The sequence below is a fragment of the Aquila chrysaetos genome, chromosome 2 (genome assembly GCF_900496995.4).
Source record: "Aquila chrysaetos chrysaetos chromosome 2, bAquChr1.4, whole genome shotgun sequence".
Taxonomy (NCBI): domain Eukaryota; kingdom Metazoa; phylum Chordata; class Aves; order Accipitriformes; family Accipitridae; genus Aquila; species Aquila chrysaetos.
Window position 1 is genome coordinate 45,588,549 of NC_044005.1, and position 234,134 is coordinate 45,822,682.

The 234,134-nt window shown below is 37.5% G+C and overlaps 1 protein-coding gene and 1 long non-coding RNA gene across 6 annotated transcripts; both read left to right on the top strand.

The window, feature by feature from the left end:
- The first annotated feature begins 12,066 nt into the window (after positions 1-12,066).
- On the top strand, positions 12,067-39,310 carry LOC115334701. The gene is made up of 4 exons (XR_003921224.2): positions 12,067-12,385; positions 32,280-32,467; positions 35,614-35,723; positions 39,097-39,310. It is a non-coding gene; the product is annotated as an uncharacterized LOC115334701 (long non-coding RNA).
- Positions 39,311-40,379: 1,069 nt separating this feature from the next.
- On the top strand, positions 40,380-177,704 carry FUT8 (fucosyltransferase 8). 5 transcript variants are annotated; one of them, XM_029999176.2, is made up of 13 exons: positions 40,380-40,622; positions 64,801-64,881; positions 91,091-91,181; positions 103,399-103,514; positions 106,089-106,514; positions 116,472-116,587; positions 116,736-116,901; positions 123,890-124,004; positions 132,692-132,929; positions 155,781-156,027; positions 157,273-157,449; positions 164,537-164,687; positions 169,156-177,704. In XM_029999176.2, the coding sequence occupies exons 5-13, from the start codon at positions 106,312-106,314 to the stop codon at positions 169,471-169,473; spliced, it is 1,731 nt and encodes a 576-aa protein (XP_029855036.1). In that variant the 5' UTR covers positions 40,380-40,622; positions 64,801-64,881; positions 91,091-91,181; positions 103,399-103,514; positions 106,089-106,311; the 3' UTR covers positions 169,474-177,704. The 5 variants fall into 5 exon arrangements, with proteins under 5 accessions (XP_029855036.1, XP_029855068.1, XP_029855022.1 ...); XM_029999208.2 differs by lacking the exon at positions 103,399-103,514 and adding an exon at positions 113,985-114,101; XM_029999162.2 differs by lacking the exon at positions 103,399-103,514.
- Positions 177,705-234,134: the final 56,430 nt, after the last annotated feature.

Here is a 234,134-nt window from a genome sequence, read left to right on the forward strand (position 1 = left end):
CTTTTAATAACAGCTCCAGCTCTTGAATGAACTTTGTATCCACATTCCGTCCTTGCATATCAGCTCCCCCAGAAATGTGTTTTAATCAAAGCCTCTTCTCAAAAAAAAAAAAAAAAAAAAAAAAAAATTGGTCAATTTTCTTCCAAAGATAATTGCCTACATGTAGGCTGTAAAATGTCACATTACCATACAAAGACCCTTTAAGAAAACACTAAGCCCTGTTGGAAGCACATTCTGTTAAGGAATTCAGCTGTCTTCTGTATTTAATAACATTTAAACCTGGTTCTGGGAGTCTGAAAATGCTTTAGCAGTGCCCAACTTGTAAGCCCTATTTTGAGATGGAAACACAACACCCTTGGCAGGAGTACTTTGTCCCTGCTTTGCAGCTGAAAAGCCTGAGATATGGTGAAGTTAAATGGCTTGGTCAAAGAGCTGTGACAGCGCTGGGCAGACAGATTTGGGATACTGCCTGCAAATTCTGTGGTTTTATTGAAAAGACATTCTTTCCTGCTGATTTCTCAGTGTTTCTCTGTCTTTCTAGAAGGACTCTGCATGGAAATAAACTATTCTTTTCAAGTTCATTCATTCCCGCCACTGGGCACTACCCGCTGCCAGAACGTTCCTGGTCACATAATTATCCCCACAACTGCGGGCAGTGTGTTGCAGAGGATTACGCAGCAGGAGCAGATGAACCGCTAAACAGATCCTGTTTTCCTATAGATGGTATCAGAAAGGAAGAAGGACAAGGGGTAGAACAGGGGAACATCATGGAAAGAGGCATAGCTGCTCCGGAGCTCAAATGTCTTCCACTGGTTTTGAGCTGATGGCTGCAGTGCTGTAGATGCAGCTTGGAATTGGAATTCACTCTCCAGAGCTGTAAATGAACATTAATTAGAGCTCCTTTGCAATAAAATGGGATCTTCTCATCCATTTTAAAACTGGATGAATCAAACCCCAGAAAAAGGAATGAAGAAAATAATCCTTTCTTTGGCAGACATATAGGCAGGATGTTAATTAATAGGGCTTGTAATTTTTATGATTCTTTGACAGTGTCCTTCAAACCCCTGCAGGATTAATCAGTAAAAGGCCTGTAGTCCTATTGCTTGGGAGTCTTACAGAATAGTTTTACTGGGTATGCAGTAGCCAGGAGGAAATGTCCAGACGTGAATACTTCATCAGCAACACATGAATAATGCACTCTTGGTTTTGATTCTGCCTCTGAGTTTTCAATCTGAGGTCAATATTTTTCAAGTCAGAAACTAACATTAAGCAACCTACATTCATATTTTGAGAAGTCTGCTGCATGGAAATCTTGCTACTTTTATGTAGAAGCCCTTCACATAGATTTAAAGACCGACACTAGGTACCTAGGTTTTGTTATTATTGGCACAAATAATTTTTTCCCCACGGTCCACTCAGATTAATGATGACATTACTTGAATAACTGCCATTTGGCCGTATTTAGGGTTGGAGAAATAACCTGCTACACTGACTCAGACAACTCAAGGGCTTCTAGGCATTAGGGGCTTCCCCTCTTGAAGATGACTCTCCTTGAATGAATAAACAACCCACCAGGAAAATTAGTAACCCACGTGCTGTGTGAGGTCCCCTTTAATAAGCTTCTAAGGGTATATACATAATCCTCATCAGACTATGATGCAGAGAGCCCCAGTTCATAACAACAACTGTACTAACCCTGGAACTGGAAGTGGTCTGGGTCTGTGCCCCGCCTAACAAAACCTGCTAAGGTGAAAAAACCAAACCTGTGAGGTTCCCCAGTTCCAGGGAGACCTCTCTGCAAACATATGAGGAAAACTTAATATTCCAGACACAGTCGTGCCAGAGCTCTGTCTTGTAGGGCAAGTGGTGTGGAGTGACCCAGGAGGAGCTGTGGAAGGAAAATGGAAATTTCTCAACTCACGTGTGCATCTGTGTGTGAGAGGGGGAAGAAGTGACGTCTTTGTCCATTGGGTGTACCTCAGCCAGGATACATCTACACCACCCTCAAACTAGTGACATGTTCAGAGTTGCATCCCAGCTAGGTTTAAACTGCCTTATTTTGCCATTGGTCCAGTGCAGCACAGAGCCCAGCATAAGCTCATTTTCTTCAGCTCCTTAGCTGGGTTTTGCTCCCATTCTGACCTCCACTCTGTGAGATCAATATTGCACACTGTATCCAGCATAGCTAATTTTAAACCTGGACATATCTAAGTGCTGTACAGTAGTCAGTGGGATGGCTGTATACTCAGCGTGGCAAGAGTACCTTCCTGTTGTCACTCGTCATGCTCAAATCTTTCCGTGAGAACAGAATCTGCCACAAACAGGAGGCAACCACAGGCCTGTTGTGGTTCATTAAGAACAACGAGCCCTGCCGTGCCCACATCCCATCTGATGTGTTGCTGTTTTATTCTTGTTTCCTGTCTTGTTTCCCTCTTTACGATACCTGGTGTGGGATACAGCTGAAACCTTTGGTGCACAAGGTCAGTACTGTAAGATGCCTAGCACAGTTTGGGGCATGATCAGATACTGTGCTTGAGCTAAGCCCTTCTTACAGTAAGAAGATCTTCTTCTGATCCCTGTTTGTCTGATCCCAGCAGTGTGAAGGTTGATCTACGTAAGAAATCTTTCCGCTGCGAAATACTGTATTTCAAAAGTGAATTACACCTGAAAATGACGGGCCAGATTTTCAGTCCCCAACAAGATCCCTTTGAACAAGAGTAGTGACACTGAAGTCCTCTCCACACCAGCCTCACAGCCAGCTGTGGTTCCTGTGCCATCATTGCTTGAATAAGCACATTAGACTTAATTTCTGATTGCTGCCTTTGGCTTGAGGAACATATTGACGATAGTAGTGGGGGGAGGTAGGACACAATGCGGTCTAGAAGTCCGAGGTTAGAAGAATGGTTTGAAAGGAGTCTGTGGACAGAGTGCCCTGAAGATTTTTGAACAGGAGCTGACCACTGCTCATTCCAGGATTAAAAGCTAGAAAGGACATTATCTGCCTTTGATTACCCTGCCAAAGTGAAAGCTCATGCACTCAGCCAGAGCCTTTAATTTCAGAACCAGATCCTATTTTGTGCAGAATGGCACCTGCAGAGTGAATAGTTTGGCTAAAATGGTAGAGACTCTCATTGCCTGTACTTGGCTATAAATGTATCAGCAACTAGAGCCAGGTTATTTCCTAAATGGTATTTTCCTATTATGGGATTTAAAGGGCCTAGTGGGTAGAAGTGATTGTTTAAAAAATGATTCTGATAGAGGATAGCTCATTGTTTCATATGCTGTAAAAACTTCAGGTTGAATGAAAACTGGCATCTGCTACCAATGAAACAAACCCACAAACCCTTTCTTCAGATCTCTTTCTCTCTAATAGAAGCCAGTGTATTCTTTTGTGTACAGCATTTCTGCAGTGAGATAATTCCTAGTTGTTTCCCTTTCTTTGGATCTGGACCGAGAGCAGAGATGAAGGTACCGGACTAAGTTATACTAAAAGAGAGGGAAAATCCCTCAAAGGTGGTGGTAAAGATGAAGGAGATAGAATAAGTCTTTCGCCATAAAGGATTGTGCTTATTCTCAAAATGTTGCCCTAGTGTCTTCTACAAACTAGATTCAGCAATGAATGGGAATAGCAACCTGAGATAACAGTACTTTCAGAAACAGTGTACCTGTTACATTGCTATCAGGGAGCTCCAAAAGAGTTCGGACTTTTGTTACAGTAAATGCTGGAGTTGGTTTTGCCTTGACATACAGTTTAAATGAACATGGAAATCTTGGTCTCACTTTACAGGCGGAGATCACTCAGACGTACATAAAGATGAATGCAGATATAATCACTCTTCGTGTAATAGTACCAGCCATTTAAAGACTCCAAAAAGATGATGGTGTGGGAAGCTATTTTCTGAGAACTTCCCTCTTCTCTGCCTCCTCACAGACTGGCAGACAGCATATATACTAATATTTTACTTTGCAAGAATTAGTGCTTTTAAAAAAATAAAGCAGATGGCAACATCCACTGTGTTTATGAAGTGCAGTTTGCAGAGACTACAGTTCCCAGTATGTGGTATCACATAGATGTTCAAGTGGAGGATCCTTAGAGTATAACAGAGCAGGAACAGCCACATACACCACACATTAAGCACTTTTTCAGTAACCCCAATGCAAGCTTACAAATTGGTTTCCAAACTACTATGTGAGATCTAAATATTCTGTGTGCCAATAGCCTGATGTACTAGTAAAGCAGAATTCCCTTCTGTCCTGTCCTGTCCCTGAGCTGTTCTGACAGCTTAGCAGTTAAGGCCCATATCTAAATAGGGTTTATATAATATAAGGTAGAAATAACAAAATTTATTTTGCTAGAAATAACAGAATAAATCTAGGACTCCAACAGGAAGTCTAAAAGAAACACCTGATGGAGAAAGGTTTTCAGCCAAACAGATTTGCTAAGAGTTTCTATTTGCACACAGCTTTCATTGAGGGGAAAAAAACAAATGGCTGAACATTTTTTCAAGCAATAAAATGGATTTAGAAGGTTATTTTCAGTCCCTGGATTTGTCTGTCAAACTTGATGGTACCTGCACTATGGAAAAGAGCAAGAAGGGAGGTCACCATGCCTCACAGAAGGTGTAGGCTGATGGAGAGCTCAGCCTCCAGGGGAGAATGTGGGCATGAAGCATGTGCTAATTTAGGGAGTTGTGGTTTGATATTGTGCTGAGACAAAGCAAAATACTCTGCTTCAGCTTCCTGTTTTTGAACCTAAGATTTCACTTTGGGAACACTGAAATGTTTAATATTTTCATCCTTAAGGAAAAAAAAAGCAGGAATATTCTTAGTCTGGCAATTCTGAAAGTCCCAATTCTCCATGAAAAAAAACCCAAACTCCAGTATGTTTGTAGAAAATTATCCGAAGAGGAAACAATGTTCTGTCCAACCTTTATTCCAGCAGGAGACTGTTATGCTAGCTTTTGTTCAAGTGAGTAAGAGATGAGCTAAAGGTCTTTCAACCTTCAGAAAGTGTTTCTGCAACTTGGACAAAAGCACTGTGGGGAAACCTCTAGGACTAATAGGCAGGTCTTAGAAAAAAGTCTGGCAACTTTGCATCCCATTGCCCTCCCCACCCCGCAAAAAAAAATAAAAAAGGAAAAAGTAAAAGGGAAAAGGAGGCCTGTAATCAGGTTTTCTCTGCATGGGATGAAATCTTGTAGACACTGATGGAGCACCAGCATAGTAACCCAAACCCAGTGGGGCTGTTTTTCTCAGAACAAACCTTTCAGAGAGCTATTATTTCCATTTGAGAATATCGTGCTCTGGCAATGAAATCTTCGTGTGTTTTATGCGTTCTGCTGTTTGTCAGTGAAAGTGCTTTATCCCACGTTTGTCACCCGGCAGGACTCAGGCCCAGCTCTCCTCTAAGTGGCTCATGCTATCGCCTTTCAGTCTGCGACTGACAAACTCACCATCCTGTCAGCATTGTGGGTATGCCGAAGTATTAAAAGCTCTTTCTTGTTCCATCAAAGGAAGAATTAACCTTTTGATCTGCTTTGCAGCATTCTGAACCCTGGGCTGTTTGTTTCATGTTAATGAAATTCAATCTTTGTGCAACAGCAGAGGCTTCTTAAGTCTTACAATTCTTCAGCAGAGGCTGCGAATGGAAACCTGATCTCACAAGTATGGTCTGGAGCCTTGCTGTCAAGGTCATTCAGCCTTTCCTGAAAAGAAAGGAACAGCAGGAAAAAGAATATAAACCATTTTCTATTTTATTTTTGACCTTTTATTGGTTAGAAGGGATTTTTTCCTCCTCATCTCTAATATTAGGTCTACAGCAGTCCTATAAACAGCCTCTTGTCAAACAATTGTCTCAAAGCAGTCCTGTGAAAAGGTGTTCTATTCTCAGCCCTGCATTGGAGAATAGCTGGGAGGTCTGTGCTGAATTAGTTATATTAGAGATTATTCTAGAAATTTCTAAGCTGCGTATGAATTTGGTTCAGCTCTGTATATCAAGAATGTGTGTAGAATAGGATTGCTGCTAGCTTTCTTGAAGGATACTGGTGGATGGTCTTTAGACCAAGGGTTGAGGATGACACAGTGGAAGAGTGATAATGACACTAGATTCCTCCACTGATCATTAAAATAGTAGAGCTGGGCAGGAAAGATGCTGGCACACTCCACTTGGTAGTGCAGGGTTGTTTTCTAAAGCATAGTTTGCAGTCTTATGCCATGTAATATGACATATGAGGAAAAGACACTGGCTGCTGTTTGCAGCAATTTTCCACAGCCATTTTACTTGTTTGGATCCCTTGCGCGGGAGACGTGCAATTTCCATGATGTCAGAGCATGTGTCTCATTGCTTGAAGCAGATCAGTTCTTTGCTTAGGTGGGGAATGCACTACACTTGCAGGATGGTGATCTCATAAACCTTTTTGATTCCTTTTTTATTTTTGATAGGCTGTACAGTAGGCAACTTGCAGTTTATGCACTCATAAATCCTCGTGCTTGTAATAAAACTGTTGAAACGAAGCTTTCACAAGATATGGCTCAGATAATCCCAGAAGAATTTGGAAGCTTTTTTGGAACTTCCTTTGGCTGTCAGACTGGTGCAGACAGGTAGCTTAGTGTGCATGCGTGTGAGAGGGAGAGAGAGAAAGAGAGGGACAGAGTTTTTAATATGATTCTAGGTATCACCTTGTTCTAGACAGGCTGGCAATGCCGAGAGATTATCTTTCATCCCAGTATATTGGCACTTGCAGTTCAGGCTCCGAGCACAAATACAGGGGCACAGCAGACAACAAAATTCTTTGAATAGCAGCAAGACAAAAATAGGATTGTTTCTGTGTCTACATGAACAAGCAGCAAGACTCAGTCTCTGCCTTACAATTTAAAATGTAATAAATTGTACGAAGTTGGGTATGACTGTCATATTACCCCTCGTGTACAGACGGATGTTGAGGCCGCAAGGAGGGAAAGGGACTTGCTCAAGATGATACAGCAGTTCTTCAGCAGAGGCTGGGAGTGGAAACCTGATCTCACAAATATGGTTTGGAGTCTTAATGTCAAGGTCATTTGGCCTCGTCTGAACAGAAAGAAACGGCAGAAAAGAGAACATACACTATTTCCCATTTAATTTTGAACTGTTTATTGGACAGAACTGCGTTTTTTTACCTTACCATTAATACTGCTCTTTCAGCAGTGCTTTGAAACACAAAATACTTCAAGACATGGAAACTGTCTGAAATTGATAAATATTTTCTTGCCTAGTCCCACACTGTATCACTATTTTTTTTCCTTCTTCTTTGTTTCTTTCAGTGTGAAGAGAGACATTTGAAAGCTGGTATCGATGCTTAATTTGTAGACTGTAAAAGCAGGAGATGTTTGGAAGGTTACCTTGATACTGTGTGGGACTGTGTTACTCCCAGTGCAGTTCATTCTCGTATAGAAAACTAAACTCCAAATGTGCAGAGGATACCAATTACTTGTTTCACTGATGACAAGATTTTGCAGCCATACTAACAGCACGGCATTTAGCATTCATAGACCAGAGCTGCAGAGCAGAGGTGCCTCACCTGTTTTAATTCCTCTTCATGCCACTGGGAAGCAAATTTGCAGGTAGAGAGGCTGGACATGGTACAAAGGGCTTCCACTCGTCTCTGCTCTCATTCCAACCCAGGTCTGGACTTCTGCCTCTCTTGACTCAAAGAAGGCAAGACCACAGCTGGGAAAGGTTAGTTCTAAAGTGAGAATTTCAACAAAAATTAGCAAAAGTTTCTGTCAAATGTGCTTTCTAATGACACAAATTAGAGCCCTCTTTCTCCTGGCACATGTGTAGCTTTTTGGCCAGGGTGTGTTTGCTTCCTTATTTTCATCTAACATCTCCATTTCTTAAATAATTATAGAACTTTTACTGTCTTGACTAGTACTAGCTACTTTGAAAACATATATACAGCTGCAATTTACACCTGCAAACCTTGGAATAAGTAAAGATGTGCCTCTGAACAGTTTTACCCATGTGATAATGTAGTCCTAAATTAATCTGAGTAGCGAAGGTGCTGAAGGAAGTTGGTTTTGATCTGCCCCACTAAACTAATTTTTCTTCGCATCTCTTTGCATGTTAACTGTCTATTGGCCCTCTGTACATTGAAGCAGTTGAGTAGGAAAAAGAAACAGAGAAACCAAGAAAAGAATGCTTTGGCTGAGAAATTAAAAGAAGAAGTTTTCAAAATAAAAAGTATATATTTTTAGCCATTTGCATTAAAACATTTCCGTTGTAGTTACTGTGGCAGGCATTAAGACAATTTTCTACAAGATTGAGAATACATAACTGTATATTGAGTGTAGCCATCCTCTGTTTTCAAATTATATGAATACTACTGTAACTTGGTATGAATATTTAACCTTTTCTATTAGCTTTCTGAGACCTTTCTCGTGGAGTTATTTGCTAGTATGGAGGAGGTGAAAATGCTTTGGAAGAGAAGAAGTATAGGAGATCAGAGAAGGAGGACAACCAATTCAATTATTTTTCCTTTGGAATGTTCTTTGCTTATTTTTGTTTCACGTGATTATACTATCTGTATCAAAGCTTCTCCACAAGCTTAGTATTTCTGCTGTGTCATCTTTTCTTTTCAAGGTATACCACCACTTTTGTCTGTTTTGGAGCATTTGCTTGGCACTATTCTCACATAATATGTCAACTCTTCCATTATTAGATACTGTACTAATAATTTTTTCCAGCAATATATAGTGGGAGCTGTTGCCTGTGTCCATGGTTTTAAGATTGCTTTTTTTTCCTACAAAGAGCAACCACAAGAGTAGCTTCCTCATGCCCATCTTAAATCTTCTAAATGGACCAAATCCCAATACACATGTCTATAAGTCCTGTTCAAGTTCTGTCTCTAGCAATTTTTTATTGCTTTCAAGATGGATTTTCAAAATATTTTTACCATCTAGTGTTCCCATATTGTATGTACGAAGGAAAACCAGAATGTTTTGCATTTCATATAGACATCTGGAGCAATATTATGTATTTTGTGAGATAACGATGCAGAAATACACGTACTGTAAACTCGATAGTACTGAATCCTGTGTGACGGTTTGGGAGCAAGTGTTTATCATCTCCATGATCTTATCTCAGTCTTTTGCTGTTATTTCATATTTACAGTCTAGACTAAATAACTTAATAGTTTTTATGCAGTTTGTCTTTTAAAACCAGCTATGAATCATATATTCTAGACATAATCTTGATCATGGAAACTTCAGCCTTTGCATTATACTTTCTAATGAAGCTAGCCTAGTTTGTTTCTTGTCTGGAAATATTATAAATAATGTAAGCAAACAGCATACATTTATATTGAACGTTCCCCTTTCTCTTTCCCTTGCCTTTCCCCTTCCTCCTGGTAAGAAATCATCTATTTACTACAGTTTCTTTCAATCAAGATATGAAAGTATTTTTATTTTCCTTCTGATTAAGATACATTTCTGAGATCTGATCTTTTTTTTTTTACTCAATAGCTTGTCTCTTCTGTGACCAATTAGTAAATACAGTTTCAATTACCAGGTGATATTTCATAGGTGCCAGAATTTTGGAGGAAAAGTCTTGTAATTGCTATAATGAGAATTAGTTTGCCATTTTATGATCCAGTCATAATTGCCTCTTAATGCCTCATCCCACAGAGGATCTGATACATGTGACCCTAACATACTGTTTGAAATATGCTACCACTGGGTTTTGCATCCTATCCCCTCTCCTTTTACGTGTTCTAGGTTACTGTGTTTTATTCTTGGCCATTGGAATCTTTCTGAAAAATTTCTTTTTACTTTTTGGCTTGGTTGGTTTGTTTTGACCAGAGAGGGGCAAGAAGTTCATTATAAAGTTGCTGGATTTTACCAGATAATTCCACTTGCTTGAGCTACCACACATGGTTCTAATGAATGGCTTAATATTTGATTTTTCTTCACTATAAACAATGAACTGAGGCTGAAATATTTCATTTTATTATCGACTACATTCAGCGAGTTTTCACTCTTTTTTAAGTGTTTCATGGACCTGAGATTAGACTACTGTAATACACACTTGCTGAGGGTTTTTTGTTCAACTATTACTTACAACCTTTTAAGAATGATTTCTGTGCTCATTGTGCTTATTTCATAATTTTATTCAGTATCTCTGAATTTTAATGATAATGGTTTGGTAACCAAATTAAACCATGGAGACAATAAGGGTCATTTTTATCTTGTTCTCCCGTACAATAATTTTTGTTTAGGTTTTCAGCTTTTTTCACCTCCAGGATAAGCCAGACAATTTTTACAGATAATTTTGATCCTCATTTGAAAATGTCTCCTGAAATAATTTTTCCAAAATATGAAGCATTTAGCATTGATAGCTAAACTGTTAAAGTTTTCTTCTTCTTCATACTCTAGGTGTGCTGTTCCATATGGAGAAATCCTCTTTTATATTAACCAAAGAGCTTCTTTCTTTTATAAAGCCTTTTGGGTGCTGTTTCACCCGTATAAGTATCATTATCTGCAATCCTCAATAGCAGCCTTTTAGACTCTCTCATTTACATTAAAGAAGGAGGTCTGTAAGACTCTGGAGTTTAAAAAATCCATGTTTGGTTTAAGTTTTTAAATTGCACCTTTGTGACAAGTTGATGATCAGCCAAAAAGTGAAGCGTTCTTACAACCAGGGAGCTGACTATATCTCGAACATTTTACAGCATTTACCAGCATATCCATTTGTTCAAGAGTCTCCTCTGTTTCCAGCAATTTCATTGTCTTGCTGAGGTCACCTAGTACCTCCTTCATTATATTAGAATCAGGACATTTTGAAATCTCTTTCAAACTAGCTCTTGCAGCATAACAAACCTTCTTGATTTGCTTGTTCACTAGAGTTTATTTCCTAAAATGCCCTAGAGGCGTGAATAGCCTTGCTTTTTTAATATACCATTTTTGCCTTTAAGGTATAGTGTGGGTGGCTGGAGACATTTGTTTGAAATCACTCAAACTCAAAACTTCTGTGACTTCTTCCCCACTTACAGAGTCTTTCTTTGCCAAATAGGTGAGCTGTCTGGGATTTGCCTGATATCAGTGTTTTTTATGCTATTTTTTCATTCTTAACCTCTTGGAATAAGTCTGTATCATTCTGTAGTCATCTTGCATTTTTATGAGACCCATAGCGAGGTACTGGGAGGTCTTCAGACAGAATCCCTCCCCCAACTACAGAAATAAAAGGGGACAAGATCAAGAAAAGTAATACATAACACTGGTATATGTGAGGTTAAAATTAAGCCCTACTGTTTACCGGAGAAATTATTGAGCTTTCTTGCATACTGACAATGAAATAAGTTTTGTGAATCTTTATGTATGATACAGTGGTGAAGCTTTATTTAAGTAGAATTTGTGAGCACCGACAGGGAAAAAAAATTCTTTATGAGCAGGAAGCACTCGAGTTCGTTGGTATCTGGCATTTTGGAACAAATATCTGGTTAATCACAATTGACAAAGACCATCAAAAGTATCCAGAAGGCTGAAATGAAAATATTTAGCATTAATCAGTAATCACTGTAGTGGTAATTAAACATGATTCTGTCTTCAAGTGACAGTTAAATGGATATGTGGCAAAAGCTATCCATGATTTTCTTTTTATTATCTTCTCTATGCCTATTTAGGACAGCTTATATGAATGAAGAATTTGCTTTTCTTAACTAAGTATGATTTCAAATGAGAACTGCAAGCTGCTTTGTTACGCAGCTGTGGGCTTGTCAGTCAGTTACTGTCAGATTTCTTTGGGAAGTTCAGACATGAAGCACATTAAGCTTCTAGTAAAGACCAAATCTGGGTAATCGGTTTGGGTAAATCAGTGGAGCTCATTTGACTTCAGTTAAAAATCTTGCTGTCTAGGTCTGATTTTCAGCAACGCCCTTGTATTTACATATTTAAAACCTGGGAGTTGCAGAATCCTACTTTATCATGATAGTAGCATTTTTTCCCTGTTAAATGCAAAATAGTGGAGAATTATGTCCCAGCTTCCGGTCAAATTTGGAAAATGGGAACAGCAGTGGGAGACAGCTTTTAAATATATTACAAAGTAAAATAACTATAACGCACTCTTCATTTATTTTTCATCACCTTCCTTGTATGTGTGAATAGTCACACTGAGGCACAACTATATTTAATCCTTGTTTAAGTCAGCTTCTGTCAACATAAGCTGCAGAGCAAAGCCGAGACAGTAAAACCTCACCCAGGAGTGGAAGAGATTGTAGCATGAATTCCACCAACTCCCCACCTTTCAGGGCACAAAACCAAGCCCCGTGCCGCAGTGCCTGGGACGTGACCAGGAGGGCATTCCTCAGCGGGCTTTTGGTTCATAAGACGATGTCCTCTCCCGGCAGAAAGTCAGGTAACAAAGCAACCTCTCACTCTTGTGACGGCAAAACCCTGTGGATGACCGAGGGCACTGTTGACAGAAGGAAGCGTGACTCATATTTCAGCTTCAGGAAACTGGAATACCAACAGAATGACTCTGGAGTTGTATTACTGCTTTTCCTACCACAGCAAAGACTCAAAGTGTCAGGAACTGTCAGTCCGTCTAGGTCTTAGTAACGTTTTCATCTTCGAACACTGGTAAAAGTAATAGAGGTGTTATGAACTGGAAGTCAGTTAATTCTTGACCCAAATAAGTAAATGATAATTTATGTTGGTATGGAAGCAGTATATAGATTCTCAATCTGATGGACAGTTATTGTGAGATATATAAAGAATAATTGACTGTCTTTAATTTGTGGCTTTGTTCTTCATGTTCTCCTACGTGAAATAACATGGAAAACAATTACCTGCTGAATGAGAAATTAGCAAAAAGAAAATGACATAGGTTTGCGAGAGATGTTTGAATTGATGGTCTAATGCTGCTGCATTTATACAGAGCCTCTCACAAATCCTGACCGATGTCATTAAGTTACAACATAGTGGAACATTATACAATGCTATTTTAAATTTTGTAAAGCCCCAGCCTAGCAGTGCCGTAGCTGAGAATAAAACCTCAGGACATACAGGACATCCAGTCATTTTTTTCCACAGACTTCCTGTAGAAAAGACCCCTTCAGCTCTGTTTGTGACTCTCTTTCTAGTTTCCTCTTCTCATAGTGAGGATAATGTTTTCCCTAGCTGGTGAAAATGCTACTTAGTGTATTAACAGTTTTGAGGACACAGAATGGTGACTGTTATTATGCTAATATTACTTTGCATCATCTTACTCTTTTATTTTTCAGATAGGTGAGTTTGTCTATTGCAAGACTCTCCCAAAATGCTTAAAGGCAAGAATGCCTCTATGCCCTTATGCAATTTCACCATTGTTTCTGTAAAGGTCATTACATTAAATAGAAGCTGCATTTATGAAGGCAAGAGAACCTGCCTAAAAATGATAAAAGAGCAGCCACACACACAGCCTTTGGTAACTCTGTCATCCAGCAAATTAGTTCCTTGACCTGTTGGGATTACTTCAGTATATTTTCGCCTTGGAGTGAGGCTCGGTTTAAACCATAAACTAGTTTTGTCAGCGTAGTTACTCAAAATGTAGAAAAATTCAGAGAGACATATCCCAGTCAAAGAAGCAGGGCTACTGAAAACCTTAATAGTGATACACTTCTCTGTAAGGGACAAGGATGTCAGTTCTACTCAGCTGCTGCTAAGGCTGCTGAGGTTGTGATTGTCTTCCCTGAAAATAGCCCAAGGCTTAAAACCACCGGGCTCCCCTGCTCCTTGTTCATACGGCTCTCCAGGTAGTCCAGGAGTCCGCAGGACTGCGTATCTCTGGTCTGCCCTGTGAGACTGCTGTGAAACCTGGGACCCTGACCCATGGCTTCAGGCTTTTCAGGCTATGTCAAGCTCTGGCACAGCTTGCTGCTTCCATACCTGTGAATCTGGGAGCGCTGAGGCCACTCGAACACCTCCAGGAGTCCAGGCATCGATCGGTGCACATCTGTAGAGCCTAAAATGCTTACAAGCAACTATTCAGGGATCAACGAATGATAATTTTTCCATTTAAATGTTGTTTTGTAAAGAAAATTCTGCCCTGCTCAAGGGCCAGTCAGTCAGACTGCCAGTGTTAGGAGCCTGAGTTGTCCCATGCTGGAAACAGTGCCTAGAGCTCAGATATGTCTGGAGCTTGTTTGCTTTTCTGATATCCCACACCGACCAGGTATTAAGGAGCAGGATGACGGACACAAGTAGGCAGGAGTAGGTCTCCTGAATCCCATCTTGTCTGCCACATGTCCTGACATTTAGACCTTGCTTACTGTTTGGTCAGCCTGTGTGCACTTTTTAGAGAAGATATGAAGACTGCATCTCTGTTCCAGCTGGAAGGGATACCAAATTTGGAAATCTTCTTCCAAAGAGAACACTAATATTGTTAGACTTCTGGAATTCCAGTATATTGTTTACCACCTCAGAAGTGTAACTACTTCATGCCTCAGTTTACCTCCCGTGCAGGTCTTCTGCCTCTGAGATGGGTGCTAATGGGAGCACGGAGGCATACTTCAAATGGCACAGAGCAGACCTGCTACAGAACCGAGGGCTGGGAGCTTCACAATCTTCAGAGAAGTGTCTGTATGTAGTAGACGTTCCCCAGTACCTGGATTTGAACCTGGCATGAGACAAGAGCTGCTACTGATCATTTGCCTTTAAGAGGCAAAAATGCTGTTGAGCTTCTAGTTACATGCCTAACTTCTAAGTTTGGAACAGCGGATTTCAATACAACTAGAAGGCTGAATGGGGATTTCTCCACTGCCATCCAGGATGTGACACCTCACATAAGGATCTGTGAAGTAAAATAGCAGAGAAGGCTATAGAAGTATGGAATTGGCCAGAAAGTGTAATTAAAATAGCTTGGCAGAAAAAAGTTTCAGAAGAACATTCTTTGTGAACTTACAAATTTCAGTAAATACTCCTCAGGAAAATTGAATAAAATGAAAACAACTTTTGAATAAGTTCCTTTCAGAATTTTGACATTTCACTTAGCATAGGATGTTTTTACTTTAATACTTTTGTTGTTTCCTAGACTTTAACTACTAGTGAACATTTTATGTTACTACCACCATGTGCCATGATCTGGTAAAAGGGCTGTATTTATTTCAAAAATAATGAATTGAGGTTGCTACTTCGTAATGGTTGAAATATTTTATCTGCTTTCTAGATCAGAGTATCTTCTGTTTACATCATAATGAAAGTAGCAATAAAAATAGACAGCACTTTGATCTAGAAAAAGTACTTGTTCCAACGAGTAAGAACTTACAGTTCTTACAGATTTTTAAAACTAAGGAGTATCTGTGCTTCTTCAGGAAACTTTTCCTGACTTCCTTTAGAATTAAACTGTTAAATAAATATAATATTTTTCTAGCACAGCATCATGTCAATGAGACAAAGGTTAGGAAGAATTTTACACCAGTACAAATGCTGCTTTTGCAGCTCATCTCAGCATTTCTGCAGGAGGCAGAGAGCAGGGAGATGAAACGCCAGTGTCTTTTCCTGATCAGATGCATGTGACCAAAGCCCAGGAATCTTGTGCTTTGACAACCTGCCTGCTGTTGTGAGAGCCCCAGCGTGCTACATGGCTGACTCGAACTGTACTGCCCGGCTTTCCCCAGCCCCTCGGTGGGCTTGTGGAGGGGTGGGGGTCCTTTCTGTTTATGAACGAGCACAACCCAGCCAACCAGTGCATTGGGTAAAAAAAAGCTTTCTTCTAAGGCTGCTGCAGAGTGCAGCAGGCCAGGAGATGCTTGCCCCGTGCTACTGGACTCCAGTACTGGAAAGAGAGTGAGAGGGCTGAACTGGGTAGGAAGGAGAAAGGGAGGACAGATTCCTGAACTGTCCCAACCTGGGGTAAGAGGCAAATGTTACGGTTGTTTTGATGGAGGAGAAAGCCATTCTTGAAGCACCAGCTAGCTGAAATGCAAACCAAGCCTCTTGTACGATTCTGGGAAAGAGAATAATATCGCTAAGGAGAAACTTTTCTTTAAAGAGATTCATGGCTTCTGACAATGATGGCTATCAAAGAATGATGAGGGGAACTTGTGTGGAGCTGAATATGCGACCCAACTAAGCAGAAGAATCACAGAAAGTGCTGATAGAGAAGATATGTGCAAGATTAAAAGTAAACACTGCTTTTTTTCTGAGCAATTTTTGCCAACTACTGGGAGTGGCTCCCTATCTCTGCTGCAAAATATTTCAGTACATTCTCGACTGCTTCATTTTCTTCAGCAGGTTAGATTACTTGAGGGCATATATTTGTCTTGGTATATGATTATGCAATGCATTTTCTAGTGGCTAGAAACCAGAAGTAGTATCAAGATCACATTTGGTAACCACGGAAAGAAGATGGCAAGGTTTATAGGTATATCTTTCACCTGCAGAATTATCTCATGCAGATCAACATAGAAGAACAATAATGACGAAGTCTGGAGAGAAGCTTGTACCATTGCTGTCGCAGGTCTGTGGTTACATGGAAGATCTCAGCCTCAGCAACCACCAACTGTCACCACCATCCTGTCTACCATTACACAATGCATCTTTTCTTTTGTTCAGACCAGCATGAGCAAGGTGCTTTTTGCAGAATTGTGTGTGCTATTTGTAGGTAAAGGGCTTCTACAGTTTAATCTATTTATAGAAAATACAGTTAATGTCATCTCGAAAACAAGGAGAAAAGCAATATAGACAGTAGCAGGTGTGACACTAATATATTATATTTAGCAATTGCATTCTCTTCTAATGTGCTGTTTATTAAATGTCATGCTTGCACACAATTACTTTTTTTGCTACTGGCTTGTGCGGTCATCTATTCCCTGTTTAATTTTGCAGACTTTCTTCAGGGAGCTTAACCCAGTTTATCCAAATGTCCATACTCCTAGCTGTATTTAGTTGGGGTTTTTATATTGTTCCACCTCCATTTCCTGCACAGCTGTGCGTGCTTCTTGCAGATGAAAGATCTGTACAGTCCTATCTATTTATTGATTACAAGATTCACACTGCTTGGGAACAGGAAGAAAAACAGCAGAGTCAGTGGCAGGTGGAACACTTTTGTCCAATTACAGTTGAAAAGTCTTTGTCATTAGTCCAGTTATACCCATCGCATCTCTCTTTCTCTTACAGCATTCTGAACTGACCTGCCAGTACCGCTTCCTTGGAAAGTTACCCCATCCAAGGCTGTGTACTGAACAAGATTGTCAAGACTGTATTGAGCACTGTGTGTTTCTCTGAGCTATCTAACCGCTGGTAAATACTGTTTTTTTCTATGTTAAATACCTGTCTTCTATAGGTATGAAATCCAGAGCTGCAGATTCATTACTAGAATTGACCGTGAGACCCACGAGAGAAAGCACAAGGGGTTATTTCAGCAAATGAGCTCTTTCAGATGGCCCTTTCTGAGCCAGGGACTGTACTCTTGGTCGTTACTTCTGTTTTGTCATAGAACAGAAACTTGCTATAAAACCCTTGTCCCAAAGCTCATCTATATATAACACTATACACATAAATAATATAGGGAAAATGTTTATGTCTAGAAGAATGATTATATCTTATAGATACCTAAAATGTGAGAGAATAATGGTAGGCACTAGATGGTACTAGTAAAGATAAACTTACAGTTACATAGTACTCACAGTTAAGGGTTGAATATTTTTTTCCGTATTTTCCATTTTGTGCTTACATCCTAAAAACAGATAAAGAAACCCATTTTTTCTTGTAATAGAAATATTTCTTTCTAAACTACAACATGTGACATGATAAGATGAGATTTTAAACTTGGTCTATGTCAGAAAGATACTGAAAGAACAGTTAAGACAACAGCAAGGAGAGATTGTGTTGAAAGCAGCTAACTTCTTTCTGATAAGTAACAAGGAGAAGAGCTCCTGCCAGGTTGTCACTACAAGAAACAATCCCTATGATCTTAAACAGTTTTCAACATCTGTGTTTCAGCGGTGGCTGACAGAGAAGCAAATCTGGTTTTTATCGTCCTCATGCAGGCTGCTGTAACGTCACTGTGGCTAACCTCTGATTGTGTCAAGGACAGGACTTTCCAGTAACCTCGGGACAGAGAAACATGACAGAGAAAGCCGAGCAACAGGATACTATAAATAGGGAGAGGGAGGACAAGTAAGCTGAAGAAAGCTTTTGGAAGAAAAGTAACTCTTTTTCACTTTGCGTTGTCTTTTCATGTTCAGAAAGTTTGGTTTTTAACGAAGCTGTGTCCAAACAAAGAAGGATTATTTTTCTCCTCCATGCTGTTTCCACCCATAGGCATTTTCTGACCTATGTATACATTAAAATTATTGGCACTGCCTCTCAGAGTATAGAAGTCTGTTTCCCATTTACAGATGGTGAAATGGAAGTGCAGTAAATTGTAGGTTGGCATTTTCAAAACTTCTCTTGAATTGAGGAACAAATATTCACTCACTAAACATCAGTGATGAATGTTTGCAGCTTATTGACTCCACTTGTAGTTGTGTCTGTTCTGCACTTTTGCTGATATGGCTCAGAGTTAGGCAGAGGGTCTCTTCCCCTTTAGATGAACTTCATTTCAGAAGACTCAAGTCATGGCAGAAAGATTTTATGTCCATTATCAAATCAGTGATACGTGCGGGAGGATGATGCACAAATTGCCAAGTGCAAAAACCTTTTAACGATTCAACATGACTAGGAAATCTATGATCCTGCAAGTAGCAAGTTTATGTGGCAAGCAAAGTTGGCCAAATCTTAGAAATACAGATACATTTTATTCAGACCGGGAAAGACACCATTTTCTGATGTTTCCTGTAAGCTGGAATTTCTGTTGAAAAGATAGTCTGCAAATACCAGCACGTGGGATTTCTGAAATGAAGTATGATCCCTGGCAGCTGCTGGCTGAAACTGGTATGGTGTTCATCGCGCTCAGTGCTGCCCACCTCCTGAACAGCAGCTGTGCCTTTCACGATCGTGTTAATTTTGCTCAGTGCCTGCTCCCTTCCCAGGTCTGGATCGCCGGGATGGGTCTGCCCTCTGGGCTACCCTGTGGTTTCAGAGTTTCTAGGCCCCTGAGCCAGCTGGCTCCCTTGCTTGCAGGGGCTGGATGCCTGGCGTTCCCCCGAAATCCCGCCCCACGATTCATCAAAGATGCCGATGAATCTGCTCTGGTGAAGCCATGTCTTGTTGGAGAGTTCACAACCAGCTTTGACTGGTACAATGATTAATCGATACTCCCAGAGACCCTGATGCACAGACACATCATTATCTTTAGTTCCCTTGCTGTATAATTACCAGACATAACTCAATATATCTCTCATGAACAAAGCATTTACCAGTTATGCTCCACCTGCCCCTTTGGCAGCGACCACAACACAGCACACTTGAGCCGGCCTGCCAGCCCCTTCCAGCCTTCCTCCTCAAGCCCTGGCACACAGTTGCAAGGCAGAAGTGATCTAATGCCCATTACTCAGTTTTCTTCACACAGTTCATCCTTATGTCAGCTTATCCTTTCCCCATATCCACGTCTCTGTCCTTGGCCGCCTGTGCCCGCTGCCTTCTGTCCCTTCAGTCAGGTGGCACTACTGTATTTCCCACTGCTGCATATGCTCACTTTTCTTCTCATCTCATTATCTCCTCCTTCAGTTTACTGAGCTCTCTCCTGCCTTCAAACCTCTTTTTCCGTATTGCCTGTCACTGGGGAGCCACAGCTTCCTCTTCCCCTTCCTTCTTCAGAACCTGCCAGCCACAGGCTTTTCACATCCTATCCCTTCCTCTCCTGCTTTTTCAATAAATCGCTCTCTTCTGCCTTCCTCCCAGTTCTCTTTCTATTAAATGCTGTCTCAATATATCTTACCTCCTCTTTCACCGTTTGTCCTGAAGCCATGACAAAGTCGGCTTTCTCTTTGTCTTGCCTCATTCATCTCCTTTCCACTCAATAACCACAGCTCTTCTTCCTCTGGGATTTGTTCCACCCAATTTGTCTTGTTTCTTAAGGCTTATTTGATTCAGCTATGTGTATGTTTATGTGAGCATCTAAATCTAATGACCCATTTTTGAACCCATCGGTAAGCTGAAACCTCGGCGATAACAGAGTGAAGGTCTTAAAAATATCAGCTTCCTGCAGTTTTCATGAAAACTGGGGACTGTGTGAAGAAGAAAGGTCTGCACTTGCCTTTACTGCTGGAAAGGCTGCAGCATGTGCTCCCTCCAGTGAATGCACAATTATTAATTATTATTAACGCTCAACACCAGGAAAAACTTTGGTCAGAGTTCACATTTTGCTGGACAACAGAAAATGAAATCACAAGACACAAATTTGTAAGAAGCCAGACATCAAAAATTCTATTGCTCACAGAACTGCTCATTTTTCACTCTTTCACGTGACCTAATAGTCAGCATTTCATTATTTAACTTTGAGGACTGCCTTTCTTTTTTATTTCAAATTTACTTTTATCTTGGTTGACTTCCTTAATCAAACTGTCTCCTACAAATTTTCAGTCACTCACGTTTCTGGTTTGACCTCCATTTGTGAACCCATTCTTTCTGCATCTTGACTTCATCTTCAAGGTATCACTCTTCATGTCTCCAAATTCTCCTTTATATAACATCTTCTCCCTTAACGTTTCTTCATTTTCTCTTGTTTTCTCTCTGAGCACTCTTCTTATGAATGTTAGTTCTTTAGTTTTGTAGCTGCTGGTGACTGCCATTGTCCCTGAGCACTCTCCTTATAATCTGGCCCTCTGTAATAGAGAAAATTGCCTTTTACATGCAGAACTGAAAAAAAAAAGACAAAAAAAAAAGACTTGATTTTTCTAGAAGGGAAGGGAAGAATATAGTATCTTCCTGAAACTTCATTAAATTAATTCATAGCCACAGTGAAAATTCAGCTGCCCTTTTATCAGCCTTGATAAATTTTCATATAAATGTTCACATTTCTGTCACATACACAAGAAATCTTTCTCTTGTTACAGGTTGAGATGCAAATCTATTTCTGAGCCATATAAAGTTATTCTGCACTAGAGTTCATGGAATGAAAAGGCTGTATGGCATACAAGTCACACAAATCTTATTTTGCATATTTTATTCTCAATGACCTTTCATTAGTAGCTAATATTTAAAAAAATTAGTGGGCAATGATGTTGGGACCTTCTGAGCAGAAGAATATCAACACCTGGCATGGAAATACTTCTAGTAAAAGACAACAAGAACAGAAATGAAAAAAAAAAAAAAAAAAAGGCAGGATAAATTGTTCTTTCACCCTAGACTTTCAGCTGAATTGTTTCAGAAATACCAACAATGAATTAAAGTCAGCGTTTCAGAAGCAAGATCTTAAATCACATACTCGCAGAGAGAATTTCTTACATCCCTAAATAAAAATATAACTGATGCAAGAAATCAAGGATAGAAGTCTTTTATAATTGAGTGACAGATAATGAGAGGCAGCAGAGAAGAAAAGTGCTCTCTAGCAGGCCTGATTATGAGGGATGCTCCTCATTTTCAATCCAGGAGCATATAGAGCGATTTCTCCAGCACAGTTTTCAATCACTGTATTTCATAAATCCCAGAGACCACACACAACTGCCTGCATAGGAGTAAAATTAAGATCCTGTACTAAGTGAGAATTTGATTTTGCCCTGAGCAATTTCTGCAGAAAATTTTGTTAGTAATTTTCAGCCTGTGAAGTATTACAGGTATAGCACTACAAAAGACAGCTTCATTTCCACAACCAGTAACCGCTCCTAAGTGACAGTAGGTACAGCTCCCAGTTTCAGACCTAAACCGAGCAAAAAGAAATGAAGCAAATAGGAGTAAGGAAGTTGCAGCTTACTTGTGTACTTTCCGAACAGATCATATCACAGTCTCACACTAACATGAGATAAATGGGCACATCATACTTGACGGGCAATAACCTCAGTTCTGACCAATAGGTGGAGAGTTTTGAAATACGATTTTTGTTACTTGGATTTCAGTCTTTATGTCGTGCCTAGGCTAGAACAAGAAAGCTTCTCAAAAAATGTTATTTAACGTATGTGTCAAAAGCTATTGTGCAGATAGCAGTTTATGCTTTAAATTTGTAATAGCTGGCTGCCTTGTAGTGTACTACTGTTCATGTAATTGCCATCAAACTTTAGTGTTTTGGTCGAATAGTTACTTGCTGTTAAGTCGCAATCTGCTTCTTATGCGTTGCTTGTAGGGAACTATGAAATTATCAGTCTATGATAAAATAGCTTATGGAAGTGGATTGCAGTGGAGGCGAATAGTAATGGTTATATAATTGCAGTGAAGTCTAGAGAGCTTCATCAGGTCACTATTTTTCTAGAGACTGTACAGACGAGTAGTTAAAAAGTGCCTACTTCAGTTACAAGAAACATTAACTATATGAAACATGCAGGAGAAAGGAAAAGCAATTATGGGTACATTTAAACATAGTTTAAAAAAAAAAAAAGTCTACCTATTTTGCCAATGAGAATCTTCCAAATATGAACATTTCAAATGAAATCCACCAGACATTACAGACAGCCTGAATCAGCTACTGGGAGAAGTGTAAATTGCTTCATATCATCTCAATAGCATTGATTTTGTAGCTCCGTTATCACAGTGTTCATTCTTTCATCCAGATCATTTTAGCGAAAACACTTTAGAAGCACACTTGCCCTATTACCTTAAATTCTTAGGTCCCCAAAACCTTCCTTGCCCCTGGATTAAATGCCAAACCTTCCCTCACTTGATTTATTTTGCTTTTCTTCACTTGTCTGTTTGCTGTTGCTTCCAATTTGCTAGCATTTCTTTTTAAATATGTGGGATTGTATTCAGTAAAAGGTCTCCAGGAAATCAAGTGAAATGTGACCACTTAGGTGGAATATTTTCCCCCAGATCTTCAGTAGCAGAAAATAAAAGCAGTGTAAAACTCTGCCATTATCTCATTAAAATCTGTTTCTGCTTTCAGCTTATAACCTCACTAAATTAGCATTAGAGGAACAGACCTTTATGTTAAATTCATTGCAGAGTTGTGCCAGCAGGACTAGTTGCATTTTAGTGGTCCCTCATTGCCTGTTTGCACAAAATTGTAGCAAACCCCTGAACAGTAAATTAAAATGGAACACAACCTTTTTATATTGAACTTAGAGTAGTTGAAAGCTTAAGCTTCTGTAGAACTCTATTATTATTGCATAAAGCACGTTTTCCAGATTTAAAATTCTGAATGATTGATTAATTAAAAACACTTGCAGTAATTAACATGCATGCTAGAGGAAGCCAGAAATTATTTATACAAAATTGCTTATGGTTTATTTTAGTGTACATACAAGAAAACTTGATATACTCACTCTCTTCCAGGACTTCCGACTCCACGAACTAACGCTGTCTGGGTGCCTGATTTTAAATTAATCCCTGCAGTAGGTTTTTCTCTTACAGGTAGCTTTGTCTCTTCAAGTTCTGCCTTGCGTGTATTTCATCTCTCCTCTTTGTGACCCAGCAGTTTGTGACCCCATTCTCCTCTTGCTTACTACTACCTTTGGCAGCGAGCCCTTCTTTGTCTTCTTCACACGTTAACGTATTAATATAATATAATACATTAAGACACCGTAGGAAAGATAATCTCTGTCAAATAACTATTGCTACAAACTATAGTGTAACCCAGGTTGTTGAAAGATGTTACCAAATGTGCCAATGGCACTTAACAGTATTTAAGCCACAGTATTTTGCCCTCATCTCTTTGCATGCCATGTACTTCTTTCACAACAAGGGTTCTCTGGGCCATAATCCTTCAAAGGGCCATAATAAGATGAAGTGTCTACACGTAATTGAGGACTACGCATTGTGAAAAGGATATGTAAAAAAATCAGTTTTATAGCACTGCGTCCCTGTCAGCTCCTGTTTTACCTGACAGTCCGAGCAAGAGCAAAGGTTACCCAAGCTCATTTAAACAGTAAAAATACAGTGCTGGTTTACACAGAGTCTTTTAACAAAATATGCTCTGTAAAAATGATTTTATTTGACCACTAACCTGCAAATGGACACTGACTGGAAGGTAAAATGACTGAAATGGCTTTAATTTTTTTATAATTATAAATAAGATTATGGTCCATATCGGCTTGTACCAGAAGAAGGGCAAATATTTTAATTCACATTTTGGTTTGTTCTTGCTTGTGTCTGGACTGTTCAGGAACATGCGATTGTATGGGGACCAGGCAGATCACTGAACACGTTTCAGTATCATCACAACCTCTCTTTGTGTCATCTCCATTTTGAGCTGATCAGTTGATTTTGATGATACCTGCAAGACACACCGTAGAGTCTGTTCAGAGTGCATTTGTGTCTGAGCACACATGCTGAATGGAGACTGTCCATCTCATAAAACTGGCAGAAGGCAGATCCTGAGTCTGCAGCTCCCCTGAAAACTCACCCAGAGTTGCAGAGGCAAGTTCTCCCACAAAGATTAACTTCGTGGATCTGGCCTTGCTACCTAGTCCTAGTGATGTAAATTCAGTGTGGTGCTGTTGCTAGGTGTTCTTGTTATTCTTCTCCCCAGATTACCAACTAAGGAACCACTGTGTTTGTGCATGGATATGCTACTTGTGGAAGAATGGTCTATGGAAGACAAGCTCAATGACTTACAATTAATAGTTGCACATGTATTTCAAAGAAAAATGCTTCTTCTTTATATGCAGAATTTCCTCTTAAGATTACTTCTGCCCAATGCCTCATATAGGCAACTACAATCATTTCTGTGCGTGAAGGTGGAAAGACTTTATGTGACTAAAGATGATTTTTAGGCAATAGAGATAAGGTTTTTAGCAGTTGGAAAGGAGAGATCATGATGTGTCTCACAGTGTCTGTCATTTATTTATAACTTTGGAAAAGTCTAAGTTGTCAGGTATAAGATACTGAGACATTAGTTTTTTCCTGCATGTGGAAATAGACCATAATAGTTATTGCAAGCTGGCTAGCACGCTTTGAATTTATCTCCTTCTTTATTGTGCACTGATTACTCCTTGTGGACAAGCCCATTAGTCTCCGTTAGTGTGTTTACGGTTTCCCCGGAACATTCTGCACTGGGACTTGTGATGATGAAGCCACCTCACTTTACAAGTGAAGCAACTTGAAAAATCAGTCCCAGTGCTTTTAAAAATAACAACCCAACCCCAAACTTTCCTAGAATAATTATTTATTCCTCCCCACTCTTTTCTCCTAGCAGCACGTGAAGATGATTTTACACCACACCACCATCTAAGTTTTTGTCAATGTTTGCGTAATTGCATAACTCAGTCATGAATAACATAACCAAGATAAACTCAAGGTGATGACACCTTTTAATACTGAATGGTTATGTATTCTGTGTATCATATAAAGTATGATTAAATCTTCTGGGTTATGTAGAAATCAGTTAGCCAGACTGTAAAGTTGTGAGACAACTAGGCTAGGTATTTGCTGGTATTTCAAATTGGCAGTCGAAGGTAATTTAGTTGATTAAAAAACTAGCATTTCCAAGTTTTGCAATGCTGTGATTGTGAGGGGTGATTCAGCAACAAATTGAAAAATGGGTTTATTTTGTAGTGTGTTGCTCTAGAATAGGTAGGGAGAGGTGGTTAAGCTTAATATTACATGGAGGGGAGGAGGTAAGACTTAATTTACTCTGAAATGCAATCCTGATGTTTTTCTTTCACCTAAGAACTTGTATTGGGTGTACTGGATCAGACGAAAGGCCCAGCTAGCCCAGTGCTCCCTGTCCAGCGCTGGCCATACAGAGATGCCAAGGCAAGCAGGAACGATCCTTCCCCCGAACGCATTCCTGTCCTCCAGCTGTTTTCAGCTCTGGCACTCCTTGGGCTGGATGTGGTTTTGAGGTGTTTAGTAACCCTTAGAAGACTTCTCCTTGAGCTCACGTGAGCTTTATTATCTTCGGTGTCTTTGTGGCAAGAAGTTGCACATGTCCCACCACCTGTCACGTGAAGAACCACCTTTCTTCTTTGCTTTGAACCAGGCTGCTGCCAGCTTCTTTCTCAGACCTAAGAGTCCTAGCTAACTTAAATCACTCTCTGAATGGAAATCTTCCTTACACCCTTCAACATTACTGCTAAATTAGACCCTTTTGCCCTTTGTCCTGGGTTTGGCTGGGATGGAGTTAATTTTCACAGGAAGCTGGGACGGGGCACAGCCAGGACAGCTGACCCGAACTAGCCAAGGGGATATTCCATACCATATGACATCATGCTCAGTATATAACTGGGGAGCAGGCTGGGGGGGTTGGGGAATGGTAGCTTGGGAACGGGCTGAGCATTGGGTTCTGGGTGGTGAGAAATTGCCTTGTGCATCACTCACTTTATATATCCTTTTATTAGTATTATTGTTCCTATTGGTTCTTATCTCCTTCTGTTGTCCCAGTAAGCTGTTGTCCTTATCTCAGCCCATCAGCTTCTCCTTTTTTTTTTTTTCTCTCCCCCTTTTCCCATCCAATTCTCCTCCCCATCCCAGTGGGGCAGGGCCGGGGGAAGGAGGGAGTGAGTGGCTGCGTGGTGCTTTATAGCCAGTTGGGCTGAAACCACAACACCCTTTGATAATAGAAATTATTTAGTAGCTTTTTGAACAGTTAACCCCACAACTTTTATTGCATGGAAACATTTAATTTCTGTATATTCCTGTATACTCCTGTATACCTGTCTGTCAGATTCCGAACTGGTACAAATCTGTTAGTCTGCTGATCTCAAAGAAGCTTTATCTGTTTAGACCAACTGAAGCTGTGATCCAGGATTTGTCTTTCCGTTTATTGCCGGTGATGTAAATTTAATAGGTGTTCAAAGAGTTTTACAACCTTTGTAGCCTATCTCAAAAATAATCAATGATTTAAATGTTCAGAATGTTTAAATGCTCTCTACAGAATTAAATGGTAAAGAGAAGTTTGTAAAACAAAGCAGAGCTGTGTTTTTTCCTTTTTGAATTTAGGCCTACTTCCCAGTTGAATTTGGTCCGATACTACTGCTTTGGTGAGAATTGGGATTATGAAACCGTATATGCCCTAGAAGTGCCTTATATAGCTTATTCAGTGGATAGTATGAGAACACTGAATATTTCAGTAGTGAATACTTCAATGCGAGTATGGCTAGGGTGGACAAGTAGCCTCTATAAATGAAAAGTCCTTTAAATTGTGCACATTTAGGAGGAACAGTCAGTAGCATTCAAAGTAAATGTGAACTTTTATGAACTGAAACAAAGAAAGATTGTAAAATAAGCAAAGTGAAGCTAACTAAATGCTTTATACAAGAAGTCTGTGGAAGAAACAGGAAAAGGTGAAGGCACAGCCTGCCTTTTTAACTACACTGTTAAAAATCAACATGCAAATTATTTATGCAGGAGTCAAAACTAAACCAAGCAAAATACCTCAGAGCTGGGAAGCATTCCACTCGTGCAAGACTTGTTACATCATGCCTTAAAACTGCCAGCAGAGCTGCAGGGAATATTAGCATTGCAGTCAATGTTGCAATAAGCCAAGCATCAGCTAATGAACCAACACATGGAGCACGTAGCTGGGCTTACTTTGCTTTGTAGGGTTGGTCACACTCTTATTGCATGCATTCAGTACATAAATATTAACTCTGATCTATATGTGTGCACTCGTTCAATAGTTTGATGAGTCATCTGAGGCAATCATGCAATAAAAAGTTTGTTTACAAATTCCGAGCAAGATAGCATTTAACAGGAAGCAAGTCACATAGCTGACTTTTATGTTCAAACCTGCCACATGACAAACTATATTTCACATTTAAGATATTAATCAACTCTATTATTCCTGGTTGCCTCTTGAGTCAAATTTTGTGCCTTTATGACAGTGGATTTTAGCTTCTTTTTGGCCTGGTAAACTTCGGGCAGAAGGCGGCAGCCCGAAGATTTTGCTGACATACTGTAGTTTCCTCTCCTGCAGAGATCCAGTTTCAACCAGCTGATTTTGTTAAATAAATGAAATTAAGGGTTGATCAGGGATATAGACTCTCATACTTTACTAATTAAGTGCCTTTAATTACTGAAAATTGAATGGAGACACTTGCTGTGGGAAGCAGGTTGTTTGGTAACTGCTAGTTGCAGAACCTTCTCAGGCTTTTCTATAGAGTATCTGGTGTACAATTCCTGTGCTCCTTAGAAATATGAAATATATTTCTGTGTTGCAGAAGCGGAACATGTATGTTTCTTTATAATAGCTCTATTAGTCTCAGCTTACAGGAAGCCGTAGACCCTTCAGCACTGTTTTCAGCAGACACAAGGAATGCCGAGAGGCTACGGCAAGTGACAGCACAGGCAGAGCACTACATGCTGGACGACACACTTCCAAAATAGTTGCACTACTTCTGTGCTGTTTCATAGTGCCAGCTTTGGAGATCAGTGCCTATGCTGCAGTCCACTAGTTACTTAAACAATCAGCTGATTTATCAAATAATATTACTTTCTACCAGCTTCCCTCAATTCTGCATGGGCACAAGGTTCTAAACTATTTGTCATTCACACCCCTCAGTGTGGATTCTGGGCCATATCTTCCTCTTGATGTCACGGAATAGGACCAATTCTTTATGAAAGTACTGCCAATAGCATACCATTAGCTGGAAGTAAGCTGGGTAGCCTCCTGCAATGAACTGCCTTCTGTGCTACCTGATCTTTTAATTTATGAAACCTTATTTTAATGGCGTATGGTGTGCCAGGCAAAAACAGTTGCATGGAGCTCAGCGCCATTCACATTTATATGAACACTGGGATTATACTTACATTACTGTGCATCCACATTGCTGCCATTTTCCTTAAGAAAGCTGGTAGCCAGGGAGTTTTCCCTTGGTGTGCACACAGCAGCATTTTGGGAAGTGTAGCCTTGTATTCTCTTTCCACTTCTAAACCAACTCAGTAGTACCTGAGGTCTATTATGCGACAACATCTGTGTAACAGCTAATATTTTCAACTGTTCTCCCTGCAGGATACCAGAGCATTTTCCAAAATAATATACAAGTGTCATTTACTGAGCACTGTATGAGGCTTATTAAATAAGTAACATCTGAATGTTACAGCTGAGTAAATATTCCACCCATTCAATAAAACCTAGCCACAGCCTACATAAGGTGGGTCTCAGTAAGAGTTGAAGAGAGCTGGCATTACTAGAGAATATAAAATCTACTGAAATGAAATTTGAACCAATAGGTCTGCTAACAGCCAGAAAGAGCCCGCAGGAACAGGGTGTGTGATGAAATCTTATGATAAAAAAAGCAACCCACCTGTGTTCACTGAAGGTTTGAACTTTAAAACAAAAAACTTCAATGCATTTAACCCCCCCCAAGATACCAATGAAAGAACAAGTTTGTCGTGCCAACAGAGAAATAAAACTTTGCAATAACTTCTGACAAAAACCCAGTGTCCAATATTATTTAAAAAGAAACTATAGCGTCAGTACTTGTTACATCCCATTGCTGTCCTCTGAGAGCCACCATCTACCTAATGATCTCAGAGCTCTTTTGCTAATGTTGGCTCACTGCCTTTAAGAGAGTTGATATCTTGCCATTCTGCAGATGAGAGTGGGAAAGGTAATGATGAACAGACTAATAAGGCTGATTAAAGTTCACACAACAAATTGACAGCAGGGGTGATTGATAGGAGAAAAATCTTCAGTCCAGTTCATCTACTGTAGCTGTATTCATCTACATTTGTAAGGTATAGCTAACACTGTGTTTATCCTGCCAGGGTAATATACACAAAACGTGTCAGGTTTTGTGCAGCTGCCCTGCCAGAGGTATGGGTTAATCTGGCCCAGCTACACTTCCATAGCATAGCATTGTGCACTTGTTCTTCAGAGTAATGAAGTTGAATTTTACCATTTACTTTGCACAAAATTTCAACAGTAGTCAAAAAATTAATTTAAAATCTGGACAGAATAAGTTGGAGAAGAGTGGATTGGAAAAAAGTGTCAAGACAGGGAATCCAGATCAGTTTTACAGTGCTAGTGGAGCTGATAGGCACTGCAGCTGAAGGGAGCAGTTGGTGTTACTGAAAGACAGATTGCATGATTATCCCACAAAACGAGCAAAAGCCACTTCACATGTTTATCTTTCAGCCACTTCACATATTTCTCTTACTTGTGGGAAGGAAACTACCTACACTTAGAGTAACAAAATAGCATCGTGGTTTCTCTCCGCTAGCCAGCAATAATCATTTCTGGCAACAGTAATTATTTGGTTCATCTCAGTGGACATTTTGAAACATTTAAAACTATTACAGTAGAGATTTAAAAAGTTCTTTTACATGTGCATGTTCTGATTAAGAATATTTAGAAAGTTGTCTGTTTGTGGCAACAGCCCTACCATTTCAAGAGGTGAAGTGGTCAAAGGTTTTGTATACATTTTTATAGCTGTATTTATGTTGAGAGAGTGAGGTATGGTCGCCACACAGAACTCAGAGGAAGTCATTGGCAGATGAGACATGACCTGCGTCATTTGTTTAGGTGGGAACAGAAGCTGCTTCGCTCTTCCTGGTCGTGCAGAATATAATGTCAGTCCAACGGGCATACGCATTTCTTTCCAAGAGGTGTTGTTGGTCACCTTCTAGGACTCTGCCTCTAGCAAATACTCCTTAGCTGCTTATGCCTCCAAATCTTGTTCTGGTTTTGACTGATTGTTACGTTTGCACTATGTAGAAATACAGGTATATGTACTTCATAACAATACAATTTATTATTTAATTCTCTAATTGCATTATTATTTTATCTGTGTAAAGTTTTGTGTTACACAACTGTGAAAGAGAGAATAAAAAAGTAAAGCTTATAATAATTATTACAGGTTTGAAGCGTCCTGGGTAGTGACTATCCTTTATGGAGTGGCTATAGAGGAACACTGGAATGATTAAAACCTGCTATATAAATCCTGCTGCTCCAAGATCTGTGTTGCCATTAACATGCTTTTGACTTCTCAGTGGTTAAGCTGTACCTACATGTGTCAGTTCCCACCAGTTCCCTCTCATGGCACTCCTATTTCTGTTTATCACATATGAACTTGGCTGTAGGATCAAGAGGAAGTAGAAACATCAAAAGGAAATAATAATTTGTTTTAAAATATGTTTGTAAAAGATTATGTAAACTTTTCATCCTTGATGTCTCCAATGACAGAGGAGCTAAGCTGTCTTCAACCCTTCCCTGGAGGCAACTCTTAGAGTTCAAACAAATAGCAAGTCTCATTTGAACATGATGTAAATATATACCAGCTAGACCGTGTAAGTTTGGTTTGCTGCACTAACCATGATAGAGGGTACTGTAAAATATGTTGCCCCTTATCAGCAGTTCTGTGGCCATCCTGCAAAGGCAAATTCAGTTAGGTGGAATTGGTAAAGAATTTTGGTTTACATTTGCTAATATAAAACTAGATAGATTATATATGTGTTTCTAGTTCAGGCTATCTACCACCTGCAGTGTACAAGGGAAGAGAAGAGTACAAAAAAAGGTTCACCCATTTTGAGTCCTTGTGAGGTAGGAATCCTCACATACTGCATGTTTTTGGGCATAACTCTCAAATTAATAAAGTACTTCTCCCTAGATTCCCTGTACAAATGAAAATTTTGCACTACCATTTTAGATAAAATGAATTTTATTCTCATACGTGCACCAGCTTCATATCCAAATTTTACTTCAGAATTGAAAAAAGCTTGCATACAGTAGATAGATAGCTTATTATTAGTAAAAATAGAACACTACTACAGTAGTCAAACATAGATTTGCTTAGAAAGGAAAAATTAGTCTTTTAGCCCTCTTTCAGCAATGGTCAAATCAGTAACTGCCTTTGGTGGTAGCCCAGTTCTAAACTGGACAGTGCTCTGCTGCTTTTCATGTTGCTAAAAGGCATTGTAGCAAGTTAGCCTAATCTGGTATAACGGGCAGAAGAGAAAGCCACTTTAAACAATGGTTAAATACTTTATCTAAGAACTATCAGATTTTCAAAAATAGTAACTGTACGTTACCAATGTTGAAAAAAAAAATCTGGTTGATTGTCAGAGATGCTATGAGGTCATCACTTGAATATTAATTCAAGTAAAGGTGAAGGGTTAGTGATGAAAGTCAGTTTCAATGCATATTACGCAACATAACATTTTTCAAAATTACTAGAGAAGTCTGAATAATTTGGCTTTTCTAACTATATTGGATCTTATTTTCCTTCTTTAAGGTCAGAAGTAATTGATTATCATCAGAACCCAGAGAAAATGAAGAAAGGAGATAGCCAGTTCCGAAACCTGGTAAGAGTGCAGTGTCTCCGAGCGTTACTGACAAAAGCTTTGTTTCTCCCCACTAGCTGACAGTTTCCTGGTTACAGTGGGACGCCAAGGGAGCTGCCACCAAGTGAGAATGCTGGATGTTAGAAGCAAAACCTTGAACAACCTTGGCATTTGGCGGAGAACCAATACAGACTGGCATGCCAGAGTTGCGTGCTCATAACAGCCCTTCGTTCCCAATAGCCCTTCATTCCCGGAAAACAGCCTGGTATGTTTTGAACCAGCTGGAGTTTTTTTTTTCCAGGGATCATGGAGTTTAATAAGCAAGAAAAAAAGTCCTGAGTACAGCTATCATTGTAGCAAGACCTATTTCCAGAGCTGCAAGTAGATGTTTTACCTCAATTGTAGGAGAAGGGCTTGTTCTAGTTCCTGCTGGTGGAAGTGAAGGTTGTATTTCTTTTCTGGTAGATACTTTATGACTGTGGGGAGGTTATTTTATTTTATGAGATACAAAGTCATGCTTTATACTTGTTTGTTAGCCACAGTCAGTCTTTGCTTTGTGCTGATGCTGCTGGAAACAGGAATGAAATTCAACTGAAGGCCTTGCATATAACTTTTAAATTTCCAGGTAGGATACAGTATCTGGTTTATTTGGCACTTGCTAGGAGGTAGATCCTTTTTCTTAAAGTACTTGCTAATGGAAGGAAAAACTGGTCATTCAAGTTACATGTGGGACGTGTGATTTGAGAATGGGCTGATAAGTAAATGGTACTGATAAATTGATTTTGCTTGCTTATTAGCTGTTTTTCCGTTTGTGCCACACAATAACAATGATATGCCCTTGGGACACTTAGGGACTATTTCAACTGTAGCTAAATTCACAGAAATTAGTCAAAAGCAAAATAAAATAATTAAGCTTAATGAAAGCTTAATTGAATAAAATGTGTTTGCCTTGTCTGGTTTTGGTTTACAGAAGTATTTATGTCCAGAACTGAGCAGAGTTTCATGTGACGTGCTGGGCTGGTGCTACAGACTGTCTTTCTCTGGCAGATCTTTTACTAGCTGATCATCCTTTGAAAGTGTGTGCATAAACCATTTGCAAAGACAATGCTGAGAAAGAGGACAGCTGGGGTCATTATCTGAAAAAGCGATAGTATTCTCGCTATAAGCCACAGATAAAGTGTTCCACATTTCTATTTCAGGCTGTAAACCAGACCAGGCTGTTCTTGAGTGTAAGTTTACCTTCACAGGAAATCCATTGTTTGGAAAGCTAATGGAGCCACCACACCCCTGTGCGCGCACAGATGGGGCTCTCCGATAAGTTCTTGTTCTCCAACAGACACAAATACCTAGAAATTATCTGATAATGCTATTGTTAAAGTTCTGATATTGAAAATCCTACACAAAATGATAAATTTATTTACATGAATTTATTGGGGTAGGGAACTTGATCTGAGCGAGGAAGCAAGATTAGCAAGTAGGAATTATAATGTCCAGACCAATGCAAAGATAAATCATTAATCTGGAATAAATTACTGGAAGTTAGCAAGAATCCCAAGTCCAAGGGCCAAGTTCTTCTTAAAGAAAAAGAGTGACCAGTAGCTCTATTTATTTGCTTGTGGGTGTATACAAACCAAAAACTACTCTAAAGAAATGTTGTTGCACAGTCAAGCATTCAATAATAATCACCACTTTCCCCTTCCCTCTTGTGGTAGAAATAGGAGCTGAATAAAGCTAGAAAAGTCTCACGTAAAAATATGTTGATGATGAACAAGCACATCTCCTACATAGAGGGGAATAGTGTCCAGAAGAGAGAATTAATACAGCTTTAATTTACTCTGCAAATAATGTAGATGCCAGAACTCTTTTGAGTGTCATGCATTCAGTTATTGTAAAAGAAATCTGAGCGAGGAAACCTTGAAATATTGTAGCAATTAACATCTTAGTAATACCACATTAACATATTTAGATGTTTGTAATCACTACTCAGCTCTAGAAATGCTGCCTCTCCTAGTCTTTTACAGTGGAAAAATGATGAGTGTGTCTGTCTGTAAGGATGTGTTAGCTTTTCCAGGAGTAAGAGATGCATGGAGACAATCTGAAACATGAGAGAGAAGTCTTCCTTCTTTTAGTCTCTATATACACCTAGACCAGAGTTTCAGATTAGGTCCTACTGAAATAGTAGATCATATGCAATACATTTAGCGTCTTTGGGAAATTTGGTTGGAAAACATAGTTGCAAAACTCAATTTGTTTATATGACAGTTCTGTGGGTATGAAAAATCTGATTTTTCAAGTAATGTACTCCCCTTGCTCCTTATACAAATAGCCTGGCTAAATACAAGTAGGTTTTTAGAGGAAAAGCTAAAGGCACATTCTCATCACCAGCATAATCCTGACAAATTTGAAACTCTTACTCCAAAACTTAAGGCACTTGAACGAAAAGGGATGGAGCTTTGTAAATGCTGGTCCAAGTGGCTGACAGTTTATGAAATCAAGTATTTCTGCTATAAGCAACTGAAATGGGATCTTAAAGTGGGATGCGCTGGGCCAACTTCAGGCAGCAGTATCTACAGCGCAGCTAGCCCAGCTTATAATGCAAGTTGCATTGTTGGATTTTAATCTTGAACAGCTTTTACTGTGCATAGTTTTGGATGATCCAAAGCACACTTTTTGGATAATTTGTATTTTACTTACTCATCTGCAGGGACAAAAGATTGTCTTTACAAAGCTGTGCTACTTGTGGCTCAATTTTAAAAAGTATACATGGAGAAGATCCTTTTGTCTTTGCATTTACAGTACTGTCTTTCCAATATTACAAAGGCATCGTCTCTGTTCTGCTGACATGCACAGATTGCTGCTGTGATAGTGAAGCCGTCCCTGCTTCATTCACCCAGAAGAGATACCACTGTGCAGCAATGTTTTCCACATAACCACAGGCATCTCTGACGTTTTTTGAACATCCACAACGTGATTTTTCTGATTGCGTGACCTGCCCAGCTCATTTTAATAGTGTTTGCACTTCGCTCCTTTTGACCGTTAAGTCTTTGCTTGCTATAAAACCAGTGTGTGGACAGAAACAAAATGGCATGCCACATCAAACCCTGTCAGAATTCAAAGTCAAGAGTTGTAAAAGTGGAAGTGTCAAGAAAGAATGAGTTTACACTGATTTATATAAACACTTTATTCAAATGCTTTGGATACACATAAACAGTCCTTGTGCAATATTTGTTATGGTTTCACCTGCTTTAAGCTGGAAACTGAAAGTGTTTTGATAAATGGGACAGAAAAGTTTGTTGAGTTGCTCTGCAGCTGCAAGTACTTCTGTATGTTATGCTGAAGCGCTATCTTACATCTTGTGACAGCAATACGTCTCAGTAATTCAAAATTTTTTTTTTTTTTTTTTTTTCACAGAGGAGGTACCATTACCTTGTGCTGCACTTACAGTGACTGGCTGTACCTGCTGGCGTTTCCTGGAAAATGAAAAATACATGTTTTGGTGATATTCTTTAATGGACACAGATGTAAGTCTTAGTTAAAATGTTTTAAAAAGTTTCTTATAACTTCACTAACTCGTGTTTTTTTCAATTATTTGAAATTCTGTTTTACCTGAAGCTGAGGCTTAACAAGTGCAAGATCAGATTTCAAACCAGTGGAAAAAGCAGGAAAAATTCTGAGGGCTCGAAAAGAAATATTTGATGGACACTTTAAAACATTCTTTAGAATTTAAGAAATTTGGTTTTATATTAAATGATTGATAATATTAATAGGCATTTAAAAAAAAAAGTTGTCTTTAACATTGGCAGTTTCTGTAATCTCCCTGCTGATCGTGGGTTGATTTTCCTTTAAGCCTAGTGACATGTTTTCTTTAATTCTTATGTTCTGTTTGCATTTCTGCAGATAAAAGCATACAGCTTTCCTGACCGGTACAGTGTCTGGGTACTCGTAACAAGTTGACTTTTAAATGGAGGATAAATGAACTGATTTAGATGTCTATATTCTTTCCCAACTCATCCTCCTCCCCAATATATAGTCTTTATTTAAAAGGGACAAAGGCTTAACACCCTCCCACGCCAGTCCCATTTTTTCAAATGTAATTTCTACATTTGTTTCTTAAATATACTGGATCTAAAGCTGTTCCTACCCATGCCTTATTCCTACTTTATATGAGAAAACAAAGCTTGGATAAATTATGCTAGAAACTGTATTATTCTTTGTAGCTAGCACAGAAGAAAATGCCTGTAACCCCCTCCTGTTCTGATTTTGGTTTTAGTGGTACTTGAATTCTACTGTTTTATAGTGGTCTGCAGTAGATAATATAGAATAGCTGCTGTGAAGTAAGCCAGTTTGCACCCCCGAGCTGCATATGGAGGAATTCAGATGAGTGTGTGGTTTAACTCTGGTGTCACCTGTAGAACTGGACATCTTTGTAAGTGAAGTATTTGCAAGGTATAGTTACACTGCAAGAAATAAAAAGTGTTCAGAAAACCCAAGGTGACCAAAACCCCAAATTGATGCTTAATAAAAATCCCCAAATCAATTCCATAAGTATTTTTTAAAATGCTTTCCAGCTCTGGTGATTCTTCCTTTCAAGCTTACTTCCATTACTATGATAGCTAAAAACTGAATTTGCTTCTAAATTTTTTGAGGGCGTCATACAACTCAAAGGGGTAAGGATTTAAGAAGTTAGGTATTTTTATAGGAGTTGGTGGTATCCATTAAGGCTGCTTTATGACACTGGGGTTTGGAGCTAGTGAAGAGCAGGAGACAGCTAACATTGCATAAAGAAAAAGTTCACAAAAGTAGAATTTTGTTTCCTGTGAGAGTTAAATGTAGACTCCAGTATGTGTTCAAGTATTTGGGGGGCAAAGTTAAAATATCTTTACATTTCATTTTAACTCAAGTTGCTACTCAGAGTAACTTCTGAGACAGGTGGCAGGATGTCTCATCAAAGTGAAACTAGAGTTGCCCTGCTGAGATTCCACCTGCTATGTAAAAGTGCTACCACCTTCTTGCCAAATGGAAAGAATTACCTGACTCCAGCAGATTTTGAGTCTGTATCAGTTAAAAGCAATTCATTAGGGTTGTGAGATTAAGCACTAGAAAACGTACACTGGACAACTAGAACTAGAAGCCTCCACCTTAAAACTGCAGAATTGTTTAACATAATTTGTTTCCTAATCATGGGAGTGAAAAAGTGTTCCATGTTCTAGTGTAAATTTCCCTTCTCAAGCATTTCATAGCATCCACAAAACAAGGCTCTGACCCTTTGTCACCTGATGAAAAAGTTGTTGTTGGGACTCACAAGTGAGGTTCTACACCTAATGAGCTTTTTGTGGTAAAAAAAAATTTAGCTACTGGCCTTTTAGTCTGGTTTGGGAAATGTACTTCTAAATGTACATACCTGCTGCATTTAGCATTTGTAAAAAGTTAGCGCTCTATAAGAGCACTTCCCTCAGTAGCTTTTCATCTCTCCCACTAGGCATTTAATTTTCTTTCTCCCATTATGTCATGGCTTAGCACTGCTCAGGTCACCAATTCCTCAAAATAAAAATGAGGCTGGTAGCAGTAGCTGCTATAGCACGATTAGAACTAGAATACAAATAAAAATAACTCATAACTGTACAAGTTATGTGCAGATTGATCACATCTCATCCACCGGTTTCTCCAGTGGGTACTGGGTAAATCCTAGTACTATATCATTTTCTTTGATTTAAGATAATATGCCTATAGCACAGAATATCATGGACTTGAAAGCAAATAAACCAGCTGTAGTATCCTCATTGCATTAAGCAATCACTTGAAATGCATTTAATTTCACACCATAGTACAACTGAAATCACCACAAGCATATTAATGAAATAACCCATTTATTTTAGCCCTGATTTTTGTCCAGTTTTGTCAGAACTATTTGCATTGGAAGTACGCTAATATCTTGTGGGTTAGTAGCCAGATTTATGTCTATAAAACCGTATTTTCCCACTAGACAGGGAAGACCTATCAGAAGAAGCTCTTCAGTTTTCAGATGTCTCCCCGGACAATTTTATTTTCTTTCAGAATCCTTCTTTCGGTGAGGTTGTCCAAGCAAATGCAGCATGCAGTTAAATGTGTCATTTGGAAAGCTGTGCCTTAGTTTCTGGATCATCTTGATGCAGCTTAGAATCATGGAATGGTTTGGGTTGGAAGGGACCTTTAAAGGTGATCTAGTCCAACCCCACTGCCAGGAGCAGGGACATCTTCAACTAGACCAGGTTGCTCAGAGCCCCGTCCAACCTGATCTTGAATGTTTCCAGCGATGGGGGCTTCCTTCCCTTACCTGCACTGCATGCGCTTTTGGCCTTTTTGCATATGTTTAGACTTTTCAAATGTTTTTGATTTGTGGCACTGTTTTTTGGTTTTGGGGTTTTTTTTCTTCCCATGAAAGGATGGTAGGATAGCAAGTTTAAAGTTATTAATGATAGTTTAGTTTTTCTTACCTTTTTCTTATGCATGCCTTAGAGATAGTTCACTAGTGGATTTCTATCACAAATGGACGACATCTCTAAGCTCTTCTGAAACAACTGTTTTGTTCTTTTACCTGTATAAACATTGTACCTAACCCAATGGGTTTTGGAACCCAAATCCTTGACTAACTCTGTAGGCATGATCACGGTATAATTGTTAGTAGTTATAATAATAACAACTGTCACAGTAATAGGGGCTAGCAGCAGCAACTCAATACTTGACAGCCATTGGCAATCTGATTATAATTTCAATTTCTAAACTAATCTCTAGTGTTGTCAGTTAGGAATTAAAACCTTAGGGAAAACCGATATATTCATTATTTTTGCATTTCCAGATCTCTCTGGAAGGTTGCTATGGGCACAGAATATCATAATTCTTCTTTCTGTCCCCTAGACAATGCTTGCAGCAGCTGTGCCCCAAGCTCCATGTTAGCAGGCAGCTGACCCATAACGTATGAAGTCAAAAGAGAAAAACCAAGAGACGCTTCCATAGACCTTATAAGGACATTTGCGAACGTTTACTGGTTCTGGGAAGACAAAAAAAAAAAAAAAAAAAAAGAAGAGGTGCTTGTGGAACAAGCTGGAGAAGACAAGTGCGAACAAATACATGACAGAGCACCGATATGCAGGAACAGCTCCTCTGAGACTGGGAGGGAGTGTAAGAAGGATGTGATAGTTACAAAAAAATCCATCGCTACCAGCTCTAGCTTTTACATAAATCATAGGATACCGAAATGTACTCCTACTGCGGTTCCCCCTCCACATGCTACCTTCCCTTCTCTGCCATTTCATCTCCCAAGAACACCGAAACATTCCCAGTGCACCGTACAAACTTTGCAAACGTGTACCGCTTTCCCATGTGAATGCTTAGGAAGTCACAGCTGCGTTAAAGGCCCTGAAATCCTGCATCTACCCGAGTTCACGTGTGTTTAGGGGCGTTTTCGGGAAGCGTTTTGATAAGCCACAAAAGCAGAACAAGTCACACGGACTCGTCAGGGGTGCTGGGACAGAGCAGGCCTCCCCCGAGTCCTGGCAGACGCAGCGCGCTTCTTTTCCTCTCTCAGGACAAAATCTTGTGAGATTTCTGTCCTCTGTACGGATCGTTACATTAAAAAAAAACCCCCAAACATCAAACCAACCACGCTGAGCTCCTTCCTGGGGCGAGATGCAACAGCATCGCGGGCGGGGATCTGCCTGTTGCAGCCAGCAGACCCAGCGAGGCGGGGGGGGGGCTCCGGCCAGCTGCCTGGTCAACTCCTCCGCCCCTCTGCCAGCACCCACCGGCAGCCTGCGGCCGACCCTGCCCGCCGGCCCGGCCCGGCCCGGCCCGGCCCCGACCGCTCCCGCCCGCCGGTTGAAGACCGGGGGTACGCAGCAGATAGGCGGGCGGATTGGGGGGGGGGGTAAAGGGGGAAACGTCTGTCCCCCGACGCGCATGCGCGCCGCGCCCTCCAGCGCTCCGTGACGAGAGCGCTCTGGCAGCATCGGCAGCCCGGCTCGCGCGCTCCGATAGGCCGCCTTAACCCCGGTAGGCGCGCGCCCGCGGCGGAGCTCTTCCCTAGTGCGCTCGCGGGGCGGCGTTGGGGGGGGGGAGATGCGTGCGCGCGCGCGCCGTCGGTTGCTCTCGCCGCGCGCCTGCCCCTCGCTGTCAGCGGCTGCGCTCGCTCGCGCGCGGCTCCCCGCCCGCGGCGCGCGCTCGCTCGCTCGCTCGCTCCCTCCTTCCACCAGCGTCTCGCGCTCCGTCTCCTCAGTCCGCCGGCGGCTCCGTTAAGCGGCGGCGGCGGGTTCCTGCTTCCGTCTCCTCACCGCGCTGTCGTTCCCCCCCCCCCCCCCCCCTCCTCCTCGCCGCCCCTCCGCTCGCCCCGGCGTCTCCCCGCGCCCGGCACCCACGGCGACGGCAGCGCGGGCCCCGGCATTCGGGTAAGGGGATGCGGGGGCCGAGCGGAGAGCCGCGGCGGCGGGGAAACGGGTACCGAGCGGAGACCGGGGCTGCTCCAGCCGGCGCTCCCCATCCCTCCCCCGGGCCTGGCGCCGCCGCTGTTGCGACTCCGGCGCTGCTCAGCAACCGCCGCCGCCGGGGTGGTGGTGGTGGCGGCGGCGGGGAGGGGGCCGGTCCCCCGCCGTGCAGCCGGGGTCCCCGTGGGCTCCCTCACCTGAGGGGCGCTGGTGGGGCCTGACGCCGCCGGAGAGCGCGGCGGGGGCCCCGCGCCCGGCGGGGGAAGGGGAGGCCGGGGCTTGGCGGGCGGCTGGGGCATCACCGTCGGCGGCGGGGCCGGGCCGAGCCCGGGAGGGAGGGTGCGTGCGTGCGAGCCCCGGGCGGCGGCGTTGCCCCGGGGAGCGGCGCGGGCAGCCCGGGTTCCCGCGGCGGGGAGCGCGGCCGCCGCCGCCGCCGCCGTCCCGTGCGCCGCGGCCGGAGGGCGCGGGGGGCGGCCTCCAACTTTCCTTGTCCCGGGAACTGCGGCCGCCCGAGGGGACGCCTGGTTTGGGCAGAGAGAAACAGACGGGAAACGTGGGCTTTACGGACGGACCTTATGCTCCAGGGCCGCCTGGTAGCTCGAGGAAGTGGTTGTCTTAACCGGGGTGCAGAGCCATCGGTTGTTGCCCGGGGCTTTTCCCACGGCGACCTTTACCGTGTTTCGGTACGGTTAACTGCTTTGGTCTTGGATTCTGTTACTGATAAGGTTCCGGCGATTTTTCCTCTAGCCAAGTTTGTGCTTAACGTGCGCTCAGGTCTTTCACACGTGTGTGCGAGTGCGTACCCGCTGTGTTCTAGGTGCTCTCCAAAGACCAGGCTCTGACCCTCTGCTTTCAGAAGCTCGTGATTGAGGGTACGAGAATAGGTAGAGACTATAATGCCGTGGTGCGGGTTGTACCAAAAAGCCTATGGGCATAGACGTCAGCTGAAAAATTGCTTGTGGAAAGACTGTAGGTTCCTCGGGGCAGTACCAGTACTGTGCTTGTGTCCTCAATGCACACCTGGTACACTGTGATCCACATGCTGTGTGTACCTGGATGTGGAAAACAACCGTGTGTTCAGGACATTCTTTGCTTTGTCTGTGATCTTGTATTAGCACTTAGCGCCTTTTGTGTGTGTGTGTGTTTATATTGAAACATACGCGTCTGCTGAAACGTGTATGTTTCAGTATACACATGTACATTTATACGCCTATATGTATACGTACTCCCTCTACTCCAACATGCAGTATTTTAATGTCTAGGCGTTAAAGTTAATGGAGTAAATACTTAAGAAGGAGTGTTTAAGCATGGAAAGGTTTTTGATTTTACTGAATTCTTCTTTTCTCTAAGTCATTCTCCGCTGTAAATTGTCAAAAACTTTAGAAAAGTCTGAACTGCAAAAGCAAATAAATGGCCAACATTGCCTGGGGTGCTGCTGCTGCTGCTTGGGGTGGTTTTACAGAAGGCTCTGTTACAATTCCTTCCATTATTAAAGAAACCTAGTTATTAGGAGTTGGAGACTATGCTTTGATGTATTTCCAGTAACGTCTGTTTCTCTGGTTATTACTGGTATGCTTACTGCCAAATTTTTATTGATACTTTGTAAGGGTTTCATATGTTTATGTACCTTAAACTGGCAAACTAGCATATTGCAAAGTTTGCGTATTTTCCCAACAATGCATAATGAGACAACCTTTTTTTTCAGTGTTGAAAGTATAATTAATTATTCATATTTTCTGAGCAAGGAGTTCAGTAACGAGGGAAGGGTAGGAATCAACCTGGAGTGTTGAATCATGCAAATTCAATCTTTTAGTGATGTAGCTGCCAGGACATTTGACAACTGGGAAATACAGAGGGCCAGATTGGAAGTTGTAGCTTGCCTTCTCTTTTACTCTAGTGTCTTCATTTGTTTAAAATTTTGGCCGTTTCGTTGGCTGAGCAACTGAAAAGATATTAGTTGTAGCTAATATTGGAACAAGAAAAAAACATTAGCTATACTTGCTGGAGTAGAAATGGAGCCAATTCACCTGAAGTGAATTAGTAAAGGTAGTACTAAATCACATAGGGGCTTCCTTTTGTTTTGACAAACAGAGGCTTGGTTGTATAATGGAATGTTTATATATTACCAATATTGCAGACCATTCATAGGATTAATCTGAAAAATTGTATTGTTGGTCCATTCCCGTCTCTCTGTAGCTGTATAGAATTGCTGCTTTATCTGTCAGATCTCTTCTAAACCAAATGATTTTCCTTGTCTTGGAATTTACGTACAGTAAAAAAATAATAAACAATAATTTTACATATACCTTACCTGATCAGTCTGTTCATTGGCATTTAAGGGGGTAAAGATGAAGAAGATTTGGACCTGAGTATTTAAATCCTTGTTGCAGAGTCAGAATTTAAAATAAAAATTACTATAATCTTAGGCTGGTCTGGAGGGGGAGCTAGCGTCAAAGCAAAATGTGACAATTTTTTTCTAGACTCATTCAAAAGCTTGCTGTTTGGTCATAGAATATGCTTCTAATACAATAAGGAAAACAAATGTAGATGATGCATGCTATGTGTGATTGCATTAATATGTATCTCTTTTATATGATGAATATAATCTGCAAGTGAAGTGATATTTGTGTTTTTTAGGGAAATAATGCCTATGTTTTGTTATTATGCAACAAAAACTATCTTCAAAGAACTTTGAAGTTGCACGATCAAGCTGTCATAAATCATGAAATGCCAGAATTGGGGATTCTTGTAAGAACTATAGTTTGGCCTGTAAATGTAAGGTTAAATGTTAACACTTTCCCCTACAATGTTTCTTTCAGTATATAGCATAGAATGGCATAGATTGTGTTTGGTGAGCAATATTGAATCTTTTTCCTTGGTATTGAATAATGTGTGGCCTTACTATTTGTTATGTGCTGTTCATGCTGTACCTTCTTAACTTCCTCTTTTGCTGTTTCATTACCTTCAGTATCTAGTGCCTGCATGTTTCACTAGTAGTATTTTCACAGACATCTCTGGAGATGTGTTATGTGTCCCTTCATGTTGAAATATCCAATGTAGGGCCTTTATGATATGATTTTTCAAAATAATCTATCAGTCTTTTAATGATTTGCATGTTCTACAATGTTTTCTCATAAAGGTCTGTCTCCCTATGTAATTTACTAACAATAACCTGGCTTTTCCTCTCTCTCTCTCTCTCTCTCTCTCTCTCTCTCTCTCTCTCTCTCTCTTTTTTAAAAATAGATCGCTTAACAGGGATCCATGAATGCATATGCTAGAAAAGACCTCACTGATTGATTTGTAGTATGGTGTCTGTTGATTTAGACTGCAAGGATAAATACTTATATCTGCTGCAATGTTAACCCCAAGACAGTAAGTCCAAAATTTTGATGAAGAGTGGATTGCCCATTGAAAGTTTTGGTTTCTTTTTTTTTTTTTTTTTTTTTTTTTTTTTTTTTTAATGATTTGCTTGCAAGGAACAAGAAGAAAATCAAATTATCCCAGACAATATTAATTCCCTCTCTTTTTCTGCAATACCTATCTTATTAACAGCACACTTGCCACCATTTGCAGTGCATATGGCAAGGTCCTTACATAATATAGTGTAATTATTTAGATTTTTTTTAACATCTTGTTCAGTAATACAGCAAGAGTACCTTGCACACAAGGGCACAGAGAACAAGATCAAATAATCTTTAATTTTTGTGATGTGACTATAATTTTTTTTTTTTTTTTTTTCAAACCAAGCATCACGTTTTTGGTACTCATCTCTTTAAAAAAAAAAAAAAATTCTTTGCACATAAACAAAATTTTCAACATGCTAGATTAAAAAAGGCAGCAACTCTGATGGACAGGAGGAAACCTTTTATCATATGGGATTGCATTATAGCATATAAGCCTTTAGAAAGGCTGAAATTTGTATATTTTGCCATGAGACTTCTGCCACTTGAGCTAGCAGAGAATGTGATACTATTAATTTGTAATTCATCTGTGGTCCAACTGATATGGTCTGTGAATGGTTTACTGAGATTTTTAAGTGTTTCAAAGTAGTGAGAAACTCTGGAGTCTTGGGTTCTGTTTTAGGCTCTGGGAATGAGCATGTTCTGGTGGATGCTGTTTTTTCTGCCTATTCCTTCTGTGATATCTACTTAAATATCTTCCCAAAAAATCCCTATTGGGACATCTGTCCCAATCTTCTTTGCCCTATTCTGAAATTTTTATCACAATCCTATTTTCCCCATGTAAACAGTTTGTTTCTTGCTAAAGGGCTTCTTACCTGAGATCCAGAACTGTTGTGCAGGGAGATTCTAAGTAATAAATTGTTTATCCGAGTGTTCTTTCACTGTTTGAATCCTGTCCAGCTGTTCACACTCCTGTCTGCTGATCTCTGGCTTCTGTCCACTCTCCTCAGCTTCACATCCAGTTCTCTATCATGGCTAGGATCTGTCCTCTCTCTGTTCTGCGTTTCCATTGGCTCCTGTTCTGTCTTCTGAAGTTTTCCAACTTCAGTGTTGTACTTCATTCTGGTCTTCCTGCCTAGCTGGTCTCTTATCTGAATTTGTTTTTTCCTTTCCTACCAGCCTTCTCACCCCTCTCAGACTTGGTCTGTATCCCAAATTCAAGGTTCTGTTCACCATGTCAACTCTATCAGCTTTTTCCCACATTGCACTTCTTTCTTCCGTCAAGTCCTATTGGTCCCCCTCTTTTCCATCTCTTTGTTCATGTGGGTAGCTCACCTTTTCATGCTTGCTGGGTCCAGCAAGATATCACTGAGAAGCAATTTAGATGCCAGTGGTCTATCCTGATACTCAGGAAAACAAGCAGGCCTATCAAGGGATGAGCTTGGCTTAACAGGGAACTCTTGTCTGAGCTCCAGTGATAAAAATGGGATATACAAACAGTGGAAGCTGGGACAGGCTACAAAGGAGAAATTTAGAAACATTGTCCAGTTATGTGGGGATGACATCAAGAGAGCCAGTGCTTACCTAGAGATGACACTTTCAAGGGAGGTTAAGGGCAACAAGAAGAGTTTCTTCTAGTACGTTAGTAGTAAAAAGTTGGACAAGTAAAATATGGGCTTCTTTCTGAATGTGATTTAGTGACAGTGGACACGGATAAGGCTGAGGTACGCAATGCTCTCTTTTCCTTAGTGAGTCTTCACCAACAAAGTCTCCCAGGCCTCTGTGCTTAGTGGCAGGGTTTGAGGAGAGTAGCTACCAGCAGTGGATGAGGATTGAGTCGGGGATTATTGAGAGAACTCGAATTGTACAAGTCCATGTGGCCAAACGGACTGTGTCTAAGGATGTTGATAGGGCTGGCCAGAGTCACAGTGAGGTTGCGACCCATCATCTTTGAAACATCTTGGATATCAGGAGAGCTTCCCAATGACTGGAGAAACGCATAAGTTGCACCCTTCAAAAAAGGCTGAAATACAGTCCAAGGAGCTACAAAGCTGGCTGGCTTCCTTTTCGTCCCGGGGAAAATAAGGGTGTGGGTGTTCTTGGAACACGTTTCTGGGCACAAGAAGAAGGAAGCGATTGGGAACAATCAGCATGGATTTATCAAAGGTAAATCATGCATGACTAGCCTGATTGCCTTCTATGGTAAAATGGCCGAATTTTTAAATGAGGGAGGAGCAGTGGATTTCTTTTACCTTGACTTTAGCAAGGCTTTCAGCAATGTCTCCAACGATATTCTTGTATCCAGATTTGGACATGACAGTCTGAGTGGATCGAGAACTAGACGACTAAAAGACTGGTTGGATGGACTCAGAAAGTAGTGGTTAATGTGTCGTATAGGGAGGTTGGTAACAAGTGGGGTACTGCAGGGATTCATCCTGAGAAGGTGATAGAGGTGCTTTTGTGCTTGCAGAAGACACCAAACTGGGGGGAATAGTTGATATGCATGAGGACAGGGCTGCCATTCAGAAGGACTTCAGCACTGTGAACACAAGGCCCACCTAGAACCTTATGAAATTCAAGGGCAAATGCAAAGTCCTGCACCTGGGAAGAAAGAGCACCTTACAGTGATACAGGCTGGGGACTGACTTGCTGGGAAGCAGCTCTGCTGGAGAAACCTGGGATCCTGGTGGACAGCACTGACCATGGGCCAGCAGCAGCATGCCCTTGCAGAAAAGATGGGCAACAATGTCCTGGGCTCTATTAACAGGAGCATAGCCAGTAGATGGAGGGAAGTGGTTATCTCTTTCTGCTTGGTGCTCATTAGACTGCATCTAGAGTACTGCACTCGGTTTTTGGACCCTCAATACAGGAAAAACATTGATAAACAGAAGTTAATTTGGTGGAGGGCTAACAAGTCGGTTAGGGAGCTGGAGCACTTGCCCTGTGAGGAGAGGGTGAGAGAGCTGGGTTTGTTCAGCTGGCAAAGACGTGGCTTCAGGGAGATCTGACAACAACCTGCTGGTGTTTTTGAGGAGATCACTGAGAAGATGGAGTCAGGCTCTTTGTTGAGGCATGTGGTGGCAGGACAGGAAGCAGTGGTCATAAATTGAAACAAAGAAGGTTCAGATTGGATACAAGGAAAAACTTTCTCTCCATGAGTGTAGTCGAGCTGTGGAAGAGGTTTACTGGAGAAACTGTGTAGCTTCTGTTTAGAGGTTTTCAAGACCCAAATGGATAAAGCTGAGCAACCTGTTCTGATCTGATAGTTGACTTTGAGCAGGAGGTTGGACTAGGGACATCTGGAGGTCCCTTCCAACCTGTATTATCCTATGAGTCTAAAACTGTGGATGCTTACCTCCCAGAAGCCTTATACTGGAATGCAGTCAGTACAGACAGAATGAGTAGGTGACTCATATATAACATATCAAAACAAAATCAATAACAGTAACGTTACAGTGAGCTTGACAGAAGTATCATTTGTGTGTCAGGATATGCATTTTGCTGTCTCTTAGGAAGATGCATGTGGAACTTAAAGCATGCAAGTGATTAAACTTTTTAAAGAAAAAATAGCCTTTTGTAATGGGGCAAAAGTGTATTTTTCTGTAGCTTTCCTTGGAAAGGGGAAAAAATATGTTTTGCATACAATGAAAACATTGAAGTAGCTTAGCTTTGACATGGACACCTGGCACAGAATGGGTCATCTTGGAAAGCCTTTGGCAACTTAAAAGAAACTGAAACATGAATCTTCTACAAGGAAGTATCTGGCAGCCTTAAAAATAGGTGATCTTTCTGGGTCATTTGTCATGATATGTATGTAAATTCATATTATGTAGCTCATAATGCATCACTTCAAGGTGGTGATTTTCTGACTGTTAAATCAGTTGCAATCAATTCTGATTTTTTTTTTCCTCCCAAATATATGATATGCTAGCTCCCTCACATGATTATTGCTTCTTCCTGTTGTTTTCTCCTCTCCCTCCCTCCCTCCCTCTCCACATTTTCAGAGTGGGAATGGGGAACAAATAAAGGAGGAGAAGCAGTCCTAAGATACGAGGAGGCCAGTAACTGTTTTGGAAGACTTTTGGCTACAGGTCTTCAAATCAGAAGAGTTGCCTGTAGCAAAGAGCTACTGTAAAATGACAGGCTGGTGTTTTTTTTTTTTTTTTTTTTAAAATTTGTTTTTTTAATTTTTGTTACTGAAGTATGAGATGCTACATGAGGAAATCTTTGAATGACCCTTTTCTGAGGTTTTTGCTCCTTTATTTGTATTTACTAACCTGTGGTCTTTAGGGATCCTCCCTAAGACAAATGGTGATTTCTGTAGCAAAGCATAGTTTCCAGTGAATCAACCATTTTACTTAGTTCCTTCAAATATTAGATATTAATAAAGCATAATTTACATAATTTATTTTCAGGTATAATACATTCAAAATAAAATGAAACACTTCAGGTGTTGGTCATTCTAGAATTTGGTGAAGTTTGTGCTGCTACAGTTGCTTTATGGTACCAATATTAATTCTGAATGTGAATGCTTTTTAGGAGTCTGCTTTCATTATGTGTTTGCTTCATAACCTTATAGTGGTAAGGTGAATAATTTTCTGTAATATTAGAGAGTTTCTTTTGTGAGACAGTTAATAGCAATGAATATCACCATGACATTATTAATTCTGCAAGGTAAAGACTTTTTAGAAGCTTGTGGAACATTGCTGTGAATATCTTACGGAAGTTAATTCTGACTTGCTGTGTGTTAAACTCTTCTTCAAAGCTTTGCTCATACAAAAGGTTTTGTAAAAGAACAGTAAGAATTCTGTTTCAACAACCTCCCAATGGTCATCTTTAGTTTATTAAATTACTTATGTTGAACTTCCCCATAGTTTGGTTAGAACTTGCACAGTGTCATAATAATTTTTTATGGTAAGTCTGATTTGTATGGGTACAAATACATTTGTCAAGCTTTTTGGAGGTTTTTTAAATTTTTTTTGGAGGTGTTTATGTGCATATATGTAATAAATATTAACACAAGTATTTATCTGACATGCTGTTTATTGAACAGTTCATAAAACTTTTTTTTTAAAAGGAATTCTTTAAATTATTAGTGCATTCAATTACATAAATTTCTTCTTTAAACTCTTTGTCTATAAGGAGATTTCTGTTGACCAAGTGACTCATTTCAAAATGTGAGCTTTCAGATTGCCTGGAACCTATGTCTTTAGGTCTGTGCCTCTATTTATGATGATAAAATATGTAATATACCTGAAACATGTATACAGGTTTCTGATATGCTGTACTTAGCTGACATCTTGTATCTTTTTGGGTCTTTGCAAAACAACTTCCTCTGACAATCAGTATGGATATTCACACATTAGATGATTGCATGCTTGAGACTGAACAGCTTCTGCTGTTGCAGTGTATGTAGTGGATTGATGGTGTCTCTTCTCTCTCTCCTGTTTTTCTCTCACTCCAGTATGGACTGAGCACGATGTTCTATGGTATGGAATATCCCTTTGGCTAGTTTGGGTCAGCTGTCCTGGCTGTGCTCCCTCCCAGCTTGTTGTATACCTGCTTGCTGGCAGAGCATGGGAAACTAAAAAAATCCTTAACTTTGGATAAGTGCTACTTAGCGACAACTGAAACATCAGTGTGTTATCAACATTATTCTCACACTAAATCCAAAACACACTGTACCAGCTACTAAGAAGAAAATTAACTCTGTCCCAGCCAAAACCAGGACAGTTGTATAAGACCATCATGGCAGGGCACATTATGTCTTTAGTTTCTCTCAGTGGTCTAGGCAAGCATTTGTTCCTTATTTAGGGCAAGGTTTGAATTCACAGAAGAAAAAAAAAATTAAAAATATATTAATTGTTTCCCCTACTTAATGGTTTTGTTTCACTGAGACACCTTTGTGATATTGAGCCATGCTTTGGTATGCTTAGATAGTCTCTGCACTTCTTTTTTCTGTGCTCTGGGTTTCTTAGCTTTTTAAAAGGTTTGGAAAGACTTGCTCACAGATTATAATCTTCTGGATGTATGTCTTCACATTTCTGTTCATTAAGTAAGTCTCTGTTTCACAGTTCTGTTGGGGTTGTTTTTTTTTTTTTTTTTTTTAAACAGTACAATGTCTTACTTTTTGATCTGTCCATTGCTTGGGGTGTTTCCAAGTTATAGCAGTTGGGACAGTATGAATTACACCTTTTTCCTGATGTGGCCCACTGTTAAGGTCACAATGGCATTGAAGGATGTTCTCCTTGAGTTGTTCTTCATTGCAGATGCCTATTTAACACTCTGGATTTTGGGTTGAACTGCTAGACATTCTCTCTGCAACTTTTGTTGTCTTTTAACTTCAGTGAGGTGGTGCTGGACTAGGTATCAATACTCTTAAGTTTGCCCTACCATGCTGTAAAGATGTATGGCAATTTGGGTAGTATGTCAGCTTACATTACACCCTATGACAACATCTTCAAACTCTGCAGATGTGAGTGTGCTTTGTGTACTTTCTAGGGAGCAGGAGATGCTATCCCTTGGCAGGTTGTTGATGGCTTCTTCTGATGTAATTTTTTCCCTTCAGTGGTAGCAGGACCCTTGGAATGCGTGTGAGAAAGCTCTTTTATCCTTCTCCACTTGATTACAATGGATAGTGCTCTTGCAGGATGAGGGATTCAGTATAACCTAGAGCAAAGAAATGGTGATCTCTCGAGGGGCTAGACATACATATAAGATACAGAGAGTTCAGCATAATTTAAAATGCTTGTTTCCTTTTCCTGTGCAACATATTGCAGTGTCATGCGTAGGTAATGATAGATAATAACTGCAGATTCTGTGTCTACAGAAGTGCTGAGAGAACTTTGTCTCTACTCAGTTGATTGCTCTTCAGACCTCTCTATGTGTGTGCACAAAATCACTTGCTTGCAGTTTATCCTCAGGCACGGTGAAGACACATCTCTGGTATACCTCTGGTTGCTTCAAGCTATTGGGCTAACAATAGGAAATATCCCGAGTATGGAAATCTGACAGTAAGGTCATAAAACCATGTCTTGAGATGTAACAGGATAAGCTGGTATCTCTCAGCCAGAGATGTTTTGATCCTAGACTCTCCACAGAATGAATTCAAGATACTATTTTACAGAACATTGATTTTTGCTTACTTCCAAGTCCACTGCTTCCTGAAGTCCTACAGGAGATAAGATCCTGCTCTTCCTGCTTTGCAGAAACAGTTACAATTTTGTGGCCAGCTATACTATCAGTTAGGACTTCCAGGACTCTGCCTTTCATGGCACATTTTCTTATGTAGATTGTGAGTACATCTATTTCAACTGTATCAATCTCAGGTTCAGTATTTGAAAGCTATGACTGTTTAGGGTGGGCTTGCTCATTCTTCACAAGTATAGAAAGGGAACTGTCAGACTTGTATGCCTGCCTAAGTGGATTAGTTAGCTGGATGCATGTCTCTAGTGTTGGTCCGTTCACAGTTACAGTTGATTCTCTGCTGAAACAAACTCAAACAATTTTTTTTTTTTTTTTTTTCCTGTGGCAGTTTTTCTCATTGGTCTTACTTTGAGGGTTTGTCTGTGCTCTCTCACTCTACAATTCTGATATTTAAGCAGGGAACACTCATGCCATTTTTCCCAGAAAATGCTCCATGTTATGGGGATACCTGAGTCCACTGCCCTTTTATAAAGGCATTTTTTGTGGTTTGGCAACCTGCCATCTTTCTTTCCTTATGCAAGTTATTTTCTTGGCTGTATCTAGACAGTATGTGCAGAGTCGACCATTGTGAGCCACTCTCAATAATCTTCAAATGATCATGGCAATTGGGAGAAGTGCCTAAGGACTGGAGGAAAGGCAGTGTCACTCCTATCTTCAAGAAGGGCAAGAAGGAGGACACAGGGAACTACAGGCTGGTCAGCTCACCTTCATCCTAGGGAACGTGATAGAACAACCAATCCTGGAAACCATTTCCAGGCACATGAAGGACAAGAAAGTAATCAGGAGTGGTCAGCATGGATTCACCAAGGGGAAGTCATGCTTGACCAACCTGATGAGTTTCTATGATGAAATGACTGGCTTGGTAGACAAAGGGAGAGCAGTGGATATTGTCTACCTAGACTTCAGTAAGTCTTTTGACACTGTCTCCCGCAAAATCCTTGTAGAGAAACTGATGAAGTATAGGCTGGATGAGCAGATAGTGAGATGGCTGAAAACTGGCTTGATGGCTGGGCCCAGAGGGTGGCGATCAGTGGCATGAAGTTTAGTTGGAGGCCAGTAACCAGCGGTGTACCCCAGGGGTCAATACTGGGTCCAGTCCTGTTTAACATCTTCATTAATGAGTTGGATGATGGGGATAGAGATAGATAGCTGATGACACAAAACTGGGAGGAGTGGCTAATATGCTAGAGGGTTATGCTGTTATTCAGAGACCTCAACAGGCTGGAGAAATGGGCTGACAGGAACCTCATGAAGTTCAGCAAGGGGAAATGCCAAGTCCTGCACCTGGGGAGGAACAACCCCAATTGCTGGGCATGGGACTGGCTGGAAAGCAGCTTTACAGAAAAGGACCTGGGGGTTCTCGTGGACACCAAGTTGAACATGAGCCATCAATGTGCCCTTGCAACTAAAAAAGCTAACAGTATCCTGGCCTGCACTGGGAGGAGTGTTGCCAGCATTTTGAGGGAGGTGATCCTTCCCATCTGCTCAGCACCATTGTGGCCACGCCTGGAGTACTGTGTCCAGTTCTGGGCTCTTTCGTGCAAGACAGACATGAACATATGGGAGGGAGTCCAGCAAAGAGCCACAAAGGTGATGAAGGAGCTGGAGCATCTCTCCTACGAGGAAAGACTGAGAACTGGGGACTGTTTAGCCTGGAAAAGAGAAAGCTCAGGAGAATCTGATCAATGTATATAAGTACCTGAAGGAAGGTACTGGAGTCAGGGTGAGGTAAGAGACAGACAGTGCAGCGTACTTTCTGGATCTCAGTAAGAAAGGCCTGACAACAAATGGCTTAATAAGATAACTGCTTTAATAAGGCAGACAAAGAAGAGAAATATAGATAGCTAGTAAATCTTACATCTCTCTAGGTGCTGGGCACCCCACATTTATGCAGCACCAGATGGAGCCCGGATGGATCTTCCCCTGGTGCACTGTGCAGAGCAGAGCAGATTCTGTCTGTGGAGAGAAGCTCTTCCTTCTGGTCATTTGAGCTATGATGTAATTCACTCACAAGAAAACAACTCTATTCTTAAAGGATGTTCTTGTGAGAAATTCTTGCTGCACTTTTAGATAAAGGCAAGACCATGCAGGTGGCGTAATCACCAGTACCAAGGGGGAACTGCTTGCAGGCTCTTCTGTTACAATTAGCTGGCTGAGTTTAACTTGCGGCCAGTGTCCACTCAGGTTAACTGTTACGTGGATCACTAACTCCTAAATGTTCAACTGTCTCTTGGTCAGGATCAATACAGGAGGGTACAAAGAGGGCAGAGCCAGACTCTTTTCAGTAGGCCCCAGTGGCAGGACAAGAGGCAATGGGCACAAACTGAAGCACAGGCGGTTCTGTCTCAACATAGGGAAATGCTTTTTTTACTGTGAGGGTGAATGAGCACTAGCACAGGTTGTCCAGACAGGCTGTAGAATCACCATCTTTGAGACACTCAAAAGCTGTCTGGAGACACTCAAAAGCCATCTGGACATGTTCCTGGTCAACTGGCTCTAGGTGGCCCTGCTTGAGCAGGGGGTTGGACAAGATGACCTCCAGAGGTCCCTTCCAACCTCACCCATTCTGTGTTTCATTGCAGTGTTGTGATTTGATGTTTGTTTTCTCAAGGGAGGATGTTCTTCTTTTGGCATTGAACACTTTTGCCTGTAGTTGAGACTGGATTCCAAAAAGAGAGTTGTGCCAAAACCAATATTGAGACTACTCATCTCGTGAGCATGCAGGTCACTAGAGTTTGAGCTGTGTATGGGTCTTAATTGTAAAATGGCTTCCCAGGTCTGAGTTATACTTTCTACAAGCATTTTGTTATTTATTGCATAAGCACTAGGAATAATTCTATATTTAATTGAATGGTCTGATATGCATCAACTTCTTTTCATTGTCCTGTCTTTCATTGTCATAGTCTTTCTTTCATCTTTTCATTGTCATAGTCTTTCTTTTTTAATTTACAGAAAGAGTCTGAGGATGTATAATGTTCTTCACCTTATGTCAGATGCAGAATGGAAAGCAGTAGATCTGACAAAGGGTTAAATGAGTTATGAAGACAGAGGGAGCACAAAACTATTAGTTGAAATGTCTGAGGCATGTAATTGCTCAAGGTCTGAATGTATAACAGAATTCTTGAGTATTGGTTGGCAATTTTTGCAATTACGGTTAGCTCTTGTTGAAATAACGTTTGATAAATACGTTAACATGTAATAGGACTTAACTTTCCCATGCTTTTGTCATCAATTGTAATAACTGTAAAGGAATTTTTACGCTAGGTTAGACCTATTGGCTATAGCCAAGTGAATCGTTCAAGCGCTAGTGACAGCTTTGCAAAAAGTAGGGAACTGGTAGGTAGCAGTACAGTATTTCTACTGGGATGATGTCAACTTGTTCAGGTAAGTAGAATGATTGAAATTAATTTTTTAAATGAGGGTGTCTCATTAATTTACCTGAAGACATAATTGCAGTGTTTTCTGTATTTTTACTTGAGAAAGTTGTTTATTTTTTGAGGAAGTTTTAACTGAATTCTCAGGTTAAGTGCCTGAGGGTTTATGCTGAATTGTTGAAATTAACTTGCACTGAGTACTTAAGGATGCTATTCTTTCTGGACAGCAATTTACGCAACTCAATATTTTGAGTTTCACCTGTCATTAAGATACCCTTTTATCCAACTTTTTATGTCAAGTTGACATCAGTTGTCATTTGGAAAAGATTAAATATAAATCCTTTTTATCTGCAGCTTTTGTTGATGTGATGTGTATTTTTTTTTACACCCCCCCCCCCGCCCCAACTGATCTTTGATAGGTCCTTTAATATAATGTAAAATTTACTGGTTTCTTAACTTTGGGGATCCCTTCTGTAGTACTTTCACCTGGCAGATTCCAGGTTTGCTCTTGGTTGAATAACATCCTGCTTTCTTAGGTAGAGCCACCCTCTCCTTAAAGTAGAAATTTGTGAAAGAATTATGTATTTTAGAAGACAAGCATAAAATTGGCTATGATACAATGTAGTAATGATTTTCAAGTATTGTCAAGTCATGCCATGTTGGTTAAGGCATCTGTATGATATTTTGAATGTTTTGCTACAGATTGTTTAGGAAAATAAATGATTAATCTTGATGGCTTTTTGTTTTTATAGATTTATATGACCACTTTTTTATGTTTCTAAAAATCTAAGCTAGTAGGTGGAGATATGGTTTAGTGTCCCATCAGAAATGTTAACCAAGGTATCAATTGCATCGTTATTTTTGAAAATAAATGTAAAAAATAGTAAGCGGAATTTTATCTTGTTAATTTCAGAGTACTATCTGAAAAGTCCATACAGATTCTGAACAGCCTTCCTCTGACTTTCTTAATATTTATATAGCTAATGTAACACAGAAACACTTTTTCACAGTCTTTAAAGGTCTATTTAAATAAATTTTCTCATGATACTGATGTGTTGCAATATCCTCACACTGTGTTAGACAGCAAAGGTGCATCCTGGGAGTTCATGAAGATTATGATTTCCTGCTGAGAAGTTAGTAAATAGTGGGTGTAATTCAGTGGCACCTGCAACTCAAACATACTTAGCCAGTACAGTTTTTCATTTATTTTGAGGGGGTTTCCGTTGATCTGACTTCTAGGACAGCAAAGAACTGCTTGTGTACTTAATGTTTCTCTGTGCCATTTCTGTTATTCAAGTGCTTCTCAAAGTCATAAACAGGAAATCTTTAGATTGATAACCTTTGTTAGTGGCTTTTCTCCTGAAGTCTCTTAGAAATGTGTAGTATTGTTGTTGCTTAAACTTCTTACCTTCCCTGGCAGATGCAACCACAAGATTGATTATTTTGTTATCTGACTTAGACATATCTTATCAAAAGAGGTGATAGCTTTAACTGTGCTTCTTGAAATCATAAGTGCTTTGGAATAGAAGCATATGGAATGCTCCTTTGGACAGTTCTTTTCTTGGCTGTTGCTTGAAAATGTTGCATCAATGTGGTGTTTATTGACTGCCATCACTTGGTGTTGAAGGGTATCTAGAGCTCCGAGCCCTTAGATTATGACATTTTTTATTCAGATGTTAGGTCAAATGTGATTATCGAGAAAAAAGTGTTATGAACTGTGGATTCTCATCTGAGAATTCTTCAGCTGTGTTTGGATGTGCTGTGTGAAGACTTACTATTATTTTGAAGGTGGATAGTCCTAGGTGTGCACAGTTAGTATGTACTAGCATTAAAAAACACCCCAAATACAGTGTGACAGTATTTAAGAATAATCAGTGTAAATACTTTTTGTGGTGTATTAATAGCACATATATCAGTGTGAAACGTTTCTGCTGGAATGTGGTAAACCAAAATGGAATATTGTCCTTTGAACTGTGATTTCTAATGGCATTTATACTATTGCAGGGGCCTGTCTTCCCTAAGCTGCACTTATTATGTTTGTGTAATTAGTGAGAGTTACTCGGTCAGCATATGTAGTGTGTGGAGAAAAGATGTTTGGAAGGAAGAGTCATCAGTTCTTGGGGATGCAGTTTAAGCCTCAACAAAACATTTTGTGTCTCAGTTCTCTTCTATCTTGCTCTTTTTTAGCTTGAGACTTTCTATTTTCTGATGGAGATGTATGAAGTGACAAGTTTGTCCTTCTTTATCCAGTAGGCTCTCTAATGAGTTCAATGATGGACAGCACTGATGTCAAACTGTATCTCTGTAAAACTATGCGTATAGTGAAAGCTACTGCAAAATGTGGTTTTGCATCAGGCTTAAGGTTACATCTCAATGTTTTTTAACATTGTCTCAACTTTTTTTCTTTCATGCTTTCCAGAGTTCTTCCATATACTGCCTTTTCCTTTCCTACTGTCCTCTTGCTGGGATCAGGATTTAGCAGAAAACCCAAATTCACAGTTCTATATCCCTTGGTGTTTGAGTACCGCCTTGTCATCTTTGCATGGTGTCCGTCAGCACCTCTTGACTGCTGTGGGAAAGGGTGATCTAAGTGAAGCTGTTGTTGCGAAGGAAAATGGAAGTGGTGCTTGGTATAATTTATGAAGTTCTTTGCTCTATGAAAACTAGCTTATAGATACAGTATAGATTGTACATATCCATATTATATAGATATACATATATACAGAACTATATAATTACACCAGATTATATCTAATACTGGTCACATAGGGTAGTTTATACCACAGTCATAGGATGGTGTAGGGAAACCTGAATTACTACCAATATATACTTGTCTTGGGAATGAATGAAGAACTCTGTTGTGGAGCCTTTAACCCACAGTAAATTCACTGCAGTGAGTCTGTTTGCTTTCTTTCATACATTATAGATTGAAAGACATAAAAAGATGAAATTCAGCTTAATTAAACTCAACATATAACTTTAAAAATATTTGCTTTTTATCCCTAAGTAGGGAAGACACATATAATTTTCTAAAAATTTCCTTCATAAATTAATCATCAGAGGAATAAGAGAGGAATGCAGGATTGCCTAATGGATAATAAAAGTGGGAGATAGGAAAATAACAGAACCATTTCAGGAGGAACCTTTGTGCATACATTTAGCAATAGTCTCTTAATATCACACTATTTTAGTCTGTTTGTGGTGAAGCACACTCAAGGAAAAGATGTGTCAAAAAATTATTCAAATATGAGCAACTTAAAAGACTTGAAACCTCTCTGAAATGAAATGGACCATAGTATTAGTACATGTTTTTTCCCTAACATTTAAGATTTACAAAGCTCGGTGTGTAGTATCGAGCAATAGTTTCAAAGGCATTTTCTGGTGTACTGAAATATATAAATTGCGTATTTCTTTGTGTAATACTCACGCTGATGGAATTGTATTCAATACAAATTTTCAGCTTCCTTCATTATCAGGCACCATCAGCCACCTAACAGACAAATTTTAAAAAGGTGTTTCAGATTTTTCTTATTGAAAATCCCTGACCACTTCTTTGATATTAATTGCTAGAATCTCGGCTTTGATAGTCATCTTGACCTTTGTTTGAAGATCTGCCTTTGATTAGCCTGTGTCTGATAAACATGAAGCTGCAGCGCTGTCTCGCCTCAAGGGAAGCAGTGTTGTGTCTTCCTTTTTTCTCAGCTTCCTGGATGCTGAATGCTGCTTGCATCTGTTCATAGCCTTCCTGCGGAGCAGCAATGGCAGCAGTATGAAATTGATATCATCTTTGAAATCTGCACAGCTGCTGGTATGGTTCTGAATCACAGCAGTGAAGTTGACCACAGTCTTTTTAATGTCACCTTACTGCTCTTTGACCAATCAGTTAATAGAAGCAGAGTCACTCAAGCTGTTTGACAATAGACTTAAATAAAAATAAAATGCTATGATTTTTATTTGGTTCTTGTTTGAAAAATTTAAAATGAAAGATGAAATTGTGTATGAATTCCTATTATAATTTCCACAGCAGTATCAAACTGTCTTCTCAATGTGGGCAGGTTTGAAGAACTTACCTTTTTAAGAAGGAAGAAAAAAAAGAGAGGAAAGAACAGGGTAGGTATCTGAGGCACAATAGAAGATGCTGTTTGTTTCTTTTAATCTGCTACTACATGGATTGTTTCCATCCATACATAAAGGTTTCTTAGGAATTCTATTGGTGTTGGTATTTCTCTTGTGTGTTCACTTCTCTTTCAATATAAATTGCTCTGACTCTAAAAGACTGAGTAATGGTATTTGTAGGGGTAGCTGGTATTTGTAGTGAGTAGCAAGGTGTATAATTTTTAAAAAACTTTATCTCCTTTATATCTGAAGTTTGATAGACTGAATTAAATCCCACAGTTGAAAATAATCCCTCATAATTAATAGCAAGGCCCTCTAGCTTTTTTTATATAAATAAGAAATAGAAATAAAATAGATTTTTTTTTTTTTTTTTTTTTTTTTTGCTTATAGCCATGTTCCTTCTTCTTGTGTTTTCAACATCAGTATTGTTTTTCAGTGACATGCATGGTACTGTCTTTTTCCTTCTGTGAAGCTTGCTGATTTAGATCTTACATTTTTTTGCTGGGACTGTCAAACATTGTATTCATAGCCTTGTCTTTTGATAGGATAGGCTTTCTCTTTTGAACTAATTACTGTAACCCATAACAAATAATCATGAGGCTGTACTGCATAAACAACTTCCTTCCTCAAATTCAAACACAGGTTTGTTTCTTACTGAGTTTCTTGACCTTATTTCAAGAGAACAGGTTTTGTCAGCATTTCAGGCTTTATTTCTTCTTCATGTTGTCTGTATTCTCACTTAATAACTTTCTTAATTGGGCTTTCCTGACAGGTTTTTTCAGTCTTTCCTTTCAGTAGCCTGTATTTGGAGAGAGCATTCTCTCTGTGTAGTTTCCTTGCCTCCAAATTTCCTCATTCTTTTGGTTAAATTTCTGAAGATGGTTACTACTTTCCCCTTTTCTTAGTTTTGTGTACTCTTCTAGACTTTATCTACACTTATTTTTTGTTTCCTTAAGCTGGCTTGATTTCAAATCCCTTTTGGCTGCATCAACACTAAGAAAGTGGCCAATTGTCTGGTATTGAGGACAGCTGGCATGGATTGAGATTTGTCCTTTCTGTTAATCTCTTAGCCTTCAAAACAGGTAGCTGCATGTGCAGTACTGTTTGGAAGTTTTCCTGGCCATGTGATAACCTTCAGACTGTTCCCAGAGGTTGGAAGAGTGCAGCTGGCCTTTATCAAAAGTATTTCAGGGCTTGTTCTAACATGCTGATTTGTATTTCGGTGTCTGGGAAAGTTTCAGATGTTAGTATATTGATGTAACCTTTCAGGTTAACTTTCATAAAGCCAATAGTCAAGCCAGTTACCAGTTAGAGGTTAACTCGGTTATATCTATGATCTGCTTCCTGAAAGGCCTGTCCAGTAAGTCATTAAGTCTTGTGCTTTGAATGATTCTGCTAGCTGTCTAGAAAAAAAACCCAAAACAACAAAACAAAAGAACCAAAAAGAAGCAAACAACCTCTCTCAACAGTCCCTCCAAACCCTCATCCACTTAAATTTTCTTGTTTGGTAATTTATAGGAGATCTACACTTTCCTTCTCACTGTAAGTTTCTCATTTTAATGTTATGTGGAGTGTTTGGCTTCTGTTGCATTCTGGATCTCAGACCAGGTATACCAAGTAGACCAAGTATTCCACCTTTTCTTCCCTATGACCCTTTAACTAACCATGCTTGCCACTCATCGCTTTGGAGCTGAGATCTAGATTGCCATTCATAAGTCTTGTTATTTTATTAAAGAGGACAGTCTTTGCCTTTAATTTGCTCACTGGTGATATGAATGACAGCAGATTTTTAGCTTGTCAGGCTGGGAAGCACAGATGGCACTTCACATGGCTGAGAAGAAGTGGGACTCTGGGGAAAAGAAACATAGCATATGTTTTCCTGGGTTTGAGAGAGCTAAGAGAGGTCCAGTGATTGCAGTGTTTTCCCAAATTTTCCCCAAATTTGCACTATGCATGCAAGTGTGTAATGTATTAGCAGTGACACTGTAGCATAGATGAAACTTTGTAAAGTGAAAAATGTAGGGCTGGGGACACTGAACAACAGTGACCTGTATTCTGGGAATATTGGGATGTGTCAGCTAGTAGGGTCACATATTTTTTAAATAAAAGGGAAAAATTAGTCAAGTGGTTGGACCAATGTGTCTTGAAGGAGGGGAGCAGGAAAGAACTTGAGAACTGCACAGTGTCACATTGGTTTATTACATTTTGGGTGACCTACCTCCTAGCAAGTGAATAGGTTAAAAATGTGTTTATATTTGGGATGTTTTTAAAAACTCAATTCTTAATTTGGCCCTTTAATATGTCCATGAAAGAAATCAGGGGATTATGTACTAGTCTGTGTACTATATCAGTTTTGTTGACTGTTCTTGATTTATGCCTTGAGAAAACATTATGTGTGAAAATTTCAATATCATGAAGGGACTTTATACCTTATAGCAACTGTTTTATATTTCCTTCTGGTAAGGATAAACACTTAATGATACTGAATTTTGCTCCTAATTATTATTTGTGCCATTAAAAATGGTGTACTCTTAGAACAATCTCAAAGTGGCAAAGTTTTGTCTGATAGGGAAAAACAAGTGTAAGGAAATCTCTGTCTTTTAGGCTTGTTTTGAGGAATTTTGAAGAATAATGCTTCCAAATCTGTATCTTGTTTGATTAAAATAGAATTTCATTGAAGAATTGTATGTCCTTCTCAAACCTGTGGTAGTCAAAGCTTGTTTGAAGGGGAACCTTCTCTACAAAATTGAACTGCAGAAAGAATCCTGTGCACTTCACTGCAAAACAGCTAATTCCCGAGAGCCTTTCTTCTGCATGCAGTAGAAGCTAGGTGATTTGGCTTTGGTCCTTGCATATTATGAATTGTGTATATTCCAGCTTTTCTTTAGCTCTTAGCAGTAAGGAATCTTAAACTGAAAAAAAAAAAAAATATTAAGAAAAAAGATATATAAAATATGTATAGATAATCTTACATATATATCTATCTTTTTTAATATATGTATTAAAAAGATTATTTTTCCCTCTCTTCCACTGGGATGTTCTTTCTTTTCATATTTGTTTAAGGAAACTTGCTTAGTATCAGCAACTAACAATGATATCAAATAAAGGGATTGATGGGTATAAGAGAAATGTTAGTTTTTTAGCTAAATAACTGTTTCTCCATTAGAAAACCACATTCTCTCTTATCTTAAGACTGGAAAATATAAATAGATTAATTTTTCTAAAAATGAAAGGTAGTGACTAGTCCACGTTCACCCAGCAATTCAAAGTCAGAATTGGGCATACATCTAAAATTTCCAATCTGCAAGGTCACTTCATGACCTTTATCTCCAAAAAGATCTCTGCAAGAGGGGCAGATTTATCTGGAAGGCACCACTGTTTAATTAATCTAGTGATATTTGTAAATACTGTTGAGGTGATTGAACAACAAATGCAAAGATTTTTTTTTAAATAGTTGTAGTTTTTATATTATAGGTAGAATTCTGTTTTCAGGGATATATTAGTGATATTAGGCTGGAAAATTGTAAGCTTTTTGGTAGTTTTAAAGTTTTGAATGACTTGGAGTAGGTTGACTATTTTTTTCCACAGTTCCATAAAAAGATGCTGGAATAGACAGTCACTTTACATTAGTTGTGATGATCTTAAAACAAGGGGCTTTATTTCTTTCCTCTTAGTAATAGATTTATGGATGGAAAAAAAAAAAAATTGCTGGTCTCCTGCATCTTGATTTCAGTACAGCATTTGTTACTTTTTTGTGAGTTACTCTGAGCAAACTATGGGCTACAAGAATATATTCTAAACTGAGTGCATAGTTGGTTGCAAAACAGTAATTGGAACTCAGATTAAAATTTCATTGTCATACGGGTAGAATCTGTTAAGTGGAGCTACAAACGACTTGACCAGGCTAGACTGGACTGTTTTATGTTAAACCAACTTAACGTTTCACTGTTTTGTAATTTTACTTTTTTTTTTAATTATTCATGTTGTGGACAAATTTTCCTGGAGGAGAGGTGTAAACTACATTGGAACTTTGTTTTTTTTCCCCTCCACTTTGTCAAGAACTGTTAAATAGCTACTTCACTCCGATGGTACGTTAGTGTGGGAAAAAAAGACCCAAATATTCATGCTTTCTTTTTATTGTTCTGTGTGTGTTTTTATATGTTTTAGGATACCATATTTTAAAATTCTGGGGAGCTTTTTGTAGGGCATGGTGAATTGCCTAGCCTTGTAGGACTCTGGCCTTTTGGTACTGCCTGTAATTCTGTGGCTCACAGATAAATCAACTTCTAAATTTAGTGGTAGTTTTTTTTCATTATATGAAATGTAAACATTTCCACTTCACGTTTACTATGAGCCAATCTGTCTAAATCTGTTTTTTCATATATATGGCTCACATAATATGCTACCTTCTACCTGTTATTGGGGTTGCAAATATGGACTTGTAAGAAGATACAGCATAATGTTTCATAGAAAATTAAAAGTAACCATCATTCTAGACTGTGCTCTAATGGGTTCACTGTAAGGCTAGCTCTTGGAACAGGGGGGCTCCATATTCATTTTTGCTTGGCTTCCTGACTTACCTTCAGCTGGTAGTTTCACCTCTTTTTGTGGAACAGGTAGTGTAACTGATTTGATAAGAGGTACAATAAAAGAACTAGTTTAGTTTTTCTGGAAAGCTAAAACTCTGATGGTACTTTTTATACATGGGGTAACAGTGTTGTATTTTTTTGTTTGGATTTCTGAGATCCTTTATCACAGGAAAAGCTATATCCTTTTTATTTAGTGTCGCCTTAGCTTCAGTATACCCAAACTATCAATCTCAAATGAAAATGAAAATAGGCTATCTCACTCTTTCCCTCAGGCGTTCCATTTTTGAAAGTTCATGGGCTCTGACCTTGTAGGTGCTGATTATTTTAAATAATTTATTACATGAAAAAGAAAATACAGAATTCAGGGGGTTTTTATTTTTATCACTGTTGCTGCTTTTGAGATTTTTAGAGTTGCCAGTTCACCTTGTTCATTTAACAGTACAGCTGCTGAAGCTTCTCTTCGAAATATAAAGTCACTTAATTTTCATTCAAAAATAAGATTAATTTGGCAGAATTCTCACTGCAGTAAAAGACAATTATCTGAAGCATTTATCATTTTCTCTTCACTCCTATTCCTGGTACTATTGTTGCTTTAATTGGTTTCCTATTTATTTTTCTTCCCCAGTTTTATCCCTTTCCTTGAAGTCAGGTTCACAAATTAGCTTTTCAACATCCAATTTATTGCTGTTTCAGAGTCTGATATGTGCAGCTTTTGATTGCTTTTCTGTTAAATGGCCAAGAATCAACACTTAGTTCAGTAGTATACAGCCATTCAGAATTAGTGAGACCACTGTTATAAAATGATGTAGTAACTCCATGCCTTGATAATCCAAAAGTAAGAATTTGTTTAAAGCAATCTACTATGTCATATATGGTCTACTGTGTATGTTATGTTATGTACAAAAACATAAATAAACAAGTGGTACAAACTAAGTTAATTTGCTTACATCTGTTTTAAAGGTAGAGCCTATTCTTTTCCATGTGGCAACTATTTCAGTTTCAGGAGTTTACTATTTTAATTTTTGGCATCTGGTTTTAGGATCTTGATCCCATAATTTTTCTCAGTGTTTTTTTTTTTCCTAGAGCCTGGCTATATATATCCCAAGAATGAATCCACTGCTTTTTTCCCCCCTTGTTTTCTTAATTCATTTTCACAGATGACTTGAGGGTCTATACTTAACCTTTGTTGGTTTTTTTGGCAATGAAGCAGAGAGTTTCTATTTTTTTCAACCTCAGTATAAATAGAGGTTGTTCATATGTATAAATGTCTGTTTTCGTAAGAGTTTTGCTACAAGAAATCTGATCACAAATCACATAAAATTCTGAGCAATATTTCTAATAAGAGCATTTGCATGCATCTCTCGAATGCTGCATTTAATAGTCAAAGGATGAAAACATGGATAAAGATAAAAAAAGGATAAAAACTAATGATCTTCTTTTCCTCTTCTACTTTCAGAGAATTACCTAGGCTTCAAAATGAAAGTGAGGAAGAAGAGTCCCCAAAAGTGTTAATTTGAAAAATAATTATTGCTGGTAGGTAAGTACTTCTCTTCCTCTGTGATGTTGCCTCCACTGGGACAAAAACTAGGTGTAAAGAATCTAGATGAAGACTTGTGCTACTTAAACAGCAACTGAAAACTGCTCTTCTGTTGATAAATCCTTGTCAGCTGGAAGAAGCAAATTTTGCAAAAGAGAGGTCAGGTCCTTTGCTTTTATGTCACATCACTGAGAAAATTGGGTCAATCAGACACTCGTTTCACCTTTCTTTTCTCCTTACACCCATTATTTTCCCTTCTCCTCTTTGCCTCTCACCTCTAAAAAGAGAAGTTCTTGGATAGATACATTATGTACCTTCTGTCTTATGTACAAAGCCCTTCTTCTTTGGCAGTATTTTTGGGCCCTTTCATCTGTATCGCAGATATTACATGTATTGCTCAGAGACAAGCAGTACTTCTGTAGAAGTTGGGCACAGGCCCTATTCCATGAAGTTTCTCTGAGAGCTGTAACTAAGCAAGCTGTTGTGGCTTTAATGTGTGCTCTGGGATATCCTAGATCCAGTGCTAGATTTTCTCAAATGGTGATGAGTATTGAAAACTTAATACTACAGATTCTTATGTTTTTGAAGGTCTATCCAAGTACCATAATACTAATTTAAATAAATGTATCATAAAAGATAAATCTTAGAAGAATAGTAACTCTATTCTTTTTGAGAAGTTGATTAAAGAATGAAGTGAACTTCACTGAAATGTGAATTCAGGTGTGAACCTGGAGACCAAGCAAGTTGTGATGTTGTTCTTTTTTGATGCAACTGTAGAAAAGACTGTTATGATCAGTATTGTTAATTACGGTAAAGGTAAGAAGGTTGTGAAAGTTATAGAAACTTTCACAGTTGAACAAATTAGACTAACAGCTCAAACAAATTTGTTGCAGATGAGATGCTTTCACTGTTCACCCAACTTCAGTAATGGTTGTCAAGCTGAAGACATCTGAAGTACTCTTAATTTATTATTTATTTATACAGTTTTAACTCTTGAAGTACTTTGTTAGCTTAAGAATTTAATGAATGGTTTAAAAAAAAAAAGGAAAAAAAGAAAATGTGGGATTTAAAATGATGTTCTGAGGACCTCATGGCCAGGACAGAACAAAGAATATGGTGGTAGCTTTCCAAGCATCCTGTTTCCAGTTGGGTTTCTTGAAACTGGGTTATCTGTTGTAACTGCTTACTGTTGCTGAAAGGGGTTGTTTCCATTTCCTGAACCCTGCTCTTCTCCATATCTGACCTCTGCTGAAACTGATTAACTGATTTATCTTGCAAACCCAGCAAAAAGGTGGCTAGTTTTGTTTCTTGGTTTGTCGGTTGGATCAGCTCAGATAAGCATTCAGAAAGTGTTAAAGGAAGAAATGAGACTCTGGAGGCAGGAGCAAAGAGTGCGGGGGCATAACCTGTCCCTTTAGGCAGCAGCCAGTCAGTGGATCTGTCCAGCAGTTTGTGGTAACGCTGTGTTAAAAGTTGTTGGACTGGAAATGGATGATTTGACTTTAGAGAAGAACAGGTGTGGCTTCTGTGAGAGCTTTAGACTAGAACTGGCTAATCTCACCACATCCCTTCCAGCCATTGCTGTTGGCAGGAGTGACCTGTCGATACTGAATAGAAACAATGACTCAGAGGGAAAAAATCTTAGCAGAGGACTAGAAAATCTGTAATAGTCTTTCCCTGCCCCAGCCCAGCCCCATGTGAATATCTGCGTGCTCCAGGCCCTGGAGATGAAGGAAGAGTACATATGAAGAATTTGTATGACTTGTCCAAACCTCACTTCTTATCAGAATTGGGTGGTCCCTTGTACATGGTGTTACATAATACAGCAATTTGTCTGTATGTTAGTTTACAGTTTTGTAAATGAAAAATTTTTTTTGGTTTATCTGTGAGCCTGGATGCATGCATATATGCTTGCTTATACTTAGTTTTTATACTTCATTTTGTACTGTGTTCACCCTACCTTGATTTGTCTGTACACTGTGGCGATGGTTGCATCTTTCGTGAGATGCAGTCCTTCTTTTAGCAAGGACGAAGCGCAGTGGTTGAGAACTACATGCAACCTCTTTTTGCCTTTTCTGTCCAATTTGTGTGGGAGGATAATTAAGAGGATTTGTGCAGGTCTATAAACTGCAGTGTCTGGAGCACTAGTTAAGCCAGTGGTTTTGTGTGCATTGCTCAACTACTAAGGGAGATTGAGCAGTGGAGGAAGGCTGATTAGAGCTCAGTAGCTAGGTAAGATCTAGTTAGTGCTGGTAGGTTGAGGCAAGTAACTAAGTAATAGAGCGAAGGCGATACCGTTCCCATATTACTTGCTTATGCAATCTGTGGATTGTGTTGGGTTCCTGCTTCCTGTCAGATTGCGTAACAAACTGCATTTGGAACTATTTTCTGCTATCAGAGTCTGGGTGGGAAAAACTGTATTTAATCCATCTACCTATTTAATATTTTTTCTTGGTGTTTCTCACATGTAAAAACGTTCCCATGGTAGTCTTTCCCTTTTTTTTTCCCCCATCATATTTCACGCTTGGTCTAATCCTTTCCATCTATGAACTGTGGTTTTGTAGTTTATTAAAAAAGGAAGATCAACTAGGCATTTTTTATTACATTCTAAAACACTTTCTTATCCTTTCTAGGACATACTGTAAGTTAGATTTATCTGTGATAGGCTTTTGAAGATAAACTAATCTCTGCAAAAAGCCTTTGAGTTGTAAGGTTTATTGTAGGGGCACCTGAAATCTTGGATAGATATTTTTTATTTCTACATATCTAAATAGATCAACATATGATTCCTGATGGAAAAGGAAAGTATCTTTTCAGAAGGGTATGTTGCTGATCTAGCCCTGCCCTTTTTATCAGGATCAAAGGTGGACCATCCCTCTGTGTTTCTGGAGTATCTACTGTCTGTCTTGCTTACTATTTCCCCCCTCACCTGAGGATCAGCAAAGTCTGTTTCTTGTTCTAACATTCGTCTTCCATTCACTGTTTTATTCTGGTAGTCATTTAGCTTGGATTCTTGTTTGAAAGATGGCTTATTGCTTGGCTGGCTCTCTGAAATATATTCCTTATTAAAAGTGCGTTCTATGTAAGTCAGTTATGATGCAGCAGTCCAAACAACAGTCTTTCAAACCTCTCAAGAAAAGAGGTTACTAATGTATCCATTGACTTGCATGTTTACTGCAGTGAAAAATGATAGAAGGCTGAGAGACTGCAGAGAATTTGGAAGATGGGATTAGAATTTAACATGAACCAACAAATTAGAATGATCTGGGAAAAATGGGATACAAGCCATTAAGGGCAAGTTTAAAATACTGCTTTTAAATTAAAGAAAAATAAAATAGGCAAGTACAGAATAAGGAATGGCTGAGAGTTCTGAAGAAAAAGATTGCGAGTTAAGAGCTGACCTTAAGTCAACAGTATCATGCACAAAAAAAGTTCTGAAAATTTAACATCATACCAGGATAAATAAATGGAAGCACTGTCATAAAACACTGCGTAAATCCCTCTGCTCAGCTTAGGTTAGAAGTGGAGTCAACAATCTCATTGTGTCTGGTTTTGCGCCATGCACTTAATACATGCAAACAAATCAAAATTACCTTGCCAAATTGGAGAGTCCAGAAGGCAAAGTACCGATGATCAGAACACTGGATCCAAGACGTATGAGGAGAGGTTGAAAAAATCGAGGCTGATTTAATACAGAGAGTAAGTGCTGCTGTTCTAGGTCTTTTGGAACACTACAAAATCTAATAAGCTTACATTTTTATCGGTGCAGATTAATGCAGTGTGTCTTGTGAAGCACTGCAATAGACTGGGAAGAGCATATGGCTGTCTTTGAAATTTCATAAAAAGTAGTAAGACACATGAGCATGTGTGATCTCATCTTAGAGGAGAGGGGTGGTCTAATAACCTTCTGATAACCTTATTATATTTTATGATTTAATGTCTAGTTTCTAGCCATTTTTTTTTCTCAATTGGCTATCTCTTTATGAGTGGAGCATGGGGAGAACAGCTTTTTGCAAAAGATGCCCAGAAGCACCATAGAATCTCTTTCTGCATATTACAGTAAGTTTTGTATTTTGAAATTTTTTTTAGCTTAAATATTTTCTTCCAATGGACCAATTAACTTCTGATCTTGAATGCATCTAATTTTAAACTTAAATAGTCCAAATCTAAAACATTGACTGTAAATTTGGCAGAATTAGAGATGGTAACCTCGTAGAAATTATTTGGCTATAAATTAGTAATATTTTTATAGTGCCTCACAAATCAAATTTCAAGTATAATTGATAATCTATACCATTTTAAATGTCTTAAACTGTTACATTAAACTAAAACTACTTGTTGACTAATTGTTTAAGAAGACAAGATCAGAGGAAATAGCCAGACAAGAAGTCTATTTTGTCTGGAATATGTTTCCTGCTTCACAAGTTCCTGCAGTTAAATAGGTGAGGAACTATGTCACAGGGTTTTTGTGGTTTTTTTTTAATATGAAATACAGAGAGTTGGTATAGCCAATTCTCATGAAATTATCTGGGTGTTATGAATTTTTACCTAATATTATCATTTTGGATAAAATGATAGACTGGGGGTGTTACTCTTGCCCACTTTTTGTTGTTTATTAGAAGAAATTGTAGATAAAATGGTAGACTGGGGGCGTTAGTCTTGCCCAGTTTTTGTTGTTTATTAGAAGAAATTGTAGTTGTCATGGAGAGAAGAACAGGATGTGGATAAATGCCAAGGCTACATCTACAAAATAGAAATATTCTGCAGTTGTTTTGGCTTTGCCTTTTTTTTTTTAATGATGTAATCATACTACACTGATAATTCAGTACTTTTTTTGTGTCTGTCTTTGATTTATGTTAAATGGTGGCTAATAAACACTTCAGAAATTGATAGAACCTGTTACCATAGGATAATCTTAATTTAATTTTTGTTGCACTTCAGTCTTGGGTTTTTTTTTTTTTTTTTTACCTCTTGTTTTTAAACAAATGTAGAAATAACCCAAGTCTAAAGGGAATGAGAATAATTGGATGCCTTGCTAGTATGTAGAAAACAATAGATCAAGACATAGGTTAATTATAGGGTGATTCACTTGAAATTGTTCCTGATGAATACTGTCCTTTAATCAGATGGATTTTTCCTAAAGATATTTGTTGTAACTCATGTTAACTGTATTAAAATTACGGTTAATGAACCCAAAAAAACTGTCAGCAAACAGGGAACTTTCAAACCCTAAGGAAGGTTCCCTTAAGGCTGCATGGCAGGGGGTTCTTGGTCATTGTCTTTGCTGGCTCTTGGGGAGATATATTGCTCCTAATCAATCTCTAAAAGTTGTAGTTTTAAAGTTACAGTAATTTTAATGATACAAAGTGATCACTAACTGTTAAATTGCTTGGCAACTTGAACTTACTTGAGGAACTTGTATTTGGATAGAGCCAAATGCGTGATCCCAGGTCTAGAGACTAATATTGTAGATTGCACTTACGGGTTAGAGATAGTATTTTTGAATAAAACAACCAGCAGCAGAGATGGAGGGGAGGTGGTATTACTGCTGTGTACAATATTAATGGACTATGGTGGGTATATTACAGCTAGGTTGGAGGTCTAGTCTTCAGAAATAATCTTAGGAAGCAGGAAGGGGTTTAGAAAAGAGCTATAAGAATCATTCAGATCCTGGGAAAGTGTATCGCATTCTAGAGTTTTAAGAAGCCTATTCTATTGAGGTGTTACTTGAGAAGTTTTGAAGATTTGTACTTTAATCCTATATGAAAGGGCATTGGTAAGAGCTGAGAACAGACATGTTTGGTAACTAACTGGTTGAGCAATTTATCTGGAAATCATTCATTCTCTCTCATTTAATGTGTTTGCATCACATGGATGGCTTTAGTAAAATATATGCATGACCTTGGACAAAGTGTGTGGTTCTGATGCAAAAAAACAGGAAAAAGTTTCAACGAACATTGGATTTCAGTGATCAATTTATGGGTTGTCAGATTATGCTGGAGACAGTATTAATAAAGTCTGTATAAACAAATTCCCCCCCCCCCCCCCGCTGAAGGCTTTTTGAATTAACCCTAGCAATACTTAGTTCAACAAAAATTTCAGAAAGCATTGTGATTACTGCGATTAGCCTTCGTTTGTACTATATAAAAATAGGCTTGTAAGTGGCTGAACTTAAATAGGCTTTTTATTAAAAACCTCTTTGTGATATGGCCATGATTTTAAAAACAATTTATTGAAATAGGAAGAATGTAGATTTGTAGCAAAGCCCACAATTCAACAGTTTGCTTGTAGGAATAACACTTGCTTATGGAAGTGTTGTGGTTTAAACCCAGCCAGCAACTAAGCAGCACGCAGCTGCACGCTCACTCCCTTCCCCCCACCCAGTGGGTTGGGGGAGAGAATTGGGAAGAAAAAAAAGGTAAAACTCATGGGTTGAGATAAGAACAGTTTAGTAGAACAGAAAGGAAGAAACTAATAATGATAATAATAATAATAAAATTACAATAATAATAAAAGGATTTGAATATACAAAACAAGTGATGCACAAGGCAATTGCTCAGCACTCGCTGAGCACTAAATGCCCATTTAGTTCCCAAGCAGCGATCTCCCCCAGGCCAACTCCCCCCAGTTTATATGCTGGGCATGACATCACATGGTATGGAATATTCCTTTGGCCAGTTGGGGTTAGCTGTTCTGGCTGTGTCCCCTCCCAACTCCTTGTGCCCTGGGCATGAGAAGCTGAAAAATCTGTGACTTAGTCTAAAAATTACTTAGCAACAACTGAAAACATCAATGTGTTATCAACATTCTTCTCATACTGAACCCAAAACATAACACTATACCAGCTACTAGAAAGAAAATTAACTCTATCCCAGCTGAAACCAGGACAGGTAGCTTTGCATGTCTCAGTTTCAAAATTCAGCTTTTGCTGATAAAGCCAACTCTAGTATTTAAACAAAATTGTTTTGTAAATGAAAAAAGTCTCCTGCTAACATTGTTTCACTCTGTAGATGCCACATTCCCTGTCTTGTGAAATAATCTTTCATTGATGTTCCTCACAGTGTGTTTTGTCAGCAATTGGCTACAATTTCAGTTGCCTAATGGTTACTGTGATTGGAATCAAGATGTTGTCTTTAAAATTAACCAATGTGTTTTAAGTAACTTTTTTCATGCTGTAGTCTGTGTAATGTAAACTGCATGGATCTTTTCAGTGGGTGTGAATTGTAGAATCATGCTGGTTGGAAGGGATTTCCATTTAGTCCAGCCCCTCAATAGCAGCTTCTGTTAGAGCAGCTTGCTCAAGTCTGGCTTTGTATATCTTCAAGAATGGAGATTCCACATCACCTGAGACCTACTTTGGTGTTTGACAATCCTCATAAGTTGTGTTTTTTTTTTTTTTTTTTTTTTTTTTGTTTTGTTTTTAATTGAGCTGGAATTTACTGTCTTCCAAATTGTGTCTGTTGCCTCTTGTCCTTCCACTGGGCAGAAAAAATGTGCAACCCCATCTGCTGAGTACTTGCAGGAATACCTCTGTGTATATCATAGTTATACAAGAAGGGAACCAAGAAAGGGATGAAAGGTTGGGTGGTAAGGTAGCTTCTACCAGAAGAGGAAAAGAGAATAACTAAAATGCCGGTGCTGCTGTTCATGGTTTTGACTTTCTGATGCAGTTTCATGCTATCTCTGTTTGGAATACATTAGGAACATTATTACCAGAAAGTGGATTTCTTTCAATACTCAGAAAAGGGTACCATAGTAACATCTGTGAAAATTAATTCACTGAAAGGGGACGTACCAGGGGATACAGACTCTTAGAGAAAGCAAGGAGACTTTGGATACCAACATGAGGCCTGACGAATGGGTGAAGTGAGTTCAGGGAGGTAGCTTCTATTTATTGTTTCTATGTTCTTGTGGAAGCTTGACATTTTCCCTCCCCTCCTTGGCAACATCTTCTGTTTGTAGCACTGAGTACGTGATAAGAAAAGGAAAGGAAAGAACTAGCTCTCAAAACTTCTTAAAAACCTAGTTGGCCATAAAAAGCCCATGAAATTAAATAAGCTATTGTGTTCTGGCAACCAGGTAGAATTTCTGGTTATGTATTACCAAATCAATTAATTGCAAACAAAAATATGTCACAACCAAGGGCATAAAAATAAAATACATTGGAGATCTGAAATACTCTTTGAAAGCAAGATAATAATTAGTTGGACAAACTGACTGATTTTTAAGCCAGATTTAGGTGGTGAACTAGAAATATGAATGGTACAAAAGGCATTTCTTCCCCCCCCCCTTTTTTTTTTTCCCCCCTTCTTGTGCTGTTTCAGAAAAGTTTTGAGCAGATGCCTTGTCTGTGCCGTAGAATCATAGAATCATTGAGGTTGGAAAAGATCCTTGAGGTCATTGAGTCCAACTGTTAATGTAACACTGCCAAGTCCACCACTAAACCATGTCCCTAAGTGCCCTGTCTACATGTCTTTCAAATACTTCCAGGGATGGTGACTCAACCACTTCCCTGGACAGCCTGTTCCAATGCTTGATAACACTTTTGGTGAAGAATTTTTTCCTAATAACCAATCTAAATCTCCCCTGGCACAACTTGAGGCAGTTTCCTCTTGTCCTATCCTTGTTGCTTGGGAGAAGAGACCGACACCCACCTCACTACAACCTCCTTTCAGGTAGTTGTAGAGAGTGATAAGGTCTCTCCTCAGCCTCCTTTTCTCCAGGCTGAACAACCCCAGTTCCTTCAGCTTCTCCTCATAAGACTTGAGCTCTAGACCCTTCAACAGCTTCCTTGCTCCTCTTTGGATGTGCTCCAGCACCTCAACATCTTCCTTGTAGTGAGGGGCCCAAAACTGAACACAGTATTTGAGGTATGGTCTCACTGGTGCCAAGTACAATGCTTGCCATGATTGCCTTCAGTATCATACACTAGCCATAATCACCACTGCCGCTACGATTTTTGCCATTTTTAGTGCACTGTTTCTACATTTGTATCTTCAGCTACTCAACAGTTCATGCTGCAGCCTTTTGGTATCTGTAAGCTATGACAAATGGTATACAGTTTTCTTGAGGGTGCTAACAAACCACTCCTGAAACAAACTGATCTAATTTGGAGTGATTCTTGTAGGAAAAATGTAATGGTACTTGTGTTCTTCCCCCCACTCCTCCTTGTTTAATGTGAACTAAATAAATCTGCTTTCCGTCAGTGGCCTTTGGTTGAGGTATCAGATACCTGAAAGACTGACTTTGATTAGGAGAAGGGAAGACATAGCTTAGGAAATGATTTTCCGAGCTTCTCTGGTGGTAAAAAGGCTACTTGGCAAGCAGAGATGGGAGGCATGATGTATTAGAGGCAGTGCCACAAAACTATTTAGAAGAACGTCCACATTAGATGGAAAAATGATAGAAGGATTGCCATCAGCTTTGCAAACAGAACTGAGACCTCATTTTATTGCTCAGGGAACAAACATGTTAGAGTATTACAGAGGAATCCCAGTTCATTTGTCAGTACCATACTCCCCTCTGCTTACAAGTTATCCGCATACCCTTACCAAAGTCAGCATGTTACTGGTAACATTTTTGTCACAACTAGTATGTAAAATACAATGTGTAACAGTAACAGGAATATTAAATTCTGTGAAATCCATCCTTGCATCAAGGCATTACCAGCTCCTTTTCAGCCAATCAAATGCGCATTCAAGGGTCATGTTGCATCTCCTTATGCAGTAGTTGTATCACTCCTTTCTCCTCTTTAGACCCGTGTAGAATTTCACCTGTCAGGCTAAAAGTAGAGTCCTTCAGGGTGAGTATTGGCATTGCAGTTCTGCCACTGAATATGTGCCTTTCCAGGAAAAATGCTGATGTTTTCACAAATTCCTATTTTTAAAAGACTGCTTTTTGCACCTTCCTGCCCAACCGTGTTAATATTGATGGTATTTTTTTTTAGCCATACAAAAGTACTCCTTTCCGTTCTATACTTAAGATTGGCTTAGGAAGGCAGAACTGCTATATGTCTCTTTCCTCTTGATTGATCACATTTTAGAAATTCCATTGTCTTAAAATGATCTTTTTCCTGCACATTACAGTTGCAGTGCTGTGTAGGAGGTCGTTTTTAGTGGCTCTTTATATGTGATGATAGCTATTTACTTTATATTTCCCTTCAAGTAGATCATCTAGTGACTGATGGTAGTCTGAGATTGCAAACTTCCAGAGGGCAATCATTCCATTTTGCCCCATTGTCAAATGACTTTGATTTTATTGTCAGTGGTGTTACGTGGCAGTCATGTTTGGCATGAATGTAATCTGAAGGGTGCGAAGAGATTGCTGATTGTCCTATAACTGTAACAGTGAATGATCTTACAGCTAGGTGCTTTTTTTCACAGACCCAAAAGCACCACTCAGCACTGTGCAGCTGGTCAATCAATGCTTGCAGCAGTTGGTGATTTTTGTGCACCATCTGTATCATGCATTCTTTCTTCTTGATTATCTTGTCTTCATTTCAGTGTGATTTGGTAGTTATTGAAGTCAAACAAATATGGAAAAATGATGTATGCTATTGTTATATGTGCCTAACACTCATCTGAGAAGAATTCATGTTTCTTCTGGAGGGTGGCAGAATGAAAACTGGTGTGGTGAGCCACAGGTATTTTAAAAAGGGGACAGTAAAAAGCCACAAATGGAGTTGTGGGAAGTGGACTCCGAGTTTTCATAATTCCCTGAATGCTGTCATTGGCATCCCACAGAGCACTGTAGAACAATCCATTAACCATATCTTAGGCAGTGATAAAGAAGGCTCTGGAATGTCAACTGTATTGTGCACTTTTCTGTGGTTACAAGATTTTGTGACCAGGAGCCAGAATATTTACAAAACCAAGTGAAAATATGCTGTGATGTGCCACTATTAGCAGCAATATGACAACTGATGCTTTCTGGAATAAAACTTTTTCTAGTGTAGCAATAGAGTTAGAATAGGTTCTTAAGTTATTTTGCTCAAAATATTTTATGATGTTTGTATTTTTCTGTTACTAAACCATTTCTATTTTAAATTAACATCCAGATTAAAGATGCTTATGCTAATTTTGTCCCACTGCTTCCATTCAAACAATCATCTAGTTGTTTTCAGTCTGCTGATCTCCATGTTTTCTTACTGTTTTATAATGTTGTTTCCTGTTTTTCCCGGGATATTCCAGAAAACTAATTTGCATATACCTGGAATCTGTTTTTCAATTCATAATTCTTGCTATTGACTAATAGATAATTCTTAAAATGTGTTATGATATGAAATTATTTGTATGATGAACCTGAATTACTAAGCTCTGTTAGAGGGGAAAAGTTACTTAGTGCTGATACTTCTGAAGTTATTTTGCAAAAACTGAAAATCAAACATACATTCTACGTCAGTGCTTCACGATATACTTGAAATGGTGCATTTCTGAAAACTGCTTCTGTTCTGAAGCGTACGCTTTAAGTCAAAAGTAATGGCATTTACATGTACTCTGAACGTACTACTAAATCACAACTGTTCAATTGATCCCTAGATTTTTCAGCTAGCAGCTTGTATTTAGTTTTGGCTGTTCAGTACAAAAGCAGTATTCTGGGGAATGTTGCTAGGATGTGACCAGTGTGAATTAATCTCTGAGTTTGGGAGCATTTTACAGCAACATATATTAGAGTGGATTATTATTTTGATGCCTCACTAGAGCAGGGAGCATAGCACAAAGCAAGGTCAAGAAAAAGGAAAACTCCAGCTCTCTTCAGAAAATCAGTGGAAAGCAGTTCATGCATTCTAATGGCTTCATAGAGTATCTTAATAACATACACTCTCCACCCCTCACTCTACTTTTATTTCTTCCATGTGCCTTTTTAAAGCAATGATCTTTCAGGCTTGAACTCTGCAAATCCCTCAAATTTGGCAGTACTTGAGGGTTTTCCCCATTTGCCCTATATCAAAAGATTGCTTATTGCCTGCATTTCATTTATTCCTTTGCATTAATTTTTTCATAATCTAGTAATGGTTGTAAACATACCATCTGGAGATGGAGTTGATGGGAGAGAGCGTGAGATCTTTTTCTAGGGCCAAATACAAGCAGTAGGTTTTGTGTGATTTCTTAAAATCTATGTATTTTCTCCAGCTCTGTATGTACTGAGACTCAAAACAGGCTGTAAAGAAGCATTGGAAGAATTAATTTAACTGATAATTTGATACAGAAAATAGTCAGAACTTTGTTGCAATTTAGTACTTCCATACATGTATGCTTCTTCCAAATCTCCTTTTCCTGTAGACACTCACTAAGTCATTGCCAGCTACTTCTGTTAGTGTCTTGTATTTCAACAGGATCTTAATCTCTGCCATTTCTTTAGTGACCTTAAAAGCATGTTATGTGCCCATATGCTCACAGGAAAGGTGTTGTGTGGTGGTTTTTTTGTTTGTTTGTTTTAAACTTATATTCTTTTTAGCAGGCATAGTATAAACAAATGCTTTTTCCTGTTTTCTTTTTTGTACGCACCTACAGTATTTTTTCTGAAATGCAATTTATTCTGTTACTCTGCTTAGTGCTGTGACTTCTTTTGATTTCAGTCTAATTCTTGGCCTGTTAGGATGAGCAATCAAGTGTTTCTTTCATCTCGAGAGATTGTTGTGTTTATGAATTGATTATATTTCTTCAGCAGCTAGATTACTCAGTGTGACTGCTTGTTCAGAGTTCTTCGAGGCAAGAAGAATTTTGCCTTTTTTTTCCGCCTGTTCATCTGGACCAGTTCATGTTAAATTGTGGAGAGGGTTCTAGGTTTTTCTGTTGTGTGTGTGGGTTTGTGTTTTGTTGGTTTTGGTTTTTTTCCTTTGTTTTGTTTGTTTGCTATTTTTTAATCTTTCCCCATCTGTCATTTAATTATACAAGATTAAGGAATGAACTACAAAAATACATTTTTCCTAAGCAAGCAGGGAAGACAAGTAATTTTATACCAAGCTAAGAACCACATAATTGCTAAAATTTTATTTTATTTTATTTTTTAATATCAAATATGAGAATTATTTTGGGACCATTTTGGTAGAACTGGTTGCAGTGCAAAGTGTATGGGGGAACCTAAAGTTTTTCTTTATTGTCAGAATAAGTTGATTCCCCACCCCCTTCATTTTATTATTGATAATGGTCTCCTGAACATTTTGAAATGATCTTTGTTTCTAGAATCAGAACTATGAATATGTAAAGAATGTTTTGATGGTTTGTGATTGTAATGATTTATTGGGCTTCATGCCTTTTTATTTATATTCTAACGTTCAGCAGTTTTGATCTATAATATGCTTTTTTGTCAAGCAGAGAAAGTCTGAGAGAATGGGTCAGGAGAGAAAAGAAAGCATAACTTAAAACAGTAAAATGCTCCAAACCAATAAGCAAGCAAATTAACAACAACAAAAAAACACCTAAGAAAAAAGCTTATGCCAAAATGTCCCAAAAGCCTGTATTGCATGTGGGAAAGCTTCCTCAACAGAATCGTGAAGTGATGACCCACACTGCTCCCTGGTAATGTGCTTCTTTCATAGGATATAGCTTTATCTTCGTTGGCTATAGTTCTATACTAGGACCAAATCCTGTTCATATGTGTATATATAGCACTGACTTTGTTGTGTAACTATTGCTTATATTGGTCTCTGTACCAGAAAAATAGAAGGTGGTGTATTTAATAGAACCTTATTTTACAAGAATTCCAAAGCTGGTCTTTGAGGCAAAAGATCTGTAAGTTTAACTTCTGTACCAAGCAAATCTGGAGAAACTGTGAAAAAAGAGTTATTGGATATGCGTTTAATTGTGGTATATTGAAGAAGAGCCAATGTAGAGGTGACCTGATCAATAAACTATAAACTGCCTGTTTTTGGCAAGGGTCTTCAACAATCACTTTTAGAAAAATGAAAGTCATCTGGGAAAAGAGAAACAGTCTTTTTGTGAATTTGTAACTCCATAAGGGAATAGAAAGAGAGGAATATATGGTTATTTTTCATAGTAGAAAGTGTAATGCAAGGATTCATCTTATCCTGCTCAAGGAACTGTGCTGGGTCATGCATAGTTCATCATAAGAATAAATTATCTGGAAAGCAGAGTCTCTTGAATTTTTCTGAATAGAATTTTTATAGGAAACTTTAGCATTATATTTGGTTCTAAATAATCTTGACATAATGTTTACATTTTAAGTGTCATTTTTTTGTGCACTTCCCTAACATAGATTGGGAGTGAAGAAAGTTAGAAATGAGTATATATTGAGATTTGGGAAGAGGTCTTCCTGTGGACAGGTAATGAATAAAACAAAAAATCTGAATGGTACTAAATGAACCTGTGCATGTAGCATTTCATGAGGATATGGCTATTTGTGTTACTCAGTGCAGTATGTGGAAGCCTTTTGGAATACTGTGTGAAAAGACTAAAAAAACTATTTTACACTTCATAAACATAAAGCTGAATTTGGTAGTAAAGAAGTTCTTGCAACACCACACACTACCCCCCCTCCTTGCTCTCTATTTGATGGATATTGTTTTATATGCACTTAAATAGCAACCAGCAAACTTTCCAGTTTAGTTCAATTTGTTCTGGTTCAGGTTTAAATGTCAAAATACCACTTCAGGTTCATTTCTGGTTCAAGGAAAACTAAGATTTTTAGGTGAGTTTTTAAATGGAGTTAAATTCAACTCACTGCATTAAAGGTATTATTCAAAACAATAGCCTTGAATGTTCCCATTTTCTTGCTGTGACCTTAATATGCATTGCTTAAGAAAAAGAACGGTAAAGCATCATTTTGTCTGGCAGTTGTTGCTGTTTATTGCACATATAACTTCTTTTTGTAATATGAATAATCTAATAATATTTTTTAAAGTCTGTTCTGGCTTTTGACAACACAAATGTTTTTACACTTATGCATAACTGAGTTTCTTTAAAAACTTATTATTATTTAGTAATCTGAAGCAAATGAAAACATTCGTTCGTATATCTGGTTGTCAGTACAGCATTACTTTTGCTAGCATAAGGAATACCTTTTGCAATTTGGAAAATGGTAACAGATCCATTAAAAGCAAATCAGGACAGTGTGGTGTTTTTTTTTTTTTTTTTTTTTTTTTTTTTTTTTTTTTTTTTAAATACTGGAGTTGAATTTTTCATCACCCAGTGCAATTTTAGACTTCCGTCTACCATTGTTGCTATAAAAAGCAAGGTATACTGGAATATTTAAAATATGTATTCCATCGCATGTGTTTTTTTTAAATTTTAACTTCTTGTGTATGACTGAAAAAAATAAAGATCCCCAAACTCAAGTTTTTTTGGGTTAATGAGAACTGGATCTGAAATCTTTTATTTCTCTCTGGAGGCACCTATGCAAATCACAGTGAGATAAGCTTAGTGTATGTAATTTCTCTTCCATCCATTGTTGCATAGAGTTTTCCCTAGTGAAATCTTACGAATTCTATTAATAAATATTTATTTATAAATCATTATATTTATATTATATTTATAAATCATTTCTAAATGATTCTGTATAAAAGTTTGAAGTACTGTTTCTTGCATGTATCAATTAAAGAACTTTTTTGTAATGTTATATATATTTCTGTGAAATAACAAGTGACAGTTTGCAATCATAAATTATATGCCCATCACTTCCTTTTCTCCAAAGGAAAACAAAAATACTCTGCCAAATATCTGGCATTTGAACATAAGTTTCAGAAAATCATTAGCTAATAAAAATACCATGGGCTACTACAGTAGTAGAATGTCGTGATATTGCATGAATTTCTTTGTACATGCCTGGTTACATTTCTCTTTGCTCTCCTGCCTTCAGTGTTGCTGTCTTTAATATCTTGTATATTGATTGCAGCTGACACTTTGGGTATGTATGGATGCTCCTGTGAATGCCACTTGCAGGATGAGGATCTAAGTTAGGGGTGCAAAGCGGGAACAATAAGTCCTTTGAGTACAGGAGGACTGAATTATACCAGCAGCAGCATGTGACACCCTGTGAGCACATTTTTATTTATTACACTGTTTTGAAAAGTGCAGTCTGCCTATGCTTTAAATAGTAAATGTACACATGAAATGGTGATTTGTAAATTAAAATATGAACACAAAGTGTTCATGTGCACAGAGTTCATTAGGATATAAAAATCACAGAAAAATAAGTATACCTCCTGTAAGTCAGGAGGCCAGCTAATCCCTCCTTCCTGCTCAAACATGGCATCAATTTGTATGTATGCTTATTTTATTATGATGAACAGAAGTATTTGATTAATCTGCAAGGGACTGCATGCCTGCAGAAAGGACATTTTATAGCTGACCATAAGAACTGTTTAGGAAGAAATAACGATGTTTCAAGCATTCAGTGTATATTAGAATGTCAGTATTTTTTCTGTAGTACTTATTGTTCTCAGATTGCTTCTGTGTTTCAAAGGATGTAATTTTTTGGGAAACTGTATTGGTTGGAAACAAACAATTACCAAGTTTTCGTTGATCTTTTTTTCTGAATAGCCTGCTTTTTGGAGCACTTAACTGTGTTTGTCCTAATAATGCCATATTATTTCACAGAAGAGCATAGTAATTACTGCATTTACAAAACTAATTATTGAGATTTTTCAATCAATTTGCTATGAGAAACGGCTAGCTCTCTGATTAGAACAAAGTTATCAAACAAAATCTGCTTTCTGATAGTTTGTTTCCTGTAAGCCCTGATACTTATAAATAAGCCATTTTATAAACTACAGGTAAAAAGTTATATTTTGTTGTTTTATTTTACCATCCAAACAACTTTCATAACATTTCTTCTGTAGAAATGCTTAGACTGTATGCTATCCCCTCATCTTTCTCTGGTTTCACATGACTGGTCACACATTGTGGCTTCTTTCTATGGTTTGCTGCTGCTCTTCATAAAAAGAAGAGTGTGAGAGAAAGTAGTCTTAAAAGTAAAATTTATTTTCTCTACTAACTATTAGCATTGACACAGGAAGACTTAGTTTTGCAAAAGGCGGCCCTAAATTCTCCAGCAGTGTGGGTTTGTTGTATGTCTGCAGAATTCCACTCAAGCTGCCTACTTCCAAACGCATATACGTGCACTATATATCATTCCAGCCAACTCCCTTATAATTACTTTTGAAATTGTTACAACAAAAATAGTTTCCCTAACTTTGGTGCTTTGGAAGTTCATGATCATTATATTTGGTATCTTGAAGACTCTAAGAACTGTATCAAAGCTCTATCAGAATGGGCTGAATTCTGTGGCAGTGTTGATTTACTGTATTTTGTTGAAATTTCCTTCACTTTTGTTCTTCATTTATCTGAATAGATTTTCAGCAATGACCATGGCTACATAAGATCCAGACAGAAACAGTTGGTTGTAAAATTAATTCGATCTGAGCTTTTGTCTGAAAAGCTTTCCTGTCCTTCTTAAATGTCAGTAGCAGTTATCTGTGGAAGAAGTGCGAGCAAGGGGCCATGGTCCTTCTAGCTTACTTTTTTGAGCTTCCAGAACCTGCATTGTTCTAAGACAGATGCAGTATAATATCCATTTTCTAGCAAGAATATTTAAGTCTATTTTTTAACATATCCAATTTTTGTAAACTCAAACACATTTTAATTACAGTAAATTTCACAATTTAATAGTGCCTTCTGAAAATCCAAATATGTGACATCAACCAGGTCTCCTCCAATTTCATGCTAATTTAATTGTTCATAAAACTTCATCACCTTCTGAGGCACGACTTCCCTCACAAAACCAGTGCTGATTATTTCCCGCTATCTGGTGTTTATCCATGTGCCTACTATTTCTGATGTATATTGTAGTTTCCTCTTATTCACCTGATGTGGAAGTGATATTTACTGATACTCCTTAGGTCGTCCTTAAAGCCTTTTTGAAAAACTGATGGTCATATCCTATCGCCTTGTTATGGAACCTTAAGTGATAAGATACCATGAAACTCTTAATGGTTTTGTGTTACTTACTTGAGTTCTGTTAGAACAGGTATGTGGACACAGTTTTCGCAGTTTGGTCCTGATGATTTGTTATTGGTCATTTTACCGACATTTCAAGCTGCAAGAATTCTTCTGTCGTTGTCTTTGTGAAGAAAGATTTCAATGTAGGGATCAATTTAAGTTCATTCCTAGTAACTGCTAATGCATGTACTTCATTTAGCTTTCCTGCTGTGGTCCTGTATTTAAATTGTGCTGTTACAACTCAAATGTAATTTGGACCTGCAGAATCTCTGTCAAGTCTTTTAGTTGCATTGTGCTTTTAAAAAGTTTTGCTATAGCTTTTATGCATGTAAGAATTTGCTTCTCAAAAATTTTGTAGCCTACCAGTTTAGTATCTTCCAATTAAGCTTCATCATTACCTCTCTGCTTGGTTTATCTGTGTCACAGGGAGCAAAAACTGGGTCATTATAATCTTTTATAAAGCACCTTAAGTTGTACTTGGAAGACTTCTTTTCTGCTACTTCCTGCATTGTCTCTGGGAGTAGGTGTGGACTTGAAGTCACCAGCTCCTTCCCAGAGTTTTCTAAAAGACTGTCTAGTTTTCTTACAAAATCCTCTGTCTTTGCATTCAGCAGTCATGTCACCATAGAGCCTTCGCTAGCGTTAAACAGCTTGTTACCTTATAGGGGTGATATTTTAATGCCTCACTGTTATAACTTGCCGCCTTCTGTCCTTTAGAATCCCTGTTGTCAAAAAGTTAATCTCCATGTAAGAATGATGTTAATATCATTTACTATCAGATTTATGGGACCATTTCTGTCTCAAAATTTTCTTTATTCTCATTGCCCCTTGACTTATGAGCCTGGAGGTGGAGTTGCTCAAGGTCTTTAAAAGTCTGTTCAGTGTACTTCTCTGTTTAAAATCTTCTGATTTTTAGCAAAACCAACTTCAAAAAAACCAGTGCTTCACTTCTGAAAACCTCAAGGTAGATAATCATGTATGTATTGTTTAGGGCATTAGGGGGAAGCCCCTGCCCTCCACTTAGCTTCTGCTGCCATTTGTTTTGATTGTAAGGTTGTAATTTTCAAATGGGGGTAGTAGACTGATTTTATTGTTTTCTTGATTCATTGTTGCTTTTTGATTTTGTGAATAACTTAAGGAATAGAGATGCAGATCCTTTATCTTCCTCCCTTCCTGTGGAGCTGAACTCTAATGCCATCCAGACTCCCCTTTACCTCTGTAGGTTATACTGTCCAGAGACTCGCTTCGCTGAAACAAGAACCCATCAGACTGGCACTAGTTTTATTACCCGTGGCTGGGCCTTAGCGAGACTCTTCCACAAAAGAGTTCCTGGAGCTGGTGACTCGTGCAGGAGGTTGCTCAGGACCATGGAGAGCTCTTTCAAATACCAGCGTGGGGAATAAGGGGCCTCTTTTATTTTTTTCTTGATACGGTTGCTAAAATTAGACTGAACTATTCGGAAATAAAGGAAGTTGAAGGGAAGGGCTAAAAAAACCCACCCTACACTGAAAGTAGGAACAAGAAGATAATATCTGGTATAAAAGAGAGTAGATGGAAAAAGCCTAACTTGCAAGTTCAAGAAATTGTGGGGTACTACTGGAGGACTGCTAAACATAGGAGCAGCTGGCTATGATATAGTCAGTCACATCCTTATTACAAAGTGTTCACCACAAAGGACAATACTGCTTTTCACCCAAATGATGAGTCTATATGCAATGATTCTATGAATTTAATGGCTTTCTTTGTGGATAGTATTGTAAATGTGCCTAGGAAACAGTAAGAAAAACATGATTGTAGGTTTTTCCTAGTGCTTTACTTTTTTAAAAAGGATATTTCAAACCCTGTATTATATTTCTTATTAGCAATCTGAAATACTTGAATGGGATTTCACTAGAATTACATGTGAGAAAATATCCAAATTTATCTTTGTCGTGGTTTAACCCCAGCCAGCAACTAAGCACCATGCAGCCACTCACTCACTCCCCCCCCCACCCAGTGGGATGGGGGAGAAAATCGGGAAAAAGAAACAAAACCCATGGGTTGAGATAAGAACAGTTTAATAGAACAGAAAAGAAGAAACTAATAATGATAATGATAACACTAATAAAATGACAACAGCAATAATGAAAGGATTGGAATGTACAAATGATGCGCAGTGCAATTGCTCACCACCTGCCGACCGGCACCCAGCTAGTCCCCGAGCGGTGATTCCCCACCCCCACTTCCCAGTTCCTATACTGGATGGGACGTCATGCGGTATGGAATACCCTGTTGGCCAGTTTGGGTCAGGTGCCCTGGCTGTGTCCTGTGCCAACTTCTTGTGCCCCTCCAGCTTTCTCGCCGGCTGGGCATGAGAAGCTGAAAAATCCTTGACATTAATCTAAACACTACTAGCAGCAACTGGAAACATCAGTGTTATCAACATTCTTCACATACTGAACTCAAAACATAGCACTGTACCAGCTACTAGGAAGACAGTTAACTCTATCCCAGCTGAAACTAGGACAATCTGTTAAGGCCTTTTTTACTATAAAGTATTCATATTGTTTTAATAATTACAGACTTTATATGAAAAATTAATTGGTCTTATTTTTAGAATGTTTAGTTTATAAAAGAAAATATTCATTGTTAAAAAAAGATTCAACAACTTTCTTTTGTTTCAGTTGACAAAGTTATATATACACATACACAGCGAGACACACACAAACCCCCCATCTTGTATATTAAAGAAAATAGCTTACTAGTTAAGGCTGATAGTTTCTAACACTTCCCATGGTTTGACAGCAAATTTATGAATTAGTGATAGTTATGTTATAAATAAAAATGGGAATTCTGATTAACAGTGTAATCTTAATACTTGACATAAAAGGAGTTAAATAAAAAGCTAATACCTTCAAAAGTGTTTTAAACTCAGTGAGTTTTAAACTCATCTGTCATTTTCCCTTAATAATATGTCACACCAGTTTTGAGAGGAAAAGCTGTTGGCAGCTTTATGTGAGGGTTTGACTTGCAAATTTCACAGTCCTGTTTTATTCATAGCCTTACTATTGTACAAAGTACTTTGAGTTTTTTCAGTTCCTTCACTTTTATTTAAAAGAATAGATCTTAGATCAGCAGTGTGCTTGAGCCATGGTGATGGTGAAGATCAGATACAGGAAGCAATCAAGTTTTGGTGGCATGGAGCTCTATGAAAGCTGTAAGCCAGTGTAAATTAGACAGCATGAACCTATATGCTAATGCACATAAATTGCTTCCCATACTTGAATTAGCTCATTAGATCTCTTTATTGTGCTTTGTAGTATGTAAAGTTCTGTGTCCTAAAGTAAGGTTTTTTTGGTTTTGTTTTTTTTTTTTTTTATATCTATGAAAATAGTGTTTAAAAGAAAATTGGAGTGCCAAGGGGAATTTTTACAGCTTAAGATACACATATTGTGGCACAGTGGAATTAAACTTAAGGCAAATACTTCTTAATCCTATGGCAATATTAGTATTTACAATCTCGAGTAAAATTTGTCTTGTTCTAATAAAAGCACTGTAGAAAACACAGTTCAATTTAAATTAGAAAATGGTAATACAAAGCAAGTCTGATTATTTTGATAATGATCACTTCAGACATTCTTTCCCTGATGTGGCCCACTCAAAACTGTATTCAGGCATTTCTGTTACTGGGTTGTCAAGTCACCCAGTCTCCAAGCCTCCCATGTGTAACAAGGAGGGCTTTTAGCTCAGTTCTGTGACTCCTTTTTTCCAACTTCTGAATACTGTGTAGCACTGACTATGCTTTGAGTTTGCAAAACCTCCTGGTTGCAAGTAGCTCTCCAGTTTTCTTATGGCTGCCAAGTGTCATGCATTTTTGCATAACTATTACAAACTCAGCAGCCCTCTCATCTGCCTGTTTTTCATCCTGATTTATAAACACCCAGCTGAGTTGTGAACAGGCTGATGTTAAATTTCTTGGTTATTAGATTTTGCATATTGCTTTGATGCCAGCCAAAAGAAGAAAGATCTTACCGCTGATCTTGCTTCTGATGTTTGCAGCCATTAAGGAATGACATGGGGAAGCTGGTGGAAAAGAAGGTTTAGTGGAGAGCTTTGGCACCAACAAGAATAGAAAGATCAAATATTAGCTAAAGGTTGTCCATCTGTTTTGCCCACTCTGTTCCTTCCCCAAGGTATCTAGATTATGTTACCGATAAGAAGCTACACTTCCCTCAAGCAGAAGAGGCAGTTGTACTTTGGTCCCAGAAAAGCACCAAAGCAGAAAGCAAAACATTTGTATGTCTGATTCTGATAAATTTGGATTCTAACACAAAACTATGGTACAAAGTAACATCTTGGGGGTGGGAGGGGAACATCTCATTACTTTGGGAATTTCTTGCCTGTGGAACCACGTGCAGTATGAAAGATGTTACCTTACTGATGTGTATTCTAAGTGATGTTAGAAAATTAGCTTTCTTTTTCAAGCTTCTAATGAGAAGTTCAGCTTGATTTGAAGAGAAATGTCTGATTAAGATTTGGAGAGCATTAGCTTATTTTTACAATCAGACTTTTTGTGGCTTTTGGAGAAAAAAAAAACAAAAGTTGGGCTGCTGTGGCTAAAAGGTTGTCTGAAAGATTAGCGGGATAAGTAAGCATGTTTGAATACATTTTAACTAGGTCATGCTAGAGTGCCTTGGGGTCCATTCTTCTAGAGGAGTGATGGCAAATCTGTAGCTTACATGCAGTTTAAATGCAACTCCCATTTTAGAATCACATCATGTGACCAGTAGTGGGGTCATGCTGACACAGGGGCTGTTGGTTAACAGAAAACCCCAGCTACTGGAAGAAGTCAGCCAGCAGCAGTCAAGTTCAGCAGGATGTTCCACCAAGTCCTGTTCAAGCACTTCATCTTTTCAGGATATATGCAGTACTATGTGGCTATTGTCCATGTTAAGATTTTGGTATGCAGCTTGATGGGCTAAGAAGATTGGCCTTCTTTATTCTAGAGGTTTACTGATCTCCAGAAGTATTTCACAGAATTAGGGGTATTAAGTTCTGTACTCTATTAAGAACATAGCAAGTTCTAAGTTATGTTAAGAAAGGGATGGGCCGTTTCTGTTTATCAACTCTCATCTACTAATGCAGGGCAGAAAACCCAATTCTTTTCAACCTCTTGATTGAACTACTATATATTTTTTTGTAAAGCATTTTTGATGCTTCTATTTAAAGGGAATGAGCGACTGAGAATCCATTACCTCATTAAATCATCTGTTTCAATGGCTGATTCCTTTTAGCTGTTATACACTTACAGGTTTAGGAACTCTTTCGCCTTCCTCATGAGCTGAATTTATCTAGGTTAAACTCCTAATCCCTGGATTTTGTTATGCCTTTGTTTGCAAGTGTAAGAAGCAATTCAATGTCAGAAATCCTTTCTTTTTTTAACACAAGTCATGTCCTGCTAACTTCTATAGTCTGTTCTTATACTATATTGCTTCCATAGATTCTCACTCTTCCTATTTTCGTTTGGAATGAGGTTTCTGCAAGGGCTATCAGCAGATTATTAACTTATTACTCTGGAGGAAGATCATAGAATTGATGTTTGAATTTTTATTAGTTCATTCTTGACTGTGGCTATATTAGATTAGGGTTGTATGGAGTCCATACAGTATGTAAACAAGAATAAATAAAACTTCGCTTTTATATAATTGTCCTGTTAATTTTCTAACATAATTTTTATCTAACAAAGACATTTGGTTAGTTCAGATAAGACAAAAGGTAACTTCTTACTTTGCTATGTTTCTGGTTAATATATTGTTATGTATGTATAATGTTAAAAAGGACTGTAAAACTGAAGACTGCTTTATCCATTGCTTATTAAAATGAGTCCATGTATATAATTTCCATGGAGGAGTGTATTGTTTCTGCAATTGACTCTTTTATCTTTCTAAAAGAAAAATCACCAGTTACTTTTTGTCTTAAGTGTTTGACAGAGAATTTTGCATATGTTTGACAAGTAAGCTGCTCTTTTCTTTTCAAGGTACAATTCCCTCTTTTGTTTAAAATTGCATCAATTGTAAAAAAATTTAGAAATTATCTTTTTTCAAGCTTTAAAATGTAATGTTACAAAAATAGTAAACACTTTTATTTATTACTGTATCTAAAACAAAGGAGTGCTTAATATTTTCAATCAGTAATTGTTTTTATTGTTGATGTAAGTCTTTTATCTAGTTTAAAAAAGTTCTTACTTCTGACTAGTTCTTAACTCCTGTTAAACTGTTTCAAGGTCAGTCTTCTGTGTATACCTTCAGTTTAAAAACCCCAAGTGCTGTGGGTGGGTATGGATCTCTCTGAACCACTGCCATTGTGATAACTGAACCACTAGGTGTTTATATAGCATAATTTTGAGAATGTTTAGTCTGTGATATTAAAATTACTTAAATTGTTGTTTTGGTTTTTTTGTTATTTGTTTTTTTTTCCTGATCTCTGACCAGAAGCTATATAGTTGAAGTAGTATTAGTAGTAATACTTAACTTTGTTCTCCATTGATTTTGGGGTTGTTTTCATAGAAAAAAAATTAATAACTACAGGTGTATGGGACACTGAGTTGGCCATAATTTTGATGTGGTTCTGCCTAGGCTTTTTCCTTATAATTTGCTCCTCAAAGGAGACCAAATGTTTTTCAATTTAAAAAAGTGCCAAGTTTTATTAGAATAACGGTTAAGATCGTTAACATTTTAAGTATTGCAAACTCATTGAATAGGGAAGAGAGAAGAAAAGTAAATTTTTTTTTTTAACAACGTTTTCCCTGCCCATATTGTCATTGTGAATATACTCTTGCTTCCACTTGGTTACAGTTAATTCAGTGACTTTAAGCTGTGAACTGCACAGTGCCTTCTGATCTGCTGGAGGTTTTTCCTATCAGGTATAAGGTCACGTAGCCTGCTCCCTGCTCCTTACTGCAATTTCTTTGCTTGGGCTGCAAGCTCCTGTACTGGCATTTTCTTGACTGCCATGCTGTCCAGTTTCTTGAACCTCCCAGACCTGAGCATAGTCAGGAGATCTCCAAGGAATGCAGATTGTCTCTCTTTCTCTGGGAGGCCCTACCTGACCCAGTCATCTTAAGCATTAAAATGATTGTGAGCAAGCAACCAGAATGCTTCCTGCTCCACTAATACTGTCTGTCAGAATGAATGGAGGGCACTTCTAAAAAGTATGAAGCTATATACATCTAAAGGTATTACTAGAATTCACAAAAGGCAAGGCTTGGAACAATATGTAAGTTGTCTCTAATAAATACTAAAATGAACAAAGAATAATTTTGTTATGAGAGCTGAATTATGTTTTTACGTTATGAAGAGAGCTTATGTTTTTTTGCAAGATAGCAGAAATTTTCTTGAAATTTTGGCAGTTGTATTCTTATGCTGTGGCATTCTTTTAAAGAGCTGTTCAATTTATTTGTATTTTGTTTTCTCCATATTTCCAGATTTGTGATTTCTCCAGTTGCATTAAGTGATTATTCTAGTGACTTTTAATATTTTGATTAAAAGAATATTCCGTTTATTTGCAAGGTTTCCTTAACATATTTATACTTTTCATAAACCATAACATACATGAAAGAATATACATGAATACCCTTCTATTAATTTTATAAAAAATAAGGTTCAAAATAATATTCCCCATCCTTGATTTTTTTTTTCAATTTCAAAGTTTTGACTGGTATTTTGAACAGGGAGTAATGCTTAGAGATGGGGAAACAATTATTTGACAAACCTGCTAAATGGCTGAATTACTTTAATTGATTATGCAGATTTATATCTTTCTTTCAAAATTTATAACATCTTTCAGCTGCAAATTTGATAGTATCAGTAAATACTAATGAATTGAACTTCAAACATCATTTTGGGGTTGGCAAATATTAACAGGGGAAACTGGGGCCTGGTGAGACTGCCTTGTACAAGTTACTCACTAAATCAATACAGAACCTAAAATATTTTTTATTTAATTCTTTGATTGCTTGATCACATTGTATCTGATCTAGGTATAACGAAAGATGATAGTTAAAAATATTCTGATTAAGTAAGTAATTTATCTTTGTGGAAAATCCATAATTAGTTAAATAAAAAGTAGAAAATGTGATATTTTAAGGTGAAGAATTAGGTTCTTTCTCAGTGTTATGATACAAGGGCAAATCCAAAGGAAGGTGTTCTTATAGAATATGAAACACTTTTGTTTGAATGTGAAACTAAAGGGACCTTCTTTTTTCTTTTAATCAGTTAATTTCACTGGCTGCTGGACTAGTGGAATTACTTGTTAACCTCCAAGCCCATGATGCAGTTGTGTTTATTTCCTGCTGTCATGGAGACGGTAAGCTGTTTTTCAGATGTGTTATGAACTTATGATATTTTAAAATTTACTGCTGTTTATGTGAAACATAATATACATTGTACACTTGCATGTTATGCATTTTAGATTTGTTTTTTTCCACACTAAAAGCTGTAAAAAATGCTGATTAAATTAAATTCTTGAGGAGTTCTGTTATTTCATGGAATCACAGAATAGCTGACTTTAGAAAGTATCTTTGGAGATCTTCTTGTTCAACCCCACTGCTCAAAGCATGTTCAACTGGAGCAGGTTGCTCAGGTCTGTGTCCAGTCTCCAGGGATGGAGACTTCACTAACTTGCCCAGCCTGTTCCAGTGTGTGACCACCCTCACAGTAAAAGTATAGGCTTAGGCTTAAATGGCATTTCGTGTTTTAGTTTCTGCCCATTGAATAGAATAGAATATTTCAGTTGAAGGGTTGTACAATGATCGTTTAGTCCAACTGCCTGACCAGTTGAGGGCTGACCAAAAGTTAAAGCATGGTATTAAGGGCACTGTCCAAATGCCCCTTAAACACTGACAAGCCTGGGGCATTGACCACCTCTCTAGGAAGCCTGTTCCAGGGTTTGACCACCCTCTCAGTAAAGAAATGTTTCCTAATGTCCAATCTAAACCTCCCCTGGTGCAGCTTTGAACCATTCCCACGCGTCATATCACTGGATACCAGGGAGAAGAGATCAGCACCTCCCTCTCCACTTCCCCTCCTCAGGAAGCTGTAGAGAGCAATGAGGTCACCCCTCAGCCTCCTTTCCTCCAAACTAGACAAGCCCAAAGTCCTCAGCCGCTCCTCACAGGACATTCCTTCCAGCCCTTTCAGCAGCTTTGTTGCCCTCCTCTGGACGCATTCAAGGACCTTCACATCCTTCTTAAGTTGTGGCGCCCAGAACTGCACACAGTACTCAAGGTGAGGCTGCACCAACACTGAATACAGCGGGATAACCGCCTCTTTTGACCGGCTGGTTATGCCGTGTTTGGTGCACCCCAGGATGGGGTTTGCCCTCTTGGCTGCCAGGGCACACTGCTCACTCGTATTGAGCCTGCTGTCGACCTGCACCCCCACACCCCTTTCTGCAGGGCTGTTCTCCAGCTCCTCCTCTCCCAGTTTATACTTGTGCCTGGTGTTACTCTGCCCTAGGTGCAGAATCCAGCATTTCCACTGGTTAAATTTCCTCCCATTAATCATTGCCCAATGTTCCTAATCTATCTAGATCCCTCTGCAAGGCCTCTTGTCCCTCAAGAAAGTCAACAGCACCTCCCAGTTTGGTATCATCAGCAAACTTGCTAATGGTGCATTCAAGTCCTGCATCCAGATTGTGGATAAATATATGGAACAGAAGTGGCCCTAGAATTGAACCCTGAGGAACACCGCTGGTGATCGGTCACCAGCCGGGTGTAGTCCTGTTCACTACAACACTTTGAGCTCTGCCCTTCAGCCAGTTCTTCAGTCAGCACACCATGAACCTGCTCATCCCACAGTTGGACAACTTGTCCAGAAGGACGCTGTGAAGGGACAGTATCAAAAGCCTTACTAAAATGCAGAAAAACTACATCCACCACCTTCCCTTCATCCACTAGGTGGGTGACCTTACCATAGAAGGATATCAACTCAGTTAAACAGGACTTTCCTTTTGTGAACCCATGTTGACTGTGCCTGATGATTGCATTATTCTTTAAAAGCCTTTCAATAGTACCCAGTATAATCTCCATAATTTTTCCAGGAACTGAGGTTAGACTAACAGGTCTGTAGTTCCCTGGGTCTTCCCTCATGCCCTTCCTGTAAATTGGAATAACACTGGCTAGCTTCTAGTTAGCAGGGACCTCCCCAGACTCCCAAGACCTTTGGCAGATGATCGAGAGGGGTCCTGCTGTAACATCCGCTAGCTCCTTCAGTACTCTGTTGTCTCTATTAATTGCCTCTTGAACTGTCACTGGGCACCACTGACAAGAGTCTTGGTCTATCTTCCTTACTTACCCCCATCAGGTATTTTTATATATTGATACAGGATGTATAGGATATATATCCTGCCTGAACTTTCTCTTCTGGCTGAACAATCCCAGCTCTCTCAACCTCACCTTGCATGGCACATTCTCCAATCCCATAATCATCTTTGTCACCCTTTGCTTCACTTGCTCCAGTATGACCGTGTGATGTGCTAAATATGAAGATCTTCATCCATTGTGACATGTTGTATAAAATAAGCTATCATGGGAACTTTTAATAGTCAGCTATTTATTTGATCATGAAGAACAAATAGCTAGCAATTGTCTTGTAGTCTTATTTTTCCAGATATCCTTTTGAATCAATCTTCTCTCTCTTTTTACTTTATAAAATATTTCAAATCAAGTATTTGTATTTGTTATGAACAGATTTTTTTTGGGGGGGGGAGGAAACATTTGCAGTAACATCTCCTGATTGAATGATGTGAAACTTCCTAAGCTTTTTCTTTATGGAGGGATATTTAGATCTGTGGTAGATAAAAATCCAGAAAGGTTTTAAGATTTCGTTTTAAACTTACATTAACAGTGATGGGCTGATGGACTGTGTCAGTAATTAAGGTCACTACACAAGATGCTATATAAATACTAAAGTGAAAAGAGAGTTCATGTCTTAAGGAAGGGCAATCTAGGTAACAACCAAAGGGATACACAGAAGAGAATGAGGAGATACTAAGCATTTTTAACACAGTAATATTTAGTCACAGTCCCTGAAACATTGATTTCTAGTTGCTGTGACAGAACTTTGAAGGGGAATAAGATAGGTAGAAAGATTTAGTCAGTTTGGTGTCAGCTGAAGAAAATCTCGTAGGTATTTGTAGAAGACTACTTGTGGTCAGTGCAGGACAGGAGAAATAATAAAGAATATGTCCCTGTCAATGTTAGTAAATTCTTAAAGAAGCTAGATAATGAGTAGTTCAGTGAAGAACCTTAAATATCACAAAATGATCTTGCTTGTGGCATGGGGAGCTAGAACCTCACAGGGAACCTACAGAAGTGTTCAAAGACCTGAGGTTATAAAGATATAATATAAAACCAGGAGTATATATTTATTGGTTTCTGTCAAGTGCAAATGAGAGTACCAAAGAGAAAAAAAACATTAATCTGAATGCAGTTGAATGAAGACCTAGATAATGTTTACTGTTTTGAACAGCAAGGAGGTAATGTAGGGGAATATAATAAAGTATAAAGTAATATTAGAAATTCTGTTAGGGTGAAAGATTTAAGACCCTGTTCAGTAATGGCACCAAGAGTATTATTCTGGATAACAACTCAGGTATTTGTGGTAGTTAGAGATAACTGATGGAGGAGGAGGCTTATAGGAAAGAAAAGAAGTGCATACATTCCTTAGTTACTTTCCTACAGGATTCTGATTGAACTTAGACTTGTAAGCAAGACGGGAAATTACACTTACTGTTCTCTCAGCTTCAGTTTTTCTGCTATACACCTTCTTAAGAACTTCAAAAAGCAGTAGCAACCTTGGTTTGGCGATTTCTGTCATGTCTTCACTCATCATCAGTCATTTTAGGGAATTTATTGCTGCTACTTGGCTTGCAAATACAGCAACTCTGGAGCTGTCAATCAGCTCTCAGTTTATAATCTACGTGTGTTCATCTTTTCTTGTTGACTTTATTTTGGTTGCATCAGTAATCACTACCTACGACTGTAGGATAAAATTAGATATACAGAGCAACTACCTCTGTTTGAAGCTGCAAACAAGCTGTAAGTATTGAATTCCTAAAAGAAGAAGAAATTTGGCACAACAAGATTGCTTACTGGACATTCTCTTTCTTCCTCTGCCTTCCTTTCTGAAGGTGTTTTCATTTCTGTTGTGGTTTAAGCCCAGCCAGCAGCAAAGCACCATGTGGCTGTTTGCTCACTCCTCCCCCCACGGTGGGATGGGGAGGAGAAAATACAATGAAAAGCTCATGGGTCAAGACAAGGAGACGGAGGGATCGCTCAGCAGTTACAGTCACAGGCAAAAACCAGACTCAACTTGGGGAGAAGAAAACAAAATCAATTTAATTTGTTACCATTCAAATCAAAACAGGATATTGAGAAGTAAAACCAAATCTTAAGATACCTTCCCCCCACCTGTCCCTTCTTCCCGGGCTCAACTCCACTCCTGGTTTCTCTACCTCCTCCCCCCCAGCAGCACAGGGGGATGGGGAATGGGGGTTGTGGTCAGTTCATCACACATTGTTTCTGCCGCTCCTTCCTCCTCAGGGGGAGGACTCCTCACTCTTCCTCTGCTCCACCGTGGTGTCCCTCCCATGGGAGACAGTCCTTCATGAACTTCTCCAACATGAGTCCTTCCCATGGGCTGCAGCTCTTCATGAACTGTTCCAGCATGGGTCCCTTTCACAGAGTCATGTCCATCTTCGGGCACATCCACCTGCTCTGGCATGGCGTCCTCCCTGGGCTGCAGGTGGATATCTGCTCCACTGTGGACCTCCATGGGCTGCAGGGGGACAGCCTGCCTCACCATGGTCTTCCCCATGGGCTGCAGGGGAATCTAGTCCAGCACCTGGAGCACCTCCTCCCCCTCCTTCTTCACTGACCTGGGGGTCTGCAGGGTTGTTTCTCTCACATTCCAATCTTCTCTGGGCTGCAGGTTTCCTCTTCTTAAATCTGTTCTCCCAGAGGCGCTACCACCATCGCTGATGGGCTCAGCCTTGGCCAGAGGCGGGTCCAACGTGGAGCCGGGGAAGCCTCTAGCAGCTTCTCACAGAAGCCACCCCTGTAGCCCCTCCCTGCTACCAAAGCCCTGCCACACAACCCCAAAACAATTTCAAAATTCTGCAATGTTGTTTTCAGCTCTAAAATTTTATGCAGTTAAATTGAAAAAAGTCTCTGTGTTGGTCAGCTGAGCATTTTAGGATACACACTAGAAACTCAGAAATAATACCAAGATCCTTTAAGGTTAATTTTTCCTCTGCTTTGAATTTCTTGTCTGTATTAAAATATGTATTCTGCTAATGCTTCTAAATGAATCTTAAGACAACTCTTCTCAAGTTGAATAATCTTGCTTTTTAGACTCTAGCTTTAATTCCTCAACTTGTGTTAATTTACCTGTAAGCTGAGAAGTCATCAAGCTTCCACACTCAGTGGCAGAATCTCTTTAACCAACTTTCAGGAGGGATAAATCACATTGCATCTGTCTCCTAAGTTTGTTCTTGTTGGTTATGAGTTTGGTTTTGAACCAAATGAAATGAGTGGGCCTGTAGCTTTCACATAGTTAAGGAAGTCCCTCAGTACCACCTCTTGCTGCCAGGGAGTTTTCTGTGGTGAAGATCCGAAATTACAGTATTTGAAGGCTTCAGTATTGAATAAATCTCTACTTGCAATGAAATTGCAAAGGGTGGTGAACTCCATTAAGAAAATGTTTAATTTGAGAATAATCTGCTGATTGTATCACATGAGCAGATCATATTTATTTATGTAAAATTTTAAGGGAGTATGTGAAGAGAAAATCACCCAAATTGGTCGGAGGAATCCATACAGATATAAAGTTAGGTTTTTAAAAAACAGTAGTAAAGATGGAAGTGTGGATGTCGGAGTAAATAGTAAGCAAGTCTCATGATTATGTTTACTTACGTCCTGTGATACATGTGAATAGAAGTTAAGAAGAAAAAAGAAGTAAATTTACAGAATAATTAAGTATACACGTGGAATACTATGAAATTTGTGTGCTTGTTCCAGAAAAAGCAGGGAATGGATAGTTTTTATGCATAGAAAAATAAATTTACGTAACTGAAACGGTGAACTTGAACAGAAAACTAGAGGAACTTCTTTTTGGATACTTTTAAAATCCAAACATTAATACATGTTCTGTGAATGGGTTTCTGTTCTCTGGTTGAAAAAATAATATATAATTTGTATATTAATAAAGGTAACAAAAAACCTTATGGGTGAATGAAATGCTTTCTAAATTGTTTCCAGTCAATATTCTAAAAAGTTTGGAACTAAATTGGATAAAGTCTCTTGGGTTTAGTATAAACGAATGCTGGAATTAGAAATAATTACCAGCCCTGGCTTGATCGCATCAGTATGCAAAGCATGGGGACAAATTTTGAAAGAAATGACAACTAACAAAGTAGAGTTAGATGAAGATGGAAAATGAGATAAATGCAACGCAAGTTTGCCAAAGATTGTTTGATCTGGATTATTCTAGGTTTACTTATTAACTGTTTCAATGAGGGAAAGTAAATTTCCTAATGAAACATAGTTTGGAAGAAACTGTGTATCTGGACTTCCTTTCAGCATTTTCTTGGCACAGAGAAAATTATATATTGAGTTAGAGAAAATGTGGATGAAAATAGAATCATTCATTGGAAAAGGAAGTAGCTGAAGGGATGAAGTGACAGTGACTTCTGCTGCAAGGAAGAGTATTAGGCTGGAGGAGAGACACTATTAGTGGAGTGGATTACATCTATTATTCATCTTGGGTGTTTTCAGTAGTGACAACATCACAGATAATAGATTATAATGAAATTTAGGTCACAAAGAAGAGTGTTATGATGGGGGGTCAGAAAAATGTGCAAGAAGAATTTTTTACTTGGGGTACTGGAGTGGTAGAATGGGATAAAGTATAGTAACACAAAGTTAAAAGGATTAAAAATAAGAATTTCTGTATATAAGATGGGAGCTTATAATTTTGAAGAGATATAGATGCAAAAAGATTTGGAGGTATTATGTCCTTGCAAAATGGTTGCTGACTGGCAGAGTGATGTGGCCATGAAAAAGACAAATCCTGTCCTAGGATATATCACAGAAAGCAGGTCCAAGAGAAAAAAGCAAGTATTGGTTTCATACAGGTTAGCATTACTTAGAGTAGCATGCTTTCCTAAGAAGATAATTTTTGTTAGTGAAATCTTAAAAATACTGATTTAACTTACTTAAGTTTACTATAAAGTGAAACTAATGATGTGAAGGTTCAATCTAAGTTGCATGTACAGTGAGCGTAACATTCTTTTTGACTGTTTCACATTTAGTGATAAGTCATTGTGATAGCCCTTAACAGTGGAGTGAATTTCATGTTTCGTACTGTGAAAAAAGAATTGTAGATGATGTACTTGCCATTAAATATAATGCTGTATATGTTAGCTATAGTGATGTATGAGTTTTGCTTCATGAGTAATTTTTTTTCTTTTCGACTTAAGGTACACTTATTTTTTTTGAGTGAGTGTAGGTCAGTAGGTGGTTGAGCCAAAAGTAGACTTGCTTAGCTTGCTTTGAACTGAATCTAAAATAACTTGAAACTGTACATTGCCAAGAAAAAGCTTGATGCTATTCTGGGGCCGTAATTCCGAATAGGAAGCAAAAATACACAAGGAGAATATCTCTACTTCATCACTGAAGTTGTTAATGAAAGTATGTTGGGAGTACTAAGTTAATAAGGATCTTATTTAAGTCATGGAAGATGTCCTTTCATTTGAAATGATGGTATTGGACTGTTCAAATTTCTAATTTGTTAAGTACCTTTTAAAGCTTTAAAATAACCAGAACGCCTTATGAGGGCAAGATGAGGAAAGATGGTATGTATTTATTTTTTCATTGATTAATCATTTTTGCTATAGCAAAGTAACTTTGACATGGATGCACGTTATTTCTCCTGGTGATGTTGGAGCTACACTTGAGTCTTTTATTATCATTTTAATTAAGTTAATGTTCTCTTTACTGTTTACTTTAGTCATTTTGTAAACACTGCATTGCATTGCATTGAAGCAGTGGTTTTTAACCAAATCTTCCCTGTTAATTCAACAACAAAACCTTTTTATATGCTTACAATCAACTGTGGCTTACATGTGCAGTATGCACAATTTGATTTCCTGATTAAGGCATTGAAGCAGGCCCTTATTTTTATGTAAATATTCTGTCTTCTCTTTAATGGAGTCTAAATAAATTTGTGACACTAACCACATTTTCTGTGCTATGCATTTAGCAGTAAATAAATTTTAATTTGACTTCTTTTCTCACAATATTATTTTCCATTCAACTGATGCATTAAAGATTGTGTATTCCTAATGATTTATAATAGCAAGTACTTATTAGAACTTTTTTGCTTCATTAAATAATACTGTGTATTTTGTATTGACTTTTTATAATAGAGCTACAGGATTAAATTAAACCTGAAAAACAGCTTACTGTAGGTGATACTTTGCTTTCAACTTAGCATTTGCTTTTAACATTACTTTGTTCTTATTCTACAAAACTTTTTCCTGATATTGGTTTGATTTCTTTAGTAACTGAAACAGGAGTTTGTAATAAGGAATGACAGAAAACTCCTAATTTAAATACAAAAAGCCTTGATGTTAATTACCACCAATATCTATTTGGTTTTCATTCTTTTGAGAAGATTTCATAGCTGTCTGTAGTCTCTTCATCTTCAGTCTCCTATGGAACCAAGAGACCCTTCCCATTCATACATGGAAGATTTTCCACCATTTATGTAAGTCCAGACTGCTTTATTTCGTGACAGCTAAAAGCTGTGGCTTTACAAGCCTACATTCAAGTATCCCTGGAGGTTACCAATTTCGCTGTGGCTTCTCCAGCCCCACGCTGATACTGGCATTAAAGCTTATTTTGCCACTATACTGTTGTATGCTGCTGCTTCTACTGAGCTTCCTCTTTCAGTCCATGCCTAGCACCTACATTAGTGCTGTGACTAGGATTTCTGTGGATAGTAGCTGAGTTCTTATGAATGGGAGATGATTTCCCTGAGAGATCAGACTGAAACCCTCTTAACTGGGTGTAGTGATGGAATTTAAAAAGAAAATTAGCTTGAAAGATTGCTGTAGAGACAATTCCAAGAGCTGTTGGGGAGAATAGAGGAATACATTCTTTTTCACCCCAAACACCCGGCGTAAGCCCTTTTAAAGATTTAAAGAGGTATCTTATTACATTATTTTAGAAGGTGTTATTATAAGAATGTAGTCAACCATTCTTGGGATCCCCTAGAAAGGAGACAAGAACTAATGTAAAATTGCAGGGAAGAAAATGCAAATTAGCTAATTATCAATGTTCTTTGTTTTGATGTGCTTATGCACTGGAAAATGCAAGGGTAAGCGTAAATCCGATCAAACGTTAGGCAAGAAATCACGGTAAATCTCAGGGGATAACTAGTAAATTAAAATACATGGCTTCCTCTGGTAAAATAAATGTAACATAGTATTCTTAGATAAAGGATCTTCACTACGTAACAATGTAATTTAATAATAACGCTAATCATTGTTATTTAGATTTTTCCTGTTTCCTGCTTAATAAAATATATTTATTGGTACTGCTCTCCCACACCTTTTAAGTTTGGTGGGCTCTTATTTTGATATTCATTATCTGATGATGGTAATGACAATGTATGTTATGATTCATCTCAGGTTTGTATTACTGGGTTTGTGGGCTGCTGCTGAGTTTTCTCTAACTTCAGGCTCATACTTCCAGTCTTGGCAGTCCTGAGCTTAGTTTACAGTATGAAAACTCATAAACAGCTATATAAAATTAAAGAAGGATAAATATTGACATTACATCTTGACTTTGTCAGGCAGATATCTGTGGTATACATCTGCCTGTGAAGGTCTTTCAGAAACGTGGTACAAGCTGTAGAAATTGAACAGTTTTAAAAATGTGATAATTTTTACTTTTTGTTTCCTTATTTGTTCTTTTATTTCTGCTAGTCTTTTATTTATTATAATTTAATTTATTTAAAGGTCTTGTATGAACTCTAAAATATTGAAATACTTTGACATTTTGCATTCCCAGAACAGTATGAAATGGAAGAAAGGATGTAAAAAGTACATTACAGTACAAAGCCAATAGTTAAGAGTAGTTAGAACTCATGTATAATTAGATACACCACATATGAGATACAGGCTATTTAATGTTGGTTCAAAATGTTCTTCCAATTTATTCAGATAGTTTGGCATCTTTATTTTATATTTAACTGTACTGTGACCTAACTTATAAAAAGAACAATGATATCATCAGAGATTCATAGGAATCAGATAAAACATGCTATCTTTTGCATATTATATAAAATGTTTAAGAGAGTTTCAGAACTCTATGTTCTTTAAAATGTTAAGTCTATTCATTGTTTTAGACATAATTTTATTTATTTTCAGGAATTAAAAACCAGTTTACTATTAAAGTGTCAGTACTTTAAAATCACTTGTATAAAAGCAATGTGAAGGTGCTACAAGAACAATGTACTTCAAAATAACTACTGTACACCATGAATTGCTTGAGATGTACAGTGATGTAAATAAAAATGGTGTTAGTTATTTTCCCCCTGTATACAGTTGCAAATTTTATAAGCTCTTGAGAGCCAGAGCTACTTGACCAATCTTATCCTCAGAACCACAGACAAGTACTTCACAAAGCAATCATTCTGTTTTCATCCTCAGAAAGATTGTCTGATATTTCTACTGTCCGCATTTCTGTTTATCCTTTTAAACCAAACACTCAAGCAGTTACTTTTTTACTAATAATGAGTTCTAAAATTTGTTTTTATAAAGTAATGTAGGATAGTTAGTCCTTTTAAAATGTGGTCTTTTTGTGTTTGATAACACAAAACCTTTAGTAATGTTTGAAATATTGTTTGTTTAACATTTTAAATATGTAAAAGTATTCACACCATATCAGATCAAAGGCTTATCTAGACTGATGTATCTCCAAGACTGGCTTGTAGTGGATGTCTAGGGATAACTGCAAGAACCAGGATACTATGGTGATACTACCCTGGTATATTCTCTAGTTTCCAACAATATGGGACTTGGGATTCTAACAGTATTGGGTGGTATCTTTGTGGGTAGCCTTTGATGAATTTTAATCTTCCTTGAAATGGTCTAATGGCCTTTGAAATGTAACCTTTTAACACCTACAGTGTTTGAACAAAATGAGTTTCAGACTGGAATTGCACATTTTGAGAAATACCTTCTTTTGTTTTGAATCTATTCAAACCAGAAAGTTTTACTTGTTATCCCCTTGTACTAGAAGTAACAACAATTATAACCTGTTTACTTTCTTATACCATTAATGTTTTTTATAGATTTGCCATATTAATTCCTGAGTTGTCCTTTCTACTAATCCATTTAGCCACTCATAGTTACTGAAGGCCATTCTCTCTCTGTCTGCTCATTTTTGTAACCCTTTTCTGTATCATTTCTATTTCTACCATATCTTTTTGAGTTGGTTCAATCAGAATGATATGAAGTAATCAAAGCCCTGACATAGTGTTTTTATGCGATGACATAATGGTAATGATTTCTGTTGGGGTTTATTTTGGGGATTCTTGGGTTTGTGTTTATGTTTGTGGGTTTTTTTGTTGTGTCGGTTGGTTTTGTTTGTTTGTTTGTTTTTAAAACCTGTGAGGATTTGGTTGCTTTTTGTCCAATGCTGAGCTGACATTTTATAGAATTACCTATCACAGCTAAAGTCCATTCCTGATGGATAATGATTCAAAGGTCATCTATACACAACTTTACACACTGATATAAACTGGTTTTTCATCTTTCATTTTATTTCTTCATCAGACATTGTCTTGATGTCCTTCAGTTCATTGCTATCAGCTTTTGTACTATATGTGCAGACTTTGTTACCTCACTTTTCACCTTGTTTTCCAAATAATTTATGAATATATTAAACTGTATAAACTCTACCATGAGTCCCAGTGAGGTCCCTGACCATTCTTTCCCCTTAAACTGATTGCCTAGTCTTGCTGTTAGTTTCTTCTCTTTTAATGGGGTGGTGACTCACATGATGAACTTTCTTCTTCCATGCGGCTTAGTTTCTTTGAAACATTTTGAGGACCTTGTTGAATGCCATTTAGAAATGCATGTTGACTACATCAACTGCGTAACAATTAGAACTGGTTCTCTCTTGCCTGAGTGTTTGTTTACATCTTCAAAAGAACTTTAATAAATTTATGAGGCACAATTTAAATTTCCAAAAGCCATGTTAGTACTTTTTTACTTTGATTAGATTAATCCTTATGTCTGCAGTTTTATTTCATCTTCTTATTATTTCTGCCAGTTTGTCTGACATGGATATAATTTTTTTCTGGCCTGTAGTTTCAGGGAACCCTGCTGTAGCCCATACAAAGATTTCAGTTCACTGTTTTCATTTTCCATTCCTTTGCTACAAGGTGATTATAAGTGACAGGTTACATAATACTGTTAATAATTAAACTATTGCATTCTTTAACTTCTTTAGAACTGTTGGAAGAATACCATCTATTCCTGACGACTTGTTATATTAATTTTGTGGATTTGTTTGATAGCCTGTTCTACTAACACTGTTGAGACAGACCAACACTTCCTCTTATAAAGGTTCCTGATTTGTGAGTCTACTTAAGCTCCTGTGTTATGAAAAACAGGTTGAAAAAAAGAAAGTCAATATTTTCCTTGCAAAGTACTCTAAACAACTCTTAGATACTCTCATCATTTGTTGACCTTGGTGTGTATAGTAAGCTATCTACTTTGGATAAAAGGTTTAGTATTAATTTTTATGTCTTTAACGCACCAGAATTTACAGTCTTACCTATTTAATCATTTGATCATGCTTGTACCTTTTTAAAAGGATACTTTCTTTGCTATTTATAATAGTCACCTTTACCTGCTGTTTTAATTAAGACCACGATATCTTTCCAGGTGGCACGGAGTCCACTTCTCTTTTAAAATAGTTCCTCTTCTTGAAATTAATCATAGCTGTAGTGATTTTTTTTTTTTTATTTTTTTTTACTATGTTGCTCCTAGACGGAGATCATATCTGAGTATACTATGCAGACTGTTACAAAGTGGTCCTCCAGCAGAAACTTTCTGATCTAAGTTCTGCAAACTGCTTATGATTAAGTCAAGAGTTTTTCATATTACCTTTTCTCTTAAGCAGTAATTTTATGATGTCTGTAGCATCTGTTTATTCTCATCACAATTCCCAGCATAATGTGTTTACCCAATCAGCAGAGGAATATATGAAGTCTCATATTATTTTTTCTTTCTTCTGCCTTCACAGACTTTGTGATTTCACTTAGTGTGTTGCAGCCACAGTCAACCATTTTCTGGGTGATCGGTAGTATAGATATAAGAATACACCTTTCCACTTAAACCTAAAACGTCGGTCCATCAGGGTTTTATCTTAATCATTCCTGCAAGTAACTAGGCTTGCTTTGCTTATAGCAACAATCGTCTGTGGGTTGGGCATGGCCTATTCTGTTTCATATAATGTGGGTTCTTTTTACTTGTGCTGTGATCTGTAAAGAGTGTTGAAGAAACCACTATCTTCCTGAAGGCAGTCCCATGCTTTTGCCAAGCTAAAGCAGAAGCTCTATAAACCTTTCTTAGAGATCTGTAGAAAATGGCATTCTCCTAGTAGAATTCCTTAGTGGAATTTTTCTGCCTCTTTCAAAAATATATAAACAAAAACTCTTCTGCAAGATAACTAGAGAAATTTTTCAGCATTTATAATACTATGTTAGAATTTTTTATCTGGAAGTGCATGCTCCAGGCATATCTCCATGCCTAGGTGAGCTTGGAAGTTATTGCGAATTGGGAAGTCTTTTCCCTAAACTTGAAATTAGTTGGAACAGAATAAAAAAAACTAAATGAAATGAAAAAGAAGTTAAGGTGGAAGAAGGATTAAGCAGAGAAGAATGAGTTGGGAGAAGGTGGGTGTGGATAGCATCTGAGAGGAAATATGGTAAATTTACAGATTTGAGAATTGGAAATATAGGTTATTTTGGAAATTGAGTATAAATGGCATATATGTGCCTTCTACAAAAGAAGAAGTAGAAATGTTACGTTGCAGAGAAAGAGGAAAAGAGGTGAGAAGTACTTAAGAAGGTTTTGGACATGCTGATTGGTTAAATCTTAAAATCTGTTCTAGATAGAATAAGTAGATTCTTACACTCGTTGAATGATGTTTTGCCAAGTAGAAAATGGGTTGAGGTGATTTTGCATTTTTTTTTTTTAAATGATGCAGTCTTTTTAGATGAAAGAAGGTATTACCTTTGGAGCATTTTTTTGCTTTTTTATAGTTTTAGTAATAACACTTGTGAAAATGGGTTTGATAGTTTTAAAGCAGAATAAAAATGTTTCTAAAAATTAGGTTTACTCACAAATGTGCGAGTATAGCAGTGCCACATAAGTCTACTTGAAATCCCCCTCCTTTCTACCTCTTAAATGTTCAGTGTTCTTACCTGTTTTAGCAAGTACAGTGGAATGGTAAAGAGAGAAGTTGTGTTGTCTTGCAATTTTAAGCAAGAAGTAAAATTTTGGGTTTAATTTTAGATGGGCATTTCAGAGGCCACTATAAATTTGAGAGTAAGATATACAGTGGATTGTTTGTTTAGAAATTATTGCTTACACTCTTTGCAGTGCTTGCAAGTTGCTTAATTGGTATTACAGCTGCTTCTAGGCCAATCTACTTGCAAATAGTAGAATATATTGTTAGAATGCAGATAACTCTCTGTAACAGGGTGGGAGCCATAATAAAAATGGCAAAGAGAGTTCATAAAAGTGAAAAAATGAAGATGAATTTGTAATTGAATAAAAGCTCTTTGTTGATAGTAAAGGAGACTATTGGTTACCACAGAATGATTTTTGAACTATTTTAATATGTGACATGAAACATGAATTGGTAAATATTTCTCTTATAAAAAGTAGCATTTCTTCTGGCCATTTCAAACCCAGAATTAATGGCATATTCTTTATGTGGTTCATTCTTGAACTCAGCATATTTTTTGTGGAAAGTTAAAAGCTTTTTTCTTTTTCTTCTTGACAGAAAGTAGTAATATTGTCTATTGTCATTCCTCAATGTTAATGACAATACATTTGGCTTAATTGCAATACGATATATTTTTATATATCAGAATTATAATTTCAGATCTTTTTTTATTCTTTTCACAGAATATAAACGAAGAATGATGTGATATTAATGCTTTCTATGTACAGCTCCAAAAGGATCTTCTCTAAGGAGTTGGAGTAAGATAAACAGTGAGAATAACTTTTCTCCGGTACAATGTGGTGAAGCAGAGGAACTGAAATTGTGCACTTTTGTACAGGCTAAGGACTTAAAATGTTTGTTATTTTGTGAGCAGAAGCAGTTCTGGAGTGAATTGAACTTCTGAAAATGCGGCCATGGACTGGTTCCTGGCGTTGGATTATGCTCATCCTCTTTGCTTGGGGAACTTTACTCTTTTATATTGGTGGACACCTGGTACGAGACAGTGAGCACCCAGATCACTCTAGTCGTGAATTATCCAAGATACTTGCTAAACTTGAACGTTTAAAGCAGCAAAATGAAGACTTAAGGCGGATGGCAGAATCTCTCAGGTAGGATCTAAAAGTAATTAAAACTTTTCAGAAAATGGTTGAAATATGAAATATCAGAAATTAAATTGAAAGGTTTGTTTGTGTTTTGTTTTGGTTGTTGGTTTTTTTTTTTGTAAAATCATGTTTAACATTTAAAAGTATAGGTAAGTGTTTTAATCGGTGCTATAACTAACTGAAAATATATTGCAAATCCTTTAAACAAATAATGTACATTTACCAATTAGTACATTTGGTCTAATATAGTAATTATTTAACAGCCATTATTTAATGGTGTCCAAGTGTTACTGTCACAATAACAGAGTTCTGCAGGTGATTAACTCCTCCAATGCTAATTTCAAACAAGTGCAGTTATTACGATGTTCAAACCAGTTAGAACAGCTAGTGACTTTTCTACACTTCTGCAGGCAGTAACTGGAGGAGCTCATTTTAGAAGTGCTGAAAACATCTGTACAGCTTGTGGAAGATAAACATGGACTTGCTGAAGATGAGCTGTAGTAGAGTGCTACATTATATAAATTCTTTTAACTAAGTTTTTTTCCTTGCCTTGCTGCTAAACTTGTAGCAATACTTGTAAAATGGTAGGATCATCTCCCTTCTTATTTGTTACATTATAGATGGGTACAAGTACAATTTAAAGTGTTCTCATTTACGTTTTTAGACAGACAGCTTTTAACATAGACTTCTGGTATTTCCTTTCCTAAGAACTTGCAAGGGAGAACTTCTTAGGCAGGATGTGCACCAGAGTCAACTTGGACCTAAGTTTGTGGACAGCACCACACACAACCCAGAAGTCCTGATGGGTCGTGGGGACAAGTGCAGAGGCTTCATATGTTGTAAGAAGCTAGAGAAGAGCAAAGCTCCATACAACATTTTACAGAATGGGAGGGTGATGTTTATTTTTAAAATCTCTAAGTGAGCTGAATTCACTTACTGTCTCTTTCACAACTACATACTCACATGCACCAGGGCATGTGTGTAGTAGTGGTCTGGCCAGTATCACCTGTGTAGAACATGGAGAGCAAGGGGTACTGAGTCTTCTTCATGTCTTTTGGGCGGTTCTTGCTTGGCAATGAGAAACTGATTTTGGACTTGCCTTTTGATACCCTTTAGGAGCAGATGCCATTTTGGATCTTCTACCTTGCTATTTTGGTTCATAAATCATAGGAAAAATTACGGAATTGCACAAATCTCTGTTTTCCTTATTAGGGTGTTTTATGGTTCTAGTCCTGCTCTTGTTACCTTATCTTTAAGTCAGTTTGTTTCTTCCCTTTATTTTAATGAAATTACACATAGGTACTCTGTAGCAGTGAAATGAATACCTTTCCTCTTAACCTTGTTCTGATGTTTCTTCTGGCGCATTCTCTCTCTTTCATACATAGCCAGGGGTATTTGGTCTGGTGGCTGGGTTGACTTCCCTGCCTTACTGAAATCTCTTTTCACTGCACTCTGTTCCTGCTTTCTGGAATGCACTGTAGATAATGGCTGCATGCTAACGAGGCTTCTTAGCTTAGCAAAACAGATGTCTTCATTTTGAATGTATCAGCCCTGAAGAAGTACCTTGGTATTCATGTGGTGCTGCGCAGAGGTGGAGAAATGCTGCTGACCAAAGTGCCCTCTACACTAAGCATAGATAATCTTCACCTTGAGTAATATGGCCATAAATGGCCGAGAGGTCTGTGGTTCTCCATGCTCAATTTCTTAATGTATGATAACAACTGCATTGGCAAAAAGTTTGATATATTTTTGTTGACAAAATGGTGTAATGTAGAGTATGCTGCTATGAAGAAACTTAAGCAAGATCCTATATTTGAATAAAATACAATATCTTTAAATTCCTTTAATATTAGACAATAATAGTCAACCTTAGGGTTTCTTGCCTCAGTGGGGGAAATATTTGGACTTGATTGTGAAGATTACCACCCTCCATGCTTTTAGCCCCCCATGTTTGGCTGACTTGAATAAATGGTGATGTGATGTATTGGACAGTCATTGAAATATAACCACTTCAAATTACGCAGTGACTAGAAGAGAGTAAATGTTCTTGATTTTACTTATGACAGGGTACTCTCTTCCTCTCAAGGAGGCGGCAATAGGGACAGGAGATGCATAGATACAGGCTAAGCTATATTTTAGGCAGTGATGATTTTTCTAAACACCTTTCTCTGTTTCCCTAACCTATCTATATTCAGATAAATATTACCTTTTCAGTGGCCAAGTGTTAAATAATAGCTTATAGTGTTGATAATTTCCCATGATTTATAGAAATAAAAACATTAGTTTAGTTCTAATGTAAACATGTTAGAATAGAACATTCCAACATTCCTTCTCTATGCTTCAGTTAATTGAAACAGCAAGTTTCTAGAATTAGATTAGGTGATCCAAAACTCTCTTAACTGGACTCTGTTCAGCTTCTTTTTTATGGATATGTTGCTGAAAAATATTTCTGAGACCTTTCTTCAAAGTGGTTGTATGTAACCACAGGAGAATCTGAAACTCTTGCATGAGAAAGCCTAAAATGACTTTAAATGCCAATTTGATCAGCAACATATCTCCAGGTTCAGTAGTCAGTGCTGGCCAGAAATGAGCCAGCTTGGGACTGGAAGATATTCAGGCATAGTTTTTTGCTGGAAGTGATCTGAGATTGGTGAAGTACTAGACTTTGAAGGAAGTGATGTATCACAACGTAGAGCCTTTTCATTATTTTTATTGAGCAAAATCCATGATACTCTTTTTATAGAAACTTCACAAGTAGGTTTGAGAAATATCCTGGTCAACCTGCATCATTAAGCTATTAAATCATAAATGTGATACGGAATTTCAGTATCTCATTTTTTTGTTTGCCAGACAGAACAAGTGATGTTACAAATAATTGTTAGCTTTAAAATCTTCTCATTTACAGTTTTATAGCAATATGGCTATTTAAAATGAGGCATTAGTCAATAGTCCATGGATTTAGTATCTGTGTCCTGGAAGAGATCACTGCTGCTATGAACATATATTAAAGAAACAAAACATTTCTTAACTTCAGAAATTGAAATAGAATTAGACAGAAAAGATTACTTTTGCTCCAGTTAACATCTTACAGTGAAGACATAATTTGTTTTAGGCTTTACTGATCAAAGGCAGAAAGGCTGGAGCTATTATTTGAATATTATTTAATTGCTGGAAATTTTGTCTAATTACTGATACTGGCTGTGAAATCTGAGTGGTTAAGATGGCAATCTTTACATCAGTGTAGCTTGTAAAGGGAAACCTTCTTGCCAAGTTGGATTTTGTTACACTGAGATAAAAACTTGTTTTTGCTGCCCTTCTCCACTAAGATTTTGTATCTAGAGAACTAGAGGGGGTTTTTATTTCAACAGAAAAGCAGCACACTTTTTGCAGTGAAGATACACAATGTATTATGGCAACAGGGTTAAGCTAATGCATGAAGACAAGCATATTTCAATAATAACTCTAACTTAAGGTTACTTTGGGAGGAGTTTAAACAAGATGAGAGTGCCTACCTGGAAAATTTTAACAATAAACAGGTGCCTGATTAACTGCACTAGTTCAAGTATTCTGACATAATTAGATAAAACTTTTGGATGGTAAAAAGCTCCAAGTTAACAGAATTTATCTTAGTGGGAAAAGAAGCTTTGTGAATGGTAGAAAATTACCATAATATGTGGCTGTGCCATTAATAATAGCTAGTTAGGACAGGGAGGGAGGGACAGAAAGCAGGTATGGTTACAAGAATTCAGTAATTTAATAAAAGTATAAGTTGTTGTAAAAATTCCCTTTTTGAAATTAGAGAAAACTGGTATTTAATGTTTAATTACATTGGGACCTTAGTTATATGGTAAAATACATTTCAATACAATACATTTAAATCGCCTAGCTTTTCCCATTTTAATGGGTTCCTGTGACTTCTCTGACTTTCTTCTCACCTGATAAAAGTGTCAGTCCTCTGGGATGGTTGAAAATAGGAGCTGTTTAGTTTCATCTAGCCATCCATGAATGCCAGCATACAGTGACAACAAGTGATCTTTCCACTCCGAGATTTTGAATGCTCTTTTGCTGCCAATTTATGTAGCAGCTCCTCATCCCCAAAGACAACAACAACAATAAAAAAAGAAAACCAAAAACATGCCTTATGAAACATACCTTATGTGCATACAAAATCAACTCTTCAAAAGTTGAGAAATGTTGTATCTGTGACAAAGCTTTATAAAATCTTGCTTAGCCCTTTTTTGCTCTATGATACTTAAATCATATTTGATCTTGTGATTTTTCCCCTGGTTGCTTCTTTTCACACAGAATGCATGAGGACTAGAATTAAGGTTTTAGGGCAGTAAGAGGTCTGGTTGGTTGGTTGGGTTTTTTTTGTTTTTTCCCCCAACATTTGTATGTTTGATTTCACAAACTACATCATGTTCTTCTGATTTTTATTTTTTTTTTAATATTTGTAATTTATTACCCATATTGGTTAAGGATAGTTCATATTTTTCTAAGGCTTTTTGATGAGGTTATTTTGAGATACTTTTTTTTAATATGTACCTTTGCAATAGTGCAAGTTGGAAGAGTCACATCTTTTTGAAAATTGCCTGAAATAAAAATATTCCTTTAGGAACTGAGTACACTTTTGTGGTGCACTTCTGATGACTTGAAATGACTTCAGGCACCACTTAGTGTTTACAGTGCATTTGAAAAGCCTTGGGTGAGAAGTTACTGTAGTTTTTCTTTTGCCAATATAATGCTTTGTGAAAACCTTACTTGTGGGCTATGAAGAGGCACAGATGTGTATTAGTGATGTGGAAGATAAATGGAATTACAGGTGTTTTGTATTGCCTGAGTTTTAGAAATTATGTGCGTGAATATTGTGGTATAATGAGATTTGGAGAGTTACCATAGTCTTTACATGTTTATAAACAATATTGTGTGAGCAAATCTGTTTTCATTTTAGAATCAGCCTAGATCCCATTAGTACAAAATAGTAATAAAGCTAATTTTTTTAATAGATTGTTATTTTACTATTCTATACCCAGTAGAATTGGAGGAGCCCTTTCAAGAACACTTATTACAGAAGTTGTAGATCTCACAGCAAAAAGGGAAGTCTTTACTATAATTTTTGTACTTGATAGGGAATAATAATCAGATCAAAGTATTACTTAACATTGTTTCATTGTTTGCCTGTAACGTAGTTCTACCTGAAAATTTTATTTACTAGTATGATTACGATACGACTGCTGAAGGCTGTCACTGTTGCGTCTAGGTGATATAAGGCTTTTAGAAGGAGGAGAGCTTATACTACTTTTGTAATGTCCGATTTTCTTAAATGGAAATCGGAAAAGTTGTGTGTATGCCTTCACTGTGTGCTAGACATCCTTTTTTCCAATACGTGAAAGGTTCATAGTATTCATGTGCTTCTTTGTGTCTTGCTGGGTGATACTCAAATTTTTATCTTCTATGGTGTATTAGTGCTATCGTCTCCTGGAAGGTAAACCTAGCAGTATAGGAGCCAGTAATTTCAGAGTTCTCTTCAGGGAAGTAGAGAATCTTTTCAAATATATTTATATTGTGTTCATATTACTAATACATCACATTATGTTTATATTTACTTCCTAAAGTCTACTAAATATTACATTTTGTAGAACCTGCAGGTCTTTTATTAAACTCATTAACCTGTTTCTTAATCTGAATAGGATCATGTGTTATAAAGTAGAACAGGGCTGGAAAAGGGCAAAATGTAATCAAACAAATAAAACCAAACACCAGTATTTCTAGACATTATTCTCATAGTTCTGAGTGTAGCTTCGGAAAGACGAGGTAAGATTATAATTTTGGAAGAGCACTATAGTTGCTTTAATGTAGTTGGCACTGAGGCTGGTATAGAATCCAAACTCAGGATCAATTATCATAAGCAAATCTATTAAAGTACTTCAGTCAATTACTTAGGGCAGTTGTTGGGCCCAATAAGGCTGTAGTAAGCATTGAAAGGGACTTAGATACAAGAATAGCTTTGGGTTGATAAAAATTTAAATATTATTTTAAAGTACTGTTTTCTATTACATGTATTTAAAGTGTCTCAAGTTTGAAGCTGTGGGTATTGCACAGGCCAATGTGTGAGGGAGGAAAATCATGGAACTATATGGTATGCATCTCTGCGCTCTGTATTGGTTTTTGTGCAATTCTGAATTAAGGGAAGGGACACATCTTCAGTGGGTATAGATCAGCACCGATCAGAGCTGTGCTGACTTAAATTGATAAGGGATGCTGCTCACTCTTTATTTGCAGGTAACATTGAGTGTTTTCTTTCATTTTTATATACTGAGGAGGTTTTATCTTAGAAGGGTGAAGTGACAACTTATATTCTTGTTGTTTGTTTGTGTGTGTTAGTGGTCATTAATAATTAAACATTGTTTTCTTCTTGGGGAAAAAAAAAGTGAAAGAAGAGAAGCCAATCAATCATAATGTGGCTTTAGTTAGTTATATACATTGCAGCTCCATAGAAAGAACTTGGAAAGATATAAATGAAAGAATGAGAAAATATTTGACTGTGAACTTGTGAAATCTTATGTTTTTCCTTTTGCTGATGAATTAGTGTAACCTTTTAAATACCTTGGAAATAGGAAAAGGTTAGAATGTTTTTTATAATTTATTTTTTGTTTTAAAATATTTCTACAATTATTTTACACAGTATGGCAGTTCTTCCAGCGAAATTGAACATCACTACAATTAATTTTTGAGAGGTTCTTTTTGCCTTCAGAGATTCAGATTAGAGATTGCTGCTTTGCCATTGCCCCTCTATGTTACCTGAAGGTTATAAAAAAGTGGCCTCAGTGATACGGATGATGTACACAGAATTCTTTTTTCTGTCTTTAAGTGTAGCTAGATTACTAAACAAAGGGCAAAGCAGAAAGTGGTTATCTCTACAACATAATCTTTTTTGATGTTTAAAGTTATACAGTAATATCTTTATTTGATATGAGTTCATTATGGAAAAGATAATTCATATTAGTACAAAATGATAGGAAACAGTATGTAAAAATCACACCTTCTAAGTATTGAGAAAAATAATTAAATCAAAACCACTATTTGGTGTATTATCATGGCTGCCCATGTAAGTGGATTACAATTTTATTTTGTATTTATAACTTAATTTACAATGTCATCATAGCAATAAGTGGAGGGTATTCCATGCTAGATGCTTACTGACATGTTCTTTTATTGTTGATTAGAATCGTAATAGTTTAGATAAACTTACTTTAAACTCACTTCTCAAATTTTAAGGAGCAAGTCACTTGTCAGGACTTATTTTGGTATGAAAATTTATGTATATGTTTTTCAACAGGCATTCTTATTCATAAGTATGCGTTATTCCTAGGATATTCTGCACTAGAAGTTACCTACATAGATGATGCCATGAGTATAGATAAGGATTTTAATTCAAACACTTCTCCCTCAAATGTTGCCTTATCTCCAACTCAGTTGATGTACTTGTAGAGGGCAGTAACAAGCAAGCTGTGCTGGTTGCAGAGAAGAACCTTTTCCTTAATTTTGAGACTGGATGAAAGTGAGGAAGACAGCAGTTCCAAGTCTGATGAGGTAACAGATGTAGAGACAAAACTGCAAAAAGAATAACTTATTTTAGTTTTATCCTAAAATGATGTAATTTTTGAAAGTTCAAACACCTAGTTTAGGAGAGTGGCCCCCACTCCCATCCTAGCTCCTTTTGTCTAACAACCTAAGTATAGTAAACGTTTTTATTGCAATATGCCAAAGCAAGTTGAATGTTAAATGGCATGTACTTTTCTTTTTTAAAATCTTAATTGTATCAAATGGTCAGAATTATTGTGCTTCTTTCATATCATCCACAACCATCCTTCTGTAGGATTCTGTAATTGCTACTTTAACAGACTTTCCTTGTGTTCAGAGGATGTGTGTGCTGTCTGAATATTTCTTATGGTAATGAATTTGTATCCTTTTACCTTAGTGTTCTTCACAAATTCTACCTTTAGGGAATGTGACTTAAGCAAGATAAGCCATTCCATTTTTCTTGGTAATTTTGTGGTTAGTTGTCCTGTCACAATCCACATTGTGCTACCAAGTTGGCACATCACAAATATATTTCAACCTTGTGGTTTTAAACTAGTGCAAGACCTTAAATGTGTTTCAATATGCTTTTTTTAAAGGTTTGTTTTTATTGTCTTGTACATGGCAATACAGTATTGTATCTCAACATGGTATCATACTGTACATTCATACAGAGGGAGTATATTTAGGGAGTGCACATGTTTAAGATTAGAATATTTTCCTCAATTTTGTCATGCTTCTTCCCTCAGTGCATAAAAAAGCAGATATATGACCAGTTATTGATAATTCCTTTTTATTTACCATGGTAGCTTTAAAACACAAATAAATATTTTGCAATAATTTAATTATCCCTAATTTTCTTTCAATAGGGAGCTTTAAGAGTGCAGAATTTTTTACTACATTTCTGTCAGGCTTCGTAGCTTCCTCTTCCACCTCTCCCACTGCCTTCTGAAAAAAGGGGCTTAAATGCTATGCTTTGTGTGATATACCTTTCTGATGCTCACATTAGGTATTTACTCCCTTCAAATGTTCCAGTGAAAAAGGACTTTTCGTCAGTTCCTAAATTTTTATTGGTATTTAATTATCCAGATCTGAGAGACATTAAAGTTAATGACATCTCACTAGGATCTTTACAATGCTGTCATTTTTGATTTAGGGTGAAGATACTCCCTCTAACCACTATTTTCTCTATGCTAGAGGCATCTTTTGTCTGGCAAGGGGTCTTCCCGTATGGTGCCTTGAAACTCTGTGTATGTGTGTGTGGAGAGAATATCCCTTTCTTCTTATGCTCATACTCTGTTACAAATGAAGAATCATCTTTATGTTCTGCAAGAATTCTGTATTCTTTACAGTTTTCAAGACTTTTCATTACACATGTGCTTCCTCTTTTCCTTTTCAGGGTCAGCTCTTACAAAAGTCTTATAAAAGGTGGAATAATTTTTAACCCTTGGATCTACCAGAAGTGTCATTTCTCTCGAGATGAAAGGGGTTTTTATTTTCCCTGCTTTAAATTTTAATTTGTGAGGTGAATAGACGATCCATAAAATTTCTATACTGTAATAATTTCAGTTTATTAATATGTGGATTCAAGCTGAAATGATGTTCAAACCTCAGTAATAGCCTCATGGCTGATTTATGGCTTATAGATTTCAGGATACATATTTCAGTGCTTCTCCTGTGCTCACATACCAGAAATTTCACAAATGGATGTTACAGTTGCTGGTGATGTTTTAGGTGACCAGCAGTTTAGAATACCAGAGTTGTCATAAAAAAAATTATCACGATGGTACACTTAAGAAGCTAGGATCTTGTTCTGAGTCCAGAAAATACACTGAAATCTTCTTGTGCCAATATGTAGGAAGACTTGACTTAAAAGTGAAGTTCCAGTGCTGGAGTTCTTTTCCTCTAAGGATATATGGCCAGCATTCAAGTCTAGAATGTATTTCCTGTGTGAATATAAAAAGTAGCCAGAACTTGAGTCTTGTGAAGGCACATCCCTTGATTAGGCTTTGCTTGTGTGCCAGTCAGTCCAACAAATGGTCTGAGTTAAGCTGCTGCAAATAATATTTTCACAAGTAGAGCTGAGGACTGCTCTTGTCAGTGAGTGGAGGTCTTGTAAACAGCACAGTTTAACACCAGGTTGAATTTGTGTGCTGCAGCTATGTTATGAACTGTTTTTCTCCTATGGGATTGAGGTTTTAAATTCTCTATTTATGTTAATATGTTTAATTTCTTCTGGTTTTAAGAAAATGCCAAAAAGGCTGATAAGAAAAACAGTATGGAACAAAAATGGCAGGAGAGCTGAACTGTTAATGCAAATAATTTATCAAATAACAATTACATTTTATAAATAATATAATTTCTTTATTTTCTATATCCTAGGATACCAGATGGTCCCATTGATCAAGGACCAGCTGCAGGAAAGGTACATGCTTTAGAGGAGCAACTTTTAAAGGCCAAAGAACAGATAGAAAACTATAAGAAGCGGACAGGAGATGGTTGGTAGATAAGTTTTCTTTTACTTCTGAAACAAGTTTTGGTATTCCTTATCACAAATGTATCGATTTCATAACAAATAATTCAGCTACAAGTGCTGATGCTTTTATGCTTTTTTTTTTTTTTTTTTTTTTTTTTTTTTCTTAATAGGAGGCCTTGGAAAAGACCATGAAATATTGAGGAGGAGGATTGAAAATGGGGCTAAGGAACTTTGGTTTTTCCTCCAGAGTGAACTGAAGAAGTTGAAAAATCTAGAAGGAGGTGAACTGCAAAGACGCATTGATGAATTTCTGTCTGATTTGGGTCATCAGGAAAGGTACTTGTATTAGTCGATTCTGCATATGTGTTGTAAGGATTATGGATTGATTTAACTAAACTACTGATATACTTCTTAAAAATCTCTTAGGCTAAATTACTGGTATGTGGGCTAAAATATCATGTCTGAAGCATGAACATGAAATTATTACTTGTATTTCATGGGACAAAGTATATATCCAGTTTATGTCACTATAGCTTAGAGTATGACCCTTTAACTTGATATATTTTCATTTTTGTAATCAGAAGACCTGGGTCCTGGCTGCCAGTTGTTGCTTTCCAGTTACATCTGTCTATATATGCTTATATCTGCATATTTGTACATATAACAAAACCATTAAAAAAAACCTTAAAAATATTTATTTTAGGTATCTGATTGTGCCTTTCATAAATACTAGAATATAAGTTACATTGATCGTTGGGATATTATATAATTGGAATTACTTTAAAATTGGGTAATATCTTAATTTCAGGACTAATTCTCATTCTGAAAAGTCACTTATTTTTGTAATTAGAATTTAACAGAATATTTCAGATAGAAATTACCTTTAATTACACTGTCATTATTACGTTGTTCAAAGATGTGTTGGAATTATATTTTCAGTTGTTGTTGGTCTTCTGGCCTCCCCATTGTTGAAGTACTTCTTGTATTATACTAAAACGTTCTGTATGAGTTTTGCTCATGCTGAACAAAATTAATCCAGGAAGTGTTAAAAATTCAGTAAAATCTGTCTGTAAGCCTATTATATTTATAACTCTGTTCCCAACAGGACTGCAATGGCAATTTGTGTCTCATTAGTAAACAGTCATAAGAAAATAGTTGAATTAACTAAATATACCACCTTAAACAAGTATCTCTTTTCCAAAAAAAGCTGTGATCTGCTTGTGTGAACATCAGTAGTAAAGCATGAGCCTTCAAAATACTATAGTAAAAGGAAAAAAATAGTAAGAATTTTCAATTATTTGGAAATAATGTAAACACTATTTAGAACAGTTTAAAAATAATATGAATTTGATTATTAATGTGGGCAAATAATATAGTCCATTAAATTTTGTAATTTAATATTCCACAATTCCAAAACCCAGTTTGTCACAGATTGATGGAGTTTAAAGAGAGAAGGGACCATTCAATTATCAAGAGATATTATCTATATAAAATAAGCTATTACATTTCATCCAATTATTTCTCTGCTGAGTGCAATTATGTATGTTTGACTGAAATAAAAGTAGAGCTTGGCTGAAGCAGAATTTTCCAAAAGACTTGAGATCTTCAGTTTAACAGTCAACTGACAGAGAAGCTGCCACTTCCCTGGACAGTTTCGTTTCAATAGTTACCTCCACCCAGAAATATTTGCTCTCCAGAGAACTTATTTCTATTTGGGTTTCTTGGACTTAAGGTCATTGATTCCTGATGTACCTTTTAAACTATCTGTTCCAAAACTGGAGCAAGTAGTCTCATGCCGGACTTACTGATGTCCGTCATGAGAACAAAATCACTTGTGTACACATTTACTGCTCTGTTTGTATAGCCAGGATCACATCAGGCAGTTGCCACAGTGGAACCTTGAATAATGTTGTATGTTTGATGCCAGAAAGTTTTTATGTCCCTGCCTCCCAGGATGAATCCTTTTCTTATTCCTTTCCTTCCTACACCAATAACTATTAATTCATTAGGCCCAACTTGCAAGTTTCTGTATTTCTGACAGCCTTATCTTCACATCTCTCGGTACTTCAGGATGAGGTGAAACCCATACTAGAAACGCATACTTGTTTGCATTGAATAATAAAAGTCTTCCTCACAGGCCTCTGGAAGTTGAGATGAATGCCACTGTGGAAGTCCAAAACCACTGTGGTACTCGAGACGTTTGTATATGATGCAAGCAATCACAGTTGCTGTCTTTTTTTTCTGTATTTAGGAATTTTCTTGTTGAATAAAAGTATTCTTTAGACTAACACAGTGGTTATCAAAAGCAGAATGTCCTGGAGTCTGTTGAGTCTTAGTAGTAGATCTGTGTAGACCTTCCTGGTGGTGAGGTCCCCAAAGAAGACTAAAAGTCATTTAAGCTAAAACCAAACAGCCAGAAACTAGGTTTTATTAAAATAAAATGTAGAAATTTTTTTTTTTGCGATATGGAAATTCAAAGCAATTGCATAAAAGAAAATAGATACAAAAATGTTTCTACAATATTCAGCCTGTGTTCCCGGTGTATTTACAACATTGGCTTCAGGCAATAGAATTATCTTGCATTGCAGAATGCTCTTCTTGGTTGCCTCTAGTCCTGAGGAAGTTCGTTCTTTTCCCTTTGAGGTCAGGCTGTCTGCTTCTTTCCCTTTAATCTTTCAGTCTTGCTGCGTGACTTGCAGGAAAACTCCCAGCTCCTTGTGGGCACATCCTTTGGCCTGTGATGCACTGCTGTCTCTGGGGTGTTCTTTTCCCTTAGGATACACAGCAGCTCCTCAGGGAAGGAGCGGTCTCTTTTTCCCTCCACATGGTCCATCTGGTCTCTTCTCCTGAAAGGAACATAACATAAGTTTAGAATGAACAAATCAGATGCTCTCGTTCACTCTGAGAATCATAACTTTTTGGTGGGTTGTTTTGTTGTTGCCTTTTTTTTTTTTTTTTTTTTTTAAGTACATGCATACTTGTTGATCTTTTTAAGGGATTTAACAAGTTGCTGAATGCCCTTTTGTTGACGGTGATGTCTTAAAAAATTGTTACCTATGTATCTTAGATAAACGGAACACTGCATGTGAAGCTGGTATTACTTGTTTTTATGTATATATATACATAAACATATATATCTTAGATATTTAAATATATATTATAATCTAATATTTGGATTAGAAAGATTAGTGTTAATTATAAGTACTTAAAGAAGTTTGTAATGCCCTCCTTATGTGGGAAAGCACATAAAGGTGTGGGTAGTGATCAAATGATGTAGTAACTATGTAAGGAAAGTGGCTAGTATTTTTTTTTTTTTGTTTGTGAGGAAAGCCTGTTGTGTCATAGGGGAGACTTCTGGATAAGTAGCATTAGAGTTCTTTGTTAATCTTGGTGCTGTTATGCAAATGGTCTACTAGTAATATGATAGTGCTTCTCTTGTTGGATGCCTTAATCACTATTTCTTGGCTGTGTCCTAGGGGTTGTGTAGATTTTCTCCCAGAGAGTGTTGGTCTTAGCAGATGTTTTTGTCCAGTATTTCACTACTGATTCTGTTTAAGAAACAATGTAGCCCGATGCAGATTTTCTTGCATTACAGACTATGTAACTGTATTCTTGTAGTTGCACTAGGGAAGAGGGTTGTTGAGAGTAACTTCATCTTAACAGTGGAAAGACTATTTAATATAGAGTTAACAAAAAAGAACAGATTAGTCCTCTAGTTGGCATGATTGTTTTCTATGTTGGCATTACGTTGTTTGCAAAGTGACTGTTACCGACTTAGTTTCATTCCTTCTCCTCCTGGAGAACAGCTGTCATCAGGGCTTTTGTGATTGCTGGCCAAGGTTTGATACATAGTGTTTGGGCATATTTTCACATTATTTCCCTTGAATTTGGTGGAACATATCACAATTTTTTCTTTGAGTTTTTATTCGTTGATGCAAAGTTTCTAGGAGCATTAAATGCAATTTTGTCATGTGGCTGGAATAAATGTCTAGACTGATCTTTAAAAATGTGTTAAAAATGCCCACCCTCCCCACTTTGTTTGTGACAATAAAATGCAGATGAAATATATAGCCAGATTCTATACTCCATTCTGCTTTCCAGGAGCAAAATGCTTTTAAGAGCAACTCTGAGATTTAATTTATGATATGAAACAAAAATAACAACAACAAATTGATATTGTTAGTTCATAACACAATGAAAGACCAAGTTTGACTTACTAAATATCTGCAATGCCACTGTCTGAAATTCTTTCAGCCATTTTACCACCCGCAATAGGCTCTAATAATCCTGTGCAGGCTCATCTTTTGTCTGCACTTAGCTATCTTGGGCTCATGGATTACCAGCCCATCTACTTTTTAGCTCTCCACATGGAGCCTGACTCTGGTCTTTGGTATTAGTCTGTGTCTCTTCTAAATCTGTATTAGTAAGCCATCGTGATGGTCTGTCACACTCAAAAGAACCTAGCAGATGTAAACCTAAAAAATGCACATTTCCCAGCAGTAGCAATCAAAGAAATGTCTCTGTGACTGAAAGTGTGTTAAAATTACACTACCCTATAATCATTTCTGTGTGATAACACCTGTGAATTTTTCAGTTCCTGGTTTCCTTCAGAGTTTTATAAGAGTAAATTTTTTTTAAAAGAGATTGTGGATGCTATCCGAAAACTCTTGCATGAATTCATAACATTGCCCACAAATTATTTGATATTCTTTATGGTTTGTACAGAGCAAAGCTGCCTTTCCCTAAAGTGTTGAGTCACTGAGGCTGTGTAAGGACTCTCTCATCATTCCTCTTACCTCAAAAATCATGGAAAATAATTGTATTTAATCTGTAAGGCCGATTATTTAAACTTACCTACTGCCTTTGCTTTGTCATGATCACCATGGCCAATAATATAAAAAATAAAATTTGGACAACACTTTTTTTTCCTTAGAAATAGGAAAAACTACTTAACTGCTGAGAGGGAAAATGTTTTTTTTTAATTGATAGGCCTTGTATTTTCAGTTATTTTATGCCAATATTTAATAGAAATATATTTGTATAAAGTAAAAGGAGAGCATACTGATTACTTACATCATAAGTACAGAAAAGACTTTTTTAAGGCCAGTGAAAGAGAGCATTTGAAAATTGTTTAAAATGTGGCTGTGGTTGCGCAGCTGCTTTTAATGATAGTAGAGGATTTTTTTTTAAATATTTAGACCTAAAATTCATAGTTTTTCTTTAAACATCCAACATGATTGCATCCTGATTGGGAAGAAAAAATATATTTAAACTCCCAAGAAAATGCATGGGTTTCCTTTTTTAATTTGTCTACTAGCCTGTAATGCTTTCTATAAATTGGAAAACACTGCTTTAAGAGGAACAGACTCTTTATCTGTTATTTGTATATAATCCATTGTATTAGATCTACTGCATCATTAATTCTGTTCTAATTGTCCCTAAACTGTGTTTGCATGTTACTTTGAGTATTATGTGTATTTAATAGCTAGTGATTTGACACTAGTTACCTGATGATACTTTCAACTGTTTTAATTTTTGTACAAAGCCAGAGTAGAGTGTTTCAAGCTCAGTGACCTTGTAAAAGAAAATCCAGCTGATATAGTTTGAGAATGTAAATATGGTACTTCCAATTGATTGACAGAAGGTGAACATTACTGCTGCTGAACAATTTGGGTATAATGTTTAATACAGCAACAGTAGATGATACAGTAAGTCAGTGTCATTGTTATCCTGTGTAGAAGTATCGGTATGAAAACCAGAATGAGTGCATGAGAATGGAAAGATACAGATCCATAAATTCAGTTATTAGTGAGAGAAAGTTGTCTGATAACTCTGCTGGTAGATAGCTCTGTCCCAATTAGATTTATCTCAATATTTACCACTTGAAATACTGCGTCATTGGAAATAGTTGCCCAATACGGATACCGTCATCTGCCCCTCTCCCACTTGCTAAGCTTATTTACAAGGGATAGCCTTAGCTAACTAGGTTTGTGGTTCCAGTACTAACAAGTGCTGCCAACAATGGTGTCTTGTATTACTTCGCTGACAAGACCACCTCAAAGGTTGTTAGGAAATATGCTTGTCTTCCTCTCACACGCTTTTTTGTCACCTCCCAAATTTCTCTGCCTTTGTTCTGTTGCATTTCTTCCTAGTGATCAAACTTGTGGCTTATCAAGATTTTCAGGCAATAAATTGCAACATCTGAAGTTCAGATGAAAGAATTAAGAAAAGTGGTTCAAACTTGAAACTTTAATATTGTTATGGAGAAATGTTTAGCAACTTTAAATATTCTCAGTCTATAAAGCCAACTCTGAAACTATTGGTTCTGAATTGGGCTACCTGTTACTTGTAAAATAGCCATTAATGTTTTTACAAATATTTTCAATAGTTTGCCTCTAGTTTTGTATTTCTTCCCAAGAGGCACAGATATAAAAAAATCTTTTCCTGGATGGTACTGCTTGGGCTGTTTTTCACAAAATTCCTGGCTAATCTTAGCAAATAAATGTCATATACCATTTTTCTTCTCGTGACAAGAAGTTCTTTATCCTCTTATTTGGGCACTGAAATGTGATAACTCTAAGAGGATCTCTAGTGTATTAGATAACCTCAATTTAATATTTGATACTTCCTCAAAATTCATGTTTTGTATTCTAGACTTGTAATATGGTTGCGAGTCTGTTTTGAAGTTTTAAGTTTAAAATTTTTTTTCCATTTGAATATTAGTAGCATGCAGTCGTTCCAAGCAGGCAGAACACTTACCTTCTTCCAGAGTCAGAAGGAGCTCCGTGGTATAGAAAATACTGTTTACTAAGCCTTGTAATAATATTCTATAGTTAGTCTTCACTAATAAAAATAGGATTACTGCTGTACCTGTGCTAAAGACATTTGTAATATTATATTCTATACAAGCATAGTAAGACGATTGTAGGAGGCAAAGTAACAATGCATTATAATAGAAGCTACTGTAGGAATCACTATTGCATTTTCATGTGGGGCCACTGGATAATGTATCTAGCATGGAACTATTCTTTCTTTTTAGTTTCCTTTAGCACATACCAGAAACAAATGCTTTATAGAGTTTTTCTAACCCATCTCCTGTTTAATACTATAATTACTCATGGGTATGGAACATATGTTAAATGGAGGACATTCTTTCTTGGCTGCTGTTTGGATTGTGGCGTAGGAGGTGGCATGAAGAAACTGTTTTTGAGGCTATAATTGAAATATCTGTTTAATTTGTCTTTGGTTTCATCTAATCTTCCAATTTAGTAATGTTAAGATTGTTTCCCATTTTTTTAAGGTTGTTTTCTATTGTTGTTTACAGGTCGATAATGACCGACTTGTACTACCTCAGTCAAACAGATGGAGCAGGAGATTGGCGAGAAAAAGAGGCCAAAGATCTAACAGATTTGGTACAGAGGAGAATAACTTATCTACAGGTAAGAGGGTAGAGCTTTTAAATCAAGGTAAACTTTTTAAAAATCCATGTATATATAGAGCTTAGCTATACCCTTGTAATAGAATAATTACATGACAGTTTTAAGTGTTTGTGTATGAATGAATTACAAAAGAAATTAGAATGCTTGTTTCAAACGTTATTTTATATGTATATGGAGTGATAGTATTTCAAGGAAATCTTTGGGGTTTTGGGTTTTCATTGTAGCTTGTTTTGGGCTGGTTGGTTTGTTTGTTTGTGGTTTTTTTTGGATCTGTGTTTTTCACTGGACTGTACTTACCTGTTTGGACTCTTTGTTTTATTATAGAAGATAAGTCTCTGGTTTCTATTTTTGATTCTTTAGAGTATCAGAATGCATACATATGTTTGCACAGTGTTAAAAATAAAAATATGACAGTCCTTGTATGAAACTTCTGAACAAGCAGCCCACTTTCAAAAATTTGAGTGTGCAAAATTGAAGTGCTTGTATAGTATATTGTCCAGCCCTAGACTGCTTCAACAGATGTGTGAGGCTTTTCATAGATGCTCATATTTGTGAGTGCATAAAGCCTTTTTAATACATGTGCTTGTGTGTGTCTATAAAATTTAAACAAAACTTGATGTGAGGGTTTGGGGACCTTTATTCACGTATGAATGCATGCAGCTATTCATAGAGTGATCAAAAAGATATTTGATGTAGTCTGTTTTATTTGTACTTGGTTTGTTTTTCCTTGTGTGTGTGCACCTCACCACTCTGTATTGTGTGGTCACCCTTAATGTGTGATCTTTTCTCTATATAAATGGCTAAATTAGTTTCTCAGATTTTCATTATTTCACATTTCACAGTTCAGCTATTGGAACCTTCTCTTCTGTGACCAAGCTATGTATTTGTTGCTTGTTAAATAAAAAAGACACACTTCCATTGAAAAAACTCCCTGTAAATTATGCAGGAGACATCACTTTATTGTCTTCTTTCAACTCCTTCTTGAGAACTGTTGCTCATTCTTTCATTTTCGATGTCACTGTTTGGCAATGGTATACTGTAACTACTTTTCAGGATGATAAATATGGCCTTTCTCTACCTTTTTCTCTTCTTTCACCGTATCCATTTGTTGTCTTATCTAAGCATGTGTATGTCTCTGGAGAGTGATTGTCTTCCTATTGTATGTTTTACAGTGTTCAGGGCCTTAGTTCAAGACTAGGACCTCCAAGTATGTACAATGAGTAACAAAAGTAAAAGGAGTTTAGGAGAACAGAAGCTCAAAATCGAAGCATTAAATAAATGCTTACATTGTTTTCTAGTGAATTTGAAATTAATTTACTTACTGAGCAAAGAGCTGGGAGCCCAATTAGCTCCTCCTAAAATTTATTTAGATGTGTATAATCTATGATAAAGGGCTTTTCTCTCTATAGAGGTAATTTATTCTCATTTAAAAATAAATGTAGAAACAATATTAAGAATGAAACCAGTGCCAAGTCACAATACATACAGAATCCAAATATTTCATATTAGTAGCACAACTGGTTAAAGCCTTTCAGAAAGTGTATTATATCCTCAGGCACTTCCAAGAAAGGTAACTATCTTTATCCTCATTATCTTGAGAAGGAAGCCTGGTGATGAGCATGAGCAGGTGATTTACAGAAAGTTACGGCATTAGGTTCAGAATTAGAATTAGGTCTAACATCCTTGGCTCAATTTCCATCATACAGGCCATTTTTGTTTCTGTTTTATTTATAAATTTGTTAAAAAGGACTCAATAATAAAAATTTCTGTCATGGGAAGAACTGAACATTTTTTCATGTTTATGCATTTAAAATACGAAATTAATCATTATGGGTTCATCCCGTAACACTGAGACACACATAAGAAAATCAGTATTTCCCTCCTCCCCCTGCCCCCACTTTTTTTTTAAATAAGTTTTAGTATTTTCTGTATTACAGAGGAAATGACACTGGTTTTTGTTTTATTAAGTATTCTCTGGTAGATGATAGAAATTAGGAACACATAAGTGTATTACTGCTGCACATCAAATGCTATGACTTTCACATGGAAGGATCTAGAAACTATACAGAAGGGACATGTTTCCTTAGTAATTGTCTTTGAGGTTTAAGTTGAAGAATGGTGATATGTATTTTCCAAAAAGCTTTGAGAAATGTTGATATTTTTAGCATTATAACTGTGCAGGTCATCAAAAATAGCACTAAATTATTGGGTTTAGCAAATATACAGCAACACATTAAAAATTATTTGGGTATTTTATGAACAAATAATGTTACCCTGTTTATTCTATATGTCTTTTAGGTTAGTTGAAACATTTTAGCTGTATTGGATGCTTAGTTTTGTTGTAATAAAATGTGAAATAGAAATATGTGATGAGTCCTTTCTCACTGAGCTATTATTTCTTTCATATGCTTACTGTGTTTCTTTTTATTAATCTCTTTTCAGGCTAAACATACTTAAAATTTTCAAACATTCTTCATGTGTGAGAATTTATAATACCTGTAATTTTTTCTTCCTGATGTCTTCCCTTAACACTAATTCTTCACCAGGCTATTAGAAGTGAGCATCCACTAGTTGACAAATGACAATAGGCTATTGATTTATAGAATAGCACCAAAATATGTTTTTCTTATCTTGCATTTTATGCAGTCTAAGGTATTACTTAGCTAATAATAGGTCTCCCTTGCGTTCATGTGACTATGGAGCTATTGAAAATGATGCCCAAGATTTTTAATTCAGCTGAATTTTGAAACTGAAATATTTTTTCTTCCACTATGCTTACTTTAAATTTAGTTATCAATACAAAATTTCACTTGTCATGAGTCCTGCTTACTTTGGTTAGTTTCTTCTGGAATTCATGACAATCTTCTCTAGACTTGACTGAGTTAAAATTCCTTAGGCATTTAATTTAACGGCTTTGCCTTTTACCAGTTCTTCCATGTTTCACGTGTGAAAGTACCAGTCCTGCTAAGATAACTTTAACTAAGATGAGAGGCCATTTCTCTGTGTATCTGCCATTTCTCACTCCTTTTTATAATCTGGTTTTGATCTTTGACCGCACTTTGTCCCTTATTCCATGACTACTTTGTTTCTTTGAAGGTGGTTTGCCAGAAGACAAAAAAACAAAACCCAGAACAAAACAACAAACCTAAAAACCAAAACCAGAAAAATTACACTGTAGCAGGAAACTGTGGATAGGATGGTTTAGTGCCTGCATATGTTTATGGATGATTATTTGCCTCCAAATGTATACTATTACCATCATTCATATAAAAGATTCAAACCCCAAGGCATGGTAATTCTCAATGTGTGGAATATTACCCAAAGTTGGGGTGGAAACCTACCCAACTCTTCAAAGATAGAAAATATTCTTTCTTATGAGTAGTTACAGTCTTTGAGATGGGTCATTCACATATATAATTACTACCATTTCTCTTTTTCTTTTTATTCTCATTCTTCTGTCTGAAAAAACCACAGTGATCCAATCTCTTGCCTACATGCCTGTAAGCCAGACATAGCTTTTGGAGACCTCCTAAAGATTAAAACATCTCCTGTCTTGAATGATTGTTGCAAGTAATCATCCCAAACTGGAGTATGTCTGTGACTACATGTTTGGAAGTCAAGTTGACTTATTTTGTAGTGTGGGTTTCAGGAGTTGGAAGAGTACAGGGCTGACTGTGACTATGCAATGTAAAGCAGTCCATGGTCTGAAATTATACATATGCATCTCTATTCATAATATAACTGTATTAAAAAATAAAAAATTCAACAACCCTTTCCCCCCAACTCCATGCCAAAAACAACTATGTGGAATATATTTGTAATTTTTTTTTTTTTTTTTTTTTGTGAAGAATAGAAGTACTGTATAGTTTTCTTTCTGGTACATGTTGAACAGTGACAGCTGTATTATTTTGGGACATCTCCCTGGGAAATCTTTTAGCTGAATGATTGTGAATAGTGATGACTGCTACTTCATTTGGATGGCATTACCATAAACTTGATTTAATGAGGCTACGTTTACCTAGTTCCCTGTAGTTAGAGTAATGATTAAAAAGCTAGGAGCTTACATTTAAGAAGACGACCTTATTTTCAGGGATGTTAGTTATCAAAAAATTGAAGAGAATGTGCAAGAGAAGTCAGACAAGGGTTCCTGTAGTACTGTATATTCTGGAAGTGGTAGAGTGAGTAAAGGATTATGAAGGTAGCAGTTTGTTTTCTTCCCCTTTCCTTTTGTGCTTATTTTTGTTCTATTTATTTTAGGAAGTTTGTGATTCAGCATGCAGTTTCCCAATAGCAGAATATTTTTGCCTCCAATTTTTAAAAAAATCAAAACATTTTGTTCAACTTTGAAGGTTAAAAATTTAAGTGAGAAAAGTTACTAAATACTCAACAACATCTTCAATTATAATAGTCCTAGTTTGCCATGTTCATACTATTTAGAGTTGTACATGCATGTAAAGAAAAGAAACTTGCTTGCAAGGCTTTATTCTGAGGTTTCTGGATTTCCCAGTATTTTTTTGTGATTTAATGTGTCATTTAAATTTTTCTCTCTTAAAGTGTGTTAAATCCTCTCTCTTTCCCTGCCATTAAAATGCATGATAGATATTTTTAATAAAAGTACTCATGCTAAAATGACAACCACAACAAAAAAGGCTCTGGTCATTTTGCGTATGCGCAAAGGGATCTACCCTTCACAACTGTAAGTCTTGAAAAGTGTAAATTTGTATCCTTTGATAATTCAAATCTAAGGTATAATATCTTTTCCCAGTTAATCCACTTCACTCATGAGAAACAAATTGTAGTGCATTGTGGCAGTTGTAGTGTGCTGTTGGTGTTGATAAAATCAAACTAGTTTGAAACAAAGTAGCTACTCAAGTTATTCAAAAGAAGCCATTCAAGGATATTCCTTCAAACAGGCAAACCAATGAATGTTAATTAAATCCAAGATTAAACACTACTTTTTCTCTCAGTACTAATGCACTTTTGTAGGTCTACAATGTAATAGGTGATCTCCCAGCTCCATTAGTAAGGGAGATGTCAGCCAGACTTCTGTAACTGCTACGCTCGTATGGCCTGCGTAGCTCATTACAAAGGTTGTCATGTAGTACAGAAGAATTAGGGAGATACAGTTCCTGCAGAGAAAACCTGGATATACTACTTTCCTTGTAACCTAGGCAGGAGAGGTCATTTGCAGCCTAAAGGACCGTAAAACTTATTAAGGGAAGAAGGAGCTGGAATCTGCCAGTGCTTACAAGTAGGAAGTGCTGGCATATTGCCTTTAGTTGAGAGTTTAACTGTATCAATTTAGTGGAAACCCTGAATTTTGTGAGAGCGGCAGTGTATGCCTGTATTATTGGTGATGAAAGACCATCAAATCCATTTTGCCAGTTATAAAAATCCAGTTTTATTTTAGGTGACGTGTAATGTTCTCTTCCACAGAAATACATAATTTTAACCATTTTACAGTTCTGAAAATTTGTTACTATTTTCAGTTGCAGTGTTCATAGAAGTAATTCGGAGAAAAATAAAAGGTTTACGTAAACTCTGGCATGGCTTGATAATCTAACCTACATATTGAAGTATGTTTTGTGTGCTTGGTTTGGGTTTTTTTTGTTTGGGTTTTTGTGTGGGTTTTTTTGTTTGTTTGTTCTTTAATGCAGTTGTATGGCTGTTACATTATGGGGCCCCTGACAATCCTGGAGGTCCCTTCCATCCCTCTCTTGATTATGTAGCCAACTCAATTGGATATAAGAGTCTGTGTTGAGCAGTGTATTTAGGGATGAGAACAGAGTGCACTCCTCGTTCAAATCAGAGATTTATAATCCTTTTCTGTGACTTTATGCCAGGAGGAAAAATCTTCTGTCAGTCTTCACTGGCTTTGAAATTGACTGTTGTTATCCTTTATCAACTCAGCACTTTCCTGGGTTGCTTTGGTTGGCAGTTTTGGCTTATGAACACTCAAGCTATTCTGATGCGTGCAATGTGATTGTAATTTTTCTTCCTTCTTGATGGTTATTAATTCCACTTCTTTCAGGAAATCCCAGTTGAAACTGAAATATATCTAAGTATCTCTACTTTCTTTTTTTTTTTAAGTTCTCAATAAATAATTTAAGCTTAAATACTGCCTTGTCTTAAAATTTAAGTATAGCAATTTGACAAAAACACAGTTATAAAGAAATTAGCCTGACTAGCTTTCTGTTTGTCACAAAATAATATTAATATATATACTTTCTAGTTAAGTCTCCAAGTAATGTTAAAACCCAAGTAAGCTCATTATATTAACATTGGTAAGCAGTCACGGTAGCAAATTATGTTTCTTTATGTGATTCCTACTTGATTTCCGTAATATTGTTAATAAGCTATTCTATGAAACTTGCATTTGCCTGCAAGAAAGTTAGAAGGGCACACCTTATCAAAGTTCACACAGCTTCAAATATGCCATCAATTAAATGCTTTCATTTCAAGAGGACACAGGAATTTGAAGGTAATAGAAAATATAGGAAACATTATCTATTGGTATTTTTTAAAAATTCTCAGAGATTATCCCTTTAAAAACAGTTATGAAAAAGTTAGTTGAATAAGAATTTATGCTATGTGGGAAAAAATGGGAAGGCAGTCTTAATAGCATGCTTTATGGCCCTGTTGACATTGCTAATATATCTATTGTTCCTTTTTGTGTGCTTTCTTTAAAATCAAGATTTTTTTAAATGTCTCAACAAAAGTATATTGCAAAATAATTGATTCATTTTAAAAATGAATAAAACTCTGTCTAAGCAACTGATATCTTGTGACAGGTTGTATGTCCTACTTTTTGATAAATACATTCTGCTAATGGTTTACTTTTGGCCATAATCTTTTTACAATCTTGTTATAATATGTTACACAATGGTATTAAAACTCTTCTGCAATAGTCTGTAAAAAGTATGAATTATTATTATTAACTAGCAGTTAAAACATCTACACACATCTTTCAAAAACAGAAGTAAAACAGATAAGGAAACACAAAATACAAATTTTCCACTTCTACAACTGAACACTTATGTCTGCTTCTGACAATTCTCTAAATAACAGAAAGAAGGTTCTTATATTATTTTTTATTAGCCTAATATTTCAGTTTAAAAAAGCACAACACAGTAATATACATTATTGTCTTTAGTTTTTGAGCTTAAGTCTTTTCTACACAGTAACAGTTAACAGCAGAAAATGATTCTACTTACACCTGCTGTCCTTGCACTTCGTTGCATGGTGTAAATATGTCTGTATATTTAGGGAGGAGATATTTTTTTCATGGAATTCTTTCTTTGTCGACTTGCACACAATACTCGAAAAACCCTCTTGCTCTCCTAAAAGACTGTGGGAAGTAGGTTTGTTATAGTCTCAAAGATACCTGTTAGATTTAGTTTCAAGTTATCCATTAGCTTTGTGCTAGCAAGAGTACTGGTCTGAGGAACAAAAATTAGGAATGGAAATTTTATTTCATTTATTGTTTTTCATAGCTAGTTAGGCTTTGAATCAGATGTTTTTTCCTTAAAATGAAAAAAAATCAAATGCTGAAGTAACACATGTTGTGGGGTTTGTTGTATTTTCTCTTTTTTTTTTTTTTTTTTTTTTTCCCCCCAGAACTGAAACATTCTCCCCTCCTTTACACAACTGAACGCACAAATTAAAATTTTTATTAACTATTTTAGGACTCAGAATATTCAGATTATCTTTGGAGATCAATTGATGGAGAGATCCCAGTTCTCCAGATGGTGATCGTTGGTTTTTGGGAAGACCTGATTTGTTGCAAGTTTACAGAAAATTTTATTTAAAGTTCAGCTATGAAAGGAACAGAATTTATATTGACACTCAAATATCAGTATTCTTGCAGCTTAACTGAAAACTGACTTTTAATCCTAGAGATTATAAAAAAACCTTCTTGGAATGCAGAAGCATGTCTAGGGTCATGCAAGTATGAATGTGTACAGCAAAGTACTGTATTTTACAGAAAGAAAAACTTCTGTAGATTATGTTGTTGTGTTGTCCACTTACCTAAAAATATTTATTAGTTTGGACTTGTAAACATAGCACTCACATCATGTAGACATTTGCCTCCTTTGTTGTTGTTTCTCAGATTGTGTAAGTGTAGTATGTTATTTTATTGAGAGTGCATGCAGATTAAAATACTGTCTTTTATCAGTCTGGTTAGGTATGTGTTTTATATTCTGTATTTGGTCAGTTAGTCTGGGAAGCAGTCCATTAATAAGCATTTGTTTTATCCTGTATCTGTAGACAGGTGGAAATTTTCTTTCCGTGGATGACATGCATGCTTATTGAAAGAGAACTAACAAACTTGGAAAAATGCCAAAGGAAAAAGCATTCCAACACTGAGAATCACGTTGATGAAATGTAAACTCTGAGTCCAAATGTTAGCTTATTCTGACAGATTTACAAATGAGAAAGTAATGTAAAATCTTGAAGGTATTCTATTTTATATTAGGATAGTGAAGTATGTTCAATAACTGTTCATGTTCACCGTGAAGAATTCACATAAAATTTTCATGGAGCTGAAGCTTACTCATCCATTTTAATATGAGATGTATTATAGCAGGATGGCTTGTGTGATTTATGACAGCTGTCAGTTTTTCAGAAAGAAGTATGCCTTTGTGTATATCTTCTCTTCAGTTTTACTTTTTCATCCATACTTACAGAATCCGAAGGATTGCAGCAAAGCTAAGAAACTTGTGTGTAATATCAACAAAGGCTGTGGCTATGGCTGTCAACTTCATCACGTAGTCTACTGCTTCATGATCGCTTATGGCACTCAGCGAACGCTCATTTTAGAGTCTCAGAATTGGCGCTATGCTACTGGTGGCTGGGAGACTGTATTTAGGCCTGTAAGCGAGACATGTACTGACAGATCAGGTACCACTACTGGACACTGGTCAGGTAAGACTTAACTCAAGTAATTTCTCCTTGTTTTTTTTGCATCTTCATTCACATGGAACTTTTTTGATACCTCTTTCTTTAATGTTATGTGGAGTGTAATAACTATGACTGCAATTATATATGTAAGCATCTTTTAAGTCTTATTTTTGCGTTGTATTGAAATAAATATTATCCTTATTAAGGTATCTCTGCTTTGGCACTTTTTGTATTTCAGATTTAAATTGTAATCCTTCAGCAGTCTGCCACTGTGTTATGTGCCAGATCCGAATCCAATTTTTATGGGAAGAGAGTATTAAATAGAGGCTGTTGTTGGTAAACTTTAAAACAATAAAGCATGTTTCAAATATAAAGCAAAAGAAATATGGAGAAAATGGTATCCAATAGTCATTCACACACCAACAAAATAATGAAATAATTGAAATAATTTTTAATGTAAACTGAACTGATACGAAATTCAGGCTGTAAAACCAGTGGCAATGTTAAATACCTTTTTATTTGTAGATCATTATGTTGATCCATTCTTATACTAGGCTGAACAATTTTGCTAGAATAACTAGATGGGCATTCATGTTTGGAGGATCAGATAGCTTTGTCTCAAAGTAAACAGCATTCATTTTAATGGAATTCTCACAGTCAGCATCTTGAAGTTATTAACATCTGCATTGTTTTATAGTTTTTTCTATATATTTAAAACATTTTTCAGGTATTTGTCAAAATTGAGTAGGTGTACAGCACAACTGGAGGTGGCTGGCAATATGCTAACTTTTTACTCTCAATTTATGATAAATACTAGGAAGAATTTTTTAAAATTAAATTTCTCCACAAGTAATTTTTATGTGAACAATTGTCAGCTTTTTAAAACATTAATATTATTGACTTCTTTTGTTAGGCATACTTTTTTTTTTCTAAGTCTGTAACTGGTATTACAGTGGGAGTTTATAAATGTTACAATAAATGTAGGGAAGACAAAATTGATCAAAAAGAATAAAACTGACTGTTCTTACCTAAGACTAGGTAAATTTAGTGAGATGTCTTCATTGGTAAAAGGAGATTCTTGGAAAAAACATAATTAAAAAATTGTGTTAGAGAGAGGTGGAATGTTAATTTTAATAATATTTTGTATTATTGACAATTATAGTCCACATAATTATTGGATGAGTAGATAAGCTAACAATAGGTAGAGAATGCACTAAGCTATGGACAAAAACAGTTTAGAGTGGGAAATGGTAAGGGAGATATTGTGCCACTTTTCAGGCTATTGCTGTTTTGTTTATAAGCACTGATGCAAATTTTGATTGTTAGCATGTGGCACATTAATCTTATCCTAGAAAGGGATTTTGGCTCAGTGACTCTCTGCTTAAGGACAGATACGAAGGACTGATACTTTTTATTATTTATGTTAGTTGTGCCTACAGACTTAAGAATTTTTTTCCATTATGTCCTGAAGGATTTGTTTGGCAGCAACAGTTGTGAGTTGGATTTCATTGGGACATTTAAGAAATTTGTGGGGATTTTCAATACGCGATTGTGTAGACTACACTCATCAGTAAGAGACAGTGCACTGATGAGATGTTATTTTAGCATACAGTTTTCTCATTAGAACTACAGGAGCTACAGCATGACCAGTACTATCCCAGTGCCGTAGAGACAAATACAGTTTGTTTGGATAGCAAGCAGAGCTTTTCGATTCTGGGTTGACAGAAACTGGTTTCCCCCCCACTGTCTTCATTCTTCCTCTTCTGTTGGCTACCCTGATACACAGATTTTGAATGGTGTGTAAAGTTAGATGCAGGGAAGAATGGCCAAATCTCCAAGTCATCGGAGATGTACCCTCTACCGTAGAGTCACAAGGGATATCCCCCTTCCTTAATTTCTGACAGGTACAGGGTTACACTGTATTTCGGGAGAACTCTGAACTAGTCACTGGGCTTGGAAATGAACATCAATGCTGAGAGGAAAAGAAAAATGTAGATGTTTATTCCTTCACTTCATCTGTCTTTCTATCTTTGAAATGATGCAACATGTGGGCAGTCCCATAGCTACTTCCAGGCAGGGAAAAATTGTGTGTTCTGACAAGTGTCTCAGGTTTCACTTGCCATTCCATAGTGATTGTGCCTCTCATAGTTTCTTAAATTATTTAAGTCCTCAAGCCTATTATAGGCAGAACTGATACCTTTCAAGGATTTCTAGTTACATATAGTGGAAATGTCTGTATCTTCAACAATTGTACTACTTGGAATGATTGCTTTATAGTTATTTTACTTCCTACTGAAAATTCTTGGGAGTTGTGTTGTATGCTAGGGTTTGTTGGTTTTTTGAGAGTGGTGTGTTGTTTTGTTTGTTTCATTTGTGTTCTTTTTTTTTCCAGAGAATCAGTAACATTTCTTATTCATGTTGGATCCAATAGTACTTGAAGATCTTTGTTATCTGGCTGATTAGCAGTTTAGTGAGGAAGTGTGCCCTGGAGGATATGTAAAGGAAGGAGAATTGCCTATGCAGTGGACAATTCAGCCCAGGGCCTATTTGAGTCCAGTCATAACAAGAATTAAACTTCGCAGAAATTTCCTTGATCCAACACATTGTATATGTGTAAGTGTCAACCAGATGTCATAGTTTCCACTGTTGTCTCTGTGGAAAAGGTTTTACAAATATTCTTCTACTTCAAAATATTCCTCCAGTTAACTGTTTGTAGCTTCTTAGAAGGTTCAGATACAATAACCTTGCTGAATTCAGAGGAAGGCAGGGCAGGGTAAAATGTTATAGGAAACTGTAGTTTAGGATAAAATGCAGAAACAGTACTTGCCTTTCCAAAGCAAGCACACATCTCTAGTTCAGTAAGCTAGTCTTTTGTCTTCTGTGGACAGTAAAGAACATTTCAAAGTCCTTATTTTAGATACCACACCAAGAACAATGCTGATTAAAAGCAAAACCTTTTCATCATGAATATAGCCAAACAAGTTCCCTAGACTGGGTGTACAGTCTCTGTCTTTGGAGGCTTTCAAGACCTGTCTGGCTGAAGCCCTGAGCAACCTGTTCTGATCTCACAGCTGAGCCTGCTTTGAGCAGAAGTTTGGAATAGATGTCCGTCTGACCTATAAACTGTGTGATCTGGACAAACTTAGTAAATGAGTTCAGCTGTGGGAAGTGTTGATTATGACTAATAATAACCTGGTCTTTTATCCTAACGAACTGGCACTGTCCAGAACCAGCTGCTTTAGAAGAGGGTGAAAGTACAAGAACAGCAGGCAAGTAAGGGGTAAGCTGTGTCAAAGAGAAATTCCTGCAAAGGGTCAGTTCCTCCTATTTTGGTTATGTATATGAATCCTCATACATGCAGATGAATCTTGCATCTTTCTCCATGTGGTTGATGGTCAGAATGTATCAAAATATTCAGTCTTCTCAATAGGATGCTGCATACCCAATGCATATGGAATCTTAAAGAATTTAACTATTAAAGTCTTAAAGATCTCAAAATAACTTTTTCAGATTTACAAAATCCAATTTACAGATAGGTGTGTAAACATACTTGTGTGTTTACGCATTGAAACAGCATTTGGACATTGAAATAATGTCTGTTCTTCAAAGCTTCAAGATGTTACAAAACTTTTCTTCAAAAATTCTAGCAGTTTCTGTGAACGAGAGTTTTTTCCAAAAATTAATTCTTAGAAATTGTTGAATGTTTTCTAAAAATAAGTAGAAATGGAAAACTGACATTGAAAACTTAAGCTGAAGTTTTATTCAAGTTTGGCAAAGTTAGCAACTGAAACTGCCATCTGGGCATGGTTCTGGGCAGACTGCTCTATGTGACCCCAGAATTTATTTGCAGGCAGTTTTGTGAACGTCGCATTTAGCATAATAGGTTGTAAACCAGTGTTCTGGAGTACTTGTGCACACATGGCTTAAAAAGACTATATTTTCATGAAAATCTGTTAAAATAGATCATGATTTCTTGCAATATGGGCTCTTGCTGATGAAAGTACAAATAATGTTTCCTTTTAGGTCCCTATGGGTGGGGGGTTTTGGTGTTTTGGGTTTTTTTTAATTAGTTTCTGGATCAGGATGAATAGTTTGAAGGCTGAACGCGTGAAATATCTTAGTGTGATCCAATTTTTTTTTAAATTAATGAATGCTACTAATTTGAGTTTTGATGTCCTAGAGATAGAAGACATTCAACTATGAAAGACTATCTTTCTATGGTTAGCCTAATGGCTAGCCACACACACTATAAACTGTGTTAAATTCTAATCTTCTGCAATGGCATGATTACTGAGGAAGAATGATACTGACAATCAATCTCTTTTATTAGCTTCAATGTGGCTTCAGTAGGAATCTTCACTGGATACTTAATTGCCAATAAATTTGAAAGACATTTTATCTTGCTGAAGATTTCTATATGGTTTTTTATGTCTTTCTGAATTTATATAGATTTTGTCTTTTTTTTTTTTTTTTTTTTTTTTTTTTATTCCCCGTACCTTTACAGGGACAAATAAGTCTGGAATTCTTTACTGTAATTAAAAATAGTTTGTCTGCAAAACTACACCTTTAATTGTTTGGGTTTTTTTTCTTTTTTTTTTTTTTTTACAAGTTCTGAAATCAGCATGGGATTTTCTAGATTTTCAGAATAAATGTATAAAAATGCATTGGCATTAATAGATTTCCATTTTTCATAAACACAATGTTTCTCCTACGTAGTGTATTCACTGTGCTGCGTATATGGGTTTTTAATAAAATTTGTTTTTTTAATTCTGTACCAAGAATATTCATACAGGTGAATACTTATAACAAGATACCAGTGTAAATTACAGAAATAGGCCAAAATGTCAGAAAATCATATAATCTTAAAGAATTACTTTAATGTAATTAGCCGACCTGCATAGATAATAATCTAGTAAATTGTGCTTCATGACAAAATTGTTTAAATCTGTACATTTATCTTTCTTCTTTTTAATTAAATTGCCTCTACTTGACACTTTTATTTTAGTTGTATTAGCAACATAAAGTTGTGAGGTTTCTGAAGTCTATTTTCAGCAAAACAATTTAGATAGTAATCTCTCCTACAAAGAGTTGAGAGGCTTATATGAGCTGAGAATATACATTTTTTTAAAATATTATTGGTCCAATCCTTTCCTAACTAGGCATAAAAGCTAAGCTTGTCTGTTTCAGAAGAAATTAGCATGTTTTTCAAATTTGGGAAGTAGGGTGAATTTTAGTAAGCAAGCTGACATCAGTTTGATAGCAAAAGATGAGTAAGGCATGTTCTCATCTATGTGGAGAATTAGGGGTCATCTCATCCCTTGTCATCTCTGGCAGGAATTGTTCTTTGCATTTGACATGGTATTCCTACAAGTCAAGTTCAGTTTTTCTAGATTAAATATGTTAAAAGATTAGAATTCTATCACAGGTTTTTGCAAATACAGCAGTTATTTTACACTGTGGCATAATTTTTCCTTTTCCTTTGTTTCACTGACTTTCATACTGTCATTCTGGAGAAAAAAAAATTAAAATAAGAGATGGTTGTGTGCATGTTCTTTTTAATTTTAAAATTATACCTTGCCTGCATATCTAACTTACTTGTAGTTCATTTTTCCTTGATATCTATAGCCAAACTATTTATGAATAATTTTAAGTAGGAATTGTTATAAGAAGCAGGTAAGACTTCTTAGTAATAAGAGCCAAAATATAGAGAACTTTTGAAGATGTATTTATTATTAATTGTTTTGATCAATTTTCCTTAAAATAGTTAGTTATATTGAGTGTGAATATTTTTAATTGCCAGGTCATAATATTCTGTTATCATTGCAACATGCTAAAACAGGGGAGGCCTCTTTTTATCATTTTTTTTTACTTGCTGATTTATGACATCCTAGTGGCACTCCTCAATGATACATTGAAGGAGGGCTATAAAATAACTAGACACAGAAATGGAACCATACAATAAATGGGAAAAGAAAACAGATTAAGTGAAAGGACAGATTAATATACGGTTTGAAGTCATAGCTGCATTACATGATGGGGAATGAAGGGATGTGGAGGTAAAGAAGCCCTCTACATGTTTTAAGTAACAGGGAGCGTGTGCTCCTTCCCATAAGGCCTGCAAACCAGTAAGATGAAAAATAACTTGAAAAAGGAAACCTGAAACAAAGTTTCCTGCAGTTACCTTTGAATATTGAGTTTGCTGCCTCTAGCCGTGGTTTGATGAATGAATGCTTTTAAGGCAGGGGTATCCTTGGGGGAAAAAATGGCAGAGCTCTTCATTTGGTGGTAGTGCCAGCTTTTAAGTATTCATTAAACTATCATCTTAAAATATGAATTAACTAATATGTTTATATGTATAATTCAAGAAAGAGGATACTGTGGGTACACAAAATTAAATTTTAATTTATTAAAGCAAATCAGGCAACAGTAATCAAAAGGACTAAATGAAAATTGCAAACTCAAAGCATAAAAAGTTCTGCAGAATTAATTGCAATAAATAAAAAAGTTTCATTCCATGAACTAGATCTTCCTTGATAGTAGTTTTTCTTTTACGTAAATCAGATGAATATTTAGCGTTAGCCTAAAAAAACTTTAACTTACATACAACTGTATGAATTATGTTTTGCTCCCATATCTCACTCTTCTTTATAAAATCTTGTGGAAAAACTGGATCCATTTTTATTTCTAATTCTTAATATCTTTTTTATCCATTGACTTTCCTTATTTACATTTTAATTCAAGCAAATTTATGTTACTGTGAAGCATACTGGGGAACGGTGATTTGAGACAACAGAGCAGAACAGCAATCTGTCTTGTATTTTCCCTTTGTTTCAGTTGTGTTACTCTTGAAATCAAGCTACTGATGTTGTGTAGATTTTTCGTAGTGAAGGTGCTTTGTAAGATGTATATGAAGACATTTGTGCATGTCAACATGAGAAAATATTTAGAAGGTGGTAACTCGTAGAATCCTAATGAGGTAGGTCTGAGTTTTCAGAGCAATAAGTTATTTTCACCTTCCAGAGCGATGGCCAGGCTGTAGCACACTGTCTAGTTTTGTTTTCTGGCCTTCAGAATGGATATTGATAAATATGAAGGATTCTCAGAAAGAACTACACTGATTCAAGGCCAGAAAAATCTGCTTTACAGTAAAAGATTAAAGAACATCATTCAATTTAAAAATGAAGCAGGCTTAAAAAGCTGGTCCTGCCACGTTTTATATGCATTTCTATAGGGGAAAAAATTTTACTTTTAGGCAAAAGCATGTGGCTGGACAATTCAGATTGGAAATAAGGTCTGTTTTTTGCAGAAAGATTGGCTGACTACTGTAATAATCTATTCAGGGGATATGGTAGATTCTCCATCAGTAAGTCTTCATTTCATCAAGATTATATGTGTTCTTGAAAACCGTGGAGTATCTCCCTTTCAATCTTTTAATTTTTGCATGTGTGGCATAGAAGGTTATCGTGATTTCAGTGACCCAGCTGAAGCTGCAATCTGGTATACAGTAAACAGCCTAGAATAAATCTTAGAGACAAATGGAAGTAAAATTAATTTAACCAGCTGATCTTACAGTGAAGGAAAACACTTTACATATATAGAGGGATGGGGGTGAAGAGGGGGAGAGATTGATTTGTGTTATTGAGCCTATTTTACATAATGTCTTTGAGGTCATTGGAAATCTCCTATCAAGAGTTAGAGATGGTTATAAATTCTGGAAAAAGACCTTTTCTAATGGTTAAAAATTTACTTTAAGGTTAAGGTGCTTTGGAACATTTTGAAATTCTCTTCTGATTAGAAGTCTCTGAGTAAAAAATATTCTGAGTATATAATATTCAGAAATAAAAATGAAACTGATAGAGGTGAATTCAAAATCACATAGGGGGTAATGAGGCAAAGATTTCAGTACATTCCAAAAGCAATTACATTATTTCCTGGTAGGAATTATATGTCATGAGACATAAGTAAAACAAATTGATTTTTTTAAATTTTTTTTTTAATTGACATATGCTGATGTTGTCACCAGCAGACCAGCTAAAAGTACTGTATGTCTTTATCATTCTTGCAACTTCTTAAGTTAAGAATTAGGCATACAACGTCATTGCAAGTCAGTATTTAGTGTTACTTTTTATGAAATTTACATCCTTTATAAAATATATGTCAATGCTTTCTGGATCTCAGAGGAACTGAACAGCATGCTTTGCTGTAGCTTTACAAGTAATTTAAAAGACCATTTTTGATCCTGTTTTGAACCATGCGTAGAGAAGATTGTAGTTTTTTCCCGCTGTGAACCAATTCTCATTAACTTTTATTCACATAGAAAATAGTTTCTGGAAAGGTAAGTTGTTCTCATGTATGTAAAAAAAAGATCTACAGAATACTGTAAAGAAAGTTGTATTTAGAAGATTTTTGGTAACATAATTGAACTCAGTTCCAACATCTATGTGTACTAAAAAAGAAAACTGTTAAATAGATTCCTGGTTTTTTTTCCCTTCGTCCTTCTTCAAAAAGGATTTACTTACATAGATCACCTGCCCATTGTAGCAAAAATGAAGACTTCAGGCTTCCTTTAACCCTAAAATAAGTTAAATTATAGCCCCAATGTACATTATTTATTTTTAATTATTTTAAAATACTTGCTACAGCTTTTTGTTTGTTAAGAAAATGTGGCTGTCCAAAATCAGAAAAAAAAAAAAAATATTGAGTTCATCTTATGAATATATTGGTTATTGCCATAGCTGCATTTATATAATATAGCTCATTGTCTGAAAATTGGAATATGGTGTTTGTAATTATTGTTTCTGTTACCGAAGATCCTAAAAGCCTTGTTGCAACAGGTGTTTTCCAGGGAGATAGTATTATCGACTGTAGAGTCTTGCGATCAGAATTAGGACCAATAAGATAGGCACAGCAGAATATATTACTAGGGTGTGTAATTTTATACCTAGTGAAATCTGCATGAAGACACTTGGCTTAATTTTTAAATTTACTATGCAGCAAAGTTATTCATAGTTATAAACCCGTCCTGTTCTTTAGTAGCCTGGCATTCATTGCAGACGTAGCAGAGGAATGAAGATACTCGCAAAAGTAATTTCTATAGCTGGTGGGAAATAGGATCACGTAGTAAAATATAGAGGCAGATTTTGAAGAAGAACAGCATTGTTCTTTTTAGAGACCTGAGGATAAAAAAGAAATCCTCAGAAGGACTTTTGGTTTGGAGGGACTACAGGCAGAAGGAGTAGAAGTGTTACAGTCAGAAAATGCCTGAATGTTGACACAATATTAGCTTAAATGCTGTGAGTATCATACAGGTATTAGTTATGTCCTTAACAATTCATAATTGACTTGGTGTTACTCAACTTGTCCTTTATATGCTGTTATACTATTTGCTGTGTCAGCCTTATATATGTTTCCATCTGTTAAGAACATTATGCCATTTAAAAAATGAACAAGACTGAGAACTGGAAAACATATACCAAGGTGCTTCTGGGGTGTAAATTTCTTGCCACTCGTGAGAAGATAATGTTGTAACAATGAAGTCTTGTCCATGTCAGTTTTTTAGATATGAACATAGTAAGAATTTCAAGAATACAATACATACTTTAAAAAAGAAAACATAAAAAGGTGGTGTTTATTATTATTATAGATACTCTCTTTGGTTGCTGCAACCCATATTACAGTTACAGCACTTCTTGGTATTTTTTTTTTTAAGCTCAGTCATCTACATTGCTGCAGTCATTAGCCATTGTCCAGCATTATTTTTTATGTTAAAATTCACTTTGTGCACTGCTTTGTATTTTGTCAGTTTAGGAAAACTTGTAAGATTGAGGATAATTTTCCAGCAAATTTTATGGCCAGCATTGCGATTAGGATAATTCCATCCTTAAAACCCCATTCCCATTTTCTCCTACTTATGGGATGAAACACTAGAGGATAAAGGAGAAAACAAGATTAGAACTGAAACATTCTTTACTCATGATAGCACTCTGCCTGGAAGAATATTGCTGAATTAACAGAATGAACAGAACATTAACGTTATGTAGCACCCATTTATTAGAGTAAGCTTGATATGTAATGAATATTACCAGTTGTAGTTAGCTAATTATTTGTGGATAGTAATGGCTGTTGAAAGATTTTGGTTTTAGCTATGGGTCTAAAACGTAACTGCTTAGGAAGTTGAGTGTGCTGTTGGAAATTGCATTTTGTTGAAGAACGCAATTTTTGTATTGTTGTTATTATTTACATCATTAACTTTTTTTGAAAATTGTCTACAAACCTTATGTGCAATGCAAAACATTCAGATATTACTGCAGGATACACCTTTATTAAAATATTGTATGAATCAGTAATAATTTAATATTCTAAGAAAACCTTTATTACATAGTCTCATATTTCTTGTCATTACATGCCTGTGAATGCCATCTCATCTAACGTGTTAATTGCAGTTCCTTATGTAAGTGAAGATACTGAATTTTAAGTTCTTGGGTGCAATTCACTATTATAATTGTGTTACTTTCCATTATTTTATTTTTTTAAACCCACACTCGTGGAGGAGAATATGAGATTACTTTACATGGAAAGACAGTATAGTATCTCTCATGACACCTCTTGCAACACACCTTAAAGTTTGGTTTTAATAGTCTGCATTCCAACTAACATTTTAGTTTTATTTTTTCCCACTGTAGGACATAAAAACCAGCTATTATTATGTTAAAATAAATCAATACAGTATATGCTCTAAAGAGATTATACGCAGATTTTAGTTATTTCACAACCTTGCTTTTCTTTTTTTAATGCATGCACATACAGTACCTTGTCAATAGTTGACGTGTTCCAGTGGAAATGTGTTAAGACATTTGGCTTGCTTTATTGGTATACTGCTCTTCAACATTTTGTAGCAACAGTGGAAGTTTAGTTAGGCAGGAAGACTAAAGAGAAACCAGATAAGTGAATTTGCTAGGGGAAAAAAAATTTGAAGTGGCTATCTACTTACCTAAGAGAAAATAAAAAAAGTTATCTTTGCATCTTAGAAAGCAGAATTCAGGTAAATCAAATGTCGCTTGCATGAGGGTAGGGATTTCTCAGTTTAGGACACAGTGTATCATTTGTAAGGTTATATGCTGTGTGTGCATCTCACAGACCCCAGAAACAAAGTACTTTCTCCCAGACAGAGGGATGAAACTGAGAAAAAATGGGGAGAGAAAGATAACTGAGACTTTCAGTGATATCATAGAGTTGTCCTGCCATCAGCTTGCAGTTCTGGTCTTGTGGAGGAACATTTTCTGCTACGGTGTTAAGAAGGTGCCAGAAGAAACAGAAGTCTATAAATAGAATGGGAGGCTGAAATTCCTGATTTGAAATGTGTGTATAGCCAGAACAGCATATCGGAAACTTATGGGATGTTTCAGTACTCATAGTAATTTATGTGAGAAGAACAGATGATGTCATGCAGCAGAGGTATAGCCATGTCTGCTTAAAATAACAAATAAATAACAGTAAATAAAAGGAATCCAAACAGTCCACGACAGTGTTTCATTTAAAAAAGGGAGCTACATAAAAAATAAGTCAGACTGCTTATAAAAAGGGAATAAATGCTTGCAAGCAGCATGGAGATTACATAAAACATGGACCAAACTCATACCACCTGTCAAAAAAACCTTTTTTTTTTTTTAAAGGCAAATATGATGAAGTTGCTTGACGTTGTTAAAAGGCATTTTAAAAAACCAAACAAAACCCCAAACAAATCTTGTACAAATGAGAAAAATTGGAAAGAATATAATTTCCAGCAAATTACATATGAAAACGTGGTAAGGAAGGGCAAAAAAGCTCTTGAGGAGAAGCTTGCTAAAGGTAAAAAACCTGATAATAAATCATTTTTCAAACACATCAGAGTAAGGAAGCCTGCCAGAAAATCTGGAGGGCCAGTAAATGATCAAGGGATGAGAGGAGCACTGAAAGAAGACAAGACTGTAGTACAAACTATAAAAATCTTTTATATCCACATTCATTATAGAAGAATTTAGGGACGCTCCCATGCTGAAATCTTTCTTCATAGGGGACACTTTGGAAGCTCTTTCTCAAACAAGTGTAATTGAAAGCATTTTACAACAAAACATTTTGTTTATAATTGCTATTTGTTTATATTTGCTTTTGGTTATAATTGCTGTTCTACAGAACAATGGAAGGTGGCTGAAGGAATATGACTTTTTGGAAAGGGTCCCAGCAAATCACAGACTCTGTATTGGACAAATTGACAGAAATAATAATGAAGAATCAATTTAGGGAATACACAGAAAAATACGTTACAGTGGAGAAGAGTGAGAGTTTTATGGAAGGAAATAATGTCTCATAAATTTAGTAGATTTATATGAAAGAGGCAAAAAATGTGTAGGTATGGAAGACTGAGTTTGTTTAATACCTTGCACTTCAAGAAGGCACTTCAGAAGGCTTCCCCAGATGTAGACTACCATGACATAGAAGAGAAGACCCTGATGTATATGAAATTTCAGAGGGAAAGGGTAGAAATTAATGATTAATATTCATTAGAGGAGTAAGTCACCAGCAGAGACTGATGCAAATGTTACACTTTAACATATTCATATATCATCTGCAAAGAGACAGAGTGTGAGATGGCAATATTTTTAATGATAATAAGGTATTTTGGTTAGTGAAGGTGAAAACTCTCTGTGAAGAGTTACAGAAGGCTCTTGCAGTAGTAACTGGGAAATAAAATAGCAGATAAAAGTTTTTGTTGTTAAGGACCAGATAATGGGGAAGAACAACCCTAGGCTTACACATTCAGTGGTGACATCTGACTATGTATTGCTATTTAGGAAGTGTGGAAGCACATCCAGTGATCAGTATACTGTAGTAACATGTTTGCCTAAAAACTTGTGCTTAAACTTAGTGTGTGATTAACATATTTGCTTTTCAATATTTCAGCTTCAGTATTAGAGAGTGCCTATTTAAATTGTAATACTAAGGGACCTGGGTGGCTCAATTCATGGACAGTGAGAATAAGGTTTTTCCTTTTCAGATCACAAGTTCATATCTATGGTTCAAAACCAGTCTGACTGGGTGTTTGGTTGCATCTCTGAAATAAGTATATGGATTTCTTGAGCCGCTGCTGCTGTTGACCCCTATTTTGGCAGCCTTTCCAGAAGCAGAAAGGCTTGCATGAACAGAGCAAGCTGAATTCCGTTGTTCCCTCTCTTCCAAGTTCAGAGTAAAGCCCTGTAGATGATGTGGTGTTTTTGCCAATATTTTGCATTTTTTGTGTGTAAGTAGAAAACTACATACTTCAGTTTTCTGCACAGCTGTTTTCACAAGAATACCATTTTCTTTCAGAAAAATATATGGAGGAAGTGTATAAATAGCTGTAACTTTTTCACAAAGAATGTTAAGTGTGATCAGTATTAAATTCAAATAGCTACACACTGTCATTCTGCTTATTCCTGAAATATCTAATGATCTGAAATTAGAATTATGGGAGATGCAGTAATTTCTTCTAACTAGCTTTATTTCTTTTGTTTTTACATAGAAGAATGTTTGCCTTTGGTCTTTCAGTGGGTTTGGGTTTTTTTGGTAGTGTGTGGTGGTTTTTTGTTGTTTGGGGGCTTTTTGTTCATTTTTGTTTTGGGTTTTGTTTGGTTTTTGTTGGGTTTTTTTTGTAGCAATACTTTTAACATCATTTTATAACTTGTGACACAAAGTTCACTTGTGCAATCCAAAATCTGCCATACTAAACTAAATCCATTTGTATTTTAATAAGTTCTTCATAAAACACATCTGTGTGCTCTTTCACACTAAAATCAATCAAGCCCACTATATTGAATGTTGATTCTGATTAAACCATTTATATAGGCTAAGCATACTATTGGTTCTCATTTAATTGTATGAGGAATTACATTAGATCTATTATTGATAAAGGAATGGTGTTCTTAGTTTGTTTTCTATGTCAGCGGCATTTTTTTAGCAGGATGGGAGATAAATGGGGAATACGTTGCTTTTGAATACAGCCATTGTTAAGTAAATTTTCCAGTAGCAGAAGTAAGAATGTATGTATTTCTTTAATGTTTGATGTATATAATTGCACTACCTATCCGATAATGTTCAAGGATCAAAAATATGGAGACTTTATACAGTGAGTTCTCCTTATGTCATTGTTAATTTAGATTAAGATTTGATGTCCGTATAAAATGCAATTGACTGTTTGATAATAGTTCCATGCATGGGCAGGACCATAAGCAGGTTAGCAAACATGTTGTTCAATGAGAATTATTTAATATGTTGAAGTGAATGAAGGTAACCTAGAACAAGGGATTTTTATTCATGAATAAATGTGTCCACTGAAATAATTATTTTCAAAATAGTAGGGACTTATTTCCCTGTGTTTCTTGATTAGGGAAAGTTGAAGCAGTGCTGTTATTTTGTAGACCTGGAAATCTAAGGAGTGCATGAAGGGGGGAAAAAAGGACTCTTGGCTGGCATGGCTTTCCCAGTTTCCTAGAAGATTGACGTTGCCCCAATACACTAGCAAAACTAGTACTAGTAGGTTAGTGATTAATTGCAAACTTTTCTCACAAGCATTAAATCATGGATGATAAATAATATATTAGTAAACAAATGCCACGTTTCCATTACAAACTGTAAAAGTTTCTGCTTAACTGTCACTCATCTAAGAATTGTTCCATAAGCAAAAAGCTACAAATTGGCCTAATATTAGAGTTTGTTGGATTTAAGGTAAGCATTCTGTACTTGAAAAGTTGTTTTGTAGCATGTACACTAGGAAAGAATACAAGTGTGTGTTGTGTTCAAATGAAAAAAAAATCAGTGTTATTCGAATATCAAGAGACAGCATTAGGCAAATTGAGAGTAAAATCACCTCAGAAGTATGTTAGAAAAATTTCCTTTTCTATTATTGCAGTTACACTCTTGTTTTTCCCCCTTTTATGTTAGTAGACCATATGAAGTAGAATGCATCCCTGTTTCTCTCAGTTTCGTTCAGATGCACTGTTAAGGTGAAGTGTGCCTCGCTGCTATGAATTTCCAACAGCATAGCACGTTTTTTTTCTGCTGTTCTATTTATGGCTAACTAAAATGTCTTTTTGTCTATGCACACCTTGAAGGTTGTGTTCCATCTGGACTTGCATATGAAGGTATTTTTACTAATTCCTGGAAAGAAGAGTCTTCCAAGTGTTCAAATTAGGAAAGACAAGATTGGGAGCTCAAGTTATAAACCACTAGCTCAAAAAGACACTAAATGTCTTAACTGGGAGCCCTTCTCCACTAAATGCCTGGACAGCCAACTCGGAATATTAAGCTCCATTCTCATGACCTGTTGGAAACTTTTAGGTCTCGTAAAATACTGTCTTGAGGTTGTCTTGGTTTTTTGCATGCTTATACATGCTTGTTCCAGGCTCATACATAAGTCCAATTAGCATATGCATGCCAGAGATCAGTCCCTGCAGATAAGTCCCTGCAGCTGTTGAAGGATTATTATAAAAGTAAGCTGTTTATCTGCTATTCCAGAAAAGACAACCTAATAGTCAAAGCAAGTATTTGGAAGTATTTTCAGGTATATAGTAATTAATGTTAGACTGAAGTAGAGAATAAGCTTCAGTGGAATTGTTTCAAATCAAATAAAAAATTAGTTTTTCTTCAATATTGCTGTAAAGATCTTTTCTATATGTTTTTCTAAGTTATTTCAGCTGTCCTTATGTAAGATCTTACTTTTAAATCGTCAACTCTGACTACTGTTTGCATGAATGACTAAACCTGGATAACATGGAAAAAAGACTTTGCATTTATAAAAGTGTATTTGCCTTTGCAAATATATTTTATGATATTTTCTGGTAGCCAGGGAGCTGGAGCTCTTCTCAGACAGGTACCCCTTTCATATAGGCCATTTAGATGAAATGGGGCATTGTTCAAAAGCAGTTTGAATATATAAAGATAAAAGGAAAAATAAATTACTAGTAAGCTTCTTGATTTCTACTTAGTCTGACAGTTTGCTGAAAATGCCTTCACTGACTGTTACATGAAGTCATTTTGTGCAATCTTACAGTTCATCTGTATACTTCCCAGCTGGCGTGCTGGCTATCTAAACAATTGAGGAAGGGAAAAATCTTTACATTTTAATGTTCTCTCAAAGTGACGTGACAATTGCCATAAAAAGCTTCTAATAAGTGATGAGAAGTTTTCAATAGAGGGAAACAGAAACATAGGTCTTTATAATGCAGCTCACCTGAAACTTATTGAAAAGGGGATGGAGGCCCTAAAGGCATCAGTAGATGCTACTGCTTTAGTTTTGTTAGAGACATAGCTATTTCAAATGCAGAAATCAATACGCTCAGTTCATGCTTTCATTATGTCCAAGAGGGAGAACATTCATTGAAATCTCATTACTTCTTAGCATAGCAAGAGCACTGTTTATGTTGTGGTTGTGATTATGAGAAGGATTTTCAAAGAACCAGAATGACATGGGAAAATAAATACTATTGAAAATCAGTGGAACCTGAGTTACAAAGATAGGTTGGTAGTTCAGGAGCTCTGGAAGTTAGGGTTTTTGCTGGAGCAGAAGTAAGACTACCATCAAAGTTTTTATTTTTTGGGGGGGGTGGAGCTGATAACACAGTATCTTTGGCAGAGAATTATTTTAGTGAAGTTTCTTGTGAGAGCAAAGGTTTCTCATCATGCTGGACCTTTCTGTCGGCTCCTTTTTTTATCCTAACTTAGCACAAGTTCTGAATATTGGATCAATTTTGGCCAAATTTGACGGAAAGAAGTAGGTCTTGTTAAGGTCTCTCAAAAGTCTTCAAAATAGATAGCCTGGGTGTGTGTATACAGCTGCTGAAGTCAATATTCAGGCCTACTAGCAAATGAGGAGCAGTGACTGATCAACAGGCAAACAGTACAGAGTAGTAAGGGACATGGCATTACGTGAGGGTAGTTTGCAGGAGATGTGCAAGAGAGGAGAGGAATGGATGCAGGAAAAAAGCCTTGGGAGTAGTGGGTTGAGAAAAGTAATAGAAGACATGTTGGCATGTTTGAAAACATTTTGGTTTATTCCCTCCCAAAGCTATCAAGAATCAGCCTCTTGGGATGACAAATGGGACAACACTACCCACACGGCATATATAACTTGGAAAAAAAAAAAAAAAAAGGACTGTATTTTCAGTTTCTTTAAAACTGAATTGCACCAAATTTATTCAATACCTGCCCGCCTTAAAAGGTTTGATTAAATAAAGGATGATTAAAAAAAATTAATAAGTGGAACGCTAGTGAGAAAGTAATCAGAAACCAAGTTCAAAAACTTTGTCTTAGAGATGTACAAAGCAAAATCTTAGAGAAAAAAACCTTAGGTATACAAGTCATATTTTACATTGACTACTTTAAAAGAAAAATAGGATTCTTTATCTCATTTTAATTCCATTTTATAATTCAACTATGGCATAAAGCCCTTACTAGCTGACTCTAATAATGTTTGGAAATAGCCAAAAGAAAGTTGTAGGAGATGTAGTCTGCAGCACAGAACAAATAACAGCATACTTTTTCTTTCTTCTGAACTAGTTAACAATTCATAAGTAGTATAACACACCATAACTTTGCATAGTTTCCATTTTTTATTTTGTCTGCTTTGCAGAGAAAAGCATTAAAATACTGTTGAAGTTGATGAACCATGAACCTGCTGTCTTTGCAATACATAACAGTGTCTTGCTGGCTAATGAGGAGCCTTGTGAGAATTCAGCACAGTCACTCTCATCATAACCTATGCTATTCTAACAGCATTCCTAGCACTCTGACATATCTTGTGTGACTGAATTTAGAATTGTTCACTCAGTTGGGGTGAGGTTTCAAATTGGCAGTAGTCTTTCAGGTTGTAGAGTTTAGTTAAGAAGAGCTGTGATTAGTCTATGCAAGTTGATATCAGCTTAAGTAAGTCTATATTATAGAAACAGAAAAGCTATGAAGCTATTCCATTTTTATTTGAGTTTACTCAGTTTTGTCTCTAGCAACACAAACTGAAATTAAATTGAAGTTCTCATTTGCACAACAAGAGAGTCCTTAGTACAGTGTTCCTTGGCATACTTTTAAGGACAACTTCTTGAAAGAATACTTTGAAATTAGATGACAAACTTTGAAATAATAGGAGAATGAATAAAGTACTCAAACAGGTTTTCAGTTAACATCAACTTATAGTATTGATTGTTACTTGAAACAAGGCTGGCATTTTGCTGTGTGAAGTAATGAATGCCCAGCAAAAATGCCCATCCAAATGCAGGTCCAAGCCAATGTTCAGATAGCAGGAAGTAAGCTAAGGTAAAATAACAAAATTCCCAAGGTCGTTTTGAGCAAAACCAACATTTTTTCAGGCTTCAAAGAAGTTGATATGAAAGATATAAATAGGAAAAGTTTCTAAATGGGTTTTAAATTAGGAGGACAGAGATTAAATTTGACAAGTAGACAGGCAGTAAGTTTATGCCAAATCATGAAAAATTATTTAAGTCCTGTGAGCTATAAAGTAAGCGATTAAGGCACATTGGGATACTGCAGGGAAGAAAAGTTATGCTTTTTATAACACACAGAGCTCACTTCAGTATTTAAAAAGTAATCAGTGGGACTCCTGGAAATTGAAACTGTATTACTGATCTATTAGTGATGAACATATCCAAAAAATGGTGATAAATAAGAACTAGGTGGAGCAACTGGCATGGGTCATCTAAATAAAAATCAATTTCTTTACAGTCCATGATTTTCCTCCAGACTATGTTTATGATGAAAGAGTGAGTGTTATCAATATTGCAGTACTTTATGACTATTACAAAAACACTGGATCTTTTGATTACTCAGTGAAGGAAAAATGGATTAAGTTGCAGAACTTTGGAGGACCATTATTTAGGTTAATCCAAACTGAGAAATAGCACCTGGAGTCATATGAAAGTTAAACAAGCTATAAATAGAATCATAGAGGCAAATTTTTGCAACTGTAAAAGCAAAATAAATCTCATTGGAAGAAGTAACTTGAAGTATTGCTGAAATGTAAATGACCTATAACAACTTTAAAGGTCTCTTCCAACCTAAATAATTATATGATTCTGTGATCAAATGTCAAAGTTGGACCTACACTGAGCAGGGAATTGGACCTGATTGATATGATGATACTGTGATTTCAACTACCAACATGAGAAAAAGATACAAGCGTTAGTATGGATTATTACCTTTTATGACTTATCTATTATTTAACAAAATACAGCTGTGAAGTGGAAGAACTGAAATATTTTAAAACTTAGGAATATATAGCTAAAACCTGAAAAAATGTGTGGATAAAAAGATCGTTCTGTACTTTTAACCCGACATCACTATCTTCAGCTACAATTCATATCAATCAAGAATGTGACAATGTTTTTGTAATGTATATGCTTGCCTATCAATCTGACTGAGTTTTGGTTATGTATTGTATCATTGATACTGCAGCTTATTTCTGAGTAAACTAAAACAATATCCTGCTATCCAAAATTTCCATTAAAGTTTTTTAAACTATGCCTGTTGATAATTGCCTATTAGGAGTCTTTTGATGAACACTAAAAAAAAAAAAAAAGTGATCAGTGGGATAAGAAAGCTGTCACTTGCCTATATGGCTGTTGCAAAGAGTTGTTTACTTCTTCAGGTTACTAAAGAGTTACTCTTCATTGTTTTTGTCCAGGACAAAAGCAAATAATTGCTGTAAGTTTTCCTTTCACTGCATCTGCTATCTCATACTTTTCCAAGTGAGTGAAGACTAATAGGAAGTTTTTTCTTCACTGTTGAGAATGATAATAAAGGCAATAAAAACTAGAAAGTTGTCAAAAAGTTTCCTAGAATTGTTCACACATCTTCATGTTTGATTACACAGATGTTCTAATTAGTGATGTCAAATGGCTGTGCTTTATCAGATGTTTGTATGTTTGGATTAAGTAGACTTATGCACCATGCCCACATCTGATTTTATGTAAGCTGTTAACAAAATAGAACATTGTTGAAAATAGTGATGACTGTATTGATCTTTTGATTTTTTTTTTTAATTTTTTTTTTTAAATTATATGCATTGTCTCAACAGAACACTGTGTGTGTCAGAATTATTTTGTCAACAGTTAGTAACTGGCAAAAGTCCTGAAGCATGAGTGGCTTCTGTAACCATTTCAAAATTTCTAATTATAATAACACATTCTTTGATCTGTATTTGTGAATATTCCATTTTATGACTTTCCATTTGTTACCCATACTTTCACTAATATTTCCCTTGTTGGGTGTCATATTGTGTAGTTTTATAAAGTAAGGGACTCTAATCTTCTCTGTGAAATAACCATATGATGTTTCAGTTCCTTCTCAGAAAGTTGTTTTCCATATCTCAAAGTGCACTTACTAACGCTTGACCTAGTAGTTAATTTTGCACAACCAAATTGTTTTGCCTTAATGTAATACATTTTGTTTGTTTCTGATTTTGATTTGCAGCAAGTCTTCAACTTCATTACTATTTAAACAACATATCACATACAGTTGAGAACTGAAATCTGTTTTTTGTTTTTGTGCCCTCCCCCCCCCCCCCCCCCCCCCCCCCAATCTTCTTTGGTATTCATGTGATTCTAGTATATTTTAGTCTATTTTGCTATATGCTGAGGGCTTTTCTAGTTATTGCTGGCCAATCTTGTTTTCTTCAAAGTGTTAAGACAGCCTGTGGAAATTTTTAGAAGCACCCTCTTATCTTTTGAATAGTGTGGAATAATGTATTGGGTGTTTTTCAGGGTCAGAATGCCAAATAGTGGGTCAGGTAGCTCAATCAGCTTTATCAATAGTAAGACTTTCCAAATGGCTGTCTTTACGCAACACATTTTTTCAGTGATAGAATGAAGTTTAAAAGCTTGTCAGTGATACCATACTTAATAAAAATTCACCTTTTTATATGCACCTTAGCATCTCTACTTTTTCTCCTCAAAAGAATTGCAACGAATTTCCTTCTCCAACTTAGGATCAGACTATTTTCTTTCTTCTCTTAGCTAAGATTGCTATTGCGTTTTTTGCCACCCTGTTCCTTCCCCCCCTGTCAATTGAGGGGGAAAGGGTAAAAAGGATGAAACCTCAAGCGTTCTTACCAAGCTAAACATTTCTTGTCTAGACTTCTGACTAATACTTCATGTCTGCACCAGATTTAGCACTACCCTGGCTTCAGGCTGCTTTTCTTTATTGCAGCTTTCTGAAGACATACTGATAAAATATTATCCATCTTATGATAAGAAAACTTAAATGGTCAGTATTTTTACTAAAATTATGAACTTTTACTAAATCTTTTCCTGTAAGTGTGATATAATAGATGGTAAAAACATGAATTGGCTTCTTGAATTAAAAAATATCATCCATACCTGCAGTACGTGTTCTACATGAAATTATTCTAAAAGATCCCTTTACAGTGGTGTTATACAGTGCAGTGATAAAATATTAACATACAGCTACATCTGTGAAGACAGATTTTCCAAATCTATTAAAAATTAATTGAAAATATACCTGATCATAACAAACATTCCTTATTTAAATAACCGTATCTCAGAGAGTTACTGCTCAATTTTGAGTAGCTTTGGTAGGCTCACTGGTGTTAATGTAGCATTCTGGCAATGTGTGACTTAATCATGCAATTGTCATATTTCTAGGACTTTGTCACAAATATTCTGAAATGATTTTTAGTGCATCCAAAAGTGTTCTAACCTTAGGGATTTTTAAACTGTTCTTAAAATAAGGCTCGTTATCCTTGCACTGAATTGATTTTTTTCAGCCGTTAGGTTTACTTGGTCATCAACAGTTATGTAAGTTTGATTTGTTTATATTTAAAAGAGTTTTCTTTCCTGGCTGGTGAGCACTAAACAGAGAACTAGCCATCTTTGCCAGTAAACACTGTGGACAATGAAAAAATTCTTTTGGAGGAAATAAGCACACTAGAAATCTTACCTGAAATGTTCCATGTTTCAAAAATGTAATGCTTTGTATTATGTTGTCAGGTATTATAATTTATTTCACAATATGAAAATAGCTTTGAATTATCAATTATGTAGACACTTATATTCATGTAATTTGTAAAAAATCTTAAAAAATGTTTAGTGGCTATTGAGCCTTGAATGAAAGTCCCATCTAAAGCATCTGTATATTCCACTTCAGTTAGTATTTAAAAGCTAACAAATTCTTATCTGTATGTAAATCACATGCTTGTATAGTGCTTGGCTGTTTTCCTTGATCTGTTTAATTTGCTACTTCATAGTTTAAGTTCTTCAAGACAGGAATTGTCTCTCTTTCTGTCCTTTCTCCCCTTCTGTCAGTAGAGAGGCTAATTCAAAGGTTCTAATGATGTCTGAAATGCTGAGATTTAGTGCAATAGAATGTATTCAAGAGAGCAGCAGGGCTGTATAGTTACTTTTTTAACAGTTTCTTATGCCTTAAAATATTTCTTTGTTTACTTTTTAAACAAGTGACTGAACTTTAAGCATTTTAGATAACAAGCCTGTCCAAGTAAGCCTTAGCACACAGTAATGGTGTAGTTGTATATAAAAAGGTATGAATATATAAACAGGAACACTTTTTATGTTTTATTAAATACCAGCTGCTAAGAATTCAAAGACCTTCAACTTTGTTCTACTGGAGTGGATTGTTAGGTACAGTTTGTACATAAATCTGGTCTAAAACTATGATTTTTATTGATTTTTTTTAATGCTATTTTGAAAAAGTAGAGCAAGGGTTGGGTAGTCTTTTTGAAGTTGAAGATACAGTTTAGCTGATATGTTTGGGATGTTACTTGCCAGTGGTAAAGCTTATTAATAAAGTAAATGACTCATCCTACTGTGTATTTTAAAACAGGTGAGGCTAATGATAAGGATGTTCAGGTGGTGGAACTTCCCATTGTTGACAGCTTACACCCACGGCCACCTTATTTACCTTTGGCTATCCCCGAAGACCTGGCAGATAGGCTAATTCGCGTACATGGGGATCCTGCAGTGTGGTGGGTCTCGCAGTTTGTGAAATACTTGATTCGTCCACAGCCTTGGTTAGAAAAAGAAATAGAAGAAGCGACGAGGAAACTTGGTTTCAAACATCCAGTGATCGGGTGGGTATTTAGTTTTCTTTTTAACAGTCCGTGCTTTAATACGTGTATATAGTGATTCCTGTTCAGGGCAAATTGTTTTATGATGGTTATCCAAGAGACTCAAACATTTTGTGGGGAGAGAGGGTGCTTTCTAGATGAAGCTATAGTTTTTAACTGCGCATAGTACAAGTTGGTTACAAGTACTTCTTCAGCATACTTGCCTACCTATAGTTGGACAGATATATAAAAGGCGGCTAAATAGAAGGGTTTTTTATATGTCCTTCCATATCTAGTAATGTAATACAGAATACATGTAATTGCCTTACAGCTTGTATTCCAGACACTTTTCTGTCTGGGTCTTCTTTTCAAGTGCCTATAGCCTTTGCATTTGAGGAAAAAAGGCTAAGCCTACATTTCACATGCCACAACCCACAACTAATTTTGTTGTTGGCTGCACCTGAACATGGTATGTGCCTTTCCCTTTCCTGCTGATGTTTTCACTATTGTTGTTTCTTAGCAGTAACTATGAGTTGGAAAGGTCTGTATGGGGAGATATGGGGAGAAGGAAGGAAAGCACCTATGGGCAATAAAGAGCAGCTTGTGGAAGAAAGGTTTTACTGTCACATAAAGTGAAAAATGCTGCTGGCTGTACTAGAGTCTGCAAATACTGCTTTCTTTGCCAGAATTTTCCTTCAATCCTTAATCTTTCTTTTTGTAGGAGTACACAATAGGTCTGTCCAAATGTTAGTTGGCTTTTGACCATTGAGTCGATAGGCCGCTTCACCACTGGCGGATCTGAAGACTTGTTAGGTCTCAAGCAGATGGGGAAGATGCATTTTTAACTACCTTCATTGAAACCCTGCACTGTAGTTGCTGTCCCAATATATCCATGATGCAAATATTCCTATTTTGCTTTTGAACCGTATTGATCAAGCAATACCTAACTACACCGGGTAACATAACCTTCTGCACAAAAGGAATACCTTGTATGCTATAATTAAATCTCCTTCATTCTTTTATTTCAGTTACCATTTGCCTTGCTTGCAAGATTATTATATTGCTTTCAAGAACAGATTGACAGCTAACTTCATGTTGTCCGTGTGTCTTGATGGACATCAATGAGTTTTAATCCTTCCTTGTTTTATGTAGGGATTCAATTTAATATGCATTCTAAAAGCACAGGCATGAAATTTGAAGTTAAAATTTCAGTTGCTAACGTATGTATTGTATTTATAAATTGAATTCCTTGTTTCTGCCTTTTTCCAGCGTTCATGTCCGAAGGACAGACAAAGTAGGAACAGAGGCAGCATTTCATCCCATTGAAGAATACATGGTACATGTTGAAGAGCGCTTTGAACTTCTTGCTCGCAGAATGCATGTTGATAAAAAAAGAGTGTATTTGGCTACAGATGACCCTTCATTGTTGCAAGAGGCAAAATCCAAGTAAGATGAATTATGTTTACATTACAGTTTGTTCCTTCTGGTTAGCTTTACAATTTCTGACTATTGTGCGCACAAATCTTAGTATTGTTTTTTTCATTATCATTTATACAGTTAAGATTGCATTTCAGCTTCCAGTGATTTTGTTTTTTCTCCCAGACTTTCTCTTTTTTGGATGATTTTTTTCCCAAGTATGCTTTTCAAAGCTTAATGTTAAAAATCTAGAAGAGTTGAGCAAGATACCTGTGACTATTTAAAAACAAACCAATGCTGTAAAAAGGAAGTAAATACTTAAATAATAAATACACCAAACTTCTTGTAGAACATACACATTAAAAAGAAACTATTCAGCAATATTGTAAAAACTAGTTAATGTATCAAGAAGTTTCACCTGTCCAAACAATAACTTTCTGTGAATAGCTGCCAGAGAAATTTTTGTAAGTTGGTTGAAAAGCTTCTAATGACTCTTTCAGAAAGATTTCTGTATTGACAACTTAGATGACTTTCACCTTACATGTTGAATAATTTTAAAGTTTGTCCTTAAATATATGTGGGATTCTTGATCTGTAGCATTCTCTCTGTCCCTTTTTTGCTCTTTGTCCTCTTCTAGCTTTCCAGAACACGGGTGTAACAACCTACCCTAGCTATAGGATATCCCAGCCTGTCATAGAAAATATAACTGTGTTCAAACCCAGAAATGCAGAGTATGCATTCATTTACTCCTAACGTGGCCTGTACTTTGCTGTAAAAACTCATTGTTAAGTTGCATGTTTTGCAAGGTGTCACTGAGATGGCAAAACCTTCTGTTTAGTAAAAGGCGGCAGATGCATATGGAAGAGTAATGTTCTATATTTAACTGTTGTCTTTCTTGGGTTATGGTGTTCATCGTATATAAACAATTTCACAAATGCTTATTGCCATGACTATGGAAACTTGGTTAAGTATTTCAGATGCATTGAATTTAATCGTATTCATTATCGAGTACAAGTTAGCATGTTTTCCTTTTGAGTACTATTTATCTGTTTACTGAATAGCACCTATTTCTGTTTCCAAAATTTTATCTCCCTTGAGCAGAAGAATACGTATTTTTCACTTAAGCAAGGGAATTAATACTTTTTAAAATCAAGGTAACTCAAAAGTGGCAAATTTTTGAACTGTTTTATTCTTGGTAGACGTTCTTGGAAAAATATGTAAGATAACATACTGGATTACAAATTTTCTTTGGCATATACAAAGTAAGCAGAGAATGTTATTTTGTAGTAGAGGAATTTTCTACAGCATTTCAAACCTGTGTATTTCAATTGTGCTATTTCTATTTTTCTTTCATATCTATAAGGGGCTGCTGTTTAAAATTACGGAGTTTTGAAAAAACTAAATGAACATACACAACTCCAGATGATGGCAATCTAATCCTTCCTTTTTTGTATATGTAGAGACAAGAACAGTAGCAGAAACAATTATGATAACATAACATTTAAAGGGCAAATCTGAACAATGAAAAGACAGGTAATACAAAATTGAGGTTATAATATTTAATTCATTACATTGTCCTAAATAACTTTACTTACTGTTTGTAACGTAACAGAATTCAGTATTGCTTTAACAATCTTAGTTATGCATTTTTTCTGTATTTGCGTTCAACTTTGAATCCTTAGCACTATGTACTTTAGCTTTGTGAATAATAATGAGATGCACTACCTATGTAAACACATTGTCCCAAGTTTTCAATAGCAATAAAAACTAATAGTAGCATTGTGACTTGCTCAGTAAAACAATACTGAATTTTATTAAGCATTGCAGTTTCTGTGGCGGTTCAAGGTCCATTCAAAATCACATTTTTACTGTAATAGGATAAGATATATCTCATTAGTACAGCATTCATTTTGTACATTTTCTTAGTAAAAGCCATAGAATCTGTAAGTAGTGAATAATTTTTTATGTGTTGCTGCTGAGTTTTCAGGTCATAGTTTATACTGAAACATAACTTCCTAAGTTGCTTGCAGCCTACTGTTGCTTGCAATTGAGTAGAAAGCATTTGAAACTTCCTGTGATTTCATAGAAGGCAGGATGCAATTTGATGTTTCAGCATTTAAGGGCATCTGAAGGCAGGTTAAGGTCAGGTTTTGGAATAAAGAGCTTTTTCTTCCTCTTCTTGTGAAGAAAACTACAAATCAGTTTACACTTCTGATAAAAAAGTTCTAGTCACATTGAACTACCAAACTTTGATAGAAACAGCTGTGTCACATTGTACTGCACTAACTTATCTTTCATTCATTATTGGGTACAGTAATATTAGTAAGTACTAGATATTATATCTCTCTTTACATGAGAGTGATTGGCTGTCAAACAACGTTGGCATTTAAATAATGAAAATTTAGCCAACATTCCCATGAATAGGCATGTTGTTTCTATTGAGAGGTATTTTGAACTATTCAGTCATGAAAACAGAAATGTTTTGACTGAAGTTTCAGAAACTTCCCTTGCAGTCAGAGGTCTACCTGCAAGTACAGTAGGAAAGATAGTGGAGTCAGTACTATCAGTCTGTATAGTGGTTTTGTTTGTTTTGTTTTCTGAAAGAAAGTAGTAAGTGATATATTTTCAGAATTAGGATGACATAGAACAACATGATTGGAGAGGAGCATGGTTGAGAGAGAGTTCAACAGCTGTGATGATTATGGGGTTAAAGCACTTGACAACTGCTGGTAAGCAGAGGTCATGGTATTTATGTTAGATAAGTGATATATTAGGGATGGTGTAAATTGCTTGTTCTTTGGCTGATTTAATAGTTTTCAAATATGAATTTTTGTATTTCCAGTATATGTATTTCTCATCTATAATATTATTTACAGCATCGTCTCTCTTTAAGGTAGAGTAGTCAAAATAATGCAGCTGAACATGCACATAAATTCTTAAGAAACCATATTTAATACCTTTCTGGTTTATATATAAATCTATTTAGGTCTCTTTCTCATGTATATAAGCACTAAAATTCAACAAATTACATTGTTCCTTTCAGAATGTTTACCTGTAAAGTCATCTGTATTTTGCGTTTTCATTTTTTTTGCAGTAATTTGCCTCCCTCATGAGGGTTTTTTTCAACACTTATGAAAGCTTTTTTCCCCACCCTATTTCACTGTTTATTTACTTCCACAGTAGCAAGTTAATCTCTTTTCTCCCCATGTACTATCCGTAGTTTAGCTGTTGAAACCCTCCTCGCCCCTGAGTCGTAGCATGCGTGATACATAGAATTCAGTAGTGTTTCAAAGTTCTGGAGTCTGATGAACAGCTCATACATTTTCCAATTCTTTTTAGAGCATAACCTGAATAAACACATTATTTCTTACTCCATCTGTTGACACAAATGCTCACACTCTTCTTTCAGCGGGAGGAAAGCTTGCATTGCCTGTTCTGGACACTTCCCCGGTCCTAGCAAATAGAGAGCAGGAGCCTGGGACTTGCCTTGGTTTGCACGTGCCGCACGGGGTAGCGATAAGCCATAGTTACACAACTTGATCAGCTTCTGAAACCAACTGGGACTTGAAATAGCCTCATAACTGTGCTTGGTTTGTATCCTCATCTGAGGCTGGTAGGTGCAAGAAGGAAAGATTTTAAACTATCTCTTCCCTACCTTCTGATTTCTTCTTTTCCCTTTTTCCTAAAGGGGGGGGGGAAAAAAAAAATCCATTCTGCCCTGTATATAGGTTTCAAGAATCTATTAGGTAGTTTTAGAAGAATTAGATATCATTTTTAGATACGTAGAGGAGATTTACTACATATATGTAGTCCAATACAAAGAGAACAGTATTATGCTAGTTTCTATTCTTTGGTTTTATCTTCACAGTCTGCTCCTTTCCTGTTATAGAGGAGAGAATGTGTGGGTAATTTCTTTGGAAAGCTAGGAGGGATCCTACAAAATACTGTACTTAGGTGATTCTTTCAGTAAGAATACGACATCTTATTATTTATTATTCATTTACCAGGCATTCAGGAATCCTAGTAATAGGATCGTGCCTGAGTTGTGCTTAAAAAGAAAAAAAATTCCCCAAAAGCTTAAAATGTAAGTATTACATTAATCATAATATAAATACAGACAGAAAGGGAATAGAAGGAAGCAAGAGCTAACTATAGAGCTTCAGAAGTTTCATTTCCTTTATTCTTTGTAGTCATTGTGGTAAGAATAGCTTTAAATAGAATCTAAAGCACTATAGTGAGTGGGAAGGAGAATGAAACCTCACCTAATGCAGGAAGTCAGTGGGCCACATATGGCTAAGCTTGAGAGGAGTATAGGCTTGGCCTTTTACTGTATTTTTCTTTATGCTCTGCTGTTAGCCTGTGTTGGAGACAGGATGGTGGACTAGGAGATTCTTTGGTCACACTGAGTATGGCTGCTATTATACTCACATTTTAGGCTGTTTAAAAGAAACCTCTTTTCCCAAGCACAAATGTAGCATTGTGTGGGGGGGACAACATAAAAGTGCTTGTTTGAAAACTTAAACATGTGAATAGATAAATGCTAAGCTTGGATCACTGGTTTGAAGAAATGGTTTCTGAAACTGTTGGTTAGGTGAATTTGGATCAACTTTACAAAATGGTATTGAAGACCAAATTTAAAAGCATCTAAAAGACTGTTTCCAGAATAAAGGGAGGAAGGAGAAAATTTTAAATGTATGCATAAGAAGATGTGTAAATAACTGATTTTTTTTTTTTTTTTTTTTAACCAGATCAATATGACACTTTTTTTGGTGTGCTTAATTTGTTAAGTTATTAGACTGATCTTTTGCTAGTAAGAAATCAGATTCTTCAAGAAAGGTTCTGTTGTCTTTACTCAGCACATGGATTCTGATTTTTGAACTCTGAAGGAAGTGATTAATTTTAGCAGTATTCCTCATGCCAAGAACTTGCAAAGGGGTGTGCAAATATCTTTACTGTATTCACTGTCCCTAGAAATGACATCTTCTGTTAAATGTTCTTCATGTTGCTCCCCTCAGAGCTGTGTCACTGAAATAAGACTGGTGCCTATCTCTGTTCCTCAGCTAGTTTTCACTGTAGTGTGTGACATATTTCTGTTTGATCTGTACTTTTTTTCTTTTAAAAAAATACTAATATGATTCACACAATGGAAACAGAAATAGAATGTATCACAAATATTGTGTTGTCATCTGTTGTATTTTGAGAGCTGGTTAAATATTGACGAAAAATGTTAAGATGTGAGAAGATAAGAAAGAAAATGATGACTGTGATAGGCTTGATCCATATGCTTCTATAATGTCTCAGAAGAGGTCTTATCAGTTATTCGAAATGAATAATATTTCCACCTTCTCTTCCTTGTTTTGTTTGGTTTGGTTTGGTTTGTCTTTGTTTTAATGTAACATGAACTTCCCCTGACATTCATGATCAGATGAACCCTTTAAAGTTGTCATGCTATCTCTGGGAAATTTACCATACATATATTATTTTTTGTTAGAGCAGGTGTTTCTCTTGGGAACATAAAATGCTATTAAAATCATTATGAAGATAAATTAAAATTCTTCCTCAAATGTGGAAGTTTTGCATATGGCTTTTTGATTTGCTCTTGAGATAGATTTCCTGATTTGGTAGCCATAGCTAGTGAATGTTAGATGGAAAAGCCTGCTATATTTGCCCACTTCACTTTTGAAAACAGTTTTCCCATAGTTTTAACATTAAAATGGAATCAGTTAAGCATATTCTTATAAGAGACTGTCATAATCATGTCTACCGTGTGTCCATAGTGTATGCACATGCTGCATTGTTGTATACAAGTGCATGCTAACTTCAGTAACTTTCCAAGAACTGGTGAGTGTAAACCTTTTGAGCAATGTTCAGCACAGGACAGTCAGGCTTTGAAGCATTTAGTTACAGGTCTAAGTTCTTATTGCTCCAGCGTTATGGCCAGCTCTATATTCTGATTTTCTTTATTAAACAGTATAAGAATGATTAGTTCTTACAAATGTAATATTAGCTGCCTTACTATCTTATGTAATATATTGCTTTATAATTGCTATGAAGTTGTAAATTTGAAAAATAGATTTTATTTGAATTGTTTCATAATTAGCCATGTAGCTGAAATTTTGTACTTGGCAGGTTAGTCACATGAGTTGCACTTCATGATTGAAATGTAATTATTGTGTAACAGCAATCTAATTATCATCTTTGTTACATCTACCTCGAATTTTTCATATAAAACTTAATTTTGGTAGGAGGCTGACTGAAAATTTAATTAATTCGTGCTGCTTTTTGCAGTTTATTTCAGATTTCAGTTCCCCAGTAGAGGGGTACAAATGTTTTGAGAAAGACCATTCTCTTTCAACATTTTTAAAAAGGATTTTTTTTCTTTCAAAGTCATTGTTGTATGTTAAAAACTTTTAGTTTTATTTTTAAAATAATATAAACCAAGGTTTGGGTTTGTATTTCAAATAAAAATACTTTAACTTAAAGTATTAATATTTTGTTTATGATATGTCAGGAATGATGTATTGACATGAAATTTTACATTTATTTCCTTTCGACCAGTAATTGCAAAATTTGTTCTCCATGCAGCCTTAATAACTGTGAAAGATTTTTTTTTTTGTTAGTTTAGATTAGTTTATTTAATATGTCCTTTTTACAGGAGACTGATTTTCTTGCACAGTGTCATAACTAGTATCTAATAGAGAGTATGGTAATAAACAAAATGTGGTCTAGTAAAGACACAATCCTATATTCTATTTAGCAGTAGAGCAAGCGAAGTGATCTTATGTTTCATCTAAAATCGGTAGCATTAGCAGAATGTGGCATATACTTCCTGATATTTTTTCACTTCTTTTACAGTGTTAAATCTCCGACAGACTTACAGTGTCTTTTTATTTAATTTTCTTTTTTTTCTGGAGAAGAGAGGGCATGCTTGGAGGCAGCAGTAACATTCTAGACTGTTCAGCAAAATTATAATTCACTCCCTGTAAAGCAGAGGCTCGCTTAAAACAAATTAACAACCTTATTTTGCAGCAAAGATGATGCTTCTTTTAAAAAACAACAACAACAAAAAAAAAAAACCAAAAAACTTTGCTATTAACAGTGTATTGTATTTTCACAGGTATCCAAATTATGAATTTATCAGTGATAACTCCATATCCTGGTCAGCAGGACTTCATAACCGATACACTGAAAACTCCCTAAGAGGTGTTATTCTGGATATTCACTTTTTGTCTCAGGCAGACTTCCTGGTCTGTACATTTTCGTCCCAGGTAAACAGCAATACAAATACAATGTGGAGTATATGTACCAGTTCTAAATCTTAGTTTTCTTCATGCTCCTGTTATCTTATTCTCAGTGCTCTCTCATGAAAACTTCAGGGAAGAAGTAAAGGCTGGGTATGCTATGTGAACATTCAGAGGACTGTAAGCACTAGTTGATTACTTCTCTTCAGTGGAAGTTACTGGCTTAATTAAGACATTTGAAATAAGCAAGACAGAATACTAAACATGTTTAAGAGTTCCTTGTTTTCCATAAAGTTAATGTATAACTTGTATTCATCCATTTCTATGCAGCTTAGCTAAGACATTTGAAATAAGTAAAAAAATTTTTAAACATCTTTAACACTTCTTAATTTCGCATTAAGTTAATATGTAACATGTGTCCATCCATTTCTACTCATCAGTGCACTCTGCTACAGTTCAAACATGCCTGCTGTTGCCTTAGTTAATTGTGCGAATGGAAAAGAATGAGGAAAGCAGACATTTAATTACAGTTGATTACATTTCTAGCAATCCAGCAGCAGTGCAATAAATGTGAATTCTGACCACTGTAATCTGTAGAGACTTCTTGTTGCAGATAATTATATGCTACAAGCTTCCTTTCTTGAGTGGTCTGATGAGGCAAGTTGGAGTCCATTAGAAAACTGAATCATATAGTTGTCATTGTTGGCATTTTCTTCTTTATTACATCATATTGCATATTAATTTCATATATCACAAAAAACTGTTTTAAGATTAAAAATTATCAGAAAGCAGTATTTCATGACTGATATGCTGATTCAAGTATGGCAAAATATGATTTAAATCAAACAGAGTGAATCTTTTTTACCTACTGTTGTCATATATGCTCTTAGGTGACACTCCTGGTTACAAAAGCATGCAATTATAGATGGCGATAGATTATGATCACACATGATTGTACTGTTACATGGAAGTGGACACAAACCTGAAAGTTAAAATTCACTTCAAAACGAAATGTTTTCCACAGCCTCAAATGTAAATTGTCTTCTGTACTGTAATGACAATTAGATAGGTAACAAGCATAATATTAATATTAATATATGATCAATACAGTGATATATTGACCTTGACAGCCAGAATTCTTAATAACATTACCATGGCAAGAAGACAGCAAAACTAGAAAAAGTATAGAAAAGCCTCTTATCCCTCAATCATGCTTGTGGATACATTTTTTTTCAGTGTTCCCAAACCCTGTGAGGAAAATGACATTTTATAGCATATTTAAAAGGTTGTTAATATAGGCTACTCTGTAGTACCAAGACATGAATAAACTCCAAAGTAAAAATCCTCACTAAGAAAAGCTCTTGAGGAGCCATCCACTTTTATAATAATGTTTGATTCAGCTAAAGTATGTCCGCTGAAACATATCACAGTGAAAGAGGTAATCATCAGCTAAGACCTAGGGCTGTATGTCTTAAATGCCACACATGCGTTGGTGTACAGACAGTTCATCTTCTAAAAGAAGAACTATCTGGTCTTGGGTAAAAACTTAATAAATCTGGAACATTTTCTGCTATTATTATATTCAGGTAACTGTGTTAAAAGTGGTAAATTTTGCTTTTAATAAAATACTGGTTATAAACATAGAAGAAACATTTAAATATACAAATGGCTTGGACAGAATATATTGTAATTGAATTGTAAGTGTTGGAGTCATTTCAAAAGAAGAATATATGTTAAAATACATTGACATAGTTATGGTGATACAAGTTGATGGGGATCTCTGGAGGTCGTCTAGTACAACCCCTTTTGAGGGTACCTTTGAGGTATGTGGTATCTTTGAGCTCTGGTCTCATTTTGCATCTCCCTGCATTTGACAATAGACGTGTTTGTTGGATGACATATTCGGTTTTCCAGAGTTGCAGAAAATTCTGCTAAAGTCTAGGAAATCCTGTATTAGACTGTTACTCTCAATAGCCGGGACTATGAATTTGGTCGAACCATCTGCTTAATTTATTCCGGGCAATTTCTTGTGCTTTCATAATTCAAACTCCTCAAAAATCATTTAGCACCAGTTTTGCTGGTCATGCAACAATGTGGATCTCGACAGCATTTTCATACATTGGACTTTTCTAAGGTCTGTTGCAAGTTTTCCCACTGTTCAGAAAGATTTCTCTTTTACGGGTTTAAAATTTGATCCTCTGATCTCAAACATTTGAACTACTATCCCTGTCCTTTCATCAATGAAATAAACAGTTTGGCGGTTACTTTGGCATTGAATATGAACAAAATCAGGCTGTAAATGACCATCTTTTGTCCAATCTCTATGAAGAGAAAGTAAGGATAAGAATGTAGTCTAATTTATTTCCAGTGTGATTTTGGACTTTCACATTAATCAATTGCATGCTGGCTCTTTTCCATTTTCTTTTCCTTGCCAAAAAGTGTCAAAACTTCATTACAGATGTATTAAGAGAAAATTACGGTATATGTGAATAGAATCGGGTGCTTTAGGAAGTCCCCTATGTTAATTCTGATTTATGCTACCAAAACTAAATGAATAGTGATACAAGCTGAAGAATAGACGTTCATTAAAATACTGTTGTTTAAAGAAATTATGCCCATCAAGTGATGTAGAGTCAAGGGAAACAACCTACCTTGGCACTGTATTTCAGCAACATCACATTAATTGAGATGTATAGAAAAGTCACGTGGCAGTTACACAAATCATAACACAGTAGCAGAATTAAGATTGCACATTAAAACAAAGAGCTTTTTTGTCTCTTCAGTCTTCATTTAGATGAAATCGTAGCTCCCTCTGCCTGACATATTTTTCTTCATAATCTCATTTCCTTCCAGGATTTTTTAGTCTTTGTATTTTGCCTTGTACATTTAAGTATACAGGCTAGAAAACAAGTGAATCCATGAATAAAAAATGTGAGGCTGGCTTTAATTATAATCCTGCATGTGGATTCTTTGCCTACTGCCCTCAACAGCTTACAGTTTAGTTACCCAGGTTTGGCACTACAAAGGAAACAATTGCTGAGAGGAGATGTTGTAACTTTTATGTCAGGTATGCAGGACACTTCCACTAAAAAGCATTTCTACTGAAAAGATTTGAAGTCTTTTAGAGAGTGTGTGTGTGTATCCTCCTTCTGGGGTGCGCACACATGCAGAGAACAAAATATTAAAAACAGTCACAGAAGCTATAAAATAAATAACCTCTTACCAATGTATGCGTAATCAAATTTGTTTCTATATTATGGGTTATAACAAGTACTTTGAAATAATTAACTTCAGCCTGATCTTCTGAAAGCTACTTCTGAAAAACTATTTCAAAGATCAGATGGAGAGGGATAAAAGGAAATCTATCACATTTTTAAAGCAAATGCCTCTCTCAAAGAAGTTAGGAAAGTACAAATATGTCTAGTTTGACTGATCAAAGTTCTATTCACCATATCTTCAGAAGGAAAAAAGTAAAATCAGGCTTTACTATATTTACATAGACTGAAAATTATGAAAAAGCTCAAAGCTTCTTTGTGTTGGAGAAGTCTGCTGTATTGTTTTTCAAGCTTTATCAAGCTTACACAAAATCAGAGAAAGATACAGTAATGTAGATTAGAAGTCAGAAAGGTCACAGTGGCCAAATCAGACACCTGACAGAGAAGAGTTTTCTAGCCAATTGTTGAAAAGAGCTTTGTTTAAAATAGTGGCAGCCTTTTGTGTTTCTGGCAACTCTGAGATACATGACACGATTCTGATGTGGGGACCTGGTTTCAGTCTGAAGAATATTCCCTTCATAAAATGTGATACAATGCCACTTTAAAATGCATCTTTCGCCTCACCAACATCATTATTGTCTTGCTGGAATTCAGTTTCATGTAGTTGTCTTCCAAGTTGCCAACAGTCATAATTCTATCACTGTTCTAATATTAACAGTATTTTAAAGCCTTGGACTTCTGGAGCTGCTTGATTGTGAAAATTGGAGCTTCCTTTAGAAAAGTAAATGTAAAGCTTCATTATTGCAGAATAAATTTTGAAAATGTAAGTTTTAAAGGTTCAGATGGAAGTAAAACACAGTTTTTATTAGTAGTAGAAAAGGAAAATGAATTTGCTTTTACATTTGATTGGCTACATATCATTCATTTTAAAAAGCAGGATAGCTAGTGTTCATATAGAGGTTTTCAATTTTTGCTAAAAGGTAGACTGTTCTAATTATTTATCTATTTATTTATTTACCACATCTGATCACCAGAGTACTAATTAAAATGCTACAGAATTGTATGCTTCTTGTTAGTAAATATGCAGGTGTTGTTTTGGTGTGGTTTTGGGTTTGGTTTTTTTTTTTTTTTTTTTGGTTGGTTGGCTGGTTGGTTTTTACCTGGACATACCGAAACTTGATCTGCTGTGAAATTTAATTGTTACACATTGGTTGCTGACTTCTGTGGTATATTGCAGGCAAGCACAATATTTATGACTCTCTTCTGTTTTTATTTTTAAGGTTTGTCGAGTTGCCTATGAAATTATGCAGACATTGCATCCAGATGCTTCAGCGTATTTCCATTCTTTGGATGATATCTACTACTTTGGGGGACAGAATGCCCACAACCAGATTGCTATTTATGCTCATCATCCACGAACTGCTGATGAAATTCCTATGGAACCTGGAGATATAATTGGAGTAGCTGGAAACCACTGGGATGGTTATTCAAAAGGCATCAATAGGAAATTAGGAAGAACAGGCCTGTACCCATCATATAAAGTTAAGGAGAAAATTGAGACAGTCAAGTATCCTACGTACCCAGAGGCTGACAAGTAGATTAAAAGGAAGACATTTGGCAGTAGTTCTCAATTTTGATTGGTTCGAACCAGTCAGCGCACTAACTAATGGTTTATATGGGATTTGAATTTGCATTTTAACATGCAGTTAAAATCAAAGCCTTTAGCAATGAAACTGGATAAGAAGCTGAGAACAAATGGATGGGCTATTATCTGAACTTACTCTTAAACATTTTTTGTTATATGCACTCTCACACATGCACACACAAAACTACATGCAACAGGAAAACTGTTGTTTTATACTTTTTGTCTCTTTTCAGGATTTGTCCTAGTCATTAGTCTTACGTGAGCTTTGGGCTCTTTTCTCTGCCATTAAATGACAATAATGTTCAGACTTATAACACTGCCACATTGTGTAATTTGAGTGACATGAACATATTTTGTATGTGCAAAATTTAAAACATGGTGCCTATATTTGAAAAATTTGTGACCTTTTTAGAAGAGCCATGCCTATATTACAATGGGCAAGAGTCAATCTTCAACTGGTGTTACCGTGACCACTGAACTTGCTTCAAACAACAGATTCAGATTTCAGACTAGATTTCTTTACAAGTTTATTTTTAGCATTCCATTGATTACTTCTCATCATTAATAAAATAAAGGATGCATCCAACAATAAAATAGTCACTGTCTGTTAGGAATTTTTGTAATACCATGAACAGATTCTTTAGTATTGATAATGTTTCTGGACATTGCCTTTGATTGAAAAAAACAAAACAAAACACAAAACCCACAAAGGAAAAAAGTAGCTGGAGTTTCATTGAATTTTTAAACACTCATTATGTAGTACAGCTGCTTAGTGGCACAGCGTTGCTCAGTTCGGTGGACAGTGGGTTTCAGCAGGATGACTTCAGTGGCTCAATTTCTTACATTTACTCTCTAGCACTGTTCTTTTACCTTCTGTGTTTCTCTTCTGAATTCTTTTATTTTTATTTTTTTTTAGGGTATTATAGATGGCCATTTATCATTTTGGCATTGAATGTAGTTACTTTTAAGGAAAATACTTCAGGTTATCCCATTTATAGAACCTGTCAATCTAGAGTACTCTAAAAAAATCTAACAGTTTACCCCAAAAATAGTAGGTTCCAAGGAAATATAAACAAGGATGAATTTTTATGCATGACAAAATTGTTAGTAATTCTTAGTGTTTTGAAATCTGTTGCTAGTCTGTTCTCTATTAAGAAAAGAGATAATTTACAAAATAATTTTACAAACAAATTTGTAGATTTGGGGGTTGTGTGTGTATATATATACACACAAAAATGTACTAGACATATATATATATATATATATATATATATATAAAAAAAATGTACTAGATATCAAGATGTTATTTCCAAATAGAAAGACTATTAATAGCATTATACAGGTTCCAGTGCAATCCAGTCTGGAATACTGGAAGTGCAGAAAATGTTTACTATTCAGACACTGAGAAAATGCCACATGAGTAAAGATTAAAAAGCATGGCTGGTTGACCTTAAGAAAGCAAAAGTTAAAAGGATGTTTAATTATATTTATTAATAGACCAAGGACAGTGTTGACGTAATGAATGGATGCACTTGACCACGAATAAATTTTAGGCTGAAAGGTAAAAGGAAATCTCTGGTGGTGTGAAGTTCAGCAACAGTCTTCCAATTGAAATAGTGGTGAGTAAGATGGAACTTGATTGGCATGTAAAGGAATTAACAAAGTAGTTCTCTCTGACATTACTTGTAGGACTGATCCTATAGATCCCTTCCAGTTATGTGTTCCTCAACTGAAAAACTATTTTGTGTTTGAAAAAGAATAACAAAATCAAAGTTGAAAACGGCGGTGGAAAAAAAAAGATAAATTGCCTGTTAGCTGTATTAAATAGACATATCAGTAAAAATGAGCATAGATACCAAATGGGTTTTAAAGACGGATTGAAGGATAAAGGCAAATGAGTAAGAGTGGCCGACAAACGCTGAAGACAATGACTTTTATGACTAAAGATGGCTAGAATTAACTGGTGTTTCTGTATTTTGGAACTACTAAGGAAGCTGTTTGATGTTAGTTTCCTGTCTAAGTGATTCTGATAAGTTTTTCACTAACTTAGCCAAACTTGTGGTATTTCAGAGGCACAAATGTAGGCTAAATTGTAACTTTTTCTTACTTAAATTTGAATTGTACATAAAAAGCTATTGCTGCTTTCCTTTTCAACTTGGGGAAAAAAAATAATCCAAACCCACAAACATTTCTTCCTTAGCGATTAGATCAATGCATTTTATCTTTGGGAAAACTAATTTAATTATTTCTCCACAAATACTACATGATCTCTTTGATATTTATAGATTTTGAAAATGTTTTATTTTTGAAGCTCTTTACTTACAGCTTCTGACCTCATCATTTCCAGCTCATTTCTTATAGTGTGATGCAGAAATAGTATATGTAAATGAATTAACGTGTGAAAATTCCTTCATAGTCAGGTAACTCAATTGCAAATATCACTAGAGATGATAAATAACAGAACATCTAGGATGAGCCCAAAGGCAAGAGCAGATCTTCTGATTAAGTAATGAGAGAACTGAAAACACTGACGTTATAGAAGACATACCTATATAATGTGGCAATTCCTCAACAGACTACATCTGACAAAGTAATGGCAAGGTACATGCGCCTCCTTACATATTCTAAGTACCTAATGAATAATTAGCTCATCATCTTTGACAGAATGATCATGAAATGGTATGAAATTATAAAATTATTGTTAATAATTAAGAAACATACTAATGTAGATGCTATGACCTTATTCCGCTGGGCCATGTGATCCTTTAGTGCTTATAATGCAGTACGTCTCAGAGGAAGAAACGTAGCAATAGACTGCTTACTAGATGCATCTGTTTCTAGAGATTTGTTTCCTTTAAGACTACCAGTTAGTTACATCTTAGAATCCTGGGACCTTGGGACATTAAAACTGAATTTGTTTTATATTAAACAAAATAAATATTAGAGACTTTATTCTCAGTTACAGTGGATTCCAGGTAGTATGGAAGGATCCATGGGTAGAGAAAATGAGACCCACAGATTTTTATTGTAGCTCACAGAAAAGTGAAATAAGAGGAAATAAAAAATTTTGTCTTCAATACCTGAAGGAAAGCTGAATCTTTTGGAAGTTGTGAACTCATTAAGATACTAGCCAGAATGCTTGCAAGCAAGCACATATACATCTTGTTTCTTCCATTCGCCTTGTAGCTCTGCAACAATCCAGTCATGTAATTTTTGCCTCATACCAAACCACCGTGTCTGACATCCGTAAAACAAAGACAGCCCTCATACTCTTTTAAACAAGCTAATGTTTAATTAAATTTTTCCTCTTTAAGAAGCATTTGTGTGTGTGTGTGCACGCGTGCAAGTTGTGTTCGTAAAAAATAATATGAACAGTAGTCTTTCCTTCTATGCTATTTTACATTGTCATTGTCACGTTCTCTGTAATAACTTATTTGCCAGGTAAATGTAGTCTCTGGAAACTGAATATTCTACTTGCTTCTCACCAGCTGGGCTAAGGAATTTATTCTGAGTAGTTCAGTTAACTAGTCTTCTGTGACATTGGTGCACCTGGAGACTGGGGTCATCATCAGCAGTTTGCTGCTACCACCGCAATTACACCAGCCTGAGTTCTGTCTTTGATTTTCAGTCCAGCCTACAGTCAGATGCATGGGATTCCCAAGCGTCCTCTACCAACCTCCCGTCCCTGTGACCTTCAGAGTATTATGGGTTTGTTCATGAAGGGTGATGTTTTATTTCAAAATTTTTAAATATTTGCCTTCAGAGAAGTTTTTTGTCTACCCCTTCTACCACTGAATTTTAAGGAAACTTGCAATTACCAGAAGGATTTCTCTCCTTTACCAATTCTTCAGAAAAGAGAACTGATGATTCCTTTCTTATGGAGAGAGATTCACAATGTGGAAGTTTCCTCCGTAATGGGTTTTATGTTTCTTTGGTACACAATTATAAAATAAGGGTCTTGTCTTCTGAGATAGGAACATAATAGAATATAAAAGAGAAAAATTTCATTACAAATTCTTGATAAGGAAAGGGAGATTTTCCTTCATGCCGGCAGAGTAGCACCTACCATTTGGAACTTTTTCAAAACAGTGAATTGAACTTCTGTTTTTCCAAGTCATAAGTTTCTTTGCAATGTAATCCCTCAAGTGTCTGAAGAATCCAGGCAAAAATCATTTGCTTAGTTTGGGAGGTGGGAAGAAGAGATTCTGGTAAGAAGACATGATATTGTACTTTTAATTTAATTTGGTATATCTGTTTATAAAACCACAGATAAACCTTTCAATGCTGGGTTAAGGACCTCTGCCAGCAAAATCATTCTGCTCTTTGCCAGAAGCACTTAAAATTTGCAACCTCTCTTTTGATTTTTGCCTAATACCAGTCCCAGTCGTGTATAAACATCATGCTGGTCATATTCTGATCATTGGTTGTTACTATATTACAGTTTCATTCATATTTGGGTGGCTTGGGAGCAGGCTGTCAAAGAGCACAAACTGTTTGGTTTTCTTATCATGTTGAATTAAAATTGCATTTAAAACTCACAAAAATTCCATTTCCCTAAGGCACCACTAGAATTCTAATAGTAGTCTACAGACTTTTGTCAAGGTCCCCTATATGCTCCTGCAAGCTTATCGGGAGCAAGACTGAAGCAAAGAAAGTTATGCATAAATATCAACTGCAAACAGGTTGGGTTAGACTTCATAGTATCCTGTTCATTTCTAAAAAGCATGAAATATGGCACTGTATGATACAAATAAGAGGATAGTATAAAATTTCCAAGTCTGCAGAAAAAATTGCTAGTCTGTCTGCCTGCATCACTGGTTGCATTCACTGTGTACAAGATTATCTCAGAATCAAAGTACATACGGCAGCGGTCTTCCAGCATTACTACAGGCATCTGAGAATCCCTTCAACTGATGTGTTTGCTCCTCTTTACCCCTTTTGGTGCCATGTACAAATACCTAACAGTGCTGACGATGGTTGCTATTCAGTGGAACCTTCCTTTATTTTGTATGCTTGTTTCCTTTGACTCAACTTACTTGTCAGCAGAATCCTATTGCCACTGCAATTCAAGCAAGTTTGGTTTAATGCAAAGGCATGCCAATCGTTTACACCAAAATGTCTTTACCGTTGCTCAAAATTAACTTCACACTCTTAGGCTGACTCCTAAGGATACACTATTGAGGGAAGGAGCAATCTCCACTGGACTATTCTGTACATGTTATATAACTGCTCACACATACTGGTTTTACTTTCAATTTTGCATGATTTTTCCACTTTATACAGACTCAAGAATTTGTTTTTATTTTAGTATATTTATGAAGGGTTTTCTTGAGCACGGTGAGACAAAGTTCCAACTATCCTACATTTTCTTCAGGAAGCATATCGGATCTTACCACATTTCCTCTAATTGTCTTAAAGACATCCTCCAGTCACACCATTTTAAGAGAATCATCTAGATCGACATTTCCTGAAGACTATGACGTTTTTATGCTCTTCCATTAGCCCCACTGCCTACTTGCATCTGAGCCTGATCTGCCATGGTTGTATGAACTACCTTCAAACTTTTCTGCTTAGTGTGTTTTGATTTCCTTGCCTAATGGCTAATGGTCATTACTTGACTAGGAATCCAAGGAACAGCAAGTGTCCGTATTTAATTTTTCATAATAATGTGAAATTATATTTCTTGCAGGTTATTTTTTTTTTTTACTAAATGCATTTTTGTAATTTCCCTAAATGATACAGTCAAGGATTCAAAGAGAAATCACCATAATCAGATGTGCCTAATAAGTGTTTAGAAGGCTTACAAGGCATAGAAGTTCCTTATCTAATAAGATTTACAGCTCACACTGTGGCAAGTTTCTTGACCAGATGAAAGATGTATTCTCATAGCATTCCCTATCCATTTTTGGCTAGCACTTCTACGCTAATGCCTGCAGCTTAATATGCAAGCAATAGGGACACAATCTGAATGCAGTCTTTTTACAGGACCAGGAGAGACAGGTCATTTTCTTCTCTTCAGTCTTAGAACCCTTTATTTTGCTTAGTTTTAGTATTCTTGCTCTCTTTCTTTGGCAAGTTTTTTTTGTATAATACAGCCGCACAATTCTCAGTTACTCCTCTATAAGTAGAGCCACAAGGATGTTACATCTCAGCTGTGAGAATCCACTGAATGAAGAGATTGCCGTCCACTTCAGCTGTCTACAGAAGACCTGTTTCTTAAAGAAGCTGAGTATGTTTGCTGATATCTTTCCAAACAGTAGCAACCTGAAGAATGGAAGGAGACCACAAAACAGAACATCCTACTTCCTTCTCTGTGAATGAGAAGGGATTGGGCATCCGTTATGTCCAACCAAGACAATGGAAAGTGGTTGACTAGTTGATGGGAGTAGTTTGCTTCACTACTTCAGCTTATTGCTGGAGAATGAACTGTGATGAGTTTATAATTTTAGATCTGTGGTCACTTTGTAACATCTATAAAATTTTATTTGTTTTCACTTGAGAATAAAATTGTTATACACAAAGAATAAGTTCAGATTTGTGGGATTAAACGGACAGTGTTTCTTCTTCCCTCAGATGGAGTTCATTGTGCACTAATGTTTCTTAAAATGATTTTTGCTTATGACTAAATTTCAGTTATTCAGCAAAGATAGACAAATCTTGTTAGGCTGGCTTGACCATTTTTTTAACCTGTGCGTCACTAGAGATTATATAAAGGCTAGCCCTAATGAACCTTCCACATAATACATTTAGGATTGATGGATTTGTTTGCTTAATTTTTTTCTTTTGTTTATATACAATAGGAAAAAAAGTTTACTAAATATTAAAAAAAAGATGGTTAGGATGTGTCTGCCTGCCAAAATGTATTTCTCTAGGGCTGCTGATGTGTTATGACTACTGTTTATTACACTGATTCATATTAGCTCATGTTCTCATGTTTCTGAGTGTTTTACTCATTTCTTTTGTCTGATGTTTAGATTATAAGACTTATGATCCAGGAGTCTTCTTTTATTTGTGTTTCCACCACTTTTGTCACAGTGGGATTCTCGTCATTCGGTAGGATCCCTAGACAGTACAGTAATATGAATAATAATTGTAGTCATAATACGGGTTGAACATTTAATCTATAATGCTAAATTCAATATGATTTTGTAGTGTTTGCTTTTATTTCTGTTGCATTAATATTTTGTTTAGTTAATATGTATTGCTTATTTACCATCATGTGTGCATGAAAAGAAATTCTTAAAAAAAACCAAACCAAAACCCAACCCAAGCCCTAATATCAGAAGTCGGATTCAGGAAATATTCTTAGTTCCTTCCTACATGCTGATGACCTTTCTTATTGATAGTATATTTATATGTTTGGTTCTGAAACAGCACAATGATTTAGGAAATTACCTTGTATACTTTGTATGCTCTCATTCCTTCTCTTGGGACGAGGTAACTGACCATACCATGTGTATGCTAAATCTGTTTCAATGTGAATTGAAACAGGTTTATATCTATGCCACTGCTGACTGGCTTGGTATATATATATTAGTCAGTGAGAGTTTTGGAAGTAAACGTGAACGTATATCCTTCATTTTTGTGCTTTTAAAATTGAATGTAGGAAAGTAAGTAAGAGCCATTGGAATAATAGGCTTTTGTCACCCGTTGTTGAACTGGCTAGAGCTTACTCATGTCCTTTTTCATTCTCAAGATAACACATTGCAGGAATATGCTGTGGAGAGACAGATCCATACACCGTAGACAGTTATGTATCTAATAGGAGGGGATAGAATCTGTTGAAGAGCCTGAAGAAACCTCTAGAAGATGAGGATGTGACCAAGGGAATGGTTAGCTTGACATTAAGGTGTTCCAGTCATTACTTTATCTGCCGATGTGATTGACTGTAGGTCTTGTTCTTCTTCTCTTCTGGGCTGCCCCTTCAGGATTCATCTCACAGACATACATTATTTTGTCATGACTTTATGCTGGATGGATATTGGTTCCAGAACACTCTGTTCCTTTCTCATAAGATGCGTCTTGTTAATGCAGGTGCTCCACTGTACTACCTCTGTAGTAAAATGGTCTGGATTTTCTCAGTGCTGTTTAGTTGATGTTGGTCTTCAAAGTTTCCCTTGAGGCATTTCCTTTTGGTAAAGCCGTACACAATGGTTGAAAAAAAAGAATACAATTCTTTGCTGATTTGAGTCTGATGTTTTATTTCTGAGATACCCATAATTTGCCTTGCTGACCTACAAAACCACAAGGTAGATTTTAACTTCTTTTCTGTGGCAAGTAGCTTACTACGGTTGGCTGTAGCCAACAGTTTGGTGCTGAAAGTAAGCTTTAAGCCTCTGCAAGTATTTCCAGCTCTTATTGCTGTCTGAGAAAGAGTGGTGACACCCCTGACAGTAGAGGTATGGAATCCACAAAAACTAGTTTGGGCTAATTCTGTGATACACTTTTTCCTACCAACATTACCACTCTTTTGCCTAAGTCTGTTTTATCCAGCTTTATTTTGTTTTAGAATTTATCTTGCAGTTCCAGGGGTACAGGACGATAGTGTTGTCTGTGCTTGAAAGGCAGTTGTAAATGAGTTTCCTAAGTATGTTGCTAGTACAAGGCACAACAATGTCCATTAATCTCTTCATTTATGCAATATCTTCTCCAGCAACTTCTCTACCAGTGGTGCCAACCTAATTTCTTTGTTTTCAACTGATTTCTTCCCTGTCTCTGTCTTATACGTAGAATGGTCTTCTACTCTGTTCGTTCAGATCTCTAAAAAACCTGCATATATACAAAAAATTAAACCAGAAAATTAAACACAATTAAATTATCAGCACATCTGCTTTTTAAATCAAATTCTATCTTCTATATATATCACATTTTTTAATTTTAAGTTCTTGGAAGCAAAAAATTTATTTTGTTATTGTTCAGACTTCTTAATCCTGAAACAATAAATAATAGACAAAAAAGGTTTCTGGAAGGAGTAAATCTTTTCCAAAAGCAGTAGATCATTTAGGCCTAGTACAAACATAATGAAAAAGAGAAATCCCATTAAATTCCTAAAAGTAGAACTGCATGAAAGATTACTCTGAATGCCAGAGTAAAAAATACGCAGGATTATAATTTATTTTTTTCCTGTTTTTCCCCTGTTGGTTTAACTAGCTCATCTAAGCTGCTGCTTATCTGTGAGGAATCAGCATTAATTAGCATCTGCTGAACTGGACAGACTCTTCAATGTACAAATGGCCTATCAGAACAACTATATGAAATTTTATCTCAAGACATTTTTAATCTTGATACAAAATTACCTTGATGTTCTGTTATAGCATTTAATATTTTTGCATCTTGAGGTTTTCAGATAACCGCTAGTGGGTGATATATAACATAAATGATAGAACTTTAAGTATATCCATCTGGAAAGAGTAGGAACAGCCGTCTATGCGTAAGGCAATACATTGATATGTCACGTTAATGAATCATTTTGATTCCAGTTACAGGATGTGCAAAGTGTATCACTGTTTACTGCACAGCAGTATGGCTAACAAATGATTTGTGAAATCATTGTCCATTTTAACTGGGATGTTTTTATTAAAGAACGGTAGCTATGACTAACAACAGGTTTCCATATTGTTTTGGTTTGAGGTCTGTCAATTGTTTATCATGGCACACACTCATTGACTGAATAATAAAGACTGTAAACTACATTTTACTATTGCAGACACATTCAAAGGATAGTTGAGTCCCACCCAGCAGCCAAACAAATTGCTTTGGGGAAACTCCCCAAATCACTGAAATTAAGAAAAGAATAAGATATTAGATAAAAAGGTTCATATTGAGTTCAGAGAAAAGTCTCTGCTCTGGAGTCTTCAAACTTTCTGTCTAGGGAAGATTTAGTGTTCAAAGTGTGCATCGGAACAGTGTGCTGTACCCATGTTTTCTCATTATTACTATTTCTATGAGGATCTATTAATTTTATGTTACTCTGATCTTATGCTTTTTCAGAATTCCTAACATTTGTCAAGATTGCATTAGTATATGACAATGTAACAACAGTATGCTACATAAGCAAACAAGAGTTTTCCAAATTTCCAAATGCTTTTTCCTTCTGTATACCTTATTATTAGTGCTCTGGAGTTTATGCATGCGTGCTTCATCAGATTGCCACATCAATACTGAAGTTAAGTGTCTGTAGCATGCTTGCAATTGCAGAAAACTTCTCTCCAGGAATCACAAATGGAAATTCCCTAGATAAGTGATCCTTATTTTCAGCAATAATATCATTTAGCTATGTATCTGTTTGCAATGAAAGGAAACAAGCCTTTCTTTTCAAAGATGGTTGGAATCTGTGTTTTCCTGAGTGTATCTTTTTGACTCCAAAGTCAGGTGTGCTGATGGATGCATTCCTTACAATTCTTTTGCTTCTGAGACTTCTCAAAAAATTAGGTAAAGCACTTCATACTGGTAATTTCTACATAGACAAGACAAAGTTAGTTTGCAGGCATGTTCAAATTCTCTGCCAGTTTTCTGGCAAAAATTGGTGATTTTTTTGACTGATGACGAAATATTAATCTCACACTCTAACCTTTTTCAGTTCTACCCAGTAAGATTGCTTTTGTATGCTTTTCTGACCTATACAGGCTATGCTCAATAAAAGGTTAATCTGAATAACAGGAAAAAAATCTACTAAGAAAACCTAGATATGGAAATAAAGATTGGGGTTTTTTTGTTTGTTTGTTTGGTTGGTTTTTTTAATTGCAGCTACTGATGGTAATGGCTATAGTTCTCTTTGCAAGCTTTGGGGCACTCCCAGGATTTGCTTCATGTGCACTTGCCAGCAATTAGTCTTCTGTCCTTTAAAAGGCGGTATCCTTTGTCTTTATACTCTGTAATGAAATTTCTAAAATTTTACCTTTGCCATGTGCTTCATGCATTTCTTCATTTTTTTGTGATATGTATGTTTTTTAAGACTGAAACAGCTACAACACACTTTGGAAAGTTTTGGTATCAGAACCCTCTGACACACGTGCATGTATACTCTGTGTTTCATCATTACAAGATTTCCATTAAATCATAACCAAAGTTCCTAAAAATACTGATAAATACATCCAGCTCAGGTGTCATAATGGCCCTAATCTTTACTTGGTTTTGAATTAAGCTGTTCAAAATTTGTCTCTTTTGAGAGACTGACAAGTTCTCTAGTTTGCATCAGAAATTTTCAAACTAGATATGCAGTAGAGTGCAATGCTGTGAATGGTCAAAGCCACCAATGCTCAGTGTAATCCCAGTGTGTTCAAAAATTTTAACCACCTTCGCTCATTGGCAAGTACAAGAAAATAACATAGACCTTTTGCAAAGCATTTTGAACAAGTATTGTTCTGGGTATGTTTTCTAGCTAGTCATTCCTTCCATCAGTACTGAAAAAGGAGTGATTTCTTACCTTGTTCATTTATTATTTGAGAGAAAATTACAACTGAATAGGAATAAAGACATGAAGAAAGAGAAAAGTTAATTGCTGCTATCTAACAGGATTACCTTTGTAACGTGCCGTTCCCATACGCATTCCACTTTTTTTCAACTTTCCCCTTTGCTTCAGATTTCTTTATGCCTCATGAAGTCTATAATGGAAAAGAAACAAGAGTAGAGTGTTTCATTTACACTATGCGACTATGGCTGAAGTGTACTTTTGAACTGAAGGGTCTCAATTCTCTGACCTTAGGTGCAGGAATGCATGCCCAGCCCCAGTGGAACGCACACAGTGACAATACATCTGGAAAACAAGCTACCGTACGGGTATGTATTTTTTTAATTATTAAGGGTTTAATATTGAGAGAGTTGTGCATCTGCTCTTCTCTCAGTAGTTGTCTTACATATTCTACTCTTCAGTATCTGGTGTCACGGATGTTTTAGTTATCACCCATTACACTCTTGGACTGTAATATGCCTGCTGTTTTTGAGGGTTTAGGGCAAGAAGAGGAGACTGGTCCTCTGTCAGTTCTTTCCTTCACGGTGTTGGTTAAAAGATGGAATAACTAGCAGTGCTTTTCCCCAAATATATAGTTCCCAAATTCATAGTGACATTTCTCTTTTTTTAGCCATCACTGATTTAGGATTATTTATCCATGTTCTAGAATGTGTATATATATCATTCTGTCTATTTTATTTTTAGGCTTTTTTTTATTTTGAGAGAATGTCGTTAGAGCAGACTGAGTGCTTTTATGAGAAACCTCAAGTCACTCATTTTAGGATTTGTTCCCTTATTGTCCACTTATTCACAAACAATGGTGACCACTCTAGATGGCAGTGTAAATGATGGATGTTCATTACCATTTAGCCCTGATCTTTTAGTTCTAAGATCCCTATAGCTTTATATTTTCATCTTGCCAGAACCTGGCGTTCAGTTATTTTCTTGAAAACAATATTTGTTTTCCTTCTTCATTAAATTAGAAATAATCCTATCATGAGGTCCTAAGGAGACCTGAACTGCAGGTCTCAAGATTTTGGACCAGATAGAAAGTTCAGCTTCAGTTGTTGCTTAGAGTAATTGCAGGGATTCTAGCACTGCTGCAGAATCTAGTCTACATCAGTATCAGCTAGATACTAGCTGTAGCTATTATTGCAATGTAGTCATATATCCAAGAGAAGTCACAGAACTCATTCTCTGGCTCAGCTGGATTAAACAATGCATATTAGTGACACTCAGACAGTTATCTCTTTGCGAATTTAACTGCTTGGAGGTAAAAATTACTTTAATCTTTATCCAGGTTTGGGGGACATGTACTAAATGCAACTCAGCTAGCAGTTTGCTTTGCTGTACAATAAAACCCTCACATCCAGCACAGATCCATATATTCTTGTGGTTAGAGAAGAAATCCCAGATACTTGTTTTCCATATGGTTATATTAGTAGCCTGTGCATACATGACGCCAGAATTACAGTCTCTTGATGGAAGAGTGGACATAGACAGTAAGTTATCTGAAGTGGTAGTTGAAATCTAGCAGTATGTTTAATGAGAGCCTTGGGGTGTTGCATGCATTATTAAGAGGTCTACATTAAAAATCTAGTGTTAAGCAGACTCACTGAAGTAAAGAAAGGGGATAAAGGAACAGGAGGGAGACAGAGAGGTCAGTCACTTAACCATCCCTACCTTTAAGCCCAAAGACAAGTGTGCATAGCACTCTGGTGACTGAGTGTAAAAGTGGCTGAAGCAAACTGTTAATTTTTAGTGAATAAAATGTCTAAAATAAACGGTAATTTATGACATGAAGTATGTATAACCTCTATATATGCTGAGCTGTTCCTGTAGGTAGGGTATTAACCATCTATTGCAGCTTGTTAATTTCTTTACTGAGTTTATGACAGTCTGTCTCATATTCAGATTGATTCACCACTTTTCTGGTACAATTTATTCAACTGCATTATCATTTATGCATACTGTGGTTCTCTCTTTATTTCTGTTTTCAGGAACCATGTTGGTCTCTAGAAATTGACACTAATAAGGCTATAACAGCTAGGAAATGAGCCTAATTTCATATATATTCTGAACAGAGGGTAATACTAATTGAACTAAGTGTTACTAATAAAAATGTCATCAGGTGGTGATCTCTGTTTGCCTTTGCCCTGACATCATTTAGGTTAGAGCAGTGGCAGGACTAACTCTCAGCTTCCAACCTGTCAGTGTGTAATAGAAGCCTTAAAATTTGTGAAACATAAGAAAGTCATGTTTGAGTTCATACTGTGTCACCATTTATTGACATTAATAGTTCTATAAGTTTTTCATTAAACAAAATATTAATATTTTCTAAGTTTAGTCATGTACATTTAATCTATTTCCAATCCAAGTAATTGACAAATTCTTGTAAAAACAAGGTAGCGTTTACATATTAAAAATGAGAGTAAGAAATCTAGACTGAATTGCACATCTCAAATAATGGCCCAAAAAAGCAGAAAACATTTAAACTACTCTGATATAGTTGTATCCTGATTTTATAGAAAATGAAACGTGTCAAAGAAAAAAAGAGCACAAAGAATTCTGAAACCTGAAGATTAATGACAGTGCACTTTCTTTCAGATAAAAAAATCTTGTCATTGGTTCTTGATCCTTATTTTGAAATGGCTTTGAGTGGCTCATCTCATTTAATTCAAAAGAGAACTTATGTTCATGTTGCAGCTTCCAAGAGGTGTTAGCTGGTTTTTTGTATTATTACATTTTTCCTTGTTAATTAAAGGCACAGATACTCATTCCCATTTCAGCACATATTAAACCCCTGTTGGAGAGTGATTCCCCACAGCATCACAGCTCAGAGAAGCAGGTGTTTGACTAATGTTCAGTGAAGATGAAAACATTTTGTGACAGATGTTCAGAGAAAAAGAAAACATAATCATTATTGCTGGGTAATTATAAATTAATTGAGTTTTGCTTTAATTGTGCCTTAGTCCATAAGTGCTGGAAGATGGTAAAACTGTAGGAAAAGTCCTGATAATCATGTATGTCTGTATCTCAATGCTCTGCTGCCTGTACTCCAGTGGAATATAGTCAGACATACTTCAGGTAGTTTTAATAGACCAGTGAGGGTAACGGCAGCAAACTAACCATAGTAAAGTGAAACTCATCATAGCCTAATTAAACCTTCATTCACTTTAACCCTAGATTAAACATACCTACACAACACTGAAGTCCTAATTGTAGATGCACTTGAAAAACGTTACTGTTAAGATGACTCTGTATTCAAGAGCTTGCTAGTTGCCCTTTTGAGAATTGCACTTAGTCTTGAAGACTAAGATTCATGTAAGACACTTTTACTTTTTAAACTCCTAATGGCTATCAAACCTGATGAAAGTTGTGTGGACCGTCCAAATATGGCTACCTAATAGTGCTTAAATGCTAATTAAAGATACTTATCATCTGGAATGGGGAACCTTACTGAAGGCAGTTCACAATTTTAGCCTTTTCTGCTGCCAAGCTATTATATTCTAGAAATGATAGGTTAATTAATATATCATAACCATGGGGGAGGTTTTTGTTTGCTTTTTTCTTCCTGGAAAGAAAAACGACATCTTAGCAGATGAACCTGGCAAGCAGCATTGTGTCCTGTGAAGAGATCCTAAGTCAATGTTCTGTTTGAAAATCGGAAAGTTTCTCAAGTCTGTTTACTTGTGACAACTGTCTCTCTAGAAAATAAATTCTAAGGGAGGAGTTAAGGCTATTTAATGGATGTTTTATTTTGGATTGAGTAGAATCTTTCTCCATATTTGTACTTCATTCTCCTGTGGCTCTTCCAAGGATAAGGCATGACAGAATAAAATGTTTTCTTTTTGTTTGCTACCTGTCCTTTTTGACCTGTTATGCCTTGATGGTGGATCCCTTGTAAGATAAAACTTTTCACCATGCTCCATTATCCCTGGTTCTAATTGCTTGGATGCTCACTATTTGAATAATGTTAATTATGATTATTCTGAGAACATGAAAACAATTTCTGCTGCAGAACAAAAAACCCTACAGAAGGAATTTATTTATTTATTTATTTATTTGAGGAAAAGGCTATTTTCCACTTTGCCAATACAGAAGGGATCTGACTTCTGACACATTCTTTATTTTTCTTAAGTTTTTAAATACTTATTTGATTTTTATTTAAGCCATACAACTTTCCTGCAAAATACTGCTATATTACTTTCCTGACAAGGACAAGATTCTTCTTTTAGTGATACTCCTCTCCATAGCGTAAGTGGGGAGCCCACTGACGTAACATAATTTGAGCATGATAATGGTCTCTGCACTATTAAACACTGAGGGTTTAATTCGTGATCATAATCTCCTCAGTCCAGAAGAAACAAAAAGTGCTAATCAATTTTCCTTATTTATTCTCATCCACTCAAATGGTATTGCAATTAACATAATCCAGAAGGTTCACTGAGACTGTGTTTCAGTTTCTGCTCATTGTATTCATCATTCAGATGAATCTGGCATAAACAAGACAGGATTAGCCAAGTCCCCATTCAAGGTTAATTCAGACAGCTACTGTGAGTACTGGTATCTTCAGTAATCTTTGACAGGATCAACAAAGTCATACGTTCTTGAATTTAAAATAGAAATGTGATCTCTGAGACTGGTCTCTCTCACCAGCCTCTGAGACTAGTGGGAAAGTTTGGGGCAAGGAAGACTTACCCTTGGTGGAGGAGAATTAGGTTAGGGAAGATTTAAACAAACTGGGCATACACAAGTCCCTGAGTGCACCTGTGTTGGCAAGTGCTGATGAAGTTGGCTGATGTCATTCCAAGGTCACTCTTAATTGTTTTTGAATGGTCACCGTGTCTGGGGAGCTTCCTAAGGACTAGAAGAAAGCAAATGTCATTCTTATCTTCAAGAAAGGCAAGAAAGAGGACCTTGGGAGCTACAAACTGGTCAGCCTTACATCAGTCCCTGGGAAGCCATGGAGCAAATAAGCAGCGAAACCATTTCTAAACATATTAAAGAAAGAAGGTGATTTGGAATAGTTGGCATGCATTTATGGAAGGAATGTCACGCTCGACCAACCTGACAGCCTTCTGTGAAAGGTTGACTGACTCAGTAGATGAGAGGAGAGCTGTGAATGTTGTTTGTCTTGATCTTAGGCTTTTGACACAGTCTCCAAATTGCATTCTCTAGACAAACTTATGAAGTAAGTTATGACTAGAGAAGTGGACAGTGGGTTGGACTGAAAATTAGCTGAACTGCTGGGCTCAAAGGTTTTTTTATCAGCAGCATGAAGTCTGGCTGGAGGCCAGTCACTGGAGGTGTACCCAAGGGCCGATACTAGGACCAATACTGCTTAGCATCTTCATTGATGACTTGGATGATGGGGGCAGAGTGCACCCTCAAGTTTGCAAGTGATACAAAATTGAGAGGAGGTGCTGACACACCAGATGGTTGTGCTGATATTCAAAGGGACCTCAATAGGCTGGAGAAATGGGCTGACAGGAATCTCATGGAGTTAAACAAAGGGAAGTGCCAAGTCCTGCACCTGGGGAGGAACAACCCCATGCACCAGAGCAGGGCTGGGGACCAACTGGCTGGAAAAGAGCTTGGCAGAAAAGGACTAGGGGTTCCTGGTGAATGACAAGCTGAATATGAGTCAGCTTATGCAGCAACAAATGTCAACAGCGTCCTGAGCTGCATTAGGAAAAGCATTCACAGCAGGTCCGGAAAAGTGATCATTCCCCTCTACTCAGCACTGGTGAGGCTACATCTGGAGTGCTGTGTTCAGTCTGGGCTGACCAGTGCAAGAAAAATATGGACTTGGAGCGAGTCCAGGGAAGGGCCACAAAGATGATTAAGGGATTAAAAAATCTGCCATGCTGAATGAACTGGGATTGTTCATCCTGGAGGAGACTCACGGGGGTTCTTATCAATGTGTATAAATAGGTGATGGGGCAGAGAAAAGGAGACTCCCCTCAGTGGTGCCCAGTGATAGGACAAGAGTCAATGGACAGAAATTGAAACACAGGAAATTGCATTTGAAAATAAGAAGCAGCTTGTTTGCTGGGAGAGTGGTCAAACACTGGAACAGGTTTCCCAGAGAGGTTGTGGAGTCTCTGTCCTTGGAGATATTAATAACATGTCTGGGCACAGTTGTGAGCAACCTGTTCCAGTTGACACTGCTTTCAGCAAAGGGATTGGACTAGACGATCTTGAGAGGTCCCTTCCAACCTCAGCTACTCTCTGATTCTGTCTACTAATCTAAATACTGTGGCCTTTGTCTTCTTATATTTAGAAACATCAATGCAGAATTCCAAGTTCATTTTCCAATGTGTCTATGTTAAGTTGGGTCAATTTGTGAATAAATAATGAAACCAGTTTGGAGGTAAGAATTACAGTTGCTTCTGTCTGATGAATTAGTTTCATAAGAAGGATCTGGTAGCCAGAATGCTACCCTGAATTCCGCTGTGCAATGCTGTATTTTTTAAAAACTTGCTTTACATCTATGTGCTAACAATGTTGATGTTAGCGACACCTCAAGTAGCATAATTTGAAAAGGATTTTTAAATGTTCCAATTATATTTACAGGTCAATAGAGAGTAGGATTTTTCTTTTAAAGTTGAATTGGCTCTGCAAAACCGATAGTAAAAAACGTTAAGATATTACTTTAATCATTGAGACTGGCACATAAAGCTGGTTATACAGTGGAAATTAGAGGAAAGGACTGTTTTTTTATATAGTGACTTTTCATAAATAAAACTGCACATAGAATTATAAGTTAAGCTTAAGGGAAATAACATAATCAGCATTTTGAGCATGAAGGAAAAAAATTAGCACAGATTTTTTTTTAAAGCAAAAAGAATACCTTCCTTAACCGAGACACACCTTGAAGCCTGCCTGTGCAGGTATAAGAAAGATCTCAACAATCTGGAAGATCTTCAAAAACAAGCTGGAAAAGTTGCTGAATCATCATAGGACAGTTGTTGAGAACAACGTTAGTGGTGGCTTGTTCCTGCTCTGTAAGCATAGCAGCTCCTTGTAAGCCCTTGTGTTTCAAAAAAGGTCACTTAGGAGATTTACCTTGCTGTTAAAGTTCCTTTTGATGCCAGCCAGCCTAGAAGAAATTGTCACTGATGAAGACTTGCATAATAGAGTCCCCTGTGTAGTCCTGAAAAATAGTCAGGTAGTAAAAATTATAGTCTCTATCCACGGTCATGGAAAGTCATCAGGCAACCAAAAAAATTGTATATAGCCAGATTGGTCTGATAATTTGTGTGGCTTGATCACACATTAACTGTACATAGTTCCACATTAGGTTGCTTCTGACTTTAGCTGAATGATGTAGCTGATAAGCTTGCTTAGTCTGTAGATCTGCAGTGGTTTTTATGCTTACCGATACTCCTGACCACAAGAGTATTGCCCTAAATTTCCTTGTCTACTGAACATAATGTGTCTGAGAGAAGAGATTTAAGCAGTTCTGACATGTCTTGTAGCATATTTTTTTGCATCCCTGAGCCAGAAATCCTAAGCTCTTAAATCATTATCTAAAGCTAGAGCTTCTACATAGACTCATGGAGCTGCTTCTTTCCTTCCACTTCACAAATTTTGCTTCTTCAATGGTATTAACATATGCACTCATCTTGCTATTTTAGTCAGAGTAAATGTTCCAGCACTAACTATCTTCTCCCTGTCTGCTTTCAGATAAAACTTAAACTGATCATGCAGAAGAAACAGAGAGCTCTTTAGCATGCATTTTAGTGTTTAAGTCATTTTCACTTAAACATACGACTTGGGATTTAATTTGAAAAACTTTAAAAGCACTTGTTTTTTCCTGTAATAGGAGCCAGAGCAATTGCCAGGAAATACAAATAGAAAATGCAGAGTGATATTTTCAATGGATAACTAAAGTAACTACGTATTAATAAATGGTGATAATGGCATTTGTGGGATTACTGAAGGGAAATGGAAAACGCTTTGTGCGATATCATGTGTGTTCATAGAACTCATTGAGTATAGGCTTTTTAAAATTTTTTTACCATTGTATGAACATCTAGAAGCTTGCCTTCAGGGTTTCGGGAACTGTGCACATGTGCAACAAAAATATATCAATGCTTTGAAAAGCTTTTGGCTCGTTCAAAGAAACCTCAAATAAACCTCATCGATAAGTATAAAATAACAGTTTCAGAATAGAGAGAATTTTGTTGGACAGTTATAATGACCAAAAGCATATTTATTACACCAGATGCATGTTTAACTGTCAGATCGAAAAGCCTGAGTTCTGTCTATCTGTACTGTAAGCATGCACGAGGAATTGAAAACTTACATATTCTGATAAGGCCTCTAAAGGACTTTCAATTTTTTTAACTGCTGGGGAAGAATAGACCTCATTAGCCAGAAAGTAAAAATGAACACTGAACTCTTAATTTAGTTATGAAAGAAACAAAATAAGAAATGTGGAATCATTATTAGGAGAGCTGATAGTGAACCATCTCTTTAGATTGCCTAATATTTTCCATCATGTAAGACTTTTATAATAAGTTGGGGTTTTTTTCCTCAAAGCTTTAATACCTTATTGTTTTCACCAACCTTTGAAGTTTGTCAGAGTCAAAGACCTGCAGCTAGAGACAGGTCTTTTGTAAATCTTGAAATTCTCATTGAAATATAAAATGTTACAAATTACTATTTCCCTTCTTTCGTTTGCATTTCTGAAAGAGATTTTTGTAGGCTGCCAAAAATGACTGAATATAAAGACTACAAGTCCATACTGCTGCTGTGATGGAACAATGTGTATTAGGAACATTCAGGACCTGCAGAAGCACCTACAGCAGAAAGGAATGATGCTGAAAGGAAAGTGTGATTGATTCATGATCGATCACCTGCCCCAACAATACATCCATTTTTCCCGAGGCTTCTTAAAGGGTAAAAGAGGAGAGGAGAAAAAGATCTATATACTTACTTCTGTTCTACCAGACCAAGCATGAGACACTATCCCATCTCCCACTCTAGTATGAAAAACTTTGTTCAAAAGGAAACATTATTCTGATTCTAAAGTCTTGTTCTCAGACACTATACTAGCTTTGTGGTTGCTCACGTGAATTTTATTCTTTTCCTTTGAATCTCTGTATAGTAATGCAGCAGTTAATTACATGATCACGTTATTGTTATGTAAGAGTTGTGCATCATTTAATACATGAGATTTTTACATAAGGGAAAAGATGAAAGCTTGATGAGGAACTTTTTCTGTAAGGTTTTATTTTTAATACAACATTTAACGTAAAGTAAAGAAGGAACAATAATGTAAATAGAGTATTACTCTGTTTAAAATACCAATTCTAAAGGAAGAGGAAAATAACAACCGTAATATTTTTCTAGGAAAAATAGTCACTGTTCAGTTGGAAGGTTTACTCCTTTCCAAAAGGAAAATAGTCCAGAGATGCAGTGACCTGAGCTGATAGGTATATCATTCTGCATAACTTATAACTTTTTAAGTTTTAGAACTGTGCAGAATGTTTTCACATAGTGTGAAAATGTAGGAAGAGGTAGGCAGGCTACGGGAAACCTGTCTGGTTTATAGAAAAAGTTGGAGGCAAGGAAAGGAAATATTGAGAATTAAGATAAAAGAGGCAGCAGTCAGTGAGCATTTAAAGAAAAAGGGATGTGATAATAGGGTAAATTATTGTTATAAACATTTGCAAGTAATCAGATATTAGATAAAATAAATTATCAGGATCTTAAATTTTTAATGAATATAAATAATAAGTGCAGGTAGTTAGAAATTATAGAAATGTACAGAAAAATTAAACACAGCCATATATATGGTAACACTTTTATGCTATTTATTTAAAAACGTATTCAGTGAAATACTTGCAGGAGCACAGTCAAATTTATGTTTTTTTTTCTAATAACCCACAGCTTACAAAACATGGAAGACTGAGACTGTGACTGGTAAGGCTGGAGAATCCTCAGAAGGTAGGTGTGGTCACTGGGTAAGACCAGTGTGTGATGGTGTCTGGCACTTTAATCTTCAGGTTCGGTTGTTGGTATTAGTGTTTATGAAAGAGAGAAGGCAAGCAAAGCAGTGGGTAAACAGTCAGGATTCCCATATTTACTTAACTTGATCATATTGGACCTACTAGTAATAAAAGATACCTGTGAAACACCTGATGAAATCTAAGGAGAGAAAATATACATATGGAGAGGCTTGGTGTAATACGCTGTTTGCACTAATTAAGGCAAATTTACATTTACCTCTAATTTTGACACAGGTGCTGTGAAGGTTGAATAAGTGATGCATAAAGTCTTTTTTCTTTCTATTATGCAGCTCAGAATGTGAATGCTAAAGCATTTATGACAGTGACCTGAAACTACATCACAACATTGTTTTATTCAGCCTTCAGTCTCTGTCGTGAACTTTGGAGCCCTAAAAATGGACAATGTGTGAAAGAACAAATGTTTTTTTTCCTTATTTTGTTAATAATGCATAATGCATAATGTAGATAATAGCAAGTTATAAAAAAAAATTATGCTGTGGTAACGCTGATTAGCTCATCATTTGGAATGTACTTTGGTGAGAAACAAAATCACAAACTGCATAAATACCTGTGATGCACACTTTTCTCCTTTTCTGGGGACTGTATGTTTTTTGCGTTTATTCTGAAATATATAGAAGGTATGACATGATAGAGGTCAAATTTGCTAGTAGGTAAATGGAATGAAAACACTTCCCGATACAGTTAGTAATGTAAAGCAAGAAATGTCTATGGGTCAATCAGACATGCAATTAGCACTTGCATACACTGATATGCAGCTATGCTTATTTTAGCTGTGTCTACTATGCTGTCTCTGCAGCTTGGTCAGGTGTAACTGAACTGACACTAAGCTATATAGGAAAGAAACTGGATAAGAGAGGGGCTGCAGAAGCAAAGAATGAATGCAGTGTACACTAATGGCCCAAGTATTTGCACAGCTCCTTAAGTGGGATTTTAGTCATACATTTTGTATTGGAATTTGTTTTATCCTCAGCAATAGCAAGGGCCTATTATTTTGGAGTTTTATGCTTTATTGTTTACTAATACACTGGTATTAATGCAGAGCTGTTGGTGATTAACTGTCTGCCTCTGAGGATCATCATGTCATTTGTTACAACTGACTTACACGTTCTAGAATAGTCCCGGGACTTGGGTATTAGTGTACCATGGAGCAAAGCTGTGTGTATGGTTTTCAGCTGGAACAGAGGAGGATATATATGTCATTCTTGAGGTTCATTTGCAGAATCTCTGTGAAGATGATCTATAAATTTAAGTCAGAACACAAGTATATGCATTACCAGGGCTGCATAGAGCTATGGTTTGAAGTTTGAGAGGAATAAAAACATGGACTGTAGTAGCTCAGTAGCTCAACATGTGCTACAAAAGTTCCATAGGTTCTGCCTCTACATGATTCTAGATAGCACTGTCACATTATTATGTTTTCTGTGTCTGTTAAAAAAACCCCAAACCCAAACAAAAAAAAAAATGCTAATTTTAAACATATTATATTTACTTTCTGAATGAAATCAGAGGTACGGATCTATGTGTATGTATTTCTATGCAAAAATGCTTGGCATGAGCACTGGCCTTCGAGGGCATAATAATTGAATACGTGAGATTGTTTAAAAATAAACAACTGTTAGGTAGCCTCCCTGACGTTAATTTTATAAACTACTGCTGATACTGCAATGACTTGTGTATTTCAAATTAAACCCAGTTTAGGATAATTTCTTTTTCTACTGTTCAAACCCATCAAGTCAGTGTAATTGTCACAGCAGGGTACTAGTGATATGGTAAGAATGCCCAGGCTCACTTTTTCTGAAAGGAGTAAATGATAAATAGGAAAACTCCCAGCAATTCTAATATAATCCACAGATTTTGAAGAAAGAACATTTTTAATAGGATCCACTTAAAATTCTGCCCCTTGGTCATCGTCACTGGATTAAAATTTAATCCAATTTATTAATTAGCATATATCATAACAATATCATGCACAATACATATGTAATCAACAAATATATACACTGTGTAAACAGTATTATGCTCTGTATTTCTTTGTATCTTCCACTTGAGGATATCAGAGAGAACTACAAATGTTAAATGAAAATAGACTCATTAAATTCTGCAGGATTTTTAATTTATACCTGAAAATCCCATATTCTGTCCACAAGATTTCATGTTATTCCCTTTTGTATTCTTTTGTATAACAAACAAGATAATGCTGGGCACTGTCATATGCAGATACTATACTTTCTGTTGTATCAATGGGTGAAATCCTGGCTTCATTAATATCAACAGGAATACGTGGAATGAAGCCAGGTTTTCACTTAAGTTCTTTTTCTGGATGTCCTTTCAACTGTTTTCTTTGAGATAATAATAGGGATTTTTCTGTTGCATATCCCAGTTAAAGTGTCAAAGATGCTTGCAAGGTTGCTTCTAATGAGAAATGAAGATAAACATTTCCAGGTAAATACCTCTAAGTAAAAATAGATATAGTTTACTTTTCTTTGCTAAGAATCTTGTAATCAAAGATAATACATAAGATTAGGCCCCTTATGCCTGCATGGGAGCTAAAATGCTGATTAAATACAGTTCTTTTGTCAGTCTGTGTATATAGGACAGTCGCAGTAGTGTTTTTCACCTGTGTGGACAGACCCTTTTCTAACCCTCATCTTCAGAAGCGGAATGCTTCATGCATCAGATTGATACGAGAAGAAAGCTTTTTTAATCTTCTGATTTTAGTTTTTCTTGGATACCTGTTAATGTGCCATTTTTGAGATTGAGCGTTATGATATTAAGCTTTGGTCTTTTAATCCCCGATTTTTGTATCCATAACATAAGAAATAGCTGTCCTCTGAGCAAATGTCACTTTCATCTAGGTTATTGAGACTGCAACAGCTTTGTTTTCAGTCTTTAGAAGAGGTAAAGCACCTGTAGTAGCTGTAAAACAGGAGCCAGTTTGTTTTGTCCATATCTGAATTGATCCTCTTCCATGTGAGATGCTGTAAACGTGAAAATTTAATGAAGTGTAGAAAGAACAGCGATACTATAAACATCATTACCTACCTATACCTGATGCATCTTCTCTGTTCTTGTTACAAAACTGTTCAGGTTTTTTCTGAAGTAAACTAGAAATTTCCAGTGAGTGAGTTGAAGAAAAGTCAGAAAGTAGCAATGTTGATTCCAACAGCCTGGATTTTAAATGAAGGCTCTGGTAAGTACCCACAATAGCGTGGTAGTGCCAAAATATTTCTGACCTTTTCAAGTTAATTGTCTTGAAAGTCACTGGTATTCTGTTTTTGTTACTGAATCTTTCCCCTTCCAGTGTTCATAATGTAAATGTTTTCTGAGTCATGTAGCTTAAAAAATTAGAGATTGCACCAGGTGGTAACATAGGAAGGACCTTGATATGAAGCAAAGAAATGATTAGGTAATATCTGGTTACCTTTCGTTTCCTCTGAATGATCTGTTTTCAGATTATTTCTATTATCTCTCTTCTTAAAAATGTAAATAGTGGACTGTTCTACCTGGTGAAAGTTTTGTTAAGGAATAAGGCAATAACTAAGGCTGCGGTAAACAGATATATCTTAAAATGTGGGAGAGTATGGAAAAGCAGATTTAATGCAGCCAAAGATACTGTCAGTCTTTGTTTCAAGAGCACATTGCTGGCTCACGTTCAGCTTGGTGTCCACCAGGACCCCCAGGTCCTTTTCTGCCAAGCTGTTTTCCAGCTGGGTGGCCCCCAGCATGTACTGGTGCCTGGGGTTGTTCCTCCCCAGGTGCAGGACTTGGCACTTCCCTCTGTTGAACTCTGTCAGATTCCTGTCAGCCCATTTGTGCAGCCTATCGAGGTCCCTCTGAATAGCAGCACAATCCTCTGGCTTATCAGCCACTCCTCCCAGTTCTGTGTCACCAGTGAACTTGCTGAGGGTACGCTCTGCCCCATCATCCAGGTCATTAACGAAGACGTTGAACAGTTTTGGACTCCAGTATTGATGACTAGTTACTGGCCTCCAACTAGACTTGGTAACACCGATGAGAACACTCTGCGCCTGGCCATTCAAGCAGTTTTCAGTTCACCTGCCTATGTGCTCATGCAGCCCATTCTTCTTTAGTTTCTCTATGAGGATCTTATGGGAGTTGGTGTCAAAAGCCTTACTGAAGTCTAGGTAGACAATCTCCACTGCTCTCCCCTTGTCTACCAAGCTAGTCGTTTATTTTATCATAGAAACTCATCAGGTTGGTCAAGCATGACTTCCCCTTGGTGAATCCATGCTGACCACTCCTGATTACTTTCTTGTCCTTCATGTGCCTGGACACGGTTTCCAGGATTAGTTGTTCTATCGCCTTCCCTGGGATGAAGGTGAGCTGACCAGCCTGTAGTTCCCTGTGTCCTTCTTGCCCTTCTTGAAGATAGGAGTGACATTGCCTTTCCTCCAGTCCTTGGGCAGCTCTCCCAGTCGCCATGATTGTTTGAGATAATTGAGAGTGGCTTCAGAATGACATCAGCCAGATCCCTCAGCACTTTTGGGTGCATCCCATGAGAGCCCATCAACTTACCAGTATAAACGTATGACCAGTTCGCTTAAGTATTGTCTAACCCGATCCTTTTCCACCAAGGGTAAATATTCCTTGCTCCAGATTTTCCCCCTGGTTTCTGGGTCCTTGGATTTCTGAAAGCTGGTCTTACTGGTAAAGACCAAGGCAAAGAAGGCATTCTGTACCTCAGCATTTTCCATACCCCGTGTCACCAGGGCCCCTGCCCCATTCAGCAGTGGGTCCACATATTCCCTAGTCTTCCTTTTGCTAGTTATGCACTTGTAAAAGACTTCACCAGGTTCAACGTCAGGTGGTCTTTGGCTTTCCTTACTGTGCCTCTGCATGCTCAGGACAGCATCTCTATGTTCCTCCCAAGTTGCCCATCCCTGTTTCCACCTCCTGTATACTTCCTTTTTGCCTGAATTTTGCCAGGAGCTCCTTGTTCATCTATGCAGGCCTCATGAAATTTTTTTGACTGGCTTCCTCCTCATTGGGATGGACTGCTCTTGAGCAGTGAATTGACAGAACACTTTTGTCCTGCAGTGCACCTGTTAAAGAAAATATAATTGCAGAGGAGTATAGGAAATAGATCATGGAAATGTTTCCTTCTGGTGTTTCTTCTCGGCAGATGTGCTAAATGGTTATTCCTTTCTTCAGATGGTTCTTACACTGTAAAATATGACCTGCTTTTTCTCTACTACATAAGCCAGGCAAACTGCCTGTGCACTGGCAGAAACAAAATAGATGACCGTTCTGAAACTCTGGAATTTATCAGAGCTATTTAACTGGCACGTCATTTGTGTGTGCCATAGACATTTGAACTGGCACAGTTTTTGTGACTTCACACTTCTCCTTTTTCCACATCAAATACAATTTATGTTGGAAATGAGCAGACAGTGAGAATTAATACTGAGGCTTTATTAATCTTTAAAGTGATGAGAATCGGGATTTTTTTTAGCTGGGGCAACTATGGATTCTCTAATTGAAGGCATTGCAAGCTGCTTAGAATCACACCAATAATTCTGCAGAGGGCAGTGGTTCTAATAAGGAAAGTCATCAGAGTGGAACACTTCTAAACAGTACCATTAGGGTTCTTCTAACAGGACCCAGTTAATGATATGGAAAGAGGACAAAAATAGATGTTACATTAGACTTAGGAAGGTCCAAAGCTGGGCTAAAAATAGCATACGCACCCACATGGAGATACTGCGGACATAGTCCTCTTCCCATCTCTTCCCTCTCAGTGGTATTTTGCTGTTTTGAGAAACTGATGTAACTGTTTAATAAAGAAGCATCTGTGGAAATAAAAAATAACATTACTCTGAATTCTTTGGAGTTTCAATTGAGGGAGCTAACTTCTTTTTTTATCTAATTCAACTCTGTTTCTTATTCATTAATACTTCGGAATTGTAGATGAATGAACATACGCATAATAACTTAGAAGAGTTGTTTCATTTAAATTTCTAAATGGGATTGTATGTGTTGTTTACTGTCCTCTAAAGACCAAACAAATCTAATAACATGAGTCTGAGTGATGACAAAATATTACTCTTGCATTGTTGAAGCCAGATATCCTTTAAAAAATATTCAAGGAAAAAATAATTAGCCCACATCTAGGGACTGCCGCCACACAAACGTCCTTCAGTGAAAAATTACTTACGCATTCAATACGTCTTGAAAGGCTTTATTAAAGCATAATACAAAATTCTCTCAGAGCACTGACAAATGCCAGAGGGCAGATTAATGAGAACTGGATAGCCAAGCCACTTGCCTGATTTCTGTACTGACAATTTGCTGGAGTTTTAAGAAATTGCTGAATGAGTCTGTAATTTTTCATTGTCAGAAGTAGAGAGTCATAGACTTGCCTTGACTTCTGGTACAATATAAAGGGTAACAATAGAAAAGAAGTCTCAGCTGCAGGGACACTTGTACCACTTCTGGCTGTAATATCAATATAGCATTTGTCACCTGACGTGGCAATTATGTGTATCGCAAAGAGGAGGCACTTGCTTTGCTGTAGAGTATTGTGGCTCCATATTCATAGCCACTTAGCTAGAGTCAGAAAGTTTATTATAGAAAATTGCAATTAATTACAAAATTGACACATAGCTTATTGTGATCAAAACTGATATATCTCTCTGGTTTTCTGAGCTCTTAATTAATAAAGCTATACTGGTTTGAAGAGGTACACTAATAAAACACTTCCTCTGCTGTGGTTGGTTGTACCGTAATATATTCCATTTCAAAGAAAGATAAAAAGACTACAAGTCTTGCAGGTTTCAGTGATGTTTATTTCTCAGCTTTTCAGAGGTGTGTCTGATAAAATGCTATTCAAATGTTAATTTCCTTCCCAGAGAAGCACTGTGTTCCTTTCTTGCATTTACCCAGGTCTTGGTTCTGTTGTTGATGGAAGGGTTCTTCTACATCTCTCCTAGTTATTGACTAATGCTAACTGGTCGCAATCCATAGTAAAGAAAATTACCCCTGGTGCTGCTTGGCAGACTATGAAAGTCAGCCGTTTTCAGTCCTGCTGCAAGGTGCAGGCTGTCTCAGTATCATCATCTGGCTGTCATGGTTTTACCATGCTTTGTCTGAGGCAGAAGCTTTATCTCTGGTAGCTGGTCTTGGAAATGTTTTGACAAACTAGCAGCTAGTGTCTGTCTACTACTTCTGAGTGTTTATAGGGTTGTTACAGTAACAGTAATGGCAATAGCTATCCAGGTCTCAGTCTAATTTATCTAGTGATTATCAGGTGATAGGGGTGAACACACTTTTAAATAGAAATATCTGGGGGGAGGTAGCTGATGAAACCTCTCTGCTGCATAATTAATGAGACTCCTCAGAGTATCTTATGGCAGTTTAAAGTACTGAGAATGACAAATATGAGAAATTTACCTCTAAATCCACTGGTTAGACGTCTGGTCCTCATTTCCTCTGACTTACAGATGTGATGGCATGTTGAATATTCTATACAGAATGATCTGAGGAGAGTTATAATCTGTGTCCTACTACACAAGTCATCATATTGCAAAAAAACTATAATTGAAATGAAATGCTGCCATAGACAGCTGTCTCAGTGGACTCTAGGAAGAAACAAAGACTAAGATCCTGTCTCAATTCAAGCTGCAGTTCCTCTTTGTGTCTACATTATTGGCATATTTCCATATCTTTAAAATAAAGCACGAAGTCAACACTGTCAGCAATTTCCTCATACTCCGGACTTGCAGATCATTTGCTAGAACCATTACTTCACTGACATTTTTGAATGGCCTTGCTTTTCTTACTGGGGTTCCATTTTTGTGTGGTCCCCTCCGTGGAGTTTTCCTGCATGATTCTTTTCATCCATCTTTTAATTTACTGCTTCTACCTTTTTTTTTTTAAGAGTGTAAGAAGATCCCAATGCCCACAGTTGTTGAAAAAAGGTTTGACTGAGGTGAAAATACCCAGATTTTTTGCTAAAGAGATCTCAGTGGCCAGAAATCAGACAGATAATAGAAGTTGCCATCCCTTTGTAATTCAGTTCTACAGTGTGAAATCAGGGTATGGCTCCCTACAAAAGGGGGAGATTCTATGTGGAGACAGATTCAAACTCATGCAACCTTAGGTACAGACTTTTAGACTAGACTAGACTAGAATATGTCAGTTGGAAGGGACCTACAATGGTCATCTGTTTTGGCCAACCTGAATTTGAAAGCATTTAAACTCAAGTAGGTTATCATTGCCCACAGGCTGGAGTAGAGGGTGCTAAAAGTTTATTCTAATTTAAGAACTGTTTAGGTGTACCCCCAGCTACAGCTTCCAAAAAAGAACTGGCTTCCTTATCCCAACTCTCCAGAAAAGTTGGCATCTTTCATTCCTTAGGCACAGGAAATTCATAACAGGTTCCCTCCCAGGGCTATAAGAGTCTGACTCCTGAATCTGGAGGATTTTGTTACTTTCTCTTCAGGATTATCTGTGATTTGGTCCAATAAGGCTTTTTCCTCACTTTACTACCTCTATTGAATTCATCACTTGCTGGGGAGCAGTTGTGATTGAATATGGTATAGGGAATTCAGACTGAATTATAGCACATTCATTCTCACCATAGGGCAGGGTGAGAAGCTTCCATTATGCAGACCAAATCTGTCATACCAGAACAATTAATTTGGTTTGCCCCCTCCCATCTCCTTCTCAGGGGCCCTTCAGAAGACAAGAGTTAATGGGCTATAGGCAGAGTAACTTGTGCTGGCAGTGTATTGCTTGTCACCCTGTTCCTCAGTAACCTTGCTCTCTCTACTCCTCCCGTCCCCATCGCACAATTGATGGGTGACATGACAGCCATCCTACAACTGCAGTTCAGGTGACGGGTGCAGGTTTGGCTATGTGAGAAGACTGGTTGTCAAGCCATGACATAGAGACACTTTCAGTGCACCATTAGATGTGTGCCTGTTCCATGATCAACACAGCGTGTTCTCCATCATGTGATCGATGCGGAATACACTGATGTTTTCAGTGAAATTGTGTAACTTCACCTAGTAAGAGCGGATGGATGGGGAGATCTGGCCCCAAGTGCTTCCATCAAAGCCTGTGTGGCTTGCTTGCTCAAAAAAAATTCAACCTATTGTATAATATAAGCTCTGCAGGAACTGTTTTCTTCTTGTATTTACTAGGAGATCTGAAGAAAGTGGCTTAGAGGAAGTAAATTTATTACTGTTCCTCTCAGCTCAGCCAGAGAGACTGTATGTACTTCAGTTCTTGCCTACAGAGCTTGTCTCGGGTCAATGTATACACAAATTAAAATTCCCAAATGTGACAGATGGTATTTGTTTTGTGTGCGTGTTCTCGGTTGCATACTGTGTCCTTTCAATAAGTAGCTGGAAAAGGAGAGCCCTTGGAAAGGACAGCCGGGGGTGGGGGTGGCTTTGGGGAGCTAAGGGACCTGCCTGGGGGAGAAGGTTCCAGGTCTGGCAGGAGGAGAGTCACAGTGCAGCCTGCGAGGCTGCAGCCCACAGGGACAGAGACCGCTCGGGAGCAGTCAGCAGGACCCAGAGATAACCAAATGGACTTCCTTGGGATCGGAGGAGACTGGCAAAGTTCGATGCGGTTCAGAAAGCCACTGAGCTATCCAAAGCTATGCCTACAAGCAAGGGTCTGTCTCCAAGGACACAATGAGCAGAGGGGAGAGTTGTTTATGAAACTGTTTCATTTTCATTCTGTCTGATGTGGTCACTTTGAATTTTTTACACTTTAAAAGCTGGGTTACTTATGTTTTTTTTTATATAACCTGTCCCTTCTTCAGTTTAAAAGTCTTTTCTCTTCTTACATTATCTTTCTATAGAAAAAGGTCTATGCAGTTGCAGATCAAATCTCTAACCAGTACTAGCTTCCTACAAATCAATCATTTCTGGGCATTTATTATTTTTAGACTTCCTGTCTGTAGAGGACACCCTCAGCTGATCTTTGGTGTGGCTTTCTGTGATGGTGGAACTAACAATGACTTCGTGAAAGTGAAACCTTTGCTCTGCAGCTTCTGCTGTCTTAGTGCTTCATTCTACATTGACAGCATGTTTTCAATGACTGTTACAGAAAATGCGTATTTTTTCCTTTTCTGGCTTCTGTATTTTTCTTAGCTACTCTTCTGCTTATGTGCTTAAGTCTGTAAAGCATTTGATGCCTCAGCTTGTTTGAAATATGCAGTTCTTTTCTTTATGGTGCAAGTAGGAAGAGACCTAAGCAAGATAGTTGACTTTGACCCATTGTGGGCAGCAGGGTTCTTCCTGTGCTTCGCAGAATCTGCTAGGGTGCATGGATTGTGAGAGGAAGTGGAGTCCAGTGTCTTGAGGGTAGCTTTCTCGGCCATATGTGCGACTAGAGAAGTATTTATATTGTCACTTAGAACCAAGATGGATTTTTTTTCCCGGCTCATTCCAATTCTTGCTGCTCAGCTCTGGGTTTTCTCGCACCCGCTCATAGCATTCACAGACTTGCACAATCACACACAAGTGAGACAATCTGCATGAAAAATTAATAGTAGTTTTTTAGATCATGACATTATTTAGGGCTTTCGGGAATGTGGTATAGTCACTTGTTATGCAGAAGTGCATCTTATCAGCAGGTGCCCTTGCCATGTTCAGCAAATGATACTTCTATTCTTTCGCTGGCAGGTGGTTTCAGAACTACAAGTGTTCAGCGCATCTGGCCCTAGTGCTTGGGGACCGCGTCAGCATAAAGACTGCCATTTCTAATTACTAACAAATCAGAAAGTACAACAGGATGATCCTTCCAGTCCTAACTTCTTTTGAGTCATGTGCTACTCCTGAGCTGTAGCAATGTGTAATTAGTCAGTGTTTGTTGTTCTCTGCAAAGCTTCCTTCATAGGACCTTTCAAAAAAGGCTCTGCCTCATCTTTAAGTATATTCTTGCTGGGCTTTTCTCATCTAAAGAAAATATGGCAGGAAGATAAAGAATTAGAGCTATAAAACACCCAGATAAGGAGACAAAAGACAGCGAGTAAATCATTAGTGTTGCCTGTTGATTCAGACAGGTAGGACAATATGAAGAGACAGTCTTTCACAGTCATTGTCACTCTTAAGGTTGAAAAGCCTTAACCAAGGGTATAAAAGGCACATCCAAACATTAGACCATAATCTCCAATGTAAGAAGGACCTAGAAGACATTATGAGGACTTGACAACTACTGTCCTTGTCCATCATGGCCAGACCACTTAGTGCTTATGAATATATGGATATGAAAGAATGATCGTAAAAGAACAAATGAGTTAAATCCATAAGAGAAGGACAGTGAGTGAGTGAAATTAGTTTTGACTGAAATAAAATTCCCTTTCCTTCCTTTATGGTCTCTCACTGAGTTTAGTCACAATACTTGTGCAACACCAGCACCATAAGTTAAATTCAGAAACGCATAACCATTTATACGTTATATTAGTAACAGTGATATTATGACATTTAGAGGAGGCAGGAGATGATGTTCATAATATTTGAATATTAAGTAAACGTAATTCAAAGCTTAAGAATGAAGAAGTGAGGGGACAGCATTATTGTTCCTTTCATGACCTGTCAGTAGGTAGGTAAGGAGGTCCTGTCACTATTAATTCAATATGAAAAATATTTATTCTGTTGAGAGGTGGCAGCTTTTATTAACAGCAATTACAGTCGATGAAGTTAATTTGTGAGAAGAAGAGACGCTATATTTCCCAAAGTGCATTGCCTATGGTTATACGCATTGTTTGTGTAGCATTCAATTCTCATTGTTTGCTATGTTTCTCAGTTTGAACATAGTATTAGACTGTAGTGTCGAATCCACAGTTCTCAGTTTGCTTTTGGATCAAATACTGGTGTAAAGTAGATCTGTTCAGCCACAGCCTTAGAATGTTCTCACTGCTTAGCATTTGTTGAGTGTTATTTGTGTGCAGAAAAGGAGACATGCCCCCATTCACACACTGAAGCAAGAAAGAGAGAAATGGGATCATGAACTGGGAAACAGAAGGGTGTTACATCTAGACCACTGTCCTAGGCTGATGAATTTCCCCTAATCACAGTGGGAAGGACACTGGTGTGGTGCTCAGCACTGGCTTTATGAAATACCGTGTGCTCTTTACAGTGTCACAGACCCCTTTGTGCCGATGGGAATTTTGCCTGCTATGAGCCATTAATACTGAGGTCGCCATCTGCTTGTTTCTGCTTCTGGGTGAAGGCAAGGACTGTCTTTTTTCACATGAAGTGGATCTGCAGCCAATATTTGTTTTTTAATATTTTTATTTAAGAAAGAGAAAGAGCCTGCATCAAACAAATAATTATCCTAGAGGCTTTGTGCCCATTAATGACACAGGAAAATCTGTCAGGCTGTGCAATCCTGAAACCAATAGTGGGAGCTTATAGCATTTGAAAAGGTAGCAGCCCAAACTCTTTCTCTGTATTACAGCTCTGCGAATGTGCTGATGTGTTTTACACAGAAGAGTATTGCCGTCAAAATATTAGTTACTGGCACTCATGTAGTATCTTCTACAACACAGGGCATAATGCTGCTTTCTGATATAATGTGTCTGAGCCTTCTCTGTATGGTCATTCGCACTCCTCACAGAGATTTAAAACCTAACCATTTTTATTTTCTCATGTTGCATCTTGTTTGTGCAGGAACACTAACCATAAAAGATGCACAGCAATTGAGAATGAGTTTCTCTAAGTCAAAACGCCAGTGACTGTCATCAGCTTGGCAAGACATGCAGTCTCCCCTAAAGTATCTTTAGCCTTCGATTCAATCCAGGACCAAACACTCTTAAAATGGATATTAACAGGGAGCTTGCGAAATGAAATGCTGGACAGTCCTGTCACTTTTTCCAGGAAGGAATTAGCAAAATTGTACCTCACAGCACAGAACAATATGATTAAACAAACTACATTCTGTTTTGTTGTTGCAATGTACTTGTAGCAATAATGTTATTTAACCCTCTGATATGAAATTGTGTTATATTCGGTTTATAAGTTTCACTGATTTTTTTTTAACCAGTTGCTATTTTTTTATTACATTAAAAATATTAGAGAAGTTTGAATCATCTGCTTCCTACAGAATCTGCAGTTTCTCATTTTCTTTTTTATGTTTGTCATCATATTACTGAAGAGGATAAACTGAGAACAGAAACGTGTTCCCTATTACAAGGGCCATTCTAAGTATAAGAAAAAAGATGGGTGTTGAAGGGAGGGAAGTTCAGAAGATGAAAAGGATGTAGTAGACTACATAAGAATTAGTAGCTAAATTCAAGGGAAGATTTCTGTGGCGTAACAAAAAAGAAAAGATTTTCAGGGAAGACATTTAAAAAAGGCTCCTCTCGGGTATTAGAGGAAACATGAAAGAAAGTATATAAGATAATTGACATCATTAAGTAGTTGTTAATCTTTTAATAATGAATAAATGCTGATAAGTAAGTCATTAATAGAGTTATGGCTGGTATTAGGGTTAAGATAGCTGGGGACTAATTTTCAGGTACCATGGAATATGGCCACAAGTTCTTAGTAAAAAGAGAATGGCCAAAGTACCAATGCACACCATGGCTTTTTTACCTGCGTTTGAGAGCATAAACAAAGATCAATTTATTGCCTCTCTAGGCTGTGTTGGGTAGAGAACTGACACTGGTTTGCTCTGGAACTAGGATCCATAAAGTGTGCTGCTTTGCTTTTCTGACTCTGCCTTATCACTGTACAGCACAGCTCTGGCAGCTGACAGGACTCAGACCATGATCTTTATTTTTAATCAGAATAGCTTTTTTTTTAACAGAGGAGCTTAGCTAGTAGATGTGTAAAAAAGCCATACCAGATGCCCATTACTTCTGTTTTTTCATTTGATAATGCAGGTGTGTTTCAGGTATATGAAAAGATAGTTCAGTGCATTGTTCTAGCTAGTTTTCCGATGCATTTAGCAGGACTAGGGTTATCAGGAAATAGTGTGCGCTTTTATTGGTAAAATGAGCACTTTTAATATAGGTAGCGAGACACAGTAAACATGCAGTTCCCTCATACAGTTTTTCTTACTGCTTTTCAGATTAAATTGGCAGCATAACATCTTTCTTTTGTATTGTAATGTAATGTTTAATTAAGTCTGAGAGCTGCTTTAAGATACATTTTGTATGAAAGACCTTTCACAGAATAACATTGCTATATTTTTACGTTGTCAGGTCCAAGAAGCAAATGGAGACCCAGGAGATGTATCACAGAGGTTGCTTGAGGTGAGAGCTGAATAAGGTAAATAGCAGATGCAGTGTTCGGTATTTGGATGAAACAAACACTGGATGCCTGGGACAAAAACCAGGGAAAGTGTATTTTTCTTTGAGCGTTGTGAGTTGCACCCCCAGTGTTAACCTAGTCTTTGCTACTGCAGTTTCTGTTTTAAGAACTGTCTAGCTGAAGTTTTAGTGTGTCCCCTACTCCTTTTCCGATGAATGTTTACTGACTCATTACAGGCATTTTACGAGTAAAAACAATGTTTGGGATTATTCACTATTTTCCATCACGTTGTAAAACTGCTTAAGTGATCAACAAAGAAATTTTAATAGTTCAGCTGACATTTAGCTTTTGAATGTTGTCATGAAACAACCAAACATTTCTTCTAATGACTTGTCTGGGAATTCCAGATAAATAACGCCAGGGATGAAATACATTATTCTATGTAGTCTGTTTGCTTATTTGTTTAGACAGATAAAACTGAGTAGTTTAAACAACATGTGTAACTGTACAACCAAGAGGTCACCAAATCTGACTATTGTTACTGTCTTCCAGATGTCACTTTCAGAAATTCAGTACCTGATCATTGCTAGCTGAGGTCAAGAGAAGGATTTTCAGTGGTATCAGAGAGAACTGCATTATGCCTTTTGTGCCAACAGCATTCCTCTTTAAGGTGAATGCAGCACAGAATACTAAAGCTCAGTATGTCCCAGTTTTGTGACTAGCTGGAAAGCAGGGCTGTTCCTAACTTAAGTTAGAGCAGCTGGGGTTTCTTCTTGTGTAAGAGTTGGGTTCTTGTTCGTCTGCCAAGTCCCAGCTATACCTAGCAAGTGGGCAACCATCAGAGAGACCATTACAAGTCACCAGTACTTGAAACATCTCTACATTGCATCATGTTCCTCTCAAACACAGGAACTAATATGCAGATGATGGAAAAATTAAGCCTCTGTTGCATATTGTTACTTGATGTCCCTGAAAAGTCAAATGATGGCTTTTCACAGTTTGCTATCTTCTTATGCTGTGTGCATCACCTTATGGCCATATGGCTGCCAAGCACTTCTGATAGCAATAGTAGTAATGATAGGACTTAACGTTTTTATATTGCACAGAATCACAGAATGGTTGAGGTTGGAAGGAACCTCTGGAGCTCATATGATCCAACCCCGCGGCTCAAACAGGGCCACCTAGAGCCAGTTGCTCAGGAACATGTCCAGAAGACTTTTGAATATCTCCAAAGATGCTCACTCCACAACCTCTCTGGGTAACCTGTGCCAGTGCTCAGTCACGTCACAGTAAAGAAGTGTTTCCTGATGTTCAGACATAACCTCCTGTGTTTCAGTTTGTGCCCATTGCCTCCTATCCTGTCACTGGGCACCACTGAAAAGAGCCTGGCTCCGTCTCCTTTGCACCCTCCCTTGGGGTATTTATATAGACTGATGACCCCCTGCCTGGAGCCTTGTCTTCTCTAAGCTAAACAGTCCCAGATGTCTCAGCTTGTCCTCATAGGAGAGATGCTCCAGTTCCTTAATCATCTTCGTGGCCCTTCGTTGGACTCTATCCAGTGTGTTCATGTCTCTCTTGTACTGCAGAGCCCAGAATTGGACACAGTACTCCAGGTGTGGCCACACCAGTACTAAGTAGAAGGGAAGGATCACCTCCCTTGACCTGCTGGCAATACCTTATCTAATGCAGCCAAAGATACCATTAGCTGCCTTTGTTTCAAGAGCACATTGCTGGCTCATGTTCAGCTTGGTGTCCACCAGGACCCGCAGGTCCTTTTCTGCCAAGCTGTTTTCCAGCTGGGTGGCCCCCAGCATGTACTGGTGCCTGGGGTTGTTCCTCCCCAGGTGCAGGACTTGGCACTTCCCTCTGTTGAACTCTGTCAGATTCCTGTCAGCCCATTTGTGCAGCCTATCGAGGTCCCTCTGAATAGCAGCACAATCCTCTGGCTTATCAGCCACTCCTCCCAGTTCTGTGTCACCAGTGAACTTGCTGAGGGTACGCTCTGCCCCATCATCCAGGTCATTAACGAAGACGTTGAACAGTTTTGGACTCCAGTGTTGACCCCTGGGGTGCACTGCTAGTTACTGGCCTCAAACTCAACTTTGCGCCACTGATCACCACCCTCTGGGCCCTGCCATTCAGCCGATTTTCAATCCACCTCGGTTTTGCTTCCCCTCAGTTTGCTTCAGATTTTCTTCATACTGAGTATGGTTTATCACTCAAATCTAAGTGGAGCTGAAGCAATCATATATCAAGAGAAACAGTTGGGTCTTAATATATTTAATTTTAGACTCGTAGTGGTTAGGTAATGCAAATGAATGTTCAGATCTGTCACTTTATCATTTTGTCCAAATTCCTGTAAGAGTTTTCTTTTAGATAACTGCTGATAGGATATAAAGTACTGTTGCTTTATATTTGATTTTCTTTCTTCACCTGACTATTTTGCTACTGAGTACTGTTAAATTTAGTTATCTTTTCCGTTCGCTGCAGGAATAGGGGAAGTAGTTGTAGACCCCCATGCTGATACTTCCATTACCATCTATAGAGATGAGAAAGTAAGCTTCTGCTACTCATTCTGTTCTTGGCTTCTCTAGCAGTTCATGCTACGTATGGACAACTGGATATTTTGAGAGGTCCCCAAATCACTAATTTTGGCTATTTAGACGTTATCAGAAGACAGTTGTCTTCAGCAATAAGTTGCATTCAGAATAGTGTCCTCTTGCTTATTCCAGAAGTATTAGACTAACGCTTTTACTTGAGGGTGGATTGTGGTGTCCCTTCATCTGAACTTTCAGGTTTCTGCATCAGGATGAAATTAGATAGCATGAGCTATCTTGTAATACGGAAGTGTGACTATGAGTTTTGCTGAACAAAATCTGGAACCACCAATGTCCTGTACTTGTGCTTTTCAAATTAAGAGAGACTTCTGATGATGGAATTCTAGTAGGGTAATTTTCAGTCTACTCAAACGAGGAAAAAAATGACATAAAACAACTTTGAAATAGGAATGTGATTTGGTCTTTGGAGGAGATTAAAGAATAGTTTTATTTTGCTTCTAAACCTTTCATTTTCAGTGTCCCTTTTACAGATAAATGCCTTGATGTGTTTCGTGGTTTAACCCCAGCCAGCAGCTAAGCACCACGCAGCCCCTCACTCACTCCCCGCCCTTGCCAGTGGGATGGGGGAGGGAATTGGAAGGAAAAAAAGTAAAACTCATGGGTTGAGATAAGAACAGTTTAATTGGACAGAAAGGAAGAAACTAATAATGATAATAATAACAAAAATAAAATGGTAATAATAATAATAATAAAAGAATTGGAATATACAAAACAAGTGATGCACAATGCAATTGCTCACCAGTCGCTGACCGATTCCCAGTTAGTTCCCGAGCAGTGATCCCCCCCCCCCAGGCCAACTCCCCCCAGTTTATATACTGGACATGATGTCACATGCTATGGAATACCCCTTTGGCCAGTTGGGGTCAGCTGTCCTGGCTGTGTCCCCTCCCAGCTTCTTGTGCCCCTCCAGCCTTCTTGCTGGCTGGGCATGAGAAGCTGGAAAATCCTTGACTTAGTCGAAACACTACTCAGCAACAACTGAAAACATCAGTGTGTTATCAACATTATTCTCATACTGAATCCAAAACATAACACTATACCAGCTACTAGAGAGAAAATTAACTCTATCCCAGCTGGAACCAGTACAATGTGACAGGTATTGTCAAATACTAAGAGAACACCTTCTTTCCTGAGAAGTTGCTTTTATTTTTATTTATTTTCCCACACCCACAGTATTTTTGGCCACAGCACAGAAGAGCTTGCTTTGCATTGCCAGTCACAAAAATCCAAGATTCATCAAAATATCAAGGTTTATGGGTGCACCATCAAACCTGTGAATCTTTTAAGGTTTGTCTACAATTTATAATATATCTCAGTCATTAGATGGTGCAGGATGTGTTCTTAAGCCTTTTAATGTCGGACAATCAATGGAAATACCACAATTAGCATGACAATACTTATTTTTAAACCAACCTTTTGTCAACAAAAAGCCCTTAGAGCTGCTAGTTTAGCTTGTTGGCTGTCATGCCTCTTGTCCCAGAGGAAGCCATCTCTGGCTGACTGTATTGTGCTGTGACACTGACAGCTTTTTGCTGCAGGGAATCTTCACATAGTTTCCCCAGGTAAAGAGACAGCAATGTGATGTCATTTTAGCTGATTTGGGGAACAGACGCAGTACGAAAGACAAACACAAAAAAAGTGGAACTGTGAAGCTCATAGGATTAACAAGTAGCTGTGAGGTCCCTGAATTCTATTCCTGGCTCCATCATTGCCTTGTGCTATTGTGAACTAGGAAATTAACCTTGTTCAGTGACTGCAGCACCATTTATAAAGTGGGAATGATAATGCTTAGCACCACAAAGGGGCAGTGTAATTCTTTGCTAATTAATATTTATAAAGTGCCAGAGTCTCCATTGCTCTGCACCTTTGCAGTCATTTGCAAAATGAAGACAAAGTGGCTGAAAAGTGCTGCTGTATTTTGTACCCACTCTCTGCCACAGTGAAGGGCTGTAGAAGGATTACAGCCATGGAGAATCTCTCTCAAGTAATTTTCAAGATATTTTTGCCTGTAGGCATAGACCTACTAATTCAAGAGTGAAAGCACCTGTAATATATATATCCACAGCTCCCCTTCTTAGAAAATGGCACACAAAAAAGTTACTGTGGTGTTAGTTAAAGTACAAACTTGCAGGACACTGCTTCACAGCAAACTACTTGTGTGCATGTTCTTACATGCTAAGGCAGCTTATCCGCCAGTGAAAAAGGATTAAAGTGTATTTGTTTACTGTGGAAGTGTAAAAATTAATACCCTAGCTTAAAGTTGCCATAACTCTTTCATACCTTCAGGTATTTTGATAAGCTTAGTGATCACCTATTTTTACTTCTCTTGCTGCAGTATTGTAGCAAGTGTTTTAGGGTTGATGAGGAACACAGGAGTTCAGTGATCCAAAAGAAGTCAAAACTTTTGGGGTTTGGTCCTTTACCTGCTTGCTTCACTTTGTGAGAGAAGCCCTTGGATGTGAGCATACCAGTAATTTTTACCTTCTGGAGATCTTCCAGGTGTCCCTGACAGGTGAATAGAATCACTACTCTGTCATGATTCTCAGTTAGGCTGCCTGGAAGACAGCAAGACAAACTGCCATCTTAATTAATTGATGAAAATGAACAAAGAAACAGAAAAATCATCAAGTTAGCACAGTGAGAAGATGTATTTTTTTGCCATTTGGCAAGAAGATCTTTGCAGACCCTTTTTGGCAGGCTGATGCTAATCAATGCCTGTTTGCCATGCCTAGCCCAGCTTTTCTTGCAAGTAAATATAAAACTTATTTGGAAATCTTACTACATGACATATTCTAGGCTATGAGGGAATGAATAAGGAGTGTCAGTAGTTTTGGAATTGGGAAGAGGAAATTTGTTACTTACTAGGTTGTGCATCTACTGTTCTCATAGACTGAAGGCAGAAGGTGATTGCAGCTTTATTCCTGCTCAGTTCAGGTTTCATTTGAAGAATTATGGAAATAAGAAATTTTGTTCACTTTTTTCCGCTTGTCCTCAACACTTTGCTTTGCATGCAACAGTGGCCAGAATCACGTATATGTTAATCACAAAATTGCTTTAGTGCGCATTCTTATTGCCTCTGATTATGGGCCTGTCACCAAGAGCCTAGCTGTTCAGAATATTTTCTGATTAATCATGCTCTTCTCATCACACACTTCACCTGTAGAGTATCAGATAATGATCCACCTCACTGAGAGTTAAAGGTTTCCCAATAAATAGAAACCGTGACTGTTGGGAACTCCAAACAGTGTGGTATCCATTAATTAAAGTGATGGGAAACTCTTCTGTCTGTGGCTTGTCTCTAGCAGATTAGCACATTAAATTATTCACTTTTTATGATTCCAAGCAAAAAAATAGGGCAAGAGAACCACTGGATAAGGTGATATGAAGTTAGCATGAGCATGATTGGGAAGTATGAGCCAGTATTAAATGAATGCCCTACCTTGCAGGCTCTGTGACGATCCTCCATCTGCTGTTATTGCACGAACAGAAATGTGTTTTCTTTCGACATCTGTTTGCGTTTGTGTTTGCTCATAGAAAGCATCATGTAACTGAAATAATCCAACTCATCCTGTTATAAATACAAGGACAGAGAAGCCTGCATCCTATTCAGTCTATCTTCTTCAGCTACTGTAATATGTGCTATAGTTCCTTGTCCAGTCTGTAGCTCACGAAATAGAATTTCTACTGCTTCCCTGTGGAGAGTCCTCTACAGTCTGACACCATGGGTAATAGGCATTTTTTATTACAGATGAAAATGGACCAGTTAGAAAATAGCTATTGATATCCTTTAGTGCAAAAAGTAAAACAGGTTCCAGAAAGTGAAATTGAGTGAATTAGGGAGGCAGGAGGGGAAGAGCTAAAATCTGCTTTCGTGCCTTGTCTGCTACATAAATGTTTTGAAGATTCAAATCTTTGTGTTATATGGCCCCCTTGAAATTTACCTTCTGCAGGAATGTCTCCTTGTTCTGTAAGGCTGCAAGATGCAGGGGCATAAAAAAATCTGGGACTGCCAATTCCAGTGACGTGGTGATGGGTACATTATACAATATATTTATATGTACATTTTGTACATATAATATGTACATTATATATGCATATTATACATACATTGGAAAGACAGGTCAGTGATCAAAATAGTGATCACTAATAGATAAGTCAGTAATCAGCCAATATAACTAATGGCAGTGGTTTGGTAAAGTTTTTTAGGTCTCAAGCAAAGTGAGATTTACCTCATCAAAATAAAGGTTTATCCTAGTAACCAAGTTATTGTGGTTTACCAAGTTACCGCATAGTGCCTGACTTGCAGTATTGTTTATGAGTTCACTCTTAGCCCATGGCAAACATAAAGCAAATTTGATTTAGTTTAGTCAGCAATGAAGGAATCTTAAACTGAATCAGATTTCCTCATATTGAGAGCAAAATAAGGGTAAATACACACAGTGTGGTTCAGTTGAGTCGTGGTGACTGTATGCATTATTCCTTATTCTGCTCTAAGGTGCAGACCACATAGAGAACAGAGAAGCTGTATAATACAGTAGCTGATATAAGGCTCCTGAATTTCAGGACGCTGTCGTTTAGTCTCTGCTTTTCCACTGACTTGAAACACGACACTGAAAAAATCATTACAGACTCCACACCTTAGCTTCTCCAAATGTTGGCAGTGGATAATAATTCTTAGCTGCTCTTATAAGATATTTCCATATCCTCTGATTAGCGGTTGAATTTAAAGGTATAGCCTTCCATAAAGACAAATTAAGTCAGGCTTTGTTTTGTACCATATTTTTTATGAATAGGTCCCTTAACTGGGAAAAAACCTCTATGTTATCAAGTAACTGACTAAACCTGAAATGCTCTTTAAGTGCAGCTTAAGTGCAGCTAAAACCAGATACTCCTTTAATCAGATGAGTGAAAACTGTTCATGAGGGTGAAATTGAGCCGTAAATGTCCAGTTAGTGTGAGACTTACACACCAAGTTAACGCTGTTGAGATTTATTTTTTGCAGCATAGTGACCTCCTGAAAGCATGGCGAATCATTCCATGCATGTTTCCTTGACCAGAGCTAAAATTCACAGGGATGGTAACCTGTTCTGCTCTAGACATGATGTTAGTACTCCAGTCAAAGCTACTATTCCTTCACACTAGGCGAGGTAACGGGACTGTCAGGCACAAATGCTTCTCTCTAATCCTTTCTGGGGGAGGTGGAAGTCATGCATGTGATTTGTTTCTTTTCTCACAGGGCATGCAGGGGGAAAGCTGGCCTGTTTCTTTAAATGTACATCCTATAATGTGTTTTCCTGAGAGGAGGAAGGCTACAGATCTGTGCCTGGCAGTTTGAGTAGAAAAATAGTAATTCTGTGATAAATCTTCTATTTCTTGGGAGGTGGTTGCACAGTCCTATGACGATTGCTAAAAACCCTCTGACTTCTGCACCAGTGAAACTTCCATTTGGTAGTGAGCTCTTCTTGTGTGTGTGGACTGTTGGCCCTGGACTTTCTCTGGTACATGGCAACATCTAGCATGGTCACTGAGCACCTTACAGGTAGGAACAGAGACTTTGAAAGTGGCTGTCACGTGGAGCTAGAAGAGAAAGCAGGTCAGATTCATCTGTGGAATAAGATTGTCATCTTCTGAAATGGAAAGAAGGAGCAACAAAATGAAAACTCAGGGGCAAAGGTTTAATTTAGGAGTTATCACTGGAAGCAGCATTAATTTAAACAGGTAGTATATTTTCCCTTAAATATTCCCAAGTTTCAATCCAATTATTATAAATTGGAATTTACTGTTTAAATTATACTAACACATTTTAATACATTTAATGTCAATTCATTAAAGTCTTTAAATGTACAATTGCAGTTAAGTTTAATCTGAAACTCAGCCTTAACAAAATCATCACTTAGCAAGTCTCTGCAGTCTGTCCAGATCTGCTGAAACAAGGAAAATATTATTTCAGCTGCTACATTTGAGGTAGGAATGGACTGAGTAAGTTTCCCAAACTTTAAGAAATAGAAAGAATTAAGAATTGGGGGTAGAACAGATTAGTTCCTACAAGCCTCTTGAGGAACATTCAGGCTCATTATTGACTCTCTTAGTATCCTGCAATGAGCTGCGTCGGGGAGTTAAACTCATTAGAAAAAAATCGAAGAGTTCAGATTTCCTCTTCAGAATATATCTATTTTACAAACAGAGGATCGAATGATCAGTGCTGGCAAGTGGTAGAGAAAGGAGGACATGACTGAGAGTGAAGGAGACACGGTTCTACTTAGCAGTAATGCTAAATTTGATTGCCTCAGTCATATTATAAAAACTCCAGTACCTGAACAAAGTTACTGCAGTTTTATTCACTGAAGTCAAAGTGTGAAGTATTTCAAGCCAAATGCACACTGGTGAATGAAATCCTTTTGAAGTTTTCTTCCCTTTTGATGAGTTATTTAGATAAGAGTTACACTTATGCCAAAATGTTGTCACCAAGCCTTTGTTTTAATTTACCTTTTAATCAGGTTATTATGTTATAAAGTTCTGCATGCATGGTTCAGCTTTTTCATCATTTTATTTCATACATTGTAAAAAAAAAAAATTACTAGAAACATTCCAGTGAAACAACATTCAGTGAAAAAGCTGTTCCTGTCTTCAGCATAAAATGAGATTCGAAGGGACGTAGTGTTGCAGTGGCATGATATTATCTGTGTTTCTTAAAGGGAGGAACTGCTCATTTCAAAGAGTTTAAACCAAATAGGATGGAAGCGGTTTGTTGGTTTATTAATGACATGTAGTTAGAAGGCAATTATTGAACTACCCACTCAGGAGCTATAGAATCGTAGAATCATTTAGGTTGGAAGAGACCTTCAAGATCATCGAGTCCAACCATCAACCATGCCCACTAAACCATGTTCTGAAGTGCCTTGTGTACGCACTTTTTGAATACCCCCAGGGATGGTGACACAACCTCTTCGCTGGGCAGCCTGTTCCAGTAACTGACAACCCTTTCAGTAAAGAAGTTTTTCTTAATATCCAATCTAAACCTCCCCTGCCGCAACTTGAGGCCATTTCCTCTTGTCCTATCACTAGTTACTTGATAGAAGAGACCAGTACCCACCTTGCTACAACCCCCTTTCAGGCAGTTGTAGAGAGCGATAAGGTCTCCCACCAGCCTCCTTTTCTCCAGACTAAACAGCCCCAGTTCCCCCAGCTGCTCCTCATAAGACTTGTGCTCCAGGCCCTTCACCAGCTTCATTGCCCTTCTCTGGACACGCTCCAGCAACTCAATGTCTTTCCCTGTAGTGAGGGGCCCAAAACTGAACACAGGACTCGAGGTGCGGCCTCACCAGTGCTGAATACAGGGGGACAATCACCTCCCTGCTCCTGCTGGCCACACTATTTCTGATGCAGGCCAGGATGCCGTTGGCCTTCTTGGCCACCTGGGCACACTGCTGGCTCATATTCAGCCGGCTGTCGACCAGCACCCCCAGGTCTTTTTCTGCTGGGCAGCTTTCCAGCCACTCTTCCCCAGGCCTGTAGCGCTGCATGGGGTTGTTGTGACCCAAGTGCAGGACCCGGCACTTGGCCTTGTTGAACTTCATACAATTGGCCTCAGCCCATCGATCCAGCTTGTCCAGATCTCTCTGGAGAGCCTTCCTACCCCCAAGTAGGTCAACCCTCCCTCCCAACTTGGTGTCTGCAAACTTGCTGAGGGTGCACTCGATCCCCTCATCCAGATCATTGATAAAGATATTAAACAGAACTGGCCCCAATACTGAGCCCTGGGGAACACCACTTGTGAGTGGAGTTAAATCCAGTTGGCAGCGGGTCACAACAACCCCCTGGGCTCATCCATCCAGCCAGTTTTTCACCCAGCTAAGAGTACGCTTGTCTAAGCCATGAGCCGCCAGCTTCTCAAGGAGTATGCCATGAGAGACAGTGTCAAAGGCCTTGCTGAAGTCCAGGTAGACAACATCCACAGCCTTTCCCTCATCCACTACGTGGGTCACCTGGTCATAGAAGGAGATCAGGTTGGTCAAGCAGGACCTGCCTTTCGTAAACCCATGCTGACTGGGCCTGATCCCCTGTTTGTCCTGCACGTGCCATGTGAGCGCACTCAAGACGAACCGTTCCATAATCTTCCCTGGTACTGAGGTCAAGCTGACAGGCCTGTAGTTCCCCAGATCCTCCCTCCGACCCTTCTTGTAAATGGGCGTCACATTGGCAAGCCTCCAGCTGTCTGGGACCTCCCCCGTTGACCAGGATTGCTGACAGATGATGGAGAGTGTCTTGGCAAGCACCTCCGCCAGCTCCCTCAGTACTCTTGGATGGATCCCGTCTGGTCCCATAGATTTGTGAGTGTCCAGACGGTGTAGTAGGTCACTAACTATTTCTTCCTGGATTAAGGGGGATATATTCTGCTCTTCGTCATTGCCTTCCAGCTCAGGGGGCAGAGTACCCTGAGGATAACTGGTCTCCCTATTAAAGACTGAGGCAAGGAAGGCATTAAGTACCTCAGCCTTTTCCTCATCTCTAGTGGCAATGTTCCCTTCTGTATCCATTAAAGGATAGATGTTCTCTCCTTGGCTCTCTTTTTATTGTTAACATATTTGTAAAAACATTTTTTGTTGTCTCTTACAATAGTGGCCAGATTGAGTTCTAGCTGAGCTTTTGCCTTTCTAATTTCTTCTCTGCATGACCTAACAAGATCCCTGTACTCCTCCCGAGTTGCCCGCCCTTTCTTCCAGAGATGATAAACTCTTCTTTTTTTCTTGACTCCTAGCAAAAGATCCCTGTTCAGCCAGGCTGGTCGTCTTCCTCAGCGGTTCATCTTGTGTTGCATGGGAATAGCCTGGTCCTGAGCCATTAAGATTTTCTTCTTAAAGAATGTCCATCCCTCCTGGACCTCTTTGCCCTTCAGGACTATCTCCCAAGGGAGTCTCTCAACCAGTGTCCTGAATAGGCCAAAGTTTGCCCTCCGGAAGTCCATAGTGGTGGTTTTGCTGACCACCTTCCTTGCCTCACCAAAAATTGAGAATTCTATAATTTTATAGTCACTAAGCCCGAGATGGCCTCCGACCATCACACCTCCCATCAGTCCTTCCCTGTTTGTAAACAGTAGATCTAGCAAGGCTCCTCCCCTGGTAGGCTCACCTACCAGCTGTGTCAGGCAGTTATCTTCCACTCCAGGAAGCTCCTAGACTGCTTACTCTCTGCTGTGTTGTATTTCCAGCAGAGATCTGGAAAGTTGAAGTCCCCCACAAGAACAAGGGCACACGATTCTGAGACTACTGCCAGCCACTTGTAGAATGATTCATCTGTCTCTTCAACCTGGTTGGGTGGTCTATCACAATATCTGCCTTGTTGGCCTTCCCTCTCATTCTTACCCATAAGCACTCAACCTTGTCATCACAATCATGTAGCGCTCTACAATCAAAACACTCCCTAACATAGAAAGCCACCCCACCACCTCTTCTACCTTGCCTATCCCTTCTGAAGAGCTTATAGCCATCCATTGCAGCACTGCAGTCTGGGCAGTCATCCCACCATGTTTCTGTGATGGTGACTAAGTCATAACTATCCTGATGCACAATGGCTTCCAGCTCCTCCTATTTATTGCCCATGTTGCGTGCATTGGCATAGATGCGCTTGAGCTGGGCTATCGAATCCACCCCCAACATCGGCATGCCGTCCCCAGGCTCATACCTGGTGTGCCTAGGTTTATCGCCTTCCCCTTCAAACCTAGTTTAAGGCCCTCTCTATGAACCCTGCTATCTCATGAGCAAGGAACCTTTTCCCCCTTTGAGATAACTGGACTCCATCTGTTGCCAGCAAGCCCAGTGCCGTGTAAACCTCCCTGTGATCAAAAACCCCGAAATTCCACCGATGGCACCAGCCTCTGAGCCACGTATTAGTCAGGTGTGTTTTCCTGTTCCTTTCAGTATATTTCCCTGCCACTGAAGGGATTAAGGAAAACACTACCCGTGCTCCCGATCCTTCCACTAATCGCCCCAGTGCCCTGAAGTCCCTTTTGATTGCCTTTGGATTTCTCCCTGCAATCTTATCACTGCTAACCTGCACAACCGATAGCGGGTAATAATCAGAGGTCCGAACCAGACCGGGGAGTTTCCTGGTAATGTCTTTCACCCGGGCCCCAGGGAGGCAGCAGACTTCCCTGTGGGATGGGTCAGGTCTCCATATTGGGCCCTCTGTCCCCGTTCAGAAGGGAATTGCCTACGACAATTACCCTCCATTTTCTTTTTTCAGAGGCTGTGAGAATGCGTGGGGCTGCCTGACTGAGCCTAGGCACCCCCCTGAATAGGGCTTCATCTACACCCTGATCTTCATTGGCCTGGTCCTCAAGTTCCACAGCCCCATACCTGTTGTGCAGGGGCAACTGGGAAGGTGAGGGAGACTGGGAGGGGATTCTCCTCCCTCCCCGAGCAGGGACCTGTATCCATTCCCCTCCATCTCGTAGGTCCCCTCCTGCCTGGTGGCAAGAGGGCAGGGGGTCCTCCGCTTCTTGAGGAGCCTCCGTCTGCTGCCTCAGCCTCAGGGGTGGTAGGGTGTGGGTCCACCACTCTATCTCCCTTTCACACTCCCTGATAGTCCTCAGCCTTTCCACTGCCTCCTTCAGCTCTGCCACCAGGCTGAGCAGATCATTCACGTGGTCACAGCTCACACAGGAGATGTCCCCGCTGCCCTCCGGCACCAGTGATAGAGTCAGGCACTCCCTGCAGCCAGAGACCCGGACAGCTGCAGTATCAGCAGTACAACACAATATCAGGTACTTAAAAAATGTTAATGAACATCTACAAATGCCTAAATTCGCTTCTTTAGCTGACCCGAAAAGTTCTAATGCCCCCTGCCCATGGGTGCAACATGGGCTGTGTGGGTTACAGGCACATGTCCCTCTTTGGGGCGTGGGGGTTCCCCTGTGTGCCCACCCCTCCTGTTAGAGATGTGGCTGCTCTGCCTCCGTGCGGACCCGTGCCACTTGCTACGATCCACTGATGCGCACGCTGGTGAGAAAACACCCCACGAGTTCACGTACGCACACTCCGCGTGTGGGTCCCTCCTTGTCGCAGCCCACACTGACAGCCCACGAGCTGCGTGTAGGCTCCCCGTGGCATTTGGGAGGCAACCCTGGCAGGCATGGGCAGGGCCCTGGGATGGCAGCAGGGCGATTTCTGGCAGCAACAGGCAAGGTTTGACTGCTGCTGTCTTCATTCCAGCATATGTCTGGTTTGCTACGAATTTTCCTACTTCTTTTATACTTCTTTTCAGGCTGATTCCTCCTTTGTTTCAAAAGTGTCTTTGTAATTCTCCAGGTGCTGTTCAATCCGGTTGATGTTTGTCTTCCTCTCGAACATGACCAGCTTTGATGGTCCTCAGCTTCTTTAGCATGGACCAGTTTGGGGCAAATGGCCTCCAGATAGTTTTGTGTATTCAATACATACACACACTATTACATTCACTTTTTAACAGGTGGTGTTATCCAGGCCGTTTGCCAAGGGTGGACCATGCAGGCACCCCCCACAGCACCCACATCTATTAAATGAGTATTATTAGTATCCTACATAGCTTATCACATAGTCATCTCTACTGTCATGACCGGGTCAGAGTTCGCCCTTTATTCCACTGAGCCGGTCAACTAAATGTGTTTGCTCCTTATAAATTAACAAATGGTCACATCTGTAAAAAGCTTTGCGAACAGTGAATGTAGAATGAGATTAGTATCACCCATTACTATTTTTATTAATAACATATTATATAATATTGTATGACAGAAATGGAAAAAGAGTGAAAAGAACTGTTTTATGTGTAATCATTTTGAATTCTTTTCATTGCTTACTTCTATTAAGTAAGCAGCATAAATAAGGATACTATCCACATGTATGAATTAGCAGTGTTTCTGACTTTTAGTTGTGCATTCCTACCTTATCAGAGGATAATATCTGATAATGAATGAATAAATGAATAAATTCAAAGCTGCACAGAAACTATTCACTACCAGAGATGAAACTTACCTTGGCTTCCAGCCTTGATAATGGTCCCATTTACATGTTTGATAGTAACATTGCATTGGCTTCTTTCAGATATCGTGACAAGAAATAACTCAATTTAATGCATTTGCTATATCGAGGATTCTAGAAAGACTGTATTTTTAAAATTGAGTATCTGTCATGTATATTAAATTGCTGTCACTGTCTTCTACAGGTCAACCAATGACCTGCATACACAGCACATTTGAATCAGCTTAAAGATACTCAGTTTTCCTCGCTGACATTGTTGTTTCCTTAAGAAATTCAGATTTTGATAAAGTTTTTCAACGTTAATTATATTTAGATGATTAAAAGGATACAAGAGATGAGATGCTTCACAGCTGATACACTTGGGGACCCAGAGCCAGGCAGACCCACTTTGAAGATGAGTGTTCATGGAAGCACAGGCAAGTCATGGAACCTCTCTACGTCCCTATTTTTCTCATTCGTAGTATGCAAGGATTCACTAATCAGCATTAATGGGCTAATTCCCAAATATTGCAGAAAGCGTATTTCATGGATGCTTCAGTTTTTTCCCTTTTTACCATTGATTATCAGACCATTACTTTGTGTCAAAGTTTATCACTAATATGGGTGTGAAGATCTATTTAATCTATTGAAGGAAGTAAGCAAAGCCTCTTTCTGTGTTTAAGAACATGTAAGAGAGAGAGGCAAATTGCATATCTGCATTTGTACAAGATAGATACTACATGAGCTGATAGTCTAGAAAATCTCAAGCAGCCCTATGGTGCACTCGTCAGATTTCATTACCAAACAAATGATGGGAATTTCATACTTACAATTTTTACAAAAATAATTATTAAAAAAGTGAGCAATCAGGAGAGACAGTCTTTCTAAATGTAGTATCTTTCTAAATCACAACAAAAAGGCGAACAATCATCCAGTGTTCCAGAAATATTAAATAATTAATCTTCTAATGTTTATTTTGGTGTTTTCATATTTTAATTCATTTTTATACATATAAATTGGTAATTGGTTTTTGAAAGCAGTGTTATGTTTCCTGTGTGGTTATGAAATTGATATCCTCATTGATAATAGTGGTTGAGTAAACCATATTCAACCTGGTGATTCATAATTGTTACGCTAACTCATAAGAGGGAAATGGAATAGTAATTGCTGTAGCTTAATTTTAAATTAAAAAGTCTAGGGAGCTCTACAGATTAGTACTTCTTAGCAGAAAGGTTTGAGATATTCTATTTGGGACTCAGAAGGTGGTTAAAATCTTGACTCAGGCCTGCCCTTGAGGATCAAAAAGTTTGAATGATTCTCCTTGCTCCTATTCCGCCCCCGCTCCCTAAAACTAGAGTAGCTCCCAGCCGTTCATCCAGTGTCCTCACTGAGCTGCTTCACAGCAGCTTCTGAGACAAATTATCAGTGGGTAAGGTTCATTCCAAAAGTTCCTATTGTCTTCTTTGAGGTTCTTTTCTCAAACTACTTCCACTTTTTTCCTCTTTTAATGCCTTTTCAGTCAGTCCCTTTCGTTTCCCCATCGTCTTTTTTTAATTTCCTGCCTCTTTTTCTCCTTCGCTTTGTGTGAACTTCTTTCTGTGAAGCAGAAGAGCTTGCAGGTTTTCTTGCTTTATTTGTAGCATGAATGCAGTATCTTTTTAGCAGTTTCTGCAGTTTACTTTAAGGAAGAATTGTAATGATAGTAAATATACTTTGCTATCACATTACGTATTTCCCCAGATGTATAAATGCAGCATAAAAATCAGTAAGCGTTGCTTTTAAAATTAACTTTCTTTTGTGTATTTCTTAAGGCATCTGCTTCAAGATTTTCATCTGCACCTGGCCATGCAGTTCTGAGTTTTGCTGTGGTCCCCGGTTGTCCTGGGTGGCAGACTGTTCACATCTCCTCTTGTAAAAATGGCTTCAAAAGTATAATAGCCCTGAAAGTACTGGGAATTTCAAGCCTAATGTTCCATCCCAGGGGGGATGAAGAAATCGTGGACTACTGTGTAGATAGCAAGTCACTAGTAGTGCGATCCTGAGGTGGAAAATAATTATTATCTTTAACTCTGTTGCATCTTGCATGTAGGTTTGTTAACAAAAACAGATCTAAAAGCATTTAAGTCAATGTTGCTTGTTTAGGAATCCCAGATGAAAAGAAACTTGAACTCCTAAATCCTCTTCATACTCCCTTTATTCTGCTTACTTTCTCCTCTGAATTTTTTTTTTAAACTTTTGATTCTCCAGTCACTTAAATAACGTTATAAATGAATGACTACATTTTTCTCATTTAATCATTCGTTCAAGTAACGTATGGGACATTAGGGAATATGTGGTCAGTAATTCACTATATTTGAGAGTAGGGGCAATCTGAACTTCTCATTGTGGGAAGCCAGCAGAAAGGTCGTAGACCTTGCTGCTCTTTCTTATAGCAGTTGGAAGGATGGAGGCAGATGGCTACACCATGTTGAGTTTTCTACTGGAACATCCCAGTGTCTATTTTTCTGTGAAGCAGAGTATTTCTCCTTCTTCCTGTGAAGCAGAGAATTTCTGCGTTGAATGTTTTCCAGATTGCACAGAAGCAGAGATAACAAAATTTCAGTCAGGATGACCTGGTAGGAAAAGCACAGGGTGGGGAATCAGAATGTGTGAGTGCTGTTCCTTACTCTACTACAGACACCTTAAATAACCTTCAACAGGCCTGTGAGTTTTCTTTAGTATTCCTCCTTGCATGATACCTAACCCACAGAGGAAATGTGAGATTAATATATTTGTCTTTGCCGACACTAAGTACTTCTTGAATAGGAGGTACTATAAAAATGCAACTTATTAGTTCTTTGATATTTTTAAAAATTAATGATAAAGTTAATATTTCTTTTTTGTTAAAGTTTTATGTGCACAAAATTAAAATGGCAGTAATGGCTGAATCAGTACCAAACTGTTCAGATCTGAGTCAGCAAGATAAAGTAAGCAAGCTTTGATTTCCTATTTCCAGTACTCTGGATTGGCTTTTATAGGGAGGAATTAATAGAATATTCATTGAACAAGCCCTTTTATATTGCAAGTAACATTGTTTTTTCAGTGATGAACCTTTTTGACTCTGGAAATGTAACGAACCTTGCATTTTACTTTCAATATAAACATCAACTAAGCTTCAATAATTTGTATTTCTCTAGCCTGCATCTGGTTGACAATGATCAATTTACTGGAGCATTTCCTATCTACTGTTTCATCAGTAATTAGTTTCAAGTTAAAAAATTACTTCTCTCTCTGAAAAACCACATTACACTTCTAGTGTCTGATGGGAGATGAATACTGATGTTGTATATTAATAAAGATCTAATGCTAGTAACTGGATTAGCGACAGACTTGGGACAGACTTGGGCTGTGCATGACATCCAGGAATTTTTGGAATCTGAAGGAATTTGGTGTAAAAAGGCTGGGAGACAGAAGAAATATTATTTGTGTAAGCAGGAAAAGTCAAGTACAGTTTCACTGCTGCAAGGGACCATTGAGTATGAATGCTGGTCTGTCATCATGACTTGCATCACGATAAGTGACTGACCCTAGCCTATCTTAACCTAATTTCCACATAAAAATGGACTTCATTCCTAGGATACTAAAAAGGTTTATGGGGCTGTCAGATTGCTGAGAACCTTCAGCCTTATTTAACACAAAAGGGAGGCAGTTTAATATGAAGCTCATGGAAGAGCATTGTAAAAAATGTGTTTGGACCCTGGCTTGCACCGAACACTTGGGAATGTTATAAACCCAGGAGAGACTGAGAAGGGTCAATTAAAATGGTTCCTAGATAGATAAAAGGGACAACACTTATCAAAATAACAATATATGATAATGCGTTGTCCTGTTATTGTAGACTACAGCGTATATTGATTGTCTTATCAAGCCCTTGGGAAGCCTGGCAATGGTGGATCACTACAGACCTGACTCTGCTTCTCCATGACTGGGTTTTTCATGGTTTTCCTGCCTGTCTGCTTTTGGGCATCCTATATATTCGAGAGAACACAGAACATTTTGTTTTTTCCTTCTAGTTCTTCTGTGGTCATCTCTTTCTCATGGAAAATAGCCTTCAGAGTCATCCACGGAGAAACAAATCCATATGTTGTATAGCTGTTAAGGGGAAAAGAAGACAGCTTGTTACTTAATACCTTAGTTGTAGTCTCTTCTCAGGCTTCTCTGTACAGGCAGGCCTTTCCAAAAAAAAAAAAAAAAAATTCCCCTTTTGCAGTCTCACCTTTACTATGTTCATAGACTTTAAAGGAGATTGGCTTGGTCACAGCATCTACAGTGATGCATCTGAATAGCTCTGTGGCTCTTAAAGCATTAGTGGTCTGTGATGAGCAGTACAGGACAGTTATGAAGGATGGATGGCTGGTAATTTTGGTAAAGCTCTGTAAGCATTTGCTATATATCTCTTCTTAGTGTATCTGCTTACCCATTTTATCACTGATATAGACACAGTTATGATTTGCATTTTCTGGAAGAGTAAATGTGTAATGCTATAAATTATTCATTACACCTGTGTATTTCAATCAGAACAGGAGACAATAAACAGCAAGAAAAACAGTAATAAAGGCAATGAAACCTGTATTAGAGTCCATTCTTGCTAAGGTACTGGCAGACCTCAGAGATTACTCCAAGTTGCCCACAAACATGTTCTGCTTCTTTTTATTAGAAAAAAGCGTTTCCATTAAGCAGTGCATGTTATTGATCTCTCGTGGAGCAACTTAAGGTTTGAGCAGAGTTGACACTTTATGAATGGTACGGAGTTACATGAATGTTCCATGTCACCATTCATATTTTTTTTCACATCTAAATCTTGCTGAATAAACTCATTCCTCCAATCAAAGTGTATCTTTATTCAGTTTTGGCAGGAGTGATTTACATCAGTCTAGGGGCTTATTTAAATACAAAATATGTTTTAAAAGTATTTATGAGTAACACTGAATTTTTTTTCTTTTATGCTTTAATACCAAGTTAAAAAAATCTTGGCTATGTTTAAGTAAGCATCTTAATTCAGGGATCACGTTCTGTCTTTGAACCTATGGCTGTCATTGCTAATGCTTATATTAACATACTAATATCTTAGCTGGCATGGGGTTAAAGTCAGGTCATACAATAATCTCTAGCATTCTTTGTTACCTTTTAAAATATAAGAATATTAACCCCAGAATTCAAACACTGCAAAATTGGGAAAAGTAGAGAGTTTTGATCCCCGAAGCTTTAATACAGCAATTCTACACAAAACTTAATGAAGAAATGAAGAGAAAAAAAGGACACTTTATAGTCAAGGATAGATCCATCCTCTTTCTGATCTTGGAACGCCATAGTATCTTACTGATTTATCAGAGAAAGTTATTCTTAGTGTCAAGCCTTGCTTCCCCAGAGTCTTATCGGTGGAATATATGTAATAGGATTTGGGAACAGAAGTCAGTTATGTTTATAATATGACAGGACAATTGGAATTGGAAGGGAGCACAGGAGTTCTCTAGTCCGACCTCCTTCTCAGGTCAGGGTCAGCGATGGGGTTGGACCAGGATGTCCAGCTGAGTCTTGAAAACCTCAAAGGATGGACAACTGGAGATGTGGTCTAACATGGGCACGGTGGAGGCAGATAATCACTTCCCTCGATTTACTGTCTGTGCTGCTGTTAACGCAGCCCAGGACGCTGTCGGCTTGCTTTGCTGGCGGAGCACACTGTTAAGCACAGCGTCCACCAAGGCTCCCAGGACCTTTTCAGCACAGCTGCTTTCCTGCTTGCCAGGAAGCACGCTGTAAAGCTCAGATCATGAAATGAAGACCTGAAATATTTTATTCCAATTTGCAAACAAGACGTTTTGACATATTTTTGTTCCTTCTGCTCTCTTTGAACAATTAAAACTGAATTACATTGATCTAATTTTGCAAAGAACTAGGGTTGTGACAGAACTGAACATCATTCTATCTGCATTTCTTAAATCAGTCGTAACTGCTAACCTATCCTCCTTCTCAGGAATATCCTCTCAAAAGCTTTAAATAATATTATTCCATGTATTCAATTCAGCTTGATTGAAATGTGTGTTATGTTTCTCATATTTTACTGAGATTTTATTGGAGAGGAAAATATAATATGTAAATTGCCTGTGCAGGAAGAAAAATGGTGAGAAGAGGAAAAGTGAAGCAAATATAGTATCTCCCAGAAGTCCAGCAGTTATTCTTTGACAACTGACTTGCAAAACAGGGACAGGCTTTGTATGTTTAAATCATAACAATAAATAAACAAATTAAGCCCTTATGCAGCATTTTGTGCAGGATACTGTGGACTTTATAGCTTGGTTTTTTGCCATTTGTAATGAGAAAGGACAACAGATTGGAAGAAGCCAGCATTAAACCATAAATTAATGAACCGTAATGTCTTTAAATCCCATTGTGAGCTAATGTTAGATTGTCATTGGTTAAATGCTTTCAAGGACTGATATTAATAACACTCTAAAGCGAGAGATGTCAGTTCCCTAATGGAATGGGGCCATTCAAGCAATATATTTGAAGACTGGTCAGCAAGCTAGCAAGAGCAAAGTGTATGCAGGGAGACAAGGGAAAAGGAAGATCAGAGGATCATCACTTAATCCTTCCATCTTAGATTGTCAGAGATGAGAGAATAAATCAGTTTTTCACAAGAACAGTTGTCCTGCTGGGCTTGTGTGATGCTGCAGTTCCAGGAACAAAAGCGACAGGGGAAGATTTTTGTTACAATACTGCTCTGAAAATGAAATAAAGGAAAATAAAAAAATCCTTTTCCCTAATTACAAAACAAAGGTTGTTAGAAATATCTTTGTGTCTTGCAATTCTACGGTAGCACTCATCCCACAGAGGTTTAAAGATTTTCTCACTAAACTCACTTTGCTCCCCATCCTTAAGGATGGGCATCCATTTCTGCCATGTTCCACTGCAGATGCTTAAAAAATGGAGATTGGAAATGAAGGAGAAACAACTCTTTAGATGTGAAAATACAGGGGTATTGTAGTAGAATGTGATGGAATTTAGCCAGTTCCTGGAATAATGAGATTTTTTTTTTTTTTTTTTTTTTTTTCATTGAGAAGTAATAAGACTATACTTGAAGGCATATATACTACTGGCTCTGTACAATTTCAGAGTATTTCTCTTTTTTGTTTGAGGAGGTGAAAACACATTTGGGGCAGAACTGTACGGTCAACAGAGATCCAGCCTGTTTCACTGTCTTTCTACTGTTATGATCCATAGGTGCTTAAATGTTCTTTTAGGCCAGAAACCATTCTCTCTGAGCTGAGTTAGCTGTGATAGAAAATGAGATTGGTGTGGGGTCAGACAATATGGTACTAACAGCACGCTGGACTGAGGAAGCTGTGCAATGGTTTTGAAAGCCAAATGGGGTGCTGGAAGCTTTAGGATTGCTTGAAAGGCGTGAAGCTGGCTTGTATTAATTCTCAATAGAAGGTGTGAGGAAGTCTGAGATGGGAGAAAGTTTGATATTTATATTCAGAGTACTGTTGGAAGCTCTGCCTAGACCTAGTTATGCTTCTGGACATGAAAATTGCCCATGTATTTACAGGGATTGGTAGAGTCTGTACCCAGGCAGCATCTGCTGTTACGAGAAGGGCTTTCATTTGGGAGACAGGAATGGAGAAAATGCTTCTATTTTAAAATAAGAACTGTGGAGATTACAGTGTGGGTGATCCAGGGATAACCAAGGATGTGCATGTAGTTGCTGTCTGTTAAGAGTACCAGATTTTTAAAACAAACAAACAAACTAGACCAAAACAAAACAACATTTTTCCTAATGCGGGGCTTGATTACTGATTCACCTTGACCTAGGAACATACAGCAGTACAAAGGTTGTTAAACCGAAGAGTTACATCTTTTCACTATTGGAAGAGACAATCAGCAGATCAAGCCGCACTGATGGGCATGTAGGGAGACTTACAGCCCCCATACATAAGTGGGGTGATATAGATACATCCTTTGGAACCTGTTTTTTGTGTGCCAAGGAACACTCCCTCCTCTAGCACACAGTGTGGCTCTGATGGTTTTGGCTGTGCCTTTGTCATGGTTTTAAAGTCACACCCTAATCTATGGGATTGATTACATGATTATTCTGCCTTCATTAGTACCAACTGTACATTAGTGTCAGACTTCTTTCTTCTAGAATGGAACAAGAGAAGAATCTCCTGGGTGTCCACAGCGATCTATTCTAAACCAAACAGTAAATTCACAATGGCCAAAAAGGTAATATAGTGAATACCCTGCAGGGTCTTGTTCCAGTTAAACTTCTGAGGGAGATGGATGTTCCTTTCAAATTATTTTATTGGTTAAATGTAATCACACAAAGTAGTCCAGCCCTCACAAATTTTTAGAAGATGATATCATGACCCATAAAAGGAATATATTGGTCTTTATCAGTTTTTACATGAAAGACTGTCACTTTCTGTTAGAAGGTAGCTTTTTTTTTTTTATGAGTTGTTTGAAAGCAATGGAACAGTGAATTTTTATTTTTGGTTTAACACAAAGGACGTTGTATGCTTTTGGCAAAATGCTAAATGTTTCTTGGTGAATCCTTTTGAAAAAAAGGGAGGGGGGGGGCTAGTAAAAGCAACAGATGGGCGTATAGCCCGTATCACTGTGACTGGTGACAGGGGATCATCATGGGAACATAACTGTTTCTGATGGCTTTTCTGTTTTAATGGTACTGTTGTTTGAGAAAATCCTGGATAAGGACTGCTGCAAGCTTGCACTTCTTATGCCTATTCTGTGTGAAGCAAAAAGTTCAATAGTTCTAGCATTCCTGGATGCAGTTTGCTTGGATTTTCATCATGAGAAGACAGTTGTGCTTTGTCATGGTGACAGCAGAAGCTCTCAACACTGTGCCAGGCATCAGTGCAGAAGGTGGCATGTGGCTGTCGTAGCCAAAAGGAAGGGAAGACAGCATGGATTAAAGTAGTTTTTAGGCACTTTTGAGGGTGTTTTGCATCGCACTTTAAACGATTTAAAAATCAGTAGTGGTCCACATGCTCATTTGGAAACCATCCCTTCAGAGGCAATCACAAGGGCTCGTGAGGCAGGGGTCATTATCCACTTCTTCTGCCCGTGTGTGCAGTGAGCACTCCAGTCCCTTTTTAGAAAGACAGAGAGCAGAAATTGTGTAGATGTGTGACTGCTGGCACAACACTGGGAGTGACATAGAGAACTGGTTTCTTCTTTTTCCTTCCCCACATGGACTATCAGGGAAGCAGTGAAGAAAAAGAGTTTCTGCTGTTTCCCATACTTCAATTTCCTTTCTGTACAGAGAGAAAAGAAAACGGAAAGAAAATGGAAAGAGATAGCGTGCCAAATAGGAACAGAAAGCAAAGCTGAATAGCAAGGAAGGTCAAATATCAGCTGATGACTGTGAATACTGAAATATGCGTCCATCCCTGAAAGACATGATTTGGGGTGGCCACCCCACACTTTACCTTTAGTGAGTGTGAGAGATTAGCATAGCTGAAGATCACGCGTATTTACTGAGATTCCTTTCATCCTGACTGCAAGAACTCTTCAACTCCACGTCTACCCATCCCTAACCTATAAATTCAATCCCCAAATCCAAATCCGTCCTGTTCTGCATCTCTTCAGTCCTGTTATTTCTTATCAGGGTTTGTTGTAATTTTTCTCTTCCCTGGCCTTGTTGGGCAGAGTGGTGTCTGTGTCTTCTCATACCTGGTGTGGATGGAGCAGATGAAAGGCTCACAGCATGTGTCCCCATCACTCGTTCAAGGGGAGAGGTCAGGCTTGAGCCAGACCTGGCCTGATCTGCTGCACCTCTCTGCTTTCCTCCAGCCCTTGCGCCTGGGAGAATGGTGCGATTCCAAGGAGGAGCTCTTTTCCCCCATTTTGGGGGGGACAGTTAGTTAGAAGTGACTTGCCAAAGGAAAACTGGAATTCATGGGAGGACTGGAGAGCCACTCAGCCAGCTGCGACCACAGTGGTGTGACTGGAGAACAGCAGAGGCAATGCTGTAATGAGCAGGATGCTGCCAACTGTTACTTCATCTGCCTTGAGAGTTTGGGAGTAAAGAAACAGAGACAGGAAAGGAAAGTGCAGCCAAAGGCACTTAAATATCATTAGAGTTATGTAAATCAGGAAAGTTAAAAAGACAGAACTGAAGTGTTATTTCCCTCCTGGGGAGTTCTGGGGATAACTGAAAGCGGGAAGGGATGTCTTGAACAAAGATGAATTAACAATTTTTCTACAATGTGAGATTTTGTGGGTAGACAGGAAATAACCTTATATTGATGTCTTATTTTTCAAGGTTGATAAATATAAATACAGAATATAATCCTTTAAGAATAATATTTTTCAAAAAGTTCATACCTGGCTTTAACATTTTAACTGTGCTGAGTGTTGGCCCATGAAACAAAAATAAATACATTTATGTGGATACTTTTTGTTACTCTCCCAAAGTGATTAAAGCAGTTTACTTTTAACTGCACATTACTTAAATTATTTTGGCTCAGAGTAGCAAGTGAAAACAGGGCTATTAAAGACGACAAAAGGTCATCTACTTACCCAACTCTTCTCACGGGCAGGATTCATATTGAAAAGATATTATTCCCTACAAATATGTCTGCTAGCAAGGATGATGTTCAGCTGGGGTACGGAAGGCCAGTGCAAAGCAGCCTGCCCTACACAGCTCTGCGGTAACGGGCGTGTGTGACTGATGGGAGCGATCAGTTCTGCTCAGTGCTTGCCCTTCAAGGGAGTTTTGCTGAGGTCAAGTTGGGGCGACTGTATTTATAATCGTATGTCTCTAAATGTCCCAGATCTTTGCATAGGGGTTCAAAATTAGGAGGGGTTGAGTTGTGGTGGTCTATGAAATACTCATCAGAAAAGTGTGGACAGATTGCTAAATAATTCTCTGGTCTGCGTGGCAAAGGATATGCAGTAGCACATTATGAAACTCTAGATCGGTATTTCCTACATTACAGGTTTCAGCTCATGCCTCTTTCCATTCATTATATAGGAAAACAAAAATCTTTTCTGAGTTAAGGCACTAAGGATGGAGATATTGACCTGTGGAGATGTAACTTTCTACATGTAACCACCTTACTATAGCAATGCCACCTGCAAAGAGAGAGGCATACTGTAATCAAAGCTCTCGGCAGTGTGCAGAGAAGTAGCAGATGAAGAGGCGGGGAGTTGACATAAGAGCTGAGGAGCATCCAGCCAGGGGCAGTGCTGGGTTTTATGGAAAAACAGAGTGTGCACAGAGGAGTCAGCAGCTAACAGAACATAAACAAAGCCTGGGCCCAGTACCTGAAAGCATTTTTGCCTGAAACTGCTAGTACATCTGCACTGCAAAATACTGTCCCACAGAGATAACCAAGAAAGCTGACTGTGGCTGCAAGGAATTCTGCCTGGGATTACTTCGCTTCTCAGGAGCATTTTACAGCCTGCCCTGTGCACCTAAACCAAAGCTTCACCTTACAGGCTCCAGTGCGTTGTGGACATACCCTGATTCACAGAGCGTCGAGGTTGAGGCTGATGAAGGTTATGACGCCTGATAACTCTGAACATTTGTTACAGAGAGTGGCTTTAGCATAATTTATGGGCAAGCCCCTGGCTCTTCACATCAGAGCAAAGTGAGGGATTCAGAAACTATTCATAATAAACAAGTCTATCTGATATTAAATGAGATTGTCATAACAATGTGTCATGGTACTGAAAATCTGCAATTGTTTTTGCTCTCTTGAGGAGATGTTACATTTCAAACATTTGAGAAGTGATGTGCTACAATAGCTAGTCCAGGGGTTTTCTGTCAGCCCCAAGATATTCAGCTCTAAATGTGCAGTTAAGGATTAAAGGCTGGATGGAGATTTCTGGATTTGTCTGAACGGGAAGAGCAGCAAGTGAGAGTGTAGGCGGTGCAGTTCCTCAGAGAGGGCTTTTTTTGGAGACAGCTTTTGGGGTGTATTTTAGCAGCTAATTCACGTGAACAGTGAATGCCATCTCCAGTGCAGCCCTTGTGAATGTGCAAGAAGAGGAGCTTGGAGGGATGCACGGCAGCGTTGTAGCCTACTTGCTGTTTTGGAAGTACGATTTTCTTCTCCAGTGCTGCCCACTGGACCTGATCAAAGTGGGATTTCTCAGCTTTTTTGCAGGAAGAGAATAATCAAATCCCAAAAGACTTAAGTGTGAAATCCCTAGGAATTAGTAAAAGTACTATGTATAAAGAAAAATGCCTGAATGTTGAGAATTTTCATGACCAATGAAAGGATTCTTTGCTTTGTGTCACATTGTGGATCTTGTGTACAGTGTCCTTGAGAACCTTCTTCTCTGGGGGCAGCAGTAGTGTGACACAGGTGTTGTAGATTGTGCATCAGGATTAGCCTGTCTGCTTTGCCCACCGACTCCGAGGGGACACTGCTTGAAAGCTCGTATTTAAACTCTAGGTCTTTCCAACACAAATGGTTGTTCTAGCTTTTTCATGAAGTTGCATGAGTTTCTCAGAACTGTTAGATTCACCAGAAGGACAAAATCCACATTAAGGAGGAACGGGTGACAGTGCTTAGAGGAGGCAGAAGATACCGCATTTCAAGGAGGACAGAAAAACAGTCTCAAAAGAAAAACGGCTGTGTTTCAACCTTACAGTAAGACGCTGCTTTGATGATATTGTAACAAGAGTGTACTTTTCAAAAATATCTAAAAGATGTCTTTAAATGCGAGCCATAGGAAACTGCACAGGTACTTGCTAATTGCGCCACTCCACTTCAGAGGCTTTTGACATGAGTCATAGGTGAAACCAAGTCATATGTTCATAATGCTGTTTTATTCATCAATCTTAGCTGAGAGATACAGAAGTGAATTATGCTTTTAGACATAGCGGAGAAAAGATGAGCAATGGGCTGCACTTTTTAGAAACCTGAGAGTTGTGCCAAAAAGGTGCAAAGTGATTCCCAGCTCAGCAGAACCTCACCTGCAGAGCTGCAGTCCGCAGAGGTCAGCGGTAATAGGGAGACCACAGCCTTTCCCCCAAACAGGCAAGAAATAGGTAACCTTACTGAGTCTGGACTCGAGCATAAGTTGGGAAATAAGAGCAGCTGCTGCTCACAGAATCAAAGTATGACAAAAGGCAGGGATTTCCATCTGATGGTGAGTTGAGGACTCACACAGTGGGGAAGAAAGCATGTGCAGCTGCTGTATCACAGGCTTAGTGATTCCTCACACCTGCGACAGGCAGCTGCTTGGGAGCTGGTGTGGTTCATCCTGCTCTCCAGCACTGCAGTGGGTCCCGCTGCGTTCCTGCAGGTGTTGTAATTGGAGATTTTCTGCACTGAAAAGGCGGCCGGACTCTTTCAAAGCTAAGGAGGTGATATTGTATGCTGGTCTACCTTGGAGCTGCCTGGGGGTGCAGGGGAAGAGGCAGGCAGCTGCTTGTGCTCCTGCCTTGGAGCAGTGTCCTACACAGTCCTCCAGGTGAGGAACCTGGGAGCTGCTCGTGCTAGTGCTCTCTGTGCTGTAAAAAACCCTGGGTCGCTCCCAGGGCAGCAACAAATGCCTGGCTGAGGTGCGCAACAGCCCTGATTTCCTATTCCTGGGTGCTACAGACAGTCAACTGCCTCTCCACAGAATTTGTGTAAAACAGTTGTACTGCTCCAGTAGATTTTTATAGCCTCTTTGCAGAGATGTAAATGTTTATCCAGAGTATAAACCCGTGGAGAATCTGAATGACCATATCAATCTCAGTTCTTCTGCAGCTTCATCCAGAAAAGGAGCAGGTTGGTCACCGTGCAGAGGTGCTGTGTACCATCCCTTGAACCCACTGGCCTTGGCTATATTCACATGAAATAAAACTGTGACTTAACTGCCTGCAAGCGTGGGGACTTTCTCCTTGAAAGCAGTGTAAAACTATGGAGATTTGGTCCATAAAATCTGTGTCTTAGCTCCCTTTCACAGCTTTTATTGAAGTGGCTAACACTTAATGAGTCCTCAGAAACATTTATACAATTCTTATGGGTACTTCAGGACCTAAAACAAGTCCTGACTATGTGATCCCAGTTTTATTCTGCTGTGTTTGGTCAGCTTTTTAAGTTCGCTTGCTGAGTAACCATCGGTTCCTTGATTTTTCTTTGAGTTTGTTTTATCTGTCTTCTTTACAGTGCTCTGTAAGAACAGTGACCTCACGGCACTGTTTTCCTTGGCAAGTGATGTCTTCAGCTCAAGTTGGAATATGCAATTTGCATAAGGCAAGTAAAAACCATCTCACGCCCTATT

Excerpts from the sequence above, each read along its gene's own strand:
- FUT8 (XM_029999176.2), top strand. The coding sequence starts at position 106,312 with ATGCGGCCATGGACTGGTTCCTGGCGTTGGATTATGCTCATCCTCTTT. Across the intron at positions 132,930-155,780 it reads CACTACTGGACACTGGTCAG|GTGAGGCTAATGATAAGGAT; the intron begins GTAAGACTTAAC and ends ATTTTAAAACAG. Across the intron at positions 157,450-164,536 it reads TTGCAAGAGGCAAAATCCAA|GTATCCAAATTATGAATTTA; the intron begins GTAAGATGAATT and ends GTATTTTCACAG.